The sequence below is a fragment of the Ptychodera flava genome, chromosome 5, assembly GCF_041260155.1.
Source record: "Ptychodera flava strain L36383 chromosome 5, AS_Pfla_20210202, whole genome shotgun sequence".
Lineage (NCBI taxonomy): Eukaryota > Metazoa > Hemichordata > Enteropneusta > Ptychoderidae > Ptychodera > Ptychodera flava.
In genome coordinates, this window is record NC_091932.1 from 23,138,088 (window position 1) to 23,405,245 (window position 267,158).

At 37.6% G+C, this 267,158-nt stretch overlaps 15 protein-coding genes and 2 long non-coding RNA genes across 25 annotated transcripts in view; 13 read left to right on the forward strand and 4 right to left on the reverse strand.

Annotated features, from left to right (window-relative positions):
• Positions 1-4,802, reverse strand: part of LOC139133300 (histidine N-alpha-methyltransferase-like) — a 12,180-nt gene extending 7,378 nt beyond the window's left edge. Inside the window, exons 1-2 of the mRNA XM_070699830.1 lie at positions 4,513-4,802; positions 2,332-2,536 (exon numbers count right to left, since the gene is read on the reverse strand). Coding sequence (XP_070555931.1) covers positions 2,332-2,536; positions 4,513-4,524 — 217 coding nt within the window. The 5' untranslated portion in view covers positions 4,525-4,802. The remainder of the gene's footprint in view (positions 1-2,331; positions 2,537-4,512) is intronic.
• A 17,822-nt stretch (positions 4,803-22,624) lies between these two features.
• Positions 22,625-30,090, forward strand: LOC139132539 (uncharacterized). The gene is made up of 5 exons (XM_070698847.1): positions 22,625-22,858; positions 26,101-26,187; positions 26,822-26,926; positions 27,895-27,976; positions 28,197-30,090. The coding sequence occupies exons 1-5, from the start codon at positions 22,720-22,722 to the stop codon at positions 28,474-28,476; spliced, it is 693 nt and encodes a 230-aa protein (XP_070554948.1). The 5' UTR covers positions 22,625-22,719; the 3' UTR covers positions 28,477-30,090.
• A 6,669-nt stretch (positions 30,091-36,759) lies between these two features.
• On the forward strand, positions 36,760-40,730 carry LOC139132538 (uncharacterized). Its single transcript, XM_070698845.1, has 5 exons — positions 36,760-36,945; positions 38,891-39,088; positions 39,199-39,300; positions 39,599-39,680; positions 40,156-40,730. Exons 1-5 carry the CDS (start codon positions 36,846-36,848, stop codon positions 40,247-40,249), a joined length of 576 nt encoding a protein of 191 aa, XP_070554946.1. The 5' UTR covers positions 36,760-36,845; the 3' UTR covers positions 40,250-40,730.
• A 3,515-nt stretch (positions 40,731-44,245) lies between these two features.
• LOC139133301 (protocadherin Fat 3-like) lies at positions 44,246-50,633 on the forward strand. The gene is made up of 5 exons (XM_070699831.1): positions 44,246-44,568; positions 45,526-45,693; positions 46,814-46,873; positions 47,282-47,363; positions 49,087-50,633. The coding sequence occupies exons 1-5, from the start codon at positions 44,511-44,513 to the stop codon at positions 49,334-49,336; spliced, it is 618 nt and encodes a 205-aa protein (XP_070555932.1). The 5' UTR covers positions 44,246-44,510; the 3' UTR covers positions 49,337-50,633.
• A 16,426-nt stretch (positions 50,634-67,059) lies between these two features.
• Positions 67,060-68,719, forward strand: LOC139132540 (uncharacterized). Its single transcript, XR_011552345.1, has 3 exons — positions 67,060-67,198; positions 67,565-67,637; positions 67,938-68,719. It is a non-coding gene; the product is annotated as an uncharacterized lncRNA (long non-coding RNA).
• A 5,122-nt stretch (positions 68,720-73,841) lies between these two features.
• On the forward strand, positions 73,842-94,319 carry LOC139133302 (scavenger receptor cysteine-rich domain-containing protein DMBT1-like). Of its 5 annotated transcripts, XR_011552557.1 has the most exons (10): positions 73,842-74,238; positions 75,816-75,950; positions 76,695-76,916; positions 78,651-78,947; positions 79,465-79,827; positions 80,601-80,858; positions 82,747-82,884; positions 83,929-84,004; positions 86,674-87,135; positions 93,925-94,319. XR_011552557.1 is itself a non-coding variant. In XM_070699832.1 (9 exons), the coding sequence occupies exons 1-9, from the start codon at positions 74,166-74,168 to the stop codon at positions 86,909-86,911; spliced, it is 1,800 nt and encodes a 599-aa protein (XP_070555933.1). In that variant the 5' UTR covers positions 73,842-74,165; the 3' UTR covers positions 86,912-87,819. The 5 variants fall into 5 exon arrangements, 4 of the variants coding, with proteins under 4 accessions (XP_070555933.1, XP_070555935.1, XP_070555936.1 ...); XM_070699832.1 differs by lacking the exon at positions 93,925-94,319 and having other exon boundaries at positions 86,674-87,819; XM_070699834.1 differs by lacking the exons at positions 83,929-84,004; positions 93,925-94,319 and having other exon boundaries at positions 86,674-86,810.
• Positions 88,893-116,649, forward strand: LOC139133303 (scavenger receptor cysteine-rich domain-containing protein DMBT1-like). The gene is made up of 9 exons (XM_070699836.1): positions 88,893-89,191; positions 107,871-108,005; positions 109,682-109,852; positions 110,618-110,878; positions 111,078-111,443; positions 112,039-112,284; positions 113,688-113,762; positions 114,367-114,457; positions 116,160-116,649. Exons 1-9 carry the CDS (start codon positions 89,092-89,094, stop codon positions 116,329-116,331), a joined length of 1,617 nt encoding a protein of 538 aa, XP_070555937.1. The 5' UTR covers positions 88,893-89,091; the 3' UTR covers positions 116,332-116,649.
• On the reverse strand, positions 89,755-94,605 carry LOC139133305 (uncharacterized). The gene is made up of 5 exons (XM_070699838.1): positions 94,504-94,605; positions 93,276-93,559; positions 92,697-92,864; positions 91,824-91,973; positions 89,755-91,008 (listed from the first exon to the last, which is right to left on the reverse strand). Exons 1-5 carry the CDS (start codon positions 94,556-94,558, stop codon positions 90,646-90,648), a joined length of 1,020 nt encoding a protein of 339 aa, XP_070555939.1. The 5' UTR covers positions 94,559-94,605; the 3' UTR covers positions 89,755-90,645.
• On the reverse strand, positions 94,768-97,110 carry LOC139132633 (uncharacterized). The gene is made up of 5 exons (XM_070698904.1): positions 96,545-97,110; positions 96,139-96,263; positions 95,708-95,877; positions 95,167-95,405; positions 94,768-94,824 (listed from the first exon to the last, which is right to left on the reverse strand). The coding sequence occupies exons 1-5, from the start codon at positions 97,097-97,099 to the stop codon at positions 94,768-94,770; spliced, it is 1,146 nt and encodes a 381-aa protein (XP_070555005.1). The 5' UTR covers positions 97,100-97,110.
• Positions 100,079-103,584, forward strand: LOC139133304 (uncharacterized). The gene is made up of 4 exons (XM_070699837.1): positions 100,079-100,833; positions 101,200-101,389; positions 102,047-102,310; positions 102,569-103,584. The coding sequence occupies exons 1-4, from the start codon at positions 100,303-100,305 to the stop codon at positions 102,691-102,693; spliced, it is 1,110 nt and encodes a 369-aa protein (XP_070555938.1). The 5' UTR covers positions 100,079-100,302; the 3' UTR covers positions 102,694-103,584.
• Positions 116,650-121,504: 4,855 nt separating the features above from the next.
• LOC139133587 (protein jagged-1b-like) lies at positions 121,505-140,024 on the forward strand. The gene is made up of 14 exons (XM_070700319.1): positions 121,505-121,636; positions 125,031-125,165; positions 125,699-125,869; positions 126,569-126,829; positions 127,027-127,389; positions 127,937-128,182; positions 128,516-128,629; positions 135,518-135,652; positions 136,257-136,427; positions 136,938-137,198; positions 137,399-137,764; positions 138,641-138,886; positions 139,361-139,474; positions 139,828-140,024. The coding sequence occupies exons 1-14, from the start codon at positions 121,537-121,539 to the stop codon at positions 140,022-140,024; spliced, it is 2,880 nt and encodes a 959-aa protein (XP_070556420.1). The 5' UTR covers positions 121,505-121,536.
• Positions 140,025-147,064: 7,040 nt separating this feature from the next.
• On the forward strand, positions 147,065-173,707 carry LOC139133307 (protocadherin Fat 3-like). 2 transcript variants are annotated; one of them, XM_070699840.1, is made up of 10 exons: positions 147,065-147,417; positions 150,565-150,699; positions 151,917-152,108; positions 155,246-155,506; positions 155,699-156,064; positions 156,541-156,786; positions 157,339-157,452; positions 157,675-157,812; positions 159,784-159,868; positions 172,217-173,707. In XM_070699840.1, the coding sequence occupies exons 5-10, from the start codon at positions 155,848-155,850 to the stop codon at positions 172,398-172,400; spliced, it is 984 nt and encodes a 327-aa protein (XP_070555941.1). In that variant the 5' UTR covers positions 147,065-147,417; positions 150,565-150,699; positions 151,917-152,108; positions 155,246-155,506; positions 155,699-155,847; the 3' UTR covers positions 172,401-173,707. The 2 variants fall into 2 exon arrangements, with proteins under 2 accessions (XP_070555941.1, XP_070555942.1); XM_070699841.1 differs by lacking the exon at positions 150,565-150,699 and having other exon boundaries at positions 147,078-147,417.
• A 1,025-nt stretch (positions 173,708-174,732) lies between these two features.
• On the forward strand, positions 174,733-190,730 carry LOC139133588 (uncharacterized). Its single transcript, XM_070700321.1, has 10 exons — positions 174,733-174,739; positions 179,611-179,745; positions 180,964-181,155; positions 182,805-183,065; positions 183,269-183,634; positions 184,619-184,864; positions 186,303-186,416; positions 186,644-186,781; positions 187,747-187,831; positions 189,418-190,730. Exons 1-10 carry the CDS (start codon positions 174,733-174,735, stop codon positions 189,554-189,556), a joined length of 1,683 nt encoding a protein of 560 aa, XP_070556422.1. The 3' UTR covers positions 189,557-190,730.
• A 1,159-nt stretch (positions 190,731-191,889) lies between these two features.
• Positions 191,890-225,324, forward strand: LOC139133306 (scavenger receptor cysteine-rich domain-containing protein DMBT1-like). 2 transcript variants are annotated; one of them, XR_011552558.1, is made up of 10 exons: positions 191,890-192,226; positions 200,607-200,741; positions 201,903-202,094; positions 215,148-215,408; positions 215,604-215,969; positions 218,512-218,757; positions 219,362-219,474; positions 219,709-219,845; positions 221,491-221,572; positions 223,112-225,324. XR_011552558.1 is itself a non-coding variant. In XM_070699839.1 (9 exons), the coding sequence occupies exons 1-8, from the start codon at positions 192,127-192,129 to the stop codon at positions 219,820-219,822; spliced, it is 1,527 nt and encodes a 508-aa protein (XP_070555940.1). In that variant the 5' UTR covers positions 191,954-192,126; the 3' UTR covers positions 219,823-219,845; positions 223,112-224,966. The 2 variants fall into 2 exon arrangements, 1 of the variants encoding a protein (XP_070555940.1); XM_070699839.1 differs by lacking the exon at positions 221,491-221,572 and having other exon boundaries at positions 191,954-192,226; positions 223,112-224,966.
• A 1,755-nt stretch (positions 225,325-227,079) lies between these two features.
• LOC139133309 (uncharacterized) lies at positions 227,080-243,459 on the forward strand. Its single transcript, XM_070699842.1, has 10 exons — positions 227,080-227,330; positions 229,162-229,296; positions 230,374-230,553; positions 231,013-231,273; positions 233,430-233,798; positions 234,444-234,686; positions 237,544-237,657; positions 238,115-238,327; positions 238,702-238,786; positions 240,280-243,459. Exons 1-10 carry the CDS (start codon positions 227,255-227,257, stop codon positions 241,139-241,141), a joined length of 2,538 nt encoding a protein of 845 aa, XP_070555943.1. The 5' UTR covers positions 227,080-227,254; the 3' UTR covers positions 241,142-243,459.
• An 11,044-nt stretch (positions 243,460-254,503) lies between these two features.
• LOC139133589 (NXPE family member 1-like) overlaps positions 254,504-267,158 on the forward strand; it is a 21,606-nt gene continuing 8,951 nt past the window's right edge. Inside the window, exon 1 of the mRNA XM_070700322.1 lies at positions 254,504-254,657. Coding sequence (XP_070556423.1) covers positions 254,559-254,657 — 99 coding nt within the window. The 5' untranslated portion in view covers positions 254,504-254,558. The remainder of the gene's footprint in view (positions 254,658-267,158) is intronic.
• On the reverse strand, positions 259,075-266,169 carry LOC139133308 (uncharacterized). Of its 3 annotated transcripts, XR_011552560.1 has the most exons (6): positions 264,582-264,923; positions 263,502-263,574; positions 262,919-263,057; positions 262,555-262,629; positions 260,344-260,392; positions 259,075-259,817 (listed from the first exon to the last, which is right to left on the reverse strand). It is a non-coding gene; the product is annotated as an uncharacterized lncRNA (long non-coding RNA). The 3 variants fall into 3 exon arrangements; XR_011552561.1 differs by lacking the exons at positions 259,075-259,817; positions 264,582-264,923 and adding an exon at positions 264,990-266,169 and having other exon boundaries at positions 260,254-260,392; positions 263,502-263,613; XR_011552559.1 differs by lacking the exons at positions 259,075-259,817; positions 264,582-264,923 and having other exon boundaries at positions 260,254-260,392; positions 263,502-263,631.

A 267,158-nucleotide genomic window follows, 5' to 3' on the forward strand; every position in this document is an offset into this window, starting at 1 on the left:
TTTGACCTATCGACAACATAAACTGTCGACCAACACCCTTTACATTTTTGGAATAAGGTGATCTATTTAGAGATCGTTACTTAGCTCAATAGTCATCTGATTTGCTGCTTTCATCTACATGTAAAGCTAATAAAGCTACAATAGTTGTCCATTGATTTCACGTAAACTGTATTGAATAAATTGATGTATCCACAGGCTACCCAGACAGAATAAAATAAGCTTGTCATTGAGTTTTTCTCACTGTTTTCTCTATCAGTTCCTCTCCCTTTCTTCATCACAGTCCCTCTATGGATATAGGGACTGTGTCTTCATGCTCTGAATGATCGGAGTAAATAAAATAAACGGTTATATAATCTAACCTAGCCTCTTATAAACCCTTTATTCATTTTACACCAATTACAAGGACGTTTATCTCTCATATACACATCTTGTAATTAATTAGTCAACACAACTAATTATGCTAATCCGTGGACTTATCAAGAGTTGGTCAACATTGCAAAGATAGAGATGTAAATGAAAAAGGAGTAACCATTCCTATCTTTCGCGATGTTGACCAACCCGTAAAATCCCTGATAAGTCCACGGATTAGCATAATTAGTTGTGTTGACTAATTAATTACAAGGTGTGTATATGAGAGATAAACGTCCTTGTAATGTATGTAAAATGAATAAAGGGTTAAGAGGCTAGGTTAGATTATATAACCGTTTATTTTATTTACTCCGATCAGTCAGAGCATGAAGACACAGTCCCTATATCCATAGGGGGACTGTGATGAAGAAAAGGAGAGGAACTGATAGAGAAAACAGTGAGAAAAACTCAATAATGAGCTTATTAATACTGTCTGGGTAGCCTGTGCTGTATCCGGCGACGGACGTAAGTACATGCGTTTTCCAACGCACCGAGGCGGAAATAAGAAATATTTGTTTTCATTACATATTTATGTTTATTGCGTTTTATCTCTCATGCCTTACACACTCTCTTTTCTTGCTCTATTGGCTCATCTATCAAAGTCACGTGACTCAGTCTGTAAGAGTGGCTACCTGGTCGAAACAGTTTCCTGAATTTAGTCTTAGAGGCTATTTTAAAAGGGAATTTAGTCACTTAAGGTAATATATGCGCCTAGAAAGTGAAAGACTGAAACTTGTGCCCAAACTTTCCTCGATGACTCTTTCCACCGTTCTCATTCAAAGTCAAGACTAAAAATAAGGGGTCACCGTGGTACTAGAGAAACAAATAACGAAAGATTTACTGATAATTTAAATTCCAAATGGCCGCCATCCTAGTGTTAACTCTATGGAGAAAAGTAAAATTTCCGATCTTCGATAACCTAAGACGGTGATTTTTTTTTCTCATACCAAGAGCTCTATATTGAACCCCACAAGTGGTAGGTCAGAAAGATTGTAAAAGTTTTAGAGTCTGAATATCTGTCCCCGAGAAGTGATCTACCTCAAGCCCAGGAAACGCACTGGATCAAGTTAAAGGTTGAGTGCATTTAATAGTCGAGCCAGCGGCTTATTGACTACGCATGCGCATATTGATAATATACTATGCGAGTAACCGGAAGTGTACCCTTCTTTCGTGGGCGCCGCCATGTTTTTTTGAGTGCTCGTAAATAAACAAATTCGAAACGTGCTCGCTATTATTTTATAACATGCCATTAATAAATATATCTTTTTTATTAGTGAGTAATTATTATTATCCACCCTGTCGCTGATACAAAATATCGTTACTATCACGCCTAAAAAATAGAAGAAGTGAGAAAACTCATGCATATGAACGAGAACATTCGCAAAGAATGCTGGGATTGAATCTTAGAAAGGCGCCCTCTGTGTCAATAACTATGTGCAAAATTTGCCCGTTTTTAGAAGTAACGCTGGTTTTCAGCTTACAATATCGGAAGTTAGGCGGTACAGTTACCATTGCAAAGTTAATTATGGCACAATACGTCCCTTGTTAAACACAATAGGTAGTAATCATGGTAAAAATTGCCAATTTATGTCAAACTTTTTTACACATAACAGAAAATCTATACCTACAGGGTCTGACATCGTGTACGTGAACTGTCATCAGAGAGTAAACAAACGTATATAGAAAGTAACAATTAATTCTATTTTATCCTTTATGATTACTAATCATGAATCGATACAAATGACATTTTTAATCTCAACGCCTGGCGCGACACCTAGGGCTGAGCCCTATATAATATTAGGGTCACCTTTCGTGGCATATATACAATGCCAAATTTTGGGGAAGTAATACGAAAAAAATTGAAAGTTACTTTTAAAACTATACGAATATAAACTGTCACTAGCGGCGAAAATTACCACTTACCGGTGTGTTCCTTCAGGAGCGATGTTTCCACACGGTATAAGTGATAGTGAGGATTTTCGTTTGTAACGCGGTCAAATAACTCTGAACCAAGCTTGTCGTATACATACCAGTGCGGTACATACTTTGGGCAGCTTTGTAATCCAGGAAGAATTGTGGAAACCAAGTCTGACTGCGTTGCGGTATTTGGTATGGCCGACTCAAGGATCTGAAAAACAAACGATGAATTGACTTTACAAAGTTCAATTGTATCTGGTCCAAGATTTAGATGCGTTCTAGTCATATGATACAACAACGGTCATAACTGTAGGAACTTGTAATGAATAACGATGTACAGGAGTTTACAAAATATGCTGGCTTTTACGCATAAAAATGAATCTGATAACACACATGTCGTCATGTGTTCTTATTATAAGTGAGAATCTAGTTATAGAAGCTGAGCCGAGTTTTAGTTAACAAATATTTTATGGTACGGTTTCCTTAGGTGTGATGTGAGGTGACTTTGAAGCCAGCTATGCGCGTGTAAAATGTAAACGCCAATTTTATTCCATTCGAGACGTCCGACGGACCGTAGGGATGCATGTATGAAAGCATCCGTTGTCCAAGGAAGGTCGTTCAGTTGATGCTTAACCTATTTCTCTTCATAACTATATTGTTTCGATGTAACTATGTTGCTCGTCTGTAGACGGAATTCCATTCTTCGCCTGTTCCATTGCAATATAAAAGTTCATCAACAATATATACATTTCGCAGCCATTCACGAACAATCAATATGGCAGTCAGAAACCCTTTTTCTTCAATGTTTTTCAACGTGCAAGACCAAATAGTTTATTAAAAATTAAAATTGCAAATATACGCGATACTAGTATAAAACAAACCGTTGATGTCAGCGCTCATAATGGATATTCTGTAAAGTTGAAGGTTTTACATTTTTACACATAAAGATTGGGCATAGTAAGGTTGATATAACATAGGTCACTTGACGGTCATGAGAAATGTTGAACAGTCGCAAGGTCACCGACATCATGATCCAAACCAGGTTCTCATCTTAAAACGCATATTTATCTGTCCAGGCAAATTTGTTAAATGTCAGTTTCAGTACTGGTAGAAATAACGTAGGAGATAGAACTACGTAATGTTCCTTCTGCCAAAAAACACACGATCCCTGGGCAAGAACAATGCCTTTCGCTCTTGTTACATACCAACGTACTCATTCAGTGTTCGCACTGAATGCGCACGCCATAAAACTCTGAAGTAGACGGTCAAATTTCTCTTTTTGCCTAGTTTGCTTGAATCCTCCAAACAGATCGTACAATAGCTGTTGTATGCGATTACATTCTACGTTGGAGTCTTTCATGGTCGCGTTAACACACGAGGAATCAGTTCTGAACTTAAACCGCTGCGAGTGAGGGAAGGTTTGCACCAGTGGTATATACAATATATCTCATGCTGTTCTAACTCTTCGGGATATTCACCGCTGGATGGGAAATGTTGCCTCTCCCCAGCCTCTTTTACTGTACTAAGTGCCATTACAACTAGCAAGCCACGCCGCTGCTTCGGGGTGCAATGGTGCTCAGGGTATGGCAAGTCCCTTCCCTAGCAAACCGCACGATAATCTATAGTCCCTGCGTGTCTTTGTCCTAGTGTATTAAGTTATTTCCAAATCACGGCGCACTGTAAAGAGATATTTCGAATCGCGAATTCAAAGTAAATAAATGTAGATTTCGTTCGCAGAGCACTCGTAAAAATCTTTGATCCAAATAATGCACAGCTAGTCTATTTATTCTTCAGTGTGATAATATTGAGTATTTTTTTGAATTAACACGATCGGAACTAATTTAGGATAACTGGATTTTCATGTTTTTCAAATTTCTAAAAAGTGTTAGGAGTCATATAGCTGAATGTTGCAATATTGCAAATTACTTATAAAAACAGTGTGTAACGTAAACAGAAAAGCAGAAGACATTACATTTGTAGATTAAATCGACATAACTTCACAATCCAATTATCCCCAATTAGTTCCAATCATGTTAGTTATAGTATTCCAAACATCCAAACGTTTTCTATTTGTGTCAATTTTGTCAAAACTTAAAACTTCAGCGATGCAAGTCTCAGCTCTTTATGACAAAGTCTGAATAAACTTGAATAACTTAAGTTTGTCCAATGCCTCTCTCTGACACCCACCTGTTTCTCCATCGTAATCCAATATTACCAGAAAGCAAAGTTCGATCAAAGACTTTGTTGCTTTCTTCGGTTGATCCGACGTTCTCGCTTGCGAAAAGAATCCGTCCGCCTAGGTTGTTGCGTACTTTTTCCCAAAAGTGTCAAAACATGCGATACTATTGCTCTATATGAGGTGTATTTTTCAAATAAGTTGTTTTGCACACGGCACTCTCCGGAGCCCGAAACGGCAACGAGAAAACTGGGGCAGTGACGTATATCCTCTGACCGACAAAGTAGCTTTTAGTTTGAAACTAACGATGCAATGGAAACAAAGTCAAATTGTCAAAAGAAATAAGATTTTAAACAGTCTCTGAAACCGCTAATGTTAATCATCTGCATTCTGTGTCTTAGCCAAGGAATATAAGTTAAGGTCATCATGACATTGAAACGTGAGGGCGTGATCATGTTTCAACAGACTAATAGTGCAGGTCAAAAACTTTCCTGCTGATGACTCAATTTACTCTTCAAATCCAAATTAATCTAAAAGTAAACTACGGGATGTTTGTATATGACGAGCTCAAAGAGCTACATCGAAAAAACAAAACAAAATAAAAACAACATTTTAGCAACGTGAAAAGGATAAGGATGTGGGCGAAGTCTTCGGATAACGTACTCTGCACGCGCCTTTAATTGTCGTGTCCGCGGCACTGTTTATTTATCCCCTGTGAACGTTTTTATGAGCTGTGTGTGTTGTTACAGTGGCAAACAGGTTTAAAAAGAAAAGTATATTATTGTGCTTCCTTTCAATCTCTGAGTAGGAGCGAGTTACTCGAGCGCAATGGTATAGTTCCTGCTGAACAAACAACAATCACAATACATTTTGAACAAAAGAATACTCGAGAGCAAAAGAATAGCATCAACCCCGCTGTAAAAACACCGAACTCCATGCTTGTTTCTCTGAAATTGTGCCAAAAGCAATCATGGTCGCCGCACACGCCGGTTTGAGCATTCACTCCGGCGTGTTCAATCTCTCGCCAGCTGTTAACATTCACCAGATTGTGCACAATGTTTTTATTTGACCACTGCTTTCAACTTTGATCTTGAACATTTCATTAGAATCTAACAGGCATTTTTGTTGTGTCTTTTGCGACAGAACTTTTTACAATACTAAAACTTAAATTGCAAGCTCATCATTAGAGTGTATACACACAAGAAAGCAATCAAACTAAGACCCGGCGAGTAACCTTTATAACAAAGCGGCTTAACGAGTCTATTACAGGAACGATCGCGACACGGGTCAGTATTCAATGCTGTAAAGACACTAGTGTAAGCAATACTGTGCACACAACTGAATCAAGGAGCTCGAGTTTAAGTGATCATTTCATAGCAAGAAAAGCTAAACGGGAGTTTAACTCTGACCTAGAATCGGTTCATTCGGAAATAGCTAGTTTATGGTTCCTCAATCTTAGCTTCCTCCTCTTTCTAAAAATATTTTGACTCAAAGTTCAAACGATGCTGCTCACGATCCTATTCTCCAATCGTTGTCGGTGCATGTTACGGCCAACGTCGACGTCAGTGATTATCGGTGGGTCAGTCGGACAATTCTTTTGAATATATTGTCCTTTCTGACTTGTACATAATTTGTTTTCGCTAAAAACAGAGGACGAGAATCAAGTGCTTTTTTGGGAAAAAGTTGCGGCTACAACCAACAGGATATCGACAAAAAGCCAATATGCAACTCGAAACGAAAACTGAACCCTCGGTAAATTTATGCAAGAAACGACTGAATTCGTCAAGAACTTGCACAATGCTTTCCATAACAGTAAGGCTAGTGCTTATTCAGAAGGCCTCGACTTGAATTCTTTCCCTGTGGGGAGATCACGTTGAAAACACACAAGAAACTCCAGCTCGGTTATTCAGCCATGCTTTTAGAGATGGGTTAATCGCCGAGTGGTAAATATGCAATTTGTTTGTTATCAGGTGACTTCATAATGTAAAATAAACATCGTCACTAACTGCAAACTTATCAATTATAATACAACAGTCTCTCAATTGGTGATTTTACTACTCCAACAATTTAGTATCAAACGAGCAGAATGATAACGAAACTGTGTAACATAGGTCAAAGTGACGGACGATTAGTTTTTGACTCGCAATACTCGAACGTTCTATTAACACTTCCAATATCCACAGGGCGTACAAATTAATATTTTGCATGAACGAATGTATAGATAAGTGCACTAAATCCATTAATTTAACCTAAAATATCAGTTTAAATTTAAATTACAAAAAGCCTAAATAAATGTTAGCAGGTATGCAGACTTTGTTTCAAAAGAATCTCTCAATCAAAGGACCAAGTTGCAATTGTCGTGATTTCTATAAGGTTCATAAATTTCGACACTGACGCTATTATGCAATCACCATCATAGTGACAAGGCTGCAATAAGTCCGAACCACTTTGGAAGATATTTACTGCATAAGGCGGGGAGAGGTGTCTGTGAGAGCAATTTTGTTTGAAGCCAACTTTACTGATGAAATCCCATTTTGAATATTTTGATTGATTTTATTATAAATCAGTTGATATTACGAAAGAACGAGGTTGAGGTATATTTAAACAATGCTGTTCTGAATAGAGACATATTAATTTTGTTCCTAAATATATATAATATTACTAGCTTTATACGAAAACCTCTATTCAGAATGGAAATTTTAAAGTATACATCAACCTCGTGTTTAAATATTAGTAACAAATGGGGCACTATGAGAGCATTTTGTGTTTGACGTCAACCTATATCAGAACTTGAAAGGAATTGTGTCAAATATAAACTGTTGCAATGTTCTTTGCGTGAAAATCAGCATTAGTCGTAAATATGGATGAAAATAATTTTCAATCCTGACATATGAATCCGAAATGATTCGGAAGGACTGACAGGAAAGGTTTACATTCGTTGCTCACTGTGGCCACACTCAAGCGCAAAATGCAGGGGGAAACTTTGGTGAATGGGGATTTGATGAATGTTAGGAAGCGTTCACATTTTTCTCTTTTCCGATAATCGGCATCACCAGTCTGCATTGTGACTATTTCTGTACATTTATTTAAATCACCAGGAAGATAACGTCTTTCAGAGAAATACAAACATCTGCACACACTGCATCGCTGCATGCTACCAGTGTGATGTACTTTTTTCCGTAACCTTAAAGCCCTTCACCTTTAAAATCATGTCTTTATTTCGCCATAAATAGCGCCTTTGCTTCTAATAGACCCAGGCGCCATCTTTAGAATTTTCGCTGCAGTACAAGGCTGCATTTGTTTTGTTAACTGAATGTCTGATATGTATGTAAGCCTTTTTGTCGATTTTACACACGATGCCGACTGTTTTTCCTGACGCCTTATAGACAAAAGGCACTAGAAATCATTGTGTTTGCTGTTTATGTTTAACCTTGCGGGACATTATGACAACATCTAAATTCTTTTCAAATTTTTGCTGAAGCAAAACTTTTTGAGGTCTCTTTGAACGTAAATGTTTTCTGGATGTTTTCTAATGTTTTTACTAGATAAATCACTTCCTAAAACACGATGAGGTTGATAGCTGCAGACACACCAGAGTGACCTCGTAATGAAATGCACTGTACTTGTACAATTTTAGTCATAATATACTAAAAGGAAACTTGTTCGTTTGTTTGAACTTTGAGTACGAGAATAACAGTACTTTGAAAGCGGCATCGGTAACACATTTCAAAAAATTAAGTGAAAAGTAATATAACACAACTCAAATATTACATATCGTTACACATGCGAACAACATAAGATGGGTGAATATTTCTTACACTTTCAAATATGACTAAAATAAATGATCTATAGATTAGCGCTGTTACTGTACGTATAGAGTTCAGAGTTAACACTATTATCATAAATTTATCAAAATTTGGGTCGCTGTAGTAAATTGTTGAAAAAACGCACTTTTAAACAAGTGTCTTGCTCGCAGATTTGATGAAAAAGGAAATGATATTATTTTCATCACTGAAGAAAAACCGCCTTTTTTGTGTAGCCTGACTTTAGTACGCCTCTCCCATACAATACTAGGACAATGCGGCATCTGCGAGATAAACTAAGCGAGTGCTTATGATCATGCCATTTTGTGAGATGACTTTCGCTTCAAGCTCACTTAACTTGTGAAGTAAATTAAGGGCGAGTTAACGTTCGGACTGGTCCCAGCCTCTCATCAATACCCTAAATCGTCGTAGCTGTTTAACATCAAAGTGTATCCTCACATTTTCCAGCCAAGGATAATTTAATGAACATCTCACTCGGGATCTGCTTCGACTCGTCTTTTAATGTCACATCAGTCCACAAAGAGCGGGATCAACGTGAGCCAAGCCACGCGCCTTGTGTCGGCATGCTGTGCGAAAGGTTGATGCCTCCCACGTTCAAGTACGGCAGCAATTGGTCGGTTCCCACTCAGTCATCAAGAGGACGGCGTCTGCTGTTTTGATTAGCTTTTTTGTTGTTTGTTTGTTTGTTTGTTTACGTGACGTACCTTTGGGTGAACGAAAGCGTCGATTGCCTCTTTGTTGCAGATGTTTGAGAACAATATTGTCAATTTATATTTCCCTACACGTATATGTCGAGACTTTCTAGTATGAAAAGTCAAGCCGATCAATTCGTGTTGTACATGTGATTTTTTTTTCAAGTGACATATTAGTGAAATTTGGTGAAAAGTATCTTTTCAGAACCATGGCTATTTTTAATAAGAATGAGCATGCGCGGTTTTATAAATACCGCTAAAATTAGAATGCAACAGACTTGTCGTGCGTTCAGTTCCGCATTTAACACGGGTCTTATGTTTCGAGATACACTACCTTTTCATAGGTGTCATTTCATAAAGGTTTCGGAATTTCGATTCTTAGACCGGAACAGCTACACGCTGAATTTCTGTGATAAGATTAGAAACCATACGGTTGTCGCTGAGCTAGTATATGACACTACAACAGACATTTAATAGGGAACACGTTAACATACCTTTCGCAAGAACACGTATTTGGCAATTATTTTGTAGTAACTTATCATCAGCAATAAAATAATTAAGTAATTTCAATTCTACATCTCATGAACTTACATTTGAGAAAAAAATATTTGCGAGAGATTTAGAGAGATCGTCTTTAACTGAAACGCCAGAAAATTGAATCAATCTTTGCCTATGAGTTCAAATTACAGTAAAAGTTATTTGTGAAGGATGACTGTTTCCAAATCCCAACCATGTCGAGCTATTAGCAGTTATCAAAGGAAACAGTTTGACAGTCTCCTTAGCTTGCAAACGAGGAACTTTAAAAAACTTGCAAATTTCTGAGATCACTGAAACTGCATTTGAAGTTTGGGCTACTTGTATGTCTGTGTACATACAGGGAAGCATGAATAAGTATTTTATCGTTTTCGCTGCAGCTCTGTTCTTGAGTGTTGGTAAAGGGATCATCGGTCAGGCCAACCGACGCGACCTTAACCAACCTGCTAAAAAGGAGAATTTCATGGGTAAGATTATTATTTGAAATCTTTGAAATATTCAATTATTACGTGAATATTTGATGTTTATTCGTCGATTTCCAGTTTTTCACTGTCTCCGTCATAGTCTCTGGTGGATGAACTGTGCCTACATCATAGCAATTTCACTTTTTATCGTCGTTCAAGTTTTACTCACTTTGATGATATTACTGTAAAATGTACCCGCCTTTGTGGCTCTAATTCACTTTTCAGGAACATTCAACGCCGCTATCTTAGGTTTCATTTCTTGCGCAGTGAATCACCACAGATGGGCCAAAAAGCAATTTGTTTGACAGGCCTTCACGAGATGAAATGCTTACATTGCGTTTTTAGGATTTGAGTGACACCTGTCATTTTTAATGAAAGTCAAATATTTTATTATCTCTGGGAGTGTTGATCTCATGGAATTTATCCTACAAGCTGCAATCAATATACGCATATTTTTTCGCATACTAATTATTTCAATAGCCTGAGTGGCAAGCTGATCAAAACAATGGTTCTCAAACAAGTAGAAATATGAAAAAAGACAACACTTACACACTGAAAAATATGAATTATAAATCTCTGGTTTGCGCTGTTATTGCGTAATTATACCCGGGCCATCAATACAATACCTTGTAGGTCCCATGTCAATGTTGATGTTAGATAGTACACACATAAGCATTGTTGCATTGAAAAATGTTTTCATTTCCTGCGCCGAGAGAAGTAAGTGACATATTTTGCCTATCTCTGATAAAAATACATTTGATTTCCGTTCATCGCCTTTGACAGCAAATAATTACTCTTTTTGTTGATTAAATCATCAGACACGTGATGCTTTGTTGTAGTGGAGAAAGAAATTTGGCAAGGGGACACAGTTTGTTTTCTTTTTTAGAATTTGCAGTTAAAATTTACATTATTTTCTACTCTAACTGGATTTACAAACAGAGTTTTCAGTCGCTCGAAAATGGCACACATTAAAACCCTAGTTTGCAATGCTGCTACTCTTGTTGGATTAAGGTAGATGCGTCTAGGGGACAGATATTCCACTACTTTTCTGGTCTACAGCTTTAGGGGACTTCAAGTTGAAGCTAATGTTTAGAAGTTTATTTTAAAAATTTTAACTTTCCCTAAGAGTTAACACAGGATTGGTTGCCATTCTGAATTTGAAATATCGGTAAATGTTTCCTTATGTGTTTCTCATCCGTGGGTGCGGTTCCAATACGCACTGTACTATGTTCTCTTATCGGCGTCAACACTAAAGGATTGTGGGAAACAAGCGACGACAAGAACTGCGGCGGACAATGGCGTTTTTCTAGTACCATACTTATACTTATCACGGTGACCCACGATTTTGGGAGCCCAAGCAAACCAGGCATGGGCCCTATTGTTTTTGTAGAAGTTCAATATTCTTCTGCAACTTCTTCTTATTCCGTGACTTTTGTGCTCACTGGGAGCCGAAAAACTTGAAGGGCTAATATGTACGTATGAGTACTCGTACACCCTACCCTACAAATTTCAATTGGTCACATGACCTGACGGCGATTTGGGGTTTTTACCAATACCAAGAAATGGCTCCTCCTGATGAAAAAGGTGTGGTCAATTTGAAATTTTGTACATAGCAAATATGCCTGTTCTTTACAAGTTACTCATAAAATCTTGATCGATCACTTGACCTTGGCCGCCATATTGGATTTAAAAACACCAATTTAACCTTTAAAAATCATCTTTTCCAGAACAAACAAACCGTTTGAACTGAAATTTTACTCATATCATACGTAAAGTGTCACTGAGTACTTTCATATGTGCGAATGCTATTATTGGATTTAAATAAATACCAATTTAATCTTTAAAAATCTTCTTCTCTAGAACCATGCTACCATTTGAACTGAAATTTTACTTGTATCATCTTAAGTGTGATTACTATCAAGTTTGCGAAAAGCGTTTTGATTGGTCACTCGGTTTGGCGGCCATATTGGTTTTTGCAAAAGCCTTAATGATATTGGAAAATCCTCTCCAGAACCAACACACGATTTGAACTGAAATTTACTCGTACCATTACTAATAAGGGTACTATCAAATTTGGGAAAGGCATACGGATCGGTCGAGTGGTTTTGCGGCCATATTGGTTTTTGTGAAAAGCCCATAATTACAAGGGAATAATCTTAAAAAATCTTCTTTACCTGAGCTAACACACGATTTGTACTGAAATTGTACCAATATCACCCTTAGTGTGAGTACTTTCACTTTTGCAAAAGGCATTTTAATTGGTCACGTGATTTGGCTGTCATATTGCTTTTTTGAACATTCGAATTTACTACTGGTCCTCAGGTCAATCCTGCGAGCCTGCTGTGTACTAAATATAATTCAGATTTTTCACACACGCTCAGTAAAGGGCCGAGCTCTAGAATTTTACTAATAAAATAAAAATACGCCACTTCAACATCATAACGTCAAACTGTTTTTATTTCTTAATGTATGTAAATGAAATAAAGACGACCGAAGATGACCATCATCATAAAACTAAATCCTAACAAAAACATGAAACCAGCAAGAGTTTGAAACACAGTAATAAATGATTTTATTTCCTAAACAGCCTTTTAGAACAAACTTTTCTAATGTTGAAAAAACGAGCACTAGAATAGACTTGAAACGTGCCCCGACACAATAAAACGCATAATGTCCAAACTCCGGTTGTGGATTGGTAAGTTGCGACACCACAAACATAGGGTCGCGCACAAATGGTAGTCTGCAGGTTCCCTGCCCATTTCTACTGCTGCTGGCGATACACTCGTGAAGAAGGCCGTCATTTTGGTCATGATCTTGACAACGATGGCGGACTGCACATGGCTTTAGACAGCTGGTACACCAACATAGCAGAGACCGTCATGGCTGCTAAATATATAAGTGAAGATGAACACACTCATGTGTTGCTTGTCCGGGAGCTAAACAACGGTTTAAGAAAATATACGGCAGCGTTAGAAAGGGGGTAGGGGCTCGAATTTTGACTGCATATTAATGTGCCTAGTCCCCTTCCAATAACATGTGATCAGCACATATGTATTGTGGCAAGCTTGGAAATTAGACGACGAAACATCGAACGTTGAAATTATTTTCACGGCATCTATTTTAGATCTCCGACACTTCTATGATAGCATTTAGTGGTCAAATGACGATTATAGTTCTTGGTTTGTTTTTCAGACGTCAGACTATCCCTCCTTTCGCATTTAGGGCAGCGACTCAAAAATAAGTGACTTTTTTGTTTTTCATTCGATGCCGACGTAGGCTACTTGGTTCGGGACACCCTGGAGGTAAAATTACTCCATGGGCACAAGAAATCTAAATTTGACGGTAGCTTTAAGTTGGAAATAAATTCGATACAATAACTGGGCTCGTACTATTGACCAATGACAGCTTACAATAGCCCATACCTGAACCTTTTCGTGAGTAAAGCGCCAGCAGCGGTAGAAATTGGCAGGGCACCAGACAAGTACAAAATGGCGTCAATACAACAGTTTACTCTTTCCAAAACGATTATGGCTTCTCCTCTTCAAGGGAAGTTGACTATCATCAAAACAAAAAAGGGCGACTGATGATGAGACAAAATACGATTCACACAAATTTAAACCTTGCAGTTATCTACTGCTTCTTTAGGAACAACAGGATAGTCGGGTTAGTCTCGCTTTCCAGACCTTGTTCGTTTCGCTTACGCAATTCGAGCAATTAAGATAAAGTGCGTCGCTGGCGATAGGGATACATATCGAGGAGAGAAGTATGAAAACAGCAGGCGTTGGTTAGACCTGAATACCCTCAAGTTACTGATTTCTCTACGAGTTCATTGATATAGCCAATGGTGTGAAAATTATGAAAACAATTCAACCGGCGGCATTTTTCAAAGATGCTCTTTTCTTATTACAGATTACTAATATGAAAGTTTAACTTTTCACTATAATTTTAATGATATATGAATGATAAAATTGACTGTCCATGACATGTAACGTAATTTTCTTTGGATGTCAACTTTATTTAGGAATACGTATACTGGAATACCATCATTCTATTGTAAGGAGAGAAGACGACGGAGGTTTATTTGAATCGGGATCGTCATCTGGGAGTGGTAAGGGAGAGAGAGAGAGAGAGAGAGAGAGAGAGAGAGAGAGAGAGAGAGAGAGAGAGAGAGAGAGAGAGAGAGAGAGAGAGAGACTTAGACTTCTATTATCACATTTCATTAACTTCATTAAATCGATCTCTGGCTTTCCTCTCGCCTTTGCCCATAAATAAACGTTAATGGTCAGGGCGTTCCCCACTATTTCTATAGTTGTGATCAGTCGCGTGATTCTGCTCGACCAAGTAAAATGCGACGTACGGGGTATGGTAATATAATGTGTTAATGACCTACCTTTTTTCGGTTACAAGGGAATCCTTGCCTGAATGATGTTAAACTCTTGTTCTTTATGTCAAAAATCGGTGTGCATTCGTTGTGTTGGGGTTCAGTCTTGCCATAATTGGGAAACGTAAACAAAGTAACGGGCTTGCATGATTTTATTTAAGATAATTTTGGAAGCGTTTGAAAGAAGCAATTTCACGAAAGACCGAGTTCACCGATTTAAAAAAACATTACTAAGAAAATTATATATTGTTACTCATATTGTTCCACTTTCCTTAGGGATGGACTTTACTACAGAATTGCACGTATCTACAACATCCATCAAAGATGAAGGTACGACTAAAACAGCGACAGAAGAAAACTACCCAGAGAAAACATCAAAGGGTGCAAGTATGAAAAAGCCATTCTTGTTTGAAAACAACGTTATGCCGTAAATGAATGAATGAATGCTTAAAACTACTTGTTTATGATCAGAAATATGATATGGATGAATAAAAAAAACAACGGTTAAATGAACAAGTGAATGGATCAATGACTGGCTGAGTGACTGACTGAAAAAATGATGGATGAATATATGCGGATTAACAAATCAATCAATCAATTAATCATTAGTGCAATCAATCAATCAATCAATCAATCAATCAATCAATCAATCAATCAATCAATCAATCAATCAATCAATCAATCAATCAATCAATCAATCAATCAATCAATCAATCAATCAATCAATCAATCAATCAATCAATCAATCAACAAATCAATCAATCAATTAATCATTAGTGCAAGCCTGCAAAAGTGCCAAAGGGACACCTGCCCGGTCTTAGAATCATTAATATGTGCACAATGCGATATCATCATGTCTAAGACATTAAGCACAATCACACAATGATTAGAAGCATCGCTTTATCTTGCCTTTGTTCCACTTTCCTTAGGGATGGACCTTACGACAGAATTATCTGCAACATCCATCGAAGGTGAAAGTACGACTAAAACAGGGACAGAGGAAAAATGCCGTGAGAAAATATTAAAGGGTGCAGGTATGAAAAGGTCATTGTTAGAAAAAATGTTCCGCTTCAGTTAATGAATGGATAAATGAATGAATGCATACATTCATGAATGAATCCTTACAAAACTGTGTATGATCGAACAGAAAAATGAAATGACAGACAAATAGAAACAGACTGTTAACGCGTATTGTTCAAGGCGTGAAGCGGTTACGTAAGTCATCCATGTTCGCCTCGCCTCAGGTAGCTCTCGCCTCGCTTTTCCGAAGAGTGCCGACCATGCACCCTTCGGTAGTTTCCGGATTTTTGCCAATTTTTAAGCGAAAGTATGTTCGGCAAAGTTTGTTTGTGTTATTGTTGTCATGTGGTGCTGAGTGGAATCGGCATGCTGGCGAAAACGGGAAAGTTTTGAGCTTCAGGAAAGTGAGTTTTACCATTTAAAATTCCTCTCATATTTTTATGATACACAATGAGTGTGTTTCAACCAAATTTGAAAATCTTCTATCGATACTCTCTGGTTTTACTCAATGGTTTACGGTCAGTCATATCGTCTATTAAAAGTTGGTCATTGAAGGACGTGTTTATGAAACTGCGGGCGTGTTATGTTTTGATTGGCGTGAAGCAGTGTTTCTGCCCTGAGAGCTCACAAAGTAAGTATGGTTGCTACGCGACTGGCAGCACGATGCCATCTCGTCGTACTTTTTGCATAATCTCGTGCAATTATCAACCACGAACAAAGGTCTCAAAAAAATCTAACACCTGTGAAGCTCATTTTAATATGAAAAGGCCATAGTCTACCGAGACGACCATGGAACAAAAGCCATGCCGCGTTGCTAGTCTGTTTCTTCTATTTGTCTGTGATGAAATGAATGAAGAACCAATAAATGAACAAGTGAAAAACTGGTGACTTACAGACACGCTGACTGACCGACCGACTTACTGACATGCTGAATAAGTGAGTAAGTTTGTGAGTGGGTGAGTGAGTGATTGAGATGGATTCAAACTAATCAATCAATCAAACAATCGATGCAACCCCGGCTGTAAGAGTGTCAAACAGAACACTTGCGGTCTTCGAATAACAAATCTGTGCACCATTAGATATTATCATGTATACGACATCAAACACATAATCATTAAAAGTGTCGCTTTTTGTAGCCTCTGACACCTGTTAATTACTTATGGCAGCTGTCGTTGTAAAAAAAACAGAAGGGTCGCCTCTCTCCGCTTCATAAGACGATGGAGTGCGATCGAAATAACTAGAGATTTCGTGTTCGTCTCGTGTCTGATGCAGCATAGCACTAATGCGCCACAGGAACAGGCGATATTGTGCAATGACGTCTAAATATCACATCATAAGATTAGTGATAGAACTGTAATCACTTATACCTTCATTGCAAGTTACAGCAGACAGACAGACAGACAGACACACACCTACACACACACACACACACACACACACACACACACACACACACACACACACACACATATATATATATATATATATATATATATATATATATATATATATATATATATATATATATGTATATATATAACTACATAACTACTGTTAAAGAAACCAGTTCTTTATCGGTTTCATTTTATATTTTCAAGTGCAAACGATTGCCTAAAATCACTTAATTTGTCAATCTGTCAATGTCAACTAAAATCAATGCAAAAATAAGGACTTTAGGACTGCGACCTTTACAAATTAGGTTAATGTAACGATGTTATTGCTGTTTGGTTTTTCGTTATTATATATTTTGTTGTTGTTGTTGGTTATTGTTGTTTTTACTGATATTGTAGTTGGAAGATGAGGAGGGGAAGGAGGAGGGTGTGGTGGTGATGGCGAATACGATGTTACTAATACTAATATTCTCGACCGCGAGTCATCCGGGTACTTGCGGTTTTTTACGTCATTTTTGCGTCACAGCGCCGTGAAAACAAATAATTGAAGTTCGGATTTTCAACCACCAAAACAATATTCAAAGTTTCAATATACATAAATGATATAACTTTTAGTTCTGCTTTTTTCCACACAATTTCTGTATCATTCGCTCTTCTGTATCGTCTGATCTCTCATTCACCTCGCTCGTATGCGTTTCACCTACTGACGTCACTTCGCGGCCGAGAATAGATAACATTACGGTACCAGAAGTTGATGATCTCATCAAGAAGGCTGAAAATATCTTTACATAACGATCATTTCAATGACGACCCGATCTACTCACTCGTGTTTTTTTCCCTGACATGTATTTCCAGCCGAAAGCTTTGCAGCCATTTCAGCCTGCCTACTTGTCATAAATATCATACTACTCGTTATGCTGTACCGCCTGTATCACATGTAAGTACAATAAAGTAAAATCGCTATTGCAAAGAGAGAACAGTATGAAATGTCACATGCTGGATAGAATTTTCTAGATCCCATTTGTGTCACTTTAAAGACGACACAACAATTTACACCTTATTTGCTACACTATGATATAAAAATGCATGTTCTTTTTCTTCCGTTGTATACCTGTAGAAAAATGTTGCCACCAAGTGGTGGTAATGGTAACAGGAAATCCACTAACAGAGGGAAGAGTGTCGAATCGGATACAGGCGTGGAAATGGACGACATGCCACAGAACGCTTACGAAGTCGCCAATGATAATACTGGCAAGGATGATGATTATTTCACATACGAAGAACTTGAGAGCCCCAACGCAGCAGACGAGAGAAGTGATGAACGGCAGGAAGACCATGCAAACACCGACATTTATGAGGACGTTGAAGACGACAAAGTGGTGTATCAAAACGTCTGAAATCATGTCTTTATTTCGCCGTAAATATCGCTTTTCCTGCCAAAAGACCCCGGCGTCATCTTTAGAAATTTCGCTGTTCCATTATTTGATTGTCTGATATAAATGTATGCCTTTTCGTCGATTTTAAACACTATGCCGACTGTTTTTCCTGACGCCTTACAGACAGAAGGCACTGAAATCATTGTGTTTGCTGTTTATGTTTAACCTTGCGAGACATTATGATAACATCTCAGTTCTTTTCAAATTGTCGCAAAGCCTTTATGAGGTCTCTTTGAAAATAACTGTTTTCTATTTTACTAGATACATCAATCCTTAAATCCCGATGAGTTTAATAGCTGGAGACACATCAGAGTGACCCCGTAATGATGTGCGTTGTAATATTATAGTCAATATATACTATACGGAAATGTGTTTGTTTGTTTGAACTTCATTTACGAGTATTATGTACTTTGAAAGCGACATCGGTAACACATTTCAAAGTATTACACCCTTGGCCACTGTACTGTTGATTAAGCCTTCTTGATACAGTCAGAAATTCTGCTTGTATAAAGACAAAACAGACCCTGCCAAGAGTTGTAAATGAGCGCTAACGATTGGCACCCTGTGTTAAAAATTGAGACACAAGATACCACTTCCATTCATGAAAGCCTCTACGCGATAATTAGTTAATTGAGGCAACACACTTTTATGAGGTCACTGCTATAGCATCATGCAAACTTCTGTGTCCCATGCAGACAGTGTGCCTTGGGAAATTGACGTAAACAAGACTTGTACATGGACTAGTTCATGGTAATGTTACATTGCATCTCAATCTTGAATACAGATCGTAAACATTCATTTACAACCCAAGATAGTACTGGTTTTGCCTTGCACAAATAGAATTTCTGACTGTATCAACTGGGCTTAATCAACCGCAAAGTGGCCACGGATGTCAAGTGTCAAGTAATATAACTTAACTATAATATTACATATCGTTACACATGTTGTGACATTTGCAAGTATGACTGAATTAAACTTTCTTTAGATTTTAGATAAGTGCTTGTTTTTTGAGTTTTGAGTTAAAACCATTATCAGAAATTTATCAAATTTTAGTTGATGTGATAGAATGTTGAAAGATCGCACTTTTAAATCAAGTGTCTTGCTCGCCAATCTTATGAGGAAATAACATTATTTTCATCACTGAAAAAACGCCGTTTTGTGTAGACTGATATTAGTACATCGTCCTATACAATACTTGGATATTACAGTGTCTGCAAATAATTTAAGCGAGTGTTTAGAATAATTTTATACATTCTACCTTTTGAGATGGCTTTCGCTTCCTAATTCGTGGAAATAAATTAAGGACGAGCAAACGTTACGTCTGGTCCTAGCCTCTTATGAATTCCCTACAGCTTGTTGTCCTAAGCTATCAATACGCTGTGCTAGGCCTTTACTATGTCGTCCTAGGCATTCAGTATGTTGTCTTACGCATGCAATGTTGTGCTATGCATTTACTTTATTGTTTTAGGCATTTGATATGTTTTGCTAGACATACAGATTGTTGTCCTATACAATCAGCATGTTGTGCTAGACCTTTACTATGCCGTCCTATGCACTCAGTATGCTGTCCTATAGGCATTCAATATGTCGTGCTAGGCAAATACCATATTGTCGTAGGCATTGAATATGTTGTCCTAGGCATTTGAAATGTTTACCTAGGCATAGGCATTTACTTTGTTTTAATAGGCACTGACTACGCTGTCCTATACATTCAGCATATTCTCCTGGGCATTTAATGTTCTTGTAAGCTTTTAAAATGTTGTCCTAGGCATATAGGCTTTATCATGGCCTTGTCATTTGTAATGTGTATATCTCTGCATGCTTTAGTATACAAAAACTGAAGCACTATTACAGTTGATGTAAAGGTAGTTCTTTGTTTATTTCTAGGTTTTCTTAGTAGTCTGTTCATACCTGCTAAGTTTTTCGGGAGGGGGGGGGGGGGCATCATATTTTTCCTTTGAAAGCGTGTGTAGGTTATCAGTCTTGGTTCAGGATGAAGGGGAGGTCTATCTACTTTTTAAAACCAATGGCGTAAACGTGCCCAACCCTTAAAAACTGAGCGGTTGCTAAGCAATAAATCACCAAACGTATTTGCGGTCTCACGCACCGTCCAATAAAAAATGACGCAGCACACTCCGGTTTCCATAGGCCTGCAGTTTGACTTCATTGCCGTAATATTTTAATTACTGGCTAGGTTAAAGGTGATACAAGATCTACCAGACAAAGTATCAGAGTGTAGCGTTTGGTCGGGCTTTGCTGTTTCGAGTTATTTTACCTCCGTGTAGCTACAGGTGCGTGGCTTCGCGCTTCACTAAGCCCTTATATTTGTTGTTCGGGCTAGGCTAGGCTCAATCTGATTAAAATCGTAGTACGGACTTTTTGCTGCTGTAACCCTCTTACTGAGGTTGCGACCGCAAATAAACAAGACCGTAATACCCACTCATCTCGACATCGGATTTTGGGCTAGGCTAGACGCGACTAGGTCTGGTTTTGAAGTTTGCCAGGCTTTTAAGCTAGGAGTACAGTCAACTTTAATTTGAGAAAGTGCCTCACTGTTCAAGTTTCCTGTGGAAAATTCGTTAAAGTCGTGCATGAATCATGCGGACGGAACACTGAATCAGAAAAAGTCATTGCTGTTTCACAGGGCGAAAACAATCTTCTAAAATTGAATTTATAAAGCGGCTACACTACTCTTTTTATAACCGACATAGGCCCTTCCGAAAGATCAAAGGTACAGTACTTGTGTATGAGAATGAGTGTTTATATAATGAGAGTCAAACGGTCTAAGATTGATGGTTTTATGTTATATTACATCCTTATTGATTACGTGTGCGCATGCTCCATCATACTCAGGACAACAAGTCGTTAAATGCTTAGCACAGCATGTTGAAAGCCTAGGACAACATGCTGAATGCCTAGGACAACGTATTGAATGCCCAGGACAACATTGTAAATGCCCAGCACAATATGTTGAGTGCCTAGGAGAGCATTTTTAAATACCTGGGACAATATAGTGAAAGCCCAGGACATCAGTACAATTGCCAAGGCCAATTTGCCGGGGACAATATGTTGAGAGCTTTCAACAGCATTGTAGTTTGCCCAGCACAACATTGTAAATGTATAAGAAAACATGCTTAATGTCAAGGACAACAAGTTTAGTGCCTAGGACAACATTCAAGGGTCTGAAACAGCATTATAAATACATAGGATAACCTTTTAAATGCCTAGGACAACATATTGGATGCCTAGGAAAACATTTTACAGCATTTCATATGCCTAGGAAAACATAGGACAGCATTTCACATGCCTAGGACAACAGTGTGAATGCCTAGGATAACATAGTAAATGCCGAGGACAACAAATTGAATGCCTAGGTCAACATGCTGAATGCCTATAACAACACTTTAGTCTGAAAATTCCTAGGACAACATTGTAAACACTTCAAATAAGTCAATCATTGCTTTCCATAGTTGATGCCTTCCACATTCTAGGACGGCAGCAATAGGGCGGTACCCACTCAGCCATGTTGTTTGTTTGTTTACATGACGTGCCTTTAGATGAACGAAAGCTTTGATTGCCTTTTCTTTGCAGGAAAAAAGACAACAACAAAAAAGTGAGGACAAAATTGTTGAATTCGTATTCCACTACACGTGTTGGCCCCATGCGTTATATGTTTAGATTTGTAGTATGACAAGTAGAGCTGATCAATTCATGTTTAAACGGGAAGTTTTTCAAGTGACATTTTTAGTGAAAGTTGGTGAAAATTATCTTCTCAGAATCATGGCTGTTCCTATGAGAATGAGCATGCGCAGCTTTATAATTACCGCTAAAAATAAAATGAAACAGGCTTGTCGTGCGTTCACTTCCGCATTTAACACGAGCCTTATATTTCGAGATACGCTGCGTTTCCAAAGGCGTAATTTCATGAAGGTTTCGGAATGTCGATTCTTAGACCGGAACAGCTACACGCTGAATTTCTGTGATAAGATTAGAAACCGTACGCATGTCTCTGAGCTAGTACATGCTATTGTATAAATATATAGATACATGGAACACGTTAACATACCTTTCGCAAGAACACAGTCGCTTCAGTATTTGGCAATTATACTTATCATCAACAATAAAACGTTTAGTTCTCTTAATGAAGTACTTTCAATTGTACATATCATGTACTGACATTTGCGAAAAAAAGTTCTCGGGGAGGGATTTAGAGAGATCATCTTTAACTGGAAGGCAAGAAAATTGATGTAGAGTTACTCTTTGTGAACTGTATTAGTTCAATTTGCCCATCAGTTCAAATTACAGTAAAAGTTATTTCTGAATGATGACTATTTCCAAAATCTCAACCATGTTAAGCTATTTACAGTTATCAAAGGAAACAGTTTGACAGTCGTCTTTGTTTGCAAGCGAGGGCTTTACAAATACTTGCAGATTTCCGGGATCACTGAAACGGCATTTGAAGTTTGGGCTAGTAGTATGTCTGTCTACCTACAGGGAACGATGAATAAGTATTTTATCGTTTTCGCTACTCTGTTCTTGAGTGTTGGTAAAGGAATCATCTGTCGGGTCTATCGACGTGACCTTATCGAACCTGCTGGAAAGGAAAATTTAATTGGTAAGATTATTGTTTGAAATCTTTGACGTTTTCAATTATTACGTGAATATTTGATGTTTATTCGTCGATTTCCAGTTTGTCACTGCCTACGTCATAGTCTCTGGTGGATGAACTGTGCCCATATCATGGCAATTTCCATGTTTATCGTTGTTCAAGTTTTACTCACTTTGATGATATTACTCTAACATTTAGCAGCCTTTGCGCCTTGAATTCAGCGTGCATCGACCGTCAACGCCACTATCATTTGTTTCATTTCTTACGCAGTGAATCAACACAGATAGGTCAAAAGCAATTTGTTTGGACAAGCCTTAACGACATTAAACGCTTACATTGTGTATAAATATATGATTGACACCTGTCACTTTTTAATGAAAGTCAAATATTTCAATCTCTCAAGTACGGTAGATTTCACTAAATTGATCCTACAAGCTGCGATAAATCTTTCCATCGCTATTTTGTGCCCATTTTTACAGCATACTAATTATTGCAATAGCCTGAGTCAATTATAAAAAAAATTACACACTGAAAAAAAATATGAATAATACATCTCTAATTTGCCCTGGCAATGCGTTTTCACTGTTTTTAAAGGTAATATATTTACTAATACGGCACCATAATTTGTTGGTCTCCTGTTAACAATCATTTCAGAAAGTACACACATAAAAATGTTGCATTGAAAAATGTTTCCATTTCCTGCGCCGAGAGAAGTAAGTGACATATATTTGCCTATCTCTGATAAAAATACATTTCCTTTCCGTTTAACGCCTTTGACAGCAAATAATTGCAGGCCCTTACTTTTTTGTTGATTAAATCGTCAGACACGTGATCCTTTGTTGTACTTGAGAAATAAATTTTGCAAGAGGGGAAAGTTTGGTTTCTTTTCAGGATTGGTGGTCACAATTTACATTATTTGCTGCTCCAACAAGTTTTGCAAACTCAGTTCCAGGCTTTCCATGAAATAATAGTATGACACATACCTTTAGTGTCATGCTTTTCGTTATCAATTTATTGCATACTCGCTCGAAAATGTTGAAGCCGTAGTTTGCAATTCTGCTGCTCTTCTTGTTATATTGAAGTAGAATGCGCCTCGGGGACAGATATTCAGACTTCCATATATTTCCAATATTTCATCTGGTCTACATCTTGTAGGGGCTCATTTTAAAGCTAATATTCAGAAAGTAAAGTTTTCACTGTCTTAATTGAATGAAAATTGAAAATTTGAGTTTCGCTATTGAGTGACACAGGGTTGGTTGCCATTTTGAATTTTAAATATCTGGAAATGCCCAATACGCGCCCTGTTTTATTCCTTTATAGTCGTCAGAGCAAGGAATTGTTGGAAATACGCGCTGATGAGAACTCTGCGGTGGATAATGGCGTTTCTCTAGTGCCATATCTTAGGTTTACAGGCGCATAAATACAAAATTATTTTTAAAACAACTGTTTGTATGCTAGTGATTATTAATAATTCTTGGCTTCAGAATTTTTTCAAATCATACCGTTCGCCATTAATCGACTATGAGAGTTCGGTACGCTTGAACTCCTTAGGTACACTTCAATTGTGATTAACTGTCTTTAATGAGAACTGCTACACAGAATTTGATGAGATTTGTTACAAATGTTCATCACACAAAGTTTTATCCGCTATGAAAAATATAAAGGTCTGATCTATTTTGAATATTTGATGAAATTACCTATTTAGAAATATATATATCTCAATTGCTTCAATCAAAATTGACAAAACATTGCACGTACATTGAAGATTCTATGATTTAACATTACTGAAAATAATTAAGCACTTTTACTTCAGCTAATTCCTAATTTGCATATTTCATGAAATTTCCTAATTAGGGTTACATATATTAATTTATGTACATTGCATATGCTATGTAGATCATTATAGAAAATCACTAAGAATTTTTTCAGCCAATTCCTAAATTGCATATTTAATGAACTTTCCTAATTAGGTTAATATATCTTGATTGCCTCGAACAAAGTTCACAAAACATGTAATGTACATTGAAGATACTATGATAGAACATTAGTGAAAATAATTGAGCATTTTTACTTCAGCCAATTCTAATTTGCATATTTAATGAACTTTCCTAATTACTGATGTATACTTGGATTTACTTGATCAAATTCGGTGAAACATGTTATGTACATTGAACATACTAGGTTAAAAATATTGTAAGTCATTACGTATTTTTACTTCAGTCAAATCCTAATTTGCTTAATTTATTAATTTTCCTACTTATACCTCGATTAACTTGATTAAAGTTATCGAATCATGCTATGTACATTGATGATACTAGGTTAAAAAAATATTGAATGTCATTTAGCATTTTCCCTCCAGCTGATCACTAATTTGCATATTGAACAAAATTTCCAAATAAGGGATATATATCTTGATTGGCATGATCAAGGTTGACAAACTTGTTATTTCTATTTGAGATATACTGATATAAAAATCATGAAATTATTTTTTTTTACAGAATTAGACTTATCTGGATGGACATGACCAAAGTTGACAAAACTTTAAATAACTTTCAAATTAGCGATATAAGACTAGAAGGACCTTAAAAAGTTGTTAAAACTTGCTATATATATTGATTAGACAATTATGTTTTATGAAAGATATTCTGCATTTGCATGTCAGCTTATTTGTACTTTGTACAATTATCTGATGACCTTTCCCTCTTTGGGATATAGCTTGAAGGACTTGACCAAAGGCAATAACATTTGCTATATTAGAGTGCCGATACATTGAGAGTAGTCAAAGAAATTTATTATTTTTATTTCAGCTAAAATTTCATGTTTCTATACGTAATGACCTTGTAATTAATCTGTGGTGAATATTGTTCATAATGTTGATCATAATACTTTCAATGATGTTGCAAACATGCGGAAAAAGTTTAAATTTACAGACAAATGTAATATACTGAAGCATGTGAGCATTTTCAGTTTATATCTGGTTGAAGTTAAATTGCATGTATTCTCTGTTATACAAAGTCATCAGATCATCTAAGGTTGCGGTAGTGCACAGTGCATTCTGGTTTGAGTGAGGTGTAGTGAGGTATATCGTAATGGTCAATTTAAGTAAACAAACTTATTTCCGGCCCGAAGTTGCTCTTTTCGTATTACAGATATCTAAAATGACCGTTTAACTTTTCATTGTAATTTTCATAATATAAAGCTGATATAAGTGACTATTCATAATAGTCATTGGTTTTCAATTTATTCAGGATTACGGTTAAAGGGATACCAACATTATGTTGTAAGGAGAGGAGACGACGAAGATGCATTTGGATCAGAATTTTCATTTGGATCTGGTAAGAGAGAGAGAGAGAGAGAGAGAGAGAGAGAGAGAGAGAGAGAGAGAGAGAGAGAGAGAGAGAGAGAGAGAGAGAGAGAGAGAGAGAGAGACAGAGAGACAGAGAGAGAGAGAGAGACAGAGACAGAGACAGAGAGACAGAGACGCTTCTGGTATTGGCCAAGTTCATCATTAAATTGACCTTGCCTGAAAATTTTGTTTCGTAAGCAAGTAAATATAAATACAACAGTGTATTTTAAGTGTCTTCTGCACAATCCTCATCATCGCAGAGATCGTTTATTCCCCGAGAGTGTCACAATATGGTTACCAGCAAATATTGCAGCCACTTAAGACATCGTGAAATTTCTTGCAATGTGCGCAGATGATCTCTTCACAACCTACCCTTCTTTCATTTAGGGGGAATCCTTATCCAAATTCTGAAAAGCTGTTGTTCCGTGTTGCAAATTTTCGTGGTCTGGTTGAGTCTGGCCATAATTGTGAAACTGAAAAATAATGAGCAGGCTTGCATGATTTTAAGTAAGATTATTTCGGCAGTGTTTGAAAGACGCAATTTCACGACAGACCTAGTTCACAAACGTAAAACCATTGCTAAGAAAACATTATTATTTACTTATATTATTCCAATTTCTTAGGGATGGACTTCACGACAACTTTATCTGCAACATCCATAGAAGATGAGAGTATGACTGAACCTGCAACACAAGGAAAATGCCCTGAGGCAAAATCAAATGGCGCAAGTATGAATCAGCCATTCTTTGAAAAACTTTCATGAAATGAATGAATGAATGAATGAATGAATGAATGAATGAATGAATGAATGAATGAATGAATGAATGAATGAATGAATGAATAAATGAATGAATGAATGAATAAATGAATGAATGAATGAATGAAGTCATATGACATATGACAGACTGAGTGGCTGACAGACTGACTGACTGAATGAGTGAGTGAGTAAATAAACAATTCAATCAATCAATCAATTAATCAATGCAACCATATAAGACAGTCAAACAGAACACATGCGAATTCGAATGCGAATGCGAATCATACATTTATGCACCATTCATTAGATATCATTATGCCCACGACATTAAGCACGTGCAGTCATTAAAAGTGTTGCTTTATCCAGCTTTTGTCTGGAAAATGATAATTGAAATAATTTTAAACTTATTTGGTCAAAAATATCCGTTTTAATTATTAGAGTTATTACAGTATACCCAAATCTATTTTCATTATATTACTATATATAACATGATGCCATTAGTGATAGAATAGTAGTTTTAATCATTTCTGTTTCAATTGTAATTTACAGCAGACAGAAACAACGTGAAATACATATAACTTCTTTCAAAGAAGCAATTTCTGTGTCATCTTTATCTGAAAAAATGGATTATTACAATTGAAAACGCCTTAAATCATTTAATTAGTCAAAATTAACACAAATCAACGCAACAATAGGAATTTAAGACTTCGACTGTATTGTGCTTTGATTTTTCGTTATTGTATATATGTTGTTGTTTGTGCTGTTGTTTGTTGTGGTGATAATGATGATTATATTAATAAGGATGACACTGTAATATCAGTCATTGATTATATATTAAAATATTTATCAATTATTTATCTGTGAAAACGTCTTACTTACATTTCAATGGCTATACGATCAACTCACTCATTGTTTTGTTTATCTCACATGTACTTCCAGTTGAAAGTCTTGCAGCCATTTCAGCGTGCCTCCTCGTCATAAATATAATATTACTTGTTATGCTCCACCGTCTGTATCACATGTAAGTACAATAAAGTAAAATCGCTATCTGTATATCGCTATATATATATCGCTATATTACAAAGTAACTGAACTATGAAATACCATCTGCTCGATGTATTTTTCTAGATCTAATTTGTATCACTTTAATAATATGAAATCTATAGACACAATAATTTGCATGTTGTTTGCTTACATTATAATATAAAATGCATGTTCTTTTTCTTCCGTTGCACCTGTAGAAAAATGTCGCCACCAAGTGGCGGTAATGGTAACAAAAAGTCGACTTACAAAGGGAAAGGCATGGAAATGAATAAAATGCCACAAAACGCGTACGAAGTCGCCAAGGAGAATACCGTGACTGGTAAGGATAACGATTCTTCTACATACGAAGAACTTCAGAGCCCCAACGCAGCTGCAGACGAGAGAAGGGATGAACGGGAGGAAGAACATATAAACACCGACATTTATGAGGACGTGGAAGACGACAATGACGATGAAATGGTGTATCAAAATGTCTGAATGTGCTTACGTTTCAAAATTTAAAGTATTCAACGCAACATTATTTGAATAACAAAAGCTACTGACTATATAATGACATATTTTCAAAATGCGTCGCTAATAAAGGGGTGTTTCTCCATCAATCGTCCTCCCCAGGCTCGAAAATAAATGATTTTATTCATACGTAACCTTAGAAACAGGCAAATGACTTATTCCCTCTAGTTGTGCTTTTGCAACTACCTTGTATTACTCTTATTCTACCACTGAATTGTAAGTTCCGAGATTCGAATTCTTTTTCTGGTTTCCTAAGAAGATAAGGTTGGCATTCTATTTGAATACCGGAGTGGTGCTTGCTTAGCTTTGATCTTTGACTTTGACACATGCAAAGAGTTTGTAATCGACTTGCCTGTAAACGCAGTCTTATGCGCTGACAGAGAACCGTGGTAGTTTTTAGCAAACTTGGACATTGTGACATTATTCATTGCTACAAATTGGCACAAATTTTCCTTTACAACAACGCTTAAAGTTCAAAATTGCCGTTGAAAACGCTGGTTCGAAATTTAAATAGTTAGTAAAGCTGACATTAATGAATTAGAAGTCAATGGTTAGTTTTTTTAAAATCCTCATTCTCGAAGCGAGTACGGTAACCTAAAAGCAATTTATTAAGTAAGTGACAATGTTGTCTGCACAACTTCTCCGTCTTATTTAAAGTGTAATTATATTCTTGATTGCTTTGTAATGTATGCGAGTCTTACTATTGCTCTTTGTAAACGGCGAATTGTATTTTCACATGCGCTTTTCTGTGGTCACTATAAAAACCAACAGACTATGTCTCGATGTTATTATTCATAGCACTGACTTCGTTTTTGCAACCCCCCCCCCCGCCCATCTATACCTGTTGGCACATATGTTTTGGAGAAAAGGCCAGATTACCATTTTTAAGAAAGATTTCAATTTATTCGAAATATGAATCATTACTGTAGTTTATATTCAAAATTGTCCTGGAGAGGTAGGGCTGTATTCAAAAAACCATGGTGAGAGGGGCTAGGGAAATTTGGAGGATTCGAAAATACTGGGGGTAGAAGGGGGAACTTGAAAGTTTTGCTAGGCCTATTGGGACCTGAAAATATTTTGGTTCCCAACATTTCTAAATCATTGATTGTTTCTCATGTTAATAATTATTTAGCAAAAATCTATGACCATTTTGTCGCATTTTGTTACTTTTATCTAAAAAAGTCCAAAATGTATGAATGCCATTAAATTTTGGTAAAAAGAACAAGTTTCCATGTAACAGGGTAGAAGCTGCAGCGGTTGATAACTTTTCAATATTTCTATGCAGTGTATCGCTGTCACTCTACAGCATTGCGAAAGACATAATATTCAGTTTGTCAACAAACCCTATATACATGTATATAAATATTGGTGATAATTTAATTAAAGTCCAGACAACATGAAGTCATTTGTCACTTATACAAATGCATGATACACGAATACATGCTGTGTTGGCAAGCTGAATTCTGTACAACTCAACGTATTGTAGGGAGTAAAACAAGAACTCGGCTATATAAAGTGAACATAAATATTGTCAAAATTATCAAAGGTATTACAGCTATTGCCCTGCTTCTGCCTACGGGAAGTGTCACTGTCACTGCGTGCCTGCAGTGACAGTGATACTGTAGCTCTGACTCTGATGCAGTTTAAGAAGAGTTTGGGTCATATGACGCTCATGACAGTGAAACATATTTGTACACAAGATCAGGCCAGTCAGCAACACAGGGAAGGCCAGGAGACCTGACAGTTACTTGACAGTTAACAAATATTTTTTCGGTGGGTCACTTTGCTCAGTTTTTAACGATTTGGCAAAATGTAACCATGAATTCACAATTTGCATATTCTCTCATGATTGTCACTATGTGTGCTCTACGCTGGTACCGTTTACCAGGCCAGAGTTGGATAAACTCAATTAAGTTTAGACTGAGAGATCCAAACAGTCCACTGATGCATTACAAAATGAACCAATTAAAGAACTTGCCTTTGGGGTATGGCTCTATAACTACTGATAAGAGGAAGTGTCGAACATCTGTGAGCAGAACTACGCAACTCATATTTTTCTCTGCGTGCATTTCTAATAAATATATGTGGCTCTGTGATAATTGAGGGGAGACTGGAAAAAAATTGATCGTATGGAACGGAAGACTTGAAAATGTTTTGTAGGTATTTAGGGGGATCTAAAAATAGATTTCAGTCGCGATTCATCAAACCCCAATTCTCACCGTTTTTGAATAGGCAGGGGAGCATTACAAATATACATGATTTACGGTCTATATATTGAAATATAATCTTGTTTTGAATACAGTAACTTCTACACAGTTTTTTTAATTGATAACGAAACTTAGTTCTTTAACATGTCAATTTCTTCACTGATTTCAAGCGATGTTTCACTGGCTAAATTCTTATAAAGAATCCCAAAGCTATCTATATCCTCACAACAATTAATTGAAAAGACGAGAGAGAGAGAGAGAGAGAGAGAGAGAGAGAGAGAGAGAGAGAGAGAGAGAGGAGAGAGGAGAGAGAGAGAGAGAGAGAGAGAGAGAGAGAGAGAGAGACTTGTCTGTAACTGAAGTTGAAATCTAATGAGAGGACTCCTGTAATTTCATGATTTCCGGACACGTTTGCCATTTCGTTATTGACGATGTGTTTGGCACGGCCTTTATTCAAGTATTCTCATTAGGATAGGCTCTCTCTCCTCCATTTCGTGTAATGTTACTTTCCACGATAAGGTGTCGATTAATAGCAAAAGAGACAGCATTTGCCACCTGACATTTAGTAACGACGCTAGTCGCTTTAGTCCAATCAGAGAGACGCAAGGGCACACCTAACGAATCGATAAAATATAATGTAGAAAATGCTGAAGTGATATCTTAATGATCCTTGTAATGGCCAAACTTTCACTTACAGCCAAGTGGATAACATCGACATTGCTTCTTCACTGTCAGAGATAACATGTACGATATTGTGAAACTAAAACAATATTGAATGACCAATGAAATTTTGGAAGACTTGTTCCAGTTTTCACATAGACAAGTGTCGACACCATAGCAAGACATGACAGGCTGACGTTTCCAAGTTCTGGTACCTTTCTTCTGATCCAAGACAAAGGATTTGCAAACTTGAACGGAACATGGCCAGTAAATTGATCTTTATACTATGCTTATGGTGTACAGATCGTTCTATCATTGGTATGTATGTCATCGCTCTTCGGTTATAGCTTCATTGGATTTAACTTTTAAAATATTTAAAAAGATTTTATTCGCATGTATAACAAAGCATCTTGTGCTTTTCCGACTATCCTGATGTCGAAATGCTCAGCATCCAACATGCAAATACGCCAGCCTGTGTGTGGGCAGTTTCCGACGTTATTTTGAACCGAATCAATTAAAGCAAATAACGAGGATTAATTTATCTAACAGTGAACCAAAACAACAGATACAAATATAGTGTTTGCAATGCTAATATTACCGTGAAGGAAAAGAAACTGATTTAGTGTCATTGATATATCATCAAAAAGGTCATTTTAATAAACACATTAAGCGTTGGGTGGAATGATGTCAATATGCTATGGCAACTAACTTCGTGTGGTATCGTGAATGCGCTATTCTGTTGATGATATGCCATTTGAATTTTTTCTCTTGATAGGCGTCATTGCGTTGAAACAAAATGAGGATGAATTTAGTGGGTCCGGTGATGACGTTCATAGTTGCCTCGGTAAAGTGTGTCTGAATGGCGGAACTTGCATAGAGAGCTATGATAACGACGATGAGGACCTTTATTTTGAGCAAACGACCTTCTGCTCATGTGCATCGGGGTATACAGGAGAAGATTGTGGGATTTCAGGTTAGCACATGAGGAGTTTACTAATTTACGTGTTAAATTAGGCGATATCGTGATACTCCCCCCCCCATTGTCTTACATTAGAACGCAAATCATGAAGTCACGTGTCAAGTACTCACAGTATATAGCATTACATCATCTGATGATTGTAGTGACGATTGGCACATAACCCATGTAGGACATAACGTTTGTGCATAAAACTCAACTCCCTGCAATTATCAATATATGCATACCTACCTACCTACCTACCTACCTACATGTACATATTTATTTGTGCTTAAATGCTCCCGTAAATGTATGCAGATGCATAGATCCGGTAGAGTATTGCTCGTTCGTTCCATGCATATTAATCAAAACGTCACATATATCATCTTCGGAAAACTGAGTGCCATTTCCGAATTTATAAATCAACAGATACGATAACCGATACAACTGGGAAGATTGGAAGTGAGAGTACAACAGAAAGTATAGATATGGAAGTGAGCGAGAACGAACTCTGTGTTGATAAGGCTATAGGTATATTGATGTCTCGTATGATTTGTTTAGCAAATCTTGAAATAACTCACAGAATACTTGGAATTGGAAAAAATACATTGATGAAAAAATGTGAATTTCATGGTTTTTATGGACAAGGTGCAAAAGCACTTTTGTGATAAACTATAATTTAGTGATTTGATTAAAGACTATTGCCTGCAAAGTTCAACGAGAACATCATCGGGGAACCCGACATTGTTTTGATAAAATGGAATACATAATGTGCTTTTCCATACTCACGTGAGAACACAATAATGACAATACCATCGTCTTGGCACAAAACATTCCGTATTAACTTATCGCAACATATAAATGTACGTTGGATGTAATCTACTTTTCATTTATATTACATGCATATTTTAGGAATCGTTATCGGAGTCGCTGGATGGTGTCTCCTGATTGGTAATATTGTACTCACTGCTGTGGCGATTTTGCTATGTCAAAGGTACGTCACGTGACCTTCAGAAGCGAATTTTATAATCCTCTGATTTTGCTTTTCTGTCGTTGCTTATGTGTGTTTCTTTTTATTGTATGGTAGTTAGTATGTATATCTACTCTTTTCGTATTTTTAAAGGTGATCTTATAATTATCACCTGTATTAATTCTTGCTCGAATCTGTGCTGAAATCCGTCACCTTAAATGAACGAGATTATATTTTGAAATCACATTTGCGAAGGCTGTGTGATGAACGGAAATTTGTATTGCAATGATTATGTATCACATCATAGTATAATTGTGCATTCGAAATGAATTAAATTCCAACTACTCAAGCACATCGTATAGAAGTTGGAAATAAATAGATTAAAATGTTGAAACAGATATAAACATACTCTTGTCACGGTCTAAACATGATCGAAACACAATATTCTTCTTCCGTCTCTCAGAAAACATGTTAAAAAAGGTGACCTGAAAAATAACAACGAAGGAGTACAATCATCGAAGTTTCTGGATAACACTTATGATACTGTCGATCAGATGAATACCGAACGTGCCGTACCTCAGCATGCAATTTACATGGACATGGCAGCCAGCCCTGTTGACCCCGTGGGTCATAATGGTATTCGAGACTTATACTATGACTTTGGACGCGCGACTTATGAGAAGGTCATGGAAAACGACGATGAACCTCCGATTTACATGTGTATCCAGTAACAGTGACGTCAGGATAAAATGAATTAGCGAACACGAATCATTTATACTTTTGTGTCATTAAAGTCACAATAGTTGCGAATGTGTAAACCAGTCTCAAAATATCTTGAGTTTTCTAAGAAATTTCTTTGTATAAGACACATTATAGACTGAAAAAGTGTATCACAAGTGTCAAAAGTGACATGTAAATTCAAACGTTTTAACATCATTTTAGATTTCCAGCCATTTTCGAAAACTAATCATGTGACCGAGAAAATAAATATTACAACAGAAAAATGTTGGTCATCGTCTGTTGTGCCATCAAGTAAATGGTACCATACTTGTTTCTTGTACTAGCACGATTGTATGTGCTGGAAATACAGCATTTTGTGTACTTTTCCTTGGGGGCGCAATTTTATTAGCGCGGCACCCCTTTATTATTTAACCCGTTTTTACGTGTAGGTATGGTCCAAATCAGCGAGCAGTAACACTTCTATAAACCTCCTTCAGTTAGCACGGTCATAAGATTCAACTTGGCTAGAAAATAAAATCATTAAAATAATGCATAAAATTCCCAGCTATTGTGGCTTCAAATACGCTGTTCATTCATGCTGTATCTCAGATTGTCTCATCAAAGTTTGCTGCAATGTGTTTGGTCACATATTACGACACCGTAGAACATTTAAAGTGGCCAAAGCTGGCCATCATTTTTTTTGTATTCAAGCATGTTATGAAATAAGTAATTTTATCAGAATAAAAATGCTATCGATACAGCGCCATCTACGTTGGAAGTCAAGCATTCCAGTCGTTCTCCTTCATCCGAGTATCAAACACACTAACTTCCTCTGCTACTACATCACTTGACCATAACTGCATTTTTGTATGTATCGTGGCCCCCACCAGATTGGGCAAGATTAAATGAGTTGCCTATGTAGTTAAAATTATTTGTTAATCAGACACCCATTTTGTTGCTCATTTCAAGTATTTCACAGTTATAATCAGGATAATTATTGCTTGGGAATAAGTTTTGTGCAACACTGTTTTTGGGCCACCAATTCTGGAGCCTATTCGATGTTTTTCACTCAGTGAAATACATCAAGTAGGCTGTACCAGTTGATGAAAGTTGTTTTGTAAGTAGGGTAATTGTCTGGCATACATTCAGCATCACTGTCTATTGATCTCCAATTCTGAGGCATTCAATGCGTAATTCACAATTTATGAATCGTCACGTTTGTTGCCTATGTGATGTAATTAACAGTTACAGTTTATCATTAAATAGTCACCCATTGTGTGGCCAATTTCACCCATAAGAACATGAGTTCGGTATTTATTGTTGTGGTCATTGTCAGCAACTAGTCATTGCATTTGATAAATACATATTTCTTAGAGTTAGCTCAGTCTTGCCTTGCCCTGCCAAGATACAATGCGTGTCATCAACCTAACCCCTCCACAACTGCAACTTTCAGTCGTTCAATAGTAAAATTACCTTGTTGGTCAAGACAATGCTGACGGACAACATATTAAACCTCGATTAGAGACAGATTTGTTCTTTTACTGTACTGTAGCTTGGGCTCAGATTTTTGAAAGGTGACGGCATTTATATACCTTTTAAAAGTACACTGTCGCCACAGAGAGCACAAATTCACCAAACAAGTAACCATATCTCCCCCTTCCCCTCCCTTCTTCTCTCTCTCCCTCTGTCTGTCTGTCTGTATCTCTGTCTATCTGCCTGCCTGCCTGTCTGTCTATCTGACTGACTGTCTGTCTGTCTGTCTGTCTGTCTGTCTGTCTGTCTGTCTCTCTCTCTGTCTGTCTGTCTGTCTGACTGACTGACTGTCTGTCTGTCTGTCTGTCTGTCTGTCTGTCTGTCTGTCTGTCTGTCTCTGTCTATCTGCCTGCCTGCCTGCCTGCTGTCTGTCTGTCTGTCTGTCGTCTGTCTGTCTGTCTGTCTGTCTCTATCTCTCTCTCTCTGTCTCTCTGTCTCTGTCTCTGTCTCTGTCTCTCTCTGTCTCTCTCTCTGTCTCTCTCTGTCTCTCTCTCTCTGTCTCTGTCTCTGTCTCTCTCTCTGTCTCTCTCTCTCTCTCTCTCTCTCTCTCTCTCTCTCTCTCTCTCTCTCTCTCTCTCTCTCTCTCTTGTTACCTCCTTAAAATATAATCAAATAGCTACACGAAAGGCTTTCACCATATCACGGCTGTATCATTTCGGTACTAACATGAGTAGCAACCGCAAATATTTCACGCTAACATGCTTAGCACATAAAATTTATGTCTCAGACTGACATTCGTTGTTTTATGGAGCCTTTAAAATCGCCTAATCACAGTGACAGTCCTGCCCGAACAGAGAATTACGTTTTATGTGGCAAATATAAGAGTTCCGTTTGAAACGGTTACCTAATTTATGGCGATAATAAACAGTTTGAGATGGTCTACAAGAACCACACTTAAGATCAATCCCCGCTCCTGGATGCATACTGTTCGTTCTGGTTCCTGTGAATTAAAATGTCTCATATCGCGAAGTGTATTAATAATACCTCTTACTGACCACGAATATATAAGCAGTACGTATACTGTACTGCTTCCCTGTCAGTCAATAAAATGTTAATATAAGGGCGAAACAAAAACAATATATAATGACCAGAGTATAAATTTAGTAACTTATTCCTGTTTCGAAAGAAACTCGTGACGACAACATCATCGGCAAAAGTCGAATCGTTCAGTGGATACTCAATACATTTCCATGGCTGTCAGTTTTTTGGGGGAATTAGTTGTTTAAGCGATAACTCTTGATATGTAGACTTTTGCAGCAGGAAAACGTTGTGAACTCAGGCTAGCGCCGCAATGTCCGACCCAACGAAGGTGTTCGTAAAGACTAATTTGAACATTGCCGCGATACTGATCTTTATACTGACGTTATGGTGTATGAATCATTCGATTACTGGTATGTATAGACCGCTCTCTTGTCAACGTTCCCTTACCTGTAATAATTGGTGCATTGTCCATTTTCTATCAATTTGTAAAATGCATTTTCTGGTACTCCAATAATCATGATGTAGGAAAGTTTCACAGAGTCTGAATATATTGTAAACGACTCAAGTTACGTCTAGACTTCTAAAACTCGGTCTTAGAATTAAGATGGCTTTTGAGTAAAGGATTTTACCTGACTGAGATCCTAAAAGTGGCCGCTGAATTCCATTAACCTCCAAGATAACAAATTTAACGAATTCATGCTATAGATTTTGCGAGTTTTGTGCACATTGTCCCATGGCTAAATTTCTCGATGAGGCTGTATTGTTAAAGAAGTTGCGTAACACATTAAACTGCGAACTCTGAAAATGTATTTACAAGCAAAACGGGGGAAAACTTGGACAATTGCGACTCTGTTATTCATAAATAAACCATTAAGCAATATTGGTACATGATCTGGGTAGTGGCCACCATGCACATTTGCAGGTGCAACTAAATAGCATGCAGTCGTAGTCTGAATATTTATTCGAATGAAGAATTCGAGTTTCTACTTTCAGTTGAAAGCGCAAATGTCCACATCACTGCTGTCAACCTGCCACTACTTTCTCTGTCGGGTGCTGTTTCAGTGTGCTGTTGATGCGTCGTTTCTAAACTGTGTTCGTGGTAAACAACAGGCGCCACAGGGGAACTATAAATAAATAGTCAAAGAGATATTGCATTATGGTTCGACTTCCTTTCTGCTCAGCAATGTTTGATTGTGTATGTGTATAGTGTATGCATTACACTTATCAGTAGTCTGGGCGCGTCCAATACAACATAAATACATGAAAAGAGAAGCTATCATGAACGTAATCGTCGTATCCCCATCGCAGGACTGACAGTTGATATCGTGGTCGTCACATGTACGTTGTATGACCCTTCTTGAATGCCGCTCTGTGAAGCCATTGCTTTTGGAGAGTAGTGTGAAGACTTAAATTTCCTTTAAAGCATTACAATTATTGATGGAGACATCCGGGAATGTCAGAACTAGTTTGGTTCGTTTTCCTGCAGCCATTTGCCTTATGAGCATAAATCATATAAGCTGTAACTAGCGCTCATTTACCCCTGACCACCATGACTCTAGTGGTGACCTTACAGATTTAGACGAAGGAAATGTAAATATTTCCTCCTACGTATGCATTGTTAGTTTAGAACAAAATGCTATAACGCAAAAAAGTATGTAAAAGTGTATAGGTTTTTAATTACTTTGTTGTTTTAGTTAATTTTGTGCAAGGTAATGTAGTTCTCATATAGTTCAAATGCATACATTTGTCTCCGTGTGGTTCAAGTATATCAAAATACTACAGATTTCCTTAGTTATTGTTTGGTTTTGATTTACTTCATTTCGTCGACCTGGTCAACCACTAGGGTAACTTGTGACAGTTTCGTGCATTTATTGGCAGTTGTTGCCATGTGTCACATAGTTTTCTGTCGAACACTAGATATTAAACTCATATAAGTAAATTATAACCATAGTACAGGTTAACAAGTTTCGGATTCCCCTTTTGTAAAGGTTTGCCAACAGCGTACAGATTCTCGAAGAAGTAGCGATTTACTAGTTATCAGTACACTTCTATTGTCACAGTGTAAATCAGTACTGGCTACCTTGCATGATTGCTTAGAGATTTGCCTGGTAAAGTATCCCTGATAGCAATAAGTAGCCGAAATGAAACAAGAGGCACAAGGACAAGGAGTAGTATGAATGTTTCAAACACACAAAGTAAATTTCACCGATCTTCATAATAAACTGAAAGATCCTAGATATACATGTACTTAAAACTCGTCAGTTCAGGATGTTCCTGTATGCAATGGCCATGATAAGATAAGGAGGAATCGCAATTTTTCTGACGATTTTCAAATGCAATTTTCCATGTTCTTAGGTGCCAGTGCCTTCAAAGGCGATCTTGAAGAATTGGTTGGTTCCGGCGATGGAATTGATAACTGCATTGGAAAAGTGTGTCTGAATGGCGGTACCTGCCTGGACAGCTCTAATAACGACGACCAAGACCTGTATAATGAAAGATTGCCCTTTTGCTCATGTGTTTCGGGGTACACAGGAGAAGATTGTGGAATTTCAGGCAAAAAAATGAAAAGTTTATATATAGTTTTCCGTTCCTTGAATATAATTAAACATTACATTTATTGTCTCCGGAAATAGAGTAACATTTTTTGAATTATAAATCAACAGATGCAACAACCGACATTACGGGAAAGATTGGAAGTGAAACAACAACGGAGAGCAAAGATACAGAAGTGAACGAAAGCACATTATGTCTTGATAAGGAAATAGGTAGGGCCTATTGGTGCACTTTTCGTCAATGTCTGTCTTACAAATATCTTAACAAATACTAGGCGATATAGTGAAATTAAATTACGTCTGTGGTAAATAATAATGCCATATACCCAGAGGAAGTCTCCATAAAAATTATCTGAGATTCATATATTATTCATTTCTACTTATAAGAGAACGAGGGAATTACAGGAAAAATGCAGTGATCTGGGGACTACAGGCTGCCGTCCTAAATAAGTGCACCATCTAATTGTGAGTGTGTAATTTACGTTTCATTAATTTTGTTTTTTACCTGTAGGGATCGTCATTGGGGCAGCCGGATTGTGTCTTCTGATGATTATTATTGTACTCATTATAGTCGTGGTTTTACTCTGCCAAAGGTACGTCACAAGATTTCACAAAGCGATTTATGTACCGTTGGTATTTGCTTTTGCGTGCCCATGTGTATTTCTTTCGATTATATGCTGCTTACATGTGTTTACGTACCACTTGTCAGTGATTAAAGACCGACGAATGACTTTTAATGTTTGAGATTATTTGATCTGATTTAAAATCATATTTTGTCTACTACGTTCGAATAGTAGTGCCTAACTACAATCAAAACCACACAATGGACGACAGAATCAAGAAATTCTGATCGATACAAGTAACAATATTAATCACATGTTCTGTAGATCGAGGGCTTTACGATGAAGAAAGATTTGCAAGCAGCGATGATAATGCAAAACAGAATATTGTGCAATTAACATGTACGCATAAAGAGAAATATTGGGAAATACTGAATCCCAAAGTTTTGGAGATCATCTAGCCGGAGTTTAAACATTGGTGAAACCAGTTTTTCTTCCATTTTTACAGAAAAAGAGTCCAGGAACGTAAAACCGAAATCTGTACGAAAGCGTACGATCGTCTTGGTTTCCGAATAACACTTACGAATCTGCCGATCAGGTGAATGCCGAATGCGTCGTATCTGTAGTTCCCATGGAAATGACAGTCAATACTAACTTGGACCCTTCGGGCCATAATGGTATTCGAGACTATGACTTCGGACGAGCGACCTATGAGAAGATCAGAGAAAACAACGGCGCACCTCACATTTACATGCATTTGCAACGTCAATGACGTAAGAAAATGCGATGGAAATTAAAATCGATGAGCGAACATCAATTAATAATTAGCTTTGCTGCGTTATGTACACTGTATTGATATCTTATGTCTCAAATTGTCCCCGTCAAGTCTAGTAGTAATCTGTTTATTGAAAATCGTCACGTGATAGTTAAGAACAATACAAATAAACTAACTCGTTTTTGTGTATCAGATACATCTTTCACATGATGAATTCATCTGGTAAACTTTGATGTACCATCAACTATCTATGAATTTGATAAAATTACGATCTACAGTGTAGCTAGATCATATTCTTCGCTGGCTAGTATACATCATGATTACAATTCCGGTATTCATTCAAAAAACATCGTAATAGCGTTCAATGTCTACTCCACACTTACGTCTATTTTACGAAGAGTCATTAAATAGAAAACACAGGATGTTTATAAGTTATTAATAATCGTGAGTTAGGTCTTACTTTTGTTCGTTGTCTTTTTTCGCTTGAAGAATGTTTCAATCTGCAACTTCTGGAGTACTAATGATATCAACATGTCTACATTGTAGATTATATTCGTCCTTTTGTAATTAACATTAATGTTGAGTTGCCACGCCCTTTTTATACATTTTATAGACTCATACTTTGACGATATTTCACCACAAAGCAACAAATATCTGAGCGCCCAGGAATTGAATCTTACGCATTACGCCTGTAGTCCTTCCTCTTTGGAATAAAGTTATATCGTTGAAATTGACAAAATTCTTCGCTAGTCTCTGCTTTGTCTGATATCTTGGTAACCTCAACAGTCATGCTTTATATTCCCCAACGGAAGAGTATAGAAACACAAAACAGTTCCGAGTGTCAAATATACCTTAGTGGCGATGGTTTGTTTTCGGTTTCTACTCAAAACATGGTCATAACACCATCTAATGCTCAATGTATTACTTGTGAGGATGTATAAAAAGTAGGTATACGTATGTCGTTGGACAACGGTACAGTGACATACCCTAACTTTCGTTGGATATTAACAAAATGCCCAAATTAATTAACTGAATGTATTTTTCGATATATGTTGTACAGCTGGCTAAAAGCCTAAAATGTGCTTCACGAAAACATCTCGTAGATCTACCATTTGTGATGTATTGTTGTACAGGGTACAGTTACTCAGTGCGTTTCAGTAATCCAACTTTGCAAGCTACACCACTGACATGACAGGTAACCTAGACAGATGTAGATAATTCTTTGATAAATATTTAAGTCATAACCCCGCTACAGGCGGCTATACACGATGTTTTGGTAGAATTCGCGACATTTGGCACTCGCCTATTGGCTTGTTTTATATGTCGTGAGTTCTACCAAAACACAATGTTTACCCGACTGCGGCGGGTACGTTATTGCTATTTTATTTTATAACACACCACATGCTCATACCGTGTCGCGATTGGCCAGAATACGTCACGTGACGAGAAAATGGATACGTCTAGTCCCAAAAAGTGACGTCAGAGGGCATTTTTTGAAACACTATTTCCCTAGAGAAATATTTTGACCAAATTTGGAAGTGTCCTGTCACGTGACAGTAGTGTCGTCTGCAGCTTTGCAATAATGGCGGGTGACTAGAACGTGATGTGCGCCCGGGATGAGCGGCGAGCCTTTCTCTGAAACAGATAGATTTTCATTCCAACAGCGTAAAACCTTGAACAGCTCATCGACGAAAAGATTCAAGTGTAACCAAGGATGTTGCTAGGTATGGTTAGAAATATTTTTGGAAGAAAGTGACACGATGTACTTCTGTAACTTGAACCGCTATGGATTATCGCCAAGTAAACTTATGATGGATTGCTGAAGTGCAAAATTTAGCACATTAAAAACTATAACATAATAAAACATGAGCGTGTGGTGTGTTACAAAACACCTATAACCTGGTCTTTATTCAGGCTATAGCGCTCGTTTATTACCCCTCGTGGCCGTGCGTTACCAGAAACACGTCACAATACCCCTCGGCCTACGGCCTCGGGGAATAGCGATGTGTTTCTGGTAACGAACGGCCATTCGGGGTAATAGACGGGCGCTATACCCCTAATGACCAGGTAATAGGTGTTTATTATCAACTTATGTGTCTCTGTCGTCGCATTGGGGTATTCTCGTCACTTTAGGCCCCAAATGTAGAAAACGGAAGTCTGAGAGATCGAACGTCGGAAATTCAAGGTCCGAGACCGAGCATTTTTGTTGGTATACTCGCTAACAGTTAAACAGTTGAATTCTCGTCCTTTAAAAGTTCACTCTTGAAGAGAGGTCTTCCTGGGTATTAGTTGCAAATCAGCACGTCTGTACTTGAACTAGGACAGATGTTACATTTAGGAAACTTTTCTCTGTCCGCTCATTACAATACTCGGCCATGATTGATGGCAGTGAAGCAGGCAACAGAAAGTGACAGTGTAAGTATGACGAAGTGCCAACAGTAGAGTGAGGCATTTCTAAAACGATGATAAAAAGTCTACAGCAGTGTTAATGGTTGATCCGTTTCACAAAGTTCATCCGAGAGAAAAATTCCATTATCATATACATTAAGACTTAAGAAATATGCAAATGTAAAAACTGCAAATGTAAAACCAGCAATTTAGACGTAGATCAAAGAAAAGGAGAGGGAAGGAAGGGAGGAAGGGAGGGACGCAGCCCTTATCTTATGATATAAAAGGCATTGCATTCTATGCTTGTATCGTCTTGGTTACTTTCGTCTTCTGCCTGAGACAACATTGATGCCATGGCGACTTTAGCTCAACATTGGGCCCGGACGCCGTACCCATGTTGTTGTCGTGTAAGCCTTAATTGAAGTTTAGGCAGTCGAGTCCAGAAATACGAATACGAACGTAAAAGCCAGTAACCTAACAAATACCAATGGGTTTACTGTTTATAATTTATGACCGATTCAATTGCGGGGCGGATTCAAGCGGCCATGTTGCTCGTTAAAGTTGAAAATCACATCGATTGGGGACTCAGGACACGGAACAGTTCAGACGCATCATAATCCATGACGTAGACGCGAGCTGTAGTGACGTAGAACGGCCAGACAATGTCAGAGACAATACTCGTGGCTTGAACATGTGACAAGCATAAAAACTGTTGACAATTGAATTTAAATCATCGATATCAACGTAGCTACATGTGGAGTGAATGACATCAGATTACGGGTCATTTCAGAATACTCAACCATTCATTCTATTTCCCTCTTCACAGGACAATGGTCATCCGGTGGTTTTAGGAGTAGACCACGAAACCTGTTACTGAACAAAACTACTTAGAATACAAAAAACGTTTTGAATATTTAGCCCTTACAATCAAACAGTTATTTAGAAGTGAATGTTGCGTTCTTGTTTCATGGAGACATAAATGATTGTTTTTGTTTGGTAATTAAATTAACAAATGACAAATGAATGCATAATTTGAATAAAAAACTGTTGATCGAACAGAAAACATGAATAAATGAATGATTTTGTGAATTGATGGTAAGACAGAGATATAGAGAACGGTCAACAAAGCTATCGTTTATTATCAACCAAGGATTAAATGAATCGTTGAATGAACCAACGAACCAACGATCAAATGAGTGAATAAAGGCAAATAATGAACCGCTTAGGATGAATCAGTAGTTCACTGCAATCATATTTCTTTGTTCAACAGAAAACTTTAACAGAACAGATATCCAAGCTTTGAACCACAAATACGCAGGACTCTGCGCTTGCGCGCCTCAATTGTAGGCATAATCAACGAATACAACGCTCCAACTTCGTCACTCAGCACACGGGTAATTTGAATTTATGTGAAATGACCAAAGATTAAATTCACTACTTGTTCCGCTTTCGACCGAAACTAGTGACGACAAGACCGTGACAAAGAAAACAATCATAGTGTTGTGGGGAATGTGACTGCGTGTCCATGATCGTCAACTATCTCAAAGACTGTAAGCTATATTTTCCATCATCTTGTGGCAATTAACTGTTAACTGTGGTTTTGTTAACTCCGGCTGGTGGGGAAATACCTGATGAAGTGACGTTCTGTTGGTGCCGAAATTCATAAGGTGGACAAGACCTTCGCAAACGTTAAAGAGAACATGACGTATAAATTAATCTTCATGGCGTTGTTATGGTTTTCAGATCAAACCATTACAGGTATGTATTTGCCACCGTAGCTTTCTGCTGTTAAAAGCGTCCATGAACAGTTAATCTTGTTTTTATCATTTTTGTAAAATACAGGTACTTGTGAAATACACGGACAGGGCTACAGTACTGCAATAATCGGATTGCACTATAGCCCCACAAGTCGTATTATTATTACTCATAGACTAAGACGGAAATAACCCTCCAAATTAAAATACGAATGTGAAAGTAATGCTTGAATAATTTGCGGAAACAACTGACTCGAAACCTTTGGATGGCGTTAAAATGGATTCCGTAATCCCTGCGATAAGTTTTGAGCGCGGCCATTTTGACCAGTCAACAGTATTTTCGCCGATTAGAATCTATTCAGTAGATTTTTGTTCTTAAAAAAAACGTATTTTTGCCGAGGTAGGCCGAGCGATTGTCCGATATTTACCCCGTACATGTACATATATATTCCCCGTTCACCTTGCTTACGCAACCAACGAATAGGGTGATTGATAACTTGACCATGGCGTATTGACATTATTCTAAAAGCAGTTCAGCTTTGATTAATGGAAACTACATCCTTTTTGCGAAAAATAACCAATTTACAATGCCATGTGATAAGTATATTAATCCCTAACGTATTCTTCTCTTCAGCTTAAAGTGTACTCAAGACACGGTCATTGCGACAATCGTACTTTGCTTCGCCGAACGAAGAAAAAGTTGGGGAATAATACTTGTACGTTACTGCATTGTATAATATTTGCAGGGCTAATGGTTTTGAAGGGACAACGAAAATGTGCTTGCTTCGTCTAACTGAATTAAAAATATCTTTAAAGTTCAGAGTATATAAACACAATAAACTAGCAGACTGGAAGCTAAATGGCGGCATGATCTTTGTGCGCTCTGGCCACAGAAAGAGTTTGGCTGAACACGACGTATCGTCATTTATTTTGATGAAATGTGATTTTGCCTTGTTGATAGGCGTCACTTCGTTTGGGGACACATGGAGTGCTTCTGGCGATGGCTTTGATAAGTGTCTTGGTAAAGAGTGTCTGAACGGCGGTACCTGCATGGACGATGTTGACGCTGAAGATTCGCCCGTTTGCGCATGTGCATCGGGGTACACAGGGGAAGATTGTGAGATATCTGGCAAGTATATGAAGATTTCATGCTAAATTTGGCCGGCAGATTTTGTTTGGCCTGATACAAAATAAAATGTCTGTAGTGAAATTTCACAGACATGTCACTATGCAACATTGTTAAGAAATATAAGACATACCGAGTCTAGTATGGGTTCGTTTTATTCACGGCGGTATGAATATCTATGAGTAAATGTCCCAAGCCCAGCGTATGGTCACACCACAAGTATTTAAAGTATGGAGCATCAGATAGACTAATGATTGCAGCAATGTTTAGAATACAAGCTCTGGATATTATTTGTTTATACTTTACGAAGCTTGGTATCTGTATCGCTTTTCACATTTGCATAGAAAACTAAACGTCCGGAGAACATATTCTATTTATACGGTGGAGGACACCTCGAGACACACAAAAAAACATCGGGTATAATCCTTTACTGGCACATGCTCTACCAACCTAGCTACCTAGCTACCTAGCTACCTAGCTACCTACCTACCTAGCTACCTAGCTACCTAGCTACCTACCTAGCTACCTACCTACCTATCTACGGTACATGTACCTGCCTACCTACCTACCTACCTACCTACCTACCTACCTACCTACCTACCTACCTACACACCAACTGACCTACCTACTTACCTACCTACCTACCTACCTACCTACCTACCTACCTACCTACCTACAAACCAACTAACCTACCTACCTACCTACCTACCTACACACCAACTAACCTACCTACTTACCTACAAACCAACTAACCTACCTACCTACCTACCTACCTACCTACACACCAACTGACCTACCTACTTACCTACCTACCTACCTACCTACCTACCTACTACCTACCTACCTACCTACCTACCTACCTACTTACCTACCTACCTACCTACCTACCTACATACCTACCTACCTACCTACAGTGTACCTTTGCCTACCTACATGTAGTACCTACATGCATGCCTATCTATATACACACACAGTTTGTACAAAGTAAATGTTCTCATAAATGTATGCTACCGCATTGATTATACCCACTCTGTTACTTTTCTACTTCTGTGATGTGGTTACGAATTGAAATACCACATATTGTCTTTGCAATAGGAATAATAGTTTTATTTACAATCAACAGATACGGAAGGCTCAGATGCGGAAGCGGAAAAAAACAGAATTTGTGTGGATTCGGCAATAGGTACTAAGCTTTGATGTTTTTGTTTATTATTTAATTTGAGAAAATATTCTCAAGGATATCAGGGAATATCAAGGACAAAATCTTCATTCATGATAAGTTAAGTTTAAGTGCACAATTTTTGTACGTGCAGTACATGTACACTCTTTACAAAACGCTTGTATTATAAATTAACTTTATGAAGTTATTGAAAACATATGCCCCGAAGAAATGAACAAGAGAATCCATGGAAAGGCGTACACTAAATTTTATCCAACAATTAACCTAAATATATATTTTCTTATAATTAGTTAACAGGGAAATCAAATCGCTATGACCTGTGCACTAAAGTGCACAACGTCTTAACTTATTCACATCATTTAAATGTATGGTTTGCAATTAATTTACTTTATTATATTTTTCTAATTTAAGGAATCGTGGTCGTGATCGCTGGATCGTTTTTCCTGATTGGTGATATTGTACTCGTTGTTTTGGTGATTGTACTTTGCAAAAGGTAAGTCATGTGGCTTCGCGTAGCTATTTCAGCTCTCTCAGTGTTTGGCTTTGTTTTATTCTCGCTATTTCAGTCTCTTATATGTTGGTTGCTGAGTGTGTCTATCTCTTGTCAGTGGTAACGATGGTCTTAATATCTAGACTCTTTGTAGCTGTCTGGTGGAAAAGCAAAGATTTTACCCTGAGTGTTAACATTCCATGTAAAAGACTTCGCAGTCATATATTCATTACTATGTTGGAATACTTTGATAAACATACTTGTACTTCCTTTAATATACATTATGGTTCCAACTATGCCACCAAAATCAAACAATGGATCGTAGAATCAATAAAGTCATTGCCAGTGGTAAACAACACAAACATGATATACATCGTCGACCGAGAGCTATATGATGAAGGAGAACATTAGTAATACCGAGATAAAGTACCAGAAAACGAAGTGCATTCAGAATGGTGAATTTAATTCACGCTGCAAAATGGTGAATTTAATTCACGCTGCAATTATGCGCGCTGGTAGTATAATGAATAAAAAGTGTCTTTTCAAAAGAAAATGTTTTAGACTTCATTCACAAATAATGCTAGTGTGTGTATGGGGAAGCGATAAGGGGATGGTGAATGAAATGTTCATTTGTTTTAGGTCCTCCTCACTACCCTCAAAACATTTCAAATTCCACCCATCTATGCACGTTCAAATCGAATCCTCCCAACTATGCCCAAAAAATTATTAACCCAGCAACATTTAACTAAAAGTTTGATTATCTTTTTGTCGTTGTTTCTGCTCTTTGCATCAACTCCAATCTCTTGTTTACACCCTATGACAAGGCGTATATTAATCTTCTTTACAAAGAAGCTAAAAGGAGGCAAAACAGACATGACAACTGTCTGGTGTTGCAGCGACCGAAGGTCACCAGCAGGGGGGGAGCTCGAAAGGGGCATGTGTCCGCTCTCGAACAATTCTACTGATCTTCAGTGATACAATTTTTACCAGTTTAACATTTCCTGATGTCTATTTTCAGAGATGAGTTCAAATGGCAAGTTCAAGTACAATTATTGTGCAATGCAATTCATAGTATTGATAGTGTCGTATTGAAATACTCAGTATTCAGCTTGCCAATAAAACCCGTTAATGAGTGATGTGCTTTTTTATCGCTGACAAACAAATTTCAATCTGGACTATAACTCAATCATCATTAATTTTATATACATACACATGCTTTGATGATAAGTTGTGTTTTCAGCATGCCGGGAGATACCCAAAACTGTAGTTGATATACTGAATAGAGATATTTACAATTATCAACAATTGCAGTTCTTACCCTTGTTACAAGGTCTCTTTGTGTTCTCTCCAATAAATATTCAATTACATTCAAACTATGTGATATTTTTCAAAACTTGTCATGAAACGCCAAAACATGATTCCTGTATTTGTCATTATTTACATTCGAAGCGTTGGATGACATATCCACGTTATTCATTATTTTTTTATTTAATTACCCATTAAACTGTGGATTCTAAAAATGTCGAAATGGGAACTATAATGTTTTTCAGATCCTTCCGCTATACCTGGTGCAAACCGTTCAAATCCCCTTTACTACCCTAGAGCTTTTAAATCCCCGCCTTGATTCCCCGACCCCAAGCTTGCCCCACCAATTATTTGTGAATGCAGCTTTAGTTTTGCCAGAGGTTAAATATTAAATGGAACAAGTTTATCTTTCCTGTTACAGAAAAAATGAAAGTATCCCTGGCAAATTCAACGAAAGCATTCGGTCTGCGCAGTCTCCAGAAAACCAATACAAAGCTGCCAACAGTGTGAATAGCAACTTCGGTGTACCTGCAGATTACGTGGAAATGACATCCAACCAAGTTGACCCCTCGCGCTTTATGGGCAATCGTGACCGTGACTTTGGACGTGCAACTTATGACGAGATCAAAGACAACAACGCTGACCCTTCACCTTACACGAATATGCAGTAATAATGACGTCACAATCAATGGATATTAAAGTCGATAAGCAAAAATAATTTAATTAATGGATTTTAATGGATTGAATTGGCTTGTTGTTCATCTGAAATTCGTCTGTTAACAATGGAAAAGGGAACTTTTTGTCAAATGGTGCCCTGGTTAACTCACGATGGACAGTAATTCTTAAGGATTAATGAATAATATTTTTTTATAATAAGTAGTTTTTTGTGAAAATAGTATAGCCTGTGATAAATGCAAGGGCATATGAGTGGTATGACCTTACGACTGAATTCGCTAGGCTTATCTGATGTAAATTAGCGATAACAGGTAACGTTTATTAGCATGATGACAGTATCGCGTCGCTGGTAGTACTTATGAATTATTGTGTGAACATTCTTTTTAAAAGAGGAGAACATTATTGTTTTAAATATTTTGTGTAGGCCAATATTGAGTTGTGAAGAAGATATATTACAGAAGTCATGTAACAGAAAATTAGATATGGAGATTTGAGTAATGATAATTTTGTGAGAAGAAAGATAAACAGAGACTTTGCATCCCAGAAAATAATTTTTATAAGTTTTAGAAAATGTACTTTGATTTTCGGAACGAAATTGAATTTATTTCAACTAAGATTTGTTTCGACGGAAAATAAACAATGAAAACAAGGAATATTTTTTTATCAAGTGACAAAAGTTTTCAAAATAATGTTATTGGAGAATTTATTGCTAGAAAGAATTATAGAGCTAAAACGTGACAGGCAACTAATATTAAAACGAAGATGAACGTTCTCTAAGACACGTTTCATGTATAACAATTTGGTAGCCATACAACTAATGTCGACATAACAGTCAACTGACTCTCGAAACGTATGTGTTTTCGTACAAGGTCAAGCACTCAACAAAACACATGGTTTTTACGTTAAATACGAAATGAGAAGGGGTCCCTATCAATTCTTGTTGTTTTGGAATGTACTTGTTTAGTTTACGATTTTATGAGAATTTATAATATCCATAATGTCAATCACTGCATTTATGATTTTATTTTTATTTCATAGTTATTATAAAACTGAAGTGAAGTTTTGAAAAACATTTAACAACTCAACCTTTGGCAGTATAGTATTGCAAAGCAACCAAAGTTCTTACTGAAACCAATACAAAGACACAAGTGTATTGAAGAGCAATGATTTGAAATGGACTAGAGTCTTGGTTAGCCTCTACTGAGTCAGTTGAGGGAGCTCATCCTCTCTGAACTAGACCTGTTTTGTATTGGACTAAAATAAAGAACTATGCAGGACTGTGATGAAACGTAACTGAGGTATTGCTGAACACAGAAATTATGAGAAAAGCATTGTCAGTGTGAATTGAATGAAGGACAGTGCAATCTCTCTAAAATAGGGTGATTGTTATTGTTATTGTTATCAGGAAATTTGAATTGAAGGCCATCACGTTCATACGCAATAGAGTGAGTGAAGGACAGTATTTTTAACACAGAGTAGGCTGTAGAACGGTATTTCCATTACATAGTATGGTGACGGACAGCATTTCACCATATATTCCGGCGAAGGAAAATGATACCAATGCAGAATATAACGAAGAACACCATATTCAACACCTGATAGATGTAGCTGTTGTATGTACGGCACAAAATACGCAACCTCAGAGGCTCCATCAAAGCGGAAATACAGGATGAGCATAAGGCACATATACTGTTGTATTTATTGGTGGCACTGTCCAATGGGCGAAGTCAGTGTTGATTGTACTGTCAGGTTTGGCCGGTGAAAGGTCAAAGCCTGGGGGTTGGTATGCGTGTAGCCGAAAACCGCATGTACCCTTGTTCTTTTTGTCTGGGCCATTTGTGACAATAGGGACTTTCTGAAAGAGGGAATATCAAAGCAGGCGCCGGAATGGGACCGATTTATGTAAAGCTGAGAGGCATGCTGACCCTTACGGGAATGATTTTGAGGCTGGTCCTGATGCGGACCAGGTGGACACTGTTAGTGACACTGTTATTGCCGCTAACCATATGGAGACTTTAGCTGGAGGGCGTACTGCGTTTTATAGTTTAGCGAATCCCGACCAAGGGATTTTTCTGCTTCTAGCTGACCCTTCAGGGCTTTTTCTGTAACTGGTGTTTTCCTACAGTGTAGGGATTTTCCAGTGATCGGTTAAACATGTGGTCTTAAAAAATATGTGTTTTTTTTTGCTCCTGTCTGTCGCGACTGCAAGGGAAGGTATAATGCTGTTATTTGGAATGTGAATAGAAATTTTCGATCATATAAGGGCGCGCCTCTTGTGATACACGGGTTCAAATTCGCGATATTGCTATTCATCTTCGAATGCACCAGTCCTATTTTGACATTTACAGATGTGTCCTCTAACATGCCTTGGAAGACAATAAAATTAAATCATTGAATAGGCATATTAAAACATTAAGATAATCTAAATGACGGCTGATAATTTCGACCTTTAGTACCGCAGTATATTGCATTGGCATTGTTGTGCATAAAGTTGTTGGAATTTTATTTTGAAATTGATTATTGGGGATGCCATAGTGAGTGCGACAACCCGTTCATTTAAAAAAATACTTTTATTGACATGTTATGATAAGCCTTGCACGTAATTGTAAATAGCAAAACTGAAAATCGGACATCCGATGCAGGCTATGTGGACTAGTAGATGAATTGAGTACTGCAGATGTTTCCGGGAGATAGGAAGAGGTATTGTAGCAGAAACACAACAAACAACTAACGCTACTAAATGTTTCGAATTGAAAAATTGACTACATGAAAAGCAAGGCAGTATGTTAAAAATAAATCATAACAATTCATTAATGAAATGAAACGTGACGCAATCAGAGGTAATGCAAAATATGGTGACCAACGGGTGTCCTGAAATGAAAGATGTCATTGCGCCAGGAGGGTGCTAAATGAATGAAGGGTGTTATTATGATTGGGCTCCCCTAAGATAAAATGTGCTATAAAATTGGAGCTCACGAAGAGCTCGGGGAAAATGAAAAGACATGGCTGAAAGTAACTGGTTCTTTTCATTTCTTACCAGCCTTATATTTTACTTTTATATTTTTCAGAGGCTACCTCTTCAATGTTTTCTTTTTTTTTTAAATCTTCTAGACTTATAAAGCTTAAGAGTGTAACATGGTCCACCTCTTGAGAAGACAGCTTTACTCTTTCGCATATGTTCCTGATGAACACTGTGATTCTCTTGTTTGCGTAAAGTAATAATTGTAATTTTACAGTCTCAAAAAGTTTATTAAAGCTCCCGTGTACATTACAAAATTAAAGACTGCCGTATTCAAAAGACGTCCTTATCCCCATGAAACTGATGCAAACATATCCATTTAAAAGATTTAATAGTTTGGATATATTTTGGTCAAAACAACTTTGTTTGCTGATGCGAATAAAACAAAATGAAGGGAAATGAACTTTCAACTTTCTGTTTATGTTAGGCTCATCATTGATGATGATGCAGCTGAACTTTCATTTATTTATAATGTGTAACTGTGAGTGCAACGCTAAAAGGTCAACACGAGGCATAGCAAAAACTGTTCGGAGTCATATCTTTATTACCTTTTTTAACTTTCACTTCAACTCGAGTGACGATAAAACCAATAAAAAGCGTATCTGTGCACGGAATCTGACCCAACGCCCATATAAATCATATTTTACCCTATTGGACGTGTATACCGATTCGAAAACGAGTTAATAGTTGCACTGATAACTGTTGATTGTTTGCCTTTTCTTATTGTGAAACTTACTGAGTTGCACAATTTTCCGAGAACGTGAAAGAAATCATTGAATCTAAAACAATATTTGCTTACCTTCTGAAAATTATATTCAAAATTTGCAAAGTTATGCAACTGTCAGGGGCAAAACAAAAAACTAAATTCACGACAGTATCTGAATTAATATTTTGCAATTTTCATGAAAATATACAATTAGAGGCACAAAAGTTTCCGGGAGAACCAATCCACTAGTTCAGGGAAACAGATGTGTTGGTAAACCTTTTGCAAATACAGCGCACCCCGACCATTAGCTCATCTCTCATTTTCCCGCTGCACATCGCTGCCAGACAGGTAAAACACCCACCCAGGTGTTCACAAATGATAACTGATAAACGCCGAGAGAGTGAAATAAGTTCATGTCTCTGATCTGTGACGGTTCACTGAAAGCCAAAGGGACTTATTTTCGCTAATGTGTCACCTTAACTTCAAATAATAATAAGTTCATTGAAAATTGTAACTTCCTGCAGTGAAGCTAATTAATAATTGTGTTTGTGTTCACGAAAATGCAAAAGAAGCGTTTTCGCGAGTAATGCTAGTCCTGAAAGTCTTCTTTAGTGAAGATAGCGTGTAAAAATAATATCTTAGTATGGCGTTTGCCAGCCATTGTATATCGCGAATATACCACAGTTGTTTTAGCGTCTCGACCAATCAGATCGCAGTATTTTGGCCATCAATATGCTGGTATGATATAATACCACTTATTGCACTATTATACAGATCATTATATTATATAACGAAGAAGTAAAGCACAGGCCACTTTGATTTTAAAAGTCTGAATCGTCAGTAATGCATACATCGAATTTCTCTCACTTGGCAATAATCCCAGTGGCCTTGAGCGCCTCACGTTTAGTTAGAAAGCTTCCATATTGCATATCATCTGAAAAAGAATTCATGCAGGCATACGCTTTATTTATAGAAGCAATTTTGTGGTATCTGCTTGTGATCTACAACGTCTTAGAATATTTCTTATACCTGTTGTGGTATGTTTCTGCTACCAACCGTGTGCACCAGAGTATAGATGCCCAAGAAAAAACATACTCCTCTAGATGCCAATATAATTGAGCTCTTGGCAACAGTTAAGTTGTGCACGTGGTTAACAGCATCAATTGAATGTTTTGGCAACACGCTGACATTGACCTTTATACATCGAACATAAAGAAAAAGGTAGCTTATGCATGGAAAGCAATCTTGACGAAGCACTTATAGTAAGGATTGTTTATACCAGCTAATTTTTATTTCAAAATACCGTAGATTTTCGATCGGATTTCAACTCACAATGTGCGGCACCCAGACACAAGCAGTGGAGTTCACAAAGCACTGGCACTCCAATACTCACTATCGCACATCGCACACAAACTTTATCAGAGCAATGAATACATCGCTTAACAAGGCAAAAGACTGCTTCGGGGACAATTTTGTCCACAAGAAGGGATATCAACGCAGGATAGAAAATACAGTAGATTTTGGATCGGATTCGAACTCACAATGTATGGCATACAGTCACCTAGCGAAGACATTGCAGTCAGAACCGCTCGGCCAAATCCCATCTTTAGAAAAAGAACGTTATTACACCGACATGTTTTGAAATAAGTTACATTTCCTTTCCCAGGCGACCTCGTTAATGTTTACGCGGTTACGTTATTCGCCATTTAAAGTATCCTATCACAGTTGACCCGCGCATAATTGAATCGTTAATGTGAATAACGACAATCAGTTTCGCTTCTATTTTTAGGGATTCAAATAGAACATTTGATAAGTTCTAGATATGAATATTTTTCACTTTGCTACTCAGGTTTTGTATCAATGAAATTGTTTACTGAAGGAGACTCATTTCCATATCAAAATAGCCTTTCTTTCGGATATTGCATTGCATTTTGGAGTTTCAAAGTACTGGGATATAGTTTTTAAAATACCAAACCTATACTTGCACTACGTAAATCACTGAAGTATTTATTATTGGTTGCCAGTCATGACTGCCCTCTGTATGTTATCTGTGTACAACTAGGGTCACCATAAAATCATGTTTTAGGTTTCACTTGTTCTTTTACCGATTGCAGTTACCAAGACAATGAAAGGTCAATTTGAAAACAATCAACAAACATTGCAATCAGAAGGTTGGCTATCGTCAGTCCTTGTGTTTTTTCCTGCTGGATTAGGAAAGCTCGATAACACTTTAGTTCGAGGTCCGTCACGACAGAAGGAAACCACAAACAAGCCAAGCGCATTTAACCTAGACACAAAAGGAAATATGAATAACTATGTAATCACTTACCTATTGACTCTCCTGTTATGCTTACAAGACAACGGCCTTTCCAGTAATGGTATGTACGTCATATAGCTATTGCTTTTTTGTAATTTGTCGAGATATGCAAACAGACATATAAAGACAAGTTTTTTTTCCTGATTTGTATCGGCGATCAAATTCTGTGTCTTCTTGACATCAATATTAAAGTGAACGTCGTATTGGGTTAAATTGTTGCAAAATTTATCGAAGGAGAACTTTCGTAATGAATGCAGGCTATCACCGCTAGAAACGTTTTTCTTATCACCCAAGCACGTTCTTTTCCAAACTATTTTGAAATTCACTACATATCAAGCACAGAAAGATCAATTAAATTTGGACCGTACCCAATGATGCGATGATGTCTCGTGGATTTGCTTTGTACTACCAAAATACAGTTTCTGTTATAGTGTTTCGGTTATCTCGGTGTAGCTTTGTGTCGAGATGACCACTGTTTTAGAAGGAAGGGGTAGGGGAACAAGTAACAAGTACCCGTTTTCAAAAGAAAGTTTCAATATTATCATCATACAATTTTGCGAAATGAAAGACGGGCAAATACAACTCTGCAGACATAGATGTGTGGTCAGGTATATCTTCGTTATTCTTTCGAAACTGCGTGCAGCATATACTGCACAATTGACAAGGACAGCCTAATTGTTTTCCAGGTTGACTGAACAAAGTAGTAGTTGTATATTTTTCCGTTACGGTGAGGCCTTTTGATTTCAGATTTTTTTTGCTGCGTTTAAGGCGCTGAAGGTTGAAAAATACTGGCGTTATGAAGTTGCCATCAGTGCCTAACAGGCACATGTATCATACTTGTGTTGGTGTATCAGGCACTGAATAATGTGATATCTGAATCTATATCACTTTAATACTCTCACTTCTTGCTAGAGACTGGCACATGGCAAAGACAGTCGGCATGTAGCAATCTTTTGAAACTACACCGGACATTAAATTAATGTATCATTATTTGCTTTGGTGAAGTTTTCAAGGGGAAGGTAGTTTATAAAAGCTAGATCTCAAATCGATTAACTTCCTGAGACTTTCAAAGTTAATGAAAACGAAGTGACTCATCTATATAAATAGTCCATGTCAACAGGAACTGGCGTGAGGGCGGTTGATTGAGGGCTGTTTCTGATAAGGTTGAACACCTCGTGAACAGTATTAGAATACTCACATCTGTGCAATATCGAGAAACTTGTAGTGTACCGTTTGAGAAGGCTAGGATATCTTAAATTTGCTTGAAATTGCTGAAAACTTGCTTTAAGTTGTAAAAATTTTCTATGACTATCATCGTGTCCTACACATGAAGGCGCTATGAAAACATCATATGCAGTAGGATTTTACGAACAGTGTTAATCGATTGAGGAATATTTGTCATGGTGCTTTCTGAAGTGGCGCTCCTGTGAGCGCGGACAGTCAGTACGATGGCTGAGAGAGATCTTCCAATGCAAAATGCGAAAATTCAAATACAAAATTCAAAATGCAAAATGCAAAAACCAATCCTTGAAAACGAGGCTTGACAGGCGCCATCATGGTCGGATATTTTAGATGCCTAGTTGACGTTGATCATAACTCTTTTGAGTTCTTCATCGAAGAATGATGATGAGAAATTGAAGAACTAAACACGTACTGGCTCAAAATCCAGCACCTAAGCAATGTTTGCATGAAAGAAGTGAAAAGATGCAAAGATCATCGCTTTATTTCAATATGCTTAGAATAAATCGAATATCGAAATTTCGTGTAGAACAGGAAGTTCAATTTGTCAATTTTTCATATTTAATGCTGACTTTGATCTGGCGTCACAAGTCGGACAACCAAACATAATAAGCGTTAAATTAAATGAACGTTTCAGTCGGGCATATTTATTTAGATACGTTCCTTATTCAGAATAAAATAATTAATTGATTTGGGGTTGACAAATACATAATAGATTTGCAGTTCTCTACAGCTCGATGTCTTTTCTTACTTCTTTTTTTTTACTTTTCTCGGGATCAAGAAGTACCTTTATGCAACTATCATCGACTGACAACTGTTCTAGATCCATAGCTGTCCTTGTTCCAGACTTTCAGATCAGCCTCAGGCCGACTAAATAGCGTTCAGCATAGACACCACCGTTTTATCAGAAAATATCACAATGGGAGGAAGAAGCGAACTTTTTGGGCAAGCTGTTAACGAAACCGTCGACAGTATAGACGCTGGTGGATGTTTTGTTTAAAATGTATCAGTCTGAGTGAGACGAGATCATCACTAGAAATGTAAACATGATGGTCGGTTCGGAAAATCACGTATCCGAAATAAGGCGCTGTATATCAAATTGCAATATTCGATTTTGTTGCGCGCATAAGACAGAACACGTCGCACAAGAGCAGCTACTTCATACGCAATATTTATAGTCAACACTCGTAAACATCAATTTAAAGCCAATTCCACACAAATTTTTTCTCTCACCAAACTAGAAAAATGCCTGGCGGCCAAATGTATCTAGCACGTCGCACATTTTAATTTTCGAATTCGCAGAGATTTATGTTAAAATTGCTTGAAAACGTCACTTCCTTAGGTCTTAAATCTGTAACAAAATGCAATTTAGATATAATTTATCATGTCTTTCGGTGATTTCCACATAGAAATATGGTTGGCCTAAAAATGCCATGGATTATAAATTGCTTGAAAACGTCATTTCCTTAGATCTGAAATCCGTAACATAATTCAATTAAGACATAATTTATCATGTCCTTCTGTGATTTCCACATCGAAATATGGTTGGCCTAAAAATGTCACGGATTAATTATGTGGTTGCCAAATCAATACCTTTCACGGTCCAGATTACAAATAAATGCTTTGAGATCGAAACTATGAAATGAGAAAGCAATCTTTAATGAAGAACTCAAAATAGGAATGAAAAACTAGCCATCATAAATATCCGACTAAGATGGTGCCTGTCAAGCCTCGTTTTCAAGTATTGAATTTTGCATATTGCATTTTGAATTTCGCATTTGAATTTTGCATTTTGTATTTTGAATTTTGCATTTTGAATTTTGCATTTTGCATTTTGCATTTTAATTTTGCATTTGGAAGAAGTCTCTCGGCCACCGTACAGTCGATATGCAATATATGTCCTGATTTAAAGAGTTTTTTGTGATCATTTCAAGTCACTGACAGGCTAAGTCTTTTACGATTGCAAGCCAACTTGGACAGCAATCGTCCAAACGGCGATTCGCGTAATTAATTTCTGCAATATCCTTTCTGTCTGCTGATTGTGCTATGCAATTATGAAACCTACAAAAGCTCAGGAAATTGTCGCGATCTTGTTTTGGTTAAGTTAATTTTCCCCGATGAAGTAACACAGTGTATTAGGGCCAAATTTACTTCAATTTGAATAACTTGATCTGTGATTAAAATTATTTCTAATTATGAAAATAATTTAAAAATCATAGTTTTGAGGGCGTTTTACGACACATTTTCCAAGTGAAATCCGTCTCGTTTTAACGTTGTAATATTAAAGTCTTTTGTATACTATTTATACATTTTATTTTGGCCCTACAGCTTTAAATTCGACGGAATCGATGACAAACTTTACCACAGAGAAAGGGAGTGCAACGGACAACAACACAACTACAGTTAAATATGTCACTGCAGCAATGAATGGTAAAACTCTTCAGTTCACCCTAGTAAGCCTAATAAAGCTTGGTACGGTAATTTTGAAAGAACATACTTTTTTCTTACTCTCAAATCTATGTATCACAATGCATTGATATTAACATTCTTTAGAATGAGACATGCATAAGACATGCATAATATTTATTATGCCGTGTATGTATGTATGTATGTATGTATGTATGTATGTATGTATGTATGTATGTATGTATGTATGTATGTATGTGTGTGTGTATGTGTGTATGTATGTATGTATGTATGTATGTATGTATGTATGTATGTATGTATGTATGTATGTATGTATGTATGTATGTATGTATGTATGTATGTATGTATGTATGTATGTATGTTGTAAATGAAAGTGTTTTACAAAGAGACATATAAGTCTACTAATTTCTGTACAATTTCTCTTTTACATGTGCATTTTAGCCTACATAATCATAGGCTGTACTGGCGTCGGAGCAGGTCTTCTTCTGACAGTTTCTCTTATCGTCTGCCAAAGGTAAGTATCAGCTGAAGACTTTTAATGATTTATTGCCAATTTGACACGTATTTTCCGCCAAATGCATTCATTTCAAATATTCACCTAAGGCGATAGAGAAAATATTTCGGCAAAGTTAGTTGCGCAAGCATTCAAAGAAACAAACGTACTGCTGACGAATAAGGCTATACATATGTAACTCGTGTGATGTGGATACACTGACGTTTCCATACTTGGAATTTGATCATTTGTTTTTGATTTTATTGTTAACAGCACCACTGATAATGTTAACGAGTAAATGGTTATTATTTTGGATTAGGAGGAATCCAAGAATATATCCGAGAAACCATGACAACGGAGCAATGAAAGTGGAAGTAACGGTTTCTAACGATGCACACGGCATTGGTCAAGATTCAAGTAACCACATGAGAGGAGGAGATACATCACTACTCCAAGACACGGGATTTGTTGAAAACATAATCTACGAAAGTGCAGTTTAAAACTTTCAAACAGAAACGATTCAAGTTTATATGCACTAAAAGTAAACGTAAAACTGCACTATAAACTGGAAATGCACCCTGTGTTAGAGGGGAAAAGTAGCTGTGAATTTTCGCATAATAAACATCATGAATGTGTAACTGATGGTTGCCTTAATTAAGGGGAGGTACGTATCAGGTTGAAGGTACTTTTTTATAATGTGATGGCGGGATAGTACGTCTTCACGACCTCTTTATTATCATATGTTAAACTTGATGTGTAATGTATTATACATTATTGTATTATTGTATTATTGTATTATACATTACACATCGTATTTTGCTTCTTGTGGTGTTGTTTCTAGCGGTCTAAATTTTTCTTTCTTTCATTTACCAATACGTATTTTCCTTGGACACTGGATAATGACACTAAATGTTTATGTAGTGGTAAGATGTGGACAAGCACCAGATAAAGTCATTTTCATGTTGGTTTCTACCAAATAACTCTGATCGCATATTGTCGAAACAGCCTCTACTGTAACATAATTCCAATATTATCTTAGCCACTGGTTGGTATCAGATAACTTTAATGATATTCTTGAGGCACTGGCTGATGTTAGATAAATTCTATAATAATTCTAAACAGTTACTTGTACAAAACAATTCACAAAATAGCAAACAATTTTACTGTTGCAGTTACTCTTTTGTTGTTATTTGTTTCGATGAATGTGTTTAGCGCTTTAGATTTTAAATGAAATAATATTGGTTTGTCATTATTTTTTTCTTTGGAAACCTGTGAAAAGTGTATAAGGTGTTTACGTTCTTTTATTTTAATAAGACGTTTGGAATAAGACGTTTGCGTTTCCTAGTTAACATCTTCCACAAAACAACAAATGAAACGGTCATTGTCGTTGAAAAAAAAAACTTTATGGAAATTATTATCAAAGACATGTCACATGTCACATTTGAAGAAACTAATTGCATAATTGAGGCAGTTTAAGTTGAGATAAAATAGAAAAAAAATAATAATAGAAAAACTGGAGGAAGAGTACCATTTTACATTTGCCACAATGCTTATTCATTCATTTCATGAGAGAAAAAGTGCAACGCTGTAAAGATACATATGCTAACAGAAGGGATTCGGAAAGTCATTGAACTCAGTTTCAGAGAAACGATCAACGTGTGAGGCGATGTTAGACGGAACACTACAGTTAAAATATACTTGGGGACGCAGCTGAGAGAGCTCAGCTGTTGCGACTTAATTGCCCCAGTTATTACCCGTTTTGACGCCCTAAACACCGTGACAATTATGTGCCTTCCAGTCGTGACTCTATAAAGATTATTTATTTTTTCCAATCGAGGTGTTCAACTGCCGGCCTTAAATGATATGTTAATAAAGCTGCAACTTTTCTACTTTCTATCTTTAATTACTCCATTGGAATGACAGAATAAAACACAACTTTACAGTGCGTGTGAATGTGTGTGTGTGTGTGTGTGTGTGTGTGTGTGTGTGTGTGTGTGATTTCTGTATTTGTTTCTTCAACTGGTGATGATTGAATCTGAATGCAGTGCTTTATCAGTTGCTTTCCATCATATATACGTCAACTGTTTGTATACTCACATCGTATAACGCAGCAATTTATCTACCATATGCCAAATTGTACATCAAAACATCTCTTTTCACTTTATGTTTAAATTGTTCACACGTTTTACAGCTATATATCTTATAAACTAAATGTCTGTCGGTGCTACATTTTGTTAAAACAAAAGCAAGGTACAACTTGGTGTAAGAGGCGCTAATAACAACATTAGGATACCACAGATTAATTAAACAGAGTACAGATGCCCAAGAAAAAACATGCTCCTCTAGATGCCAATATAATTGAGCTCTTGGCAACAGTTAAGTTGTGCACGTGGTTAACAACATCAATTGAAATGTTTGGCAACACGCTGACATTGACCTTTATACATCGAACATAAAGAAAAAGGGTAGCTTATGCATGGAAAGCAATCTTGACGAAGCACTTATAGTAAGGATTGTTTATACCAGCTAAATTGTATTTCAAAATACCGTAGATTTTCGATCGGATTTCAACTCACAATGTGCGGCACCCAGACACAAGCAGCGGAGTTCACGAAGCACTGGCACTCAAATACTCGCTATCGCACATCGCACACAAACTTTATCAGAGCAATGAATACATCGCTTAAGAAGGCAAAAGACTGCTTCGGGGACAATTTTGTCCACAAGAAGGGATATCAACGCAGGATAGAAAATACAGTAGATTTTGGATCGGATTCGAACTCACAATGTATGGCATACAGTCACCTAGCGAAGACATTGCAGTCAGAACCGCTCGGCCAAATCCCATCCTTAGAAAAAAACGTTATTACACCGACATATTTTGAAATAAGTTACATTTCCTTTCCCAGGCGACCTCGTTAATGTTTACGCGGTTACGTTATTCGCCATTTAAAGTATCCTATCACAGTTGACCCGCGCATAATTGAATCGTTAATGTGAATAACGACAATCAGTTTCGCTTCTATTTTTAGGGATTCAAATAGAACATTTGATAAATTCTAGATATGAATGTTTTCCCTTTGCTACTCAGGTTTTGTATCAATGAAATTGTTTACTGAAGGAGACTCATTTTCATATCAAAATAGCCTTTCTTTCGGATATTGCATTGCATTTTGGAGTTTCAAAGTACTGGGATATAGTTTCTAAAATACAAACCTACACTTGCACTACGTAAATCACTGAAGTATTTATTATTGGTTGCCAGTCATGACTGCCCTCTGTATGTTATCTGTGTACAACTAGGGTCACCATAAAATCATGTTTTAGGTTTCACTTGTTCTTTTACCGATTGCAGTTACCAAGACAATGAAAGGTCAATTTGAAAACAATCAACAAACATTGCAATCAGAAGGTAGGCTATCGTCAGTCCTTGTGTTTTTTTTCCTGCTGGATTAGGAAAGCTCGATAACACTTTAGTTCGAGGTCCGTCACGACAGAAGGAAACCACAAACAAGCCAAGCGCATTTACCTAGACACAAAGAGGAAATATGAATAACTATGTAATCACTTACCTATTGACTCTCCTGTTATGCTTACAAGACGACGGCTTTTCCAGTAATGGTATGTACGTCATATAGCTATTGATTTTTTGTAATTTGTCGAGATATGCAAACACACATATAAAGACAAGTTTTTGTTTCTGATTTGTATCTGCGATCAAATTCTGTGTTTTCTTGACATCAATATTAAAGTGAACGTCGCATTGGGTTAAATTGTTGCAAAATTTATCGAAGGAGAACTTTCGTAATGAATGCAGGCTATCACCGCTAGAAACGTTTTTCTTATCACCCAAGCACGTTCTTTTCCAAACTATTTTGAAATTCACTACATATCAAGCACAGAAAGATCAATTAAATTTGGACCGTACCCAATGATGCGATGATGTCTCGTGGATTTGCTTTGTACTACCAAAATACAGTTTCTGTTATAGTGTTTCGGTTATCTCGGTGTAGCTTTGTGTCGAGATGACCACTGTTTTAGAAGGAAGGGGTAGGGGAACAAGTAACAAGTACCCGTTTTAAAAAGAAAGTTTCAATATTATCATCATACAATTTTGCGAAATGAAAGACGGGCAAATACAACTCTGCAGACATAGATATGTGGTCAGGTATATCTTCGTCATTCTTGCGAAACTGCGTGCAGCATATACTGCACAATTAACAAGGACTGCCTAATTGTTTTACAGGTTGACTGCACAAAGTAGTAGTTGTATATTTTTTCTTTTACGAAGAGGCCTTTTCATTTCAAATTTTTTTTGCTGCGTTTAAGGCGCTGAAAGTTAAAAAATACTTGCGTTATCAAAATGCCATCAGTGCCAAACAGGCACATGTATCATAATTGTGTTAGTATTTCAGGCACTGAATAATGTGATATCTGAATCTCTATATTTTTAATGCTCTCACTTCTTGCTAGAGACTGGCACATGGCAAAGACAGTCGGCATGTAGCAATCATTTGGAACTACACTGGACATTAAAATTAATGTATCCTTGTTTGCTTCGGTGAAGTTTTCAAGGGGAAGGTAGTTTATAAAAGCTAGATCTCAAATCGATTAACTTCCTGAGACTTTCAAAGTTAATGAAAACGAAGTGACTCATCTATATAAATAGTCCATGTCAACAGGAACTGGCGTGAGAGCGGTTGATTGAGGGCTGTTTCTGATAAGGTTGAACACCTCGTGAACAGTATTAGAATAGTCACATCTGTGCAATATCGAGAAACTTGTAGTGTACCGTTTGAGAAGGCTAGGATATCTTAAATTTGCTTTAAATTGCTGAAAACTCGCTTTAAATGGTAACAATTTTCTGTGCCTACCATCGTATCCTACATATGAAGGCGCTATGAAAACCCCACCACCATATGCAGTAGGATTTTACGAACAATGTTAATCGATTGAGGAATATTTGTCATGGTGCTTTCTGAAGTGGCGCTCCTGTGAGCGCGAACAGTCGGTACGATGGCCGAGAGAGTTCTTCCAATGCAAAATGCGAAAATTCAAAATACAAAATTTACAATGCAAAATGCAAAATCAATACTTGAAAACGAGGCTTGACAGGAGTCATCTTGGTCGGATTTTTATGATGGCTAGTTAAAGTTGTTCATAACTCTTTTGAGTTCTTCATCGAAAAATGATGATGAGAAATTGGAGAACTAAACACGTATTGACTCAAAATCCAGCACCTATGCATTGTTCGCATGAAAAAAGTGAAAAGATGCAAAGATCATCGCTTTATTTACAATTTGCTTAGAATAAATTGAATATCGAAATTTCGTATAGAACAGGAAGTTTCATGTGTCAATTTTTTATTTTTAATGCTGACTTTGACCTGGCGTCAGAAATCGGACAGCTATGCCACACATAATAAGCTTTTAATTAAATGAACGTTTCAGTCGGACATATTTATTTAGATACGTTCCTTATTTAGAATAAAATAATTAATTGATATGGGTTGATAATGATAGTTACATAAAGGCACTTCTTGATCCCGGGAAAAGTGAAAAAAGAAAGGAAGAAAAGACATCGAGCTGTAATGAACTGCAAATCAATTACGTGTTTATCAACCCCCATCAATTAATTATTTTATTCAGAATAAGGAACGCATCTAGCTGAAAAGTAGTTACCCTGAAACTTTGTCCACTCTGGCACACGCAACTCCATAACAGCTCTATTGGGATGGGGGTGGGGGAGCAAGGTGATCATGTGCCGTCTGTTTCGGAAACAAAGCAGAGTAACTCGTTTGTAATTAAATATGCCTGACTGAAACGTTCATTTAATGTAAAACTTATTATGTTTGGCATGGCCGTCCGACTTGTGACGCCAGGTCAAGGTCAACATTAAAGCCGCAATTTTCAATCCCAGGTTCTCACATTAGTGGAGTTCTCCTCCCAGTCAAACACTTGGCCAGTATGACGTTTGATTTCTATAACATTAATTACACAAACTGATCTCAACCTTTTGGCTCCTTTTGCTAATCCTGCAAACAGAGTTTATACACGGTAGCGTTTGATTGACGGTCCATTCAAATCGCCAACGGTCATTGATTTCCCAACACAAACGCTCGAATTTCCTAAAATATCGTCTTCCAGTCGCGTTAGAATTTGAATATAACCACAGAGTTCGATCGGCAGCAGCTTCGCACTGACCGCCTGGCAGTTGTCTGCCCTGTTGCGGCCGGAAAAAAACTAAAAAGTGGCATTTTCTGGAGCGTGTGCCCGCGTGTTGCCTATTTGGTGTCCACTTACACAGTGAACGCAACCATGCTTTCGCGCCCCTTTAAAGGGAGGCTCAGCCTTTACAAATGAAAAATTGACAAACGAATTAACTTCCTGTTCTACACCAAATTTCTATATTCGATTTATTCCTAGCATATTGCAAAGCTATGGTCTTTATATCTTCTCAATTGTTTCGTGCGAACATTGCATATGTGCTGGATTTCGAGCAAATAAGCATTTCGTTCTCTAATATCATCATCAAATATAAGCTGGCCGCGTAATGCACGGCGTCACATGTAAAATCCGATGTTGGAAATGCCAACTCTAAAACGGCAATCACAGAAAGAAATATGACGATATTTCAGAATTCCTTCTTCGATTTCGACATTCAAATTCGGTTGGCCTAAAAATGCCACAGATTATAAATTGCTTGAAAACGTCATTTCCTTAGATCTGAAATCCGTAACATAATTCAATTCAGACATAATTTATCATGTCCGTCTGTGATTTTCACATCGAAATATGGTTGGCCTAAAAATGTCACGGATTAATTATGTGGTTGCCAAATCGAGACCTTTCACGGTCCAGATTACAAGTAAATGTTTGAGATCGAAACTATGAAATGAGAAAGCAATCTTTGATGAAGAACTCAAAATAGGAATGAAAAACTAGCCATCATAAATATCCGACTAAGATGGTGCCTGTCAAGCCTCGTTTTCAAGTATTGAATTTTGCATTTTGCATTTTGAATTTTGAATTTGGAAGAAGTCTCTCGGCCACCGTACAGTCGATATGCAATATATGTCCTGATTTAAAGAGCTTTTTGTGATCATTTCAAGTCACTGACAGGCTAAGTCTTTTACGATTGCAAGCCAACTTGCACAGCAATCGTCCAAACAGCGATTCGCGTAATTAATTTCTGCAATATCCTTTCTGTCTGCTGATTGTGCTATGCAATTATGGAACCTACAAAAGCTCAGGAAATTGTCGCGATCTTGTTTTGGTTAAGTTAATGTTCCCCGATAAAGTAACACAGTGTATTAGGGCCAAATTTATTTCAATTTGAATAACTTGATTCTGTGATTAAAAATTATTTCTAATTATGAAAATAATTTAAAAATCATAGTTTTGAGGGCGTTTTACGACACCTTTTCTAAGTGAAATCCGGCTCGTTTCAACGTTGTATACGTAATATTAAGGTCTTTTATATACTATTTATACATTTTATTTTGGCCCTACAGCTTTAAATACGACGGAATCGATGACAAACTGTACCACAGAGAAAAGGAATGCAACGGACAACAACACAACTACAGTTAAATATGTCACTGCAGCAATGAATGTTAAAAGTCTTCGGTTCACCCTAGTAAACCTAATAAAGCTTGGTACGGTAATTTTGAAAGAACATACTTTTTCTTACGCTCAAATCTATGTATCACAATGCATTGATATTAACATTCTTTAGAATGAGACATGCATTAGACATGCATAATATTATGGTGCAGTGTATGTATGTATGTATGTATGTATGTATGTATGTATGTATGTATGTATGTATGTATGTATGTATGTATGTATGTATGTATGTATGTATGTATGTATGTATGTATGTATGTATGTATGTATGTATGTATGTATGTATGTATGTATGTATGTATGTATGTATGTATGTTGTAAATGAAAGTGTTTTACAAAGAGACATATAAGTCTACTAATTTGTGTACAATTTGTCTTTTACACGTGCACTCTAGCCTACATAATCATAGGCTGCACTGGCGTCGGAGCAGGTCTTATTCTGACTGTTTCTCTTATCGTCTGCCAAAGGTAAGTATCAGCAGAAGACTTTTAATGATTTATTGCTAATTTGACACGTATTTTCCGCAATATGCATTCGTTTGCAAATATTTACTTAAGAAGATAGGAAAAAAAATTCGGCAAGGTGAGTTGCGCAAACATTCAGAGAAACAAACGTACTGCTGACGAATAAGGCTATACATATGTAACTCGTGTGATGTGGATACATTTAACGTTTCCATACTTGGAATTTGGTCATTTGTTTTTGATTTCATTGATAACAGCACCACTGAAAATGATAACGAGTAAATGGTTATTATTTTGGATTAGGAGGAATCCAAGAATATATCCGAGAAACCATGACAACGGAGCAATGAAAGTGGAAGTAAGGGTTTCTAACGATGCACACGGCATTGGTCAAGATTCAAGTAACCACATGAGAGGAGGAGATACATCACTACTCCAAGACACGGGATTTGTTGAAAACATAATCTACGAAAGTGCAGTTTAAAAACTTTCAAACAGAAACGATTCAAGTTTATATGCACTAAAAGTAAACGTAAAACTGCACTATAAACTGGAAATGCACCCTGTGTTAGAGGGGAAAAGTAGCTGTGAATTTTCGCATAATAAACATCATGAATGTGTAACTGATGGTTGCCTTAATTAAGGGGAGGTACGTATCAGGTTGAAGGTACTTTTTTATAATGTGATGGAGGGATAGTACGTCTTCATGACCTCTTTATTATCATATGTTAAACTTGATGTGTAATGTATTATACATTACACATCGTATTTTGCTTCTTGTGGTGTTGTTTCTAGCGGTCTAAATTTTTCTTTCTTTCATTTACCAATACGTATTTTCCTTGGACACTGGATAATGACACTAAATGTTTATGTAGTGGTAAGATGTGGACAAGCACCAGATAAAGTCATTTTCATGTTGGTTTCTACCAAATAACTCTGATCGCATATTGTCGAAACAGCCTCTACTGTAACATAATTCCAATATTATCTTAGCCACTGGTTGGTATCAGATAACTTTAATGATATTCTTGAGGCACTGGCTGATGTTAGATAAATTCTATAATAATTCTAAACAGTTACTTGTACAAAACAATTCACAAAAATAGCAGTAGTTTAACTGTTGCAGTTACTCTTTTGTTGTTATTTGTTTCGATGAATGTGTTTAGCGCTTTAGATTTTAAATGAAATAATATTGGTTTGTCATTATTTTTTTCTTTGGAAACCTGTGAAAAGTGTATAAGGTGTTTACGTTCTTTTATTTTAATAAGACGTTTGGAATAAGACGTTTGCGTTTCCTAGTTAACATCTTCCACAAAACAACAAATGAAACGGTCATTGTCGTTGAAAAAAAAACTTTATGGAAATTATTATCAAAGACATGTAACATTTGAAGAAACTAATTGGATAATTGAGGCAGTTTAAGTTGAGATAAAATAGGAAAAAATAATAGAAATACTGGAGGAAGAGTACCATTTCACATTTGCGACAATGCTTATTCATTCATTTCATAAGAGAAAATGTTAAACACTGTAAAGATACATTATGCTAACAGAGTGGATTCGGAAAATCATTGAACTCAGTTTCAGAGAAATGATCAACGTGTGAGGCGATGTTAGACGGTACACTACAGTTAAAATATACTTGGGACGCAGCTGAGAGAGCTCAGTTGTTGCGACGTAATTGCCCCAATTCTTACCCGTTTTGACGCACTAAACACAATTATGTGCCTTTCAGTCGTGTACTCCTTGCTACAGATTATTTATTTTTCCCTATCGAGTTTTTCAGCTGCCGGCCTTAAATGATATGTTAATAAAGCTGCAAATTTTCTACTTTCTGTTATTAATTACTCCATTGGAATGACAGAATAAAACACAACTTTACAGTGCGTGTGAATGTGTGTGTGTGTGTGTGTGTGTGTGTGTGTGTGTGTGTGTGTGAACACCTCGTTCAACTGCCGGCCTTAAATGATATGTTAATAAAGCCGCAACTTTTCTACTTTCTGTTTTTAATTACTCCATTGGAATGACAGAATAAACACAACTTTACAGTGCATGTGAATGTGTGTGTGTGTGTGTGTGTGTGTGTGTGTGTGTGTGTGTGTGTGTGTGTATGTGTGATTTCTGTAATTTTTTCTTCAACTGGTGATGATTGAATCTGAATGCAGTGCTTTATCAGTTGCTTTCCATCATATATACGTCAACTGTTTGTATACTCACATCGTATAACGCAGCAATTTTTCTACCATATGCCAAATTGTACATCATAACATCTCTTTTCACTTTATGTTTAAATTGTTCACACGTTTTACGGCTATATATCTTATAAACTAAATTTCTATCGGTGCTACATTTTGTTAAAACAAAAGCAAGGTACAACTTGGTGTAAGAGGCGCTAATAACAACATTAGGATACCACAATTATTAAACAGGAACTTCCCCTGTAAAAGACGGATTATCTTAAATCTATGTAAATGTAAAAATTAAAGCAACGCAACTGATCGGACGTGCCGTTTTTGGTCCCAGAATCCCAAAATGTTGCAGTGTTTTAGGCGTTCACTGTCATTGAATCTTGCATATGATGTCTGTGAATACATAGCGACTAAACTTGAGTCAAAAATAATCTGACAAAATATTAAATGTTCCGTTTTTTGTCGGAGGACGCATATGTATCAAAATGTTTTCCCTGTACGACTATTTGACCCCTCTTTACATATGTCACAAAAGTGCCCATCATGATTATTCAAATTTATCATACGGTCGAAGCCATGCTATGACAATTCAAAAACTCCCGCCCAGTGTATGCAAATGGCGGCGTCATCGGAAATCCCCCTATTGTGCGCCCATGGACCTGTAACTTCCCGTTTAAAGGTAAGTGAATATAGGCAATGTAAGGGTACTACGGAAAGGTACATATAGCGACAAAGACTTTCCCGGTTTGATCCTGTTAAATTTGTTGTAAAGCCTATTGAATTGAGTACAAATTAAATGACAAACATCCAATGAACATTTGAACCATCATTGACACACATCACATGTTTAAAACGTGTTAAGTATAATAAGAGTAGTATTCTATATTCATGTTAGTTTTAGAAAGTAATTCCAAGAACCCGCAATATCACTTCTTTTGAAGACTCATCCACATAATTAGAATGTCATGACTCACTTTCCAGACATTTGATTAGCGAACTTTTAGGGTCATTGGGATTATTAATGATGAAGAGGACGCGAAAGTTTTTTTTTTTTCAGAACTACCTTTTTTGCCCTAGTCGGCTGTTTGAATAAACAAACAACTGTATTTACAAAAGATGCTGCAATGGGTCTAAATTCCACGTACCTGTCACCGATATGCCTCAAAACAGTGGTATTGGAATCGATCTATTTATTGTTAAAAGGGGGTGGATATCGATATTGCGATATGGAGTGTCTTCTTTAAAGACTACTTTGTTTTTTCCTTTGTATTTTCAGCGCTGATACATTGTAAATCTTTCTCTTTTCTCTCTTGTTAAGCACACACTACCGTCGGAACAGGTGATATTGCAAAGCGACATGCTTCCGTCGTAAATCATTCCAACTTTCCCCACACAGAAACTGGGCACTTTGGATTATTCATACCTATCTTAATCCTACTGTTCGTAATGTTTATGTCGTAAACACATCACTTTAAACACCTTTCCCGGGTTCTTGAACCCGGTTGGTCAAAATTGGCTGTTCTGGCCTTTTTGATCACCCCTCTTAAAATGCTTGGATAGTTGACTTGGAAACAAATAACATTAAAAGTTTCATTAGCAATTAAGCCAAACACCGGAGACATCATGAGACACGAACAATCGCAACAACACCAATTCAAAGAAAAGTCAAATTAGACTCCACGAACAGCAAAAGTTACAAAAACCTGAAAGCTATCTGAAGCTGCTAAAATCGCACTTCTAGAGATACCCTTTCAAAAATCGCGATAAACCAGCTTGCAAACAGTAGACAAATTACCATAAAAAACCTTGACAAGGGTCGGGTTTTGTCTTCGTCAACACAAAAGATTACGTACACGAATGCGAAAGGCAATTACGCAACACTAAGTATTATACACAACTAGCCAGTGACGACACAGAACAAACAGTAAACAAAGTACACGAACTATTAAACAAAATGTACGAGAACAAACACATCGATCATGATACTTGTAAGTATCTTGATCAAGAAAACATAAAAGTCGTACCCCACATTGGTACTTATTGCCTAAAAATTCACAAACCTCGGCAAAATTCTAAAAGACACACTATTCAAAACAAAATTAACTGAAGTAAAGAAACATAGAACAAACAAACTGAACCACCAACGAGAACTCCACAACGAGACCCAAACATTAATATACTTGCCTCGCTACTCGAAGAGCAAGACCACTAAAATGCATTAAAATAATTTTTCACAAACACAAACTAAGGAAAGAATCTACACTGCGACTGATGAGAAACCACTCTCGGGTTTCGAAACGCAAGCGTCAAAGGGCCACTCTATCAACTCTGTAACACAATAGGTCCGACTGCGTCTCGCCATAAGCTTTCCCCACACAAACAAAACATTACCGTACACACTGACCCAAACTTCCCTACAAATATCCGAGGCGAAACAAACATTTTTGTTAACACAAACAATCGGATAAGAATGTAGGAACACATTTTTGAAACGAATCAAACACAAACTCGACACAAAAACATTTTGGATAGTTAGGTGGGAGCCTCTTTCACACTTTTTACATTCATTGCTCTTGTGTGGGGGGTTGTCAACCTGATGTAATCGCAAATCCTCAGATTTCCATCTGATATAGGTATGTACGTAAACAAGAAAAGTAAACTCATGAATTTTAATAGACGGGTGGCTAAGACCAATTTCAATAGAGATTGGTCTCAGCCACCCCGTCTAAGTCTGTGTGGGGAAAAGTTGTCATGTGTCACCCTATATGGTTACCACAACCCCTTTACATCCCTGCCATGGGATGATGTTTGTTAATAAAGTGTAAACCGATGGTATTCTCTCCCTTTACTGAACACTTAAATTAAGATCCTTGATTTCTTGACTACTAATATTGATCCACAAGTATTACCTTCTCACCTTAACGTGGTGACCTTGTCAGATGATTACATCAATCGGACAACATCAAGCCACGCACCAAATAAAGTATATCACTTCAATGACTGAGTATATCGCTTGATATTGACTGCCGATAAGGTCAACACGTTTACTAAGCCGCAGAGAAAAAAATTGTTGACTGATAACAGCAGAGTGTGCTTAAGTGTATTTTTTAAGACAAATCAAAATTGACAAACCAATCTCTTCTCTTTGCCGAAACGACATATACGCTTCGGCAGAGCGTTGCATTTTCCACACTAAAACAAGATTAGCAATTAAATAAACTGAGAGAGTAGATGGGATTAAAATTATTCATGTTCTAATCATCAGGAACGTAGATATGAGTGGGCTGACACTCAATGTGTGCTCAGTATACCTGCTTGGTTCTAAACTTACGACTCGAATAATCAGTACTGTATATGTGTATAACATGTATTGTGAGGGTGTTTGGGACACCAAATATATGACCAATCACAATGATGATATTGTGTCACATGCGCCAGACAATAATGATTGATGATTACGTCAACCCTACCCTAGGAGTAATCATTCTGATTAAAAATGATCGTCAGAGATCATTGGTAAAATATGGTTGTAAACGACAACAAAGTTTCGCTCTTTCGCTTGGTTAGACTGACAGATCCGTCGTTGGAAGGCGCTCTCTATGTCCCCTCCCCCTTTTAGAGGAGCTGGGCGGGGAGCGTGGAAAGCGTCCTTGAGCAACAGGTCTTTCAATCTATCGCTTTGTCTTTTCTAGTAAATTAGCTCACATATATAAACCAAAGTACACACCATATCATCTCCAATTTTAAAAAGAATTATAATCTTTAATAACATGCATAATAACTTGTTGCAAACCATCACAGAGGACTGCCATTGCGTTTAATCACGATTATATCTATGGAAATTATGTATGTTTGCAGCTTCGCAGCTTCAATTATCCACGATAACGTAAGGATATTGCAATCTTGATTATGAAAATTGATGCACCCTATGCAGATTTCGGTAAGAAACGATTTCCACTGCATAGGACAACCTCCCAGAAATAACAAAAGGAAGTGTCAAACTTGACGTTGAGGGCGTCAACTATCGCCGCCACTCCCTTTCGATACCCGGAAGAAACTATTTCTCAAGACCATCGTGACTATGTGTTCTCTGTCCTAAGAACAGTGTGACAAATCACCCTCAAAGTAATGACCTTGTCGCCTACCATGGCAACCATTCCTCGCACTGTGACAATTACATAACCGGACTGTTACAACTAATAAGTGAGTCTATTCCAAATTCGGAGAATCGAGGAAATGACTTAGGCCTACGCCGCCGGGTCGACACAAGAACTTCCGTGTATTGATCCTACTGGTACTTTGTAACAAGGTCGACGTCTTTAGAGACAGTGACTTTGTAAAGAATGCTGACTTCAATTCTCCAAGGGGTCATCTATTTTGGACTCTTCTTTGATCGGCTGCCTGCATTCAGCTCAGGTAATCTTCCCCTGCTTTTAATCAAACTCACTTTTCACAGCGATGTTGTACTTGGCGTCATACGCCTGATAAGACTTCACAGTGGAATGAAGGTGTGGCCGTGTTCATCCTTTTTGTGAGCTGACCTCATTCATGTTATTTTCTGAATGATTCTGTACCGCAGTGGTCACAGGTTTCAAACTGTACACAATTCCTCACATTAGAGGCCCGGTGTATAGTTCTAAGATTTACCGTAAAATGAATAAATTCATTTCACTCTTCTTGAAGTTCTGACTCCAACCTGTTCACGTGTAAAATGTCAGCTAAAACTGTTGTTGTTTTAGGTTGACCCTTTTATTCTTTTTTGTTTCTCATCTCCAGAGGAATACTCAGGCAGGGCGGGCGGTCGAAATAAAAAAAAACAAGTACCAAAAAAAAACCTATTTGTTTCAGTTCAATGTTCCGTCCATTCAGTCTCTACAATTTTTAAGTACAAAGAAGGGTATTTGTTTCAGTTCAATGTTCTGTCCATTCAGTCACTTCAATTTCTTGTCTTTCAGTTCAGTATTCTGTGTTCTCTGTCCTTTCAGTCTGAGTCGCTGCAATCTCACAATTTGATGACAGTGGTGCTGTTGCTAGGATGATCGCCCCAGAGGCGGCGCAAATAAAAAGTGTTTTTTTTTTATTTTCATGTCGGAGCTGAAATTTGCGGTCGGTCGGGAGATGAGAAACACAAAAATAAAAAATGTCGCCCTTACCAGAAGCAGGTCAAACTCCGATACCGTGTGAAAGTAGCTTTCTTTTAAAGGAGTATGCGCCTCGAAAGTGAAAGACTTAACCTTTTGCCCGAACTTTCATAAATGAAGCTTTCAACCATTCTCTTACCAAATCAACAATAAGAAGCAGGGGTCACCGTGCAAAGTTTGGAACTAGTGAAACAAATTACTCAACATTTTGCGATACTTGAAATTCAAAATGGCCGCCGGCCTAGTATTAACTCTATGGGGTTAAAATAAATTTTTGGATTTTCGAAAAACTAAGACGTTAATAGTTTTTCATTCTCCAGTGCTCGAAAATGAGCACCTACAAGCGGTAGATCAGAAAAGAATTGAAGAAATTAATCCGAATATCTGTTTCCGAGGCGCATTATTCTTTAAGCGGACAAAAAAGAGATGCGAATGGCAATAATGTCTAGTGGTAAATTTTTCTATCGTACCCCTTGGATAGTGCATCGATAGCAGTAAAATGAGTTCGTTAGATTTTCTGACGAGTTACATATTGATTTTCATCCGCCCTTTGAATCCAGTGCTTGCTTTCAAGCGTAGAGTCGATTGAGTGAGCCCGATCAGCATTTGTTCAGTATTTTGATATACACAGTTTGTGATGAATTTAAAGTTACCTGCTAGTTTGACGTTTAGTCTACAGTGTGACCAGAGTACCAGTCTTGTCTCTGTGAGATTCGCCATAAATTGAATATGGCCGTCAGCAAGAAAGCAATGCAGCAGTAAAGGACAGCAACACAAAAAAACTGTTATGACCAGTGAGTTCGCCTTCACTTTCACGATTCATTCTTATGTCAAATGCTTCGTCCACGACAGCTTTCGATGTAAGGCTTTCCGGCGGCAAAACCCCGTTCGAAGGGCGAGTCGAAGTTTTCATCGACGGTTCATGGGGAACAATCTGTGACGACGGCTGGGATTTAAAAGACAGCAATGTAGTCTGTAGGAATCTTGGTAAGTCATTTCGGTTCTGTGACAATTATTTCATTTAGATTTCCCTACCTTACACTTACCCACGGTCCCGGGAGGGACCGTGACTTACCTAAACGCGATCCAAAGCTCAAAATGTGGTCTGGAAATATCAATGGGATACTGTCCTAATTCTGTAATTAAACAATTGATGATTTTACATGAGTAAATGAGTATGGCATTATAATTTGACAGAAGGCTAACCATTAGATATCAAAATGTATGTATGTATGTATGTATGTATGTATGTATGTATGTATGTATGTATGTATGTATGTATGTATGTATGTATGTATGTATGTATGTATGTATGTATGTATGTATGTATGTATGTATGTATGTATGTATGTATGTATGTATGTATGTATGTATGTATGTATGTATGTATGTATGTATGTATGTATGTATGTATGTATGTATGTATGTATGTATGTAAGCTTATGTATATATGTGTAAAACCCTGCTCGTCACTTCGGCATTCAGTCATCAAAATGTTATGATTCTGTAGATTAAACCTAGCATTGCAATACATGTATGTGGTTTTATATGCTGCGAGAAGTAAACAAATGTCTGCCTTAGATCGATCGATCGATCGATAGATAGATAGATAGAAGTGAGGGTGTACTCGCTGTTGATATATATATATATATATATATATATATATATATATATATATATATATATATATATATATATATATATATATATATATATATATATATATATTAGGCTTTCCAGGAGTGCTTACCATGACCAAAGGAGACCCAGCTCCGTCTAGCCCGGGTCCTTTCGGCGAGAGGACAGGTACGATATGGTTAAAGAATGTTACCTGCCACGGAAACGAGACGAAGCTGTCCGATTGTGCATATCGGAAAGGACCTTTTAACTATCGCCTGACAAATTTTACAGAGAGGTGTTTTCACGGTGAAGATGTTGGCGTTTACTGTATATGTAAGTTCTTAAGCTTTTCTTCCCTCTTGCCGCAACTGATCATTTTCACCATAATAATGCATGTAGCATAAATAAATTATGATTAGTTTGTATCGTCAGACCTTCAATTGAACAGTAGCGTTATATGGGCCTGAGTGGTCCACTAAACTTACGTCTGTGGGCCAATTACTGCACGACCTGTTTACATGATTACTCGAAGTAAGAAAGCTAATAACTGCCATGAGTGAATCATTTTCACACAATCCATCATTATAGCAAACAACCTGACAGATCCAGTGATACTGCAGAACCGACACAACTTACATGACGCGACTGGGGATTTGTTGTATGTTTGATGTATTTAGTAAAGTGTTGCGATGATAATGCTACATTATTCGTTGAACAGTGAAATAATTTACTTGACGAGAGATTGCCGGATGGGACCTGTAGGTCACGGGTTTAAAGGTAATGAAATCGATGCTCTGTCATGTGGATCTACACACCACAGTCACCAATTGAACTCGAGATTATAAGGCGCCAATAACATCTGTTGTTGGTTGTACAATATGGCCGGTGTTTTGTACTAGGTTGCATTACAATGAGTCCGAAATAAAGTATATGATAATAATTACAGTCTCATGTTTCAAAAGATATGTTCATACGTGCACATGCGCACCTGATCATAGACTTTAAAAGTACGATTGGTTCAGATGTACGATCATCATAGAACTTCTAGGGATCTTCATTATAGGTTTAATATCAATAACTTGAGTTGATCTTTGAGTGATGCCTTGGTGGGACTTGATGTTCTAGTCCGTCTACCATTTACAGCTGAATGTGTGGTCATTTCTCATTGACAGTGGTGTTTGTAATGTCTAAGGGAGCAAGTCTGGATCTTTCTCTGAGCGTCATATTTTGCTTCCATTAGCAACCTTTCCACAGTTCAAACTGCTCTTTGCACCATGCCGCTACCTTATGTGTATCTAGAGGATGACGTTCTATGACCAAAGTTAGTGTACTGAGCAAATGTTTTAATTCTCCACTGCTTCACTGTGGGCCATTTTCCGATACTACTGTTCCTCCCGTTGTTTTTATGCTGACTTGTTGTACCTCCGATTTACAAAACTTTCCAAAGCTAATATATCTCAACCAGCTAGCTTAGGCTTTGCAACTTTGTTATCGGTCACGATTTAGACAGTCAGTAAGCTGCCTCACAGTTCACACTAATTTTGCTTTTACTTTCGAGTATGTTTCACACATGTCAATAGCTTCTGATAGACCTGGGTTTCTCGTATCGCAAACGTGTCTCTGTGGGTTACAGTGTTTGTAGAACTCTTTCATTACTTTACGAAGATTTTCTTTACCACCCTTGCATGTCACTGGAATTTTTTTAATATTCTTCGATGGCTTCGGGGCCTTCCATATTGAGAGACGTCATTGCTTGAACTTTGTCACTGATACTACTTGCTAGCAAATTCATTTCTAATTGTGTTTAAATCTACTCCAGTTTCTAGCACCGTTCTTTCCAAACTTAAAATAGTGGGTAGCGCAAGCTGTTCCATTTCACTTCTCTCCTCAGTGTGACAATCGACCAGACAGACTTATGAATACTGCAGAACTGACATATTCAAGCATTACATTACATTATCAGCATACATTACGCCTGATACCTCTTAAGGTAAGCATAACATGGACATTTTTAAATATGTTCAATGAATACTAATCACTACACACATCCCTTCTGTTTCTACTTAGACTCTGGTTATCAAGGTTGTTTTAGTGACCATACCAGGAATGGCCTTGCTGCATTTACGAATGGCCCTTCTGTACTGGATTCTGATGAAATGACCATATCTTACTGCCTTGGACACTGTAGAAGTGAAGGCAGAGGATTTAAATTTGCTTCACTGCGAAACGGGCGAGAATGTCGCTGCGGTGAATTCTTACCATCCACTGGATATTACGTCCTGATGAGCGTCAAATGTAACGAGCTTTGTTCAGGATCATCCGTACAAAGCTGTGGCGGGAAGACTACAAGTACTGTGTATAGCTGTAAGTGTTGATGCCATATGGAAATTATAATGGAGACTTGAAATACACAGTAAACGTATGTAACTTAAATGACAGAGATTATGATACCTCGTCTTTGTAAAGGACGCAGCCGTAAGGAGACTCTAAGAAATACATTGTAATTCATGGGTGTTCCTAGATATGAAACCCAATGTATCCTTGTGAAATGTAACATCTCATATAATAGTGACCAAATGTTAATATTAATCCTTTCAAGACTTCGATACGTTTCTCATTTTTCTCTAAATTGACAAGTTTTAGTTTTTATGCTGCGACTTAATGATATTAATAGAGTCGTTGACGGACTTATAACGAATATTTTTATGGCAATTCAAGTGTTTAACTTTGAAATATAAAAGTATCGACTGTGAACAATTTTCCTTCGCTTTCATCATGGAGAGTAGCTGATTGTCTTGTCACTGACATGGCTTATGTTTGTGCGAAGAGTGGTCAGTTGCTGTTTTATCCACTGATATAACTTTCAATTTTGAATTTCTAGCTATACTTGGTAGTTGTGGATACACAATTTCTTCTCAAAGAGGGTGGATATTCTCACCGGATTTTCCAGGAAAGTATCCGAACCGGGTAGGATGTGAATGGAGGATAAGTGCAGAACCACATGAAGTATTTAACGTGACTTTAAGAATGCTCTACTTGGATCATCCAGGGCTGGGTTATCACGATAAAATCAAATTCTTCAATTTACGAGGCAAACGAGGGGGTGAAGTAACTTTCACAGGTGCAAGTGATGTCAAGGGCGTTGTGGAGTACCACGTGGGAATCACCAAAGGATATTTGCTACACGTGTACTTCGGCAGTGGTTGGAGTGACTCTAATTACGGATTTGCAGTATACTACCAAGGTATTATAGCTCTTTATCAAGACTATCGTACGATTTAGGATCCCTTTTCATTTCATGGGTTCTGACTTAATCGAAAGTAAGCTTAAAGGCCAACCTCCTTGCATTCTTGTCATGAGTATCTGTCATGAAAACGAAACGATCAATACCACACACACGTTTTCATTCTTAAAAGATAATATTTCTCAAGAAAACAAGTAGAAAGAATTCTAATCGTCGCTTCGTTTTTCAAAACGCCTACATGACAAAATGTGGCTAAGCTACACGACATTGGCAGAAAAAGAATCATATATACAGTGATTTAGAGGATGTTCAAGTTGTCCGCGACGGGACGTGTTAAACTACGGTCGAGGCAGCTGCGCTGCATTATAGGCTGCTAACCGTTACATTCCTATTTCGTTACGTCGAAAGTTAACAAACTACATGTCTACCAACACACCCACATATTCATCCGCCCTATGCATCTATCTGCCACAGCAGCGTTAGTCTGCCAGCCAGCGATTTATTCAAACTTATTAACCCATTCAGCCATCCACACAACCACCGGCTCACCACGCATACGCATCTACCCATTCACCAGTTTATCTATCAATCAATTAACACATCAACCCATCCGTCAAAACGATGTCATACACCGCCCACCAACACATTTGTAAATATGTAACGATTTAAAAATTGAATTGTAACAAGTTATGATAATGGTACAGCGCATATCAACAGCGGCATCTGTAAGTTGTCAATTACGATCAGTACACTGGTCTTCTGTCTCACTACAGCATTCACTCATGTCACATGCGACAGTGGCAACCCTTGCAAAAACAATGGAACACGCTATGCCGAAGATCACCTTCATCATTGTATCTGTATGGAGGGATGGAAGGGTGACAAATGTGACGTCGAAGTCATGGTGTGTAAGAGCCAACCATGTCAAAATGGCGCAACATGTCATCCAATCATTTATGGTGAATCTGACGGATACTCGTGTAGTTGTGCGGAGGGATACGTCGGAAGCAATTGTGAAATGAAAGATCCAGGTACTGTATATGCTAGTCGGATAGTTGCTTATAAATCATGTACATGAACTTACTCTTCGTGTTGACTTCAGCATTTATAATTGTCATATGGTGTAATTTCCCGTTGTGTGCAGACAGATGCGCAGGGAAAGTGGCAACACAATATTATGTTATCCTTTCACTTCACTGGACTTTATGAAACATGCTAAATTATAATATGCCACAATCTGGACGCACTTTTATCACATGAAATTGTTTTAAGACATTCTCGGATTCACCGGTCTTGTGAATAGTGTATTGCCCGTTGTCCATAGTTACATGGGTCAATAAAACCATTAATTAGCCTGAACTGTTTTTTTACAGCTGAACCACAGGGTACAGGGGAAAGCCCCTGGGGTGGGGAGGAAGGTGTTTTTGTGCAACGGTTACCTTATTTGTTTTATTATATTTTGACTGTGATATTTCAAATAAAGAGTTCAACTCTACACCGTCTGACTGCTTTATCATTACCGACAAGTTCTTATCTCCTCTCCAACTTGTGTATACACCACTGTGCTCCGAAAAAAAAGCCAAATTGCTAATCCGCTGTCCGTATCACCGGATTAAGTGATTGAGTCAACACCACAGCCGTCCCACACACATTAAAATCCTTATTTAATGCGTGTGGGACGGCTGTGGTGTTGACTCAATCACTTAATCCGCTGATACGGACAGCGGATTAGCAAGTTGGCAATGTTTTCGGAGCAATTACAGTGGTGTATACACAAGTTGGAGAGGAGATAAGGACTTGTCGGTAATGATAAAGCAGTCAGACGGTTTAGAGTTGAACTCTTTATTTGAAATATCACAGTCAAAATTAATAAAATCAAATAAGGTAAACCGTTGCACAAAAAACACCTTCCTCCCCACCCCAGGGCTTTCCCCCGTACCCTGTGGCTGAACAAGCCATGAAAAATATGTTGTGTATTGTGGTTGTTTCCGCGGCAGCATATGTCTGATTTAATGCATTAAATGCTTGTTCAGTCGATATAGCAATATTGATATTGTTTTTGGTTTGATCCACAGAGTTTCCAGTCTGAATTTGGTCGTTGTTGCGATCTCATTCTATGTTATCACACAGTTCCAGAAACTTCCGTGACGGTCGATAAATTTGCCTCTCCCACACTGATACATGATTTTCCCCACCCTAAATATCCGACCACAACCTATGCAGGTCATTTTCATGTTGTAAAAATTCTTATTGGTGTTTGGGCCATAGCCCCAGGACACTTGGTCTTTTCATGTCTGCCAAACGGCAATCAATGGCCAGCTTTTCAACCAACGTATTCGGTCAATTCTATTAAATAGTCCCACCACACTATCCACGTTTCTACCTTTTGCATACGTAAAACATATTTTTACAAATCCCATGCTTATGACATTTTTATCATCACTCCCCAGGGAATACGTCAAATTCTACTATCGGCACAAGTACCAAATCACCTCGAATAACAGAACCAAGTGTTTTTGTTACCCTGACACTGCCAAGCTCAGGAGATCCGAAAGGGCGATATGATGAACAAGGATCGCAATCAACAGGTATGAAGTATCTTTCCGTCATAGTCAGACCTCTTTAGAGTTGTTCACGTGTATCGCTTTGTATCTTTGCGTCATGGTCAGACCTCTTTAGGTTGTTCACGTGTATCGCTCTGTATGTGACAACTGTGTTTCTTCTAGTTTTATGCTAAGATCTTTCATTGCGTTACGTTAAAGGTAAAATCCGCCTGGAGTTTAAGTAAATACTCTAATTTCTACAACGATTTTCTGGTCGGTAATTTAGTTGGGTCTAATTTTGTAGGTCTTGGAGTAAATGAGTAAGGAGTAAGGAGTAAAATCGCTAGCTTATGACAGTTTTATCATCACCACCCAGCGAATACATCAAATTCTACTATCGGATCAAGTACCAAATCACCTGGAATAACAGAACCAAGTATTTTTGTAACCCTGACACTGCCAAACTCAGGAGATCCGAAAGGGCGATATGATAAACAAGGATCGCAATCAACAGGTATGAAGTATCTTTCCGTCATAGTCAGACCTCTTTAGGGTTGTTCACGTGTATCGCTATGAAGTATCTTTCCGTCATAGTCAGACCTCTTTAGGGTTGTTCACGTGTATCGCTCTGTATGACCACAACTGTGTTTCTTGTAGTTTTATGCTGAGCTCTTTCTTTGCGTTACGCTAAAGGTAAAATCCGTCTGGAGTATAAGTAAATACTCTAATTTCTACAATGATTTTCTGGTCTGTAATTTAGATGGGTCTAATTTTGTTAGTCTTGGAGTAAATGAGTTTTGTACTGTCACGCTCTCATTTGTGGAAATCGAAAAGATAATTCTCGTCATAGAGGTGACACAAATTATAGCGGTCATTTTGCTTTTCAAAACATCGGTAAATTCCTAGGCGACTTTTGCACGTTGGCCCCTGATGTTTATGATTGTGATAGAGGCTGGTTTAATTGAGGAAAGTTTAAACAATAATCCTCTAAAGTACGAGAAATGCATAAAGAAGTGCGAACTTTATGGCTGTTGGAAACAGGGGAGATTAGAAGGCTTGCTTTGCCTATAGACTGTCGTAAAGCAAAGCCTTAACCTTATAATAAAAAAATGCCACTGCTTTTGTCCAAGTTCCTTATACTACGGAAGCCAATTTTGGTTATTTGAATTTCACATTTGATAATGTTTCACATATTCAGGACCGGCTACTTTTACAACGATACAGTCAATACTTGATTCCTAAAATTCATATCCCTGAGATGAATACTAAATAGAAACACTCACGCATATTGTGTCGGCGCTATGTAATGGGTGACATGTCATTTAACTCGCGAAATTGTCGTTGTATATTATCTTCTCATAATGTCATAATAAACTCCTTCAAAGTCTGCCTAAGCGTGACACTAAGATATAATTTATTGTCATGATGATGTGATGATGGAGATGATGATGATGAAGATGACGATAATGATGATTGTTGTTGTTGTTGTTGTTGTTGTTGTTGTTTTTGTGGATGATAATGTTATTGTTGTTACATCATTATTATCTTTATCCTATAGCATACATTGCTGGTGGTGTTGTTGTGGCCACTCTCGTCGTTGTCGTTATTGCAGTTGTAATCATCTCTATTTACAGGTTTGTAGCTTATAAACTGGTGTATACTAAGATTAAGAACTCCGTTTTAGCACTGAAATGTTCCATAGTCTATGAAAAACAAATTTATTGACTGGTTTTTTTTTCACTCATTGCGTCGGATATGCTTATATTTGTAAGGTTTTCGCGCGAGCATGTACAGAGACGCATGTGTCGCACATGATGAGTAAAGTGACACTGAAAATGATGTGTCGTTTAATTATCTGTGTGAAAGTTCGAAACGTGAATTGACGCCTGCTTCTATCGGAAGAATGCAAGTATCAAAAAGTTTCATCATTGGCTTCATGACTTTCAACCATTTCACTAGTACCGCCAATAACACCACCCATGAAATCAAAAACAACATAAGCTGTCAAAGCAAGAACATCATATATCTCATCACGTGAAAGCGTTGCTCAAAGCAATATGTGGGTGAAACTAAGAGATCACTTAGACGTCGACTACGTCTCAACAGGGCACAGACAAATAGAGAAACAGACTAGCAACGGGTATTGTTCAAGGCGTGGAACGCTTATATAACCCATTCATGTTCGCCTCGCCTCAGGTAGCTCTCGCCTCTCTTTTCCGAAGAGTGCTGACCATGCATCCTTCGGTAATTTTCGGATTTTCGCCAATTGTTAAGCGAAAGTATGTTCGGCAAAGTTTGTGTTGTTGTTGTCGTGTGGTGCTGAGCGGAATTAGTGTGCTGGCAAAAACGGGAGTGTTTTGAGCTTCAGGAAAGTGAGTTTTACCATTTTATAACATTCCTCTCATATTTTTATGAATATATAATGAGTGTGTTTGAACCAAATTTGAAAATCTTTTATCGATACTGTCTGGTTTTACTCAATGGTTTACGGTCAGTCATACCGTCTTTTACACGTTCGTCAAGGAAGGACATGTCTATGAAACTGCTGGCGTGTTATGTTTTGATTGGCGTGAAGCAGTGTTTCTGCCCTGAGAGCTCACAAAGTAACTATGGTTGCTACGCGACTGGCAACACGATGCCATCTCGTCGTATTTTTCGCATAATCTCGTGCAATTATCAACCACAAACAAAGTCTCCAAACACCTTTGAAGCTTATTTCAATGTGAAAAGGTTAAAGTTTAAAGGGGAAATTTACCCTGAAATTAATTTTGCATATTAAACTGATATGGTCATTGAAAGGCTTTCGAGTCGATTTTATTCACTTTCACTCACTGGCTAACAAACAGCGGTGTACTAAAATACCGGAAGTGACGTCGTAAACTTGGTCATTGAAGCAGTCGACATGTGTAACTGTAAGCTTTTCCACTTAGAGTGTACAGAATGGCTACAGAATATAGGGGCCAAGCACTCGGTGTCGATGTTAAAGTCGAGCAGAAATAAAGTTTTCTGCGAATACCACTTTGAGAAGGACTGCTTTTACCGAAAGTTGCAAGTCCAACTACTGAACTACTAGCCTAAAAGAAAACTGCCCGGGCATATCCAGCCCCAAGTGCTTTGCTTGTACATATGGGACTGTGCGTACGCTCAGGCACTAGAAACGGAACGCTGTAGACAGGACCGCTGGTTCTAGACTTATCATGGCTACATCGAGGTGTTCTGTAACACATTAAAAATGCTCGCACTTTTAGAATTAATGTCGATCTCTTTAGAGCATTGGCATTACTTCGGTGTCGGCATGATTTCACAGCGATTGGGTTGACAATGACAGGCATGATTGATCGCCGAGAGTAATTTGAACTTCGTCATCGGAGCTAGAATAGTCACTTTCCGAACTCGAGTAGCTGTAACTTTCTGACGATGTCAGTCTTGGATCATCGATTGCTCGTTCAGGTTTGAAGTTATTACCGATTATCTTCGTCATTATGCTTTTTAGTCGAGCGCTGAGGTTTGCGTACCGCGTACGCGTACTCTACTTGGCGTAGAAGAGCTTGGTCATAAGTGACCTCGCTTTGAACCCGCTGTGACTAGTAAGTTTGATACGTCACTTCCGGTTTCCGTGCGTTCAGCTTTTGCCACTGCGCTAATACGCGCAAGTGAAAGTGAATAAAACCAACGCTATTTTGTTTACCTAAGAAAGTCTGGGTAAATTTCCCCTTTAATGAGACGACCATGGAACAAAAGGCTTGCCGCGTTGCTAGCCTGTCAATCATCTTTCGACCACTCGCCACACAATACAGACACCTCTGTACCACTCATTTCAACTCTGATCAGCATGACATCAACGACATTACAATTTCTGCAGTAGTGCAAATTAATCAGCCAGACGATAAGCTGCGAAAACAAATCGAATCACTATGGATCCACAAAATCAATTCACTTTCACCTGTTGGTTTGAAAATCCGCCCAATATCCAAATAGGTTTCCACAGCGCCATCTCAGTCCATTTCCCGACAGAATAAATAGCCACTCACCTGCATATCCGCACGCCACATTTCAACCTTGGGCGTCGGACTGCACGGTGAGTGCATTTATCTCAAAATCACAGATCATAACTTCATTTCCAATTGACTTTGCCAAATATTTCCACAACTTAAAGTTTTGTAAAGCAATGTTTTTTTTCAATCATGTACAGCGTTTAATTATCAGTGCGATTCCATAGGTTGCATGTGCACGATCGATAAGCTTGCTACATTTCCATTGTGACTGTACAGTATTAATCTATTTACATATCATTTTATTACAGAAGGAAAAGAAGTTCATCTAACAGCAGTAAAGGGAAACCACATGCACACTGGAATAAACGTCACTATGAAAATGTAGATGTTGACGAACGAGGCGTCGATGACACTCGGCACGGGGTTCACACGGATGCAAATAAATCAAACGGAGATAACTCGCGACCCAAAGAGGAAGGGTTCGTTGAAAACATTGTCTACGAAAGTGCTGAACCCGAGGCTGAAAACGTGTATGAAGGTGTCTAGTCGCAAAACTGAAGAGAAAAAGTAGAATGTTCGTAGCAGTTCGCTAAACATAACTGTATGCTTCCAAGCAAAATCAATCCCAGAAGACGAGGGACTGTAAAACTGACTGGTCACGGCATAAAGGAGAAACATGCATAATCCTTGCTTTCATTCTATTGGTACGATGAATATAAGTCTGAAAACGAGAAATTAAAATTGCAATTAAAATATAAATGTATGTGTTTGTACACACAAAAAACAATACCTATACAGAAACGATACATACTACATACATACATACATACATACATACATACATACATACATACATACATACATGTACATACATACATACATACTACATACATACATACATACATACATACATACATACATACATACATACATAGATGTGCATAGTTATTGCCTGAATACAGAACAGACAATGCATATTTTGTATTAAAGTCACTACACGCTCGTACTATTTCAATAGTCTCTCACGGTAAGTTACAATAAATAACGAAAGTTACTCCGAGGCGGTATCCAGGCTGGTCTCAATTTTGCCAACTGCATCACAAAATATCACGCATAAAACGCAATTGTATGCCGACTGATGTCCTTGTTTTGATTGAGCCTTTTCAAACTCCACGAGCTCCTTACTTAAAACGTTCATGCCATCTGAATATGTAAAATCTCTCCCTGTTCATTGATTGTTTTCAGCTATTTATGAGCTTTAGAAAGCTACCATAACTTTGAAGTCGTCAGAAAACATCCCTTTCATGATCACGTGACATGGCATTAATTGATGTTCCCTCTGGCGTACGTTTTTAGAACTCGAAATTTTTTATGTGATTTCAAGTAAATTCTCCTAATTTATTTCTATCAAATGTGACTCTTTTTAGCGTACCACAGCAAAGAATGAAGTCCTACATAGTGCCGCTCGAAAAGTGGTTGAGATACAAAGACTAGTTCATATCAAATAACATAAATGTAAACAAATAGCTAACAGAATATTAATTTTTGCTACCCCGTTTGTGTTTGCAAAATAATCGTGACCTCCTCCAGCTACACAAATGTCAATGGCACTATAGTTCAGATATTGAAGTACTTCTAAGTTTTACTTCCAGATACATTACAGTACTTCCAAGTTTTACTTCCAGATACGAAAAACTGTAGGAACCCCTTTCTAGCGTCTGTGGTAATTGCTCTGCATAATTGATTCTGTCCTGTTTTAGATTAGAGTTGAGTCCATGCAGCAAAACCTTTCTTATGATGTTTTTGCTATTTCTTTTCTCGTAGGAAGCTCTACTGAACACAGGGATGATGTTAGTAGAAAGTAGACCGATTATTTTTCCCCATTGCAATAGGTATGGTTAAGATAAACGAAATTAATAGAAATACTGGAGGTTGTATTGAGCATTGAATTTGCAATTGACAGTGAGTGTCAAAACAAAACAAATACGTGTTATCGGTATATATGGAGAACCATTACCAGAGGGTTTACTAAGGTTCTAGACTTAACATCTGAGTATGGTTTGTTCGAAACTCTGGGATGGCCGTGGTTGAACTCAGAAAAGTAAAGCCTCATTGAAGTCACTTTTCCCTTCATGTCTTCAGTTGGTGTTGAGTAGAGAGTGTGATTTTACAGTGGGGCTTGAACACGTAGCATCTGTCACACAGGGCAAGAGGTAGACTTATCACGTCAAATATTTTACAGCTGTAGTGTCCCAACGTTTGCGGACTATTTTTCTGAATAATGTCAAAAGTGCTGGCCCTACAAGTTCATTCGTAACCCTTGGAACAATACACACGTTTACGCTTGTGTAGTCCTCATTAGAATCAATTTACTGACAGTGAATACACTTGCCTTAAATTGCTCCCCACCAGACCAATAAGATGACTATGTGTCAATTATTTCATTGAAAATAAACTTTGTGTACATTTGGACTGGTTCTCCACTCTGATTAGCCAAACATCTGGGAATATGACCACTGATATCAGATCGACACAAAAGAGGAAGCAATGAGACAACACCCTACTTAAGCATATATGCGTGTGGCCATGCAAGTAAACTAAGTAATAAACTCCTGCGACAGTCAGTTTACGTGTGCAAAGATTATTGTGAAGTGCATTCGACGGCAGCGCATTTGTGTTCACTTTGGTTGTATATGTTCGCCTATTCTTAGGATCTAAAATCTACAATGAAGGAGGTTAGGTATAATATAGTTGGTTTTCGGAACCCTCACTTCGTACCCACACTAACGGCTTTACTTACTATCATCTCCTTCGTTCGCGGTAACAGTAAGTGTCATTCTCTAATTATTTAGATGAAAACTGATGTTTGCTCTTTTATTTGTGTAGTAAAGGACGGTAAAGTTACGTGATCCGTTTGCTGTATCTCTTCGCATTATACTTAGCAAAGAAATTGTACCATAAAATCTTCGGGGAGATGTTTGTTATTCTCTTTTTTGAGCCATACCTTCTTTGAAAAATGCCACTATCTCATGTTTGGTGATAACCTTGGTAGATGTGATTAGGACCTTGAGTATAACTGCAGCAACCATTCGAGCAACCATATCTGAGTAATAATTGTTTATTCGTTGTGAGCGAAGTTGAATTTCCTATGCCTGTGCTTGGCAAACGCTCTGTTGTCACACGTCGGTAAGCACTTTCAGATCTACAGTTGCATTTGATAATCAAACTATCTTATCAAGAAAATGCGAAAAGATACATCTAATAGGGCTTCGAGGGATGTGAAACGTTCATACTTGAAGTGTGTAGAGATCATAGCGAACATAAAATGCTTTCGGAGCAATTACAGTGGTGAATAAAAACTAAACTAACTAAAACATTGCACATCGGACTCTGGTTTGAAGACCCTAACTAGTTCAGGGATTGCATTTGACATCCCTGAACTAAAACATTGCACATTGGACTCTGGTTTGACGACCCTAACCAGTTCAGGGATTTCATTTTGACATCCCTGAACTAAAACATTGCACATCGGACTCTGGTTTGAAACTTCGACCTACTTCAGGGATTTCAATTGACGAAACATACATACCGTACTCATCCAAGTATAACTCAATGCTTGTGTACAAGCCCCCCACCAATTTCAGAGGATTTCAAAAATGCATTACATCCGTGTATAAGCCCCTACCCTAGAGTAACTCAAATACAGAAATATTTGGAGAGTATGTTTGGTCATTAAACTTGGTAAAATTCCTTTTAAATCATAAAGAAACTATTAAAAGATTTTAAAACAATGGGAAACCGGAGTTCCCTTGACAGCATCGTAAGGAAAATGACACGTTTTCCAGTACTGTCATGATTCTTTGACCCTGCTCACCCCATCCCCTAAAAAGAATAGTCTCACGACACATTTTCACTACTGTATTGTTGTTTTCACAAGATGTAGACAGTTTGATACTGGAATGTTGAGTTGCCTTCCCGTGTAGGCAATGCATTCCAGTTCACATCCCATTAGTCATTACTGTTGATCAGCTGCATATACATGACATCTTTGTTTCAAGTTTTGGGGTTTCTCGACGCTGAAATTTCACCAAAATGTCACTTCTGTATCAAGAGATTGTGTAATCAATTTCTTTGGATGTGTAAGTTGATTTTGAATTTGTCAGACTACAAGAGGTTATGAAAACCTTACAAAACTTCATGGAAATGTATAAAAGCTAGACTAATTGTGGTACGATTAAGAATGTAGCAGTTATTTTGTGGTGATTCATGGCCTAATTAAATCATTGTACAACTAGACTGGCATACTTTGCTTTTAGAATGTTCTTAATTTTTGCCTTTAACTTGCGTCCTGCTGTCAGATTAAAGTCCCAAAGGATGGCTGATGCGAGGACTTGTTGATCCACCCATGGTTGTTTCTTACGTCCTTGGGTGACATAACAGGGACTCCATACACTGTCCCATTTCCCTGAATACCAGTGGATATTGAATGTCTCTTCATCTCTGGATACTACCTTGCCGATCTGAGGAACCTCGGTGTAGTCAGGGCAGTAAACAGCCACAAAGCTGCCTGCTGCCAGAGATGAGAAGTCAACTACAGTTTCCACATGCCTTGGCTGACGCTTTCCCTGTTTCCCGATTGTTACCTGAAAAAAAATAATAAAAAGATTAACAGTCACAAATGGAAGAAGTAAAACTTAGTATAATGTTTAAAAGAAGTAATAAAACTGATTTCTCTGATTTTCAGAGAAGACACGATGTCAAAAGCTGACTGATTGCAGCAGGTTTATATCATGGAATAAGTGTTACTTGTTTTGACAGTGCTTCATAAACCTCATAAAAGTAATCTTCTCAATCGTGTTTGCTGCAAAACATCACAATATCAAAGTTTTAAATATTGTACTTTAAATGAATTCTTGACAGCTTGGTGTGATTTTGAAAAGCAAGAAAGGGTTCTTTTTATGCTGTAACAACTGTTATTTAGTGACATCAAAATGAAGAGTTCTCCCTCAACACTTTACTCACTTTACTTCCTACAAAGCCCTGACAATAATTTTAATTCATTGTCACTGAGGATGGTTGCAGAAAATTAAATTATAGGGCTTTACACACCTACAAAGAGACATTTATAACAAAGGAAGTAGAACTGGCCTTCATTCACATCTTGAAAGATAGGTCCTATTTTACAATTCATTTTACTAACCAGGTTTCAGTTTTCTCACTATTTCTAATTTATTCCTGTACAGTTGTTTCAACAGTGAAAATTTGAAATCAACTAGGGCTCTTATGGATCTTCTAAAGATACATGTTACACAGCATGCAAACTTAAAAATGATTTCTTTACTAGACTACTTCTAATCGAAGCCAGAACATTGTGATACTATATTAATTCTCTCCTTTCCCACAGAACATGTCTGTACTTCAGATGTTTTAACACATTGAGAATCACAGATGTACTTACATGAGTGTTATCTTCCTCAATTATAGCAGCCAATTTCTCTACCCTTTCTTCAGTCTGTCCTGTCACATTTACTTCAGGAGGGCTTTTTCGTCTGTTATTGCAGTAGTCAACAATTTCTTTCAATGGCCATGTGGACGCTTCTTCTGGAACCTGATTTGAGTGAGAAGAAAACAGTTTTTACCACGAAACACTGGGAACAATAGGCATATACACTATATATGGTAATAGGAAATAGGAATACTCTTTACTCAATAAAAAGGCTGCTATCAGAACTACGGATTTGATCAAAGACAGTGACAGACCACAAATAAACAAAGAATATGAATGATGACATTAACAACTCACAGCATCATAAACATCGTAACTTTACTGCTAAAACGTAAATTGTGATTTGTACAAATACTGGAGCTCTTGTGGGTCAAGTTCAGATACCATTTTCCAAAAAATTCTCCGGATTTGCAAAACTTATACAGCATACCTAACAGTGTGTCATGTATTGCACTATTCACTGAGCTTGCATACAGCGCAACACGTCACTGTTCAGTGAATACAACATTTGTGCAGTACAAGTTCTGGGGCGCCGTTGACTTTTGCTGGGGAAATTTTTGTAAATTTTGATGCTTTTCTTGGGTTCATTGATGATATAATGGAAATAACAAGCTCTGCCCTAACCATTAATGTTTATTTACGGGTGCGGGTGAGAGGAAAGCCAAATTAACGGGCTTGACAAGCGTTGCCTGTTAATTTTTGGCTTTCCTCTTGTCGGCACCCACAAATACACATTCATGGTCAGGGCGTCGCCCGTTATTTCTGTAATACACTTAAAGATAAATTGTGATTGGTTACAGAAGAATACTTTACATGAAGACATACCTGCTCATATTTTTTAATGTTGTCGAAGAAATCTCTCCATGAAGCCTTTGCATAATCTGGTAAACGGTGACCATAGCTATTTGGGACATGCTTCCTTACAGCATCCACATCAAGCTTTTCCAGTGAGGGGATTACCCATTCTGGGATTTCATCCAGGCTCGGGATGGTCTAAAATATATAAAAAAATATAATTGTGTGCCATAAATTTAGGCAAGGTCTACACAATAATACATATTCTGTCAATATCATTAGAGTCTACCAAATGGAATTCCTATCACAACTCAAAATTACACACACATTCATTGAGACACAATTCAGAAATAATTACATAAATCGATGCCCTTCTGGTACTGACTTCATAGCTTAGCAAACTTGCTTGAAGTGATTGAAAGCAAGCCATATCACAGCAACTCCCTCTAAGTGTATTAAGCTGTATATTTCTACAGACATAAAATGACATTGTCACAATGTGCATCAAGACCTCATATGATTATCATATTTCAACATCACTGTGTTGATTCAATGTAATTCTTTGATATACACAATATGCTTGCTATGACAAAATGGGATTACAATTACCTTTAAACATACAAGACCGTCTGATTCGTCTGCTTCATTCATTTCATCATCACTGTCTTCTGCATCATTCTTACGGACTGGTTTCCATGGTAGAGTGCTCCATTTTCTGTAGTTCATTTTTACTTTTCCATTCACTCTTCTGAAGCGGAAATTGTGAGGCTTTGAGTGTCCACCAAAGGTTCCAGCTATGTGTGGTTCTATCCATTGTTTAACATTGTAAACTTCAGTCAACAATTCTGTATTAATGGCAGGAGTGTAGCTACCGCGGACTGTGTGCATTAAGTCTGTAATAAATAAGGCAATGTATTAATTAATGATCAATGCATATATAAATTTGACAGAGCAGCTTTTATTACAAAACTACACTTTCAGCATTTGCAATTTAGTTAAACATTCTTCCTAAACTGAATGGATGGTACTCATCACAAAACATGAAGGGGGCATGTGTGACACATAATTTTCCTGTCTCTGTAAATGGACATAATATTACAATCATGATAACAGGTATACCTATGAGCTGATACACACTCTGGTATTTGCAAAAGATGGATAACAGATTATGCCAAGCCTCATGTTGTTTAATCCAAGTGATCAACATATTTATGTACTAGATCATTTCACAAAAATACAATATGACATCCTGAACAAGATTCATCTTATTATACACCTGCGTCTGTAGCCTATGGAGTTTCGTTGTACAGTAAGTTTCGTGGAGTCCAGTAACTTTGACGCAGAGTTCAATAACATTTTTACAAGAATATATACTTCTCAGCATTCAGTACTTCAGGTAAGTCCAAAACCTGTGAATTTGAGTGAACATATGCTACTGATGTACAATTTCTACCATGTGCACTACGCAGCATGGGTAGAAATTTAGTTCTGTGTGCTTAGCAGACACACTTCACTCGTTCTCAGTCTGCTACCGATCGCTCAGTACAGTGCGCGATGGCCATCCAAAAGACGCCTCAATTTCGAATTTTTTCTTGTAAAGTTGGACTAAAAAGGTGATAATCATAAGGTTATTCCCAAAGTACTGGGATTTATGTCCGAGTACATTGTACAGTTCAGTATCTTCGGTAATTGAGGACATTTTGTTTGGAGTCCCCTCATTAAGTCCCCAACTCCTTTCAAGTGCCCACAAACATATCCTTGATATTTTCAAGTCCCTCACCCCACTGCAAATTCCCTCCAGAGCTGTTTGTGAAGCATGAATACATCTTGTACATACCTTGTAATGTATATGCATTTGTCTTCCTCAGCTGTGAAGCTATTTTGCTAAACATTTGATCACAATCTTCGTGAGTGTGACCCACTGGCAAAAAGTTGAAAGTAACCTATGGTTGGGAAGATAGAGAACAGTACTAAGTACAACTTGGCTGCAAAAATCCTTCGAGTCACCACTTCTATTGCAAATTGGCTGCTATGCGAAAGAAACTACTTGCCAATTTTGAAACAGTGTTATGGCTCTTTCAAACTGTCCATGCCATTCTGCCTACTGGTACAACTCTTCTAAAACTTTTCTCTGCTTTACAGAATGAGCTACATATTTCTGTTTGACAGTATACATTTTGTGTGAGATGCACAGATAATCATAGCATGTAATGACCATGCTAAGTATACTGTAGTGCATGCAAGTACTAATACATACTCCTGGTCTTAGTGACAAAATAATCAAATAAACAAATATCAGTACCAAGAGAAATGCTATACTGTTAAAACAACACTTTGGGAAATTTAGTGTTCATCCATTTGGCAAACAACAATGATTTCCTACAGGAATATCATATTAGTATATGGCCTACTATCTGACTCAAAAATGAAAATAAATTGGATTGTTCATTCAGTCTGTGAATTCATGAAAGCAACTTGGTGAATGATTTTGTTTCCTTACCTCATCAAATACACCATACTCAACCAGCAGGGAGCCCAAACACAAGACATATCTGTTTTTGTTTTCTCTGTAACAGTTGTCCAGTTGTGTGTATAATGTTTTCCCAAGTGCTTCTTTTTTCTTTAGCAGCATCTGCAGTAACACGTTCATTGTCAAATTGCTGTCATGAGGAAACTGACGCAAATCCAGAAAAACATATGGCACTTTTCCATGAGGGACATCAGTATGATGTAAAGACCCTGTGGATTAAAACAATCATGCAGTAAATTATATTTATCAATCTGTATGTACCTGTACACATTATGTGGAAAACTAAAATTTTAGTCTTTAAAATACACTGTTAGAGACTAAATATTTCAAAACTTCAGAAATTGAGTGCTAAAACTGTGTTAAATGATATATACTTGTTCGCTTATACTTACAAATCAAACTTTTTTGATGTAGATTTTTCATCAATTTTCAACGTTTGAAGAGTCCACTTTGTAATCAAAAAACATGATAGGAGGGTATATTAAACATTAACAATTTTTGATAAACATACCAGTTATATGGGTAAGAACTTGCAATAATCCATGGGTATCTTTATCCTTGACAACAAAGTGTGGTACATTTGTTTTGCTTTGGTCCATGCCATCAATAATGACAGTTGTCATCTCTTCTGGATGTGTGCGAGCTTTTTCTCTGGCATTATGGTATTGTTTCCGTTCAATGCTGAAGATAAAGAATAAACATGAATGCATGCATCAACTGCAAATAACGTTCCTGCAATTATTAAGCGCTCCTATTTGATTAGAACATATTACTATAATCAACTTCTATTTTGGCAGAAACTGATGTTTTTCAAGTTCATTACAATTGATTTCACAATGGATTTTACAAAGTCTCCAATCAACCCCTTTTACTCCAAAGGCATTCACCTTCGCATTTTGCCCACAGGAAAGTGGTTGAATTTTACAAATTGAAAAATCTTACCTCACTTGCTCATCATGGCGTTCAATCAGTTTTGTAATCCGTGTACGATCTTCTGCTTTCTTGGCTTTTACAAGTTCTTCACGCAAGTTTACACATGTCGTGCAGACTGGAAAGTCTTGCTTACCCTGATAGCATTTCAGAAAAATAAGTAAAGTAAATTTTAGGATACATTGATATGGCATCAGGAAAACTAAATAATGTAGCCAATGTAGACCAATCATTGGGTTCAGTGTTAATGTAAAATATTTATCAGTGTGCTGTTACCTGTATTTGTACAAATACTCAAGGTGCTAATGACTCATTACTATGAATTTTACCGGTCTGCCAAGCGGTTGTTTGACAAATCAAAATAAACTTCTGCATAAAACTCAAGAAATTATCCTCAGTGGTGATGAAAGATCCTTACTTTCATAATCTTGAACTCTGGCAAATGTTGCGCCCATATTCTCTGGAAATGGCCACGTGATATAATCATGTTTCTTCCATACTTTCTTTCAAGGAGTTCTGACACCATTCTGTTGTAAAGTCTGTCTTTAGTCCATGACGGTGGCAGATGTACTTCAGTCTTGTGTGGCATATAATCCCCTATTCTCTCGAAAAGAAACTGCATCCAAGTCAGACAAACTGTTGTTTTTTCAGTCATTCTCATCCGTCCACTGTTACCACGTTTAATAGTAATAATGTTCTCCTTGTAGAGATGAACCACTGATGCAAACCTCTTTGCAGAAATATTAAGTACATGACACCAGGCAGAGTTACACACTGGGACTCCTTTGATGACTAAGTTTGTTGTCACAACTTTCTTACCATTGACGACTTTCAATGTTGAATGCTCGATGATTTTGTTGAGTATGAACTGTCTTTGACGATCTTCATTCCCAATTTCTTTGAACTCCCTCTCTGCATCCTTGATGGCATTCTTAGATAGCTCTCCTAAGCACTCATCGCCACAACACTCCATTTGTAACACACATACTGGGTCACGCAGAGGTTGTGAAATTCGACGTCTTGGTTTTGTTTCCTACAATCTGACTCATGAGAACTAAGAACCTTGCTGTGCATTGTGAAATGAAATTATGCCATTTTCTCTACATGTTAATATCTTTTCAGCTCACATGTGAATTTATTCAAATAAATGTCAGTGTTAAAGATATGCAAAGGAGGTAAAAAAGGTTACCGGTAATTCCCACAATATGCTGAAATTTAGTAGGTGTTTGATCAGATTTGAACTCACAATGTACAGCACCATGTCACCTAGTTCAATATTAAATGCATGGCTGTTTGGATTTGTCCGTCTAAGCTGACTTAAAGTTTAACGAACTCTGGCCAGGTTAATGGCACTCGCTGAAAAGCATACAAAATGACGAGGGAGTCTGCAATTGTGAATTCCTGGCTACATTTTGCCTAATTGTGAAAAACTGAATGCAGTGACCTACCTAAAAATATTTTTTCAAAAGTACAAATATTACACAAAATTGACAATACTTGGAGTTCAAAATATTCCCTCAAATAAACATTTTAATCAGAAGTTTGGGTATAATAATGGCAAATTTGGTAAAAAAATAATTATCTCCGTTTAGTCTCACATTTTTTCATTTAAATTAGAGTCTTCACTGTTCTAAGTTTTGCTTTTGTTGTATTGTACAATAAACTGCATGAACTGGAAATGAATGGTGTCATATATTGATGTTAAGTGACTTTTCATCATACACTTGTATAAGATCAAGTATGGTGACCCATCTTTTTCTCTGATATTTGATTATTCTCATATGCCAGAATATGCCATATTTTATTTATTTTATTTGCATGCAGGTCATTACAAGCTGCATCTTAGGAATTTGACAATGGGAAAACAACTGAGAGATATTGACTGTACATTTGTGGACAATCTTGTAAAGAACATGAGTTCATATAGTGACGACTCATATAACGCACTCTGTGTTCTAGTCAATGTGAAGAGGGATGAATTCAATGCAAAAAATGTAAGTAACACTGCTAGTTATTACTCATGAAGTAATAGTGAACTCTGACATGTACATTCAAACCAGTTTGCATATTAATCAAAATGCAGCCATCATGATGTTATGTTGCTGTTTTTCTCACTCTTGAGCCAGCAATATAACTCTGTTATGTTGACACTGATTTCATGAAAACTTGAAGAAGAACAATCTCGCTGCAGTAGCATAGTAACTTTGTGTAGGTATTCAAACATACAACACTCCAATGTTTTCAAATTGTGTTGATTCAGCAGCTATGTGACTGTTTTCTTCAGATAAATGGATACATTTATCAAGTCATTGGAGGACAACACCACTTCTTGGCTGCAAAAGAAGTTGCAGAAAGTGATGCAGAAAACGCTGATCTCTTCAAGACACGATACTGCGTTGTCTATGCAGGTCTTTCTACAGAGGAGATTTTATGGTTAGCTACAAAGCACAACAAGAATGGAGAATACCGCCACCCAATGGTGTTTCAAGAGAAGGTTTGTTGCTTAAACTATGTTTGAAACCATATCTTGAAAATTTGTTCATGAAATTCTGCAAAAGATTTAGGAAATGTAAAATACAATGCCCAGGGAAATATTTGGGTGTTTAATTCTGAAGATTGCAGTCAGTAAATCACACTGTGAATTTCTAGAAATCACTAGAAATCACTTTTGCTAGAAATCACACCGTGAATTTCTCTGTCGAGATGATCAAACCTCTAGAGTCAAAAACTGGTCATGTACTGCTGTTTGCATCAGTGTGTGGTACATTTGGTCAATTTATGCCTTATTTTGGAACATTAAATCAGTACTGGCAATATATATTTTCTTTCATGTTGTAAGTGCATTTATGTTACCATATAGTTTTAGTCATTGTGGAAATCTTAATAGATTTTATATGATACGTTTATTTCCTAGGTGAGATTTTGTCATGAATATACAAAATCAATTGAGGGAAATAAAGACAAAGAAAAGCAGTTGCGCAGTTCTTGCAAACTTCTTTTGAAAAGAGGTAAGTACTTTTGTCTGTTAAAAATATATTGACTTTATAGTTATGAGAAAGAAACTGAGAAGAAAAAGTGATTACCTGGGTACATTATATTATTTCATACAGTCAAACCTGTCTTAGCGGCCACCTGGATAGAGTGGCCACCCATCCTATAACAGCCACTCCATTGCAGTCCGGACGTAATTTCAATGTAATTGTACCTGGATAGAGTGGCCACCTGTCTAACGCGGCCAGCGGCCACCCTTTTTGTGTGTCTTTGGTCAGATGACACTGTGTATTACGGCCAGAAATATCTTGACTGCCCACCAAAGTGCCTTGTCGTACTCAAATTTTGAGTCATTGCAGGGAGTTTACTTTGAATAGCCTATTGTATATGTGCTTGTCCGACTCCACTGTGGCCGTGTGTTCAGGACAAGGTGATGTACATAGTCCCTTTTGTAGAGGGACTGAGGTGCTAAGTACCTAAAGACGAAATAACAAAAGAGGTGTGAGGAATCCACCCCAGCAGTACCTTACAACGGTTCCCAAAAATGCCCCCACTGACTAAAAAGTATACCGACACAATAGTTTTCACCAGTTTAGGGAAAGGAAATGTCGAAATAATCTTTCAAGTTTAGGCCTAATCACTCTTCGATCCCATGTTTTGATCAAAAACACCGGAACTCTTATCAATACCTGTGATCGAAACAATCAACTACCACTTCTACAAACGACATGTACTTAGCATATTTCTAGAACCTTACGAAGCAAAATTTAAACTATATTTTTGCAAGAACACTCGGCGCAATCTAACTTTCTACAGGTTGGCTTATGCGGGATCCATGGCAGCCATTGTTGTTTATCGAAATGTTGTCGCCGATCGCACTGACCATTGGTCGAAACAGGGGTACAGCGCCCTCTTCAACAACATTTCTATTCAAACCGTAAACAATGAATATGGAGGCCGGACACAAATCAAAAGCGCACTGCGGAGGATATTACAGAAGTAAAAGTATTTTAAGTCATGTTTACAGTGACCTATGTTTTCTTCACCTTTAAAATTAAATAGTTTCACTCATCTGTGTTTCCCTTTACTCTGTTTCCTTGGTAACAGACTGATGATGCTACATTGAGAGAAGCATGCAAAATAGCTCTGTTGGATGAAGATGTATACCAACTCGTGTCAGAGGTAATGATACTCTTTGAAAATGGACAACTCAAGAACCAAAAACTCAACTTCAAAGAATTGAAAAGTAAACCTGAGATGGTGAAAAGCTTCTTCAAAGGCCTTTCCTGCTTGCATTCATCAACAGCTAAGGAGATACTACACCAATTGATCAACAGAGAAATCACGAAAGAAGAGTTTACAAAAGAACTGACAAACCTAGTGAAATTAACATCAATACAACAGACTTTCGCGTACTTAACCACCGGTGGAAACTGGGCAAAGGCGAAGGAGCAGTTTCCAAAGTTTACCACAAGAGATTATTTACAGCGATACAGACATCTTTCATTCAAATCTATCCCAGAGCAATTCCGGAAATTTTGTGAACATTTAAAGAACAGAAAAGACAGCATCAATGACAGTGGTATGATCAAGGGGAAGGATGGAGCCAGATTGTACAGTGTGAATGAGGACATTTTACATGTGGACTGTGATATGGTTGATGACAAATGCAAGTCCTTCAATGGATTCCAACTTGCCGTGCTGGATATGCCAAAAGTAAGTTTAAATTTTGTCTCTCATTCATGAAACATATGTCATTTCCGTCTTCATTATCAGCATTGAACATGTTAAACATTGATTGAAGACCAATAAATAATCCAACAAGACTTCAGGTTGGTGAGCTGTCTTTCAAATTCATAAGCAGTAATGAACAAGCATAATGGTTGATAATATTTAAGTAGGGATACTACCGGGTACTTTATTTGGTTTTTGTAAATGCAAAGCATGTAACATATACATATGTTCCATTGATAATAATGAAATTGCAATGCTCAAAATCCAGAGATTGTGTCTCACACACTATTCTTTGCTCTCTTTATAGTTGTGCAGGGATGTACTCACTCTTTGACAATTACATTTCAGGACTGGACCCCAGAAGAACTGAAGAAGTTTTGCATTACACTTCATTCGATGAACATGGTTAAAAATGTTCCATTTTACAACTTGGTGGTGTTGTGTTCAGTGGAGGAGATGAAAGATATCATGGAGGTCATGAGCGGAAGCCAACTACTCGTTGAAAAAGGCTACTATTATGTAAAGAATACTGATCCAGGTAAATGGTAGAATCTTCTTGAAAATTATATCTGATTCTTCCTGCCAGTCTCACAAAGTTTAAATATTCTCTCTAATTTAATTAATGTGGCACCTCTGATATTTAGGAAATCAGCATTTGTAGGTACTACTATGTAAGACATAGGGCTTTGCTGTATGAATTACCCATATTTGTCCAAGTGCAAGCCTCTGCTCATGTATAAGTGCCCCTTCCCCTTTGATTTCAGATGATTTTTGAGTCTTGAGAAAGCTTTACATCTGTGTATTAGCCCCTACCCTAGTTTAACTCAAATACGGTAGAAATGTTGGTAAAAACATACATAAATATTTATGAAAGCACCTTGAGTAAAACAGTCATGTGCAAGGCTTAGACTTTACCTTAAGTAAAACAGTCATGTGCAAAGATTAGACTTTACCTTGAGTAAAACAGTCATGTGCAAGGCTTAGACTTTACCTTAAGTAAAACAGTCATGTGCAAGGCTTAGACTTTACCTTAAGTAAAACAGTCATGTGCAAGGCTTAGACTTTACCTTGAGTAAAACAGTCATGTGCAAGGCTTAGACTTTACCTTGAGTAAAACAGGCATGTGCAAGGCCTAGACTTTGCAAATTTGGCTTACAGGTCTGACTTTCAATTGTACTGTTTTTTTTTCTCATAGGTTCTACTGTTACCATGTGCAATGCAGTTCATGGCGTGCTCATTGGCTATTGGTCTGTGACAGGAGATGTTGCTATGGAGCAAGTCAACATGCCAGAGAAGGAGTCACATCACAATTTTTGGTCCTGCACAGCAGATACTAAAGTGAGAAATGATGATGGTACAGTGGCAAATGAGACTCAGAAGCCTATTGATCTGATGGAGATGTTAATCGAAACTTTTAGTCCTGAAGATGCAATGGTCTTGGATGCCTGCAGTGGTACAGGTGTGTAGTGAACCAATACAAACAATATGATAGAGTTACCTTGGTATAGCCTGGTATGTAAAAATGATAGTTTAATCTATCAAAATCCACAAGAGACAGTGATCAGAAATGTTGCTCATCAAGAAGATAAAAGTTAATTTTCACATTAAATGTCCGTAATGACTGCTTCCCATGGAAAAATGATTGAGTGGCTGACCTTTTAGTTAATCTGTTTACCATATAAACATCTTCACAATTCTTTCTGACTTATTTTTCCAGGTTCTACAGCAGTTGCAGCATTGCAGACAGGCCGAGATGTGTTTGCAATAGAAAAGGATGCCGACCAGTATGCCTGCTTATCGTCCAGAATCCTGCAAACATTTTCTGGTGAGGAAAACCAATAGGAAAATCCCCACTTTCTGTTTTTAGGTAGAACATGCATTGATGACAATTCAGACTCTCAAATTTGTACAGTTCTTTTCTGATCGACCACCCATGGAGGCTCATTGTAAAACAATTTGAGAACGAAAACATTTCACTGCTTCAGTTTTTAGCTCCACTGTCAGCGACATGGAGCTTATCTAATATCTACTCATCTGATAGCTTTGAAATTTGAAAGACAAATTCTTAGTGATGATCTGAATGTAATTTATTCAAAGTAGGATGAAATCTGCAATTTTGTATTTTTTGGTAATTTTGCCATTATTGGTCAAATTTCTTTTTCTTGAAATTTTTCTGAAATTTTGTATACAGATTCTCAGCAATTATCCATATGTAATATATTGTGATTATGATGAAATCTACAATTTTGTAATTTGGGGGGAATTATTACTGTATTTGGTCAAATATTTTCTCTCAAAAACTCAGAGAACTCATCTGATAGCTTCGATATTTAATTGATATGTTCCTTGGGATGACTTGAATGTCATACATTTAAATTGTGGTGGAATGTTTAATTTTGCATTTTCAAAGCTATTTTGCCATTTGTTGTCAGGCCAATGCAAGGAAACAAAGATGGTGGATATCAAAGATATCCACCTTCCTCATCAACATATGTCAAAAATAGGTAGCCTTTACATAACCCAATGGAGCTGTATCGGTTGCGCGTTTGATATTGCAAATTTTATTATTAATTCCTTCATAGAGTTAACACAGAGGTGGTGGCTATTTGCTTGTAGAATAAATGTTATAAAATCATAATTTTATTACATTTTTTAAAACTGTGCTATTGAGCTGCTCCATTGTACTGTAACAGTTTTTTTCATCTTTTAAAATAAACCATACTTGGATTTGAAGTTTCTCTCCTTGTTTGTATGTATTTGCAAACACCAATATTAGTGTGTGTGTGTTGTCGAAGTTGAGAGAGTATATAACACATAACAAGTGGGAGTTTGAGAATAATACTTTAAATTTCATGTTAGTTGTTGTAAACGTAAAGAGAAATCTTGTTCTTGATCTCTCACACCCATCAATTGACTTTCAAAACTTTTATTTTGAAATCCCTGACCTGTTTGTCTGACCAATTTAGGGTTGGCATTTGAAATCCCAGAACTGTTTGTCAGGCCAGTTAAGGGTTGGCATTTGAAATCCCTGATCTGTTGATCTGAGCAGTTAAGGGCTGGCATTTGAAATCCCTGAACTGTTTGCCTGACCAGTTGAGGGTTGGCATTTGATATCCCTGAACTGTCGGTCTGACCAGTTGAGGGTTGGCATTTGAAATCCCTGAACTGTTGGTCTGACCAGTTGAGGGCTGGCATTTGAAATCCCTGATCTGTTGGTCTGACCAGTTGAGGGTTGGCATTTGAAATCCCTGATCTGTTGGTCTGACCAGTTGAGGGTTGGCATTTGAAATCCCTGATCTGTTGGTCTGACCAGTTGAGGGCTGGCATTTGAAATCCCTGATCTGTTGGTCTGACCAGTTGAGGGTTGGCATTTGAAATCCCTGAACTGTTGGTCTGACCAGTTGAGGGTTGGCATTTGAAATCCCTGATCTGTTGGTCTGACCAGTTGAGGGTTGGCATTTGAAATCCCTGAACTGTTGGTCTGACCAGTTGAGGGTTGGCATTTGAAATCCCTGAACTGTTGGTCTGACCAGTTGAGGGTTGGCATTTGAAATCCCTGAACTGTTTACATTTGAATCTTACTGATGCTGGGCGAGGTTTTTCCCATGTATATCAGACATTGTAATTATTGCTTAGAGAGTGTGGGCCAGATAACATTTATTAATGTGAAAATATGACCACAGCCGTGAATTTGGCTTATGAATTGGCAAAGCGAAAATATTAACGTTCGTTGTCAGTGCTGCCAAAATTTTTTTTCACTTTGTAATTTTTTTTACAAAAATAGCTAATTAGTCTTCTTTGTTTGCAAAGGAAATGCTATTTCAAGTTTTATCCGAGTCAAAACAGAGACCAGTTATTTTTTCTTGACTATATAAAAATTTTCCGTGATAAAGACTAGAAATCCTTAAATGTGTAAAATCCAAAAAACATGTGCAAGTGTTTCAGACGGTTTGGAGTTGAACTCTTTATTTAAAATATCACAGTCAAAATTAATAAAATCAAATAAGGGAAACCGTTGCACAAAAAACCCTCCCTCCTCACCCTAGGGGACTGATTTTCTCCCCTGTGATTGAACTTAGTTTGTTTACAACCATTTTCAGTATTAGATAGCAGGGCTGCCGCAGGGAACTGCAATAAAACTGCTTACACCAATTAGTTTCAGCTGTAGCCGTGGTCACTTTGGTGTTGAACAAGGCTTCTTGATACAGACAAAAAGTCTGCTTGTACAAAGGCAAAACTAGTAGCTCTGTCTGAGGCTCGGGTTGTAAATGAGAGTTTACGATTGGCACCCTGTGTTCAAGATTAAGATACAATGTAACATTTACCATGCACTGGTCCATGTACAAATCTTTTTTATTTCAACTTCCCCAGACAAACTGTCTGCATGGGACATACAATGTTGTAGACTTTGCCAGCTGGCTACAGCTGAAACTAATTAGTGTGAGCAGTTTTATTGCAGTTCACTGCAGTGGCTTCGCTATCTATTACTGAAAATGGTTGTAATATTTGTACAGTGAGTTCTAAGTCGTGCACGCTCTACCTGAATGAGTCAAGGAAAAAATCAGGACAGAAAGAGAAGAGAAAGAACAGAAAATTATCGTTGAATTATGAGTGTCCGAAACTATTCCCGGGGTGCAATTATGTTATAAAGAAAAATCGTGTAAACACTATAAAATGATAAGATGGACGATATTGGGGAACCTAACGATCATCGAGCTCGACCTTATAACCAACATTGAGGTCACATGTTTTTGAACCCCCCCCCCACAAAAAAAGCGATTTATCAAAGTTGGTGTCATGAACGCTTTGGAGTTGTATAATATAACTTTCAAAATTTCAATACCGTTGATATGATATCGTTGATATCGTTAAAGTTGAGATCTTTCTGAATATTTCCATGGTAACATGGCAGTTTCTGAAACTACTTTACGTTACCTGTGATAACCTGCCGTACTTAAAGGTCCTTTGGTGTCAGAATAACAAATGCTAGATTTGTTAACGTCACAATTTTAGTCACCATTATGGGACACTTACATCTAGAAAACAAAGCATTTTTAGCCCCTTTTCTGCATTTACAATATGCAATCTTAATTAGTTCTATCAGATATTACATAACACTGAGTCAACAACGTCAAGGGCAAATGATTGTCTGTAGGGGTTGATTTTATCAGGCAATGAGCTTTGCCCTACACAATCTCTTATCGCTATTTTTAATAGCACACCTCGTAAACAGCTTACAAGATGGCAAAAATTTTAATTAGGATGCAAATACCAGACTTCCTGGCTCATAAGTCGGGTATTTTTGCACTGTTTTTTAGATGGGAGTGTCCCGTCATGCACAGCTATTGCTTTGCCTGACAAATTGTCTCAGGATTTTTCAGCCATTTTGGTCATGATGCTTCAGACTGTTGTAAGACTTGTAGGGTGAAATTTTGATGCTCAATAAATAATTTAAGCAAACAGGGGAGTCTTGGAGATTTTATAAACTGATTTGATAGAGAACTTTTGCTTTAAAATGAATTATTCCTCGTCCTCTTCGAAAAGTGTTTTCTCTGGTTAAACTTGAATAGTTCTCGACTTTTTCAATGTACTTTTATGATTATACTATATTTTCAGCGAGAATAATGCTCTTGTATATCAGCCCTTTTGTCTCATTCCGTTCATTGGTTATTCAATTATGGCATATTTTCAAGCTATAGGTGGTACCGTGTGTGCAGTTATGATGCTGCACATACAATGTCTTATCACCTCACACAATTTGATACGCCCTGCATGATCTACAGATTGGCCTTGGGTTCCTGTAGTTGAATGTTAAGTGCTATTATAGAATTAATTCCTGTACGACTAACTACTTTTATCGGGGGAAAAACATTTACATCTCCAATGCTACACCATACAGTGCTATAATGGCGGATGTACATCAACATCAACTTACTGCAATTTTAATTTTCTCTGTTCGTCCACATACTAAGGTAACACACGTCTTTTGTACCAGATTTCTACACCCAATGTTTTTCTTACCCAAAAATTTAATTTGCTGTAATATTCATTCTTAATTTCTTGATGTATTTAGTCATGGTTACCACGATAATTTACAAAAAATGTTTCCTAAGATACGCACCACTACAGGATTCAATGTATTTCACATTGATATTTTTTGAAAGACTATAACAAGTGGGTTTATCGGCCGTGAGCCCTAGAACACTTGCGATATGAACCTTTCATGTGGCTACAGTGTAAATCTATTCCTTATCGATTACTAGATACTCTGACGACAATTTTAACAAGCAATCTACAGGCTTTGGACAGCTAAAATATTTTAGCGGCTTCTTGCGAGTATTATATTTTTCCACATATGAGCACGCGGGAGAGGGCACCGATGGGGCGAGGAAGGACTAGAACGTCGTTTTAAGGTTTGAAGATTGATTGTCAATAGAAAGAACAGTAACATATGACAGATAGGGACGAATGATAAATTGCGTACTGCGGGGTGAGCAAGCGGGGATATTTTCATGGAGGAAAATGAAAGGAGGGGAAAGTACTACTTGAAACATTAATTAGAGACATACAACAGCTTGTTCTTCCCTCTTTACAATTTTGATTCGCTTCCAATACCTTGAAATAGCATAATTCCAAGTGCAATCCTCTTTTTCACATTATATTTCTGAATCAGCTGATCTGTTGCTTCCCAATTCAAAAGCGTATCCGCTCGTAGCAATAAAGGTATATGTTTATTGTCGCATAGACAATTCTATGTCAGCTGCATGGGTGCAGATTCAATTCTGTCAATTATATCATTCACAGGAGTAAATTTCAGATACTAAAGTGACATGCTTAACTCAGGCATAATCTTAAACATATCGCATGCAGCTATGGCCAACGTTTGTCAAAATAGAGTGAATCTAAAGTTGTGTAGGATCAATATTTGGATATGACATTATCGATAACCTATTGCCCTTTCCTCAGTAGGATCACGTTGATTGTTTGAAACTCTCATGAATTTATTATCCTAATTTCAGACGCTTTGGTGCGACTCGGAGGCGGGGAGACTCCCTTCGAGGGCCGTGTTGAAGTTTTCATGAATGAACAATGGGGAACTGTCTGTCACGTTGGATGGGATATCAAAGATGCAGAAGTTGTTTGTAAAGAAGTCGGTGAGAAAAATTACTATAACTATTCTTTCCCATGCAAAAGGTGACTCGAACAAGTGAAGAGATGATTTCCTGTACGCAAAAAATCTTATGATTTATGAATCAGACTACCCTTGCCTTGGAGACTTTAAAGTCACATAAGTTGAATCTTTTTGCATCGTACTAATTACAAGAAACAAACCATTAAATCTTTGGAGTGATGTTTTTCTGTTTGGATTCCTATTATTACGCGATATTGTCTTTGGGAAAGACAATATTTCATATCTTGTTGATCAATTTGAACCAGTAAGTTAAGGCACTTGTGCGTATACACGCGCGCGGGCGCAGATCTTTGAGATGCGACTAGAACATTATTCACTGATAAAATATAAGTTATGCGTTCGTCGCCTGTGTTTGGAAAAGCTCTGTGGTCATGCTTTTGTAAACATTCTTACATTGTCATGTTTTCGTTCAAAGCGTCTTATGAAAACAAATGCAAGAAATGATACATTTAATGGGTTTCAAAACCGTAACAGGACAGTTACCCCTGGATATTCAGTCCCAGGACATTGCCACCTACCATTTAACCCCCCTCCCCCGGCTACTTACCACCGGACACTTACTACTCGGAAACGTACCACACAAAACATTTGCCACCCCGACAATTAACCAATCTCTTAAAATAATTTTAAAGGACGTCTGATTCTTTATCTTTATTTTCAAACAGTTTGGAGTTTGTTTTGACATAGCATAGACACTGTCTTTGATTCTTACAGCCTTATGGAGTGTATTTTATAAATTGGCGATGAAGGAAATATTCTTCTTATTCACATTCTGCGCGTAAAACATGAAACTGCAGATGTGTGTACGACTTTAGACGAAACCCGGTTTTGACTGAAAAAGGCAAAATGGTAAAAGTGACAAATATCATTTGTTGCCTAGTGTTAGGATCAAGGTTAGGTTTTAGGGTCAGTGAATAAAATTATACGTTTAGAGACAGTATGTTAGTCCCCTAACACCATATAGTTGTTATTTTGATGTCATTTACAGTATTCATTTAATATGTAATGCATGGTTAGACATACAGTCTTAAATTCAAGATAAACATTTCACCCAACAGCCACAGACAGCTCCTCATAGCGTTGTGGGTAGAGTTGGGAGGGCGTCTTTGTTCCGGCGTACCGGATTCGATTCCCTGATAGCCATAGGATAAAATTTATAATGTAGAAAAACACCTTTGAGTCATAGTGAAAGGTAAATCACGTGGCGCCTTGCAAGATAAAGATGCACACGCTGTCTTTGCGATTGTTCGGGAACCTTTATTTTCATCATTTCCATTTTACATCATTTTCGGCAAGGAATATTGTCGTTATAAATACTGTTGGGCTTGGGGGTTGACATACGGGTGGTAAATATCTTCGATGGTAAATGTCTCGGTGGTAAATGGTTGGTGGTAATAGGCCAGGGGTAAATATCTGGTGGTAATAGTCCAGAGGGTATTTGTCTGTGTGGCAACTGTCCAAGAACCCATCCAATGGGCTTGAAACAGATTGTTACCTGTAAATTCTTTGAAAGGTTATAATTTACCATTTCTTCCATTCTATATAATGAATCAACTTTTTGTTTATGCAAACGGTCTACAACCTATCTGGTGAGTTCTTTAGTGGTTTAATAAAATTTAAGATTGCATTCATTTGCAGGTTTTCCTGGTGCAATGCGTCCAGCTACGTTTAACCCTGAAACGAAGGCGAGACAAAAGTTGATGACAGATGTAGAATGTTCAGGAAATGAAGACAGTATATTTGAGTGTGAATACAAAACCGAAATCACTAATTGTAGCAATGACGACGATGCTGGGGTCTACTGTAATTGTGAGTGTCTCATCACTTTAGCTTCTCTGGAATTTGACATTAATTTTTTAGTTTTATTGATTGTGACAGCTGCAGTATTGTATAGATAATCAGACACAGATATTGTAAAACTTATTACGGTTGTGGGGGAAACAGTCAAATAAACCGTTGAAAATGCTTATGTCATCGTGAACAAAAGTGAGTTTGCAAAGACATGGGAAAATTTCAAAGTATTCATTAAAAATTTTACTTTAAAATGTTTTTATCACAATTTTTAACAAATTGTTTTGCAGCGATGTTTTGAAAAAAGAAGGTATGGAAAGTCAATTGAAATAAGTACATAAAACGCTGCCGTTGTTTTTATATGATCCTTCGTTCCATCCCTATTGTAATATTGGTCAAATATATTGATTTCTAAACCATAATTTGTGATCAAACTTTGGGCCGTGAAAACTTCGAGGTATCGGAATTTCACTTTATTTCACAGACGGGTATATTCAGTGAACTTCACAACAGCTGATTGTTTCCTGCAGATAATACAACTTCACGGGTTCATCTGATGCAACAGCTGATTGATCTCTTATAATAGAAACATGCGTTTCAGCAAAGTAACTTTCAACAGGCGAAAGCAAATGTGATTAGAGTTACATGAATCAACATCGCTGCATTGTACTTAAATGGTGTGTAAATATGTTGATAAGGTATAAAATCGTTTTAAAATTTGCTTAAATTGATTTGCCGATTATATTTGTGATAAATGTTGATAACTTGTCCTGTGATGTCAAGTTCCAGGATATAAGGGATGTTACGATCGGGGAATATGTCAGAAATTCAGGACAAATGATCCGAATATGACGATACAAATGTGCCTGAAGCATTGCCGAGAAAAGGAAATGAACTATGCTTGCTTAGCAGGACAGAACTGTGAGTGTGAAATTAATTTCCAGGGTGATGGACTTGAACTTGATAACTGGAGCTGTGATCAGGCTTGCCCAGGAGATGAGACACAAGCATGCGGTGGAACCTATGAAAGTGCCATGTACGAAAGTAAGTAAGAATCAGCAAATTACTCCAGGTAAAGGCGTATGTGCTTAAGGTGAACAAGTATAATTTTTACCACATGTTGAAGGCAACACACTCTTGATTTTCAAAAATACTAGTCATACATCAGTATTGAAAACCTCTGATGATGAATATCTGCTGAAGTTGCCATTGTGATACACGTATTTTCTTTTCTGACGCACAGCTACACTTGGAGAGTGTGGACGTCAAGGCATCAGTGACGAGGAGGGTTGGATAGTATCTCCTGAATTCCCTGACAACTATCCCGGCTGGGATGGCTGCTACTGGCTTGTTGAAGCGGAACCAAATAAAATTATCGATGTAACACTGAGGATGCTGTATTTGGGTGCAGGCGGACTTATCTACAACGATCAGCTGTCTTTCTATAACATCGATGGTAAAACTGGAAATAAAGTGACGCTTACTCAAAACAGTGGAATACGAGGTATAATGGACTATTCGATAGGGTTGACGACTGGTAATTCCTTACAGGTTGAATTCACAACAAGCCTACACGATCATGATAAAGGCTTTGCTGTATTCTACAAAGGTAAAGTCAACTACTGCTGCTCGAATATCAGACAGAACAGGAATTCAATATTTACACATCCTTTATTTACACAGTGCTTTTCTCATCTCAGGCGAAGTGTGAAACAAAGATTTACTCTACTCATGTAGCATTTGTAGAGATACCTTAAAAGTAAACTGTGCGATCGGTATTGTAAATATTCTGTCATTTGGTGTTTTCATTACATAAGCTGTCACGTCACGATCAACATAGATGACCTATCAGAGTTTAAACGATGACGTTGTAGTCATTACACCAGTGTACATTGTCTGAGTTTTCACTCCAATGTACTTCTCTCACGTAAAGTAGATCATAAATTACTTTTTCAAAGTAATTTCATTTTTTATAATAAAATGCGAACTTAGCGAAACTATCTTGTTGGAATTGCTGAATATAGAATATATCCAAATCAGTCGCTGGGTTCAAATTTTAGCATTTCTATACCCATTAGGGTAATTATTTTTTAAAGGCACATTCGGTTGACCATATCAAATCCAATATCTCAAATTTACGAAACAATCTTTTTTATGAAATATATGTATTGCTATTAATGTGTATGTTGCTGTTTTTATGATAGCTTTTGTGCCTGGAAAGTGCGACGATAACATTTGCCAAAACAGCGGATCATGTTACGTAGAAGATGAAAAAACGGTTTGTGTGTGTAGAGAAGGTTGGAAAGGTCCAACGTGCGAAGAAAGAAGTTACATTTGCCTCAGTAACCCATGCTTTAACAATGGGACATGTGAATCCATTAGTTATGGCGAACGTGACATATTTTATTGTGATTGTCCCCCAGGATACACTGGCTACACTTGTGAACTCAGTGAGTTATTCTAGCTACATTATACCTTTGCCCTTTAACTTTTGTATCTTTCAAACAGGGCAGCGTTCAAGAAATACGTGGGTATCATTAAATAAGATAGCTATTATATTGGTATCAACCAAACATGTTAAACTTTTCTTTTTGCCGAGTGATATATCAGCCCTCTAATTGTCTGTTTATGTATGTTTCTCGAAAGAAATTTGCCCTTTTTGTCTTTTTGTAATAGTCATCGGATATACCTAGGCAGTCAAAAGTAACCAATTTTCCTTGGCACATCAACCATCAGTAATTTTTCTCTTCTCGATGAAAAATTAATACCTGACACAATCCTAAACATTGTTCCAAAACAATGGAACTTTTAGGCAGCAAAATGTTTATGTTTTCCGCGAATATAAAGCGGGATACACTGGACCCTGCTGTGAAACCTGTGAGTGGATATTCTACATTGTCAGCCGTATGGTTTCCATAGCAATGACTGCGAGTTTCTTCGACCATGTTGGAATTCTATATCATTCTATGTTCTTCGTGAGCTTTAAATACCGCATTTTCAGAACAACCTGACACTGTCATTTAGAAACATCCATCACCATCAGATTATTTGTACATACTCTATTATGCTCTTTGTTGATTTATATTACAAATATTACATGTTAGATTGTGATATCAACTGACTTCGATGGCAAATAATATAAGGTTATTCACAAAATAGGCCTACCGGGATTTATGTCCGAGTACATCGTGCAGCGGAGGTATTGTCCGAGACGCGTAGCGTCGAGGACAATACCGTAGCGTACGATGTACTCGGACATAAATCCCGGTATTTTGTGAATAACCTTATTATTATACACCTTTTTAGTCCAACTTTACTTGAAAAAAGTCTAAATTTAGGCGTTTATTTTTTTTTGGATGCTTCTGCACTGAGCAATCGCGAGCAGACTTGGAACGCGTTCAGTGCGTCCGCTAAGCGCACAAAATGAAATTTCTACCCGCGCTGCGCAGTGCGCGTGGTAGAAAGTTTACGTCAGCAGCATAATTTCACTTAAATTCACCGGTTTTGGACTGACCATGATTTTCTTTGTAAAGTACTGAATGTTAAGAAGTATTAATTGTTGTAAAAATGTAAGATATTCTCTCCTTTTGCTCGCGTTGACGTAAAGGTGTTTTGAGGTCAAAGGTCAAATAGCGTCCAATAACACCTAAAGTTATTGTACTCCGCGTCAAAGTTATTGGACCCGCGTCCTCTGATACCGAAACTTACTGTACGACGAAACTCCATAGGTTACAGACGTAGGTGTAAAATAATAGTGTTTCGTCTATACAAATGCAAATCCAAAAAGATAAACACTTACTCATTGTTACTAAATACACTTGGAATACTTGGATCATGTATCTGTCTATTTTAGATATGGGCACCACAGAGCCACCAGTCACGCATACTACCGGATTTTCTCACCAGTCTCCAAAGACATCACAAACAGGTAAACTACAAAGATATGGCAAGATATCAAAAATAGGTAGAAGATTATTACACAAAGGCCTACAAAGGATCATGGAATATTTAAAATATGATTTTACTTGGCGAGCAAAATATCATACAGTGAAGGGGATGAGTTTTATTTTAGCTTTTTTTATATCATCTTGCCCAAATTCAATTAACTATATATGTTTTTGTTACACATTCGAAAGCATATGCATAATACTCGGTTATAGTTTAGACCTTGTTTTGAAATGTATGTTTTTTGTTCAAAACCAATTTAGTAATTTATCAACCATCTTTAAAAAAATTTAAATACAGTGCAGTGCAGAGTAAATAAACAATTATACAATCAGATCATACCATAAAAAGCAATACTTTTGACGGGTTTTGAGGCCTTCACTTCATTAAATTCATCGGAGTTCGTCAACCAGTCGATTTTATAAGAAATGTTATATCACAATACTAATTTTTTGAACAAAATAAAATGTAAATTGCCCAGTACGTATACGTGGGCGACTAAAAGTAAATTACAGGAGTTATGTTAAAATTAACTTACTAATCTACATACACAGTGAACGATCGTATCTTATTATTCATTCTTACAGCTATAGCCGTTAGTATATGCCTATCTGTCGCATTTACAGTAGCAGGGGTTATCATCGCCATTGTCGTAGTCGCAGTTGTTAACAGGGGAAGGTAAGCCGCTGCATTCAGTTTGTCTTCTATACAGGAAAAAGGAGACAGATACTGCATCGACATGCACAAAGTTGCTATCACTTTGAGAGGAGTTAATATTTAGAGGTTATTTAAGCAATAAAGCACACCCAGCGACGGTATACCACGAAATCTTGACCAGGGTACGACATATATGCAAGAGCGATAGCGAATGCATTTATGAAGTGAACTGGTAAAAATCGAGTGGTATACCGTCGCTGGGTGTGATTTATTGTTATTATATCATAACAATATATTGAAATTCTGGCATGGAATGTCAAAAATGGATTTTTGCTAAAGCTGAGAACTCGAGCGTGTGCCAGCCGTGTTACATCGCCAATATACCATGGTTCTTTTCGCCTCTAGACCAATCAGATCGCTGTATTTCGCCATCAACATACTGGTATGATATTATACCCAATATCACCTGTTCCTGTGTCGTATCAGCATGAGTGTCATTTGTGCTACGTCATACACGAGACAAAGTCAAGTGTCTGAGGCAGCACAAATGACACGAATTGTTCATATGATGCACGCTTATCGCCTGCCGATATCGCCTGCTTCTGTGTCGTACCAGCATGAGTGTAATTTGTGCTGTGACTGGACGAAGTTGAGTGTTTGACACAGCATAAATGACATGAATGCTGATATGACGCACAGAACAGGTAATTGGGTATTATCATAGCAGTATAATGATGGCGCAATTACCGCGATCTGATTGGTCGAGACGCGAAAATCACGGTGGTATATTCGCGATATATTCGAAAAACAAGTGACCGTGTCACGGTCATTACGTAACTTGTATTTTTCTTTGCGGAAGGAAGAAAAATATTATGGATCAATATCTAATATTTCCGTGATAAAAAGTTTGAAATATCCTTGTTCCGCAAAACCCCGAAAATTTTAATCGGCGACATCGCTTCTTAGACGGAGAGAGGCTACCATTTTGTTTGTTCACACTGAGAGTTCCCGTGTCAACAGGTGTGGCGTGTGCGACAATGCTGTCATACCGCGCGCTCACTACCTGTTCGGAGAATAGACCGTACCGTACGAAAGGTAGAAAATTTGCTAGAGCTTACCTAAAAAGTTACAAGGTCTTTAACAGAATAACCATTGAATAACTACAAGATTCAACAACATATTATTCACGTATAGCTATCCGAAATATTCTTGTTACTACAAACCGTTGAAATTTTTATGTCGACAACATCGCATCGTAGGCGGTGAGAGGCGGCCATTTTGTTTGTATACTTTGTTTACTCTCAAATTGCAAATATAGTTCGGGATCACTTCATAACTGATGGCGTCTATAGTGCATATCTCGACGTTTTCCGTAATCACGGCTGATATTTTACGGTAAACGTCACAAGGATGTAGCAACACGGTCATGGGTATGTGAGGAATACTGCATATCGACAGCTGTTCGATGGATAGAGACTTGACAATGCTAGTAGAAATGATGGATCAAAAATTGAAGTAATTCAAACTTAAGTTTTCTGTTCGCTTTGCACTATTAATTTCATCGAAAACCCGCTAGACATCAGTGACTTGAAGAATGAAATAGTCTAGTATTGAATATCAGGAGACGTCAAATATGTTTGCAGGAAAACGTTACAAACATAGGCCGAATCTAGTCAAACTTCAAACACTATTTTAGTAACTTAAAGTTTTCTTCCTTTTACAGGAAAAGAAATCAAGAAATTCAACAACCTAATTCCTACGATGACGCACGGTCGCCGTCTTTTAAAGAGGGCATTTACATGGAAATCAGAGAAAACAAAAATGCAGCTCCAATGTACCTTGATTTGCAGCTTGGTTATGGCCAGACAGAATGTCAAGTCGATGGTCGAAGATAAATAATTTTGTATGATTGTGCTTCAAACAGACATGTAAAGATGTTTCCGCAAGTCCTGTAGCCCAATAATCATTGCAAATTATTACTTGATTTTCTGGGGATTAATAATGAAAATCATATTTCCGCTTTACAAATAATATACGTTTTGATATATGGTACAATTTTTGCAAGAAAATATCCTTCTTAAAGCAACGTTCTTGCCTGAAAAGACAAAAAAATATATTTCTTATACTTCGAGCAAACTCTTTGTGCTATCAACGCTATTCGTTTGTCAGTCAAAATAACAACGCAGAGGATTATTCTCTGCGTTATTTGAGTCACCATGATCTGAAAGCAACTGTGTTTAGAAACAGCATACTAATGTGCCTAAAGCTAAGCGATCTTTCTAAGTAGTTTCAGAGGTAATAAAATGCTATATTAAGAAGAAATCAACATTGATGTTATTTTGTACCCTGACTGTACTTCATCGAAATGATCTATAACCTAATATAGAAATGACAGTAAACCCTCTCGCGAAACGCGTGTATTTTGTTGAAAGCTTGGTCCGCAGGCACGGGTCAATCTTGCTATTGGCGATCGTTCGGGACGCCTATTCTTAGACTATTCTTAGTTATTTTACAAAGTAATTGGATGAGTTTTTCAACGTTATAAGAGTGTACATTGTTTTATTCTTTCTTTTATTTCTACATCAAAGTCAATTGTCAATTTTCGCTGATAGTGATCGTGCCTTCTTAAACGGTTCAAAAATAGAATTCGATATTACTGTACAACAATCGAAATATTTTGCCATATGCCGATATGAAAACACAGTGGCATTGAAGAGCCAAAGAATTCATTCTTTGCCATATTGTCAGTATCTTTTAAATCTTGGAAATAAAATTCCTGTTCTTAAAATGAATGTTTTTATTAGTGTCAAATCATGGTTCACAAGTTATGCTTGAGTCCAAAAGGGGAAAATGTCTAAAAATATTTGTCCATATTTTATGAAAATTTTCTCAAAACTCTTCAGGAGTCTAAAAAGGGGTTGAAACCATGATCAAAACCTTCAAGAGACATTAATCTACACAAATAGAGCTTGAATTGATATTTGCCGGAACCATTGAAGTCTACGGGGTGCTCTACTTCGTTCTTGTCGAGCACTAGGTTAATGTGTTGTTCAGTCGTTGCCAAAAGTTTTCTCATGGCTGTGGTGCAACTTTTGCAACGATATATTTGGATCAGACCACGACATGTGAGAGTTTTACTACATCACTTCCAATGGAGGCAAGATACTGTTGTGTTTTCACCCCAAAACAGGTCTACATATTAGGTGATCCTGTATTTTACAGCTTGTTTACTTTTTTCACTTTACTCTTACACAGCCCTTTATATTCATCCACAATGTTGATAACTGGTGTGTTTTCCCACATTGTTGGATTCGGCTGGGTCAGCAGCCGTGACAATTTTTTTCACTTGTGAGAGGATGTATCTTCAGGGTAGCGTCCCTCAATCGATTCTCCATGTTGTGGATCTTGCTGCCTCCGAACCATACCTTCGTGTACTTACAATACAAGGTGATCAGTTGTGCTCTCCACCTAATTGTTAGGTCCCTTGCTACCACTTTACCGAGACTCAGGATTCAGAATTCCCTTTTCTTCCTCGTTTTCCCTTGATTCTACTGATAGTCATGGCTTATGGAAAAAAGATACACGGCAGAAAAAGGCACTAGCTTCAACGCCATGGGACGCAGAGTGTGTTCATTACTGCAGCACTACTCGGGCCTCCTTTTAGGTACCATAATGTTTTCGAACAGGGTAAATATGAAGTGGTTTTCTGTATGTACAGACTTCTCGGTTTATAGCAATGGCTGTTCTATTCTGGTATGTTTTCACATATGAGTACAAATGGTATTTTTCTTTGCCGAATGTTTTCTGAAGTGTATTTACTTCAAGATGTTTTAATGACCTTCCAAAGAGATTTATGTACCGCAACAGCTATGCATGACCTTATCATCTTTTATAATACCTTTAATTAAATATTTCGTACCAGCGTAGACAGTGGTCTTAATAGAAAACAGGCTAGGTCGATCACTACTCAAATGTCAATTTCTCATTTCTCATTTCTTCTACTAATTTTTCCCTTTTTATTTAGTTTATGCATTGAAAAATAATATCTTTACCCAGAGCCAAATGTTGTGCCAACTGTTATGTGAGCCTACTTTCCCATAAGTAGAGTCGTGTCATTAGAGTCTCAGTTTTTCTTTTAGTTTGGAGGTGTTACAATTATTCACCCTTTCGTCAATAACAGCCTGTTACTTAAGCAATAATCTACCCCCTCCCGGCCCATAATGGACGAAAGCAAACGTTGCACAACATAATGTACGACCGAAGCCGAGTACATTATGGGATGGAAAGTTTGCTTGAGTCCGTTATGGGCCGGGAGGGGGTAGATTATTGCTATTATTTTTAGCTTTGGCAATGTCAGTGAATTTGCAAATGTAGAAAACGAATTAAAAAGGAAATTAAAACTGAGTTTGAAGCCAGTGAGCATCGTCCGGCATGATCGGCCCTGAATCTGTATACTGTATACATTTACATGCACTCCACACTGCACCTCACTAAGCACAAAATAATGAGCAGCACTGTAACGGTTCAATTTGGAAATAAAAAACGATGTATTTTCGAAGGAAATGAAAAGGAATTGCATCCCTACCGTCTATAACGAACTTGAAACATCACCTTTCAATATCACGCCATTCAAAAATCCGACACGGTGAACTGCAATACTTTAAGAAAACGGAATGTTAATGCATCGACATTCGCATGATCAGCGAGCTGCATGGTATCAGCTGATCGAAACGATCATTATTATGTCGCTAGTAGTACAACATTCAATTGCAAACGATATCAACATATTTCAACAATGTTATTCAAACGTTTAAATTTCATTAATAATTGTGTCTATAAATTTAATTTTCGATGGCTACTTGAGAAGAGCTATTTTATTTCGATGAACGGGAAAACTCGACGTAAACGGGTGCTTGAAAGGTACAGTTGACAAACATACTGGAGGGTCTCTGTCGCGATGTCAAGAACGTGGGGCAAGGAGAAACCACAGACAAGGAGAAAAAACGATGCATGAAAGTTGTGTCCGATTACAGTTAGTGCAACAGAACTAGGTGGCCGAGATGTTGGATTAACGAAGAGTCCACGGTAGTCACGATTGTTGGCAGTAGCTGACCTTGAACCGACACTTTGAATTTCTCCGTAGTAATGTCCGTGGACGCTTTCGGTCAAGGTTGATGACAGCTACCGTTGTTGGCCCGTTATGGCTGGTTCGAGTAGCGTTTCGCACATGCATCGTTTACATGGCCATTGCCATACATAATATGCCATGTGTCGCCCTGTATCGTCTGGGAATTTGCAAGCGTACTGAGTTCTGATTCACCTATACATCAACGAAGCGAGCCATGCTGTAAACAACGTAATACTAATAGTAGTGGTACAGTGCACTACATGCAGCGTATCGGAAGGCCGACGGGGACTGAATGCTGTGCGCGAGCCAGACAGAGCAGACGACAAGTGCATGATAAATCGTACGGTAAGACATTATTATCGATATTGTGCACCATTATCAAGATTTGTCGTTTTGTGTATTACATGGTTTATCCCATACTTTCCCTCCTTTTAAGTGCGGAGTCCTTTTTTTTCAAAAAAACTCATATTGTTATGCTCGCTGTGGGGCCGCAATGCTGAATAATCGGATACATTATCAATAATACTCAAGGGGTATGACGTCACAAAATTCACTGGTATTGACAAAGCTATAATATAATACTACATATACTTCAACAACAGGACTTCCAACAACCAATCAGAGGTTTGGGACGTTGGAAATCTACTTGCCTGTAGGTAAAATCAGTATTGTTTAAAACAGTTCAAGATCAAGTTTTAGGACAGCAACTATACGCAACGGCTGCAGTTAACTTCGACGTTATTGTTTAATTTCGCTAAAAATACGATTTCTCAAGTTACAAGTTCTAAAGTTATAAGGAGAAATTAATGTTTTGTTATTTGCTATTTAGAAATGTTGTAGTGAAGTACAGGAAGCTGTAAGATCAATCGATGCGCTTCCATCAGACTAACATTTTCCGTTTCACTCTGCTTAAAATCATTGTGCTTTCTTTTTATTCCGTACATTGTTATAAAATTAGGTAGATTTTCCTTCCAAGAGGGTCTTTTATCTCTGTTGTGGAGTGAGGTCCCAAATCGATTCGTGTTCACCCCTAATAGAAAAACATGGGTCCTCAATTAGATCATAAAGCCTCTTTCTCTGCGGTATTAACAAAGTAGATGGTTGTCAAACAGATTCCTTTGTAGGTACAATGTAGAATACTGGTTTTCAGATTTTCTAAAATTTCATGTAATAGAGCTGTGTTCTCCTCTACCGCTACTGTTGTAATGAAGCAGACTGTGGTAGCGTAGTCACATACAGTCTTTGGCGTGTTTTGGCCCCAAAAGATTAAGGCAAGATGAAAGGAGTTACTTGTGTGGGTGAATTCTTTGTAAGACTGTTACTTTGTCCCCATTTTGTGGCCCATGTTGATGGATTCTACGGTCAAAGACATGTTGATCATTGTGAGGGATATTGTTCTGTGCGGCAGTTTATTTGTCACAATTTTGTGGCCTACTTGACGTATGTCACTTGGCCGAGTGCGCACGCATTGTAATCGTCAAATTTGGCAGGTAAATTTATCACGTCAACATATTTTACAGGTGTCATACCTCAATGTGTGCTAATGATCCGCCTGGGAATGTCAAATCGCAGGCTCTACTTATACAAGTTCATTCGTAATCATTGGAGTAATATCATCCATTTATACTAAGTTGTGCACTCCTCTGTAGAATCATTTTAAATAGAGTGGCATACCGAATGTATATAAAACCAGCTCCCCAGTAGACTAATCAGGTGACAATGTGCAAATTGTTTCATCAAAAGTTGAGCGTGTTTACATTTGAACTGGGTCTTCACTCTGACTAGTTGGCAGTATCAAGATATGACCAATGACATTAGATAAACACAAAAGAGGAATTAACAGAAAAACACCATATATGATTTACTGTTACGTGCAAACGGATTATTGTGAAGTACACTTCACGACACGGTGCATGTGCTGACTCAGTACTTGTTTGCCTGCTGTTGGAAGCTGAAACGCACAGAATCCGGTATGAAGGAGGTTTGGTGTCCAAAAGTTAGTTTTCGGAACCCTCAATTCGTACTAATACTGACGGCTTTAATCGGTATCATCTCCTGCATTCATGGTAACAGTAAGTGTCATTCTCTAATTATTTTGATGAAAACTATATTATTCTTCTCATTTGCATATTTAAGCGAGGCAATGATAAAGCAATTAAGGAACTAAAGTACAATTTGCTGTATATTTCCAAAATCCTCTTACAACAAATACCATCCAATCTCCGGGGATGTGTTTCAGATTCTCTTAACTAAACTATACGGTCTTTGCCAATTTCACCATTTCTTGCCCTGATCAATTCGGTAGATTACATTTGCAACAACCATATCTAAGATAGAGCCAAAAAAATTATTATTTGTTCTGATCTCAGTTGAACTTTCAGTGTCAATGTTTGGCAAACGCTCTGTGACCACACTTCGGTAAGCATTTTTACATCCGAAGGTGCATTTGATTTTAGACCATCTTATTGAAAAATGCAAACCGACACAGCCCGTGATGCTTCGGGGAATGTGAAAATGTTTTATGTGGAGAACTTGAAGTGAGATCCATTGCAAACATGAAATTCCTTTGTATAAATTCTTATCAATAGACGTTCAAAAACCTTCATGTAGACAAGTATAGAAGCTTTGACTGATGACTGTAGGTAGATATTCATTTACAAGGCTGGTGCTCGGTCAGTATGGAATGTATGCAAATAACAGAAATTTTACAAACTCTGCTGAGTATATACCGTAATTTCAGAATTGTGTACACTCTACGTCATCGTGTCAATTAGACAATATCGGAAGAAAAAGAGAGAAGAAAAAATAGAAAATTGTCGTTGAGTTATTAGTGTCCGAAACTATTCCAGGGCCCACTTGCGTTTTGAAGCAAGATTCGTGTCGTAAATTATGATAAGGTGGACGATATGGGGAAGAGCTGCGATCTCGTATGATTTTCTAACTACCAACTAGCTCTACATTAACTCGAACATTGTGTTCACATTGACATTTCTTAACGCTAGTATCATGAACGCTTTAGAGAAGTGTTATGACCTCGGTACCATTGATATCGAGATATTTATAGCTGAGCATTGTTTTATTTATCCATGGTAATATTACAGTTTATGGAACTGTATTTTTAAGCTGCTTTACACTTCCCGTGATAACCTGCCTTACTGAGAGATCCTTGTGTGTCATAATGACAAATACTACTTTGACACTTAAGCAAAAATGTACCCTCCCGGCCCTCAATGGACGAAAGCAAACTTTGCACATCATAATGTACGAGGCGATGTAGAAAACGAATAAAAAGGGAAATTTAAGGCGAGTTTAAAGTCAGTGAGCATCGTCCGGCATGATCGGCCCTGAATCTGTATACGGTATACATTTACATGCACTCCACACTGCACTGCACTGAGCACGCAATTTCAACACATAAACTTTTACGGTTCGATTTAGAAATAAAAAACTATGTCTTTTTGAAGGAAATGAAAAAAGTTTGCATCCGTACCGTCTATATCGAACTTGAAACAAAAACTTCCAAAACCATGCCATTTAAAAGCTGAAGCATGGTTGAATGCCAGGCATAAAGAGAACTGAATGTTCATGCATCGACGGCAGGCTGCACGGTATCAGCTGATCGATAGGATCAGTATGAAAGCGCTAGTATACCAATCGTTGTACCGACCTGTACACACTGTACCAAAAAATATCGTTAGCGTTCTGTGCAGTTTCATCGGCGGGAAATATGATAAGGGAAATATAATAGCGTCCAAGCTGTCAGTGTACGAGTGTGTTTCTCAAAGGGAGCGCAGCAAGACTGATGTTGACTGTGGCACAGTGACCGTCGTAGTACAGCTTTCAATAGCAAACAACATCAACAGAGTTCAACAATGTTATTCACATGTTTAAAGTTCATTACAGTGGATTTCAAAATAGCATGGAAATACAACGTGCTTGGGTCATTAGAAAAGCGTCTGGCGATAGAAAATAACGCCACCTGCAAACGTTCTCCTTCGCTAAATTTTGCAAAAATTTGACCCAATTTTGCAATAATTTAACCCAAAAGCCATCGCTTTGCAACTACCTAACAAATAGTCCCAGGGGTTATCTGCTAATTTGGTCAATATCTTTCAGATTATCGTAAGTATTGCAGGTTTAATGTCTGACACCCAAAAAATAGACGAAGCAAATGGGAGAGTTTTGGAGATTTTATAAACCGATTTGAGAGAATTTTTGTTTTTGAATGTATTATTCCTTGTCCTCCTCGATAGACGTGCTCTGTGGTAACACTCAATATCCAATTGTTCTTGGCCTTATTGTGCTTTCATGATTCTCCTACATTTTCGGCTAGAATACTGCTCCTGTGTATAAACCATTTTATCTCACTCAATGTATTATATTATTTTTACATTGTACTATATTTGCAAAATTAAGGTTGTGCCGTACATGCCACTATAACTAAGATGTTACACATACAATACCATCTCACAGATTTTGATATATCCTGAATCTAAAGACATGCAGTCAAATATCACCTTATGCACGACTATCTTCTTTTATCACAAACAAAACAAAACAACAAACAACAAGAACAACACAAATCATCAGTATGCAAAACTAAATGATATCCTCAGTTATAATGGCAGATGTATATGAACAGAACGGGCTGTAATTTTATCTTTTTAGGTTCATTTACATACTAATGTAAAACATTTATTTTCCCCTAGAATCCTTTACTCATTTTGTGTCTGACTCAATAGTATAATACTTCGCAGTTATATTTTGCATTCTTTATGTCTTGATGTATATAATCGTTCTTTTATTTCGAATTAAAGCGCAGGGGAGCGGGCATCGATTGCGCGAGTAAGGACTTTGTTGTTTGAGGACTGTGAATGTAATTGACAGCAACATTTGACAGAAATAGGGTTAAAGACATGTTTTGTAATGCAGGGGAGGACTAATGGTAATAATATTTATGTAGAAAGAGGCAAGGGGAAAGTTCCTCCTTGAAACATCAATTAAATATATGATATCACCAACAGCTTCCTCTTTCGTCTAAGCATATTTTAATGCACTTCAAATACTTTAGAATAGCATTTTTCTACATACAAACCTCTTTTCCAAGTGTCTCTTTGTCAGCTGGTCTGTTGATTCTGAATTGTTAAGCGTATCCACCCGTAATAAGAAAGTTATATGTTAAATGGCATGTAGATAATGGTATTTCAGCTTGACGGGGGTACAATTATGACAATTGTATCGTTGACAACAGTAAATTTAAGCTATTTTAGTGACGTGGTTACCTTGCGCTTAATTTCATGCTATTAACATGCAACTATGACAAGATTTTCCCAAAAGGAGTCGAGGTAAATTTGAGCTGTTCCGACATTTGGAAATGGCACTATATTGATAATCGATGTATCCTTTTCTAAGGATGAATAACGTAAATAGCCTACAATTCTCTTACATTGATTATCTGAATTTTAGACGCCTTGGTGCGACTCAGAGGCGGGAAGACTCCATTTGAGGGTCGCGTGGAGGTTTTCATGAATGAACAATGGGGAACTGTTTGTGACGTAGGATGGAATATCAATGATGCGGATGTCGTTTGTAAAGAAGCCGGTAAGAGATATTATCATAATCATTACGTTACATTGATATGTTGACTCGGAGAAGTGTAGATATTTTTTGCAGTACACAAATAAATCCTTTTCATTTATGCATCAGGAAACCCCTCTCCTTTGAGACTTCAGAGATGTTTTGACTCCTTGGAATTTAATTATGTGCCATATTTGAAAATACCACTCAACCATTGAATTCAGGCTTATGAGTAGGCGTGTATCTGAGAAACCATACTTAAGTTGCAACTCCGAAAATGTTCAGTTATTAAAATATATGAGTTTGTTGATTTGTTGCTAATGTTTGAAAAAGCTCTGTGGCCATGCTGTCGTAAGCATTTTCACTTAGTTACATTTAAGTTCAGAGCGTCTTATAAAAATAAATGCAAAAATTATACAGTTGAAGAGGCCGCTACTAGTTTTCCAAAGGTTTGTTCTTTGTTACAAAGCGACTTAGTTTGTGTATGCAAAAAGTCAATCTTCTATCTGGTGATCTTTTTAGAGTGGTTAGTAAGTCCAAGATTTCTTTTACTTCAGGTTTTCCTGGTGCAATGCGTCCAGCTACGTTAAACCCTGAAAAGAAGGCGAGACAAAAGTTGATGACAGATGTAGAATGTTCAGGTTATGAAGAAAGTATATTTCAGTGTGAATATAAAACCGAAATGACTGACTGTAGCAATGAGGACGATGCTGGGGTCTACTGTAATTGTGAGTATCTCAGTACTTTAACTTCTCAGAACTTTGACATTAAATTTTTAGTGTTCGTTACAGTAGAAACTGCAGAAGTATATTAGAGAAAATTGGACACTGCAATTATCAACGTCCTTTAGGGTTACGGAAAAAGTATGCCTACGGTAAGTTGATAAATGTAAGTTTAAAAAGATATTTGAAAATTTTAAAATATTAATTTGAAAGCTTACCCGAAAATATTTTTCTTTTATCTACTGAAAATAATAGATATAAATACACAAAATCGCGGTAGAAGTGTTTATATTAACCATTGTACCATTAGTGTTTTAATGCGGATTGTATGTATGAGCATCTAAATTATAGATTGTTTAAACAAAATACAGGGCTATGTAGTCATCAAGGTCTCCAAGTTTGATTTCTTCATATATTTCACTTAATTGCACAACAGTTGATTGTTTTCCTACAAAGAATCTATATTTACGGTTTCATGTAGGTTTTCAGCTGCTCGATCTCTTATATGTTTCAACAAAGTTACTTTTAATATACGAACGTAAGTATTGCTTAAGTAACGTGAATCAACATTACTTCTTTGCACTGAACATGGTGTAAAGAGATTAATAATGTGCAAAGTAATAACTCTACTTTCGTTTGAATATTTGCACAATTTGGTTTAATTAATTTGTGATAAATGACGATTACTGGCTGTGTTATATCAAGTTCCAGGATATAAAGGATGTTACGATAGAAGAGTATGTCAGAAAGACAAGACAAATCACCCGGATATGACAATACAAATGTGCTTGAAGCATTGCCGAGACAACAGCATGAACTACGCTTGCCTAACAGGACAGAATTGTGAATGTGAAATTAATTTCCCTGATGATGAATTTAAATTTGATAACTGGAGCTGTGATGAGGCTTGCCCAGGAGACGAGACACAAGCATGCGCTGGATTCAATAAAAGTGCTGTTTACGAAAGTAAGTATATGCAGGAATCGACAATGTGCTAGGTAATGGCATTTGTGCTTGAGGTAAAGAAGTAAAATATTACCAAATGTTGATTGAAAAACACTTTTCTATTTCGAAACATTACTCAAAGATCTTAGTTTTGACAAAACTGATGACGAATGGCTGCAAGAGATATCGTTGTCAGTATTTTGTTTTCTGATCTACAGCTACACTGGGAGAGTGTGGACGTACTGACATTACAGACGAAGAGGGTTGGATAGTATCTCATGAATTTCCCGGCGACTATCCCGGTTGGGATGACTGCAACTGGCACGTTGAAGTGGAACCAAGTAAAGTTATCAATGTAACACTGAGGATGCTGTATCTGGGTGCAGGCGGACTTTACAATGACCAGGTGTCTTTCTATAACATCGATGGTAGAAGCGAAAATAAAGTGAAACTTACTCAAAACAGCGGAATACAAGGTGTGATGGACTTTTGGGTAGGATTGACGACCGATAATTCCTTGCGGGTTGAATTCACAACAAGCCGGTACTACCATGATAAAGGTTTTGCTATGTTCTACAAAGGTAACGTCTTCTGCTGCTAGAAAAGTGACCAACGCATGTATTGTTAATATGAATACATCTTATTGTTACAGTACTTTTATCGTATCAGACGAAAAGCGAGACAAAGATGTATTGAACTCATATGACACGTAGCGCTAAAGAGGTGCCTTGAAAGTTAAAAGTATAATTAGTATTGTAAATATTCTGTCAAGCTGTATTTTTGATAAGATCAGCTTTTACGTCATGATTAGCATATGTTTTAACGATAACGTTGTACTTATTACATCAGTATCTGTTGCAATTGCCTCAGTTTTCTCTCAAATGAAATTCTCTCTGTTCATAACATGACGTCTGAAATGTAATATCATTTTAAATGATAAAATGCAAACTTAGTGAAACTATTTTGTTGAAATAGCGGTATCTTTGAAGTGTAGGCTGTATACAAATGAGTGGCTAGTTTCAATTCATTGATTTCTATTACATCGTTTTCTGTGAGAAGTTGAAATTATACTTCATGAAATATAGGTATTGCTGTTCATATAATGATATCTTACTGTTTTTCCGGAAGCTTTTTTGCCTGGAGAGTGCGACATTAACATTTGCCAAAACAGCGGAACATGTTACGTAGAAGATGGAGAAAAGATGTGTGTGTGTAGAGAAGGTTGGAAAGGTCCAACATGTGAAGAAAGTAATAACGTGTGCCTTAGTAATCCATGTGTTAACAATGGCACATGCGGCTCCATTAGTATTGGCGAAAATGACACCTTTTATTGTGAGTGTTCCCCCGGTTTCGCTGGCTACACCTGTGAACACAGTGAGTTATTAAAGTAATATCATACTTCCGTTCTTTATAAATAATGTCTGTATCATTTCTACAGAGCATCGTTCTAGTCATACGTATGTCATTAAATTGATCCTAACCCAACGTGCTTACCTTTACCAAGTGATATATCAACCCTGCCATTGTCATTAATTGAATTGTTCCTCTGTGACATTTAAGGCCCAGCTGTAAAATAAACCACGTACAGTAGCGTCTTTACATGGATGTAAATGTATAATCAATTTCTTTGAGCACTCGTCAAACGAAACCTGTAATACTTAATAGAGAAAGCCGTCGATCCGAATTATTTGCATTGTTTGTTCACAGGAATTACATGTGAAAATATGACATTTTGCGAAAACAATGGAGTTTGTAGACAGGAAAATGATACTGCTTTCTGCGAATGTGAACCAGGTTACACCGGACCCTTCTGTGAAAACCGTGAGTGGATACTCTATATTATTAGCCTTACTTTTGCAATTGTGATTATTGCAAGTTTGTTCAATCATTATGATAATCGATATCATTATATGTTCTTCATGACAGTTAAGTATTGCATTTTTAGAGCATCGTGATTCTATAACTTAGAAACATGTTTTACCAACACATTGCATGTACATACTCTATTACGCGTTCTGTTTATTTTTTTTCAAATGTCTTTTGTTTGATTTTATACAAACTTGCTTAGATGGCGAAGTATAAAGTAATAGTAGGCCATGTATACAAGTGCTAATCCAAGAAGGTAGAATGCTTAATCATTTTTACAAAATACTCTTGACATGTTCATGTATCTGTCTATTTTGGATCTAAGTGCCACAGAAGTACTTCTTACAATATCGGAAACAAGTGCGAGACTGGAGCGAGAAAGTGCCGCTCTCTCGCAATTGGTGAGAATATCTTGTCATTCTTTCTGCCACTGGTGAGAATTCAAAAATTCTCACCGGTGAGCAGAGAGCAATCTACTCCATTGTGAGATAATAGATTCTCACCGGTGAGAATGGAAATTCTCACCAAGCACAGAGTGGTAATTTTATCTTGAGAATGAAATATGATAATCATCATTGGTGAGAATCAACCAGACTCATTGTTCACTGGTGAGAATTAATCAGATTGATTCACACCAGTGAACAACAAGTCTGGCTGATTCTCACCAATTAATGGTGAGTCCGGTTGATTCTCACCAGTGTATAATGAGTATGATACATTCTCACTGTGAAAATTACCATTCTCACCGTGCTTGGTGAGAATTTCCATTCTCACCGGTGAGAATTTGTTTTCTCACCAAGGAGTTCATTTCTCACTGCTCACCAGTGAGAATTGTTTTATTCTCATTGGTGAGCAATGAGAATAACAAGAGATTCTCACCAATGGGAGAAAGTGTCACTTTCTCTTTCCAGTCTCGCAATTTTTTGCTAAAGTGTTACAACAAAGCCTCGCATATGGAACTTTGCCGCGATAGAGTGACATCAGACCAGGGCATGGGATTTGTGCTAATCACTTCCCACTAGGCTGGATACTGCTGTTCTTTCAGCCAATTAGAGGTCCTGATGTCAGGCATTTCTGTTTGTGAACTTGTTTACTTTTCCTCTTTGGTGGTATATGCTGTTCTGTGGCATCCTATATTCATCCACAGTTTTTCCCCAATCGCTGTTGGGAGGATGTATCTTCAGGGCTGCGCCCGCGAATGTATTCTCCATGTTGTGATTCTTGCTGCGCTGAAACTAAACAGTTTTGTAGTCAATAGTCTTTTTATTCGCATTTTCCTTTGGTTTTACCGTGGGACAAAATGACTGCAATGCAGCGCTAAAATTAAAAAAAACTGCTTTTCTTGTAAGATAATTTTGCTTTATCAAGATACACTAAACGATTGGAAAATAGTTTGATATCTAAATCATTCAAAAGTAAACAGTGAAATAGAGAAAAACTTGACAATTCCACTCTACTCTTTATAGGTACTCTTGGAAGTAGTTTTACATAATGATTGGCAGCTGCACCTTTCGTTCATTTGCATCTAAGTGAAGTAGCCTCGGCGTAGGATTTGCATATATACATGTGAAATGAGATTGTAACGAGATGTTTTCACGTGTCGAAGCGGTTCTCGATCGGACAGTTCTGCACGACGTTACACGACATAGACTTTTAGTAGTATTGTATCGTAGTATCTTCCATGTATACAGAACAATGCGTCAAGTTTGGTCAAGTCAATCAAGATACATAACCCCATTACAAAAGTTCATTAAATATGCAAAATGACTGAGGTAAAAATGTTTAATAAATCATAGTATCTTCAACATATGTAGCAAGTTCGTCAATTTGATTGAGTCAATTAATATTAATATTCCTAATTAACAAGTTGATTTAAAACGCAAATTAGTACCTAAATTTCATGTCAAACTTTTATGTCTTTCATTGGGACAAATCCTTGTGTGATCACACTTGTAGCAAATCTCATCCAATTCTGTGCAGCCGTTCTCATTGTATGTCAGTTGTGTTCTAAAATAATTAATTGAGCAAATGGGTATGAAAAATGCTGGTCACACAAACCAAAATCTAATCAGTTTTTGCCATTAGCTTATGATAGTTGTCTACCAAATCTGACCTGAATCTGTTCAGGCGTTTTAGAGTTATCGTGTAAACAGGCAGACGGAAAGACAGACAGAAAGACAGAGACATACAGATAGACATACACAAGGACATCGCTAAGATATTAGCTCACATGTTTGAAAACCTGAGGTAAAATGAAATTTAGCTCCTAAGCAGACTAATCAGGTGACATTATTTCAATTGATTATTGAAAATTGAGTAAGCTTTGATTACATTGGACTAGGTCCCCGCTCTGAATGGCTTACCACCTGAGGATATGGGCAATGACATTAGATAATCATCAGTGTTTCCGTTAACGCAAAATCCTGTGTATTTTACGCAAAATTGTTCTGAAATACATAAAAAAATCACGACTGCGTAAACTAATACGCATTGAGAAATGCCGCCCCATGACACGGATGTAAATAGCCCGCACTACATTGCCTGAACGGTGGTTCAATGCAGGACAAAAATAGAACATATGCACCTGCTTGCAAGTGACATTTATCATGATATTGCAACATTTTAGACTTTAGCGGACCGCAACTTCTTATGCAACATTGTATTTCATAATCACAAAGCGTGATGTCAATCAGTTACGTTCTGTACAGATAATGACACTACATGCAAAAAAAAAATTGAGAATCGATCGAGTTTACGTTGTTGGTAACAAAATACAGTTAATGGTCATAATGCTGCATGTTATTTGGGAAGTGTTTGCGGGTGATGATTTTGACTCTGTCAGGGTTGCATTCTTGAGGTCCCACTGGATTTTTACTAGTATCTGCTTTTTGTTGGCCCTTTGAAAACGCTATTTTCGTAGTCAAAAAGGACTTTTTTTGAACATGAAGTCATTAGGCTGCTCAGCGATCATGTACGAGACACGCATCATGGCATTGAAAGCGTTCAGCTACATATACCTTGAAGCCCCCAGGCTACTGTTTTTTGTTAATAGAGCATGTGCATTAAAGGAACCCCAGTTTGACAGAAAAGACTGGCCAACTTACTTCAGATATTGATTCCTACCATACACATTGTTGATACATTTTACGCAAATAAAAACACAGTTGCGTAAAATCGTACGCAAGTTTTTAACTTGTAACGGAAACGCTGAATCATAACCAGGTATGCAAACTGAAATTGCTCACGTGGTATACAACAGGTTCATTACATATTAATAGGCGTCACAGAACAATCAGATATCTGTAAGGTCATTATATGTAGCAGGTTTCATCAACTTTTGCACAGTACCCTCGGCGTATAATCACTGATTACAAAACTTCATTTTTTAAATATGGAAATGAACGGTTTATTAACTTGACACTTCTCAATGCTTTATGGGACAATTAGATGTCTATCAGATCAACATCTGTAGTTCGTTTCATAAAAATTTAATGTTCTAATTTTGGAGTAATATCACTAATTTGCATATTTCATTACATATGCAAATGATCCCTTAATTAACTTGATACTGCTCAGAGCTTCATGCAACAATTAGATATTTATCTATCAATATCTCTAGCAGGTTACATCAATTTTATGTGCCATAATTTTAGATGCATATCACTAATTACAAACTTCATTGAATATGCAAATGATCCTTAATTGACTTCTCACTACTAAATGTTTCACAACACAGTCAGATATCTTTTGGATCAGTATCTGCAGCAGATCTACTCAAATATGTGCAGTTATTTTGGAGTTGTGCGACAAATTACAAATCTTCATTGAATATGTAAATGAGTTATTTATTAACTTGCTCAGTGCTTCATGTGACTATAAGATATTTACCAGATAAATATCCTTGGTAGGTTTCACCAAATTTAGTGACGTAATTTCAGAGTTATATCACTAATATCAGAAGAAAAAAGAGAAGAAAGATCAGAATATTGTCATTGAATTATTGGTGTCCGAAACTTCTCCCGGACCTGTTCATTGTTTGTGTCGTAAATTATGATGATATTGACGATATTAGGAACTACGTGATTTCCTAGCGATCATCGAGCTCAATATTATCTCTAACATTTGCTCGCTAGAGTCATAAACGCTTAAGAGTAGTAACATGTTTTATAACATTTTTAAGAGATAGTTAGCGTTGAGCTTTAGTATTGAGAATTTTTGTATTTGTTTCATAGGAAAATCGCAGTTTAGGGAACGGTTTTATTAGTCGGCTTTATGCTACGTGTGATAAGCTGGATTACCGAAAGATCCTTGTGTGTCAGAATGACAAACGCTATTTTTGCTAGTATCAAAATATAGTAAAACCGCTATCGCTTTGCATAGCCAACTACCTGACAAATTGTCTCAGTGTTTTTCAGTCAAAGTTTATGATCCTTAAGACGATTTGTAGGTTTTGTGGGATGAAAATTTCTGACAACCAATGAATAGACTAAGAGGACAGAAGATAGAACATTTTGTTTGGAGATTATTATTCTTTGTCCTCTTCGATACATGTTTTCTGTAGTTACACTCAACATTCGATTGTTCTTGGCCTTATCAAAGAGCTTTCATGATTCTATGACATTTCAGCGAGAATACTCTCGTGCGTATCAACCCCTTGGTGTTACTCTACCCATTACTTATTACATTGTACTATATTTACAAGATCGAGGTGGTGCGGTACATGCCACTATATGATGTTACATTGTCTCACCATCTCAAAAATCTTGGTACAACCCGCATCTAAAGATGTGTTTTGTTAAATGTTGAAGTTGTTGTTGAATCACCGTATGCATGACTATCTACTTTTATCGCCCCTCTCCCCTAAAAGGATCAAAAACATTTGTATGCAATACTAAACAATATAATATTCTCTTATAGGCTGTAATATTACTATTTTAGGTTCATTTACATACTAATGTTAAATGATTCTTCTTTCCCAGAATTCTGCACTCATTTTTGTCTAACTCAATAATATCATACTTTGCAGTTAAATGCATTCTTAAAGTGGCACTCCCACTTGGTAACATTTTTAAAACACATTTTTTTAATGCCAACGGTCGATATTTGACGTGGCGACTGCGCGCGGATCGCGAGATATCGATAAAAACATGTCCTCAAAAAAGTAAAAGTTTGAATTCCGGTGGCCCACCTAAATTCAGCTTCCAAACATCGAACGTTCGGCACTGGGGCCATTGTCAACTAAGCTAAGGAGTACGGTTTACGCTGACGCTGCTGTACGCCACAGTACCACTCGCGTCGGTGATCGGTCATGCCCCGTGGGAGAAAGCCGAGTCTTACTGACTCGGCATAAAAACGAAAAACATAGTTGGCTGATTCCACCAGAATTCGCATAGGTGTCACCGTGACTAGCACAGTTACGTTTGGTTGATACATGGCGGCGGCCGCGTGGTATGCAGACGCGTACCACGTGGCGGCCGCTATGTATCGAACCACACGTAACTATGTGGCAGACAACAAAATGTAGTCATCAGAGGCGGCTAATATTTTACACGTAAAAATGATATCTATGTGGTATTGGTTAAAAATCTAATACAACTGATTGAGATTAATGAAAACGACAAAAACTAAGGAGAAGTTTTTAAAAAACTTACCTGAGGTAAAGGCATAATGATGTATATAAAGTCTTCGCAGTGGGAGGTAAATTAATTGCGTCATTCGAACGTTTTTGGACTCCCTAGAATATCGTCCATCAGCACAACAGCAAACCTTCGGGGGATTTTGGGTCATAATTAGAAACGATCGTAAAACTTCGGGATGTGAAAAAATACTCTAGGGAAATGACATGTTTTTATCGATATCTCGCGATCTGTGCGAGGTCGCCACGTCAAATATCGACCGTTGGCATTAAAAAAATGTGTTTTAAAAATGTTACCAAGTGGGAGTGCCTCTTTAATTTCTTGATCTATGTAGTCGTTGTTACTCTAATTATTTTCAAAACATTCCTAGGGTATGTACCACCAGAGGACTTATATAAGTCATAATTAATACATTGTGAATGCTTGTACGCTGCGTGTGGCTTAAACTGAATCTGTCCATCCCTCACGACTGGCATACACTCTAAAGAAAAAAAAAACATTTTGCGAGCAACTTGATATTTGCACGCTTCAAGCATCTAAAAGTCTATTTCGTAAACGACTCTTTCGGGTGGGTATTTTTTCTCATATATTAATGCGGGGAGAGGGCATTGAGTGGGCGAGTAGGGACTAAAACTTTGTTGTTTGTGGATTGCCGATGGAATGGACAGTAACATGTAATAGAGAGTTGAAGACAAATTTTGAAATGGGGGATTAATGGGGATAATGTTTTGTAGGAAGAGGAAAGGGGAAACGTACTACTTAAAACATTGATTAGAGATATCGCCAACAACTTGCTCTTTCCCTAAGCATATTTTAATGCACTTCCAATACTTTAGAATAACATAATTCCATAACCTCTTTTCCAAGTATCTCTTGATCAGCTGGTCTGTTGTTTCTGATTTATAAAGCGTATCCACCAGTAGTAAGAAAATTATATGTTTAACATAATGACACGAAGACAATGCTAATTCATGCAGATGGAGTTGTATAATTGACAAGAAAAAAATTCAGTTATTTTAGTGATATGATTAGCTTGAGCTTAATTTCATGCTATTAATATGCAGCTATGACAGAATTTCTTGAAAGGGCTCGATCTTAGCTGGACCGACTGTTGAAAATAGCACTACATATGTAGGAGATGTTAAGTCTCCCAAGGGGATTAATTATATGGTTTGACACCCTCTATCATTGGTTATCTTAATTTCAGAAGCCTCGGTGCGACTCGCAGACGGGAAGACTCCCTTTGAGGGTCGCGTTGGGGTTTTCATGAATGAACAATTGGGAACTGTTTGTGACGTAGGATGGGATATCAAAGATGCAGAAGTTGTTTGTAAGGAAGTCGGTAAGAGGAATAACTAAAACTATTCTGTGGCAGGGACATGTTAGCTCAAAAAGTGCATACATGTAATGCAGTACACAAATAAAGCATATTTATATGCACCAGGATACCCCTTTCCTTTTAGCCTTTGAAGTCCCGTTTGTTGAAACTGTTTGCATAGATATTACCACAGAAACAATCCAGGTTTTGAGAGATGTTTTGACTGTTTGAAATTCCGTTATTGTGTCATCTTAGAAAATGTCACAGTGACTATTTCATATCTTGTTGATGAATTAGGACTATTCGGGCTTTTTGCGGATACAAGAAGCGACCATACTTGCAACTCCGAAAGTCTTCAGATATTTAAATACATGAGGTTGTACATTCGTCCCCAATATTTGTAAAAGTTCTGTGGTGATGTTTTCGTAAGCATTTTGACTTAAGTTACATCTAAGTTCAAAGCGTCTTTTCAAATCCATTGTTAAAATGATAGAGCCTATGGGCATTTAAACACGTCGTCAATAGTCTTCAAAAGTTTAAATTTACCATTTTCACGCTAAAGTTTCACACTATATCTGGTGATCTCTTTATTATTGTTTAGTAAATCCAAGATTACATTTATTTTCAGGTTTTCCTGGTGCAATGCGTCAAGCTACGTTTAACCCTGAAACGAAGACGAGACAAAAGTTGATGACAGATGTAGAATGTTCAGGAAATGAAGAAAGTATATTTCAGTGTGAATACAAAACAGAAACCACTGACTGTAGCAATGACGACGATGCTGGGGTCTACTGTAATTGTGAGTGTCTCAATAATATGGCTTATTAGAATTATTTAGTCTTAGTTACCGTAGCAGCTGTAGCAGTAAAGGGATGATTATACACTGGACTGATAAATATGTTTAACGGTCATGCCTATGGCAAGTCGATGAAAATAAGTTTGCAAAGATTTTCGAAAATTTCAAAATATTTATATTTTCTGTTATCTACTGAAACTAAATCGAAATAAATACACAAATGCGCAGTCCACGTTTTTGTGTGAGCCTCCGTACTATTCGTGTTTTAATACGGGTTGTAAATATAAACATCTAAATTATGAATCTTTAAACAAAATACGCGGTTATGTCAAGCATCAAGGTAACACAATTTCAGTTCGCTTCATAGACTTCACTTCAACTTTGTTGCATTGCACTGAACTTCATATCGAGAGTTTGATAAATGTATAGAGTAATAACTGTACTTTCGTTTAAATATATTTGCTAAGTAATTGATTTGAGGTAAAAGATGATTACTGTCTGTGTAATATCAAGTTCCAGGATATAAAGGATGTTACGATAGGGGAATATGTCAAAAGGAAAAGATGAATCACCCGGATATGACGATACAAATGTGTCTGAATCATTGCCGGGGAAAGAAAATGAACTATGCATGCCTAACAGGACAGAATTGTGAATGTGAAATTAATATCCCTGATGATGAACTTGAATTTGATAACTGGAGCTGTGATGAGGCTTGCCCAGGAGATGAGACACAAGCTTGCGGTGGATTCAATAAAATTGCCGTGTACGAAAGTAAGTAAGAATCAGTAATGTACGAGGTCATTGCGTATGAGATTTCGGTAAAAACAGTGTAATTGTCACCACAAATCATGTTAAATGAAACCTACTCTTGAATTTCGAAATATTACTCAAGCATCTGTCTTGACAACGGCCGATGACAAATGTCTGTAATTGCCATCGTTATGTACGCGGGGTTTTTTTCTAATCAACAGCTACACTCGGAGAATGTGGACGTACTGGCATAACAGACAAGGAGGGTTGGATAGTGTCTCCGGAATTCCCCGGTAACTATCCCGGTTGGGATAACTGCAACTGGTATGTTGAAGCGGAACCAGGTGAAATCATCAATGTAACACTGAGGATGCTGTATCTGGGTGAAGGCGGATGGATCTACAATGACCAGGTGTCTTTCTATAACATCGATGGTGAAAGCGGAAATAAAGTGAAACTTACTCAAAGTAGTGGAATACGAGGTGAAATGGACCTTTTGATAGGATTGACGACTGGTAATTCCTTGCGGGTTGAATTCTCAACAAGCATGAATGATCATGATAAAGGTTTTGCTGTATTCTACAAAGGTAAATGCAATTACTGCTGCTACAATACTGGACAAATCATGAATTCTAGATATGCAAACATCTTTTATTGACACACTCGTCTCGGGTGTAGTGCATTTTTAAGAGTTTTTTTGTACTTATACAGCATTTGCAGAGATAGCTTCAAAGTAATAAAGCAATAGATATTCTGTCAAGCGGTATTTTCATAAAAAAAGCATTTACGTCACAATCAACATTGCTGACCTATCAAAGTTTAAACGATGACGTTGTAGACATACCAGTATATATTGCCCCCGGTTTCTCTTTGCTGTACTTCTCTCATTTAAGTAGCTAATAAACTGCGTTTTGAAAGTAAATTCATTTTAAATGATCAAATGCTAACTAATTGGAACTACCTTTAATAAGGTAGCAGAATATCTGAAATGCAGATTGTATTCAAACCAGTTGCTGGAATCAATTTTTTGCACTTCTGTTGCGAGGAACAATTGCTTTAACGTTTATTCACTGGCTATATCGCATTCAAGATCTCAAATTCGCAATATAGGTAAAAATGAACAAGATTTATACGCAAATCATAGAAACATGCTGTTTTGTGTCCTGTGGTCTCCTTGATAATAAAACACTCAGACACACGTATAACAAGTCTAATAAGTCTAAAACCAACCATAGATCTGTACTCGGATTAAATTTAAGGTTGGTCTTACTATTGTACATTGAACAATGTGTCCTTCCTGTGGAAACCTAGCATTTGCTCACGCTGATAATATATATATATATATATATATATATATATATATATATATATATATATATATATATATATATAATATATATATATATACACGACTTTATATATTTATATGACTATTTATGTATATGTTGCTTTATTCCTTGAAGCTTTTAAACCAGGAGAGTGCGACATTAACATTTGCCAAAACAGCGGAACTTGTTACGTAGAAGATGGAGAAAAGGTATGTGTTTGTACAGAAGGTTGGAAAGGTCCTACGTGCGAAGAAAGTAGTAACGTGTGCCTTAGTAACCCATGCATTAACAATGGAACATGCGGCTCCATTAGTTATGGTGAAGATGACATGTTTTATTGTGAGTGTCCCCAAGGCTACGCTGGCTACACATGTGAACGCAGTGAGTTATTTAAGTTACATCAACTCCCCCTTCATAATCGACGTCTGTATCTTTTCAACAGAAACAGCGTTCTTTACATACGTATTTTGTAATTCGATCCTAATCCTACCTGCTCATCTTTCACAAAGCGACATATCAGCTCTCTTATTGCCATTAAGTGTACGTTTCTGGAGTTCAATTTTTTTGTTTGTCATTTCGTACTAGTCTTCGGATATACCTTGGCAGTCAAAAGTAACCCGTTTGCCATTGCATCCCCAATCATTAACTTTTCGCTTTGCGCCCGTACAATAAACCCAGTACAAAATTTCAAAATTATCCAGCTGGGGCATTTTAAGGAGAGGAACTTTCAATGTTTGTAAATGTAAAAACATTCTGTTCAGATTCACTTCATGACAAATGAAATCTGTAAAACTTACTATGGATACGAAGAAAAAAATCACCGATCTGAATATAACTTGCCTTGTTTGTTCACAGGAATTACATGTGAAAATATGCCACCGTGCGAAAACAATGGAACTTGTAGGCAGCAAAATGTTCATGTTTTCTGTGAATGTGAACCAGGCTTCACGGGAACCCTCTGTGAAACTTGTGAGTGGATATTCTACTTTATTTTTATTAGCCTTACATTTGCAATTGCGATTACTCCGAGTCTGTTCAACTATGATGGAAATCGATATTATTCCATATTCTTTATGAATGATAAATGCAGCATTTTGAAAGCATCGGTTTTTTCATTTACAAACATCTGTAACCAAAGATATTTTTACATACTCTGGTTCGCGCTTTATTGAATCACCAATATTATATGTTGGATTTCTGGCTTAGATTGGTAAGTATAAAGTAATAGCGCGTCATCTAAACATGTTCAAATCCAAAAAGGAAAACACATAGTTAAGCAAAATAATCTCGACATATTTTGATCATGTATCTGCCTATTCTAGATATTGGCACCACAAAAGCAATACTTACAACACAGGCCCCAGTGAACATGTCTACGCATACTGTCGGATTTTCACACCAGTCTTCAACGACATCAAAAACGGGCGAAAACTACAAAGATATGGCAAGATCAAACATAGGTAGTATACTGTTACAAAAAGACTTACTAAAGATCATCGAATATTTAAAATGGGATTGATCTTCACGAGCGAAATATTAGACAGTAAAGGGGATGAGTTTTATTCTGGCTTGTTTTAATTCATCTTGCGCAAATTCACTTAACTATATATGTTGTTGTTACACATTCGAAAACATGCATAACGCTCGATTATTATTTAGATCTTGTTTTATTATGTATGTTTTTGTTCAAAACCCTTAAGTAATTTATCAACTTTCTTATAAAAAGTTCAAATCATACTTCCGTCACGGGACTTTCACACTTTAGAGAACGGGGGTTCGGTGTAATGCGATTAGATCTTTAGCCTGTGCACGTGTTTTAAGTATTTAAGGTCGCTAAGATTTGACGATTTTCTTTCCCCGAACTTTCACTGTAACACCCTGAAAACATGTACTTTTCAAAACAAAGTATGGTACGAGACAGTATATTTCACGAATGTTTAGTGTCTTAGCAATGTCCAATCCAGTCATTGATTATAAAGACACTCTATATTTCCTAAAACTAATTGATATTCTTTAACTACTGCACATTTTTTTCTCCTATGAGCTATGCTGTGAGAACCGTTTTTATGGAGCATTTCCTGTCACTTCGATGTTCTTACATTTAGTATTTGTTTAAAAATTGCATAAAAATACTCTTGATCAATACTTTTGATAAGGTTTGATGAGTAAATGGTGTAAGGTCGTCTGTTAATGAATTTCATCTCAGGCTGAGTTATTAACCAGTCGAATTCATAACACAACGCTAAGTTTTCGGAAAACATTAAAGTTAAAATTGCCTTCGCGGGCGACTTAAAGTTCATTATAGGAATTATTTCGAAAGAAAGGCACTAATCTACTTGCACATAAACGAGTGTATCTTATGTTTCATTCGCACAGCTATAGCTGTTGGTACATCTGTCACACTTACGTCCGGAGGGGTCATCATTACCATTGTCGTAGTCGCAGTTGTTTGCAGGGGGAGGTAAGCCGCTACATTCAGTTTACCATCCCCACTGAGGACATATGGGGTAGATATTATATCTAAAACCACAAAGTTGAGAGGAGTTCATATTTAGAGGTTATTAGTGAATATCGCCTGTTCCTGTGTCGTATCAGCACGAGTATCACTTGTGCTGTGTCTGTCGCGGTACAAATCACACGAACGCTGATATAACGGAAGATAAGTGGTATTGGATAATATCTTTGATATTGGATAATGTATGTGTCATATACCCCATATCCAAAATTTTAATAATAATTAAAAACTTGAATTTTGAGGGTTTACTTTTATTCTACCTTGCGCATAAATATGGAATTATATTTGTGTTAGCAGGTTTCGTTCATAAACTGTACGTCGAAGAAGTAATCGCAGCGCGTGACAAATCCTCCATATCTCAATTAACACAGAAAAATACCAGGATTCAAAAATATTGATACAAGAAGAACTTTTTCAGATTCAATATGTTATTACAGTCGTTACCGATCAAAAGCTTTCCTCTGCTTTTAAATCTCTTCTGATTTCAATTGCGCTCAATCGTCGCACAAAGCCGAGAGAGACGGCCATTTGGATTCATAGTATAATAAGACAAGATAGAACAACATATTATTCCTGTATATAGCTAGCAAACTATCCTTATAGCTATCCAAACTATCCTTGTTCCTCAAAACAATTTCAATTTTTATGTTTGCAACATGGTATGGTAGTTACCAGCCATTTTGTTTGCACCTACTTTGTTTGCTCTCAAATTGCAGTTGTAGTTTTGGAACGTTAACGCTCTAAAACCGGTAACGTCTACAGTGCATACCTCGACGTTTACCATAAAATATCACTGCTGATACATTACGGTAAACGTCACCAGGATATAGCGATATGGTCATGGATATGTGATGAATAATGCATATCGAGAGCTGTCCGATGGAGAGAGAAAAGACGATGCTAGTAGTAATGATGGATCAGACAATAAATTAATTTCAATTAAACGTTTTCTGTTCGCTTTGCACTGTTGTTTCCATCAGAGACCTGCTAGAATCAGTGAATTGACGAGTATACTAATCTAGTAGTGAAAATATCTGACGTCAAACATGTTTGCAGCAGAATGTTAAAAACATAATCTAGTCAAAATTCAAACACTATTGTATTAAATTTTCTTCCTTTTACAGGAAAGGAAGTCAAGAAATTCAAAAAGTCAATTACTACGACGACGCACGATCGCCATCGTTTAAAGAGGGAATTTACATGGAAATAGCCGGAGAAAACAACAATGCAGCTCCAATTCACATTGATGTGCAGCTCGGTTATGGCCACAAAGAATTTCAAGTCGATGATCGACGATATAAATAGTATGCTTTGGTCGTGCTTGACATAGACATGTGAAGTTGTTTCCTCAAATCTTACTGACAGGTCCAATAATCATCGCAAATTATCGCCTGCTTTCTGGGAGATCAATGATGAAAATAATATTTCCGGTCTACATGCAACATACGTCTTGATATGTGGTACAATTTAAGCAAGCAAATATCCTTGTTCAAGCAACGTTCTTGCCTGAAGAGAAAAAATTACATTTCTTATACTTCGAGCGAACTCTTTGTGCTGTCAACGCTATTCGTTTGTCAGTATATCAAAATAACAACGCATAAGATTATTCCCTGCGTTTTTGCGTCATCATGAGCTGAAAACAATTGTGACTAAAATAGTCATAAACAGCATACTAATGTACCTAAGCGATCTTTCGCATTTTCCATGACCATGCTACAGGATCACAATTTTTATTGCCCTAGTTTCAAAACGTTAACAATCTCCTCACAACTTCCTTTCATTCTATTGCTAGTAGTATCCTTGAATTGTCTCAAAAATGTGTTCTCTGCAAGATCTGCAACATCTTTTGAAGTCTATTGTCGGAATTTCTCCGACATAACCAAATGCTGCATGGAAGTATAATTATTACAATTGACAACGAAACTTTCCCATAGAAAGGTTGCTATATTTAAACTTTTGCATCAACAACATATAAAAGTGTTAACCTCCTCTGCTTCAAGTATTATGAATTGCTTTTGTCCTCTACATTGTAGCCACTTAGAAGTGATATCTAGAAACTACTCTCTTTACAAAAGTGCAGAATCGGGTGGAAAGATCACATTGTAAGGCAAACCAAACGATCTACCTAACACGGGAATCAACATGGTAAAAAGAGCTATAGGATTGTGTCGGAGTTTAGTTTGCCTCTATCTTTTAATTTACTGGAATATTTGTAAATCTCCACTTTTTCATAACTAAGAGTAATTTCCCCAGACATGTGAGATACATTCTCAGAGAAGAGACAATAAGAGATTATTCTTTTAATATTGTATGGTGAAGAATTCGGGTAATATATTGAAGCCAAAAGAATAACCAGTTAGTAACCATAAATACCAATTTAAGGCCCGTATGTACTACTCAGTAAGAGTAATTCTGTCATTTTCTTTTTATATTCAACTAACTAAATTGAAATCCTGTAAGAAATGTCTTTTTTCACGTCAATCACTATCCAAACAATATTGTCAACTGGCAGTTTGTTCATCTGATTCCTCTGTTTGCCATCATAAGAGTGAACTTGCTGGCTGTAATTTACTTATCAACAGCCGAGAAATGTTTCTAGTAGCTCACAACAGAAAGCGATTGCCAGGCATTAATACAACATTGCAGTAGTTTTTGAAGGAGAGTAAATTAATTTCATTTATTTTTATGTGAACTTATAGCAACCATTACTATCGACGTATTGTTATTCGTCGCCATGATTCAGATTAGTACTTCATGAATGACTATCTTAACAATATTTTGAAATATTGGATTTTTTTGAATTTTTATACCTCAGTTGACGTTCAGTTTACACATTACAGGTATTATATCAGAGAGTTTTAGAAAAGTTTATGAAGTGGTGAAGGGCTAGAATAATTATCAATCGAGAAGGATACACAAACTTTATAACACAAAGGTGACTTTATAGGTGTTTATAAAAATGTACTTATATATGTAGGAGTTTATGTTTCTAAACTTCAGCCTAAGATTTGATCGTACAATTGACGAGAGCTCCTGGTTAAATTTAATACGGCATGTATCGCTAGAAAAGGAATAGATAGCTACAGAGGTGACATTATTCTATATTAAAATATACTTTATCTTCTATCTTGACTGTACTTCACAAATGATTTAGTAGTCATTCATATAATATCGAAATGACAGTCAACTGCCTCTCGAAACTCGTGCATTTTGTGCAAAGATTGATCGGCAAACATCGGGCGTATCCATTATTGATAATGATGGGTGAGGCCTATTCTTTCTTCGTTGTTTTGCAAAGTAATTGGATGACTTTCTTTTTACATGTAACGTTATAAGAATTATATATCAACATGCCTAGGACTGTTGTATTCTTCCTTTTAATTCCCATTCATACTGATCGTAAGATTTCGATCTCGCCCTTTGTAAACAGTTCAAACTCATACTTCGATATCACTGTACTACAATGGACACGTTTGCCGTACCAATACGAAGACACAGAGGCATGAAAGAGCTATCGAATTCAATATTTAGCATAGCGTTTCTATCTTCAGCCTCTTTGAAATGAAATCGATGTTCTTGAAATGAATTAATCAGAGTGTCAAATTAAGGTCAAAATTACATTTGAGTCAAAATCAAGGATAAAATGTCAATGTTTTCCTGAAAGTTTTCTCACAAAGTCTTTATGAGTCTTAAAAGGGTTGAAACTGTGGTAAATACGTGTACTCTTTCCTTATGGCAATGCAATTCTCCTCTCTGTCTCTGTCTGTCTGTCTGTCTGTCTGTCTGTCTGTCTGTCTCTCTCTCTCTCTCTCTCTCTCTCTCTCTCTCTCTCTCTCTCTCTCTCTCTCTCTCTCTCTCTCTCTCTCAATACTAGTCTGCTACGTGAACTCTTTGCAAGCTGCTATTAATTTCGAAGTCGTTATAGACAACACCTCTATCGTTGTCACAATATGGTATTACAGTAATGGAACGACTCCGCCATCATTAGCTATATTTTTAAAGCTCGCAAATAGCGATTTGATATGGATGAGATTATTATTTATGTATCATCTGTATCAGTCGCTGGTGATATGACTATTTATAGCAAATGTCAACACACTGCAGAATATAAAGTGTGCGTGTTTCTTTCGCAGGTTTGCAAAAACAATCCACTCACGTCCTTCAGGATAAACTCAAACAAGCAGCGGAAAGAATTGTCGCCAAAATTTGTGTTCGCACAAATTATGACATCCTTATCGTTGCAGAAGTTTTGGTGGAAATCCTGTCATATAATGATTTTATATCTCAAGTAGTTTCACTTCCTATGAGATCTTCTGAGAAGTGAAACCTTTCTAAAATCTGCAGTTATCGCTATGCGAGCGGTCTTGCGGTCGTTTTGCTAGACGTATGCACATGTAAACGAACTCAGTGGAGCTGAATTTCTCTTCATGGCGGCAACATTTTTTCATGATTGGCAAGGTTTCTTGCTCGCCGACTCAGTCAGCCAAAAGGAAGTAAGAACAGACTAACAAAATCTTTCATATGTTGTACCAATTCAAACGAATACTTGCACGCGTCCGTAGGGAGGCAAAGCCGCGTAGTAGGCAGTAGAGAGGTTTAGTTACAAGTAATTGTACGTGTACGTGTAACAACGCGCATGGCTGACGCGTATCCGCGCTAAAGTGATAAGCCCTAGTTGTGCGTTTCCGATGATTTGCAGCTTTTTTCTCAGAAACATGCAAAATTAGTGTACCGTACTTTTGAAGATATGATTTATTTACTTGACGATTACACTAATGACTTATACCTCTTTCTCACCTCAAATGAAATCGGCCGATTTTCTTTTATACACTTATTTAAAGAATTTTTTCGAGGCGTCAGATAAATAGTGTTATGAGACTTCAACATTTCCTTCATGTGGCAAAGTCATAGCAAGTACTTCTTGTACTGGTGAAAACGCTAGGAAAAAACTGATATCAAAAGTGTTTGCTAATTTACAATGATACTTTACAATATTGCTAGTCAAAATCACTGAAACGCCGAGAAAATCTATGTACCAATACACGTAATTATGACAACGTATAGTAGTGTCTTTTGACGCTCCGAACGTCTGGCCTAAAACACAGTCACCTGTGGTCGGTCTATGCGTCTATTCCCCATAGACGTGTGAACATATGCCTGACTACTCCTCAGGCATATGTACACACGTCTATGGAGCATAGACGCCGAGCGGAATAGACCGACCACAGGTGACTGTGCCTACAATTTTATTCGTCATTTCATGGAATATTACGCTCAGTGCTTTACTCTTAATAAAGCCCCCACTCAATTATCAGATTTATCTAATATAAATATGTTTCCTTGATAAAATATTCATGGAAACAAAAGAATGACAAACTGTTAATGGACTGTTGACACATTCGCTAATGCGAGAACCAGGGATTGAGAAGGGCGTACGGTCACGATAACTACATGAGTCGCCACAGAAGAAATTAACCCAAAAGCAGGGAAAGCGTATGTAGATGCATCCATTACATTCTGGGAAGATGAATAAAATTGGACTTTGTCTAAACACAGGGTAGATGAATACGTTGGTACATTACTGTACCTTGTATATGGCAGATGACCACTAATTAATTTCCCATAACCCACTACTGTAGCATTGAGATAATTTTTCCTCTTTCCAAACATTCAGCTGTCAGATCCTCTTGACAGGTTCAGGTCAATGTCAGCTTAACTGCTGATAACTTGTTTTTCGTGTGGTCTACGGAAAGTGTGAGTTTACTATAGTGATAACAATAGCGCCCCCAGAGATGTTTTTGCAGAAATTTATGCTAACTGCTATCGCTTCCATGGACCTTCCTACTCAATCAAAGAATGCTACAGCACTCTTCTACAACAGTCTACATTTTGATTCGAGAGGAAAATTGTCTTTACAACTGTATAACTTTAAATTAAAGTTCAAACATTCCAGGCATCAATGCAGATATCAAAACTCAAAGGTCCATGCGAACTTGAACTTCTCCCGAACTACACGTATCTTCGTGTTCCGTATTGTCGATGTCATGCATGACCCTCAGCTTTCGGGTCAACTCAAACGAGGAAGTAATAAAAATGCCATGTGAAACCTTATTTACCTGTAATAAAACGTTTTGAAAGCACTGTGATATCAACAAAATAACAGTTCTGCGATACCCTGCTCAAGTTTGATAGGACCGCTGTGAAGTGTGACGATACGGTGTTTTGGTGAGGACTTGGTTGCGACAGCTTGCAATTGGGTATACCTTCCTTGATACTGTAATCCCAGCCTACGTGCCTATGGAAGGTGTGACGTTTTCATCGAGGAGATATCTGCGCCGCCATTTTATACTCATTGTAGCGGCTTTGAGCGTTAACATCATCTACGTCCGTAGTACCAGTAAGTGTATTCTTACGTTTGTCAGAGTGAGCTTGAATATAGATTTTTTTTAAATGTTCAGTCAATGGTGGAAATGATAACTACATTATTACAGTTTAACATTATCGTGTATTGTGTAAACTGTTGGTAATGGCAAATAATGAGTGTGGGTTTTGCCAGCAAACTGGAACTGTTCAGATTGTCAAATAAAATATAACTTGAAGAGACAGCAGCAAAGGTTTTACTTAAACCAGTTTTTTGTCATCTTTATCTGTAACTGACTGTGTTACAAAGCGCCCTAAGAATACGCACACGCCCGCTTTATGGGAACTCGGGAAAGGACAATTGATTTATGGATACTCGGGAAAGGACATGTGATTGACTTTGGACAACTTCCAAAGGAGAACAAACCAACTACATCACGTAAACATTTAATGTCAAGAACCTCTATCGCGAAAACCAGAATTTGAGGTCTGCCATATTAAAATCAACTTTTTTGACATGAAACGAATTTAAGGTTGAATAAATATCTCCTGAGATAAGGGCATGTGTATGTTACGTCAAGCATTCCATGTTGCTGCAAGGGTCCCGCTGGCCGATTTCGACACAAAGGACAGTGGTTACACCGTCGCGTAAGCCAAACTGAATGGAGCTCGGTCACGGCTATCGACTCAAGTGATGTGTCCAATGGTAGCCATGAATAAAACCTGACTCTAACTCAAGCTTCGAGAGCCCCAAGCGCACTGTCCTGTGTATCCGCTTATTCAACGTCCTTAACTTGCATTTAGGGAGCGTTCAGTTTTTACGGCCTGGGGGGGGGGGGCGGCAAAATCTTGTCGCCGGTGTTCAAAAAAATATAGACCCCCCTGCATTTTTTGTGAAAAAAAGATGACCCCCCTTTGTCAGAGGAAAAAATTGATGACCCCCCCCCCTGAAAAATAACCAAAACCCATAATTATGTCAAATTTACCTCCATGGTTTGGATTTGAACTCCGGTACGCGGCGCACTTTATTCATGTAGCAGAGATGCCAGTGCACAAACTTCTCAGCCACATCCATTGAAACGTCTGTTAATTAGGACGACTGTAAGGCAATTTTTAACTTCATTTCCATAGACAACTCATGTCCATGGACATTGTATAAAGTAAACTTTATTGGAGTGGTTCGCCAAAGGCAGCCCTCCGGTTAAGAGGGTCATGGGCCATTACGTAAAGTCAACTTTATTCTAGTGGGCCACCAAAGGTGGCCCGCCGGTAAAGAGGGTCGATCATGGCTATTGCATAAAGTAGACTTTACTGGACAGGGCCGCTGAAGGCGCGCGGCCATTACCATTATTCAGTGTGTGATCCCAGGGGTCCCTCAAAAATGTTTCTAATACAAGCCGCGGCTTCAATTGGGAATTTGACAGTAAGTTTGCCGTGGGGTATTACATAAAGTCAATTTATTGTAGTGGGCCACGCAGGCGGCCCGCTTGTAAAGAGGGTCTGATCATGGGCATTGCATGAAGTAAACCTAATTCGAGTGGGCCGCCAAAGGCGTCTGCCCGTTAAGAGGGTCATGGGTAATACATAATGTATATTTATTGTATTGGGCCGCCGAAGGCGGCCCGCCGGTAAAGAGGGTCGATCATGGCCATGGCATAAAGTGAACTTTATTGTTGGTATTATGTTTTTGAAAATTGGTGACCCCCCTTTCCTACCAGTAAAAAAGCGATGACCCCCCTTTGCGGATTCCAAAATTACGATGACCCCCCCCGATTTTGCCGCCCCCCCCGGCCGTAAAAACTAAACGGTCCCTTAGTTGAGTCAACCACGTTATATCGTAGCGCGTGATCGCTCGTAGCGCGTGCTCGTGCCGAGCAAGGCAAATGTACGACATGCGCTATTTTACTGTGAACATTCAAACTTGGTTCCATCAATAGAAAGTCTCAAAAGATTCAGAATTAGGTGTGAATAATGCTTTACGGGTGCGCAATTGACGGTCTGTTGCATTTGTGACGTTAGCACTTCAACATCCCTAAAGGGGACATGCTGAATATTTACAATTTAGTGTCTACGCTTTAGATTAGGGGATCCTAAGTATCATATGATCTTGAACATGAACTGTATAGACACGTCATTAATTTTGGTACAATGCTGTCTACAGATTGACCATGGATGAATTTAGTTTATTGCAATAGAATCATAACAAACACCACAAAAAATTCCTATCGAAACAACTGAAGAAAGATCTTCTTCTCTCCATGACTCCCGCTGTCTTATCGGCTGGCAGGCAAGTCGCTTGTGTTGTACGTTCGTCCTTCATGTCTTCTCATAACAGCAAACGTTCATCTCTGATTGTGAAAACTCGGAGTTGCCAAAAAGTCTATTTGTTCAAAAGGGTATATTTGCAATCAGTTTCTTATCGCACACGCTTGCTTGAGGTTTTCTCATAGTGTATGCAGGGTAGTGGGAAGGGCAGACAAGCAGCATGATTGTCATCGATGAGCAGCTTTTTAGCGACAACTTTAGAGAGGCTCATAGCAAGCAAGGCACTGAAATTCAGTTGCATGATCTCGTTGAATGAAGCAAAATAGTTAAGCAGGAGAGTCAACCTATTAAAAGGAAAGTTAGCGGATGGTTTGTCATATGGAGGCTTTGGCGAGAGGAAAACAGTCGGCAGAAGGGGAATATTTTCACAATTTGTGATGAGCTGTCGATGTCATCTTCCCTTGGCCTCCAAAGGTCAATGTCTGCAAAATGTCGCCGTGTTTCAAATATACGCCTATTTGTTTATAAACACACACCCTACAGTATCTCTAAAATAGGTGGTATCGTTTCCTCTATTTTGAAGGCATCGCCTCAGTCTCGCAGCACTATAAATGACAGCTGTATATAATGTGGTTGTATATATCTGATTCTACAGCGTAGTCCGGATGCATGCAACTCTTTCTTGAAAAGTGCCATCCGGTATCATTGACTCGCAAGCATTTTGGCAACTTCTGCAATTTCATTCATGTAATCCAATCCGGTTGAGTGTCAGCCATATAACATAAAACCGACTCAAAATAGATCTTACCTCGCGCTAGAGCATTATGCAATGGTAAGTATACAAAATGTCCTTTCTCCTCAGAAGGAATGGCATTGCTAGTGTCAAACTCTCACACGCTGATTAAATAACCAATTCCAGACAATTTGGTAAGACTGAAGGATGGGACGACTCCCTTTGAGGGCCGCGTTGAGGTTTTCTTGAATGGACAATGGGGAGCTGTGTGTGACGAAGGATGGGATATCAAAGATGCAGAAGTCGTTTGCAAAGAAATAGGTAAGGACAAAACCTACCATTATGTTGGCGTATTTAGCAAATTCTGAATTGTCGTTATGAATCGAGTTATTCAGAAATAAAGCCCGTAGTAAGTGAAAAATCATTAACACAAGTAAGACTGATACTGTAACACAAGTTTGGCAAAGGCAAGTTTACAGTTCCAGTTCCCTTACAAATAATACAATCGCACAGACCACACAAGTTCGTTTCTTGTCCAGGGGGAATAAAGTTGTGATGATTTACAATGATTGTTGATTCAATAGCTGTTGTCATTTTGAAATTAAACATACAGAACCCTAAGCAGAACCCCCTCTCATCTATTTGAGTTTTACACTTTTAATTTTTGCAGCGCCAGCAGAGTCAATATTTTATATCACAGGCGGAGTGAAAAATTGTTCAACAGGTACAAATCAGTGGAGTCAATGTTGTTGCACGCCATTTCTAATTATCTTTATCATTTGACTGAACTTCTAAAGGGAATATCAATGTAGAAAGCGCAAGCACGAAGAGACGGTGTAACTTGTCCTTTCAAACGTAATCTCTACTTCAGTATTGCCACTCCCTTGATCCCAATTTATCCCTGAAAAGAGAGTTTAAGAATGCGCGGAATGTGCATCAGGCAGTGTGGGTATAGGCATTGTGCGGAAGTCACAATACTTCTTGTGTGGAGTTAACGTTGTTAGGGAAGGCCAACCACATACACAGCCAATTAAACGTTTAGTATAGTGATCTCTTGCACAATTTATGCGAGTCAGTTATAGTAAAATAACATATGCGAATGAGCAAAGGAATTTAAATCAAGACGTTATACAAAACAAGTTTGTCGCTTGCAAATTTACATTCAGTACACTACATTATGAGCCGATGCCTAAGGCTCGCAGATTATTTTGCTCTTTTAATTCAACTGTCCAATTTCTCCTTTTACGGCATTTACATAGTGTATGTACAAATTTAAGCGTTCATCTTTCCACAACAACATTGAAACAGTGATAGAAACAACATTATCAATGAAAATAGAAATATTTTTTGGTTTATACTGTCCGCCAGAAATAAAGCCAAAGTTCCTGTAAATGCAACATAGGCTTTTTCTGCAAAAATTTCAGCATTTATATGGTATATCTGGCCTGTATAAATTCAGATTCTTGATGTAAATACTTCAATTGACCTATCCACATTGCTCTTTTGTTTTATATCACATCTTTCTTTAATATCTATAGGTTTGACAGGTGCTATGCGTCCAGCATTGTCAGAGTCTGGAAAGGGTGCTCCTTTCCCAGGAAACGAAGACACTGAGATGTCGATGAATGATGTGAACTGTTTAGGAAATGAAACAAGCATACTTAAATGCGATTTCAGAAGCGATACTACTGACTGTAGCCAGGAAAATGCCGCTGGCGTCTACTGTAATTGTAAGTATATGGCAATCGCAACTTTGATCTTAATTTGTTCTTTCACAGGATACTCATTCTTAATTTGTTCTTTCAGAGACTACTCATTACTTTTGAAACAAGTGAAGGTGTAGTATTAGCAGTAGCATTACTTGATAGTATAGGTGAATATTGAAAAAAACCTTGCACACAGTGGCTTTTGGTAACACAAGTCTACAAATTCACCTACTAGATCAGGACAGCATCGACCAAAACCACAAAGGCAATTAATATTTGACGTGGGCAAGTTTTGTGATATGCGATTCAGTATTTTTACGCACAAGTGGATCGGAAATTATGTCATATCCGCACGTCGGTCACGCCAATTTGTCGTTCTCATCCGACGAGGGCTCACGCCGGCCGTGGTACAAAAAGTTTCACCAGACCTACACGCCCATTTATATCATAGAGGAAAAAAAGCGGAGACAGAGAGCGTTGAGATAGCAGAAAATATCAGCGTTCAGTTAGAGCTTAGGTAAAAGATAATAGCCTAATTACAATTAATTAAGAGCCTTTGCTTGCGCTTAGTCAAAATAGCGTTTTCACTCTTTTATCGTCTGCGTCATTTTCACTAATATAGAGGAGTATGCGTGCTATGTATCCTTCCTGTCGACAATACTCTGTCCCTGGTGATGAATTTCTGTTTGACGACGATCGATCGATACTTCATTCTGCTTTTACCGTTTTTCCGCTAAAATTACGGATGAAATATCTTTTCACACCAAAGACACAAATGTTGATTTTACATTATATTACAGTAATAACTCCCATTGCAGGCGGGTATACACTCGTTTCGGATTCGCTCCATATAGCACTCGCCAAGCTGCCCGTGCCATACGTTGCGTGTTGTATCCATGTCTCGTGTATGCCTATATATATTTACCTGAAGCAGGGGCTATTGCTTCAACAAGGAAACAATCACGGCGAATGTCGTTGTATGATATGGTTCATAGTATTACCCTTTGTATAATTTGTTTGAGTTCCCTTGCTTGCCATGCTTGTGAGTTTGTTAGGGGGCATTTGAGAGTCTTAAACGCTTTGTTAGATTCTCCCCACCCCTTAGGTGTTTGTGAATGCAGCCCAAGGGGCCTACAGTAATTAAAGGTGGGATTGAGCCGGGGAGGGTCACTTTTTATAAAACTGTCCAGGGGTAGGAATATTTGTATAACCCTATCTTGGGAAGGGTCATCTTTAACAGAAGCTGATGTTAAGACCAAACCTCCTATTGTGCAAGTGATGTTTCCTCAATAGGAAATAATTGACGAAATACATTGAATCTTTATATACATACACATTATCAACAAGCTTCAAAAGCAAAGAAGATGCGGTGGTATCCTACATTAAACACCCCGATGAAAGACAAGAGATGAAAACATGTGAGAGAGGTGGCCGAGTGTATATTAATTATCAAATGTCTATAAATGCACAGATATTGTTAGTTTTGCTTCATATTGGAAAAAATTGACCATAGTTCTCTCATAGACTACCATTTATAGTGAATCAACATTTCAGTGAAATTCCGAAATCCAATTTCTTGTACGCGCATCCATTTGTAATTTGCCTAGGTTTGTATCGGAAAAATATTAATAGTTTCCCCATCATAGACCACCATCTATAGAGAATCAAGATTTCGGTGAAATTCCAAAGTCCAATTTTTTTCACAAACATCCACTTGTAACAACCTTAGTCTAATCAAGTACATTGATATCAATAATCAAGTATACATAAATACACAAATTTACCTAGCGTTGTATTGAAAAAAAATTCATAGTTTCCTCATAGACCAACATGTATGGTGCATCAACATGTCGGTGAAATTCCAAAATCCAATTTCTTGTCCACGCATGTACGTTTTACTTCCCACTTCATGCAAAATACATTGACATGTATTATCAAACATATATAAAGTTATAAAGCTTGTTTTGTGGGGAACTTGTCAATAGTTTGCCTGATAGACTCCCATGTATTATGATTTGATAATTATTGGCGCAGTACTGTATCACCCTCGTCTTGCCGTCTTTTAGTTGCGCAAAATATGGTGACCCTCCCACAAATGTATGACCCTTCAAAAATGCTTGCGTAATAAATTGTGATCCTCCCTCCCAAAACGCCAGTCTCCCCCTGTACTTTCTGTCCTAACTTACATTAAACCAATTGTTAGGTAAATTAGCTGATACTGGTTCAGTTATTCCTTGCGAGAATATGTAGTGATTTAGGGGGAGGGGGAAGTTTTAGAATGTCGGACAAGGGGAGGGTTACATTTTAGACAAGAGGATGGGAGGATGAGGTCACATTTTACAGTACAGATTCGCACGGAATTCCCTCGGCCCATCCCCCTGTGATTACTGAAAGCTACCTAACGATAAAATTGTTACTGGGAGAAAAATTAAGAGCTGACGCCGTCAAAGACATGAAGGTATGCGTTGTTGTATACGTCTGCGATGAACAGCTCCATCGTTGTCATACCGGCATGGCTTTGTATAAATCAAAAGATACTTTAGTTTTACTCGTCTTGTTCTCTGTATGGATGGAAATCTCTGGAAAAATTGTTCACATTCTCTTCTATGTAGAATTCGAATTAAAGGGACAAGTAGGCCATTTTTCAACGAATTTTATTTGATACGAGATACTAATTATATTGTTTGACATGTTGAAACATAATGAATAGGCGACCATGCATATAGCCGACCCCAGTTTAGAGAAGATAAATGAAACCATTGCGAAAATGAATTTATTGTCATGACCATTAATTCATTTTCGCTATGGTTTCATTTAATTTGCCTAAAATAGGGGTCGAATATATGCATGGTCACCCATTCAGTATCTTTCAACATTTCAAACAATATAAGTATTATCTCGTATCAAACGAAATTCATGAAAAATGGCCGACTTTGTCCCTTTAAGGAATCAATGACGTACTGCGGACTGCGGCATTCATGTGTGTCATGCTCCAGAATTATAGAGGCCACATTTCATCCACGTAATTTCTCTGCTACATGTCAGATAAAATACTGTAAATAGTTCATCAGCAACTAAGTCAACATTTTTCAAAAGTGGAAATGATAGTCATCTAAGAAGACTTGTTAACAATGTATTTTGCACTTGTTTCTGATATCTAGTTCCGGGTTATAAAGGCTGTTACGGTAACAATGTGTGTGGCGCAAACGAGATTAATAGAACTAGTATGACAATTCAAACGTGTCTCAAGCATTGTCGAGATAAAAAACGGAACTTCGCATGCCTTGAAGGATAGAACTGTCATTGCGGAAACGAGTCCCCTGACGATACCGACAGCTTAGATAACTGGTACTGTGATGAAGCCTGTAAAGGAGACGAAACCCAAGCATGTGGTGGCGAAAATGAGAGTCCAGTATATGAAAGTAAGGTCGTATTTGCATTTAAGAATAAAACTTTCAATGTGTTTTCAGTTGAAGTGATTTCACACAGCAATGCTTTTCATATGTTGCGGCACTGAAATGACTGCTTAGTCTACACCGATTGTGGAAATATATAATCTGTCATATGTATAATGTCTACTTTATAACACGAGTGTTGTGATATGTGATCCACAGCTACACTTGGAGAGTGTGGACGTATTAGCATCACAGTCGAGGAGGGTTGGATAGTGTCTCCAGATTTCCCGGACGACTATCCCGGTTGGTATGACTGCAACTGGTATGTTGAAGCGGAACCAGGTGAAATTATCAATGTAACACTTAGGATGCTGTATTTGGGTGCAGGCGGATTTTACTACAATGATCAGGTGTCTTTCTATAACATCGATGGTAGAAGCGGAAATAAAGTGAAACTTACTCAAAACAGCGGAATACGAGGCGTAATGGACTATTGGATCGGATTTACGACTAATAATGTCCTGAGGGTTGAATTCTCGACAAGTCATTTTCACCATGATAAAGGTTTTGCTGTATTCTACAAAGGTGAGACTACTAATTTCAATTTGAACATTTTCACTAAAATTACGAGTAACTAAAAGCGCTTATCAAGGTGCAACTAAGGTTGTCGAAGTACGCATTACGGCAGGTCAAGAAAGGCAGATATTGTGTTTGTATTTAAAGATATACTTATATCATCCTTATTGTGATTAGTTATGACATCGGGTCAATTCAAGGTATTATCATTTCAGAGCCATGTAATGTTAGTCTTCTCATAAAAGAATTGACTGACCAAAAATGGTACTGGATACATTCAGTCGCTACTTGTCCGCAGGGGATAGCAAATTGCCATTTATCACTGCTTTGATCTGCTTATTGGACAACCAGTTTCTGAAAATGGTTGTCCAATCAGACTATCGACGCAAAACATGTGCCCATCGTACGTAACTTTGTATATAACTTACCTATCGATCCATGTATTATTTGTTTCCTATTTTTCACGGGGACCTTTTTTATTCCAGCCTTTATACCTGGGGAATGTGACCACAACAATTGTCAAAACAACGGAACATGTTACAAAGAAGGCGGAGTCGAGATGTGTGTATGTACAGAGGGCTGGAAAGGGCCAACATGCGAAGAGAAAATTAATGTGTGCCTCAGTAACCCATGTGAGAACAATGGTACCTGTGAATCCATTAGTGGTGGAATGGATGACACATTTTATTGTGAGTGTCCCCCAGGTTATCATGGCTACACCTGTGAACACAGTAAGTTATTCATTCACGTCATATCATATCCCAATAAACCGATAATCTATTTCATGGATCAGAGTCCGGGATAAAAAATAACCGTATGGTAAGAGGCACGGGAAGATAGGGGTGGCTAGTAAACCGAATCCTGCCAACGTCTTTCATATCTTTTTCAAATAACGTGTATTTCTGTGATTATGCCCATGTTGTCTTTTCCCTCAAAAGGCGCTTGTTTCTGCTGATAGGCATATAAGCACTCGGAAAGTCAACGCAAAGGTGCTGCGTATGAAGATAACTTAGGACACTGAGATACAGTGATACAACTCTGAGGAAAATTATAATATTATAAGTTTGGGCCGCTTTGGAGCGAGCGACCTATTTTGACCACTGCTTCAAAGCTAGAATGTTTGTAGGAGGTGGTGGTGGTGGTGGTGGTGCTGCTGTTGTTGATGATGTTGTTTGTTTGTTTTGTTAATTTGCTTATTTGCTTGTCTATTTATTTGTTTGCCATTAGTAAGATAGAAGGAATTGCAGTGCTTCTAATGATTAAATTATCTTCTTTGTTGACAGGACTGACGTGTGAGAATATGTCACTGTGCGAAAACAATGGGACTTGCAGACAGGAAAATGATACCCTTTTCTGCGAATGTAAACCAGGTTACACTGGACAGTTCTGTGAAAACTGTAAATGGATATTTCATTATTTCATTATTTACTTGTATTTGTTACTACAATTACCGCGAGAGTTTGTTCAATCAAGATGGAAAAAGATTTAATGTTCACTGCATATAAAGTCTACTTTGCATGATTTTAATATTGCATTTGCCAAGATTTTTTAATCTGTCAAATTATTGTGAGATTTTTTTTAATTCTATGATCTATTTTGGCTTTTTTGAAAAGACGCAGGGTGGCGACCCAACAGCTCACCGAACTCGTACAGACTCCCTCAGTCTGCGACTGCAGCCCATACACCAACCCTCCTGTCTTCCTCAGCAACATCGCAAACAGGCGAATACGATAGGAATATTGAGAGACAAAGCACAGGTAGAGAATTTAGGCATTGAGTAATATTCTTAATTTACCGCATCGTATTTCCTCTATAAAGCACTCGAAGTAGCAGCTGCATTATAGAGAACTTCCTTTTTCTTGTAACAAGACATATTAATCACACTTCATTGTATCACTGTATTAATTATACTTCACAGTATCGCTTCATAGTCGTGTCATTAACATTCAATTTCGATTTGACACTTCGCTACAAAAAACTTACCAGGGTCAAATATATGCATGATCACCCATTCATTCAGTATCTTTTAACATGTCAACAATATAAGTAGTATATTGTATCAAACAAAATTCATGAAAAATGACCGACTTTGTCCCTTTAAATAGGCTAATATTCTCGGTTAGGTATTGGATATCAGACATTTGTAAGTGAATTTGGTCAGCGACAGTCGACCAGTCGATACTTTGGAGTGTTTTGAACAGAGTAGATTTCAATTTCCTACTCTTTTCGCCAGAAAAATTCCTCCCTGCACCCACCAGTTTTCCCCTACCCCTATATAAACAGCATGGCCCCCGTAGCCTTAAAATTTCCCTTCTCATTGTTTGGCACTGCCAAGGTTTTACACACGACTTTACTCCTTACGCGCCGTGCTTCGGTTTTTTATTGTCTACTCTGTGCAAGTAATCTCAGTTTCCGGATTAGTTACACGAGAAATAAAAACAAACACGTCCATGAGCACAAAAATCACTGGACGCGAACTTTTGGTTGTGCGGATAGCTCTAACGTTTGCTTGTGCGTACATCTCTAATTTCGAGGTAACATTTAATATTTTCACAATGGCATCTGCAGATCAATTTAAATTGTCGAAATGCAAAATTGCCGATAAATGAGACCACAGTACAAAACAATTGCAAGGGCTTATGCAATATATGCCGTAAGCTACTTAAGTTTCATGTCGTATAGAGTCCCATAGTACCCCTTATCATAAAGGTATTCTGAAAGCGATTTTGTGACGATCACAGTATACCGTCTTCTTTACTTAGCTCTCATTCCGTCAAGAAAGATATTCTATCACCGTCAACCACTGACTTCAAGTAATCAGAGAAAAAGATTGAAAATAACAAAGAATTACATGTTTATTTGTTACTTTCAAAATAGCTTGGAATTACAACGTGCTTGAGTGATAAGAAAAACGTTATTGGTGATAGAAAATGACGCCACCTGCATTCATTACAAACGTTCACCTTCGATAAAGTTTGCAACCATTTAAGCCAATACGATGTTCACAGTGCAACGTCTGATGAGACGTTTTGATGAGAAACTGGTACCTGGCTTTCTATATAAGCTGATTTTGTCTGAGGCAGATATTGAGTCGATTTCAATAGGCATTATTTAATTTCATTTGATTTTCAAATGAGACACAGCTCATTTGCATCAAAACTAGTGAGACAGGGATACACATCAGAAAAACTCATGAGAACTTTCAAAAAGTTCTACGTTCGATATGACGACATTGTGGCCAAATATAACACCTCACTCAAATGATTAGCGACATCATTCTCTGCTTTGACTTATTACAGTTGTTCATGTAGTGTGTCATTCTCATACAATATTAGACAATTTTGGGACCAATCCTGACGGGTGTAGTATGCTAATAAGGTATGCTTACCCATTCCAAACACCTGTTACCACCACTTATTATCAGTGGTTTAGGATGGTCCTACCTAAATTTGTAAATCACAAGTGTCCCATGGACCTGGTAATGTATTACTGTGAATGAAATATTCGCAATCATACCAATCCATAATCCAATAACATTAGATTATTAGACTAGTTCAACGTCATATTAACACAACTCTAAGTTCTACGAGCAACGTTAAATTACAATTGTCTCCCTTAACGACTGAAAAGTTGCAATTGCGATTTCCATGATAGGAGTGATGGTTCAAGTAAGGTTGTATTCTACAAACGCAGTAAGCGAACAAATATATTATGTTCTATACACACAGGTATAGCCGTCGGTATTTCTGTCGCATTTATTACAGCAGGGATCATCATTACCACTGTCGTAGCAGCAGTTGTTTGCAGGAAGAGGTAAGCCGCTATATTCAGTTTTTGCTTTCCCGAAAGTAAAAACAGTAGGATATATTGTATCGACAAGGACAGTATTGCTAACACTTTGAGAATTCATAAATTTGAAGCACTTAGCCTAAAACAACAACTGATCAGAAGTGATGATGATGTATATACCATCATGGTTCTAATGCGTATTAATATAGAGAATAGCTGTTTACCTGTGAAGGCTTGCTTATTAGTCTTACTGTTAATTGTTAAACAATGGCTTTGTATTAAATTGATGTCACAGCGGACGACCGAAATTCAGCCCTGACTAGAATTCATATGGTGACAAAAACAATGTATACTGTAAACAATCTGTAGTTTGTTTGTTTTTGTTTTGTTTGTTTTCTGCAAGCGAACGCTTGTTTTTGCTGAATAATTAAGGGGGAATGGGAATGATGTAATCCTTTGTATAATGATATCATATCGGCCTCAGCCCTAGGCGTCGCGCCAGAGGTTCAGATTACATTTGTCACGGTTGTTGATTCATGATAAGTAATAGTGAAGGATAAAATAGAATTAATTTGTTACTGGCTATATATGTTTACCTGGTGAAAACAGTTCACACACGTACACGATGTCAAACTCTGCAGGTATAGATTTTCTGTTTAATGTGTAAAAATGTTGAACATCACAGCTTAAGCGGACGTATAGAAATTTGCATAATTCAATAGGCTGCAGAGCCTCGTTCTGAATGTAAACAAGCAATATGGCGGAGTTCACGTCGTTCGAGCGACATGCTTGTGAAAATGGGCTCGAAAGCTCACAAATAATGATTATTTAATGCGAAATTGAACAAGCTATGAGGTAATGTACACTTTTGAGAGTAATTTCATCGTATCTAGGCATGATAGAAATAAATACTAATGATAATTGACAACTGAATTCGTACGTTGCCATGATGGTTTATACCTCTCAGCTGTGTGCTATTTTTAGACTGTGACCCAAAACACACTGATACAGGTCTTGAACAAAAATAATACTTGTTGTGCCAAACCACTTGCTATTGAACAACGCTTGTACCAAGTTTCGTGAATTTCTGACGGTGCGCCTATATTTGCGGCATGATTTCACGATGCCATGTATGTGCTGTTACCGTTCAAGGCCGATCGTACAGCCCAGTGTATACGTGTACGCGTGTACATGCGTACAACGCTATGGCAGTTAATACGGCGAAACTCGCCTTTATGCTATCGGACTTCAGTCAACATTGACGAGTTGAAACATGGTTACTGAACAGTGATATATTAACTTAAACGATGCGATTTCGTATGCAACAGGCAGTTGTGTAGTTTTTTAAATGAATCTTTTTCCACTGCAATGGCATTCTTTCTTCATCATGGAAACATTGATTATTGATTATTCTGAGTTTGTAAAACTATCATTTATCTGTACATTGTAATCCACCCCTGTATATTATAAACTATTTTCTTCACATTCTACATTTTCACTTTCATCTGATAACTCTACCACGTTTGCTTCTGCTACCTCATATTCTTCTTCAATAATTTCTTGAATTTCTTCTATATCACTGTCGCTTGATGTAAAATTAATTTCTTCCATTACTATATCATTTATCTCATCCACATCTCCAGCGTCCATCGAGTTCATACATTGAACACATCTGCATCCAGGCCCACATTTTGCATTCCGTTTAACGCAACTACAAACCCTACTCTTACACCCAGACTTACAACCACATCCCTTTGTGTAATACAATACTGTATCTTCACACCCCTTATGGCTTATTCTGTATCCCATAAGATCTTCAATGCATTATTTCTCACTAGAAACCCTAATTCATTGTAATCAGGTAAGCTTATGGTTGATTTATGAGACTGGCTCCAAATTTGAGCAACAAAGCAACTCCTTTGCTAATGAAGCTTAAGGGCTGTTGATGTTGGTGGAATTTCATCCTCTGACCGTATTCTAACATGTATTGTATCCCTTATTTTATCTAGCCATTTGCAGTGTAATTAAGTTACACTAGACGTATATCATTTAGGACATAAATTTGTGTCCTAAACCCCAGCGTCGCTCACGTTGATTGGTAGGTCTTATGTCCCTATGTCCCATTTGCGTTCATTCATTGGCTGCCTTTATGTCCTCAAGTCTCATTAATATTTACTGTTCCGAATGCAACTCATTCATTGGCCGCCATATGTTCTTGTCCCTGCCTCACTTTCGAGTGTTTCTTGTCTCGTTCGGCCATGTGCTTATTACTGTAACGCATCTGCGAGCCTAGCCAATCATTACCAGACAGCTAGAGCGTAGGCACAACGTTTGTGAAGACAAATTTTTCTTTGCACCTGCGCTTCACTTAATCTCATTGTCAGGAAGCTCCGGCATCAAAGTTGTCTGCATTCCCTGACACGTTGACATGTGACACGTGAAAATATTGGTCTTATTAGCTGTAAATATTTCTGTCAGTAAAAATACGCTGCTTCTTACCATATGAAAAATATACAACTTTGTAGTTACACTCTTCAGCTACAGGTTCATTTGTAAAACAAAATGCTTGCCATCGGATTGTGTATTAAAGCTCCATTGGCTGCCCCATTTAGCTTTTTTCGGTATTTTTCTCCGTTTTGACTCCAGTTTCTGGTGTTAATCCCTGGGCTATGATGAAATAAATAACAAGTGCATACCTTGTCGATGCAGTCTACATGGATATAATCAGGCATTATTGTTGAATGCTGAATTCAAGTCCGGACTAGAATCATTTATCAACAATAACAATGGTCATTACACATGTACTGGGTGTGTTGACAAGCAGAGTAATGGACACTTTAAATTAGCACAGCACAGGTATTAGGATGAGAAACTATAGTAGATTTACAGAATTAAAATACTGAAAAAATAGTCAAAAGTTACAGCTCATTTCCCTATAATTCCGAATTGACAATAACGGACTGCATCATTGATTCCAGATGATCCATGTACATGTATAACGTAGTCAGCATCTTTAATTAGACTAGCTCATTAGTTTGTTCAGACATTCACGTCTGTTGATGATTATTTTCGCAATCGTCTACAGATCCAATGTTGGTGTACATATATCATCGAAATGAGCAAGGTAAATCTGCTTGTGATCCGTTCGATGCGAAACAAAGATTACAAGACATTAGCTGTGGAGGGCAATTCATGCGCCTGTTGTGCACCTGTTTGAAGTTACTTTGACAAAACTCCGGGCAATCAGAAACAACCCTGCTAGATGCCGCGCGTTTCCCGAATAAACTTTAGACTTTGAAAAAGAACACGATACCTTCAACGGAGGAATTCTTTTTAATTTCTGGCGAATGTTGCTGCCCCTGTTATATTATTGTTGATACTTATGTTCTAACCACGTTGGTTTATGCCTATTATGCTTAAAGTATGCACATTCCTAGCCCAACGACATATCAGATTGTATCGTGTCTTGCGTTGACTTCTGACGCAAATATACAAGCGAAGGCCTTTGAAATAAATAATGACACATTTTCCGTGTGTTTTGTACTATTGAAGTAAGCAACTACGCCGACATTGTGTGTGTGTGTGTGTGTGTGTGTGTGTGTGTGTGTGCGCGCGCACACACAGAAATTGGTATTATAGAGGTCATGCAGTAATACGATTTTCTTTTTTTCGTTATGTTGACTATGCTTTTGGTAGAGGAGCTGCGGTAACCACAGAGACAAACAAAGACGGGGGGTGGATTATATGACCATTTAGTAATCGTAAAGAGGTGCGTATTTGACCGAAGAGTGTCATGGTGATACGTTGTGCTTGAATCCATCATAATTGCCGGCTTCACAAAGGTTACTGTCAGTCATTGTTCGAAAGTGATGAATGAAATAACACCTGGAGTCTTGGACTGCTTTGCTAAACGCGCAGATACATTTGTACATTACAGTAATACGCACATGGCAGAGCGAGACAAGTAACACTCGAAAGTGAGGCAGGGACAAGAACATAAGGCGGCCAATGAATGAATTGGATTCGGAACAGTAAATATTAATGAGACTTGAGGACATATAGGCAGCCAATGAATGAACGCAGATGGGACATAGGGACATAAGACCTACCAATCAACGTGAGCGACGCTGGGGTTTAGGACACAAACTTATGTCCTAAATGGTATACGTCTATTTGAACATATACTGTCTTGTTTGATACACTTAAATAGGTCACCAGGACTTGTATACTCGGATGCAAATTCTACGTTATTTTTTTTATAGTATACAGACCCAATCAATCTATAGAATGCTAAGAGACCAGTTTCAGCACTGTCATCATTCAGGCCACCTATAAAGGATGCATATTGGTAAAAGGTGTTAAGAAATGCTGCTTTCCCTAACCCTGCAAAAAATAGAATATAGTCGCAACCAGATGATATGTAAATAGCCTGCATAGTACTAGCTCTGTCCATTGGGCTGATGTCACTTAAATCAGCATCTCTTTTTATGCAATCCAGAAGGAATTCATATTTAGGTATGACAAATTACCTGGCACAGCACTCAATTGTACATATATTTCCTTCTGTTTGACTTGTTGATCATTTTGGTCAAAATACACCAATTCTGATTCCATATAGTGTAAGCCAATATGATAAATATCAGTATCAGGTGAAAATATAAGTAGTTTTGTTTCTTTGGCTTTGATAGCATGCAGCCAAATCCGAGTATCTGCTTCTTCATGATTGCACAGAAATGCTCTGTTTTCTATTAAATCAGAATTGCTGCTTATTTCAATGCCTTTCCTTTATTTTCACCATTAAAACCTCCTGCAACCAGAAATGTTTGCATCATTCCCAAATGAGGCTTTATTAGCATGGGCAGTTCAGCACAAAGGAGGCATATAAGGGCTCTTTTGTTTGACCTTTCCCCAATAAATGTCATCCATGGTTCTTTGGGAATAGGTGAATCTAACTTGAGATCTGTGTACATTTTAACCTTTTTTGTTTATCATTCTGTCATCTCTCCTTAGACGTTCTAATTCCTTGGGACTTGGCTGATCAGCAGAAATTGCATTTGGATCGTCAAAGAGAAAATGGACAGCCCTACAACCGTGTCTAAAATGGGGTAAAATCCACCTACGGATAATATACAAAAAATAATCCTGCAGTGTCTTATGATGACTTCTAATTGGAGCTGATTGTATAGCAAACATGCCTTCCAAAATAACTAGGTCAGATTTCCAAGTGTTTGGCAATGTTTCACTAAAAATCTTCTCTTTTCATATCTGACTTTTATTGTTTTTTGTTGCATTAGATTTTGTACCCTGGTGGTACATAGTACCATCAGCCTTGCAAATTGCTCTGGGTAGTGCAATAAACTGCTTGAAACCCTCAATTGGTGTGCCAGATTTGATTGAAAAAAGCATTTGTCGTTTAAGACATTGGTCAATAAGTTTCTTGTCTTGGTCACTCGTTCTTACTTTCTTTTTGTTTACTTTTTGCATTGAAAAGTTTTCAGTTTCTTCATTCGAACAGGTACTTGTGCACTTGGCGTATTTAATATCCGTGAAGAAACATAGTTGGAATACGCAGTTTTTCCAATGTCATAAAAGTTCAATAAATCTTCATATACTGCCCCACTTGCACATTCTCCAGAAAACAGTTTAAACAAACCCCTGTTTTCAGTTACAGTACAGTTGAATACAGCAGAGGCAGAAACTTTTCGAAGATATTTTTTACATAATAGTTCATAAGTTTCTTTCTTCGCCTTTGCTTCCCTGTTTCTCCCAAGCGTCAACTGAGTTGCATCAGTAGGGTCACGGTATTTGGATGGTTTGATTTGAGACTTAATATTGTCCAAACAGTTTGCTCTGTAGGGTAAAAATACTGCTGTATTGTCTAATGTATCTGGAGAGGGCTTATTCACTGCATTCTTGACACTCAAATTAATGAGAGACTCATGGGCCTCATCCAGTGCTAATTCTTTCCATGATAGGCCAGTAACAGAAAAACTGAATCCCCCATTTTTAAGATGGTGCAAAACACTGTTGGGTGCAGAAAGCAAGTCCATCAAATGCTGAGGCACTAGCCTTAGGTAGGTAGTTCGGTCATAGGCATGGAATAATGGGGCCAATTTTTTTATTGCACCAAGTCTCAAATCCCAGTTTGAACTTCTGAAAGCCAGATAAAGACTTACATAAGCCATTCCATCTCTATGCACAAAGTAAGACCAAAATTTGAAAGTGTCATCTTTACTGCTCATTTGTTTGACAAAACCCCGAAAATCATCATGTAGGCCAATTAAGTTTGTCTGAAGAGCTTCAATTACACTTTTCAGTCTTTCTGTGTCTCCTACTTTTGAAGCATTTTCACTGTCCAGTGTTGATGGCAAAACAGTTTCTAAAATTGCTTTACTGTCAAGTTGACATTGTTCATATTCACTGTTCTGCCTGAATTTAAAGAATTCAGCAATTTGATAACGGTAGAATGCCTCCCAAACTTGGAGGACAAATGCATGACAGCGTTTGAAATTCTGACACTTCAGTAAATTTGTCAGTAAACCCTCCTCCTTGTAAGTCATTTTGGCAATCTCTTTTAGGCCAGCTTTCATATAGATTTTAAACAAGACTGGCTGGGTGTTTTTAAGTAAATGCCAGTCTCCTTGGAAACAGATCAACCAGTGGAGTTCTTCTGCATATTCAGCTTTCATCTTTTGGAGAATTTCATAGGTTTTTCCATCTCCTACAACCACCAAATATTTCAATCTTACACCAATTTTGAAGATTGAATGGAGTTTTTCAAGAACATGTTTAACAGTTTCAAAGCAGTCACAAGGCTCATTCAGTACTCCTAAATAGATTACTTTGACCTTTCAGTGTTAGTGTCATGACCTCTTGAAACAAATTCCTTCAGATTAGGAGACACTATCTCTGAAGTTAGTGAGTGCAGTGTATGTTTTTGTAGGCAGTAGTAGAAACAATTACTATTAATAATATCCATCTCTTTTATTTCTGCAGCACTCATTTCAAAATCATCAGCTGAGGTGCTAGATATTGAGGGTGTAAGTCGCCTCATTCCTGTTGCTGGCAAAAAATGCTGACTTCTGTCAATGTTTTCTTTTAGGTCTTTTAACAAACTTGTTTTTCTCCTCTTTTTTGGCTTTGATGGGCCTACGTCCAGGTCTGTTTTATTTTTTTTCATCAGAATTTGCTTCATCAGCACAGAACAAACCACTACCAAAGACTTCATCAAACGTCAGACATGTGACAGTGGGAGGCAACAGACGAATGTCCACACAGTACCATGGCTTTAATACAGATTCATTGCACATGTCAAATAATGGTGACTTATCATTAAATCTGTCATTAGAAACAAGCAAGAATAATTCCCAAAACATTGTCTCCTGACATAGAATGGTTCAACACCTGCATATTTCTGGCCAAACTGACAGAGCAACTTCTGTCCTGACTGAGAATACACTTTATTGGACATTTCAAGAAATATGCCAAACAAACTAGGTCAGTGTAATCACCAGGTGCTGTTGTATTCCTGATAGAATCAGCCAGAGCCATAAAATCAGGATATCTTGGGGTCAAAAGAAAAAGCTGCTCAGATTCTGGATTTTATCTTCAAAGAAATCAATGCAGTGGTCTGTTTGTAATTCATTTGCAACAAGCTTTCTAATATTTCCAACTAAAGCAATTTCAAGATCAGCAAGTTCCTTGTTAACAGGTTTGAAACTTGAATCTCTTTCACAGGTTCTTAATTCATAACTACAGCAAACTGGTACACACGGTGATATAAAGAATTGTTATCTGTAGGTACCTGTATTACACGCAGTTCAGAAATGTCACGATCTCTTGTGCTGCCTTGGATGTAATCACCACACCAATTTTATTTGTCACAGGTTTTGGTTCCACAGCTTGGTAAGATGTGGCATGAATGCCCCTACTTTTATCAAATGGTGAAATTCCTGCATGTGGTTGGCAAATATCAATGTTGTCAAGGGAGGCTACAGCAAATGCTCAGGAGTAAAGCTACTTTCAAACTGATCTGTTAATATTTTAGATACAATAGTGTTCATGTGATCCCGAGATGTATCACATGAAGTTGTAACCCCAAATGCATTCATTATTTCAGTCAACTGTGTAGAGCAACCATAGGCTGTAAGAGTATCACCAAGTAGTACAGGAAGGGGATAGGAACATTGACTGTCACTAAGATATAAAAGATGACAAATATTAAACAAAGTGCTGAGTACTTGTCTGTGCTTGTTCTTAGATTCTTCATGGTAGAATCCAAAATAATGTTCATTCCACTTGAATGACTTGCGGAAAATCTCCATATAATCATTTTGGCTGCTAGTTATGATAAAAACAAAATTCCAAAGAACTGGGTCAAGATCTTTGATTACTGACATGAAATTGATATTTGATAAATCTTGGGATTTGTATTTTTCCTTCATAATACCAGCTAACTTGCGCATTTTTTCTCTCAATTCATCAGCTGTTATTCTTAACATTGCTATAGAACTTTGACTATTGACACTGATTCCATTTCTCAACTTGTCTTGCAGTACTTGGCAGTTGTCTTCTAAATTATTAATATTAGCTTTAGAGTTGTAATGTTGTTTATGTAAAATATTACGGATATTAGCCCCCAAACCTGAGAACCAGAGTACCATACTTACAAATGATTTTATTTCTTTCTTTCATGGTAGAAAATGCCACATGGTGTTTAAACTCATTTCCTATCTCAAATTTAAATGACACAAAACTTTTATTTGCATGATCAGTGAATGGTTCAGCATTGTTATTTCTTTTGCTATACAATGCTGATAAAACCTGAATATATTTTTCCTTTGCCTCTACCAAAGGGAAAGGCTCATTGTTCAAAAGTTTAATGCCAACAAATACCAGCATTTCATCTTGGACCACTGACACTATGTCACCATTTGGGTCATAATTTTGTAATCTCTCTTTCACTTCATCCACCAACGTCACTAAATCTGACTGGTCTGATACGGTTCCACTGTTTTGTCTTCTCAATCTTTCTACAGTGTGATACAGCTTCATGAAACATGACTGACAAAGTGTGCTATCCTCTTTTAAAATTAAGTTGAGGTAATCACCTTGGTCTGTAAAATATTGAGAGAGGAGGTCTACACTAGGTGGGTGTCTTGGTGTTCCTCTGATGATTTTGTTACATTCAGGCATGATACATCTGAATTCATGTCTCCTTCTCCAAGTCTGATAATGTGTGTCAGGAATGTTTTTGAGTGTATCACTACCCATTTGAAGATTAAATAATGCAACAAAGAGCATTTTATCATCAACTGAAGTTGTTATTGTACTTGCATCAGAACAGACAAAACACTGACCCTCTTTTCGCTTTCTTTTATCAATTTTGACTGTCTGAGAATTGCTGTCTCTGTCAAGTTGCCTGTCACATGATGAACACAGGCAATCAGTTTCACTTATGTTGTGTGTTTCAAGCAACCAATCCTTATATTCTTGATGTTTCCCAATTTTGTGATACCATCTGGATGATGTGACACTTCTACATTTAATACAGGGGCCACATGATACTTTTTCAGGATGAGCCATTACCTTTCCTCCACCCAGACCTCTTATAACAAGCACAAGTGATTCTGTAAGTGGCCAAGGAATATTGTCATGTATGATTTTTCCATACAATGTCAAATGAAAGTTTTTTTTGTCCACCGAAGTTTGCCAGCAATGTACTCCTTCAAGCAGGAAATGTCCAGTGAGGGTACACTTGCATTTATGACTTTGCCATCAACATCAATATTGATGCTGTACTCATTGCAACTAATTTTATTACTTTCCATGCTATCACACTTTGCATCATTTTCATCCTTACAGTCAAGGTTATAATATAAATGTTCACTCTCACCTCCTACTTCTTCATCACTTTTTCCTTTGCACTCATCTATCTTTTCACTCTCACACTGTTCTCTCTCACAATGTTCACCATCACTTTGTTGTGAACAGCTTTCATCACAAGGTTGAGTACTGTGTACACCTCTCTCCATTTTATTTTGAAATTTACCTTTATAGTACTGTGTTATTTTCTTTATAAATATACAGTACTGTTTTATGTGCCGATGCTGACATGCTTTGACATTTTTCTTTGTGACCTTGCATGAAACTTTAAGCAGAGACACCACTTTCTGTTGTGCAATTGTCTGTGATCTACACACAACCTTGTCAATGTCACGCTGATCTTTTCCAACACAGCGATAAAGACTTAGAATTTTATTCAGACTATCTTTACTAGAGTTACTCAGAGATAAACTCTGTTTTATTCGTTTGGTAAACATTGCTACACCAATATCAAAGTGAAATATAACAAAGTGAAAGATCTTTCAACATAGACTGCTGATATTATAACACTAGATCTCTCCACTGTTAGCTGATGTGACAAACTGGTCTGAAAACAAGCAAAAATCAAATAAAATATATCAGTATCAACTTCCTATAATATATTATCATAAAACAGGTCAAGACTACTGGTTTAACTACGCATGGGGAGGTCAACGTTTGCCATTGCACGCTTTGATCTACACAATAGACGTGAATTATAGACAACCCCTGCTACCAAAAAGAACTACCGGTACATCTACAACTAACTAGAAAAATAAATATTGGATATTTTATCTTCAAACTGACAACAGAATACTGTGACTATCCGTTACTGCGGGTAAAATCTGGATATACTGGCAGTCACAATCTCACAATGATAAAGTATCCTCAAACAAGTTTTTCATTGTATCAGTGGACGGCTAGCGGTTCGCCTGCATTGCCTGTGGACCTATCGGTAGCCAAGGCCTACGAGCACTACCGCGAAATAGTAACCCAAGTATCAAATATAACATAAGTTGGATTGACAACAGTAAAATATGTGATATTGTTGCAATCTTTGGGCCTAAATAATTTGTAAACGTGAGCAAGGCGTCAGCGGAGTGCGACACGTTCCTCACTCTAAGCGGCCATCTTGTCTTCTGATGGCGGGACGTTGTACGACTCTACGGGGCCAAAGCAGTGATTTGCAGGGCATGAACAAGAATAAAACTAAGTTAGGGGGCTTAAATAATGATTAGACTGTCTAACTCTGTAAAATATTCACAATAATCAGCTGTTCATGTAGTGCGGCAGTCAAAATGGTAGGCCTATATTTAGCGAGCCATAGATCGAAAATACACAATAGCACCAAAAGTAAGCCGTAGAAGTCGATAAAAATTCATAGGCACAAACTTACCTGCTTTATATGACCATAGAAACGTCTCTGACATCGTTTGTTGGGAAAAAATGGGCTGAAATCGCCCCCAAAAAACAGGAAAAATCACACTAACGGTCAAGTGAACAGCGCCCTCATCGCTTCCATTTGAACGAAATTCTACATTAAATATGCAAATAAGGGTATCTCCGCTCAAGCTGATCAATTGGCAATTTTTACCATATTAACAACATATTGTGTTTAATAAGGGACGTATTTTGCTGCACTGCCCAATTTCCAATTGAAAGCTGAAAACTAGGGTTCCGTCTAAAAACTTACATTTTGCATCTATTGACACACAGGGCACTTTTTTGTAAAATTCAATCCCAGCATTCCTTGCGTATATCCTCGTTCATATGCACGACAGTTTTCTATCTTTTTCTATTTTTCAGGCGTCAAAGTAACGGTATTTTTTATTAGAGACAAGGTGGATAATAACACTTACTGGCTAATAAAAGAGATATATTTCATAATGGCATCTTATTATGATACATTACACGCTTCGTATTGTTTATTTACGTGCACTCAAAAGCATGACGGTACCCATGAATTTAGTCCTGTACACTTCCCGTTACTCCCATAGAATATTATGAACCTGCGCATGCGTAGTTAGTAAGCTGCTGGCGCGACTATTAATAATAACAATATTATCAACAGGCACTGCTTTTGCCGCCTTACATCGTTCATCTCTCTAGTCAACTAGTAAAACTTCCCCGAGGTTGAATTACACAAAACGTCTTGACTAAGTTTTGAAATAACATCTCCCTCATGTCATTTATCGTTATCAGCAATAAAATACAGTTATGTTATGATATGTATCGTCTTACAAAAGATACGACTCAGGTAAACAGAATCCATAATTAGTGACTCTATATAACCACTCATATCCCCATGGCGAGAGTTGTTCGACGAAGAGAAATCGAAATGCAGTGATGATGTAGCAAACCGTAAATGAATTCGATCTGCAGTGTTCTCTTCGCTCTGCATAATCATGTTAATCAGGTAACCACTGAACAACAGTGAATTAATGTGTAAATAAGCAGTGATAACATCACGATTATGAAAACATAAACAAATTTTATTTCCTTTTACAGGAAACGTAGTAGTACATGTACTCAAGAAGTTCATGAAGGCAATACCTACGCCGACGCACGGTCGCCGTCGTTTAAAGAGAGCACTTACATGGAACTAATCGGCGAAAAAATCAATGCACCTTCAATGTACATGGATTTGAAGTTCGATGGTAACGCAGAACGCAATATAATTTCAAATCGATGAACGAAGATATTAAAGAGTTTTGATTGTACTTGATAAAGATGTGTTAACTTGTTTCGTCAAGTCTTCCTGGACAATGATGCTTGCAAATTGTCTCTTGATTATCTAAAAAATTAATAATGAACATTTCGTTTCAGTTCTACATGTAATGTAGGTTTTGATATGGGAATCAATTTTAGCATAGATATGTCCTTGGTAAAGTTGCGTAGTTGGCGGACAAGAAAATAACATTTCTTGTAATGGTAGTTAACCAATTATCCTCTCAACCCTGTACATTTTGCTCTCTGCGTTATTTGAAACACAATGAGCTGAAATCAATTGAGTATAGTATAGTCACTAACAGTATAGTAATGTATCTAAGCGATTTTCGTGTTTTTCCTAACTATGCTGCAGGAAACATTTTTTTATTTTGCCAATGTTATAAAAAGTTCGAATTGCGGGCATGCTTTTCATTCTGTTGCTAGTAACTTAATATTGTCTGAACATTTAACCTCTGCAAGATGTTCAAGATCGTATATATATAGAATTTGCTGGCTGAATTACTTATAAACACCCGAGAGATGTGCCCAATAGCTCAGGACGGAAAGCGATTTGCAAGTGGTTTAGAAAATGACGTGATTAGTTTTTGGATCGGAATAAATAAATGTCATTCATTTTTATAACCTCGTAGGAACCATTATTGTTATACGTATTGGAATCGTCACTGTAATTCATGAAAGACTGTAAACAATACTTTGAATAATCGTCTTTTTTTTTAAATCCGTTAAAGTTGACTTTACGGATATCATATCGGCGAATATGATGTAGTAACGAGTTTTGATGATTCATATTCCAGACGAAAAGACAGACTTAGTCTCAATAACCCATTGGCGACTTGATATGTGTATATAAAAATTACTTTCATATTACTATAATAATTTAATTGAGTTATGGTTCCATAGAGAAAGGAACATCTAGGTCATCATAAAACTTTATTTTCAATTGACAAGTGTCAGCATCAGATTTATTATTTCATTGACAAGTCTTTCTGAATAATAAAATACGCTACTTATCGCTAGAAAATAAAAATGTTACATTATGCTGCGTTAAAAACAATCAAAATGGATGTCATATTGTAACCTGACTGTACTTCTTCGAAATGATTTGTAATTTAATATCGAAATGACAGTCTACCCTCTCTCGTGTATTTTGTTGAAAGATTGATCCGCAAACACGGGACACTTTTGGAATTGACGATCATAGGGACGCCTATTCTTTGTTTTAGTTATTTTACAAAGTAATTGTGTGAGTATTTTTCAGCGTATGAGAATATGTTCTGTATTCCTAGGACAACATATTGACATCCACGGACAACATACTGACTGCCTATGAAAACATATTAAATGCCTAGGAAAACACACTAAATGCCTACGACAACATGCTGCATGCCCAGGATAACATTGAATTTCCTTGGACAAAATTGTCAAATGCACATCACAACATAAATACTCTTGACAACATCGTAGTAGACCAATTAAGTCAGCCATGACTTTCCATAAAAAGAGAATGTAAATGCATCGATTACGATGTACTTCCTGGAAGATGAATGAAGTTGGACTTTGTCTACACACAGACTAGATTAACACGTGCACGTTGGTACATTACTGTATCTTGTATTATGGCACATGGCCACTAATTTATTTTCCATAGCCCACCACAGTAGCGTTGAGCTGAATTTTCGTATAAAACTTTCAGCTGTCAATCCTGTTAACAGGTTTAGGTCAATGTCAGCTTGACTGCTGATAATTTTTTTCGTGTTGGTTTACAGAGAGTTTGAGTAAGTGATACAAATAGCGCCCCCAGTTGTGTTTTTGCAAACATATTGACAAAAAACATGACCTTTAGCTTCTGGGTCAACTCGGACGAGGAAGTAATAATAAATGCCATGAGAAACCTTATTTCCTCAAACGTTAAGAAGGCATTGTGATATCAACAAAATAACAGTCCTGCGATACCCTGCTAAAGTTTGATTGGACCACTGTGAAGTGTGACGACAGGGTTCTGGTGAAGATTTGGTTGCGACAGCTTGGATATACCCGCTTTCATACTGTTCTCGAAATCTACGTGCTCATGGAGGGGGTGACGTTCGCATTGATTAGATATCCGCGCCGTCATTTTATACCCTTTCTGGCAGCTTTGAGCGTTAACTTCTTCTACGTTTATGGCACCAGTAAGTGTATTATTACGTTTGTTACAGTGAGCTTGAAATAGCTTTTTAAAAATATTCAGTCAATTGTGAAATAATATCTTCATTTTGACAGTTTAACAATAATTGTGAAAGTGTTAACTGCGGGTGATGGCAAGTGAGTGTTGGTTTTGCCAGCAAACAGGAACTGTTCAGATATATATTTGTATTTCCAAATGTAATGGAGGGACAGCAGTAAATGTATTACTTGAACTCAAGTTGCCTTTTTTCCTGCTTATCTCTGACTGACTGTGTTACAAAGAGCCCTTATAGACGTATACCATTTAGGACATAAGTTGTGTCCTAAACCCCACGTCGCTCACGTTGATTGGTAGGTCTTATGTCCCTATGTCCCATCTGCGTTCATTCATTGGCTGCCTATATGTCCTCAAGTCTCATTAATATTTACTGTTCCGAATCCAATTCATTCATTGGCCGCCTTATGTTCTTGTCCCTGCCTCACTTTCGAGTGTTACTTGTCTCGCTCTGCCATGTGCGTATTACTGTAATGTACAAATGTATCTGCGCGTTTAGCAAAGCAGTCCAAGACTCCAGGTGTTATTTCATTCATCACTTTCGAACAATGACTGACAGTAACCTTTGTGAAGCCGGCAATTATGATGGATTCAAACACAACGTATCACCATGACACTCTTCGGTCAAATACGCACCTCTTTACGATTACTAAATGGTCATATAATCCACCCCCCGTCTTTGTTTGTCTCTGTGTTTACCGCAGCTCCTCTACGAAAAGCACAGTCAACATAACGAAAAAAAGAAAATCGTATTACTGCATGACCTCTATAATACCAATTTCTGTTTGTGCGCGCTCACCCCCCCCCCCCCACACACACCACACACAATGTCGGCGTAGTTGCTTACTTCAATAGCACAAAACACACGGAAAATGTGTCATTATTTATTTCAAAGGCCTTCGCTTGTATATTTGCGTCAGAAGTCAACGCAAGACACGATACAATCTGATATGTCGTTGGGCTAGGAATGTGCATACTTTAAGCATAATAGGCATAAACCAACGTGGTTAGAACATAAGTATCAACAATAATATAACAGGGGCAGCAACATTCGCCAGAAATTAAAAAGAATTCCTCCGTTGAAGGTATCGTGTTCTTTTTCAAAGTCTAAAGTTTATTCGGGAAACGCGCGGCATCTAGTAGGGTTGTTTCTGATTGCCCGGAGTTTTGTCAAAGTAACTTCAAACAGGTGCACAACAGGCGCATGAATTGCCCTCCACAGCTAATGTCTTGTAATCTTTGTTTCGCATCGAACGGATCACAAGCAGATTTACCTTGCTCATTTCGATGATATATGTACACCAACATTGGATCTGTAGACGATTGCGAAAATAATCATCAACAGACGTGAATGTCTGAACAAACTAATGAGCTAGTCTAATTAAAGATGCTGACTACGTTATACATGTACATGGATCATCTGGAATCAATGATGCAGTCCGTTATTGTCAATTCGGAATTATAGGGAAATGAGCTGTAACTTTTGACTATTTTTTCAGTATTTTAATTCTGTAAATCTACTATAGTTTTCTCATCCTAATACCTGTGCTGTGCTAATTTAAAGTATCCATTACTCTGCTTGTCAACACACCCAGTACATGTGTAATGACCATTGTTATTGTTGATAAATGATTCTAGTCCGGACTTGAATTCAGCATTCAACAATAATGCCTGATTATATCCATGTAGACTGCATCGACAAGGTATGCACTTGTTATTTATTTCATCATAGCCCAGGGATTAACACCAGAAACTGGAGTCAAAACGGAGAAAAATACCGAAAAAAGCTAAATGGGGCAGCCAATGGAGCTTTAATACACAATCCGATGGCAAGCATTTTGTTTTACAAATGCACCTGTAGATGAAGAGTGTAACTACAAAGTTGTATATTTTTCATATGGTAAGAAGCAGCGTATTTTTACTGACAGAAATATTTACAGCTAATAAGACCAATATTTTCACGTGTCACATGTCAACGTGTCAGGGAATGCAGACAACTTTGATGCCGGAGCTTCCTGACAATGAGATTAAGTGAAGCGCAGGTGCAAAGAAAAATTTGTCTTCACAAACGTTGTGCCTACGCTCTAGCTGTCTGGTAATGATTGGCTAGGCTCGCAGATGCGTTACAGTAATAAGCACATGGCCGAACGAGACAAGAAACACTCGAAAGTGAGGCAGGGACAAGAACATATGGCGGCCAATGAATGAATTGGATTCGGAACAGTAAATGTTAATGAGACTTGAGGACATATAGGCAGCCAATGAATGAACGCAAATGGGACATAGGGACATAAGACCTACCAATCAACGTGAGCGACGCTGGGGTTTAGGACACAAATTTATGTCCTAAATGATATACGTCTAGTGTGACCCACCCGCTTTATGGGAACTCGGGAAAGGGTAATTGACTGACTTTTGGACAACTTTCAAAGGAGGAAAAACTATTAACACCAAGTAAACTGTCAATGTCAAGAACCTGTATCGCGAAAACCAGGAATTGAGGTCTGGCATATCAAAATCAACTTTCTTTTGACATAAAAGGAATACAAGTTTGAATAATTATGTCCTTAGATAAGGGCATGCGTACATGTAATACGTCCAGCATTTAATTGTTAACAGGGCCCCGCTGGCCGATTTCAACACAAAGAACAGTGGCTACCCTCGTCGCGTAAACCAAACTGTGTTCGGTCACGGCTATCGACTCAGTGTCCCATGACTGCCATGAATGAAACCGCACTCTGTAATTCGAGCTTCGAGATCCTCAAACGCACTGTCCCTTGTATCCGCGTATAACCTTTTGAAACTTGCATTTAGTTGAGTCCATCTAGTGGTATCCTAGCGCGCGCTTGTGATGAGCAAGGCAAATATACAGACTGCGACATATCTCTAGGAACATTCTAACTGAGAGGATATTAGTATAAATAATGGTTCAATCAACAGAAAGGTTCAAAAGATTCAAAATTAGGTGTAAATACTGCTTCACTGGCGCGCAATTGATGGTCTGTAGTATTCGTGACGTTAGCTTTTCAACACATCTGAAGTCACATCCATACATATTTACAATGCCATGTCACACCATGGTTAAGAAAAGAAGATCCTCAGTGACATATGACCTTGAACACGAACTGTATATACGCGTCACTAATTTTGGTTCAAGCGGTTTCTAGATTAATCATGCATTAATTAGTTTACTGCGATTGAATTATGTCAAACACCACAAAGTTTACTTTAGAAACAAGTGAAGAATGAGAACAGTTTTCTCAAAGCCTCCAGCCGCCCTATCGGCAGGAACAGGTTGCTTGGGTCGTACGCTCATGCCTCATGTTTTTTCATAACACCCAACATTCGTCTCAGATTGGAAGAAATCAAAAATATAATTTAAACATTTTACAAGTGACTGATTTGAAAACCCGATGTGGCCATAAGGTATGTCTGTTCAGAGAGGTATATTCGCAATGAGTTCTTAGCGGACGAGCTTCCTGCCGGTTTTCTCCTAGCGTATGCAGGGTAGTGGGAAGGCGGCAAGCAGCATCGTCTTCAATGAGCAGTTTTTTATTGTATAGGGACACCTCTAGAGAGGCTCATTGGCCAGCAACGCTCTGAAATTCAGTTTTATGGTCTTGGATGAGAACAGTCAGCATAAGAAGAAATGTGTTCACAGCGTCATACAATTTTGATAAGCTGCCATCTTCCCCAGGGCCTTCAAAGGTCAGTTTCTGTAAAATAACGCCATGTATTAAATGTAGGCCTATTTGTATATAAACACATTCCTACAGTATCTCTAAAAAAATAGGTGGTATTTTTTCCCATATTCAGAAGCCCTTGCCTCTCACACCACTATGGATGACAGCTGTATAATGATGGTGTTGTTGAAGAGCTAGGTAGATATCCAATTCACTTTATGGTGATAAAGCACAAGCTCAATACTGGCATAGATTGGTTTTATTACATGACATCTTACTGAGGTCTGCTTATACATCCTCTAGGTTGAATTCAGGTCGGTACAATTATATACAAAGCATATTAAACTCTTACAGTGGGAGTGATATAAGGACTTCTATTTGCAATGTTAATTCCACACTTATTAATGTATATGATAGTTTATGTGAAATTTATGAATAAACATGGCTGAGAAATATTCATAATGATACAAGGAAGTGTGGAATACAAAGAATATGCTCCGAACTTACAAACTATTTAAGACAAATTTTGAAATTGAAAGTTACTTATTAGATGTAAAATCTTTTACCTACTGGAAGTGGCTAACGAAACTTAGAATTTCGGATCACAACCTTCAAATAAAATTGGGTGGAAGGTCAATTCCAAAAGTTCCTGCAAATGAAAGATTCTGCAAATATTGTAAGACTTTAGTTGAGAATGAATTTCACTTTGTAATAGAATGTCCAAGACACAGAACTTATCGACATATTCTATTTTCCTCCACAAGTTTGTATAATCCTGGCTTTCTTGATTTGAATGACTGAGAAAAGTTCATGTATATATAAACTCACAAAGATAAACTGCCTCTTGCCAAATTCATTCCTTGTACTTGAGTTTTGTAATTTTTGCCTTACCACACTCCCTGAGTGTGTTTGTTAGCAATAAAGTAAAGTATAATATTGTCGGATATATCTGATTCTAGAGCACAGTCCGGATGCATGCAACTTTTCCCTGACTCAAAGGAGTCATCATCGACTCGCAAACGTTTTCGCAACTTCTGCAATTTATTCAATCCGTCATGAGTATTAGTCCTGATCTAAGTTCAAACGACAGGATGTAATCCAATCCGGTGGAGTGTCAGCCATATAATATATAACCAACTCAAAATTGATCATACCTCACGCTGGACCATTGTCGGACCGTATATACATTTACACACGATTTGCTTTCCCCTCAGAAGGAAGGACATTGCTTGTATCAAACTCTCAAACATTAATTCCGTGATCAATTTCAGACAATTTGGTAAGACTGAAGGATGGGACGACTCCCTTTGAGGGTCGCGTTGAGGTTTTCTTGAATGGACAATGGGGAGCTGTGTGTGACGTAGGATGGGATATCAAAGATGCAGAAGTCGTTTGCAAAGAAATAGGTAAGGATAAAACCTTCCATTTTGTTGGTGTATTTAGCAAATTGTGAATTGTCGCTATGAATCGAGTTATCCAAAAAATCTTGGACACAAGTCAGACTGTGATACTTTATACAAGTTTTGCAAACAGAAATCTTTACAGTTCCTGTTTCCCTTACAAATAATACAATCAGACAAACCATACATGGTCGTTTGTTGTTCAGGAGGAAAAAATTAAAGTCCACCGCTTACTGTGATTTTGCTATTGTTATTATTTACAACGCTTTTGATTCAATAGCATTTGTCATTGCGAACTTAAAGATATATACAGAAACCTTAGCCTAACTCCCTTGGAGTTTTACACATTTAATTTTCACAGGGCCAGCAGAGTCAACATCTCATGACATTGGCTTGGTGATAATATTGTCCAACAGGTACAAAGTAACGGAGTCAATATTGTTACACGCCATTTCTAATTATATTTCTCATTTGACTGAACTTTAAAAGGGAATATTAATGTAGAAAGTAGAAGCACGAAGAGACGGTGTAACTTGTCTTTTTAAACGTAATCTCTACAGCAGTATTGACACTCCCTTGAGCCCATTATATCCCTGAAAAGAGAGTTTAAGAATGCGCGGAATGTGTATCAGGCAGTGTGGGTACAGGCATTGTGCGGAAGTCACAATACTTCTAATGTGGAGTTAACGTTGTTAGGGAAGTCCAACCACATACACAGCCAATTAAACGTTTAGTATAGTGATCTCTTGCACAATTTATTCGGGTCAGTTATAGTAAAATAACATATGCGAATGAGCAAAGGAATTTAAATCAAAACGTTATACAAGACACGTTTGTCGCTTTCAAATTTACATTCAGTACACTACATTAAGAGACGATGCCTATTGCCCACAGATGATTTTGCTCTTTTAATTCAACTGTCCAATGTCTCCTTTTACGGCATTTACATAATGTACAAAGTTAAGCGTTCATTTTTGCACAACAACCATTGAAACACTGACAGAAACAACATCATAAATCAAAATAGAAATGTCTTTCAGTTTATACTGTCCGATATAAATAAAGCCAAAGTCCTGTAAATGCAATATAGGCTTGTTATGCCAAAATTTCAACATATATGCAGTATGTCTGGCCTATATAAATTCAAATTCTTGATGTAAATACTTCCACTGACCTATCCACATTGCTCTTTTATGTTACATCACATCTTTCTTTAATCTCTAGGTTTGACAGGTGCTATGCGTCCAGCATTGTCTGAGTCTGGAAAGGGTGCTCCTTTCCCAGGAAACGAAGACACTGAGATGTCGATGAATGATGTGAACTGTTTAGGAAATGAAACAAGTGTACTTAAATGCGATTTCGAAAACGATACCACTGGCTGTAGCCATGAAAACGCGGCTGGCGTCTACTGTAATTGTAAGTATCTGACAATCGCAACTTTGATCTTAATTTGTTGTTTCACAGACTACTCATTACCTTTGAAACCATTGAAGGTGTAGTATTAGCAGTAGCATTACTTGATAGTATAGGTGAACATTGAAAACACAAACCTTCACACAGTGGTTTCCGGTAACACAAGTCTTGAAATGAATCAAGATGATGACAATATCGACCGAAATCACATAGGTATTAATATTTGACGTGTGCAAGTTTTGTGATATTCGATTAAATATTTTTACGCACAAGTGGATCGGAAATTACGTCATATCAGCACGTCGGTCACGGTCACGCCCATTTGTCGCTCTCATTCGATGAGGAATCACGACGGCCGTGGCACAAAACGAAAACCAGTCCTACACCCCCCTCAACTATCATAGAAGATAAAAACGGAGACAGAGAGCGTTGAGATAGCAGGAACTATCAGCGGTCAGTCAGAACTGAGTACATAGTTAAAAGATAATAGCCTAATTACAATTAATTGATTAAAAGACAGTAGTGTAAAAGCAAAAAAAAAACATTGTTCTTAGAACTACTGCATCAGAGACTTTTGCTTGGTCTTAGTCCAAAACAGCGTTTTCACTTTTTATTCTCTGCATCGCTTTCACTAGTATAGAGGATTACGTGTGCTATTTATCCTTCATGTCGACAATACTCTGTCCCTAAGGCTGAATTTCTGTTCGACGACGATCGCTTGATAATTCATTCTGCTTTCACCATTTTACCGCTAAAATTACAGATGAAATATCTTTTGACAAAAACCCCACAAATGTGATATTATATCATGGTAATAACTCCCTTTGCAGTCGCGTATACACTCGTATTCTGGTGAATTCGCTCCATATAGCACTCGCCTGGCGGCCCGTGTCGTACGTCGCTCATTGTATCCATATCTCGTGTATGTCTACATGTACCTGCGCCGGGGGTTATTGCTGAAAGAAACACGCAAATAATCACGGCGAATGTCGTTGTATGAGCCATTGCATGTAGTACCCTTTATACCCTTTGTACAATTCGTTCACAACTTGTGACAATATATCTGCAAAATAGAATTGGTGTCGGCCAGTATTCGATTGAGTTTCCGTGCTTGCTATGCCTGTGAGTTTGTAAGGGAGCATTTGAAAAAATCTGAAAAGCTTTGTTGGATTCTCTCCCGTCCCTGAGGTGTTTGTGAAATGCAACTTAACGATAAAATTGTTACTGGGAGAAAAATTAAGTGCTGACGCCGTCAAAGACATGAAGGCATGCGTTGTGTATACGCCTGCGATCAACATCCCCATATCGTTGTCTTACCAGCATGGATTTATTTATTCACCTAAATAAATAGATACTTTAATTGTACACATCTTGTTCTCTGCATGGATGGAAATACTGTGGAAAAACTGTTCACATTCCTTGGCATGTATAATTTGAATTAAGGAATCAATGATGTACTGCGGCAACCATACGTGTCATGCTCTAGCATTAAACAGACCACATTTTATGCACGTAACTACTGTGCTACATGTCAGAAAATAAACTGTAATCAGTTCATTAGCCACTAAGTCAGCAGGTTCAAAAGATGAAATGATAGTCATCTAAGAAGACTTGTTAACAATGTATTTTGCATTTGTTTCTGATATCTATAGTTCCGGGTTATAAAGGCTGTTACGGTATCAATGTGTGTGGCGCAAACGAGATTAATAGAAATAGTATGACAATTCAAACGTGCCTCAAGCATTGTCGAGATAAAAAGTGGAACTTCGCATGCCTTGAAGGACAGAACTGTCATTGCGGAAACAACTCCCCGGACGACACCGACAGGATAGATAACTGGTACTGTGAGGAAGCCTGTAAGGGAGACGAAACCCAAGCATGTGGTGGCGAAAATGAGAGTCCAGTATATGAAAGTAAGGTTGAAGTTGCATTTAAGAATAGAAGTTTCAATGTGTTTTCAGTCGAAGTGATTTCACAAAGCAATGCTTTCATATGTTGAGACACTAAAATGACTGCTAAGACCTACACCACTAAAACATCGATCGTGAAAAAATATAATCTGTTAAATGTTTAATATCTACTGTATAACACGAGTGTTGTAATATGTGATCCACAGCTACACTCGGAAAGTGTGGACGTACTGGCATAACAGACAAGGAGGGTTGGATAGTGTCTCCTGAATTCCCGGACAACTATCCCGGTTGGGATGACTGCAACTGGTATGTTCGAAGGGAATCAGGTGAAATCATCAATGTAAAACTAAGGATGCTGTATTTGGGTGCAGGCGGATTGTTCCTAAATGATCAGGTGTCTTTCTATAAAATCGATGGTAGAAGCGGAAATAAAGTGAAACTTACTCAAGACAGCGGAATACGAGGTGTAATGGACTATTGGATAGGATTTACGACTGATAATTCCCTGAGGGTTGAATTCACGTCAAGTGCATTGTACCATGATAAAGGTTTTGCAGTATTCTACAAAGGTGAGGCTATACTACTTCTTTAATTTGAACATTGCTGCTAAAATTACGAGCAACTCAAAGCGCTGATCAAGGTGCGACTAAGGTTGTCGAAGTATCCATTACAGCAAGTCAAGAAAGGCAGATATTGTGTTTGTATTTAAAGATATACTTATATCATCCTTATTGTGATTAGTTATGACATCGGGTCAATTCAAGGTATTATCATTTCAGAGCCATGTAATGTTAGTCTTCTCATAAAAGAATTGACTGATCCAAAATGGTACTGGATACATTCAGTCGCTACTTGTCCGCAGGGGATAGCAAATTGCCATTTATCACTGCTTTGATCTGCGTATTGCACAACCTGTGGCGGAGTCCATTTACTTTTGTATCCGCTAAGTGCCAACCACTCCAAGAAATAACCACCCTCAGTTGCTTTAGTTTAGGATAGGTTTATTCAAGAATCGGTGAAAAACTGGGTAAATAAAGAGATTAAAAATACAAGGTCATTCATTGTCTATACCGGAGAGTCGAGGTAAATCAAGTCCAAAGTAAACGGAATAAAAGAACTAAATTCTACTAAAATCTAAGCACTGCATTCAAAATGGTCCTCTAAATAATTGGAAAGTCATAAAAGGAAATCAACTTACATCGTTGCGCCTACAGTCCTACTTTTGGCTGGAGTGTTAGTGAGATCCACGTGGCATGTGGAGGAAAAACGTGTCTGCCTGGGTGTAATTTAATCTTTAACCTTTTAATTGTTTTACCAAGAAGTTTCTTGACCTTTGTGTCAGAGGGCCTTAAGAAAGATAGAGGGCGATCTTCTGAAAATCTAGAAAGGGTCATGAAGGGTCAATTCAACACACAACCAGTTTCTGAAAATGGTTGTCGAATGAGACTATCAACGCAAAACATGTGCCCATCGTACGTAACTTTGTATATAACTTACCTATCGATCCATGTATTATTTGTTTCCTATTTTTCACGGGGACTTTTTTATTCTAGCCTTTATACCTGGGGAATGTGACCAAAACAATTGTCAAAACAACGGAACATGTTACAGACAAGACGGGGTCGAGATGTGTGTATGTACAGAGGGCTGGAAAGGTCCAGCATGCGAAGAGAAAATTCATGTGTGCCTAAGTAACCCCTGTGTCAACAATGGCACCTGTGAATCAATTAGTGGTGGCATGAATGACACATTTTATTGTGAGTGTCCCCCAGGTTATAGTGGCTACACCTGTGAACACAGTAAGTTATTCATTCACGTCATATCATATTCCAATAAACCGATAATCTATTTCATCACAGACAAATAGAGAGACAGACAAGCAACGGCTATTGTTCAAGGTTTGAAGGGCTTACGTAAGCCCTCCATGCTCGCCTCGCCTCAGATGGCTCTCGCCTCTCTTTTCCGAAGGGTGCCGACCATGCATCCTTCGGTAGTTTCCGGATTTTCGCCAATTTTTAGGCGAAGATATGTTCGGCAAAGTGTATGTTGTTGTTGTCGCGTGGCGGTGAGCGAAATTGTCGTGCTGGCGAAAACGGGATAGTTTTGAGCTTCGGGAAAGTGAGTTTTACCATTTTAAAATTCCTCTCACATTTTTATGAATATATAATGAGTGTGTTTGAACCAAATTTGAATGTCTTTAATAAATACTGTCTAGTTTTATTCAATGGTTCAGTCATAACGTCTTTTAAGAAGTTAGTCATGGAAGGACGTGATTATGATACTGCTTGCGTGTTACGTTTTGATTGGCGTGAAGCAGTGTTTCTGCCCTGAGAGCTCACAAAGTAAGTATGGTTGCTACGCGACTGGCAGTACGATGCCATCTCGTCGTACTTTTCCCATAATCTCGTGCAATTATCAACCACGAACAAAGTATCCGGCTGACTCGCAGCGTGTTTGCAAGGTTATATCTGATTGGTCGATTGTCACTATTCACAGCAACTTAGGGAGTTTATTTGTATTGTTTTAATTATATGGTAAGATTCAGCCAACCAATAGGATAACAGCTTCGAAATCGCTGCAAGTCGCCCCACAAAGTATCCAAAAAATCTAACACCTGTGAAGATCATTTTAATATGAAAAGGCCATAGTCTCCCTAGGCGACCATGAAACAAAAGGCATGCGGCGTTGCTCATCTATCTTTCTATTTGTCTGTGATTTCATGGATCAGAGTCCGGAATAGAAAGTAACTATGGTAAGAGGCACGGGAAGATAGGGGTGGCTAGTAAACCGAACACTGTTAACGTGTCCGTCTTTCATATCTTTTTCAAATAAACATGTGTATTTCTGTGGATGAACTGCCCATGTTGTCTTTTCCCTCAAAAGACGCACGTTTCTGCTGATAGGCATAAGCAGTCGGAAAGTCAACGCAAAGGTGCTGCGCATGAAAGACAACTTAAGTCATTTAGATATAATGATACAACTCTGAGAAAAATTACAATATTATTAGGTTGGGCCACTGTGGAGCGAGCGACCTATTTTGATCACTGATTCAAAGCTAGAATGTTTGTTGTTGTAATGTTGTTGTTGTTGTTGTTGTTGGTGTTGTTATTGATGATGATGATGTTTGTTTGGTTAATTTGTTTGTTTGTTTGTTTGTTTGTTTGTTTGCCCTTAGTAAGATAGAAGGAATTGCAATGCTTCTTATGAGTAAATTAAGCTTTTCTTCTTTGTTCACAGGACTGACGTGTGAGAATATGCCACTGTGCGAGAACAATGGAACTTGCAGACAGGAAAATGATACCCTTTTCTGCGAATGTAAACCAGGTTACACAGGACGGTTCTGTGAAAACAGTAAGTGGATATGTCATTATTAACCTTGTATTTGTTTCCACAATTACCGCGAGAGTTTGTTCAATCAAGATGGAAAGAGATTTAAAGTTCGCCTCTTAAAGTCTACTGCATGGTTTTAGTATTGCATGTGCCAAGAGTTATTTAATCTGTCTAATTATTTTGACCCTTTCTCAGATTTTGTTTCATTCAATGGTCTATTTGTCTATTTCCTTTTTTCAATGACGCAGGGTGGCAACCCAGCAGCTCAAAGAATTCGTACACACTCCCTCAGTCTGCGACTTCAACCCATACATCAACCCTCCAGTCTTCATCAGCAACATCGCAAACAGGGGAGTACGATAGGAATATCGAGAGAAAAAGCACGGGTAAAGAATTCAGGCATTGATATTCTTCATTTACCGCATCGTATTTGCTCTAGAAGCACTCGAAGCAGCCGCTGCATTGCAGAGAACTTCCTTTTTATTGTAACAAGACATATTAATTAAAACTCATTGTATCACTATATTAATTATACATCACAGTATCACTTCATAGTCGTGTCATTTTCATTCAATTTCGATTTGACAGTTCGCTACAAAAACGCTTACCAGGGTCAAATATATGCATAGTCACCCATTCATTCAGTATCTTTTAACATGTCAACAATATAAGTAGTATCTCGTATCAAACAAAATTCATGAAAAATGGCCGACTTTGTCCCTTTACATAGGCTAATAATCTCGGTTAGGTATTAGATGTCAGACCCGTTGTAAGTGAATGTTGTCAGCGACAGTCAACCAGTCGAATGGGTAGGCCATATTTTGAAGTGTTTTGAACAGATTAGATTTCAATTTTCTACTCTTTTCGCTAGTAAAATTCCCTCCCTGCACCTACCAGTTTTCCCCTTTACACTATATAAACAGCATGGCTCCTGTAGCCTTAAAATCTCATTGTTTGGCACTACCAAGGTGATTCGGATTTTCCTTGTCTCCTCTGTGGAAATTAATGGGACCCATTCTGAAGGGTGTAGCATGCTAGCAGGGTACGCCTACCCAGTCCGAACACCTGGTACCACAACTAACTATCAGTGGTTGAGGATGGTCCTACCTAAATTGTAAATTACAAATGTCCCATGGACCTGGCGATGCATTACCTTGAATGAAAATGATTATTGGACCAGTTTAACGTCAAATTAACACAACTATAACTTCTTGGAACAAAGCAAAATTACAATTGTCTCCTTTAACGACTAAAAAGTTGATTGCGATTTCCATGATAGGATTGATGGTGCAAGTAAGGTAGTATTCTACAAACGCAGTAAGCGAGCGTATATAATGTTCTATACACACAGGTATAGCCGTCGGTATTTCTGTCGCATTTATTACAGCAGGGATCATCATTACCACTGTCGTAGTTGCAGTTGTTTGCAGGAAGAGGTAAGACACTATATCCAGTTTTGCTTTCCTGAAAGTGAAAACGGTAGGTATATATTGTATCGACAAGTACAGTATTGCTAACACTTTGGCAGCTCATAAATTTAAAGCACTTGGCCAAAAACAACAACTGATCGGAAGTGATTATGACGTATACATCATCATGGTTCTCATGCGTATCAATATGGAGAATAGCTGTTTCGCTGTGAAAGGCTGATTAGTCTTAGTACTACATTACAATGCATTAAATTAATTGTTAAACAATGGCTTTGTATTAAATTGATGTCATAGCTGACGATTGAATTTCTGCTCTGACTGTAATTCATATGATAACAAAAACAATGAATATTGTAAACAATCTGTAGTTTGTTTAGCTTTATTGTTTTATTTTGTTGTTTTGCTGAATAATTAAGGGGGTGGTAATATAATGTAATGCTTTCCATTTTAATATCATATCGGGCTCAGCCTTGGTGTCGCCCCTGGGGTTAATATTATAATTTTTTGTTGTATTGATTCAGGATAAGTAAAAGGGAAGGATAAAATAAAATAAATAAATATGTTTTTACAACCACCATGCCCAGTTACTGATGACAACATTTCACAAACGTACGCGATATCAAACCCTGCAGGTATAGATTTTTTGTTTGGCAATTGGCAGATTTTTACCATGATAACAACCTATTGTGTTTAAGAAGGGACGTATTGTGCCATCATAATCGTTGCAATAGTAACTGCACTGCCCAACTCTCAATTGAAGCTGAAAACTAGGGTTCCGTCTAGAAATTGGCAAGTTTTGCATCTAGTTATTAACACAGGGCCTATATCCTCGTTCATATGCACGACATTTTTCTATCTGTTTCTATTTTTCAGGCGTGATAGTAACGATATTTTGTATCAGTGATAAGGTGGATATAAGAGATATATTTCATTAATGGCACCTTACTTAATAATACATTGCACGTTTCGTATTTGTTTATTTACGAGCACTTAAAAAACATGGCGGAACCATGAATTTAGTCTGGTGCACTTCATGATATTCGCATAGTATATTATGAACCTGCGCATGCGCAGTTAGTAAGCCGATGGCGCGACTATTTTAATAATAACAATACTATCAACAGGTACTATTTTTGCCACTTTACATCATACATCTCTTTAGTTAACTAGTAATACTTCCCTAAAGTTGAATTGCACAAAACGTCTTGACCAAATTTTGAAATAACATCGCCCTCATGTCATTTATCGTTATCAGCAATGAAACACAATTATGTTTAGAAGTGTATCCCATTCGTCGTAAAAAAAAATACGACTGCGGCAACAGAATCCATATTAGTGACTCTTTATAACTGCTTATATTCCCCATGGCGAAAGTTGTTCGACGAAGAGAAATCGAAATGCTAGTAGTGATGATGTAGCAAACCGTAAATGACTTCGAAGTGTAGTGTTCTCTTCTCATTGCATTATTAGTGAATCAGCTAACAACCAAACAACAGTGAATTAACGTGTAAACAAGCAATGTAACACCATACGATTATGAAAACATAATCAAGTCACAATCAAAATACTTCAAATTTTATTTCCTTTTACAGGAAACGTAGTAGTACATGTACTCAAGAAGTTCATGAAGGCAATACCTACGCCGACGCACGGTCGCCGTCGTTTAAAGAGAGCACTTACATGGAACTAATCGGCAAAAACATCAATGCACCTTCATGTACATGGATTTGAAGTTCGATGGTGACGCAGAACACGATAAAATTTCAAATCGATGAACGAAGATATTAAAGAGTTTTGATTGTACTTGATAGTAAGATGTGTTAACTTGTTTCGTCAAGTCTTCCTGGACAATGATGCTTGCAAATTGTCTCTTGATTATCTAAAAAATTAATAGTAAACATATCGTTTCTACTCTACATGTAATGTACGTTTTGATATGGGATTCAATTTTAGCATAAACATGTTCATGGTAAAGTTGCGTAGTTGGAGGACAAACGAATTCACATTTCTTGTAATTTGAGCGAACTAATTATCCTGTAAACCCAATACATTTTCCAGAACGTCAAAAGTTATAACGCATATGATTGCTGTCTGCGTTATTTGATTGACAATGAACTGAAAACAATTGTGTATAAAATAGTCACTAACAGTATGGTAACGTATCTGAACGAATTTTGTAATTTTATATATAGAAGTTTATTGTCAAAGTTTCTGTGGCATAACAGGATGTTTCATTAATTCTGATTTCATAAGTGCAGAAGGATGAGTAGTGCAATTGACAACATAACTTTCCTTAAGAAATGGTGCTATGTCCTGTCAGATTGCACAAGACTGCACCATCAATTAATCACATTTTTCACAGGATCTGGGACAAAACTGAACTCTTGTGAATTCATCTTTTATTATCACAGAAGCATATATTTAAATTGACTTCAATTCAATAACCATTTTGACATTCAACCAGACTGTATTAATGCTTTTCATTAGAACCTGGCAAAAGAAGGTCACAGATTTTTATTTGCTGCATATTTTTTGGTCTTCAATCTCTGGCTAACTGAGGACTGTCTTTTACAAAGAGTACTATCATTGTTTGGTATTGAATATTGTTACTCAAACACTGATCATGCAAATAATGTAAGCAAAATATCAGTGTTCAATGTCATTTTCAAAGAATTTTACTGACTGCAAAATAAATTGAAACACATCTCAGATTGGGTAAGTTGCAGGTTAGTCGATCTGATCCTCCGTTTGCTATCGAAAAGGGAACTTGCTGGCTGAATTACTTATTAAACAGCCAAGAGATGTGCCCAGTACCTAAGGACAGAAAGCGATTTGCCTGTGATTTAGAAAATGACACGATTAGCTTTTGGATAAGGATAAATTAATTTCATTAATTTTTATTAAACTTGTAGAAGCCATTATTATTATACGTATTGGAATCGTCACTGTAATTGTAAGACTGTTAACAATACTTTGAACGATCGTCTTTTCTAATTTTCATCAATCTGTTAAAGTTGATTTAAATATTACCGATATCATATCGGCAAATATGATGTGAGTAACGAGTTTTGATGATTCATAATCTAGAAGAAAAGAGAGACTTAGTCTCAGTAACCCAGAAGCGACTTTATATGTGTTTCCAAAAATTTACTTTCATATGATGATGATTACAAAATGTATTTTAAATTAGTTATGTTTCTATAGAAAAAGGAACATCTGGACTTTATTATTTTAATTGACAAGTCTCTCTTGCTAAATAAAATACGCTACGTATCGCTAGAAAAGAAATAGGTAATTTCAGGGATAACATTTTGCTATAAAAATCCAAATAGTTGTTACATTTTACCCTGACTGACTTCTTTATAATTTAATGTCGAAATGACTGTCTATTCTCTCTCGAAACTCGGGTATTTTGTTGAAAGATTGATCCGCATACACGGGATATTTTTGGTATTGACGATCGTAGGGGACGCATATTTTATTTATAGAACAACATGATAAATGCCTAAGACAATATTGCCGAATGCATATGACAACATATTGAATGCCTAGGACAATGTTCTGGATGCCTAGGACAACATATTAAATGCCTAGGACAACACACTAAATGCCTACGGCAACATGCTGCATGCCCAGGACAACATTGAACTTTCCTAGGACAACATTGTAAATGATTAAAACGATATGTCAAATGCACATCACAACATGAATACTCTTGACAACATCGTAGTAGACCAATTAAGTCAGCCATGACTTTCCATAAGAAGAGAATATAAATGCGTCGATTACGATGTACTTCCTGGAAGATGAATGGACTTTCAAATGTCTACACACAGACTAGATTAACACGTTGGTACATTACTGTATCTTGTATTATGGCACATGGCCACTAATTTATTTTCCATAGCCCACCACAGTAGCGTTGAGCTGAATTTTCGTATAAAACTAGGTCAATGTCAGCTTGACTGCTGATAATTTTTTTTCGTGTTGGTTTACAGAGAGTTTGAGTAAGTGATACAAATAGCGCCCCCAGTTGTGTTTTTGCAAACGTGTTGACATAAAGCATGACCTTCAGCTTTTGGGTCAACTCGGACGAGGAAGTAATAATAAATACCATGGGGAACCTCATTTCCTCAAAATGTTTACAAGGCATTGTGATATCAACAAAATAACAGTCCTGCGATACCCTGCTAAAGTTTGATTGGACCGCTGTGAAGTGTGACGACAGGGTTCTGGTGAGGATTTGGTTGCGACAGCTTGGGTATACCTGCCTTTGTACTGTTGGCGAAACCTACGTGCTTATGGAGGGGGTGACGTTCGCATTGATTAGATATCTGCGCCGTCATTTTATACCCATTCTGGCAGCTTTGAGCGTTAACTTCTTCAACGTTTATGGTACCAGTAAGTGTATTCTTACGTTTGTTACAGTGAGCTTGAAATAGCTTTTTTTAAAAATTCAGTCAATTGTGGAAACAATATCTTCATTATGACAGTTTAACAATGATTGTGAAAGTGTTAACTGCGGGTAATGGCAAATGAGTGTGGGTTTTGCCAGCAAACAGGAACTGTTCAGATATATATTTTTATTTCCAAACGTAATAGAGGGACAGCGGTAAATGCATTGCTTGAACTAGTCTCGGCCAGCTTATCTCTGACTGACTGTGTTACAAAGAGCCCTATTATGACCCGCCCGCTTTAGGGGAACTCGGGAAAGGGCAATTGACTGACTTTGGACAACTTTCAAAGGAGGACAAACGATTAACACCAAGTAAACTGTCAATGTCAAGAACCTGCATCGCGAAAACCAGGAATTGAGGTCTGACATATCAAAATCAACTTTCTTTTCGACATATATAAAGGAATACAAGTTTGAATAAATATCTCCTTAGATAAGGGCATGCGTACATGTATGTTACGTCCTGCATTCAATTGTTCACAGGGCCCCGCTGGCCGATTTCAACACAAAGGACAGTGGCTACCTCGTCGCGTAAACCAAACTGTGTTCGGTCACGTCTATCGACTCAGTGTCCCATGACTGCCATGAATGAAACCGCACTCTGTAATTCGAGCTTCGAGATCCTCAAACGCACTGTCCCTTGTATCCGCGTACAAACCCTTTTGAAACTTGCATTTAGTTGAGTCCATCTCGTGATATCCTGGCGCGTGCCCGTGCTGAGCAAGGCAGAGATACTAACTGCGCTATATCTCTAGGAACATTCAAGCTTTGAGAACATTAGTGTAAATAATGTTTAATCAATAGAAAGTCTAGAAAGATAAATAAGGCATGAATACTGTTTTACCGACGTGCAATTGATTCTCTTTACATAGACTGTAGAAGGGGGTGGAAGTATTCGGACGTCAGCACTTCAACACACCTGAAGGTCACATCCATAAATATTTTAATTCCATGTCAGACTATGGTTGATCATTGAGAATAGGAGATCCTAAGTGACATGTGACCTTGAACACGAACTGTATTGACGCATCACTAATTTTGGTCCATGCAGTCTCCAGATTGACAATGTATGAATGATTTAAATATTTTACAAGTGACTGATGTGAAAATCCGAAGTGGCCATAAGGGAGCGTTCAGTTATTACGGCCGGGGTGGGCCGGCAAAATCCGGGGGGGTCACCTTAAATTTGAAAACTGCAAAGGGGGGTCATGTATTTTTCAAACAGCTCAGAGGGGGGTCACTTAATTTCATAAGTATCCGTCCCGTCAAAAAGCAGTTTCAGTGTTCAGAAATATGTGGGAGATAAAAATGATTCGTTGCATGATTTCATTCTCTGAAGTTATTTACCTGTAAATCTGAACAAAAGTATAATTATCTGTCACATGAACATCTTGACTTGACAACTCTGAGGCTTGTCTTATTGTAAATCAAGCTCACTGCACTGAGGGCAATGAACAATTCCTATTACTTACATATTAGAGATATAGCAAGTTTTGTCAGAGAAATTATTTAACAGTTACCTGTACTGAGACTACTAGTACCATGAAAAGTTAAATAATACTTTTAGGTGAAATTCCAATATCGTAATTTTGTCCACATCTGAACTTTTAAATACCCTATTTGAATCAAGAACATTTGTATGAATTATCAAACACCAATAAAAGCACAAATTAATTTAGTTTAGCATTGTAGAAAAATTATTCTTAGTTTCTCATAGACTCCAGTGTATAGTGAATCAGCATTTCGGTGAACTCCAAAATCTAATTTCTTGCACACATATCAACCTTTAACCATCCTAGGCTAACTAAGTACTTTAAAATGAATTATCAAATGTCTATAAATACACAGATTTTGATAGTTTTGTATTGGAAAAAAATGATTCATATTTTTTCTCATAGACTCCCATGTACAGTGAATCTACATTTTGGTGTAATTCCAAAATCCAATTTCTGGTGAACACATCCATTTGTTACCACCATAATCTAATCAAGTACATTGATATCAATAATCGAGAGTACATAAATACATGGGTTTACCTATTTTTGTATTGGAAAAAAAATTATTCATACTTTCCTCACAGATTTCCATGTATAGTGGATGAACATTTTCAGTGAAATTCCATAATCAGATTTCTTGTACACATAATCACCTTTAATAATATGCACCTTTAACCATCATATTCTAATCAAGTACAATTATGTTAATTATTGAACGTCTGTATATGCACAGGTATACCAATTTTTCATTGTAAAAAAAAATATTCACAATTTTATCATTGACTCCCTTGTATAGTGGATGAACATTTTTGGTGAAATTCTAAGGTCAAACTTTTTGTCCACATGCCAGTTGTAACAACCCTATTTCATTAAGTACATTTATGTAAATTATCAAATATCTATAAATGCATAGATATATTTTGCATTGAGAAAGTATTACATAGATTCCTCATACATGTATGAGAAAATATATGTATACCATGTATAGTGAATCAACATTATCAACAGCTGATTTTTAATTAAATCCAAATATCAAAATATGTACACACACGCTTGCGCAAAAATATTGCGATCCACCAGTAATTTCTGTCCAACCCCTTTGAGGGGTAATTTCAAAGTTATAGCAAGTCAGAATGGGAAATCTGAGCATTAACACCTTCTAAGTTTGTAAGGAAGGTCATTTGAAAAAATCTAAGCTCTTTTTTTTGTATTCTATCGCTCCATACCCCCGAGGTGTTTGTGTGTGCAGCTTTACTCAAGCAATGAATGGGGGGATCATGAAATTTTTGTCATCTTTAAAGGGGGGTCATCAATTTTTTGGTACAATGGGTAGGGGGTTCACTTATTTTGACTGATGCACAGGAAGAATTTGCCGGCCCACCCCCGGCCATAATTACTGAACGCTCCCTAAGGTATGTTTGTTCAGAGCGGTATTTTCGCAATCAGTTTCTTAGCGGACGAGCTAGCTGGCGGTTTTGTCCTAGCGTTTGCAGGGTAGTGGGAAGGCGGGCAAGCAGCATTGTCATCAATGAGCAGTTTTTTATTGTCTAGGGACAACTCTACAGAGGCTCATTGGCCAGCGACGCTCTGAAATTCAGTTTTATGGTCTTGGGTGAGAACAGTCGGCATAAGAAGAAATGTCTTCACAGCGTGAGACAAGTTGTGATGAGCTGCCATCTTCGCCAGGGCCTTCAAAGGTCAATTTCTGTAAAATAACGCCATGTAATATATATAGGCCTATTTGTATATAAACACACCCCTATAGTATCTCTAAAATAGCTAGTATTGTTTCCTCTATTTTGAAACCACCACCTCTTGCAGCACTATAAATGACAGCTGTATGAGTATTGTTTTGAGATATCTGATTCTACAGCATATTCCGGATGCATGCATCTCTCCCCTGACTCAAAAGAGTCATCCGGTATCATTGACTGGCAAACATTTCAAGCAACTTCTGCAATTTATTCAATGCATTATGAGTCCTGATAAACGACAGGATGTAATCCAATCCGGTTGAATGTAAGCCATATAATATATTATTATTGTACTTGGGCCTCAGCCCAAGTACATTTGTTTTCATTCCGTGGGAAAAAACTCTGTAAGGTATAACCATTCCTGGCTGAGACCAGGGAGGGCAAAATGTCTTGGCTTCATCTTTCTTGGCATAATAAATGGCGTAATGATGTTAACTGAATGGAAGTGCTGCTCTCAGCCAGTCTTGAATAAGTGAGATGTGAATATTAATGCTTCTCTATCTGAGTTTTTGCCACAAATCTTCTGAATATAATCAAAATGTGCATCGAAATGCAACAATTAATGCACCCTCCGTTTCCTAGGCGATGGCACGACCCTTGCTACACCCACTGGACGAGCCAAAGTGGGAGGGGTAATTTCAGTTTGGTCGAACAAGAGGGCTCGAGACCAGAATTTAACATTTAAACTTGAAACATGTTTAATCGCTGACAAGATGTGGACTAGTGTTAATCAAAGTACTAGTGTGAAAAGGAAAGGTTTTATATCCCGGACACAATGAAAAACATTACGACTGGAAACTGTACCCCCAGTTGAGAATAGTAATGCCCACAGCGATGGAGAACACTTATCCTTGAGCTGAGAAAACCAGACCATCATTTCGAAATAGAGCTGCAGATTCGAGAAGCTCGTTCAAAATAGCTAGGTACACCCCATAAAGGGGTGGTTTCGAGTTTTGACGGCAAATTTCGCCTCCTTCATATAGAAATCGTACGTTTATTTTTCCAGGAGAACACACCATTTGACACAAATTTGCATGTAGTGCATAAAGGGGTCGCCAGTAAGCACGTGGTCAAATCTGGCATAAGAAACAATATGAAATGTTGGGTAAAGCCAGTCCAAAATAAACTGATTTGAACTTTTGTGTTTTGTAATTTATACCACTGCAGTAACATTACCTTTTTTTGACAACATCACACAATGTAATACGTTTTGAAACTGAATACTCCGACGTATTCTGTGTCTCCTTTGCTAAAAAATACGGTATGCCGATTACCATGTAAATAATGACGTCAAGACAGATTTGTAGTGTGTTTGGTCCTGGATGGTGCACGAAGTTTTGTCAAGGTAGCTTGTGTATTTATTTCCTAAATGGGAGAGATTAGGGTCGATCTAAACCAAGGCCGAAGAATGTTATGATCCTCTAAGCGAGCTGAACTCTAACACGAATGGTTGGATAATTTGGAGGATGTCTAGAATGATCTCGTCTCATTAAGATTATTTGGCGGTCAGTATTGAATTTCAACTGCGTCACAAGTTTGCGAAATGAGTATTCCGTCGAACGGTCAACGAACGATATTTTAGAAATCTGGAGACATGGCACATCGCATTTTTATTTTAGTATTTTATATTTTACAAAAGATGTAAGAAGCAATGATTTTGTCGAAAATTCTGAAAAAAATATAGGAAGATTTGATGGCGAACACATTTGTTTTCACTTGGGGTCAACTAGCTCTGCGTACGATGCTGTGTGTTCCGCTACAGCTAATTACCCCGCTCACCACAGCTCTGCAAAGACCCGTACGCGTACGTAGGGTCGGTGACTTCAAATCCATTTTGGGACTTGACGTAAAAAGCCAAATTACTGCCGAAATTCAGCGTTCTTGGGCCCAAGTCGTATCCCAGCCTACCTCAGCTACTCGATCGCTTCCAAAAATGACAGTCTTTTATTCATTTCTCGTAAATAACCGTCGATGTCGGCAACTCTCGCTAGCCCTGCGTTTGCTGCGAAAACGAGCCCTGCCACTCCTTGACGTGTTCTGCTGGGAGTATGACCAAGCTACCCGAGTGGCAGAGGCTACGGATTCGCAGCAAGCCCTGCGTACGATGCTGCGTGTTAGCTGTAGCACATAGCATCGTACGCAGGGCTAGGGGTAAACATGGGGGTCGCAGCCATGTTGCCTCAAAACTTATTTCTGTCTGCACTCAAAACTCAAAAATGTCGGATATGAACCTGAAAAATCGATGCAATTTTGTCAAACTTCGGCGAAATTTCAGCATGTAGACAAAATTTCATCTAGGTAAGGTAAATTTACTGAAATTTGATCGACAAATAATCCTGAGCTTGAACATGACAGCTCGCCTTCTCCCGGAAGTCAAGTATCCAGCTGCTCATACACAGGTTGCCCATATGGCCAGGTTTATGAGATTGTTTTCAAGCGACGGCGGCAGACCGTACGGGGCTCTGGATATGAACCTACCGCCGGTGTAGCTGTAATAACTGTTGCGTTGTTTTTAGTGCCCACGGACGAAGTCCTGGGGGAGTTATAGGTTTGGTCATGTCAGTCCGTCCGTCCGTCCGTTCACGCAGATATCTCAGACATGCCCTGGTCAATTTCTTTCAAACTTTGCACAAGAATAGTACCCAACCCCATACAGATGCACGTCGATTTTCTTCACAATGCGATCGAATTTGGCCGTGTTAGAGGACTTTTTAGTTTACACCTCCATAGACTCCCATGTATAGGCAGTTCTCCTAGACTTTCATGTATAAGGCCAAGAAAAATAAAAATTTAGTTTCTCATCGTATTCATATTGCCTAAAGGATGCAGTGACACAGTTTTTGTCCCCACGGATAAAGTCCAGGGGGCTTATAGATTGGGTCATATCCGTCCGTGAGTCCATCAGTGAGTCCATCGGTTCACGCAGATATCTCAGACATTTTGACAAAATATCATGTGACCTTGGTGACCTTTGACCTCAAATATACATTATTGTCCATAACTCAGTAACCACAAGTGCTAAACCTTTCATATTTGGTATGATGGGACACCTTATGACGCCACATATTGTACCTCATTAATTATGCGCATATCTAATTTTGAGCGAGCCAATAGAGCTAGAGGTCTGATTTTTGGTATATAGGGATAACTTAGCAATATAATTTGTTTGACAAAACGTCACGTGACCTCAATGACCTTTGACCTCAAATATACATATTTGTCCACAACTCAGTAACCACAAGTGCTACACCCTTCATATTTGGTATGATAGGACACCTTATGACACCATATATTGTACCTCATTAATTATGCACATATCTTATTTTAGCGAGCCAATAGAGCTAGAGGTCTGATTTTTGGTATATAGGAATAACTTAGCAATACAATTATTATGACAAAATGTGACGTGACCTCAATGACCTTTGACCTCAAATATATATATTGTCCACAACTCAGTAACCACAAGTGCTACATCCTTCATATTTGGTATGATAAGACACCTAACAACACCACATATTGTACCTCATTAATTATGCGCATATCTAATTTTGAGCGAGCCAATAGAGCTAGAGGTCTGATTTTTGGTATATAGGAATAACTTAGCAATACAATTATTTTGACAAAATGTCATGTGACCTCAATGACCTTTGACCTCAAATATATATATATTTGTCCACAACTCAGTAACCACAAGTGCTACACCCTTCATATTTGGTATGATGGGACACCTTATGACACCACATATTGCACCTCATTAATTATTCACATATCTAATTCCGAGCAAGCCAATAGAGCTAGATGTCCGATTTTTGGTATATAGGGATAACTATAGGGTAGAAATCTAAATATGCCCATCTAAATATTAGACATCTACCATCGAGAACAAAAGAAATTTGCTGTAATTTGAATATATAAGGAGTTTAAGCAATTTCACTATAAATAAAGAACCCCTGCCTCAAACTCCACAAAAGTTGCCAGACATATTTTGCCGTTGTCATGCGATTGCTTTGTTTAATAACCAGTTAATCAAATGCCTAATTGACAGGAGGAAATTCAAGACCATATTTGAATAGTAGTTATATTGTCCTCAAAATTACTCTATCTCGGCCCAAGTACTCATTGCCTTCAGCAATACTGCCTTGTTATTATTATTATTATTATTATTATTATTATTATTATTATTATTATTATTATTATTATTATTATTTTATTTCGGACAACATTCGTCCATATAAATTACACAAAGGAAATACAGATACTATGATACAAAAAAAATGGTGTTGGATATCCTATCCATATATAAATTCATTCACTAACCATGAAAGATCGACTTTCTGCACAGGTTACGCAAGTCAGAACTGTAAAACAGTACATCATTAACCATTCTTACAATGTATTTTCACTGTAAGATATTCTTTTCATCAGACTATACATTTGCTTTCGTAAAAGAGCATCAAAACTATCAATCCTATTAGAAACAAACATAGAGCTTGCACTACTGCGTCTCTCATATCCAAGAAAAATGCGAGCTGCATTATTGTAACCAACTTTCACTTTTTTCAAGACACCAGCAGTATCATTAACCCACAGATTACCACCATATAATTGGTAGCAATATGCTTTGAAAAGATTACACTTTACATTCAAAGAACATAATGAAAATTTTCTCAAGAGCATATTTGCAGATACATATAATGCTCTCTTTTGACGCTCAATGTCTTCATTATCACTAAACTGGTCCGTCACCAAATACCCAAGATGCTTTTTCTTTGCTACAAACGTAATTTTCATACCATTAAGATAAACAGATGGAGTGTATACAATCTGAGTGCGTTTTGAAATGACACAGATGCATTGTGTTTTCTTCGTATTAAAAGTAATGTCATGCAGGAGTCATAATATAACCAATATATAACCAATTGAATCAATTGATTCAATATATAACCAATTCAAAATAGATCTTACCTCATGCTGGACAATATTCGAATGGTGAGTATACGAAATTGCTATCTCCTCAGTAGGAATGGCATTGCTCGTGTCAAACTCTCACACGTTGATTATGTGACCAATTTCAGACAATTTGGTAAGACTGAAGGATGGGACGACTCCCTTTGAGGGTCGCGTTGAGGTTTTCTTGAATGGACAATGGGGAGCTGTGTGTGACGTAGGATGGGATATCAAAGATGCAGAAGTCGTTTGCAAAGAAATAGGTAAGGATAAAACCTTCCATTTTGTTGGTGTATTTAGCAAATTGTGAATTGTCGTTATATTATGACTTGAGTAATCAAGAACATTCATAAATACAGGTCAAACTGTTATACTGTAACACAAGTTTGGCAAACACAAATCTTTACAGTTGCAGTTTCACTTAAAAATAATACAATCGCACAAACCACACATGTACGTTTTTTGTGATGATTTACGTTTGATTCAATAGCTATATTGTCATTGCGAACTTAAACATAAAGGAACCTTAGCCTAACCCCTCTCATCTGTTTGAAATTTTTCACATTTAATTTTTGCAGCGCCAGCAGAGTCAACATTTTAAAACATAGGCTGGGTGAGAAATTTCAACAGGTACATATGCAGTGGAGTCAACATTGTTGCACGTCATTTCTAATTATATTTCTCATTTGGTTGAACTTTAAAAGGGAATATCAATGTAGAAAGCAGAAGCACAGAGAGACGGTGTAACTTTGTCATTTCAATCGTAATCTCTACGGCAGTATTGCCACTCCCTTGAGCCCATTATATCCCTGAAAAGAGAGTTAAGAATGCGCTGAATGTGCATCAGACAGTGTGGGTACAGGCATTGTGCGGAAGTCACAATGCTTCCAATGTGGATTTGTTACGCGAGTTAAATCTCATACACTGTCAATTTAAAGTTTGGTACAGTAATCTCTTGCACAGTTATAGTGAATAATATATGCGAATGAGCCTAGAAATTTAAATCCAAATTTTATACGAAACAAGTTTGTCGCTTTCAAATTTATATTCAGTACAGTACATCATGAGCCGATCCCTATGGCTGGTAGATGATTCGCTCTTTCAATTCAACTGTCCAATTTTTCCTTTTACTGCATTTACATAATGTACAAATTCAAGCGTTCATCTTTCCAATGTCCTCGTAAAAACCATTAAAGTCTAAGAGAAAGAACATCATCAATCAAAAATAGAAATATCATTTCAGTTTATACTTTCTGCTAAAAATAAAGCTAAAGTTCCTGAAAATACAACATAGGATTTTTATGCCAAAGTTTCAACATATATATGGCATGTCTGGCTAAATTCAGATTCTTGATGTAAATACCTCCATTGACATATTCAAATAACTCCGTTTCCGTAACATCAAATCTTTCTTTAAACTTGAGGTTTGACAGGTGCTATGCGTCCAGCATTGCCTGGGTCTGGAAAGGGTGCTCCTTTCCCAGGAAACGAAGACACTGTGATGTCGATGAAGGATGTGAACTGTTCAGGAAATGAACAAAGCATATTTGAATGCGATTTCAAAAACGATACTACCGACTGTAGCCAGGAAAACGCCGCTGGCGTCTACTGTAATTGTAAGTATATGGCAATCGCAACTTTGATCTTAATTTGTTGTTTCACACATTACTTGTTACCTTAGAAAGCATTGAAGTGTAGTATTAGCAGTAGCAATACTTGAGGGATGGTAAATGCAAACACCGAAAATAGAAGTGTTCCCGTTACAACAAGTCTAGAAATTAAACAATCTAGATGACAACAGTATCGACCGAAACCACATATGCAATATTAATATTTGACATCGCCAAGTTTTGTGATATGCGATGTAATATTGTATGCATTAATGGATCAGAAATTACTTAATCTCCGCATGTCGGTTACGCCCACTCGTCGTTCGAGGAATATATCACGCCGGCCGTGGTAAAAGATCAAAAACGTGTTACCAGAATAGAAGATAAAAAGTGGAGACAGAGAGCGTTTAAATAGCAGGAAACACCAGCTTTCAGTTAGAACTGAGTAAATAATTACAATTAATTAATTAAAAGACAGTGGTGTAAAAGCTTCAAATATTGTTCTTACTGAGAACTGCTGCATTAGAGTTTTTTTGCTTACGCTGGGTCCAAAACAGCGTTTTCCTTTTTTTCGTCTGCGTCGCTTTCACTATTGTAGCGGAGTATGTTATGCTATAGCGGAGTGTGCTATGTATCCTTCTGTTGACAATACTCTGTCCCTGGGGCTGAATTTCTGTTTGACGACGATCGATCGATACTTCATTCTGGTTTTACCGTTTTCCAGCTAAAATTACGGATGTAATATATTTTAACACCAAAAAAGCAACTGTTGATATTGTATTATAGGTACTAACTCCCTTTGCAGGCGGGTATAAACTCGTTTCGGATGAATTCGCTCCATATAGCACTCGCCCAGCTGCCCTTGCCAGACGTCGTGCATTCTATCCATATCCCGGGCATGCCTATATGCACGTATTGCTTGAAGAAACAAGCAAACAATCACGGCGAATATCGTTGTATGATATGATCCGTTGTATTACCCTTTGTACAATTCGTTTGAGTTCCCTTGCTTACCATGCTTTTGAGTTTGTTAGCGGGCATTTGAAAACATCTGAAAAGCTTTGATGGATTCTCCCCCGCCCATGAGGTGTTTGTGAATGCAGCCTATGGCAGCATGCAGTAATTGCAAGTGGGTTGGGCCGAGGGAGTGGGTGAGGGTCACTTTTCAGAAAACTGGCCAAGGGGTAGCTCATTTTTTATAAACCTATCTCGGGGGGAGGGTCACTTTTAACAGAAGACGATTATACGGCAAAACCTTCGATTGTCCATGTGATATTTCCTCAATTCAATTTTTTTAATTTCCTCATAGACCACCGTGTATAGTGAATCATCATTTCGGTGAAATTCGCATGCACGTTTTATTTCCCCCTTCCATCAAAGTACATCTACATACATTATCAAACATACATAGATATAGCTGGTTTTGTGGGGGAAAATTGTCAATAGTTTGCCTGATAAACTCCCACGTATTATTATTAGATATTTTAGTCCCAGGGCTAGAGGGGGTCTACGTGCACTCCCCCCCCCCACAGGATAACAAACCTGTATTTTTCAGAACCCTTGGGATCCCTAGAATACGAAATGGAATTTTAACAGAAAAAATATAGGGACGCAATAGCTGTTATGGTCATGTTTTGAAGGGTACCGCAAAATCACGATTTCCAAGCCAAATGCATTTTCGTCAAATCTGTCTTCTTGTAAGTCATGTGCTGAGCTCATTTTTTATATAACCTCACTTGTTTGGTATCATTAGAAAGGGAATTTATTCTACTTAAGATGACATATTGCACTGTGCAATATCTTCTACAGTTGTTGTCAAATATAACCAAAATTACCCCTTAACCCAAAATTTAACATTACAAATTACAGAAAATCTCAAATTCTACCAATTTTTAGCTGGGCATAATAAAAATGCAATGCTTTGTCTGAAATCTGTTTTATTTGATACAAGGACATGTCAGAAATATGAAATAGACTTTTAACAGAAAAAATATTGGGAATCTACAGCTGTAACAGTCATATTTTGAAGGGTACCGCAAAATAATAGTGTTGCAGATTTGCATGCATTTTTGTTAAAACTGTCTTTCTATAAGTTATCTGCTGAGCTTGTTTTTGAATATAACCTGGCTTGTTAGGTATCATTAGAAAGATAATTTACTAATCTTTAGAATGACATATTGTAACATGCAATATCTTCTATAGTTTTCATGATATATAACCAAAACTTACCCCATACCCCAAAGTTTACATTGAAAATTGAAGTCATAGCTACAACCAAATTCTACCATTTTTTTAGCTTGACACAAAACATCTGGCCGTTTTTGCTATTAAATCTATTTTATTCGGTACAAGGACATATCAGAATTATGAAATAGACTTTTAACAGAAAAAATATTGGGAATCTACAGCTGTAACAGTCATATTTTGAAGGGTACCGCAAAATCATAGTGTAGCAGATTTGCATACATTTTTGTTAAAACTGTCTTCCTATAAGTTATCTGCTGAGCTTGTTTTTGAATATAACCTGGCTTGTTAGGTATCATTAGAAAGATAATTTACTAATCTTTAGAATGATATATTGTAACATGCAATATCTTCTATAGTTTTCATGATATATAACCAAAACTTACCCCATACCCCAAAGTTTACATTGAAAATTGCAGTCATAGCTAAAACCAAATTCTACCATTTTTTTACCTAGACATATAAAATCTGGCCGTTTTTGCTATTAAATCTATTTTATTTGGTACAGGAACATGTAAGAAATATGAAATAGACTTTAAACAGAAAGAATATTGGGATTCTATGGCTGTAACAGGCATATTCTGTGGAGTACTGCAAAATCACAGCAGTGCAGACTCATATGCGTTTTGTTAACTTTGTCCCATTGTAGGTCATCTACTGCGCTTATTTTTACACAACCATGTTTATGTGGTACCATTGAGAAGCTAATTTACTACGTTTTAAAATGACATATTGTTATACGCCATATCTTATATAGTTTTCATGGCATATGACGAAAACTTACCCCATACCACAAAGTTTATATCGAAAATTACTTTCGTAGCTATCGTCAAATTCTACCAATTTTCTAGCTAGACATAACAAATAAGGCAATGCTTTATATGAAATCTTTTTATTTGGTATGGGGGAATGTCAGAAATATGAAATAGACTTTTAATAGAAAATATATTGGGACTCTACAACTGTAACAGTCATATTTGAAGCGTCTCGCAAAATCACAGTATTGCCAACTCGCTTGCTTTTTTGTTAAATCTGTCTTCTTAAAAGTCATCTGCTGAGCTTGATTGTTGACATAACCTGGCTTGTTAGGTATCGATAGAAAGGTAATTTACTAGTGTTTAAAATGACATATTGTAATATGCAATGCCTTGTTTAGGTGTCATGAAATAGGACCAAAGCTTACCCCATACCCCAAGGTTTACACAGCAAATTACTGCAAATCTGAAACTCTACCATTTTTTACAATTTATTAACTTTATATACCAAAGGCAATGCTTGTATGCAATGTATGAAATATGTGTTTTGTTAATAAAGTATGTTTAAAATATGAAATTAACTTTTAACAGGAACATAATATGATTTTGTAGCCTTTTGGATCATATTTGGAAGGGTACCCAGGTATCAGGGCAAATTTGCCGAAACATACATTTGCAATATATGGGTTCCCCCTCCAAAAATGATCCAAATGGCTACTTAATTGTATCATCTTCCGTTAAAAGTTAATTTTATACTTGTAACATACTTTTGTAACAAATAAATCAGATTTTAAACAAGAATTGCCTTTTGTATTATGTGCAGCAAAAAATGGTAGAATTTAAGATAAGCTGTAATTTGCGATTTGAACTTTTTGGGTATGGGGTAAAGTTTGACCATATTCCAGGAAAACTATGAATGACATTGTATATTACAATATGTCATCTTAAAGAAGAATAAATTTTCCTACTAATGATACCTCACAAGCCGGGTTGTGTCACAAAATAAGTTCAGCAGATGACTTACAAGAAGAAGAATTCAACAAAAAAGGTGTCAGTTTGCGGTACTGTGATTTTGCATTTCCCTTCAAAATATGGCTGTTACAACTATACAATCCAAATATTTTTTCTGTTAAAAGTCCATTTCATATTTCTGACATGACCCAGTACCATATACTACAGATTTCATACCGAAACAGAGCCATTTTTTTCATGTCTAGCTAAAAATTCACGGAATTTGATCACGTTATCTATGACAATACTTTCAATATAAACCTTGGGTACGGCGCGCCAAATGTTTCAAAAATATTTATCGATTCAGTGCAAAAATAAACTGTCTTTCTCAATTGAAATAAAAATTCGGTCTCATTAGGAAGGAAATAAGTAAGAAAAGTATAATTAAAAAAACAAAAGACAGAAATGTCATTTAATACTTCATTTTAACTTGAGAAAAATCTTTTAAGCGTAATTAGGGATAAACAATTTTCAACGATTTGAAAAAGTCATACATCCATACTTATCGAAATACATACACTTATAATAGTTCGCGAAAAAGGTGCAATGAGTGCTGATTTTACAAAAAGAAAAAAGAAAAATATGTTATACAGTGATACGTCCACAAAATTCACAAGAAAATCACTAAAAATCACTACTACCACTCGGAAAAAAATAGTACAAAAAATAAAAACGTGAACCACATACAGAAAATATTGTAAAAGAATCAGACAAAAAAGCCATGCATGCATAAAATTATTTATGTACTTAAGAAATTAAAAAGCACTACGTCTCATAATAAACGTATTATAGATAATCAAAAATATATATGAATCACCAGCCGCTTTGACAGTAAAGAGAGAAAATCGGTGAAAAAAATCGGCAGTGATGGCTCTGGACAAAAGTGGATCTCATCTACAAAAAATAAAATAAAATAAAAACGAAAAAATAAAAAATGCCATGAACAGAGATACAAAAAAAACGCGTGGGCCTGTGGAAAGAAAAAATAAATGAGGACTCGCCACAGCAAAAAAAAAGGAAAAAAAGAAGAAAAAAACGAGCACTCGCCACAGAAAAAAAAAAAGCCCGAAATTACAATTATTTTATTCAAAAAACTCATGGTTCACGTTTCCTTCGATCGATGAATCCCCAACAGCGGGGAATCCGATCACCACATACTCCAATGTTTGACGAATATTAATTGAGCATTTCAGTGATAACGTGACATCTTGAAACCTAGCTCTGTTTGGCTGGGCCCTAAAGAACGTCAAGTTAACAGTGAATAGTTCCAGAGAGTCTAGTTAACTGAGCCAATTTCAGGCAGTCCACAGGTCAGATCACGAGCGAGACGTACAACCCATGACCCTTCATAGCAACACTGCGAACAAATCGATGCCTTAGGCGCGGTATGGCAGGGAGCACACTGCAGGCCTTCCACTGAGCCGCACTGTCATCGCCGTTTGGCATACATGATTTCTACGCAGTTTTATAAGTATGGTTCGATACATCGGGTTCAAATACCATGATAATAAACCACCTCGTTGTTTGCTAATTCCTCGTCTATCCTCAAAGATCACCCAAATCATGATAAAATGAATAGTTTTGAAGAAATCTGCCGCGTGTTGAGAGAACGTCCATCGTTTTCCGTGTTCGACAAGACGAGCGACGCAACTGTACACGCCTTACGACTACGAGTATGGCGAGAGTGACCGGCCTTCGCAACGCCAGACACTCTCACTATACTCGCAGGGCTAGACCGGCACATACACGACATGTCCATCCCCATTGCAGAAATCTTTATATCCACACAGTCCAATATATGGAGCTACGATATTTGTGCAGTAGCCTATGCATAGCTCTGGGCGGCAGGGCAGGGCTGTGAGTTACCGGCGTTATACGTCCTGGCCGTATAACGCCGGTGTACGGCCTGGCCGTGTCCGGTAACTCACAGCCCGGCCTTGCTGCGGTTCCGTAGCCCTACCACTCCCTTTGCTGGTTGTGTTGAGCTACAGTGTACAGAGAAATAGCGGCTGCTTGATCAGTGTTTGTCAAGTCGGGCGCGTTCGCGTTCTACAGGTACTACTACTACTAGTGAAAACGTTGCCTCGAATTTAAACGGAGTGTTTCGGCCCGAGTATTTTTGCCTTTGCCACACTCCGTATAGAGGCTAAACCCACGGGATACGTGTGTGGCTCGATACATAGCGGCCGCTGCTGGCTTTGCATGGCAGGGCTGTGTACGTGTTACCGGCGTTATACGGGAGGCCGTGTCATGCCAGTAACACACAGCCCTGCCATGCAGAACTATAGGCCGCAGAGTGCTGCGTGGTATGCAATTTTACTGTGCATACCAACACGGTGGCCGCTGTGTATCGAACCACACGTAACCGTGGGCTAGCGGCAAGCCATCGTTTTGTTTGGGTTTGGGCACAGACTGTCTATGATTCGGGAGAGGCGGCCCTGCACTTTACAGGGAGGGGATCGCTGGTTGCCGGCGTGTAGGCCTACTGTACTAGCGACGGGACCGCCGGTCGCTGGCTTACCACCTCGAGTGTACATTGGAGCGAGGGGACCGCTGGCAGCCGACGAACCACCACGAGTAGATGGGACGTGTCAATAACTTGGACGTCCATGAGATGATATTGAAGACTAGAAGTTGAGAGTTACCGCAGAAATACCCCAAATATCATGTCCAACATCCGAGTGTGATGATCCAAAACCCTCTGGCATTAAACTGTAACAATCATGACGTTGACAATTATTCAATTTTCATGCTGGGCTTTTTCTGCGGGGTGTCCCACTCTGTTTTCTTTTCTCGAACGGGCCTCTTTTTTTTCTACTGAGGTTTTTTTTTTTTTTTTTTGGTAACCTCTTTTTTTTTGTAACCTCGCTTTGGTTTTTTTCCAAGCTGACCTCGTTTTGGTTTCTTTACAGCCTCAACGCCGGCGCGATCTCGGTCGACTTTTCAATTGTGATTCTCTTTCTTTTTTTAGTCAGACCTGATGGTGGTTCGTTTTGTTTTTTGGTAGTAGTGCAAGTACTATTTGTGGTTTTGTTTTTAATCATTTCAATATTTTTTGTGTGTGTGCTTGATTTTTTTCTTTTTTCCCTTATAATCAGCATTCATTGCACCTTTATATCAAATACACGTGTATGTGTACGTCAATAAGTATGGGAGTGTGGTATTTCCAAATTTTTGAAAAGTTTATCTTCTCATTACGGTTTAAAGAATATTTTACAATTAAGCATTACATAACATTCTGCCCTTTTTGCAATAATACTTTTCTCGTTTATTTTCTTCCGTAATTCCATCGAATTTTTATTTCAATCAAGAAGGACGGTTGCACGTCATCTTTATCTGTACAGGCACATTCAAATATTTAATGACACGTATTTTCAAATGAATGCTCTTTTTATGAAAAGGTACATTAATAAAATGCAATGATATGGACGAAAGAACTTTTTTCTTTATTATTCATACACGTTTAAGACTTAAATTTTTAGAAAGAAAATTTGACAGTTTATTTTACTCTATGACGATAAATATTTTTGAAACATTTGGCGCGCCGTACCTTGGGGTATGGGGTACGTTTTGGTCATATTCCATGAAAACTATACAAGATATTGCCTGTTACAATATGTCATTGTAAAGACTATTTAATTACCTTTTCAATGATACAAAACAAACCCGGTTATAATCAATAACAAGCTCATTACACGACTTATAAGATGATTTAACAAAAACGCATGCGAATCAGGAATACTGAGATTTTGCTGTACCCTTCAAAATACAGCTGTTACAGCTATAGAATCCCAATATTTTTTCTGTTAAAAGTTCATTTCATATTCGGATATAGCCCAGTACAAAATAAAACAGATTTCATACAAAAAATTGCCTAATTTTTTATGTCTGCATAAAAAAATTGCTTGAATTTGACATTAGCTATGACAGTAGTTTTCGATGTAAATTTTGGGGTATGGGGTAAGTTTTGGTCATATTTCATAAAAATCTGTACAAGATATTGCATGTTACAATATGTCTTTTTAAAGATTAGTAAATAATCTTACCAATGATACCTAACAAGCCAGGTTATATTCAAAAACAAGCTCAGCAGTTGACTTAAAAGACGATAGATTCAACAAAAATGCACGCAAATCAGGAATACTGAGATTTTGCAGTACCCTTCAAAATTTGACTGTTACAACTACAGAATTCCAATCTTTTTTCTGTTAAAAGTCTATTTTATATTTTTGACATGACCCATTACCGAATGAAATAGATTTCATACAAATAAATGCCGGAATTTATATGTCTAGGTAAAGAAAATGGTAGAATTTGATTTTAGCTATGACTGCAATTTTCAATGTAAACTTTGGGGTATGGGGTATGTTTTGGTTATATATCATGAAAACTATAGAAGATATTGCATGTTACAATATATCATTCTAAAGATTAGTAAATTATCTTTCTAATGATACCTAACAAGCCAGGTTATATTCAAAAACAAGCTCAGCAGATAACTTATAGGAAGACAGTTTTAACAAAAATGCATGCAAATCTGCAACACTATGATTTTGCGCTACCCTTCAAAATATGACTGTTACAGATGTAGATTCCCAATATTTTTTCTGTTAAAAGTCTATTTCATAATTCTGACATGTCCCTGTACCAAATAAAATAGATTTAATAGCAAAAACGGCCAGATTTTATATGTCTAGGTAAAAAAATGGTAGAATTTGGTTTTAGCTATGACTGCAATTTTCAATGTAAACTTTGGGGTATGGGGTAAGTTTTGGTTATATATCATGAAAACTATAGAAGATATTGCATGTTGCAATATGTCATTCTAAAGATTAGTAAATTATCTTTCTAATGATACCTAACAAGCCAGGTTATATTCAAAAACAAGCTCAGCAGATAACTTATAGGAAGACAGTTTTAACAAAAATGCATGCAAATCTGCAACACTATGATTTTGCGCTACCCTTCAAAATATGACTGTTACAGATGTAGATTCTCAATAGTTTTGCTGTTAATAGTCTATTTCATATTTGTGACATGTCCCTGTACCAAATGAAATAGATTTAATAGCAAAAACGGCCAGATTTTTTGTGTCAAGCTAAAAAAATGGTAGAATTTGGTTTTAGCTATGACTGAAATTTTCAATGTAAACTTTGGGGTATGGGGTAAGTTTTGGTTATATATCATGAAAACTATAGAAGATATTGCATGTTACAATATGTCATTCTAGAGATTAGTGAATTATCTTTCTAATGATACCTAACAAGCCAGGTTATATTCAAAAACAAGCTCAGCAGATAACTTATAGAAAGACAGTTTTAACAAAAATGCATGCAAATCTGCAACACTATATTATTTTGCGGTACCCTTCAAAATATGACTGTTACAGCTGTATATTCCAATATTTTTTCTGTTAAAAGTCTATTTCATATTTCTGACATGTCCTTGTATCAAATAAAACAGATTTCAGACAAAGCATTGCATTTTTTATTATGCCTAGCTAAAAAATTGGTAGAATTTGAGATTTTCTGTAATTTGTAATGTTAAATTTTGGGGTAAGGGGTAAGTTTTGGTTATATTTGACAATAACTGTAGAAGATATTGCATAGTGCAATATGTCATCTTAAAGTAGAATAAATTCCCTTTCTAATGATACCAAACAAGTGAGGTTATGTTAAAAAATGAGCTCAGCACATGACTTACAAGAAGACAAATTTGACGAAAATGCATTTGGCTTGGAAAATCGTGATTTTGCGGTACCCTTCAAAACATGACCATAACAGCTATTGCGTCCCTATATTTTTTCTGTTAAAATTCCATTTCGTATTCTAGGGATCCCAAGGGTTCTGAAAAATACAGGTTTGTTATCCTGTAGGAGGGTGCACGTAGACCCCTCTAGCCCACGGACTATTTGGCTGAAATACTATATCATCCCCGTCGTACCGTCTTTTAGTTGGGCAAAATATTGTGACCCTCCCGCAAATATACTGACCCTTCAAAAATGCTTGCGTGATACATTGTGACCCTCCCTCCCAAACGCCAGCCTCCCCCTGTTATTTTTGTCCCAACTTTATAACAATCACACCAATTGTTATGTAAATTAGCTGATACTGGTTCAGTTTTTCCTGGGGAGAATATGTAGTGATTTTGGGGGAGGGTCAAGTTTTAGAATGTCGGACAAGGGGAAGGGTCGCATTTTAGACAAGAGGATAAAAGGAAGGGTCACATTTTGCAGTACAGGTGTGCACGGAATCCCCCGGCCCACCCCCTGTTATTACTGAAGGCTGAAGGCTCCCTAAGGCGAGAAAAAAAAATTATCTGTTCAACGGGCCCGACCGACCCATATTTGGACCACTCCACATTTTGCTTTTTTCCCCAAAAAAATCTTACGAATCTGAAGAAACGCGGAGATGTTATTCAGTGAACATCTGTCTGTGAGATGAATGACCTTCACATTTTTGATGACATTGACTGAGTGAGATTGATACAGGCTATGATTTGAAGAGTAAAGGTGGGCGCGCATCACAAACATTTGGTCAAGGTGAAGGGCAAGGTTAATACGCCGTATAGCTTAGGGAGCTTTCAGTAATTACAGGGGGTGGGCCGGGGAATTTCGCGAACACCTGTACCGTAAAATGTGACCCTCCCCCTATCCTCCTGTCTAAAAGGTGACCCTCCCCCTTGTCCGACATTCTAAAACTTGACCCTCCCCCCCAACCACTGCGGTATTCTCCCCAGGAATAACTAAAACAGTATCAGCCAATTTACATAACAATTGGTTCAATTGTTATGTTAGGGACAAATTACAGAGGGGAGGGCTGGTGTTTTTGGAGGGACAGTCGCAATTTATCACGCAGGAACTTTTGAAGAGATATGGTATTTCATACATTTTAGGGAGGGTCACCATATTTTGTGCAACTATAAGAAGGTGAGATGTAGCTGATTTAGTGCTTCATCCAAAAATATCAAATCATAATACATGGAGTCTATAATCAGGCAAATTATTGACAATTTACCCCCGCAAAACATGCTATATCTGTATTTTATATATGTTTGATAATGTATTTAAATGTACTTTGCTTGAATAGGGAAGTAAAATGTGCATTTGTGTACAAGAAATTGATTTCTGAATTTCATCTAAAAAGTTGGTTCACTATCCATGGTGTCTATGATGAAATTATGAATAGTTTTTTTCCAATACAGAAATAGGTAAATCTTTGCATTTGTGTACTCTTGATTATTGATATCAATTTTCTTGATAAGACTAGAATGGTTACAAGTCTATGGTTGTGTAAGAAATTTGATTTTGGAATTTCACTGAAATGTCGATTCACTATGCATTGTGGTCTATGGTGAAACTATGAATATTTTTTTTTCAGTACAAATTAGATCAATCTGTCTATTTATTTATGTATGCTTGATTATTTAGATTATTGTTCTTGATTAGACTAGAGTGGTTACAAGTCCATGGTTGTGCAAGAAATATGATTTTGGAATTTCACCAAAATGTCAATACACTATGCATTGGGGTCTATGATGAAACTATGAATAATTTTCTTTCAGTACAAAATTAGATCAATCTGTGCATTTATGTATGCTTGATTATTTAGATTATTCTTGGTTAGACTAGAGTGGTTACAAGTCTATGGTTGTGCAAGAAATATGATTTTGGAATTTCACCAATATGTCAATTCACTGTGCATTGGGGTCTATTAGTGTGTGCGTATTTTGTTGGTGATTTTGCTATTTAGGAAATATCACATGGACAACCAAAGTTTTGGCCATAATATCAGCTTCTGTCAAAAGTGACCCTCCCCCCAAGATAGGTTAATAAAAAGTGACCCTCCCCTTTGAACTGTTTTCTAAAAAGTGACCCTCCCCCAATTCCCCCGGCCCACCCCACCTGTAATTACTGAAAGTCTCCCTTAGACACTCGTACTGTATTGTTTCACCGGCGTTTATTTCATGTCCGAGTGGTTGTACAGTTTATATTTTCTAGTGTTCCTATTTTCAGTGTTACTTGAGAATTCTTTATTGTTCTTTGAGTCATCACTCGTTCCGATTTTCGTCATGGCTTTCTCCTACCGAACGTGTGATTGTAAGCATCAGTTCTCACTGCAGAACGGACATGAGTTGAGTTTATGTTGTCAAGAATGCACAAGGACTCAACCTTGTGACATTTGTTTGACTTGGACGCAGGACGAATGGTCCAATTTCGCTCCCTCGCTCCCTCCCCGGGGCTGACCCGTCAGTTTCTGAGTCGCGAGTTTGGTTGAAATGCACCGTGCTCATATGGCTGGTGAAACCAACACAGAAATTAGCTCTGTTAGATTCAGCTGTAGATTGAATGTAGAAGTGAAGGCAAAGAAGCTGTTGTGAGACAACCAACCCTGTCAACAAAAATTGAAAAAAATCATGAACGTACTAAACAAACATATCCAGTATATGTTATGTGACTAAGAAAAAGCATGAAAACACACAAAAAGTGTTTATATTATATGTTCTGTTTAAGAAAAACCAAAAAATTAAAAAAAAAAAAACGACCTTTACCTACCAAACTTTGAAGTCCTCCCGCCCGTTGAACAGCTTTTTTTGGCCTAATGGTAAAATTGTTACTGGGAGAAAACTAAAGTGCTGAGGCCATCAAAGACATGAAGGTATGCGTTGTTGTATACGTTAGCAATCAACAGCTCAATCGTTGTCGTACTGGCATGGCTATTCACTGGAATCAATAGATACTTTAATTGTACTCGTATTGTTATCTGTATCGATGGAAATACTCTTGAAAAATTGTTCACATTCCCTGCTATGTAGAATTCGATTAATGGAATCAATGATGTTCTGTGGCACTCATGCGTGTCATGCTCCAGAATATACAGGCCGCATTTTATCCAGGTGACTAATGTGCTGTGTTTTAAGTACCTGCATGTCAGAGAAAAAAATTATAATCAGTTCATCGACAACTAAGTCAACAGCTTTCAAAAGAGGCAATGATAGTCATCTATGAAGACTTGTTAACAATGTATTTTCATTTGTTTCTGATATCTAGTTCCTGGTTATAAAGGCTGTTACGGTAACAATGTGTGTGGCGCAAACGAGATTAACAGAAAAAGTAAGACAATTCAAACGTGTCTCAAGCATTGTCGAGGTAATAAATGGAACTTCGCATGCCTTGAAGGACAGAACTGCCATTGCGGAAACAACTCCCCAGACGATACCGACAGGATAGACAACTGGCAATGTAAGGAAGCCTGTAAGGAAGACGAAACCCAAGCATGTGGTGGCGAAAAGGAAAATCCAGTATATGAAAGTAAGGTCGAATTTGCATTTAAGAATAAAACTTTAAATGTGTTTTCAGTCGAAGTGATTTCACAAAGCAATTCTTTTCATATGTTACGGATGAAAGTTAAGACTACACCGCTAAAACAGCGACTGTGAAAAATATTTAATCTGCCATATATAATGTCTACTTTATAACACGAGTGTTGTGATATGTGATCCACAGCTACACTTGGAGAGTGTGGACGTATTAGCATCACAGTCGAGGAGGGTTGGATAGTGTCTCCAGATTTCCCGGACGACTATCCCGGTTGGTATGACTGCAACTGGTATGTTGAAGTGGAACCAAGTAAAATTATCAATGTAACACTGAGGATGCTGTATCTGGGTGCACGCGATTTCTTTTACAATGATCAGGTGTCTTTCTATAACATTGATGGTAGAAGCGGAAATAAAGTGAAGCTTACTCAAAACAGCGGAATACGAGGCGTAATAGACTACTGGATAGGATCGACGACTGGCAATTTTTTGCGGGTGGAATTCACGACAAGCCTAAACTATCATGATAAAGGTTTTGCTATATTCTACAAAGGTACAGTCTACTGCTTCTTTAATTTGAACATTACCGCAGAGAGACATATATGATTTTTTGAATGTCAACGTATCTTTGACCGGCACTATACTTTTTGGGTCCCGGATGAAGTCGGCAAAGAGAGCTAATAAGACTGGATTTACATATGTTTGCAATTTTAGGAGAAATAGTGTTGTAAAATACGTTGCTTGTGGATAATCAGATGTGAATTGTGTCATTGAAAAATTACTCAATAGCAACATGCTTGCGGTTCACGTTTACTGGACTCTCTAAGTCGAGGAATTGGTTTTGTTTTGGTTTGTTTTGTTTTTGGAGTGTATAAGTTTCACTTGTAACAAACAAAGATTCACGAGAGGGCGATGGAAGAGTCCTAAACTTTAAACGAATTCGTGTAAAGCGTGACACAATGATTACTAGCCTCTCGGAGAAAAAAGTCAGAAGCCGCAGAAAGTATTAAGGTTTCGCATCGTGTTACAAGCAAACTAACGGTGCTGATCAAGGTGCAACCAAAGGTCATCGAAGTATCCATCACTGCAGCAAGGTAATAAAGGTAGCAATTGTGTTTTATTCAAAGATATAGCCTACCAATAGTCTCCTTCTTGTGATTGAATGACCTTGGGTCAATTGAAGGTTATTATTTCGGAGTCATATACTGTAAATCTACTCATAAAAGAATTGACTGACCCGAAATGGTACGCCATCTTGTCCGCAGGGGATAGCAAAATGCCATTTATCACTCCTTTCGTTTTACTTAAACACAGATTTACGGCCCAACTGACTAATAAGCTCAATTTGCTTTTAACGCCCACGGCTCTGTACGAATGCCTTGATAAGCCTTGGCAAGAACTTACGGTAGTTCCACGTTCAGCGTCAACAAAACCTTGCTTTTAGACAACCAATTTCTCTAAAGAGTTGTCCAACGGGACTTACATCAATCCAGGCATGGCATTATTTGAAATCATAACGTACAACTGAACGCCCTCCATGCATGTGTGTATACAGAGCGTCTTTAACTAGGTAAAAGTTCAAGGAGGAAACCTAAAACATACTCTGAACATTTACATATGTATTTTTTCGGCCAATTTTGTTATTAAGAATCATACGAAACTAAGTATGATAAGTTGATATCGTGTCGAAAACAAAGTATTGCTTTGTCTGTTGATTTTTATACTACTGAAGATTCCGCACAGGACATGAAGACATGAGTTAAAATAGGGTACAATGAGTACTCAATGCTTTAGCAAAGTACAGCCTCAGTATGCGGACCCGTTAAATTGCATCTGCATGTATAGACCGCATTGGAAAAACCTGACGATAAAAGAGTCGCTCATGATTCTATACGGCAATGCAAAGGCGAGTCAAATCATAAAATTCCAATCCGTGTGGCGGAGATGATGGGCAGAGTGTTCGTTACATTTTTTAGGAGAGTCTCTATCTAAATACAAAAAGCACCACAAATGTATCGCAAAGCTCTTGTGAGAAAGCAGCAATTGATCATACTTCAAATTATTACCGTCTGTTAACCACTGGTGTGAAACAGGGAACGATCTCGTTATATACACTGTATTACAGACTTCAAATGCAGTGCACATATAAGAGTGCGAATAAGAAACTTATGAACAGGTTTTCCCCTAACTGTTAACCTTTCAGGAAACTTTAAACACGATTAGAACTAATTTGAATAATTAGATCTTTTTATTTTTCAAATTTCTCAAAAGTGTTGGTGCCCTATAGCTGAATATTGCGTTATTACATATTACTTATAAAAACAAGTGTGTAATGTAAAAAGAAAAGCAATTGAGGTTACATTTGCAGATTAAATCTTCATTACTTCACCATCCAATTATCCAAAATTAGTTCCAATCGTGTTTTTGGTGTAACTTATTGAACGGACGACATGTACCGTAGCAGTTTTTTTTCTATTCATTGCCGAGTTACTCTGTTTACAAACTTTGACTATAGTTGAGGAACTTGACTTTGGTGACTTCCCGATGCAGTCTGTAGTAGACTTGTTGGGATTGTCAATGGCGGTGCAGCAGTAATTAATGATCGGAATACACATAGAAGTCATGACTCGTATTCGTAACGTGAGGATATTACTCATCTTTTCACTGTAGTGTACACTAAAGTATAGTCAGTCAGTCTATCAGATCTTTGCTGGAAAAATCATTTTTGAGCAAACACTTAGATTCTGGAGTTGGTGAATTCAGTTTTACAAATTTGTAAATATTGCAACAATTCGCTGATAAGCTTAGCTGCCAACCTTATCGTCGTACCAAAACCTGGTAATGTACTCGGAAAAAGCGATTGATAGACTATTGATGCACCGGTGTCGGAACAGGCGGACTTCCAGATCTGCTTATCGGACAACCAGTTTCTGAAAATGGTTGTCGAATCAGACTATCGACGCAAAAAGTTAATTCAAGCCATGAAATGAGACCTTTATTCGTTTACATGTGCCTACGGAACTTCATATATAACTCACCTATCGATCTATGCATTATGTGTTTCCTACTTTTCATGCGGACATTTTTTATTCCAGCCTTTAAACCTGGGCAGTGTGACGTCAACATTTGTCAGAACAACGGGACATGTTACAAACAAGACGGAGTCAAGATGTGTATATGTACGGAGGGCTGGAAAGGTCCAACATGCAAAGAAAAAATCCATATGTGCCTCAGTAACCCATGTAAGAACAATGGTACCTGTGAATCCATTAGTAGTGAAGTGAATGACACATTTTATTGTGAGTGTCCCCAAGGTTATGATGGCTACACCTGTGAACACAGTAAGTTATCTTGTCATATCATATCCCAATAGATCGATAATCTATTTCCTGGATCAGAGTCCAGGATAGAACGTAACTATGGTAAGAGGCACGGGAAGATGGGGTGGCTAGTAAACCGAACCCTGCAACGTGTCCGTCTTTCAATTCTTTTTCAAATAAACATGTGTATTTCTGTGGTTGAACTGCCTATGTTGTCTTTTTTCTCAAAAGGTGCTTGTTTCTGCGGCTAGGTATAGGCAGTCGAAAAGTCAACGCTAAGGTGCTGCGAATGAAAGACAACTTAAGTCATTTAGATATAATGATACAAATACAACTCTGAGAAAAATTACTATTATTTGGTTGAGCCGCTCCGGAGCAAGCGACCTATTTTGACCACTGATTCGAAGCTAGAATTGTTGTTATTGTTGTTGTTGTTGTTGATGTTGTTTGTCTGATTGCTTGGTTAATTTGTCTGTTTGTCTGTTTGTTTGTTTGTATGATTAGTTTGTGTGTTGTTGGGGAGGGAGGTTAATATGTCATCGAGCAAAACCAGTAACACTTACCCTTAGTAAGATAGAAGCAACAGCAGTGCTTCTAATGAGTAAATTATCTTCTTTGTTGGCAGGACTGGCGTGTGAGAATATGTCACTGTGCGAAAACAATGGAACTTGTAGACAGGAAAATGATACCTTATCTGCGAATGTAAAGCAGGTTACACTGGACGCTTCTGTGAAAGCTGTAAGTAGATATTTCATTATTAACCTTGTATTTTTTTACTACAATTACCGCGAGAGATTGTTCAATCAAGATAGAAAAAGATTTAAAGTTCGTTCCATAAAAAATCTACTTTGTATGATTTTAGTATTGCATGTGCCAGAATTTTTAATCGATCTTTTGACATTATTTTGATTCTCTCTGTCAGAATTTTTTTAATTCGATGATCTATTTTGGCTTTCTTTTGAAATGAAGCAGGGTTGCAACCCAGCAGCTCACCGAATTCGTACACACTCCCTCAGTCTGCGACTTCAGCCCATACACATCCCTCCAGTCTTCACCAGCAACATCGCAAACAGGCGAATACGATAGGAATATTGAGAGACAAAGCAAAGGTAAAGAATTCAGGCATTGATATTCTTCATGCGCTATAAAGCAGTCGAAGCAGCCGTTGTATTACAGAGAACTTCCTTTTTCTTGTTACAGGACATATTAATTACACTTCATTGTATTACTATATTAATTATCCTTCATAGTATCACTTCATAGTTGTGTCATTAACATTCAATATCGATTTGTCACTTCGCTTCAAAAACACTTAAATAGGTTAATAATCTCGGTTAGGTATTAGATGTTAGACTCTTTGTAAGTGAATGTGGTAAGCGACAGTCGACCAGTCGCATGGACTGTTTTAAAAAGAGTAGATTTCAATTTCCTACTTTTCCGTTAGAAAACTTCCCTCCCTGTTCATACTAGTTTTCCCCTCTACACTATATAAACAGCATGGCTCCCATAGCCTTAACATTCCTCTATCTCATCGTACAAACGACTTTACTCCTTACGCGCGATGCTTCGGCATTTCGTTGTCTCCTCTTTGCAAAATTATCTTAATTCCTTGTCTCCTCTGTGCAAGATAATCTTAGTTGCCGAATTAGTTACACGAGAAATAAAAAACATGTCTATATAAGCGTAAAAATCACTAAACTCGAACTTTTGGATGTGCGGACAGTTGTGCTGACTCCCGTATGCAGTTTCCGATGACTACGGTTGCATTGATATATACCGGTATGATAAGTATGCTGTCGGTTCGGGGTGATATGTTTATGAAAGAGTAGTGAAACTATTGAAGAGGGGAAAGTAACTTAAACGAAAAGGCAAACAAACGAACTCAAAAAAGAACGCAAATCTAGCTTCATTCATCACTGTTGTGATCAGACGACGCTTTATGCTATAGTGATTCAGTTTGGATTCTGAATTTCATTATTCTTATCGGCCTGTGGTTTTGAAGCTCTAATTTCGAGATATTGTCTTACATTTTAATAATGGCGTCTGCAGAAAAGTGAGAATGTTTATCAACATAAATTATGGAGAAATGCAATACATAGTGTCGATAAATGCGACCACTGTACAAAACAATCGCAAGAGTTTATGCAAGATATGCCATAAACTTGTGAAGTTCGTTTTCCTTGTTGTCTAGAGTCCTATTCACCTAACCATAACGATATTCTGAAAGCGAATTTTATAACGATCATAGAGTATAGTATGTTCTTAGTTTCGCTCTGATTCCGTCTGTCAAGAAAAATCTTCCATCTCCGTCAACCACTAAGTTCAAGTTATCAATGACAGAGATCAAAATAACAATAAATAACAATGTAATGCTTATTTGCGACTTTCAAAATCGTAACTTATCATATACAAAACAACAGACGTAACTTATTAAACTAGAACGCCATTAAAGGTATACAGTCACCTGTAGTCTAAATATGCCATATGTGATCACAGGGGCGTTCCTTGGTATTCAAAATGCCCATATGACGGCGCTGTTTTTAAAATGCAGTCACCCGCTTAAAATCTGTGATTGGTTAGACTTTCTCTTTCCATGGTAATTGTGGCAAAATTGGAACAGGTGACAGTTACCTTTAAGACATTAAAAAATTCAACGACTAAAGAATAATTCTTAAATTCGAGCAGTTATCATACAGTTAGAACTCATTTCTTCCTGTTCTTTAATTAAGTGTCTGTTTTCTCTGATTCGTACAGCTGGCGTCATTGGTGGCTCTATGTCAGTGGCCATAGCAGCGGCCATTATTGCCATCGCTGTTGCCGTCTTTTGCAGGAGAAGGTAAGCCTTAACTCCGAAAGAACAGAGTACGCCTATATTTAAATACCACATTTTTACATATTGAGAATATATATGAAAGGGTTCATAACTTTACAGCTTGCAAGGCAACAAACGAAAATTTCTAATAATCATGACTTTGTTTCCTCTATTACTTGGTTAAGAATGTTAGTGGTTGGTTGCTAAGTTACGAAAGTTTGTTCAATATTACACGTAGAAATGCATTTAAGTAAACATTTAACAATAAAACTCCGATGAATGGTTGTCATACAAATTACACAAACCGTTTACTTTGCCGTCATTATCCAGTTTAGGTCTGGACATGAGAAATAGGTGTCTGTCTTGGCATTAAATTGCCGTTATCGACAACCATTTTTTATGATTACCTGTGATTATTCTTCAACGTCAAAATCATTTCGAAATGGTTGGCGCTCTAATCCTCAATGTTGACGTATGACTGAATTTTAATCGGGACAGAAATTAATCGTCAACAAAAACATTACACGTGCATGTACACCATATGCTGTTTTGATCGAACAAACACTTTGTACGGCAGCATACTTCGGGAAGATGATATCCTTTTATAGAATAAGGCAGTATGACAAAGTAGTTACAGCTTCCGTCCTTTTAAGGTGGCGCTGCAGTCAACCAGAACCTCTCATTAAAGATGACATACAGAACCCTCACACTATACATTTTCTAAAAGGTCTAAAGTTTCATATGATAGCAATAGTTTACTCGAAGGATGAAGGGCTCCATACTTGGCGCAAAAATGTTATGCTATGTAAAATATCATATCTTATTTGAAACCAGAGTTTCTTTAGATAGCCTTGAAAGTTAACAGCTTTGTAGTCAATCCTCTAGCAAACGGGTGGCCAATGCACTCAATGAGAACTGGAGAGAAATAAGAAAGAGTTCCTTGTGCGTGTGGTTATTCTACCTGCGGTATTCAGAGCTCGTTGGCGTAGACTTAGTATTATGTTTGAGTCCATAAAGAAATGACTTTAACTTCCTGTTGTCAAGTTCGGCGTATAAAGTTAATATTTGATTGACAAATCACAATAACTTAATTGAATGTTTGCAAAACAGAGCAAAATATGCAGTGTTACATGCAACGTCCCTTAAGGTAGTATGCACCTCGAAAGTGAAAGACTTAAACTTTTGCTCAAACTTTCCTCAAGGAATCTTTCAATCACTTCTTTCAAAATCAAGAATAGAAATCGGGGGTCACCGTGCAAATTTTGGTACTAGAGAAACAAATTACCCAAGATTTACCGATATTTGAAATTCAAAATGGCCGCCATCCCTGTGTGTACTCTATGGAGAAAAATAAAAAAAATTCGAATTTCGAAAAACTAAGCCGGTGAAAAGTTTTCTTTCACCAAGGGCTTTAAAATAAACCCCCACACGTAGTATATCAGAAGAGAATTGTAAAAGTTTGAGAGTCCGAATGTCTGTCCCCGAGGTGCGTTCTACCTTAACGCTTACTTCCTTAACAATGATCAAGTTACATTTGTTTCCGTCCTATTTATTTTTTCTCAGAAGAGTACGGAAATCTAAAAGTGACAATACGAAGACGGAAATGACTGAGTTGAATAATCAAAATTACGTGACTCGTGGTGATGGTGTTTATTACTCCAACATCGATGAAAATGGAACCGATCGGAAAAACAAACTCAATGGTTCAGGCATTGACGGTAAAAGCAGAGCGAGCACGGGTCCGTACTCCGGGTTCACCGTAAACGTTGCCTACGATTCCGCGGAAGCTGACAACGGCAGTGCCTCTGACACTCAACACAAAGAAACCGCAGACAACGTCTATGATCCGATAGGCGATAGTTATGAAAAGGAGCGCAACACAGCGGATGACGTCGGACAGAAGTCGGCGAGGTTTCAATCCACTCCAGATAAAGGTGCAAACGACAATGTACGTCACGGTACAAGCGAATATAATGACAGAAAGGGCTTCGTTGACAATGTCATATATGAAGGTGGGGCGGACTCGTCCACGGGGGACGTTGCACAAGAAGGATTCGTTGACAATATAGCGTACGAGACTAACATGGCTACTGACACAAGAGCCAGCAACGATGTATACGATGTTTGCGAGTCTTCAAATGTCAAAGATAGATTCAAAGAAGGATTCGTCGAAAATGTCGCATACGAGCCAGCTAAGACCCCGGATGATCGACACGTCAACAAAGAAGGGATGATCGAAAACGTTGCGTATGACTAGGAAGCTGCCAAGACAGCCGGTGAAATACATAACCCTTGAGAAGGATTTGTTGATAATTGTGCGAAGAGGCTGACATGGACAGAGATCGAAAGGGTGTTGAGAAAAAAAAAGTGTATGAAAGTGATTGAAATGCTATGAGACAATTTAATGTAAATCCAATACTCTTGAGCTCAGTAACGTTAAGACGTACTCTCTTTACTTGCCTCTGGTCGACAAGAAGAAGGGTACGTTCTAATCCTTGCCCGCGTCAATCTAGTACAGTAGCGTTAGCTTTCGCTGTACATTATTATAATTATGCAAATGACATTGAACTATGAACAGCAGACAATAACAATATCTTTAGGATCATATATATACGTAATGCCGTTTTCTGAAAGGCAAAAATAATCTCACTGTCTCGTTGCTGCATTTAGGAATTACGGTTGCTTACAAAGTGGTCCCTTTCCATCACTGTTGCTTTCACATCTGTACTTTGATCTTGTGAGCAAAAACCCCTGAAGAAATAAACAAATCATAAATTAAAAGAAAAGGCCGCATCATTTTAATAGTCTTGGAGAGAGTAAAACTCTGTATTTGACCTCACAAACAATTTTCTGTATCATAAACTGAATATTTGTTGACGACACTAGATGAATTACAGATTACAAAAGGTCATGTTATTCCTAAATGCAGTGTAAAAACTTGGATGAGTTTACGGAAGTTAAACTTGACGTTAAAGGCCAATAAAAAGTATGTATGTTTCCAGTAACACGTTTTACACCTCGATCAGTTCTCCCTGTTCCATATGTAACAAAAACAATTTTTTTGGCCTGTGCCGACAACGCTAATACTGAATTGATTATGGCCACCATCATATATAGAACGGTAAAACAATATATTGTACACTGCAGTGAATACATGTATGAAATACGATGTTGTTTCTTTAATTGCAAAAGCGAAACCGCAAAACCAGGAACGCTAAGATTTAATGAGAACGTTCACATTTATTATTTTACAAAATGTATTAATCACTTTGAAATTCTATTATTTGTGTTATTTATTTTTTGAGTATAAACTTGTCACCTCGATATGGTCTCACCTATATATTCTTAAAAAGCAAGGAATTGATGATAGGTAAACAGTATTTGATAAATTTCATGAAATAAAATTTACAAAATATCATATGAGTGTATATCTTTGAGGCAATTGTTTTATCAAAAATATATTTTATGTCTCCGTGAAACGAAGAAATGTCTGGAACAGAATTATCTTGATTTTACAGATGTTTGACCTCGCGACTTTGCGTCACTATAACGACGGGGCACAACCCTTCCACCCACGGACTGTTCTCATGTGACTGGCGCTAGGTGGAACAGTACCATCTACCAGCGTTAGCGTGACCCGAAAGCCTTGCTTACCAAACTAATGATAGGATATTGTTTCTTGCAAAAGAGAGACCACTATACTAGGAACGCAGAGGTTTACTGAGGGCGTTCACGTTTATTATTTTACAACATGTATTAAAATACGTTGGAGTTCTGTTGTTTGTGTTCCTTATTTTCTCAAAATACAAACTAGTCACCACAATATAAAACCTCAGAATTTTCCGTGAACAATCAGAAACGCCGGTTTGTTTTGAAAAGCAGGAATTATACCTGTTAATAATTTTATCTTTAAACAATATTTATCACATAAGAGTTACCTGTTGGTAATTTTATCTTTAAAACAATATTCATCACATGACCAACGCATTCATATGAGGAAGGCTTTAAGGCAAAATATATAACGATTAACGCGGCGGTTTAAAGTTTAATCATAAATTTAATGATTGGTATCGGGTGTGTCACCAAACTTGTGTTCGAGTTCCGTTATAACCAAAAGAGCAGATGAAGAGATGAGTTCAAAGAAGGAATCGTCAAAGAGGTCGCATACGGGGCTGCTAAGGCCCCGGATGATAGACACGTCAACAAAGAAGGGACGATCGAAAACGTCGGGTACAAGGCTGCCAAGGATCCCAATAAAATACACAAACCCAAGGAAGGGTCCTGTCCCGTCAACCAGCGTTTGCATGGCCCGGAGGCATTGTTTGATTGGGCCCCTTCAACAAATAAATACAAAATTAAATTTTTACCAATCTGACGCTTAGAAATACAAACACTCATAATTTTCCTCGAACAAACAAAGAAGGCCGAAGTTTGCTTTAAAAAGCAGAACTTATATCTCGCAATTTTATCTTCGTAACAAACATTAGATTTATCATAGGGCCAAAGAGTTCAGAAATGGAATTAAAAAAATGGACGATAGGACCCGTTGTCGCAGCATTTTGGCGAATTGAATTATTGACATCGGATGAGTCACCAAACTTCGAGTTCCGTTATTCAAAAAAAGCAGAATTGACCAGTTTTATCATTCGATTTACCAAGAAGATGATTGATCATCTCTATGACGTTATTACAATGACTTCTACGGTAATTTAAATAAATGACGTAAAACATGATAACCTTAACGTGGGTTCGGTAAATCATCGTACGCCTACGTACGCTGTGGCATTTGTGTCAATCCTAATATTCAGGAAGCTGTGTTCACTGAGTCCATCCTCAAGGACGGCCATTACGTAACACTAATTCCGCCAGGTCTATTTCGGGACACGATTAAAATGAAGAAAAAACAGTTACTGTACTACGGTGACCTTAAGGGCAACCGAGATATGTGAAAATTACATATTCATGAGCAATTGTCAAACTTCTGTCAACAAAATCCAAATTATGAACGACAAACATGTCGTTTGTAGGGCGTTACCCTGATTTTGCAGATGCAGCTATGATTTCCATGACATGACTGCCATAGCTGCATAAACGACTCTTATTCTGGAAGGAATGACCATAATTTGGCTAGTACAGCTCTAATCTCTGCAATTGTAATTCTTCTTACCGCACTGAGGTGAAACACTCATAGTCAAAACCATAAGTTTACCCTATTGTTTTAGACTCACGTTGCCATTGTGAGTTGAAATGATGGTGTGAGTCAATGAATGCAGAAAAGGTTCTTTGTAAGCAACTATATGAGAAAAAAACATCGTGTAATGAAATCTGCATCTTTTATAACATTATGTTTATTTGTGAAATACGCTCAAAACTCAGCTATAACAGCCGGAAAGTGGACCGAAATGAAGGTTTTGTTCCGTTGTTTTTTTCTTTTTCTGAACTCATGGGCCACCATACCGGTGACATGTCACGGGGTCTTCCTGATCACACTCTATGTTTGCATTAATAGAACATCCTGCCTTTTGGTCTATGAGTTTACCATTAATTACTGTCAAGGTTACAGGCCGTGTGCGGTGCAACACAAGATTTGTAAGACTGAAGTGAGAAGTTGGCCGCAGAATCGCCAGTTTTCGTTGATTACAGTAAATCCCATCTCAAGTCTATAGGATTCTGTTTCCCAAACGCTGGGTCTGTACTGGCTCACCGATGAATGCCATGTTCAAGTTTAGCTGTCTTCTGCACTTACTAGCTGTCGTAGGAGCTTTAATAGACGGCGCTTCGAGTAAGTACCTACGTCCGTGTTTTGTGTAGTGTGTGTTTATCAAACTAGTGGTGACGGCCTGTATGCTTACCAATATAACATGTTGAGTGAGGGGTTCCCTAACAAATATCGTACCAGATTTTATAGGTGTTTAAGTCAAACTTTCCAATCAAGAGATTTGCGTTATGTAATAGGTGAAAGTCTACTAGTATTGTGCTGTAGTTTAAGGAAATTCAAATTCCGGGCTCAATGTAAACGACAATGACTGCAGTTTTGCGTGTGCCGTAGAATTCTGTGTCGCCAACACCTTATGACTTTTTATGAGAGTAAAGTCAACCTACTCAAAGCTGCTCTTTAGATTTTTACGTCGCTAGTTCCTAAGCAAAGTGTTATAATTTAAACATTTTCAAGTTTCTAAGTTACCCGCATAAGGTCATGACATTTGCATACCAGTCGAGCTAAACACGGTCTGCCCTATGATATGCGCACTCAAACACCTCGTTTACGGTTCACCATTCTCAATAAGCTTTTATGAGTTTATTCCTTCAATTTACAGTTTGACTGTGTCAACATTTAGACAGTAGAGGGGTTAACGGTCTTTGGTAATGATAAGTCCACAGGCTTCAGCAAATCTAACTACGACAGTAATAATGAATATGCCGTCTTTTTGGTCAATTAATGCGTGTTACGGACGCTGGTGGTTCCGAAAATTTTGTAATTATTCACCCGCAACGGAGTGGTCTTATAAGAGGCTATAAGTAAGTGGCTTCTCGCTGTATCTAGATCATTACGTTAAAACGAGGCAAATTTTCGCCTGAGAGTCTGAAGTTGCAATTATCGTTCAACACGCATTGTGCGCATGCAAATTAATTCACGTTCGAGTATATGTTGACTTCTTTCAATTTGCATATGGTGTCTCCCATACGCTGCCTGTACACTGTAGTCCCACAGTGGAACTCCGGTTCCATGCTCGTTCCACAAAATTTCAAGATACCTTTTCCGTGACTTTTCAGGAAAAATGTCACGCTATTTTAGAGCTACGGGAGAAACTTGAACCAAAATCATCCCCTTATTCTCAAACTGGGCGAGATATCACAACATACGAGTAACGTCGGTGCTGTAACACTTCACTGTACTAGTCTATTATATATTGTGGTTTTTTACTTCAAACTTTAATTTGTGTTACTTTGAGTATCTCATTGGGTATTCTGATCCTTTCCTTGTTCTCACCAACCTTGTTGATGGAGAACAAGCCTCTCCCCTTCCCCTCCGGCATTTTCATGAATTGGGAACGTGTAGGAATAGACACCTGAGTTTCCCTGAGAATGCCAAGAGCGGCCGTTCCTGACATACGGACTATCGGAGGCCGCCTAACATGAGAATTGTTTACCAAAACATGCTACCATATACGCATTCCATGTCTAGATACATATGTATTCATTATCCTTCCCACGCCTGCCCATTATAACTTTTAGGCCACATTAGTGTAAGTTAAATTTAACATTACCAACGATATTCACTTTATGATAAGGGTAGACACAACACATTGCCATGGTCATATTCTCGTAAGTACATGTATAACAATGCGCCACTGACTTCTATCATTGTCGTAATATGTGGATATTTCGGTCCCACGAGGTCTCAACATTGATTGATGATTTGAATCAAACAAGAACTTGAAAAAGAATTTTTCCAGTAGTGTCTTTTGTCAAACATGACAACAGTCGGGGCTGGAGCGGAAGACAGCCGACAGTATAGTCAAGTTTAATTGTGCTGCCATTTATGCTAAATCATTTGACGATCCGACCGAAGACCCAGACTTTGAATTTCATCCATCTTTTGACCAAAATAGGTGCCTTGGTTCGACTCAGAGGCGGGGAGACTCCATTTGAAGGTCGTGTTGAGATTTTCAAAAATGGAGAATGGGGAGCCGTGTGTAACAATGGATGGGATATCAAGGATGCCGAAGTTGTCTGCAGGGAAGTAGGTAGGTATAAATACTATTGTTCCTGCAAAGTGTACCAAAAACGAAGAAGGAATTCGTTGAATTCAGGTGACCTCTTTCACCTGACAGACATTTTGTGACGATTGTGATCGTTTGGCTCTCGAATTCTCACGTACATACTCGAAAGAATATTTTAGGTACAGTCCAAAGACCTAGTCACTGCGACGCTTCCACAATTATGTCGCAACAGGATGAGGGCAATACGACAGGCGGGGATACGTACGGGATTAGTCCCTTGGCAATAGTTTGCCTCACTGCATAAAGTATATCCATTTTCTTATTAAAGGGGAAGTTCACCAAGGATGATTTTTACATATGTGGTAGCTCTGTGGTCATTTACCCCAGAAAAGCTATTTTCACCATTTATAACTCGCACGATTTTCTACGAAAATGATAAAAATAGTACAGGAAGTTGCCCATGTAATTTGAATCATGGGAAAAAAGCCCAAAGCTTGGAGCTTGCATCATGTGATATGGAAGGGACCATCTTCGGATGGGTATGGCCCCCACATTGTCCACTCACAGTAATACAGTAGTAAACAGCAACACAAAATCTGACAGTGGACAGTTTATTATAAGTGATTCACCGTTTATGCAAGGATACTCAGTATAAACAAAAGTTATGTAAATACGCACAGCCTGGTTTAAGCATGAGTGAGTGGACAATGCCATACCCATGGGAAAATGGTGCCTTCCATATCACATGATGCAAGCTCCAAGCTTGGGGCTTTTTTCCCATGATTCAAATTACATGGGCAACTTCCTGTACCATTTTTATCATTTTCGTAGAAAATCGGGCGAGTTATAAATGGCGAAAATAGCTTTTCCGGGGTAAGTGACCACAAAGCTAGCACATATGTAAAAATCATCCTTGGTGAACTTCCCCTTTAAGTCATTAGAGGCACGTACAGAAGTCTAATTGTCTTCAAAACGTTTGGAACTATTTAAACACGACGAACTTTCTTAAAAATAATTTTGTCATTCTTTGATGACCGAGGGGATCGTTACACTGTCCAACTTCATGCTAAAAATTGCTATTCCTGTCACTTTTGTGCTTAGGTTTTCCCGGTGCCATGCTTCCGAGCCCTGCCAATCACCCCTTCCAGAAGAGAGAAGACGGGAGTGTATTGATAACTAAAGTGGAATGCACTGGTACAGAAGACAGTATATCCGAATGCAGTTACAGTACTGATACAAGCGGCTGTAACAAAAACAAAGATGCAGGGGTATTTTGCAACTGTGAGTATAATCTCGCACATTGTTACTTGGAAAATACGTCTTATCCGAGCAGTAAACAGGCTAATTACCTACAATTTGCAGACGATGTTTGACTTTGATTGCCATCTACCAAGGCACATAAAACCAGAGTGCAAGATGGTGTTGCAATCGCTTTTACGTGGCAAGGGGTGCACGGTACCTGTAGTACATGGTATTCTCCCTGCAGCAAACACCCGTTCAATGGTATAAACTAAATCTCGCGGTGTTCGAGATACTTTGTCGAGCTTGATAATCAGTGCAATGATATTAAGTCGATGAGGGTTTGTGTTGAGTACATCACTTGGCACAAGTCTACGTAAAGTCCCTTATAAAATCCAGTCGATGGTATAATCAAGGAATGTATTTATGGTATTTATGTACCCTCGTTGCGTAAAAAAGGTTAATTTTATTTTTGCATCCTCTTTACTTTTCAACATCAAGTTCCAGGATATGTTGGATGCTTCGATGATGTAGGTTATGATGATGTTCCTCCTTCAAGAGACCGAACTATGACGATTCAAAGGTGCCTTAGTTATTGTAGAACATATGACACCGTATATGCGTCACTTATGGAAGAAAGTTGCCGTTGCGGAAATGATTTGCCCGACACCGGACACAGAAGCGATAATTGGAGCTGCTTCCATAGATGCCCTGGAGACATCACGCAAGCTTGTGGTAAAACACATAACGCTGTTTACAAAAGTGAGTTCATCAACCGATAGAAAATGTCAAATCATAAGTTAAGGCATAGAATGCGCTTCAGGGACAGATATATCAGACTCTCAAATTTATCAAGTACTTTCCTATAGTCTACGTTTTTTGGGACTCATTGTAAAGCCCTTAGAGTCAGAAAAATGTTCACCGCGTTTGTTTTTTATAATCATTTTTTTCTCCTTCCCCATAGAGTAAACACGGGTGAGGCAGCCTTTTGAATTTCAAAAGTCAGTAAAAGTGAATTTTAGATGATTTGTTTCTCTAGTACCAAAGTTTGCGCAGTGACCCCTGATTTTTATTCTTGAATTGGCAAGAGAATCGTTGGTTTTATTAGCTTATATTTGGTATATAAATACCAAAAAGAGCTTCTATGATGAGCCGGTAGCGTCTGTATGTATGTATGTATGTATGTATGTATGTATGTATGTATGTATGTATGTATGTATGTATGTATGTATGTATGTATGTATGTATGTATGTATGTATGTATGTATGTATGTATGTATGTATGTATGTATGTATGTATGTATCTATGTATGTATCTATGTATGTATCTATGTATGTATCTATGTATGTATCTGTATGTATGTATGTATGTATGTATGTATGTATGTATGTATGTATGTATGTATGTATGTATGTATGTATGTATGTATGTATGTATGTATGTATGTGGGTATGTGTGTGCGGATGTATGTCCGTCACACACAAAGGCTCCAATGCCGTCAAAGCTACCATCTCAGTATTTGGTGTACAGGTAGATGCAGGGGTTGAGATGTGACGTTGTTCAAATGAACACGTCAGTGTCAAAAATGTGCAAATGAGGTAAGAAAAATGGAAATCCTGCAAATATGCAGGAGTGGTGGCATGCCAGTGACTGAAACAGGCTATTCCACGGACCTTGAGTCATTTCCCGTCATTGTTTATGAACTGTTACATATTAACAGACCTGCTCAAACCATAGACAGTAGAGGGGGGAAGACTGTCTATGCTCAAACTAAGAGGGGCTAGCTGTGTTGAAACACCGTTCCTCCCATGGGTGGAGGGACGGTGGTTGAAACATTCTCTGCTATGTATGTTGCTAAAGTTTACCTCCAGTACCTAAAGTTTCAAGACCTTATTTACTTTTGTCATTCTTGTTTTTCTGGTTTTAATATTTCTTGTTTTTCTGGTTGTACTGTGCAGAAATCATTGTCATAACATCAACGTAGAATTTCCTGCACTGAACAGATAGAAACAACATTTATTGTTGATCTTAGGTACCCATACTGGTATGTACCAATTCTGATCAAATTTGAGCGAAACCGTATAATTGCGGTAATTTTGAAGGAAGTTGGAGCAAAAGCGTAAGTCTTTCACTTTCGAGGCACATACAACCTTACTCTAAAACTCTAAATTAAGTTTATTAAGTTTACAGTTGTAAAAGTGGCAATAAGCAGGAAGCTTTCCCATCTGGAATATTGTCTTTGTCGAAATTAGACAAGCTAGATATGGCAAGGGAGTCCGTCGAAGATAGGTATCTTTATATCCATAAAAGGTACAACATTAAGAAATATATGGCTTAACTTTTGGTGATATTATACCCGGACATTTTCGTATTCATATTTCAAGGATGTAAATTATTAGCTTCGAAAACAAAATATTCTTTGTACAATATACAAGGTTATGCTCGACAAATGATTTTAGGGCCGAACTAAAATCAAATAACATTGAAGAAGAATCCTATCACGATAGGTTTTCTGATATGATATTTTGGAGTAGAGCAAGAAATTGTACTTTACAACCAGAACAAAAATCATTGAAAATATAGGCAAATCATGGGACTTCAGTGTTTTTCGGCTTTTGTCACTAGTTCTTCAATTGGCTGAACATAAAGAAAATTGTGAGAGAACCATGCTTCAATGACAAGATTGATTTATACGGGTATCTCTTGAAATAATCGTTTACTCAAACACCATGAAGCATACGTACTGAACGATGACAACACGTTTTGTGCTCGTTTCTTGGGTGTCTGTTGCTCGCTTCAGACTTTCTGTAAAAAAATTATAGCATAAATCTTTCAGGGTCATTTCGGCCTGAACCTTTTGGTATGGAACCACAAAAATACTTGAATTGCCCCTCTAAATGTTTGATTTTATTCACAGCCACTCTTGGTGCCTGTGGAGGGAAGATGACGCAGCAGGAAGACTGGATACTTTCACCTGAGTTTCCCGGCAATTACCCATGGTTATGGTACAGTATGCATTGTAAGTGGCTAATACAAACCACTCGTCCAGGGACCAAGATTAACGTCATTTTGAAAATGCTATACCTTAGTGGCTTCTTCTCTAGCGATTCTATATCACTTTACCCAATCGAAGATAGGCCGAACAATCGAGTGACGCTTACCCGTTCAAGTGGAATTCGAGGTGTAGACGACTATGAAATTGGGGTGACGATAGATAATATACTATATATAGACTTTACATCAGTACCAATCAGTAGTGACACAGGGTTTGCCATATTTTACAAAGGTAAGAGTAAACTGCGAGAACAGCGAATAACGTATGCACCAAACTATGAAATCGTCAAGAAATATTTGGCTTTTATAAGATATTATTTTTGTCTCACAACGATTGCATATTTTAGCCGAGTCCGGTCAGTTGCTACGGAAATCAGCGACCATTGCCAAGTTGTACATACATGCCAAATGCTTTTCAACCACAATCTAGGGAATTCATTTGTCCAGGATAATGTGTCTTCAGCATAACAAATACAAGTCTGCAAAGGCCACTGCATCAAATATTTACAATGGTAAACAGAGCCATGCAGTTTGCTCTCTGTTTTCGACACAGTAATGGATATAACTTCAAAAACAACTCTTTATAAAGTGTTTCTCTGCGTTAAAGTATAGAAGTACGCTTTAGAGAAGCTTATAATAATAAGCTTCTTTAAAACGTACTTCTATTCTTTAATGCATTTCGACCAAAGCCGTAGCAATAGGACAAACGTAATACAAGTCACAAATATATCGATACATTCGACTTCATTAATTTCCATATACTTATATTTGAAACGCTTTTACGTATGCTCCTGCCACTAACAAAGTAAAGGAAGATGTAAATATTGTATGCAATGATTCAAATGCTGAAGATGTTTTGTGTGTTTTTGTTCAATAGCCTTTGTTCCAGAAGAGTGCAAAAACTCTGATTTCTGTCAAAACAACGGTACATGTTTCAACGATGGAGACGGTGACATGTGTGTTTGTAAAGAGGGATGGACAGGTTTGCGGTGTGAAGAGGACGTGTGTAAAAGTAATTCATGTCTTAATAATGGCACATGTGATTACATAAGCACTGGAGGGAACTATTCAGTTTACTGTTTATGTCAAGAAGGACATTTCGGAAAATTTTGTGAAGAAAGTAAGTCCTCTTATTGCTTTCTTTATTTTTCATGCCTCTAGATGTTCTGTTTTAGTACCAAACTCTAACAAACTCTCACAATTCTTACAGATTAGAGTGAGAGCAGTCTGTTAGCTTTCTAGACATGCTCATTTTCTTCACAATTTCCATTACGGTTACACAACTTGAAACCTAAATTAATATATAGTGTTTAGCAACCATGACAAACGCACACATTTTCCAGAATTCACTAGTAAGCTTTAAAGCTTCAAAAGAAAACAACTGATTCCTGTTTCCTGTTTATCAGACAATGTCTGAAGACTTTCGGCGTAACGTGCAACCAACTTTGTTTCAGCAGTGTATAAACATTCCTGGTCGATTGGTTTCATGTGAAACATCGTCACTTAATTTCATTAATGTTCGATTAAGTGTTGGCACAATGACACTGATACAAATTTCATTTCGGTAATAGTTGTTTTCATCGTACAGGTTTATTCCCATGATCACCAGCTACTTTGTACTCTTTATCGAATGTTCTAAGGTATTACTTAGTCTGAAACATGCATTTCTTACATTCCTGGCCACTGGGAGTGTGGGATCTATGGTGTGGGGAATAATCGAATCCCATACTCTCAGAAATCGTCTCACACTCTGCAGTTAATATTACACGAGATCTGATTGGATGATAAACAGCCTGTTTCGTCCACGCGCAAAATGTGATCAAATAGCTCGATGAGTAACGCACGGACCGGAACTACAAAATAGGCAGGTCAGAGTACAGTGGCAGACGACAGAGTTGTCACGATTTTGGATAATGTTGTACGTTTCCAATGTGAATTTAATGCATTTTCTGGTCATGTGAGAAAAAGAATCTCACTCATCAAGGACCTGGGATCGGATTTCTCACACCAGCTAGGGATATTTTGTCAAACAATATCCCCAACTCGTGTGAGAAATCCTTGGGGTGTGAGATTCTATTAATCCAACACTCGAGTGAGGGATCGATTTTTCAGAAATCAGAAATCTCAGAAATGTTACACGAGCTCTGATTGGATGAAAAACAGCCTTTCGTTACACGCGCAAAATACCATCCAATATCACGACGAGTAACACACTGACCGGAACTACAAAGTAAGGGGCTCAGAGAACGGGGGCAGACGATAGGATTGTCACAATTTTGGATAATGTTGTACGTCGTTGGTGACATACTCATAAAAAGCAGCCGAATTTTCCAAATAACTGGTGAATATAGGCCATTTTGAATATATAGCCAATTGTTTTTTGTTGGACATCTCGTCCGTAGCAGAAGTTGAAGTATCGGCAGTGGAACTCGCAACAGAGTTCGCGTTAGTAACATGGAATACCACGAAGTATAGGATAGTCGCTGATACAGTTAAACATACAATGTTTCCAGAGTGAATTGAACGTATTCTATGGTCACGCGAGAACAGTATATTTTGTCATAAGACAAAATATCTCCAACACTTGTGAGAAATCTGATCCAAGGTCCTTGGGGGTGTGAGATTCTATTATTCTCACGTCCCTAATTCGCTGGGAGTTTGAGAACACTACTGTGGAATTGATTTGTTTTCACACACTTTTTATTACCTGAACGAAACAAATTTTGTTTGATGGATGCTCATTGGTCCTTTACTGTCTCCACGCCCCACCAAGTCACCCCTATTATATGACCAATGTGTTGTTGTGTACTGTAAACCTGGAACTATAGAGCGGGCAAACGACATAAGTCAAAGTGAACGAGTTTGTGCTCTACCAAGAAGGTGAAAAGTATACGAAATTCGAAAGCACGATGCCATGTGTTAGTTTTACTTATTCATCTTCAAAGTATCATTACTAAATGCTATTACAACAGTGAATATAATAGAATTCTACTCCCTAATGGACTGAAATGGAACACAAGCGATGAGCATTCGTCAAAGAAAATATATTTCGCTCGCTCGACAATACAGAGTTTGAGAACAACTCGACCCAAAACTAATGTACAAACACTTCCAGAGTTCTAGGGACGTGAGAAGAAACTTTTCGGCAGTATTAACATGTTACTTACACTATTTGATATGGGCAAAGACGAGCTAATTTTTTCAGAGGGAATGATTTAATCTGAAGGAATTCATTATGAAAATGGTTGTTTCTCTCGTACGATAAGATATGATAACTGCAATTTTCAAAGGCATTTAAGGACATGAAAAAAATAATCCCACACTCCAATGGGCTGAGATGGAATATCTGACACTCACTAGACCGTCATACATTCGCCTCTGACTCGTGTTAGACAGAAATACCAAACACGTCTGAGACACATGGGGTGTGGGATTCTGTCAGTCTACTCTGTATATACAGTACGTTCATGAACATATATAATTTACGTCAGACATGAATATTTATTTTAGAATGTAAATATAATCTGGCTTTTAAAGGTATACGGTCACCTGTAATCTAAATATGCCCATATATGGTCAAATGGGCGTTCCTTGGAATTCAAAATGCCATGTGAGGGCGCTGTTTTTAAAAAGCGGCCACCCGCTTAAAATCTGTGATTGGTTAGATTTTATCTTTCCATGGTAATTGTAGCAAAATTAGAACAGGTGACAGTATACCTTTAATGATGAAATTGAATTTCATTTGGTATATCTGAAGAACCAGTAAACAGCGAGTCTCAATCATTAATCTGTGAAAATTTCTTTTCTGCAATAGACCTGGAATTGTAGCTGTAAGACTCCGCATTTACAAGCTTGGAAATTAAGGAAAGGAGCATCGCAAATATGAACGTATAAACACTTCGAATGATTTTAAGCTTAGTCAGATACAAAGTAACGGAATGAAAAAAAAAATCTATGTTTTCTTTCTCCAAACTTAGGAATCACCTGTGACAATATGACTGTCTGTCAAAACAACGGCACATGCACTGTAAAAAACAACACAATTCATTGCGACTGCCAACCAGGTTACTCTGGACTTCTATGTGAAAGTAGTAAGTATGGCTTTCTTTCATTTCTCTTGTACTATCAGTTGCATTGTCCGATGAAGAAAATGATAAAATTGTAGGACTAACAACACAGTTGCAGCATCTTATTAATGCCAGTATTTGAATATTCCAAGACGTATAATGCAGATAATTATTAATGGATAAACGTTATGATTGTAATATTGTTTTAATATATGTTGATTGTAATAACATTATTTAGGTGTCGCTACATCAATAAAATTTTCGCTCAAGAAGAGTGGCATACAGGTCAGTAAATAGGGCGAATATGATGATCTTAAAACAATAACAATTTCAAAAGAAAAAATTAAAATGACACCAACAAGTCTAGACTTGGTGACAAAAATTATATGAGTACTATTAATAGATATAAAGACAAAATTAAACAAGAATCATAAAAACATACTTTGTCTATGCGTCTGCCATTATATTTCCTACCCTCTAGATATAACTACAGTGTTACCGCAGCCGACAAAACAGACCACTGCAGTAATCACCAGATTTACCAGACCCGATCAACCACGAGTGTCTCCTTCGCCATCAAGCCTTAGCAACCCGCCGTCGACAAATACACGTCCCGGAGTCTCTCCAACAACGCTCGATGCACGGTCCACTCAAACTCGAGCATTTGACAAGAGTACGGGCGATAAATCTCAAGGTGATTCATTAATCAGGGAATGTAAAATCAAATGAGAGAGAGAGAGAGAGAGAGAGAGAGAGAGAGAGAGAGAGAGAGAGAGAGAGAGAGAGAGATTCACTGTTCTGGTGTACATCTCCTCTGTGACATTTGTCATTCACTGGTAAATGGAGATCTAACACGATAGTCTTCTGCATTCACTATATTGCGCACATTGCCCCCATTATACTCAAACTGTGTTTTGCATGCCATGATAGCAGGAGAAAAAAGAAAAGTTGGAAAAAACCATTGAAGTAGACTTTCTTATCAGCATGATGCGATGTTACAGTTTAAATCAAAATTAAGACTTAATATTCTATCCGATCTAGTATTGACTTTGCCTTATCTTCATACAGCAAGTATTATTGGTGGTTCAGTCGCTGTTGCCATGGTATTGCTTATTATTGCTGTCATTGCTGTCTTCGTTATCTGCAGAAAAAGGTCAGTACAAGTAATCAAATTTAGGAACAAGTTTTCATTTTGTGTTTGTTTGTTTGTTTGTTTGTTTGTTTGTTTGTTTGTTTGTTTGCTTGTTTGACGTTAAAGAATATAGGGCGTATACACGGCGTTTTGCAATAGGGCATTTTCTTGACCCCTGCACACGACCTTAGGGAGCCGTCATTATTTACGGCATGAGTGAGGGTGGGGGATGGCGGAGGAATTTCAGTTCTCAGTTTGCCAGAGACTGAAGACCAAAGAATATGCAGGAATGGAAAATGTGTGACCTTCTTGTGCCATTTCTCTAGCTGCCAGGTTCTAATGAAAAGACTGAATACGGTATGGTTAAATGTCAAATGGTTATTGAACTGAAGTAAATTAAAATATATGTTTCTATGATAATAAATGATGAATTCACAACAGTTCAGTTTTGTCCTAGATCCTGTAAAAAAATTGAGAAATTGATGTGTGCAGTGGTTCTGACTGGTGCAATCTGAGATGTGTTTTTGGTTTCTTTTACTAGTAAAACTGGTAGAATACCCTCAGGGGAAAGCAGAAGAAGGGTATTCTCCTCCCGCATCGAAAATTGTGAGAAATTGGTGTGTGGACTGGTGCAATGTGAGAGGTGTATTTCGCACAAAAAATTGAGTAGCCCCCTTCTTCCTTTCCACATTTTGAGCAAACACGCCCATTAAGGTTTCAATTTTTTGAGTAGCCCATGACGGCTCCCTTACATCCTGTGCAGAAGAAGAACCGCCACCACGGGTCTATTTCGAAACAAGTTATTTTATGTATTGACGTTGCTTATATATCCTGGTCTTTGAGTGGTAATAAGTATCCGAAATACATGATTTTCCTGCAAGAAAAATTGAATTTCACTTGAAAATATGCCAGCGCTGTTGGACTTAGGTTCATTGAACTGCGGAGATGTTAGACAGCGGTTCATTGAATTGCGGAGGTAGACTAATACAAAAATAAAGCAGGATATTAGGTCATGTGACAGCCATCACTATGGCCAGTGTAACAGCCATCACTATGTCCAGTTTGATTCGTTGATAAATTTTAAAATTCTAGTGAGAGTACGGTAATTATAATGAAAACGTCAGACCTCTAGCGCTAAAAACTATAAACATTCATCAGATATGTAGTGTTTTCATGGCAAGGACGAGACATCGCTAGAATGAATTTAAAGACTTGTTTTGCCGGCATTATGTGGATCTCGATAAGAAAGGGACGAGTACAGTTGTTGAGCGTGCGCATTGCAGGCAGTGACATATAATCCCCCATTGGGGTTACCTAAGTCTGACTTACAAACGGGACAAAGGTACAAGAACATCCCAGTCTCATGTTTGTCATTTATGCAACAAAAATCTTGTAGCCTGTTACTGCAGTACAAATTTTAACCAAAATGCCAATAATCGAACTTTAATACGACAATCTGAATGCCCCATTTGTCCTTTTGTTTCAATTGCTCACCACTTGTATGGCGTTTTCAGGTCGAAGGCTCCTGGGAGGAAAAATACGAACAATGAAATGACGAAGTTTAATAATCTAAGCTACGAAGACGTGTTGGAAATCAAAGAGTACCAAGTTACAAATGACAAGCAAGGGACAGATGTATTCCCTGGTAACAGTGGAAATGATGTCTATTACTCGAGTATTGATGATAAAAAAATTGCCAGAGATGGGGGCATTGTCGACAAGGCTTATTATAAGACAAGCAATGACACAGATGATAGGGCAGCTTTCAAAATCGGCTTCGTTGAGAATGTTGCATACGAGGAGAGCATGGCCCAAAACGAAAGAGATAATATGAAAGAAGGATTCGTTGATAACATTGCGAACGAGGCGAGCATTGACCCGGATAAAGGCAATACCGGAGGGGGTTTCGTTGATAACGTAATGTATGAAGCCACTATTGACCCGGATCAAAGAGCCGGCGGTGGCGCCAAAGACGGGTCATCTTTCGTTGACAATGTCGCATACAAGACTAGCACGGAACAAGAGGAAAGAGATAATGTTGAAGACGGATTCGTTGATAATGTCGCATACGAGACCAGCATGGACCGGAAGGAGAGAAATAGACCCTCAGAAGGTTTTGTTGATTGTGTAGCGTATCCACCCGCCACGGGTCGAGATGACGGGCATAGCTCTACAGACGGTTTCGTAGATAACATTGTGTATGAATCCAGCATTGGCAACGATGGAGAAGCTACCACCATGGAAGGTGTCTGTAATAATGTCGAGGGGCCTGCTAGTATGAACAAAGATCACGGCAATGGTTCAGAAAATGGAATCGTCGAAAATGTTGTGTATGAGTCAGCAGAAAACGACGAAAATAACTACGAGGAAATATGAATGATATATTTTTGCTGCTTGTTGACAGTAGTCAGTCTGTATCTATAAATCATTGTTTGTTTAGCGATATCTCCGAGAGACATTGATTTTAAATTGCTAGCGTTTTTTTCGCGTGGGAAGAGTTAATATTTTAGAAGATTTTAAACTTCTGCAAGAATAATATGGAGATTAATTCTGTATTAAGGAAGGCTGTCTCCTTTGAATGCGCTGGACGTATTAGGAGGCGAAAATGATTTACTACATACGTCCATGTTGTTTTTGATAATACAGTGATTTTCAATCCGGGTCAACCGTGGCTGCCGCCTTCAATCACTGGCTTTACCACAGGCTCGACAATCATTTCAATTTGGAGAATTACCAGTATCATAAAACCACTGTGTTTGTCTTTGGAGAAGATCGTATTGGACGAAAGTGCTTATGCGAACGTAATATGCGATTATTTAAAAATCATATATTTTTGAGTGTTTCCGTTCCGTACGTGGAATACATTTTTTTATTCCTTTCCCGAATCATACCGATGTGCCTCGTGATCATCTTATCAAACAGCATATACGCGTGTTATGTGCGATATCATTATGGATAACTGAATGTCTGTCCGACTAGAATTCGTGTGTCAACAATAACATTGTATAGGCACAATGCTTCTTGCTGGCAGGGCTGACACTCCGTCGTCAAATACACTATAACGAGAAGAATGAGAAGATTTCTTCTCATGACACGAAAATAGTTGAAATATTATCCACACTTTGAGCTATTATAATTGGCTTGAATTAATATACTCAAGATTGTAAAGGCAACATGGAAAGACAATCATATTAAAGTTATCTCGGTGATTGTTTTGCCATAAAATATCTCCACCGTCGGTTGTGGTCACAACAACTTCCTCAAACTATGATAATTTATGGATATCAGATATGAGGCACACACGGATAATTGTGTTATTACATGACCTGTGTGTTTTCCTAAACGAGCGAGCCCCAAGTTGGAGTGGTCGTGGGTTATGAGCTATTAGAGTATTTATTGTACAACTCTTTCGGAGTGACAATGGTATGTTCATATTACGAAATCTGCAAATGCCTACCCTTTCTGTACGGATACTTTAGAACCATACGATTATGCCTTCCCAAGACGACGTACGATAATAAGTTGTGCCTAAACTTAATTTTAGCTCTGACAAAAGAATCCTTTGATCGCAGATCCTTAAAGTGTCTTCCTGTCATGTTTTCCTCTCTGTGACATCGATAAGGTCAAAGTTTCAAGATAACAATTTATGAGTAATCAAGTATCAGATATGTCATTGCTCTAGCGAAAACCTTTAAACAATTAAATAACGTGATTTCCTGTCTGAGATACATGTATCTTTATCACAATTTTCACAAGTAATCCTGTTTGAGCAATCACGCATTCCATTGCCCTAGGGCAAAACACTAAGAATATATATTTAAAGGGAGCGAAACTATCGTTGGTTAATCTAAACACATGGTTTGACCTCACAGATACACTGTAAACGTAATTCGCCATGCAGGCGCCATCAACGATGTAACAGACAATTTTTTCAGTGGAAGGACTAATCGTGATTGTATGGAAATCAGCTCTATGCAATATTTTTACGAAAGTTGTTGCTGTGAACAGACTAAATGTGCCATTGAGAGTGAAATACCGTACGTGTACAATATTTCGCTAGCGAGTAACGAGTGATAATCATGAGGTCGAATAATTTATCACTCTCGAAAGGCAGGTAGCATAAACCTTTGTTATTTTGAACAAATGTACGCTATTCGGAGCACAGTCATTGCCAAAATGTTCTGTCAATATTACGAGACAAGACAACATAAGAAGATAGCCTGGCTGTTATATTAAGCAAAAGTGTTTGTTATTTTTTATTTTATTTTCTCCGAATTTTTTATAAAATTGTTGTTCCATGAGTCAGTCACAGTGACTTTAGTTGTTATTGTACTTTACGTGAGGGCAAAATTCTTTCTCTTAGTCTGAGTATTTTCAGTCAATCCACACTGTGAACACCTTTTATCACTTTATCTGTTTTAGCACTTTATCTCCAGGTGTCCATAAAAAGCTCAACTGGTGTACCTTCAGACTTTAATGGTATAATTTGAAATTTCAAGAAGTGACAAACGAAGTACCTAAAGATTTGTATAATATTTGCATGAATTTCCTTTTTCTTTACAGGGGGTAGGAGAGACGGGGAGAATCTTGATATCATATTAGTGACAAGTATTGCTATAAGTAGTAAAACTAGGAAGCAATGTTTTTTGCAATTTTAGTCTTAAACTGTGAGCCATGTTTACAATTAAAACTCTAAAACACAATCCAAGTTTCCACATCTTTATCCTTTTTTTCACCGCTATTGCCCATAAGAAAGTAATACCTATATTCAGTGAACAGCAGTTTTTTTTTCTATTTTTGCCTCAAGCTGTAAAATTTGAAAGCCGAAGTAGAGTCACTGATAGAAAATGTAACTTGAAGCTCTAATTATGGTACAGGTATTCACATGAAAAATGAATACATTGAAAGCATCACAAAGATATTTTGAAATAGTGCTACAGAAAACTTCGAAGTTTAAATGCGTAAAAAAGACACTTACAAAGTTTTTTCAGTTATCAATTCAGCATTATATCATATCAGCGTGTCGGTCACGCCAATTCGTCATTCTGATTGGACGATCGAGAGTTCACGCTTTCGTTGTTAGTACTGTTTTACCAGTGCTACAGTTGCCTTCTCAACTAGCATGAAAGATTAATGCGAGGTTACAGAAAACGTTTAGCAAGCAGGAAAAATGGTGATTAATAGAAATGATTAGGAATATGCATTGCAATAGATCTTTGAGCAGGTACTGTGCATTGCTAATATATCGTAACGGAGTGAGTTGAACAGTGCAAAACAACATATTCTTTTTTGACATCTCAAAGTTAAGTGGTTTTACTTACAAAGGGAGATGAAAAATGGTACCTTCATAGCATTTTGTTAATGGTTCGTCTTTCGGTGACATTATACAGTGTGTGTTAGAGTACTTTGCAGTGATTCAGATTCTACTACAATTGCCAGAGTTCATAAAAGAACACGAAAAGATAGAAGAAAAGTCTGCTTAAATTAAATGAAAAAAGGTTCGTTGCAACAAAACTATATGAGTTACAGACAAAATAAATATACGACCTTGAATGTTAAACATAAAAATATAAACAGAAACGTTTCCGCTATATGCTGAAAAAAACCTATGGGAATTCAGTTGGTATCAGAAGTGGCCTGACAGCACCATCTCTTCATCCATAAGGTGAACACCAGTATTATGATGGTAGTTGGTGTTGTTATTTACTTCTGAAAGGAGTTAACTACAATGAGTTCAAATTTCATCCATATGGTTGACCCCCTAATGATTCTCTGTTAAGATAGATCGTGACACCCGTGTGAGATAGGGTAACACAGGTTTAACTGAAATTCGTCTGTACATGTCCACAACATGTATTAATAATTCCTTGGTAGAAAACTTTACAGAATAACTTTTTTAGACTTTGTCACACTTTCTTTTCCATTTATATTTTCCTCGTTTAGCAATGATTGAATTTAGTCTTTATCTCCCCTGTGGAATGCAAGCTCTATATTTCCTTGCACAAATAGCTCTCATAGACACTTTGAGTTCAAAATGATGTAAGGTTTGTATATGTTAGCTTCTCGTCTTAAAGTCGGCACTCTCAACAGATTCTCTGACAATACCCCATGTAGATACAAACTCACTGCAAGGTAGCCATAACTTTTCGATAAGTAATTGTCGATCTTACACATAACTTTCTTCAACAAACATTGAAACGAGGGCAACTTGTGAGTACCTCTAACATTATCGAAATGAATCAAAATGTCAGCATGGTATAAAGACAATAGCAACAGATCAACCAATAAAGTCTCAATAAAGTCACATAATGTCTACAACGCTTTTTTCTTCACAGGTACTGCACTGCAATGACAGGTTTTCTAAAGTTATAGGATACCGTCTGTGAGACTCAGAATGGTCACTCATGATGCTGGTTCAGTCATCTGAGTCCAAGGCAATACATGAACGGGAACATTCAGGAATTTATTATACTACCTTTATTCCCGACACTCTTTTAACCCGTTGAGTTCCATATTTTTTCCCGAGCTAAAATTTCAGTCCAACATTTTGTAAATTTTTGTATATTTTTCTGTAATTTTTGTAATAGGTTTGGACTGAATTGACATGATATCATATCGGCTTCAGTTTTTATCATAATTTCTGAGAAAATGTGAAAGAAATGGTTTGAGTTTCATTTTACAAAGGCGACAAAAAGTGAAGGAGGTGCTCAAACGGTTAAGTACCAGATCTATGTAGTGATGAGAGTACCAGAACCAACCAAAGTTGACACGTGGAGAATCAGCAGATTTACACGTGCGTTTTACAGTGTTCATACAGGATTGCCCTCTGATGATGTACAGCTGCTGCTCGTAACCGTGGCTACAATTTTGATCATAAACTTGAATATTTTTTCTGTATATTTTTCTGTATATTTTTCTGTATTTTTCTGTATATTTCCGGGCCGTTTCAATTTAATTCATTGTTTGTCGTCGAATGTTATAAACCTACAAGGGCATAATACACACACATGTACACATACACACACACCGCAATCATGTGTATTTTCCCTTTGCCAGTTGACATCAGTAATCGCTTTCGCTGTCTTTTCGATGTGTTTGGAGGGATTGAGTCGGTATCGTTTCTCTCTTGTATGACTCTTCTCTCCATTGTAAAATATCGTGTAGGTGTATTTAAGATGGCGCCACTAGTGATATAGTCCGAAGAGAAAGGAAATGCGATAATTTGTCGAGAAAAGTTGAAATTTTGGAAAATGAATTAATACCGCTGTCAAAATTATAGAAATACGACAGCAATTATAAAGTGTTACCTATAGCTTCGCAGATCCATATTATCCGGCACTTTTTCTCATAAAGCGCCAGCTGCTACAACGATATCTATTTCTTTCATGTTTTTATGACATTAGGCCCTAAAACATTTATTCACGCCATAATAAATAATCTTTTCATTTTTTTGTTGTGGCTGCAAGTAGATTTTTTTCGATGACCTACACAGAGGAATGTTTTAGTTATTGATTCAGCCTTATTTCTCAGACGTTTTTTTCCATACAGGTCGATGTCAAGTGAGCGAATGAGTGAGAGTATGAGTAATTTACTCTTACGTTGAGGGCATCAATGTTATGTATAGTTAACCTCTGACATAGGTATGTACAGCGTGCGGCACTCTAACATATGTGCAAAAATCTCAGTTATATAGGCCTCAGTTAGTCTGATCGCTTTCCGCTCCAGCACACTTGATGAATGGAACGTACACACATTGTCATGCAGATACCGGGCATTCCATCCATTGCCGTGTTTGTGCCGTGCCATCAAACATGTTGGTTGGAACAAGAAGTATCCACGCAAGCATACAAGATATACGATGTCTCTTTGAAAACAATGGAGCGAGATTTCGTATGATTCGTAGCTTATCCACACCACTGCAAATATTTCCAACTGTCTTGGTACATCTTTATCATGGATTTGGAAAAGTTGGCGGCGATGCCGCACTGTTGGGAAAAGTTTGGTTTCGATTTTTAAGAAAGCAAGCTCACAAATCTTTATTTATTCTACTTTTCTAGTTTCTTAGTTTTCTCTGGTATCTTTTTAATTGCAGGGTCAAAACTTTTTAAAAAGAAAGTATCACTAAGATCACTAGTATTAACGATGTGGAATCACGCCCTTTCCAAACCTATGGACAGAAGCAAAGAAAAAAATTAAAAATTAAGCATAGCACCATGTACATCTCGTGAGAAACCCTGCAAGGCTAGTTTCATGAGTTTAGTAAATCTGATGTGCACAGTTGTTGAAAGGACATTTTCCGTTGCTCCTTACCATTACAGACGGCAATGTCAAAAAAACCACCTATGAGCACAGGGGAGCCAGGAAAAACAAACAAATAAACAAATATATAACCAAAAAATATACAAACATACAAACAGGCATACAAATATATAAATAAATAACAAACAAAAATACAGACCAACATAAACAAACAAACAATATCATGAATCAATAACAAACATACAAACAGATAAACATCTATTATATATATATATTATAGATGTTTATCTGTTTGTATGTTTGTATATTTTTTGTTTATTTTTTTTTGGTTAGTTTTTCCTGGCTCCCCTGTGCTTTGAGCTGCCAAAGACTAAAATTTAATCAGTACTCAAGGAGGTATGGGACAATGCATGTTGAGAGGCTTTGTGCCGCAGACTGTTAAAAACTAGCTAGTTAGGAAACATCATCTCAACGCTACCGATACTGTGGTGGCCCGTGGGAAATTACAACAGGTCGTGTGCCTGGTATAGGATACATTTTATGTGATTATGTTGTTACGTGCAGAGAAAACGAACAAAAGGGTGAACTCAGCAGTTAACGTTTAAACAAAATTATTACGAAAATAAAACTAATTGCTAAGTCAGGGATAGAGTACAAGCTTTTAAAAGTGTACAGACTACTTATCTCAGCTGGGACGGCAAAGCTCCAGTCTCAGAGTTGTAACAGTCAGTCGGATGAATGAACAGTCCTTTGGCTTGCAGGCTTGAAGCTGCACAAAGTCCACAGTATAAATCCAGCGTTGACAGTGAAGGTCTTGAAAAGTCTTGAGAATGACTACTGCTGGAGTTTAGTAACACACAAGAGACACGATCCCAAAAGTCTGACTGGAAGCTGAGCACGTCCCTTTTATAAAGGCATATAAGAACAATCTAGAACTTTTATTGACATACTAATTACTGTTCTAAAATTATCTCTCTTACACAACTAATCAACTTTCCAGAACATTCCAAACATGACTAATTGAATTCAAGGTTGTGAGGTCATTAAGGGCAGTGACCTTGAGAATGTTCTAGACTAATTGAACTCTGGTCATGATGAGTGTGGGGTAAATGACCTACATAACACACCCCCTCTTCAAAAAAAGAAAATTTTTCAAAGAAAAATCTTTCTTTTACAAATGTAATCTTGAAAAAGATTTAAGTACTCAAATTTTGTTTTACTCTAAAGTAAAATTTCTGAAAGTGAACAACAATAAAATTTCTTGAAAGTGAACAACAATAAACTCTAAATACGAGAGAGACAGTCTGCAATTAAATTGTCTCTGCCTTTGATATGTCTAATGTCAAGATTAAACTCCTGTAACATTAAACTCCATCTTAGCAATCTCTGATTTTTGCCTTTAAATTTCTGCAGAAAAACAAGAGGGTTGTGATCAATATAAACCACTATTGGCTGATTTGAAGAAGTAACATAAACTTCAAATGCTGTAAAGCTAATATCAAAGATAAACACTCTTTTTCAATTGTAGAGTAGTTTCTCTGGGATTTGTTAAATTTGCGTGAAAATAGCAAACAGGATGATCTACACCATGACTATCCTCTTGCAATAAAACAGCACCAGCAGCCGTATCACTAGCATCCACAGCTAATTTGAATGGCAAAGTGAAATCTGGTGCAGACAACACTGGAGCACTTTGCAGTATGGCTTTAAGTGTATCAAATGCCTGTTGGCATTGCTCTGACCAAACAAACTTTACTTTCTTTTTAAGTAAGTTAGTCAAAGGCTCAGTAATTGTGGAGAAATTTGGACAGAATTTTCTGTAGTAACCAGCCATACCGAGAAAGCGCATCAGTTGTCGTTTGCAGTTTGGTATGGGAAAACTTGAAATGGCACTGATTTTAGCATCAACAGGTTTTACCTCACCCTGTCCTACAGTATGTCCGAGGTAAGTTACCCTCGCCCAACCAAACTCAGATTTGGCAAGGTTGACAGTCAACATTGCTTTACTCAGTCTCTCAAAGAACTTCCGCATGAGCTTGATGTGTTCCTCCCAGGTGTCACTATACAGGACGACGTCGTCAACGTAAGCTGCACATCCGTCTAGCCCGGATATGACGTCGTTGATCATCCGTTGGAACGTTGCCGGAGAGTTCTTCATTCCGAATGGCATCACCTTGTACTGGAACAATCCGTCTGGTGTAACAAAGGCGGATATTTCATGAGCACGATCCGTCAGAGGGACTTGCCAAAATCCCTTCAGTAGGTCAAATTTTGTCACATACTTGGCTTTTCCCACTCGGTCGATGCAGTCATCAATCCTCGGAATTGGGAAAGTGTCTGTCTTTGTTAAAGTGTTGACCTTCCTAAAGTCCGTGCACATACGATAACTGTGATCTGATTTGGGAACAAGTATGCACGGCGAACTCCAGTTACTTTTACTGGGTTCAATAAAGTCATTGTCCAGCAGGTATTTGACTTCTTCCTGGAGATATGTCGCTTTTGTTGGATTCAGTCTGTATGGATGTTGTTTTACAGGCTTACTGTCCCCAACATCAACGTCGTGATAGATGACGTTTGTCCTCGTTGGAACATCTTGAAATAGGTGTTTATATTCGTGGAGCAGTTCTTTCACCTGTTGTTGTTGTTCTGGCTGGAGGTGTGCCAACTTTGTAGACTCCAGCTTCTCCAGGATTTCTGAGTTCTGAAGCTTGACCGAGCCCAGCTTTGAGTTTAGAGTATTTTCACTCAAGTCAGTTTCAGTATCACTATCTCATAATGGCCAGAACTGACGGTACTGACAGGCTGAGTTATAGTAGGATTATCCCTATCCAAATATGGCTTAAGCATATTTATGTGACACAGCTGTTTTTGTTTTCGCCTGTCAGGTGTTTTTATGATGTAATTTAAATCACTCAATTTCTTATCAATTAGGTATGGCCCAAAGTAACGAGCATGGAGTGGTTTGCCAGGAACCGGAAGTAGAACAAGAACTTTTTGACCTGGTTCAAACTTCCGTTTTGAGGTGTTTTTATCATATTTGATTTTCATTGACTGCTGAGATGACTCAAGATTTTCTCTGGCTAATTCACATGCTTTAGAGAGTTTTGTACGAAAATCTGACACATATTGCAAAATATTCAGACAATCATCATCGTCTGATAGGAATTTCTCTTTAACGAGCTTAAGTGGGCCACGGACTGTATGTCCAAATACAAGCTCAAATGGGCTAAAACCAAGAGACTCTGAATTGACTCTCTAACAGCAAAGAGCAGAAAATGAATTCCTTCATCCCACTGCTTCTCTGTGTCAAAACAGTAGGTCCTAATCATGTTTTTCAAGGTTTGATGAAATCGCTCAAGAGCACCCTGACTTTCTGGATGATAGGCGGATGACCTATACTGTTTAATGCCTAGCTGATCCATTACTTGTTGAAAAATACCAGACATAAAGTTGGAGCCTTGATCGGACTGGACACATTTAGGGAGGCCAAATAAAGTGAAAAATTTGACTAAAGCTCTCACTATAGTCTTTGTCTTTATATTTCTCAGTGGTATGGCTTCTGGGAACCGAGTTGATGTACACATAATTGTCAACATGTACTCATTTCCTGATCTTGTTTTTGGTAGGGGCCCAACACAGTCTATTAGTATCCTACTAAATGGTTCTTGAAATGCAGGAATTGGCTGTAAAGGGGCCTTTGGAATGGTCTGATTTGGCTTTCCTACCATTTGACATGTGCGACAAGTTTTACAGAAATGTGCTACATCCTGCCTGAGATTAGGCCAATAAAAGTGACTGAGAATTTTATGATAAGTTTTCCTGACTCCTAAATGACCAGCCCAGGGCGTTTCATGGGCCAGGCGCAATATTTCAGCACAGTAGGGCTTTGGAACCACAATTTGATGTTTTATAGCCCAATCGTCATCAACCAAAACATCTGGAGGTCTCCATTTACGCATGAGAATACCAGATTTTGTATAATAGGAAACAGAGCTATCTGAAGTTTTATCTTCATCATCTACCCTGTCAAACAAACACAAAATATCTGGGTCTTTGTGTTGTTCTGCAATGAGATTTGATCTAGAAAATGTCTGACTTTGGTCAGCAGAAGTTTTACTGGAAGTTTCAAATCCACGAGGGATAACGGAATGATCCGTGTCAAACACCTGACTGAGAAAGGTGTCATTTAAGTCAACATCTGTGACATTATTTTTGAGAGTATTTTGATTCTCGGAAGTTTTCTTTGACATGGCCGAGTAATGGCACATGAAGGAAATAAATCGGGTATCTCTTGTTCAATTGGCTGTGGATCCTGATCTAAACTAGGATTATCAGTCACAAGTGGATTAGTAATGACCTTGTCCCCAGCAAGGTCGTTTCCAAGAAGAAGGTGAATCCCTTCAAAAGGCAAAAAAGGCCTAATACCTAAAGCCACAGGTCCAGAAACAAAGTCCGAAGACAAATAGACATTATGGAGAGGAACAGGAATGTAGTCATTACAATCTACCCCTTAATAAGAACTTTAGAACCTGAAAATGACTTTTCAGAAAACGGCAGGGTATCTGCCAACAAAAGAGACTGGGAAGCCCGGTATCTCTTAAAATTTTGACAGGGGTAGCGGAAGACAAATCACTAGAAAGTGATATAAAACCATCATGAATAAATGGTTCGAAAATACCCATAATGCTATCTTGAGAAGAATTGACCATGACCTCATTAATTGGGGATAAGAGGGGTTTAACCTCAGAAAATGTGTTGCACACATTATTAGACTCTAATTGAGATGATGAAGAAATAAAGCCGGTGGGCTTAGATCCACTTTGACCACTTTGACCTTCACGTTTTCTTTTCAATTTAAAACAATCTGACATTAAATGACCGTCTTTCTTACAATAATTACAAGAAAGTGTACCGAACTGTTTGTCAGAAGGAGATTGAGACTTGGGATCTGATGATGTGGAGTGTTACTTAAATTTTGTGAACTGTTGTCATTTGATTTCCTACTTTCCTTGAGAAATTCTTGGATGAAAAGGAGGAGTTAAATTTACCTGCATTGTTTCTGTATGAAAAGGACTGGGATGGTTTGCTGAGAAATGAAGATTTGTGGGTCAATGAATAATCATCGGCCAAACGTGCAGCAACCTCTAATGTATCTGCCTTTTGTTCATTGATAAACGTCTTGATGTCACTCCGGATGCACCTTTTAAATTCCTCAATCAAAACGAGCTGTCGTAATTTGTCATAATTCTGACTGACCTTTTCAGAAGAACACCAACGATCAAACAGTTGTTCTTTTGTTCGAGCAAATTCAACATAAGTTTGATCCTTCACCTTCTCACAATCCCTAAATTTCTGACGGTAGCTTCAGGCACCAACTCATAGCCCTTGAGAATTAATTCCTTCACAGAATCATAATCTGAAGCCTGCTCTACTGACAATTGAATGTAAATTTCTCTGGCTTTACCCACCAAAGCACTCTGCAAAAGCATAGACCAGGACTCCTTAGGCCAATTCAGACTCTGAGCAATTTTCTCAAAATGAAGGAAATATTTATCAACATCCTTTTCTTGGAAAGGGGGAACTAACCTGAAATGCTTAGTGATGTCAAACTTGTCTGAAGGGAAGAATTTTCCTGACTTTCTTTTTCTTTCTGTCTTTCTTCATTTCTAACTGCATTCGTATTTTTTCTTTTTCTAATGCCTGTCTCTCTTTTCCATTTGTAATTCTTTTTCTTTCTGTCTTTCTTCCATTTGTAATTCTAGTTTCTTAATCTCCAAATTTGTCTGCAATTCTAATTCTAATTTTCTGAGTTCAGAGGAAGACTCAGGCTCATAATCTTTTAAGGCAGACTCCTCAAAATGGCCAGAATTAACTAAATGTTTTGCAATCTTGAACTGTATTTCTCGCTTGCGCATAGATCTTTTGACATCTACTTTAAGGAAATTTGCCAGTGCTATGAGGTTGTCTTTTCTGAGGGAATTAAATGTGTCCTGATCAAGGTCATCCATAAATTCGTCTGGCTTGAATTCCGCCATGATTGAATTTCGCTGAGTTCACAGTATACAGTAGTTTTGAAAAGGCTGTCAAAATGTTGTCAAACGGCTCAAAATATTCGTATCCCGGACAAGCCCCCAATTTTGTTACGTGCAGAGAAAACGAACAAAAGGGTGAACTCAGCAGTTAACGTTTAAACAAAATTTATTACGAAAATAAAACTAATTGCTAAGTCAGGGATAGAGTACAAGCTTTAAAAGTGTACAGACTACTTATCTCAGCTGGGACGGCAAAGCTCCAGTCTCAGAGTTGTAACAGTCAGTCGGATGAATGAACAGTCCTTTGGCTTGCAGGCTTGAAGCTGCACAAAGTCCACAGTATAAATCCAGCGTTGACAGTGAAGGTCTTGAAAAGTCTTGAGAATGACTACTGCTGGAGTTTAGTAACACACAAGAGACACGATCCCCAAAAGTCTGACTGGAAGCTGAGCACGTCCCTTTTATAAAGGCATATAAGAACAATCTAGAACTTTTATTGACATACTAATTACTGTTCTAAAATTATCTCTCTTACACAACTAATCAACTTTCCAGAACATTCCAAACATGACTAATTGAATTCAAGGTTGTGAGGTCATTAAGGGCAGTGACCTTGAGAATGTTCTAGACTAATTGAACTCTGGTCATGATGAGTGTGGGGTAAATGACCTACATAACAATGTGCTGTTATCAAAACCACACTGCAAGCCTCCTCCTTCCGCATTGGTTGGCAGTCGACGCGTTCGCAGCGTATGTTTTACTGGGACACCCGCGATAACTTGTCGAACGAGTTATCTCAACGTGTAACTTAGACTTGGTTCAAGTCTGTGATTTTTGAATGTTTGAGCAGGGTGAACGCGATGTTTTGTGTTCTGTTTTTTGAGCAAGGTGAACGCGATGTTTTTGTGTTCTGTTTTCATATGAAATGCATGAGTGGGGTAAAACTACACAGTTGAGTTTCTCCCGGAACCACATGAATCCGGCAGAAACTAACTCACTACTGTGCAGATTCAAAGGAAACGCGGGTAGCTACATAACTCCAAAAGATTTGTATGAAATTACAAGTAACTACACCACACAGGCGTAGGTAAACTGGGTAGACTTTAGTGCAGAGTTATGCTATGTTCCGACATTGTGATACGTAGTCTAAGCATCAGAACTTCGGAACGTAGCATAACTCTACTCTAAAGACTACCCTGTCGATCTACACCTGTGCTGCACCAGGCGTGTCTCCTGTCTGCGTTGCCCTCGATGTTGCTCGTCGGGTTGCTTCGTGTAACTGGCCTCTTCGTAGTATTCTTTTTAACACAAATAATTTACAAAATGAGGGCGTGTATAATACCAACATCAATAACTGTCAATCAACACGTGCACACAATAACAAACATATTCAGCCTAAGTGCAAAATCCGATATCCGTGTCAGCTGTTTTTACTTTGAAACAGAGCGAACGCAACGCGGGAAGATAGAGCTAATTTTCGACAGGAAGGGATCTTCAGGAAAATGGAGAAACACAAAAAGTTCATAAGCAGGAGATGTTATCTATGTCTTCTCTGCATGGGATCAACGGCAGCATTCGGACTACTGGTATTGATATACAGTGTGAGTATCTGGTCACTTTAGCGGTGGAAAATTTGCAAAAGGATTATATATTATTGCCTGAATACATGGGTTTAGGTGCCCGAGAACAGGTGACAATTCGACCGACGCCAGGAGGGCAAATTGTCTCCTGCTGCGAGGGCACATAAACCCAAGTATTCAGGCAATAATATTTTTATTACATGCCTCTTCACAATGCTATATAATATTTAGTTACATGCAGGGCATTTTCAAACAATTTTACCATTATCGACCAGCATGAAACAGATTTTAACGAAAGTCCAAATAGCAGTGCGCGCATGGATATTTTACATCTAGCGTTAAGCGTCTACTTTGACGTCGAAAACATCGAAAGGCTTCACTGGCCCGGGTAACCATGGAAACCGGTCAGTACATCGTTCACCAGTCCGCTAACACCCCGGCTGTTCCTATTTAAATCAATGCACTGATTTGCAGTCACCTCGAGGCATGTAATAAAGATTACAGCGTCCTTTTGCAGTAGAGTGATGAATGCGTGTACGTAGCGTCCAACCAATTTATTAAAAATTGAAAATTGAAATCACCTTCAAAATGCTATTTTCATTTTAATGAAATAGCAACCATTTTTCATATTCGTTTTTTCAGACAAAATATTTATTTTACCGATTTTTGGCACGGTTTTCGTAGCCAATCATTTCTCAAAAATATCAAAATGCATTTCAGCACAAAAAGCGTTATTTAAATGATTGAAATAGAATTTTATTTTTCATATTCATCTTAATTGAAAATACCAATTGACAGACCGATTTTAATAAAGTTTCTATTATTTGGTTATTAATGAAACATAACTCTGTTTCGCTTGTTCATATTTTGAATCTAAAATGCAATTATCAGTGAAAACAAAATGAAATTTAATCTATTAATTCTATTTTATTTCTTAAATTTCAAAATCACGTGTTCTGGATTATTTATAAGGAAAGTTGTTTGTTTTCATATTATAATTTGTATCCTAAAATGATGTTTTCATTTTCAACAAAACAAACAAAATCATTACCAGTATCAAAATATTACCTAATCTTAAAATAAAAAATAGTACTATTTTCAAGATTCGTAAAATTTATTACGGGACATTGTACGTATTTGATGAAGAACAAAATGAAGAGAAAGGAAACTCTTTGAAATAAAATCATGTCTTACCGATTTAAGAGGAATTTGCAATTTTACTTTGCGAAAATTAGAAATTGAAAATTGAAAATTGTAAGTTTCAACCTTTTTCATTTTTTTGGAAATGGTCGAAAGACGACTCATTTGAATTGCTGTTCCCGGCCCTCTACCGGCCAGTGGGTGAGCAGCATCAATGCATACGAGACTTCCGGTTTCCGCAACGCATACTTGTTCCCGCGCTTACTGCATGTGCTGCGGAAGACTGGCCACCGAAGACGATATAAAGGAAATTGAGGGCAACTCCACACATTAGCCCTACGAGTATGGCGAGAGTGTCCGGCTTTGGCTACGCTGTGGGACTACTCCACACATCGGCTCTACCAAGATTGTTTAGTATTATGATGTGGTGAATAAAAGGATCATTGCATTTATTTTGTGTAGAATACATGGCGAGACACCGGTGAATCGATAGTGCTTTGACCTAGTCATGCGATCTGGGTCCCTGGTAGACCGGTTTGTTGATTGAGTGATTCGTCTTAACGGTGTTTCGAACCAAAATGGGGTTCCTTCATCTGTCGCTCTCTTGTTTTGTATCCCCTCCGCTTGGTTGTGTGATGAAGTCATCTTCGTCCTCGAGGAGGAGAAGCCAGATTCGTTATTGAGAGAGTTCAGAGAGTTAGCCACTCAGAGGTGTTTCTCGTTTCTGTACACTCGTCTATGGGTCGAATAGTCACAGAGCTGAATAGCCCACCAAGAGACTGTGCTTAATCCTGACAGATTATGATCAGGAAACAAGTCTTTCAAAGTACATGCTATCTCGCGGTGTGTTTTACCTTCAAAAACAACTATTTGCCGCATAACTATACAGAGACTAAGGAAGGCAACTCCATTTTAAATTTACGGCAGTTCTTGCGTTGACGGAAGCCGGAAATCTCGCACGCATCGCTGCTCGCCCACTGGCCGGTAGAGGGCCAGGAACAGCAAAGAAATTGAAATAACATGTCGTTTTTCGACCATTTTCAAAAAAATGAAAATGGTTGAAACTTACCATTTTCAATTTTCAATTATCGCAAGTAACAAAATGAGCAACGAATTCATTTTAAATTAGTTGTACATGATTTAGTATTAACGAGTTTCGATTCTCATCATTTTTGTTCTCCTTAACATGTCAAAATCATCCTATATTTCACAAAAATCGGAAGAAATACCATTTTTGTTATGTAAAGATAGAATAAAGTTGAAGACTTGAAATTATTTTTATGCTTTGTTGAGAATGGCAACATCATTTTAATAAAATTTAATGAATTAAAATCAAAATATGAAACAAGGAACATTCAATAAAAGTAAACCCGAACTTGTGTCTTCAAATCTTATGAATGAAACAGAATTAATTGATTAAAGCTTAATTTGTGTTTACTGAAAATTGCTTTTCGGATTCAAAATATAAAGAAGGCGAAACAGAATTATGCTTCGTTAATAATGAAATAGCAGAAGCTTTATTTAAAACGGGCCGTCAATCGTTTTTTTTTCAACGAAGATAAAAATGAAAATTAATTTTCGATTTGAAACATTTCAAATGTTGCTTTCTATGCCAAAAGGCTGTTTAATATTTTTGGGAATTGATTGGCCGCGAAAACCGTACCAAAAAATCGGTAAAATAAAAATTTTGTCTGCAAAAACGAATATTAAAAATTGGTTGTTATTTCATTCAAATGAAAATTGCATTTTGAAGGTGATTTCAATTTTCAATTTTTAATAAATTGGTTGGACGCTACGTACACGCATTGTGATGATATCAAATCAAAGACCCACCGTTCCAAACCATTTAAAAACCGACATAGAAATTTATAATTAGCATGGTAATAATATAAGTAACTCAGGCAGGTACACTAAATGGTCGATTGTTAGCAACGTTTTTTCCTAATTAAACAAAAAATTACCGAAATCGCCAAGTTAAGGTGGGTCTATCCCTTAAATTGGAAATGGTAAAGTTGAATCCGTGTAATGTGGTCTTTGAGTTGATGAAAAGTTTGAAACGGTATCATACTCCGGAATGTGTTAGATTTTAACAAAAATGTAGGCCAGTTCGCATGCAGTCTTTTTTTTATTATTCCGAGTATCGAGCGTAAGTAGTTAACGTTAATTCTATCCGGAGGAGTGCCCATGCGTCAGTCTTCTGCCGAGTTGCCGACAGGAAGGATGTCGTGGCTACCGAAGGCAGTCGTCGGCAGCGAAGACAGGGTCCACAAATAAAGCGAAATATCAAGCATATGGCCAGCAATAAGAGAAGGGTTAAAATTGTCAGAGTTACAGTCCAGCTTAAAACACAAGTTTCCGATGCTCTGTGAAGTCCGGCATCAAAAACGGTATTCGCTTGGAACGCTATGGTGTACAGTAAGCAATGAAGACTTCGTATCTATACGTCACCACAAGTTTCTATCTTTTTTGAAAATGGTTGCGATGTCTTTTTGTTTTCGCAAAGTCGGCCGAACAACATTCCTCTAAGTAGATTTTAGAAATATGCGACAAGTGCGAACTATTATAGCGAGAACATCCCGCCGGTCTCTCCTCAGCCTGATTAGGAGAATTATGTGTTGTAAATTATCTGCGGGTAACTCACACACGAACAATTTTGCTAAATTGACTACTGGAATGATGCCATGATTTACAATGTAAACACAATGTTGACCTTACCTTTATTTTTCGATCTGCACCGGAGCTAGTCAAAGAGCAGACATACATGCAGTTTGTCTCAACCTATATTTATTGGCGGACTGCTCATGTGATGAGTCAAAGTAAATATCGATTGAAAGGTATGCTATAACTCAAAGCACAAATTCAGATCAGTATAGTTTCCAAATAATTGCGACTTCAATGTCATTGGACTTACTTTTACACTTAGGCAAGACATTTAAAGAAACATGATTAGAAAAATAATGGCATAAATTCCAAAGAACTGTTACCATTGACAATTATCTTCCTCGGGGAATCGCCATGCGAGAGGATATCGGGATACAGAAACAGCGTAGAGACTCCAAGTCTTCAAAGATAACACCGTTTATTTCTTATAATTGGATGCTACATATTGCCAGATAGTTCCTTCTTTCAAGATGTTTTCCCTTCGTCTAAGCTGGTGTTCGTAAAGACACCTTGTATATACAATTCAATTGCGTACAATTCTTATTTACATACAAATGTAATTAAACGTCTCTCCCTGACGTATTTGATGCCAAGGTACCTACATGTATCAATGGCCAAGATCATAAACACCACAACAGTACACTGCAATTTTTTCTGGTTTGCCGGCCAGCTAAATTCAAGCCAAAAATAACCGGCTTGTTTGTCAGTAAACGGATTGTTTCGAGTTGTGAATTTTGGCTTATATTTGGCTTTCTGGCATGCCAAGTCTGGTTTCTGTGCATGCCAGTTTGGGTTTTGATACGGCGTATATACATGCCAAGTAGAGATCACTTCAGCTTGCCAGTAAGCCAGTTAGCACTGAACAATGGTTTACAGGCAATCCACTCTTATATGAACTAGGCTTGCTAGCAAGCCATGTTTAAGATACTGTGGCTTGCCCATATACCAGGTAATGCTGAACAGTGGCTTATTTATAAACCAATACCACACTTCTCTGGCTCAACAGTAAGCCAATTCTGGTTCCATCTGGTTTGAAGATAAGCCAATATTACTGCAATGTGGCTTACCAACAAACCGATTTCTGACTAATTATGGTTTACATGCAAGCCACTATAAGGATTCCTCTGGTTTACCAACAAGCCATTACAAGCTGGCTTGCAGACATGCCACTCTAGGGCTTTCGTATGGCTTGCTGACAAACCACTTCAATATTAGCCATATTGCCGGGGGGGGGGGGAGGGATAATTATTTCTGACCATCCTTCAAATTCAAATTGGATTTCTTCAAATTTTGCAGACACAGGGGAGGATTATCATACCATGGAATGGCCTATTGGGTCCTCTATGTGATGGAGCTACACAAAACAGGACTGTAAAATATCTGAAACACAAACAACACCTGAAATAGTTAGAAATCCTGCATGCAAGCTACATTATAAAACAACAACAACAATCATCAAAATTAATTTCAGATAAACATTTATTGCAATTTACAAGAAATGAAACAGTAATTGTTGCAACATAATTAAATCTAATACTTAAAAGGGTATACTCCCTGAAAATGACATTCTTATGATGCTACTTGTAAGACCATACTGATAACATAATTTAATGTTATAAAGTTTACCTCATGCATCTGATGCAAAATTGCTAGCTGTTTCACAGGGAAATCCCCTGCGCATTACAGACCACTCAAAAATTGTCAGCACATTTAGTTCACATCCCAGCTTTGTCAAGCCAGAAGTACTCTACAAATTGACAAGTTCCTTTCAGACATCTGATGTAATTAAACTTTGAAACCCTAGATAACTAAGCAAACCCGGCATAACATTGTCTCTTTCCATGCTGCAGAAGATTACACCTTCAAGAAACAACACAAACTGCTTCTCCTTCATAGACGAGCATACCTAAACAGGGCTGCTGCTTTGCATCTCTTCCTCAGAGTTTTCCAGTATCCTGGAATATAAAAGATGTAAACATTTAAAATTTGACGCACAAGGTTAGATCATGGTAAAACACTCAGTGCCAAGCTACTAGTACAATGAGGGCAAGGCCTATCTACTGGTATGTTTAGGGAATTTGTGCAAGTATATTGGAATGTTCATTGGCAGCATTCTAAATTACAGTCATGTTCTTAAACACATATTTGACTGATTCGGTACACTATTATCAAGTCTTTCTTGGTGCACCAATAATCTGACATGACTACTCAGGGTAAAGTCTCTTAGCATGAAAAAGATAGCTCTTACAAGTTATTGTCAATGTCATAGGCCTTGCTGCATCACTGCACTGGCAAAAAATGTGTAAAACTATGGTTTGAATGTCATGATAATGAATTTCAAATACAGAATATCAAAATGAATATATTACAAGGCAAGATATATTAGAGTCACAGTGCAATGTGATTTTGAGACTTGCAAAGAAGTTGGAAAGCCTTTGAGAAAGCATTTTATCACTCTGGCTATGCAACAGCAATCATTGATGATATACTTCACATGTATATAGTTTGAAATAAGTAAATGAGGCTCCATTAACTGTAACCTTTGGCTACTTCTTCAGTATTTCACTACTGTTTATCATCTACAGTTTCTTGGCCTACTTTCTTCAGCATACTAAAATGCCAAGTATTATGTTTGTAAACACAGCCTGTATTTTTATCATTTTTATAATTGACAAATGAATTCTTGTCCACCCCTAAATGAAATTTCAACAATAACAATGCTACATGTACATACTGTACTGAGTAGCTAAACATTGAGGATTTCATCATGCTTCAATGACTTGAATGGGAAACTGCAGTTGATAAGCAGAACAAAAATGCTGGCAGAAAGCCCCAAAGTTGTAGCTAATTGAGATCAGAACAACAGAACTAAGCCATAATCTACCAAGTAAACATATGATTCATGTGAATGAGGGTATGGTTGATGGTCATATTGGCCTTTTATCTTGAAATAAATTGACAAATGCAGATTTGACATGGCCATGTCCTTGTACAACATCCTAGCACAGCTTTGACGAGCATTCTGTGTACCACCCATGTACCTGACAACACTGTAGCAGGGGTAATTTTATACACATCCCTGATATATGAATGTGTGCTGTAGGTATGTGACATGCTAGCACTATATGCATGTACCAGAAGTGCTGATCACCTCCCTGTACCAGGACCTGTGTTCAACATTTGAGGCACAGTGATGAACACATCCACATACCAGCTGTGAAATTTTCAGCCCCTTTTTACCCTTGTCACATAAAAGCTTACCTCCCTGTACCAGCCTTATTGTAAACACACAGTGCAATTGTGCCTATGCAGATATTCATTTACAAGTTATGTTGCAATTTGCCTATTACAGAACTGTACACATTGCTTTCACAAGGTTGATTTGCAAGAAAATTTTCAAGCTCATTTTTTCAAACCCATGTTACATGTACTATTTGCAAAACTATTGTACAGGACTGTTGACACACTAGGTACATGGATGTGAAATGCAGCTGTGCTACTTATTTTTCTGACTATACTATACTGAGGATATTATTTTAATAGCTGGTAGTCTCTGTAGCTTCTCAGAGCTGGTACAGGTATGTGCACATCCCTGAACCTGCAGCTCTCAGAATGTAAAAGGGCTGTGAGAGATTTCCAGTGTAGGGTTACACGGACATCGTTCTACTGAATCTGACAGAAATTATAAATCCAGCATGATGAAATTCCATCAGCTGTAGCCATTGGCAATTTCCAAGTAGTTTTGTTGTGTGTATATACTGCAGTTTCTTGTTCTACTTCTTAAGGCATAATGAATGTCTAACATACATTATCAACCCAGTTCATATGTGTACAGCATGGTTATTGTTAAAAATCTAATTTCAATCTGGAATAGAATTCATTTGTCACAATAACAATGGTTGTTAAGCATGTACACAGTACATTGTCAAGCAGAACACTGGTATTCAAGAGACTGTTATATAGCTATCAAAACTGCAGTTTGTACACACAACAATGAAGATTGAAAATTGCTAAAACTTACAGCAAATGTCAGAGCAAACTAGTCAAGGCACATTATGTGCCTTGACTAGTTTGTACTGAATCACAGTAACAAATTTTTTCAACAAGAAATACTTACGTCACAACTGTTACCATTTTTCCAATTGCAGTTTTTCCACCAAAGACACTCTTGAGAACCAAAAATGTTTGATGCCTGTTTAAAAATAAGGGAAATGGCTAATTATGTTTTGATACACCAGACTAAGATTCAATATCATAAACCAGGTGCAAGCAAGTGGCTCCCCTCATATGATTGATTATAACAATAAAAAGTTTAAACATGTCTGTCTGTTGTGTGACCACGACAAAGATAATATGTCACAGATATGTAATAACAGCTGAAATTTAAACAAAACCCAAAGTGTTAGTGTAATATGTGGAAATGTGAGGAACATTCATGCCTGATGTAATTATTATCACTGCACATAACGATACTTGATCACCTTTTATATATCCGCTCTTTGAATTCCATATCTGAGGGCAGAGTCTTCATTCTGCTTACACATTGTACTCAGAGAATCCATTGTTAATTTGTGGAGCTGAAGGTATTTTCTGTATCAAGTATGTTATGTCCTGGACAATCTGTTGAAAAAGAAACAAATAATTATCTATTACCGGTAAGTGGAAGTCAATAGTCACATTTGTACAGGAAGTTATTTGCTGAAAATGAATCAGTTTAATATTTACCCTTCTTGAGTGACAAGATGGCTCAACAAAATTTGTGTAAGCAATGTTGAAGGACCCAAGTTCAAATCATGCTGTGGAAACATAAATTTGCCTTGAAAACAGAATCAACCATTACATCTTTTTGGCCAAAGGATTTGTGAGGTATGTGTCTGTATTAAATCATCTAAGTTGCCAGTTTGAGGTTATATTATCAACATAAACAAGAAATATCATCCATGAAACAGTATGTTTGTTATTGAAAGAATGGCATGAGGATACCTGCAAATAAGCTGTGGCAAGTCAGTTTGCCTGAAAATCATACAGAAAGGTAGCGTGAAACAAATGTGCAGTTTTACTCACTTTTTCTGGTAAAATGGGCATCTCTTTACTGTGGCAATAGCTCTTGTTGCAGCTATTTGTTGGTGTCTCCGTCCTATACAATAATGACAAAGGGTTATTAAATGCAATTTTCCTGTGAACTGATGGATGACAAAATTTAAATGATTGCCATCTTTCCGTTCAGGATGGACAATGGCAAGGAGTTATTAAATGTACAGCAGACTACGGACGACGTACACCGGACGACGCATCCATGATCCACCTCTCAGAATAGCCCTGCGTACAGATCTGTGTGTTCCCAGCATTATAACTTATCCGTCACAGCCCTGCAATGGTCTATGGACATAACTGGGGTCTCTGCAGTCCGGATGAGGACTGCAACGAAAACGCTGTCTTTTTGGCCGAAATTCTGCTCTATCGGGGCAAAATCCTTTCCCTGCCTACCTTAACCTCCTTACCGACCCACGGAAAGATGCGATTAACTTCTCCTAACATCCAAAACCGCTCGTTTTCTGAAACATAACGTACTCGACAAGTTGTTTACCCACGGGGATCGCCATTTTGAATCTCGCTGCAACAACCCCAGTTATGCATAGACCGTTGCAAGGCTAGCTAGTGGTGGAGGCCGTATAACGCCGGGAACACACAGACCTGTACTCAGGGCTACTCTTAGAAAAGCTCCTCGTCGCTGACCAGCTGACACAGTGGAGCTAAGAAAACGCATTTGATTATTCACCCAGCACGGACGATTTCGGGGAAACACATTCATTCGCGGTCGTGAAAAGCCATACAAACACGATAAACATACGAAAGGGACAAGCACACATCAGTTCAGCCTGATAAAATGAAATTGAAGGCTAATTTGTTACATCCTTGGCAATGATCATTTCGCTGGTGCACCCGTCCATGGTGTAGCGGTATGTCGAAGACAATGGCGAATAGTTGTGACAAGGAAATTTTCACTTTTTCCGACAATACTCAAACGCATGTATGTTACTCAAAAATGGTTCAAGCTAATCGATATGCTTTGAGGAAAAAACAAGCCCGGTTTAAATCAATAACTTTGCAAATCTTCCACGGAATATGCAAAAACAAACTTACGTTTGATTTGTGGCTGTGCATTCCAAGACGTCGGTTGCAACTTGCATCTGATCATGACCCGTGTATATGTGGTGGCGAATAGCTATCGTTGAGGTACATAACCAGTTCTTGCCTGCGAAGTAATTCTTCATCGATGACGGAAGCCATTACTGTCGACTTGTGCCGGAGTACGGAATCGTAAGCGCTGATACGATCGTCAATAACGCCTCGGCTACGATGCGAAGGCCAGTGGAATTCGGAATTTTTGGCGCGCAGTGCAGTATAATATCTGTGCCACACAGGAATTAATACGCAACTGCCTAAAGTGAAGGGATGGGGATTCCACTAGCCAGCGGTCCCTTTAAGAGTACGATCAATCAACAAGTACTATGATTCTTACATATGTCACGGATATATAATATCTATAACGAAGTTTAAACATTGGCTTGGTGAATCATTTTGTAAAATTGAACTATTTTAAAGTGTAATGTTACAAAGGGTGAAACGACGGTCAAAGGTTAAGGACTTCCTCCTTGTAGGCTGTTTTGGTAATTTGAACGACCGTCTGAATATCAGTTGCGTTTGCTATGGCTTGTGTATACTTTTGGCACATTCAGGGGCATAGAACATCCATTTAAACATGTCCTTAATAATAAAATGCGTCAGACTTGTCCCAGGATCAAGGCTGTGGCCTGGCAAAAATTACGGATATGCCTACAATCCGGGCCTACAGAGAATAGCATTGATCGCGATTTCAGGTTTGCTACACGCGCGCATTCGGCCAAAGTTTGTTGTTGCATGCGTGACTCACGGTTGTGGTAGCATTAGTCTGAGCCATGAATTATTTTGGTTTTTACTTTCGTCGTTGTCTTGGAAAATGTTGACAATCCGACGTATAGGCCCTACATTTATTTTTGCATGTCAGGCCTAATGAAAGAAAAATGACGTCATTTGAGATCAACGCTTTTTATTGTCAATTAGGCTAATTCCTTCTTTTTGTTTTGATATTTATGTGCCCACAGACTTGAAGCAAGTCCATGTCTTTTGTTCAATTGAAAACTTCACAAAATTGTATCGCCCAAAATTAAAGCTAATCAATCTGTTGCACTGAATGCGCATGGTCCTCACTATCGTGCGAAAGGCCTGTCAAGTCGTGACGTGATGTAAAATTCTGGTTTAGAAATTAACCAGTGACTGATGATGACAATGGCTTGAAAACAGGCCGATTAATTTCATAAACTTGAATGGTTTATACTCAAACCATGCCCACAAAGTTGCCACTTGTGGTTGGCTTAAAGATGAGCCAATGAATTTGTCGGTATATAAACAAACCAACGATGCCGGTGGCTCAAATATAAACCGATAAATTATATTGTCACGGGCTTAAAAAGAAGCCATTCGGCTTAAATTTATACCATGACGGGCTTGATAATAAGCCACCAATGTATTGGTATGAATACACGCCATCCATACTCTGTGTGGTGGCGTGACTTCAAACCTTAAAAACCTTCGTGGATTTCGGGCAAACCGAAATATTTCAAGTGGTTCACCCGCAAGCCACCTACAAACCAAGTGGTTATATTTCAAGCCAGAAGAATTTGCAGTGTATGTACTTGCTAGATTTCGCACAAAACACCAAAACAGTATGTACTTGCTAGATTTCTCACATAAGGCCGTGTAAATAAAATTCTTTGTTTGCCGTCCTTGGATTTTTGAAAAACCTACCAGCCAGCCAGCAAAAAAAACAAACACAGAAAAAAAAACACAACACAGATCAATCGCATAAACTCTAACTTTCCCATCGGTTTATAGGTCACAAGTATGAAAAAATCATAAGTTACATTTACAATGCAGTGTTTCTTAATTCTTATGCTCTTCATTAGCACGCTGAAAACAATGCGAGGTAACAAAGGTTATACTTGTGTAAATACAACAAGCATACTTAGAGTTAGGTGACTCTGAGTCTGAACAAAAATTCCATAATAAGCAATGGCAATAAATACTATACCAGTACATAATGTACAACATGTACAGTATGATAGTAATCAACTGGTTGTGTTATGAAGATCTACAGATTGTCTCTGACGGAGATTTATGCACTAGGTGGTCATAGGTCACGGTGCCAATAAAACTATTAATTAAAATAACAAGATCTCAAATATGAATAAATTTGCGACAAATACAAAAAGATGCAACTTACGTATTACGAGGATGTTTACGAAGTTTTGAAGAAAACAAAATATATTTGAATTAACACCTAATAAAGGAACCTAAGAATTTCACGTAATGGGTTCAATTTTGCAACGTGACATTTGTATATTAATTATGACATGTAAATTTAAGATCGAGACCTGTATTGATGTTTACGATTGGACGTATATTTTTATCTTTAATTTATATCTATCATATGATCAAAACCAAGCTTTAAACTTAGTTTAAAATCCCATTCTAAAATAATACGGGAAAGGACAAGAGAGAAAAATACAACAGACAGGGCAGCAGGACACAACGACCAAAGAGCAGTCCAGGGCATTTAGACAATTGGAGAAGCGTATCTTGGACGGCACCTGTCAAGCTTGTCTACCGAGAAGTAAAGTC

Coding starts and splice junctions, on each gene's coding strand:
- LOC139132539 (XM_070698847.1), top strand. CDS start 22,720: ATGTCTGTCTACCTACAGGGAACGATGAATAAGTATTTTATCGTTTTC. Junction 26,927..27,894: donor GGCAAAATCAAATGGCGCAA/GTATGAATCAGC, acceptor ATGTACTTCCAG/TTGAAAGTCTTGCAGCCATT. Junction 27,977..28,196: donor CTCCACCGTCTGTATCACAT/GTAAGTACAATA, acceptor TTGCACCTGTAG/AAAAATGTCGCCACCAAGTG.
- LOC139132538 (XM_070698845.1), top strand. CDS start 36,846: ATGTCCGACCCAACGAAGGTGTTCGTAAAGACTAATTTGAACATTGCC. Junction 36,946..38,890: donor TATGAATCATTCGATTACTG/GTATGTATAGAC, acceptor CCATGTTCTTAG/GTGCCAGTGCCTTCAAAGGC. Junction 39,301..39,598: donor ATGTCTTGATAAGGAAATAG/GTAGGGCCTATT, acceptor TTTTACCTGTAG/GGATCGTCATTGGGGCAGCC.
- LOC139133301 (XM_070699831.1), top strand. CDS start 44,511: ATGACGTATAAATTAATCTTCATGGCGTTGTTATGGTTTTCAGATCAA. Junction 45,694..46,813: donor GGAAGATTGTGAGATATCTG/GCAAGTATATGA, acceptor TACAATCAACAG/ATACGGAAGGCTCAGATGCG. Junction 47,364..49,086: donor GTGATTGTACTTTGCAAAAG/GTAAGTCATGTG, acceptor TTCCTGTTACAG/AAAAAATGAAAGTATCCCTG.
- LOC139133302 (XM_070699832.1), top strand. CDS start 74,166: ATGCTGACTTCAATTCTCCAAGGGGTCATCTATTTTGGACTCTTCTTT. Junction 75,951..76,694: donor TGTAGTCTGTAGGAATCTTG/GTAAGTCATTTC, acceptor TATATATATTAG/GCTTTCCAGGAGTGCTTACC. Junction 78,948..79,464: donor TACAAGTACTGTGTATAGCT/GTAAGTGTTGAT, acceptor TTGAATTTCTAG/CTATACTTGGTAGTTGTGGA.
- LOC139133303 (XM_070699836.1), top strand. CDS start 89,092: ATGAAGGAGGTTAGGTATAATATAGTTGGTTTTCGGAACCCTCACTTC. Junction 89,192..107,870: donor CTCCTTCGTTCGCGGTAACA/GTAAGTGTCATT, acceptor TCCTAATTTCAG/ACGCTTTGGTGCGACTCGGA. Junction 110,879..111,077: donor TGAAAGTGCCATGTACGAAA/GTAAGTAAGAAT, acceptor TCTGACGCACAG/CTACACTTGGAGAGTGTGGA.
- LOC139133305 (XM_070699838.1), bottom strand. CDS start 94,558: ATGTTTAGCAAAATAGCTTCACAGCTGAGGAAGACAAATGCATATACA. Junction 93,560..94,503: donor AAATGCATATACATTACAAG/GTATGTACAAGA, acceptor TATTTATTACAG/ACTTAATGCACACAGTCCGC. Junction 92,865..93,275: donor ACGGTCTTGTATGTTTAAAG/GTAATTGTAATC, acceptor TATATATTTTAG/ACCATCCCGAGCCTGGATGA.
- LOC139132633 (XM_070698904.1), bottom strand. CDS start 97,099: ATGGAGTGTTGTGGCGATGAGTGCTTAGGAGAGCTATCTAAGAATGCC. Junction 95,406..95,707: donor AGTTCTTACCCATATAACTG/GTATGTTTATCA, acceptor TTTAATCCACAG/GGTCTTTACATCATACTGAT. Junction 94,825..95,166: donor AGTATGGTGTATTTGATGAG/GTAAGGAAACAA, acceptor ACTGTCAAACAG/AAATATGTAGCTCATTCTGT.
- LOC139133304 (XM_070699837.1), top strand. CDS start 100,303: ATGATACTCTTTGAAAATGGACAACTCAAGAACCAAAAACTCAACTTC. Junction 100,834..101,199: donor CCGTGCTGGATATGCCAAAA/GTAAGTTTAAAT, acceptor ATTACATTTCAG/GACTGGACCCCAGAAGAACT. Junction 102,311..102,568: donor GGATGCCTGCAGTGGTACAG/GTGTGTAGTGAA, acceptor TTATTTTTCCAG/GTTCTACAGCAGTTGCAGCA.
- LOC139133587 (XM_070700319.1), top strand. CDS start 121,537: ATGAAGGAGGTTTGGTGTCCAAAAGTTAGTTTTCGGAACCCTCAATTC. Junction 135,653..136,256: donor AGTTGTTTGTAAGGAAGTCG/GTAAGAGGAATA, acceptor ATTTATTTTCAG/GTTTTCCTGGTGCAATGCGT. Junction 137,765..138,640: donor TTTTGCTGTATTCTACAAAG/GTAAATGCAATT, acceptor TATTCCTTGAAG/CTTTTAAACCAGGAGAGTGC.
- LOC139133307 (XM_070699840.1), top strand. CDS start 155,848: ATGCTGTATTTGGGTGCAGGCGGATTTTACTACAATGATCAGGTGTCT. Junction 157,813..159,783: donor TATTGAGAGACAAAGCACAG/GTAGAGAATTTA, acceptor CTATACACACAG/GTATAGCCGTCGGTATTTCT. Junction 159,869..172,216: donor GCAGTTGTTTGCAGGAAGAG/GTAAGCCGCTAT, acceptor TTCCTTTTACAG/GAAACGTAGTAGTACATGTA.
- LOC139133588 (XM_070700321.1), top strand. Junction 184,865..186,302: donor TGGCTACACCTGTGAACACA/GTAAGTTATTCA, acceptor CTTTGTTCACAG/GACTGACGTGTGAGAATATG. Junction 186,782..187,746: donor TATCGAGAGAAAAAGCACGG/GTAAAGAATTCA, acceptor CTATACACACAG/GTATAGCCGTCGGTATTTCT.
- LOC139133306 (XM_070699839.1), top strand. CDS start 192,127: ATGGAGGGGGTGACGTTCGCATTGATTAGATATCTGCGCCGTCATTTT. Junction 200,742..201,902: donor AGTCGTTTGCAAAGAAATAG/GTAAGGATAAAA, acceptor TTTAAACTTGAG/GTTTGACAGGTGCTATGCGT. Junction 218,758..219,361: donor TGGCTACACCTGTGAACACA/GTAAGTTATCTT, acceptor CTTTGTTGGCAG/GACTGGCGTGTGAGAATATG.
- LOC139133309 (XM_070699842.1), top strand. CDS start 227,255: ATGAATGCCATGTTCAAGTTTAGCTGTCTTCTGCACTTACTAGCTGTC. Junction 233,799..234,443: donor GTTTGCCATATTTTACAAAG/GTAAGAGTAAAC, acceptor TTTGTTCAATAG/CCTTTGTTCCAGAAGAGTGC. Junction 238,787..240,279: donor TTCGTTATCTGCAGAAAAAG/GTCAGTACAAGT, acceptor TGGCGTTTTCAG/GTCGAAGGCTCCTGGGAGGA.